The sequence below is a fragment of the Hyla sarda genome, chromosome 5, assembly GCF_029499605.1.
Source record: "Hyla sarda isolate aHylSar1 chromosome 5, aHylSar1.hap1, whole genome shotgun sequence".
Taxonomy (NCBI): domain Eukaryota; kingdom Metazoa; phylum Chordata; class Amphibia; order Anura; family Hylidae; genus Hyla; species Hyla sarda.
In genome coordinates, this window is record NC_079193.1 from 212,360,484 (window position 1) to 212,648,841 (window position 288,358).

General features: G+C 43.1%; 1 protein-coding gene across 1 annotated transcript; it reads right to left on the minus strand.

Moving 5' to 3' along the window:
• Positions 1 to 3,585: 3,585 nt before the first annotated feature.
• Positions 3,586 to 145,890, minus strand: SLC22A23 (solute carrier family 22 member 23). Its single transcript, XM_056521066.1, has 10 exons — positions 144,881 to 145,890; positions 97,752 to 97,855; positions 93,242 to 93,396; positions 36,301 to 36,469; positions 33,664 to 33,791; positions 33,100 to 33,202; positions 23,212 to 23,444; positions 22,347 to 22,379; positions 22,103 to 22,226; positions 3,586 to 6,824 (listed from the first exon to the last, which is right to left on the minus strand). The coding sequence occupies exons 1-10, from the start codon at positions 145,403 to 145,405 to the stop codon at positions 6,467 to 6,469; spliced, it is 1,932 nt and encodes a 643-aa protein (XP_056377041.1). The 5' UTR covers positions 145,406 to 145,890; the 3' UTR covers positions 3,586 to 6,466.
• Positions 145,891 to 288,358: the final 142,468 nt, after the last annotated feature.

A 288,358-nucleotide genomic window follows, 5' to 3' on the forward strand; every position in this document is an offset into this window, starting at 1 on the left:
GTGAGAAGGTCTTCTCCCCAGGACTCGCACATAGCAAATGTGGCACCAATATTCAAAAAGGGGTCAAAAAGCGACCACAGGAATTATAGGCCTTTTGGCTTATATTGGAGTATCTCAATCAAAATAGATGTATAACTCCATATCAGCATGGGTTTATGAGGGATCAGCTTTTATGAGGAGATGAGCTAAAGACTAGACAGGGGCAAATTGCTGGATATCACATATCTTTAATTTACCAAAGCATTTGATACCGTGCCACATAAGTTTTAGTGTTAATCTTTGCAGATGATACTAAGTTCTGTAAAGTGGTTAACACAATAGGACAGTGCACTGTTACAAATGGATCTGGATAGGTTGGAGATTTGGGTTGAGAAGTGGCATATGAGGTTCTCAATGGATAAATGTAAGGTTATGCACATGGGGAGAAAAACTTCAGGTTTTGAATATGTACTAAATGGGAGAACACTTGGGACAACTATCTTGGAAAAGGACTTTGTTGTTTCAGTTGATAGTAACTAACTCTAGCAACCAGTGTCAGGCAGCTGCTGCCAAGACAAATAAAATTATGGGTTGCATCTAAAGGGGCATAGATGCACACGATGCGCAAGAAATTTCCTATACGAATTAGACCACACATTGAATACATTGCACAGTTTTGGGCACAAGTGTACCCAGAAAGATGATCAAAATTAGGGTTATTTACTTCAGTAAGAAAAAAAATTCTGCTTAGAGGTGACCTAATAACTATGTATACATATATCAGGAGGAAATGCAAACCTCTCTCCTACGATCTATGTATACCAAGGACATCCTCTATGTTTAGAGGCACTATCCAGGGTAGCATACATTTTTACCTGCTGGCTGCATTCAGATTTCCAGGCCAGCCCATGGAGTGGCTGAGAAGTTCCCAGGTTGATGTTGCCTTTTCTGTTAATACCTTAAGGCCTAGGAAATCGGAAAGGGTCTCTAATTTCCACTAATTACCCATAAAATTCGATTTTAGGGTTCTCGTCCTTTTTTATGGATACCTGACATGACCTGCCTATTGCATAAGGCAATTGAGTTTTACCAATCTGGTTCACTTCCTAAATGGGTCTCAACAAACCTGTAATGTGTGGGCTCATTTTAAAGGAAGCACAGCAAGGAGTTCAGCCAACAGTAGGCTGGGACATACTTGTCTTAGCCTGGCGCCCTTCTGACTGTAGAGGTGTGCATTTGTCATCCAGGCTGTTTACTCAGAGTAGCACTGCTGACTGTAAAAAGGTGCTTTATCAGGGCACCCAAAGATATTTCATGACAAAACCGAAATTTTGAGGAGTTGGCCACAGGTCCTCTTTATACTGCAGCATAGAAAACAGATGTAACTGTGTATGGAAATTGTATACGGTACATTTCCTTAAACGTAGTATATTCTATTTGACCTTTTATAATTCTTCATAGTGGTTTATTGATCTAAATTTTTTTTAAATGTAAGTTATAAAGGTGTTTCCTGTTGTTGGGTTTGACTCTGGCAGGAAACAAGTTTATACTCACACAGTATACTCCAGTATATTTCTGTCATATGATCTGTTTGTATTGCGTTTGGTTTAAGCAGCAGGTTTTATGTTTTTATATATATTATATATATATATATATATATATATATATATATATATATATATATATATACACACACACACACACACATACTGTGTGTAATATATATATATATATATATATATATATATATATATATACACGGTATATATATATATATATATATATATATATATATATATATATATAAAAATATATATTTTTTTTATTTGTTTGTGTTAATAAATCATTTCATTTTTTTAATTAACCGGGTGAAGTATTATAGATCTAGTTTTTAACGATACATTTATATTGTCAATTCGTATTAAGACATGGGAGGAAGTGATTTTATAAATAGCTATCGACACTTTGTTGGCATATAATCATTTATACACTCATTGCGCCCCCCCCCCCCAATGAGTGTATAAATGATTATATGCCAACAAAGTGTTGGGGCACGATGACACTTTTACACTCTAATTCAGACCAACTCCAGCCAGCCCTACAAAAGCATCCAAACTGAGGTGATGGGCTGAGGTGATGCGGCCATGCGCCAAATTGTGACATTTGATAAATTGGTCGCATGGTCGTCTCAATCACTGTGTCTTTTTTTTTAAATCTATAATAGCGCAGAAAGTAGTACAGAAAATAATCCCTGACATTTAGTAAGGCTCAACAACACCTGTCATATTTGGAAGTGGCTTGCAACCTTGAAAGGCATGGGGACCTCTGTGATGTTATGGTAGAATGGTATCAGCCCATTCACAAAAGGGGAAATTTATCAAAACCTGTGTAGAGGAAGAATGATGCAGTTGCCCATAGCAACCAAATTGCTTCTTTCATTTTTCAATGGCCTTGTTAAAAATGACAGACGCAATCTGATTGGTTGCTATGGGCAACAGCACCACTCCTTACACAGATTTGATAAATCTCCCCCAAATAGCCTACTGACAGCAAATGAGACTGAACTACAGACCGCTGAACAGAAAGGGAGCAATTACAATGGGAAATATTTATACTTCCATCACTTAAATTCAAATGAGGTGTTCTTAAAAACCAGGAGATTTTCATAAATAATAATGACTATTTATAGGATTCTATCTTTTTCTATTTTGTAGGTAAATCAAAATACCATTCATGTAATACTGACATGACAATGTAAAAAATGTATGGGACTTAAATGGGTACTCCGGCCCTAGACATCTTATCGACTATTCCTTTATCGCCAAGCACCCTCCCAAAAGACTTGCATTGAGGGGGCAGGGCCATGACGTCATTATCCTCCGCGATCAGACATATTTGGATAGAGGATTTGATGTCGGGGGGGGGGAGAAGTACCCCTTTAAAGTGGCTTTCCGGTATTACAAAAGCAGAGCTGATTTCTTCAAAAACTGCACCATATTTGTCTGCAGGTTGGGTGTGGTTTTGTACCTCAGTCCCATAGAAGTGAATGGAGAAGAGTTGTTCTACCACACACAACCTGTTTTGCTTTTACTGAATAACCCCATAGGGACACAGCTCCTTTGGGCCTAAAGGACACAGCCAGCTTCATTTTTTCTTTTGCTCCTTCTAAGGGCCATAACTCGTATGTTCTCATCCAGAGACACATGAGGGATTTTTTGGGGTTCATCATGTACGGCAGGTCATTATAAAGTATAATTAAAGCGACTGCCACTCCTGTGGTCGCTTCATGTACAGGACGCAAATGTAGATCCTAGTGCGTTAAGTACCAGGGCACCAGTATGTACATTTATGTCCATTGTTGTTAAGAGGTTAAAGGAGTAGTCTGACGATTAACCTTCCTCTGTCCCACACGACCGTTGGTATAACGGAGCTATAGACTATCACGGACTACCCCTTTAAATTATGTATCATTGTGTACAGCACAGCTACAGTTTTACATTTTGAAGATTCATACTTTTTGTGGGTCCATACGTGTAGAATAAAATAACCCTCACTTCTAATACATGCTGTTATGAACATCAGTCACAGAAACAATCAAGCACCTGATTTTGTTTAGGTTTTTATTCCTGTTCACATACAGTACAAATAGTTTTTGCGCAGATACAACCAGGTGACATGCACACATTTAATTTTTAAGACATTTCAGTACTCAATTGGAAAGCTTGTGCTATGGATGTGTACCACCAAACTACTCCTGAAGATCAAACAAAAACAGGAAAGTACTAAAACATGTATGTGCTAAAAGTAAACCTAGACCAAAACATTATTGTCCTTGTCTCATACAGAAAACATAAAAAAGACAATTTTCATAAATGCCTATGGCAAGAAAAATGCTGATCGTGTAGAAATTAATTTCATGTAACTCTAATCTGTATTTTACAGGTCATACTGAACAAATGATCCGTCATGATTCCTTTTGTATAATTTCAAACATTTTTACCCTATCAGCCACAGCTTCATTCTAGCAGGGCATTTCAACTTGACACATTTTTTCGTATATTAATGGAACTGATGGCCAGCCGTAATGTTAGTGTTAAAAAGAGACAAATAAAATCTACCTTGGTATGAGTGCCCAGTATAACCTATTGCTCTGGCTCTTAAAATAATGGCGAAGACAACAGGATTAGCAGTAGTGGTTTGACAAGTCTACAGTACTATGTCAACAATTCATGGATGATTGCTTCAAGATTACTGTACAAAGAAGACATTAAAAGTTATTACTCTTAGAAAGGAACAGAAATGTGAGGGATTGGTGTTAAACACCTGGAATAAAATAGGCTAAATTTCCTCCAAAACACTCACGGTACACTTCAGAACACATTAGTTTTTTTTGTTTTTTTTTCTGTTATGTTTTTTTTGTTTTTTTAAGGTGCATCATATCCCCATCTGTTTCAGAGAGGATGCAGTGCGCTTTAAGTCATCCCGACAGTAAAGTGATCAACACTCACAGTTCATTTAATGGCACTTCTTCCAATTTGGTGACCCGTGATTTTGGCTCCACAACATTTAGCAACATTTATTAAAATACTAACATTGATTTTGCATCTGTACAAAGCCCGACTTCCCTCCCTCCAGATCACAAAACTAGATCGGTCACAATTTTTTTTTTTTCTTTCTTCCATATGATGCATCTAAAAACCCCGACAGCAACAGCATAGTTCACATTATGGTTAACAGTATTCAACTAGAAAGCACTAATGTAACAGTTACAATGAATACACTCATCAGCAGGTTGTGTGGCTTGATACCCTTGTGAAGGCCAATCTCTCAGCAAGGTGTTAGAACTTCACTAATAGAACATACAGGATGGAAATGGTGCTGCCTATGGACTCATTTCTTGTTGGTTAACCAGTGTATAAATAAGCTCTGCACCAAGCTAGAGATTAGGTATACCCTGCATGTGTATTGTCCTGTATCTGCCCATCCACAGAATAGTAAAGATTTCTACAAATTCACACCCATCCAACAATAAAAAGATTCCGCTTCACGTGGTTTTAGTAAGTCTTACTACTAGTCAGGGAGGTTTATCAAATCCTCCACTGAGTACAAGACACAGTTCTGAAAAGATCAGAAAAGCATCATGGGTCATTTAGTATGGATATACACTCTGACCAAATCTACAACCATCGTGAATTAGGAGTTCCTGCTTTGTGGTTGATCATAACCCATGTAAAGCAAAGTGTTACTTGCTTCTACTGATGGAACTAATGTTTTCTACAATGATATAGAATTTACAATCTCCTACTGACCAGCACATATGGTTGGACCTATCATTAGGATTGCTATACATCACAGAGGCATTAATGGAAACCATGACTTATCCACAGGATAGGTGACAAATGCCTAAACACTGGGACCACCACTGATCACTACTTGGCCATGTAAAGTGTGAATGGAGCAGTGCTGTTTCACTCCATGGCTATGAGGCTGATGGAAACAGACAAGTACCGAGTAGTCAGTGGAGGTCCAAGTGGTCACGACCCCAGAGCTCAGACATTCATGACTAATCTTGTGGATGGGTGATAAGGGTCCATAGTGGGACAACCCCATTATCTAAATGGGAAAATAACTCTGCCTTCCATAGCCAACGTTCTGTTCATACAGGAGGGAAGAGTATTCTGCAGAATTTGGCACATATTCACTTGACATCTTTAAAAGCCTTTTCCCAAGTGTCTTCAATGTAAGACGTAAAACCTGAGGGGTAACCATAAGGTATACTCAGTAATAGCTGCAAGTTCTAGAATAGTGGCAGCTAACAGGCTTTCAAGGTAGTGGTATTTCTCTTTTCCCAACTCTTCTGTATTGCTCAAGTATTCTAGCAGAAAAAAAAAAAAAAAGTATTTGAACTTGGGGAGTCCATTAGCTCGGTCTTAACTTTCATATTCACTTAGGCATATGTGGATAAGTGTCCAAATGATGAGCAGAAACCTCCCACTATGTTGGTTTGACAGGTTCCTCCTTTGCACCATCAGAAAGCTTCTCATCCAGGAACCAAAGTTTGGATACTATTTTTCTTGCCTTTTCACTTTATTTGAATGTTACTTAGGCAGCTGTAAATGTAATGAATGGGGTGGAGACAGAATTCCTCTATAAAATAAATAGGAATCACAGTCATTCATATTGTGTTCTTGTCCATGTATACAGATTATCCTACAGATGACCGGAAAGGATGTAACAGATATGTTGGTGGAAACCAACGTTCGGATTAGTTCATCACCAATAAAGACAAAATCACTTCTTGATATCCTGGAGTATTAGAGGCTGAATTTCCTTTTGGTGTTTTCCATAAGGTTAAAGGGGCCTAAGCAGACTTAGCAGCTGTGTGGGAGAACACCCCAATACTAGAAAATCCTATGGTTGGTCTGAAAGACCTGTGCAAAGGGGAAACAATAAATACACAAGATGTTTCTCCATGGCAGTTATCCAGCTATGTTGACTTTATACCATTGACCGTGGTGTTTTCAGATACACCATCTCCCATCGCTACAGAATCATGGAGACCAGAGTAGTCCTTGAGTTCAGAGTTTGTTAACAAGAGTGGTTGCTCTCCTTTCTTATGAGGTAGGAGAGGTTGACGGGTATAATGCTCTCCGTGAGGGATGTTTTCCGGGAGGCTTTGGTTTTTACTTTCAGGCAATAGAAGAATGCAAATGATACAAATCAAAGTACAGCAGGCAAAGATGACATGGTGGAGGAAGTACCCCTTCTGATTGTGAAGCTCCATGATGGGGGCTGTTAACATGCCGAAACCAGCACTGGCTAAAACCAATCCCAAGCCTCCACACCTAAAGGATAGATAAAAAAAAACATAATAATTAGATTAAGCAACTACAGAATAATACATTCCAAACATGCCCATACAGAAGCAACAAAAATACACCATAAAACAAAATGTTGTTCCTCCATCAAGGGGTGGTATATTTATTTAGAAATGAATATAGCAAGAGTAAAGATATTTTATACACACATACTGTGGTACATGTTACACATTATTTACAATGCTATCAGATGCTCCATTTTAGCATATTGACAGGACGAATTGGATCTGCAGTGCTATATTGCTTGTTAAAGGGAATCATATCAGTGTCACCAGCACTTACCTGTTGGTACAGGCAGGAAGTGCGGGTGACACTGATGATACTGAAACTTACCTACTCCCGATCCATCGCTTTGATCGCTCGTTATCCTACCTGTTTGGGCAGCAGGCTTGGTGCACGGACGGCATTCTAGGAGCCTGCTGATATCACCGCTGCTGCTTTCTCAAGCCTGCTCACAGCAGGACCGCGTGAAGAAGCAGTTGCGGTGTTCCTGGAGTGCCGTCTAAGCACCAAGCCTGTCGCCCAAAAGAGGAGGATAATGGGTGAAGTGGATCACTGATAGGGGGTAGGTAAGAATAGTTATCAGTGTCACTCACACTACACGCCTCTACCAACAGGTTAGTGTGGGTGACATCGATGACAGATTCCCTTTAAGATGATTAAGACCACAACAAAAACCAATGGGTACCATATGTTAACGTGGTCCTGTTGAGTGCCTATGGTATCTTCTCTTTGATGGATTTGGCAATTCATAGTAGCCCACAATGCAAGTGTGAATGGAGCCATAAACAAAACAGGACATATTGTATGCTGCATGTAAAATTAAGATCCAATATCCTCATGTACATCAGAGTGTTACTTGATACCCAATATTTCTGTAAAGTGTATGGCCACCATAAAGATTTATAATCCATGGGGGATAAGCACATGATTACAATTAGGTACTAAATGCTGATTATTATCTATATAGCAGCTGTATGTACTGTGTAATATACAAGCAAGACACTGCATGAACCAGTCAACTTGTCTCTGGCTTAAAGACTAGCTAAAACTACAATCTAAAAAGGTGAGTTTTTATGCTTAAACGTGCGTGAATGCATTCGTGTCATGGACAAGCGTGGGTTTTTATTCAACAACAGGGTAAAAAACGGTCAGGTGTTTTTATTTCACTTGTTACCACTAGAGGGCAGGAACTGACCAGAGAATTATTATTATTTTTTTTCATGAAAGCCACATAAACTGTATATATAGAGATGGAGAAATGGAGCACACGGAGTGTTCCCCACCCTCATACTGATTTGAAGCCAGCTTATTGCCCCTTGCTTCCTTTTATAATAATACATTTTACCTTTAGATTCTTTAAGCCTCAGCCACAACACAATCATTTTCTCCAGGGTTATGATACATCCTGTACAATAGGTAAAGTCCGTAATAATAACTATTGAAGGCCGTGGCAAAGAAATGAAAAAAGTGGGAGGAACTGCAACACGTTCATTCACATTTTGTTCTATTTTTGCAAAATGTATTAAAATTACAAAAAACTAAGTTCAGACCCTTTGCTATAACACTGCATTTAGTTCTGGTGGCCTTCCATTCTCTTGATCAAACCATATGTCTCTACAACTTGAATAAAATCACCTTTTGGTGACATGATTTTGAAAGGCACACCCCTGTACTCCTCCCCTAGTCAATCGCCAAATGGCACCATCGCTCAGAGAAACACTCTCCCCCCCCAGCCAACCCCCCCTGTCCCTCTCATGCCCATAGCACCGACGTGTTTTTTGTACTTGAATGGGCACTGTCAGATTCAAAAACGTTTTATATGTTGTACATCTTGGCAAAACATTAACCTTTATAATATACTTCATATGAAAATTATGGCTTTATCCATGCTGAAGTACAGGCATGGACAAAGTCCAGTAAGTGAGGGTGGACTAGCACTCCTCTGTCTGATAGGACAGAAGAGAGCACAGAAGAGCCCTGTCAGACAGGAGAGAGCACAGAGGAGCCCTATCAGACAGGAGAGAGCACAGATGAGTGCTATCAGACAGGAGAGAGCACAGAGGAGTGCTATCAGACAGGAGAGAGCACAGAAGAGCCCTGTCAGACAGGAGAGAGCACAGAGGAGCGCTATCAGACAGGAGAGATCACAGAGGAGTCCTATCAGACAGGAGAGATCACAGAGGAGTCCTATCAGACAGGAGAGATCACAGAGGAGTCCTATCAGACAGGAGAGAGCACAGTGGAGTGCTATCAGACAGGAGAGATCACAGAGGAGTCCTATCAGACAGGAGAGATCACAGAGGAGTCCTATCAGACAGGAGAGATCACAGAGGAGTCCTATCAGACAGGAGAGATCACAGAGGAGTATTATCACACAGGAGAGAGCACAGTGGGGTGCTATCAGACAGGAGAGATCACAGAGGAGTCCTGTCAGACAGGAGAGATCACAGAGGAGTCCTATCAGACAGGAGAGATCACAGAGGAGTCCTATCAGACAGGAGAGAGCACAGAGGAGTCCTATCAGACAGGAGAGATCACAGAGGAGTCCTATCAGACAGGAGAGATCACAGAGGAGTCCTATCAGACAGGAGAGATCACAGAGGAGTCCTATCAGACAGGAGAGATCACAGAGGAGTCCTATCAGACAGGAGAGATCACAGAGGAGTATTATCACACAGGAGAGAGCACAGTGGGGTGCTATCAGACAGGAGAGATCACAGAGGAGTCCTATCAGACAGGAGAGAGCACAGAGGAGTCCTATCAGACAGGAGAGAGCACAGAGGAGTACTATCAGACAGGAGAGAGCACAGAGGAGTACTATCAGACAGGAGAGAGCACAGTGGAGTACTATCAGACAGGAGAGAGCACAGTGGAGTGCTATCAGACAGGAGAGATCACAGAGGAGTCCTATCAGACAGGAGAGAGCACAGAGGAGTACTATCAGACAGGAGAGCCTCACTTACTGGACTTTGTCCATGCCTGTGCTTCAGCTTAGATAAAGCCATGGTTCTATAAGCCATTATTTCTTTAAAAAGGGAGTAACATTTTCTTATGAAGTATATTAGAAAGGTTAATGTTTTGCCAAGATGTACAAAGTATAAAAGTTTTTTTTATCTGACAGTGTCCACTGAAATAAACATACATGTAAGCAAGCATCTGAATGGTGAGTGCCCTCTTTATCTCATTTTGCAAGTTGGGATTATTTTACTTTGAGTGAGCGTCACTACAACCGCCATCTGCAGTGGAGTCTGTCTGGTTGGGACTTTATTTGCTGGAGCACAGTGAAGCTGGTCATAAGTGTTGGACGCAGTGCTGAGATTTCTTTCTATTATTGGACTGTTGATTTCTAACATTCAGTTTTCACTTGTCATTATTGGGGTATTGAGTGCAGAATGGGGGGGGGGGGGGGATAGAATTTTTATTTTATTTTACCACATGTCTTCAACATAAAAAAAAAAAGGGATTGGATCTGAAAACTTTCTGAAAGCACTGTAGTCCACATAATGCAAACGTGGGAAAGTGCTTTTTTCTAAATACACTGTAGGGTAGAAATGGAAAAATTCATGTAAATATATAAATGGATATTAAAACATCTTGGCATATTTTGGCTTTTCCTTAAAACGAACGCTTCTCTATTTTGCATTTCTAAGTGAAAAAAAATCCATGGCAACTCATCACAGTTTTGCTTTTCTTATAATGCTTTCTAGTGATTGGTTGGTGAGCAACAATTCCTTTTTTTTGCCAAATTTTTATAAACCTGGCATAAAAAAAAAAAAAAAAAAAAAAAAAAAAAACACAACAACAACAAGAAGCCCATCACTGTGGTGGCATGCTTGTCATTGATGATTAGGTGAAGAATCCAAGTTATAGCTTTTGTATTTGGGCTCTATGATTTTATTTGTGCGAATAATACCTTAAGGGAGCATTCACACGCTAGTAACTGGCAAAGGGTTTCTCGCTGCAGGAAACCCACTGCGAATTACGCTACCATTCATTTGAATGGGTCCGCGGACAGTCCGCAAATCTGACACTATTGCGGAATATCTGTGGAACCATTCAAATCAATGGTAGTGTAACTCGCAGCAGGTTTCCCGCAGCGTGAAACCCGCTGCTGGTAATAGCGTGTGATCACAGCCTTAAAGGGAACTTTTCATCACTTTCATGCTGCCCGAATCATGAGTCATCAGGGTTGTCCCTAGTGGCTGCTGTTTAACCCGCTAGCCTTGACTGATACATGTTGCCAGGGACTATACTGCAGACTTGTGTTTTTTCTGTTTGTTAGTCTTTGTAGGGAGGGAAGGGCTGAGGCTTTATGAAACTTTATTAAAAAGGTGCTTAAAGGGGTACTCCACTCCAAATTCTGGGAGCGGGCTTCGAGGGTCGCCACGCCCCCTTCATGACGTCATGTCCCGTCCCTCATGATATCATGCCCCGCCCCCTCAATGAAAGTCTATAGAAGGGGGCGTGGCGGTGGTCACACCCCCTCCCATAGACTTCTAGGCGACCCCTGAAACCCGCTCCCAGCGCTCGGGACTAAATGTTTCAAACACTAGGGAGTGGAGTACCCCTTTAAAGGGGTACTACCATGGAAAACTTTTTTTTTTTATCAACTGGTGCCAGAAAGTTAAACAGATTTGTAAATTACTTCTATTAAAAAATCTCAATCCTTCCAGTACTTTTTAGGGGCTGTATCCTACAGAGGAAATGTTTATCTTTTTGGATTTCTCTTATGTCATGACCACAGTGCTCTCTGCTGACCTCTGCTGTCCATTTTACGAACTGTCCAGAGCAGGAGAAAATAGCAAACATATGCTGCTCTGGACTGTTCCTAAAATGGACAGCAGAGGTCAGCAGAGAGGCCTGTGGTCGTGACATAAGAGAAATCCAAAAAGATAAACATTTCCTCTGTAGTATACAGCCCCTAAAAAGTACTGGAAGGATTAAGATTTTTTTTTAATAGAAAGACTTTACAAATCTGTTTAACTTTCTGGCACCAGTTGATTAAAAAAAAAAGTTTTCCACAGTAGTACCCCTTTAAGAAATGTTGGGCTAACAGAATGTTCCCAAACATCTTAGATGCAATTTTGGCTCTGGAGAAGCACAAGCACCATTTGAAAAGCGTGGACATCCACTGTATATGTTTAATCTATGCAACTGTGGTCCTCGGCAGTCTGTTTAGTGAAGAGCCCAGCACACAAGATCTTCCGCTTCCTGCAGCCCCTTTCTGAAGCTATCGTAAATCCCCGGTTGTCAGTCTCTGTGCTAAAGACTTACAGTAGTTGCAGAGAGAAGTTGCAGGAAGTAGAAGATTGTGTGCTTGCCCCCTCTTCACTAAATGGGCTGCTGGGGCACGTAGGATGGACAACAAGAGAATGTGCTGCCCCTCCTATCTGGCCACAGGTAAGATATAGAAAAAAAAGGAAATTCTATTTAAAAGAATTATTAATGTATTTTAATATAATAAAAAGCACAATGCATCCCAAACACACAGAAGACCTTCAGTCCGATCCCCTCCCCTCAATAACACCCTCCCTATTCTAACTCATAAATTATCTTCTTCTCCCCTATGGTTATTTTTATCCGATTAATCGAAACAATAATCAGTAAAATTAATCAAAATAATCCTTAGTCGCAGCCCTAATCTAAATCCACCAATATTGTCAGGATTAACTTGCTCAATCCTTTTTTGATCAGGCAGATACCCTGCTTTCAGAAATGTCTGGTAGCATATCTGGTAGGCATTTGGGAAATAAGTACACATGCTTGTCTAGGCAAAATGCATGGGTCGTTTAGCTGACAGCGGTTCTATGCATACAGCCAACTTTATGGTATCCATGCAAATTATCTGGACACACTGGACTATTTGTTCACACAGCAGGTGTATCTGGCCGGTGTACAGCAACCTATTAGCCTCTCCTTACTGAGAACACATGCACACTCAGTGTGTGCAAATGTATGGCAAGAATCAGGAAGAATAGTAGAAGTATCTGCAAACTTCACATTCCATAGCATATGGAAGACTGGTATGGTAGACTGAAAGCTAGAAAAAGAAGATATTTTTCTCAAGAAATATTTATCGATATTTCTAAAATACCTTTCATCTACTTTTTTATCAAGTCATTTTTCACATTATTTCCGTGAAGAAGGGGTTACAAGAAAAAGCCAAGATTTCCTTATTCTCAAGTGCTGCGGCTAATTAACTTCAGAGACCAACACGCTCCCTCGGTGGGAATATTTACCAGACAAAAGGAATCATTCAGGGACTTAAGAACTAGACAGGATCCTATAGTGTGATGCAACAACCATCAGATTATGTGAAATCGGAGGAAAACATCCACCTCTCATGGCTATTCCGCATATTAAGTAGGGCACTACCCCCACCCCATTGAAGGTTATCCTCCAATTCTATTGGTTAGGTTCAAAGAAGTTAGAGAGGTTAGGAGGTTGCGGGAAAAATAGTCAACAGAAAAGAGTGGAAAGTTTGTGATAGAATATAGAAAGTAAACAAGTTTGCTTCCTTACTGGTGTCAAGCTTCTTTTTATGACACTGTTATTCTTTATACATACAGCGCCATTGTATTCCAAAGACCTATACAGAGAATGCATTGATCCACTCTGGCTCTGTACCCAATGGAGGTTACACTTTAATGTGGGCTTCCTGCTATGAATACACATCACAGGTACAGAAAATGTACTTATCTGAGGGCCTCATTTCTCATTATATGTTTCAGGTTTAGATAAATGACCTTTATACATGTATGTATCTATATGAAATAAATCTTTTCTGGAAATAAGAGCAAGATGGCATCAGATCATGTTTCATCGAGCACAATGCATCAGACAGCATCAAAAACAATAGCCCTGATTTACTAAGAATTAAGTGTTTATCTTGGAGTGATTTCAGCTTTACTCAGAGTATTTTTCTCCCTGATTTATTAATCTGTTGGTCGTCTCTTTTTTCTGTCGCAGGGAAGTTATCTGTCGCTCTTATGTTTTTTTGTATCGCACAGAGTTATTAAGCAGGGGAGCGGGCGGCATGCTCCTCCCCAGCCATATACAGTGTACTTTTAATTTTATTTTTTATTTTTTTTTAAATAGAAGAGCTGCGGTGGGGAAAGATATATAGAATGGCGGGGGGAATGTATATGTCTGGCTTCCCACAGCTTCTATATATCTTGCCCCTGCTGCGCTATATGTCTTGTCCCCACCGCAGCACGTGTGTGTATGTGTATATGTGTATGTGTATATATATATATATATATTCCCCCGGTGCTATCTTATGCCCCCCGCAGCGCATGTGTGTGTGATATCTTTTGGTGGGAAATTGTGTCGCATGGTCTATGCGACACAAATTTGGTCGCACAACCTGTCAAAAAGAGTCGAGTTGACATTAGTAAATCAGGGCTAATGTGCCAGAGAAAATGGCCATCAATCAAAATAGTCCACATCATGTGAAGCTCAAAAAAGATGATAAGCCATCATGAAGGTGGCCCAGGCCTCCATATAAATGTCACATTTGTGTTACTTACATACTGAAACTGGAAAGTGCTGCAGAATGAGTTGGCACTATATAAGTATTATTATTATATACACATGCCACAGCACTTTAGAGTGGTTGTCATCGCACACAATGTAATTTCCATATACACTGACTAGGGCCAATTTAAAAGGAAGGCTGTGAACCTATCTGTATATTTTCTTGGAGTGGGGCAGAAAACTGAAGTACTGGCAGGAAATCCACGCAAACTTTACATAGATGTTGGCCAGGACCCCAGTGCTGCAGGGTAACAGTGCTAACTAAGGTGCTGCCCGTGGTATTATATGTAGGACATGTGCAAACAGACAGGCGGTATTATCATTATGGCAGCACTGCTTGACGCCAATGTTGCTAGTTTGGCTGAGGTGACAAATACTACCATTTGTCAGTGATATAAGGCAGACCCTTCCAAGTCCAAGAGCAAAACAAAAAGAAATTGCAGGACTATTCAGGGTCTTGTTAGCTATTGCTTCAGTTTTAGTAAGGCTCCTGTGATTTGGGAGAGAACTGTCATTCAAGCCCAGAAGGGCGAGGAGAAAGAGACAGAGATTTGAATTACTGTCTTAATTCCTGACTCGTCCTTCAACTATGAGTTCTCTGATACACTGCAACATTTCACAGTGTCACATATCTCTTTGCATCGAGGAACCGTATGCTTGATTCATGCTACTCGTAGCTCAGGCAGCATCAAGCGCCTGACTGGTTCCCTTTTAGCAGGATTAAACTGATAAATATAAAACTGTGCATGAAACCATAACTATGCCACCCATCTTGAGACCCAAATATATATATATATATATATATATATATATATTGCTCCTTGCAGCCCATTTGTGGTATCAATAATTGTGAATACATTATGCTTGATTTATTAAAAGGGGTATTGCAAATGCAACGTACCCTGAGGAAGCGGTGAGCACTGGGGACCTGAAGCCAATGGAACAGCAGAGGGTGAGCTTAATGGGAGAAGCAGGTGAGTATTTTTATTTTTTTTAAGGTGGAAACATTTATTTTGTAACCTGCCTGATGAAAAGACCTCTTAGGTCCCAACCCCTTAAGGACTCAGCCCTTTTTTTTGCACATCTGACCACTGTCACTTTAAGCATTAATAACTCTGGGATGCTTTCACTTATTAATTTGATTCAGAGAGTTTTTTCGTGACATATTCTATTTAAGATAGTGGTAAATTTTTGTCAATACTTGCATAATTTGTTGGTGAAAAATTCCAAAATTTAATGAAAGTCTAGCATTTTTCTAACTTTGAAAATAGACATTCCAAATAAATGATATATTGATTCACATATACAATAGGTTTACTTTATGTTGGCATCATAAAGTTGACTTGTTTTTACTTTTTGAGGACATCAGAGGGGTTCAAAGTATAGCAGCAATTTTCCAAATTTTCACGAAAAAATTCAAAATCTGAATTTTTCAGGGAGGAGTTAAGTTTGAGATGGATTTGAGGGGCCTTTCTGTGAGAAATCCCCCATTAATGACCCCATATAGAAACTGCACCCTCAAAGTATTTAAAATTATTTTCAAAAAGTTTGTTAACCCTTTAGGTGTTTCACAGGAATAGCAGCAAAGTGGAGGAGAAAAATCAAAATCTCCATTTTTTTTTTACACTAACATGTTCTTGTAGCCCCATTTTTTCCAATTTTTACAAGGGGTATAAGGAGAAAAAGACCCCCAAAATTTGTAACACAATTTCTCTTCAGTATGGAAATACCTCATATGTGGATGTAAAGTGCTCTGCAGGCTCGAACATGGCTCAAGAGGAAAAGAGCAATTGTGGGATTTTGGAGAACGAATTTTTCTATCATTGTAAAAAAAAAAAAAATACATGGCACACTTTTTGGGAAACTACACCCCCCTCAAGGAACGTAACAAGGGATACAGTGAGCCTGAAAATTTTGACTAAATTTGGACTTGAAAATGAAAAATTAGATTTTTTTTTTTTTTTAAATGGGGTCACGTTTGTGTGTGTGTGTGTGGGGGGGGGGGGGGGTAGGGGGGTCCACTGTTCTTTGAAAACGCAAATGGCCTTCAATTCCAGCCAAATTCTCTCTCCAAAAGCCCATTGGCGCTCCTTCTCTCCTGAGCCCTGTAGTGCGCATGCAGAGCACTTTACATCCACGTATGGGGTATTACCTTACTCAGAAGAAATGCGGTTACAAATTTTGGGGGGCCTTTTTCCTATTACCCCTTGTGAAAATGTTGGGGTAACACCAGAATTGTAGTGAAAAAAATCAAATTTTTCATTTTCATGTCCAACTTTAACGGAAATTTCTCAAACACATGTGGAGTGTTAATGCTCACTGTACCCCTTACATTCCTTACCCCTGTGCAAATCATCAATTTAGGCATCAAATGTACATGGTGCGCTCTCACTCCTGAGTCCTGTTGTGCGCCAGCAGAGCACTTTACGTCCACATACGGGGTATTTCCCTGCTTAGGAGAAATTGCATTACAAATTTTGTGGGTCTTTTTTTCCTTTCATCTCTTGCAAAAATGAAACGTATGGGACAACACCAGCATGTTAGTATAAACATTTTTATTTCTTTTATACTAACATGCTGGTGTAGACCCCAACTTTTCCATTTCATAAGGGGTAAAAGGAGAAAAAGCCCTCAAAATTTGTAATGCAATTTCTCCTGAGTACGGAAATACCCCATATGTGGCCCTAAACTGTTGCCTTGAAATTCGACAGGGCGCCATTTTCTCCTTATGAACATTTGAGGCCTAAATTAGGCATCTGCATAGGGGCAGACCTGGGTGCAAGCATTACACTTTCCTCCACCAGCACAAATACCCTATGGCAGTGTTTCCCAAACAGGGTGCCTCTTGCTGTTGCAAAACTCCTAGCATGCCTGGACAGTCAGTGGCTGTCTGGCAATGCTGAGAGTTGTTTTGCAAAAGCTGGTGGCTCTGTTTTAGAAACCGTGCTATACGAGACATTTTACATTTTTATGGATGGGGGGGGGGGGGGGCAGTGTAAGGTTGTGTATATATAGTGTTTTACTCTTTATTTTGTGTAGTGTAGTGTTTTAGGGTACATTCACACAGGCAGGGGTCCACAGAGAGTTTCCCACTGGGAGTTTGAGCTGCGTTAGAAAATTTGCCGCAGCTCAAACTTAAAGGGGAAAACTTACTGTAGACCCCCACCCGTGTGAATGTACCCTGTACTTTCACATGGGGCGGGTGCACAAACTTCTCCCGCTGTTGCAAAACTACAACTCTCAGCATGGACTGACAGACCGTGCATGCTGGGAGTTGTAATTTTTCCACCACTGGAGGCACACTGGTGAGGAAACCACAGATGGGTATCAGACAAACACAGTGCTTCCCCACCAGTGTGCCTCCAGCTGTTGCAAAACTACAACTCCCAGCATGCATGGTCTGTCAGTGTATGCTGAGAGTTGTAGTTTTGCAACAGCTGAAGGCACACTGGTGGGGAAACACTGAGTTAGGTACCTAACTCTGTTTCCTCACCAGTGTGCCTCCAGCTGTGGCAAAACTACAACTCCCAGTAAGCAGTGATAGCCGAAGGGCATGCTGGGAAATGTAGTTACGCAATAGCTGGAGGCATGCAACTACAACTCCCAGCATGCCGAGACAGCAGCTTGCTGTTCGAGCAAGCTGGGAGTTGTAGTTATGCAACATCTGGAGGGCCACAGTTTAGAGACCACTGCACAATGATCTCCAAACTGTGGCCCTCCAGATGTTTCAAAACTACAAACTACAACAAACTACAACTACGGCGATGTCACGGGAAGGGGACCAGAAACCCGCAGGGTGTACCTGTATGCTCTGCATCCTTAAGTGGTTAAAAGCTTGCAATCTATATCCATTTAGCCAATAAAGGTATATTCACTACTACACTTATCTCCTTTATGTCTGAAAAGACACAAATCTTAAAGTTAAATAAAAGTTTGGGTTTGTATTTAAACAAGCCGTGATTTGCCCTGAAAATCTATCCCCGAGCCTGATGAATACTATCCAACATAGCTCCAATGCCGCTAGTGCCTCACAGATCTCCAGTGTCCTAGTACAGACTACAGCCAGCTGGCTCCCATAATTATTTGTTACAGCCAATGGGACTTGTTATGCCCAGGAAATCGAGAGTTACTGGTAGCATGCCCTACAGCTTTGCCTGCCAACAACTGCTTCTCCCTTTTTTCCATGAACACCTACGGCACGTCAGCAGTGACCAGGACCCTAGTAAACAAGGTTTGATTCAGTGATTTTCCTTGCTGAACGTGTAAGATACATTTTCAGCATTCTGTCGTGTCATGGACTTAGTCGAATGCTAAATGCCCAATAATACAAAGAACAATCTGTCTCTGCCGTTCAGCAATAACTGATGTGTAGTAGCTGGAGTAGCATAGCAAGCAGTAAGTGTACCATTCCAAAGCCCCGGTGTCAGGGGTTTAATTGTGGTTCCTTGCCGATGACTCTGTACTCATGGGTGCACATACCAGAATAACCTCTCACACAGTTTTGCAATGTGGATTGTATTAACCTTCTTATCTATGTCCTTTTACAATGACTGCTGGGAGATAGATCTGCATGACTGACATAGCAGCTGTGAACGTGTGCAGCAGTTACATCTCATAAGTGAACGCAGGCCGATGAACTCCAGTCACCACACAACAATACTGTAGGAAGGAAGGCTTTTAATACCATAGTTATAATGTAATAGAATCCCCCTCCCCAAACAAAAGATCACATGGCACACTTTGCATATAAAGACGACGTGGTGACAATGGGGGGTATTTATCAATTTTGCCTGTTGACAGTTTCTTTTACCCTTTTTTTTTCATTTTGGTTTTCGTGGACATGCACCAAATTTATCATTTTGCGCACGTTGTTAGTAATTTTGGCTCAAATGTTGAAATCAGCTGTTCACAGCGCCTTTTACACAGAGCTTACCACCACAGAGGACGGCATATTTTACCCTGTAGAGCAGCAATATCGGAGTCCCTCCTGCAGTATATCAGCAAGCAACATGAGTTATTTTCTTTTGTGGGGTTTATAGCCACCATGTGAAATGGATTTTATTTTCAACTTGGGTAGTTTTTTTTTTTTTTTTTATTACTTTAGTGCAGTGGTCTTCAACCTGCGGACCTCCAGATGTTGCAAAACTACAATTCCGGGCATGCTGGGAGTTGTAGTTTTGCAACATCTGGAGGTCCGCAGGTTGGAGACCACTGCTTTAGTGCTTACCTTTCCCGAACCTGTGTGGCCATGTCCAATGCTGGCTCAATGGAGGGTGAAGGTTCCTCAGAGACCACTATGCCCCCCATCATTCCCCCCCACCCTGTCTCATCATGTCCCCCATCATTCCCCCCACCCTGTCACATCATGTCCCCCATCATTCCCCCCTCATCATCCCCCCACCCTGTCTCATCATCCCCCCATCATTTCCCCCTGTCTCATCATCCCCCCATCATGTTCCTCCTATGCCAATGGTCTTCAACCTGCGGACCTCCAGATGTTGCAAAACTACAACTCCCAGCATGCCCGGGCATGCTGGGAGTTGTAGTTTTGCAAGATCTGGAGGTCCGAAGGTTGGAGACCATTGCTTTAGTGCTTACCTTTCCTGAACCTGTGTGGCCATGTCCAATGCTGGCTCAACAGAGGGTGAAGGCTCCTCAGAGACAACTATGTCGCAGGATAGTATTGAGCAGCCTTGGAGGCGTCGCTGCTTTCACAAAAAAAAATTTTTTTAATGTATTTTGACGCCTTTACATTTTCTGACATTGCTAAGTGTGTTTTCCATGTGCAAAATTTCTCAGCGGGGATTTGCGCCAAACGGGATTTGCAAATTATGAATTACTGACTAAAAGTTAAAATCACACACAGGACCGTGTGATTTTGAGAAAGTTCTAAAAATGACATTGGAGAAGATGTGCAAAACTTTGGCGCAAAAAGACACTGCGCCAAAGTATTGCACCAAAGTTACGTTTAAAAAAAAGACACATAAATCCTTTGATAAATGCCCCCCAATATGCTTTATAATGTAGGTGAAATTCATGCTCGAAAACTGCCGCTGGCTCGTGGAAGTTTTATTAAAAGGAACATTCCAGGCAAAATGTATACTCTGTATTGTGCTTTGTGTATAACTCAGAAATTGTAAGGAGAAAACCTAGAAAATCTGTTGTGGACTATGCCCTGTATCAGTTTGGACCTGCATGTTTCTTTGTAGAGTAGTGTTTTACAAACAGTGTGTCTCCAGCTGTTGCAAAACTACAACTCCCAGCATGCCCAAACAGCTGGAATTCTGCTGGAATATTCCACATGGACATTCTGCTGCAGCAGAATCCCATTGATTTGAATGGGATTCCGCTAAACAGGTTACACAATGGAATTTCTATAGCAGATGTTTCCGCCATGATTCCAGTGTCCGCAGAAAGAACAGATATGTATTCTTTCTGTAGATTTCGCTTGAAAATGCATTGCCATCTATGAGACATATGAGCATTTCAGAGAGGTCCTAGCGCTTGCCGGAATTTTCAAATGTTCAGAATTGTCCGCCCGTGTTTTCAAGACTGATATTCCGCACATTTTACTACTGAATACCCTAAGGGTGTTCACACTGCAGAATTTTCACAAGTCTGGAGGAATTCTGTTCTACAAAGTTTTGTTATCTAAACATAGAATTCCACTAAAATTCAAGCCCCATTGATTTCAATGGGATCCTGCCGTGGAATTCCGCAAAATATAAGACTAGTCTTAAATTTTGACGTACTGCAGAAAGTAGAATTAATCTCATTCAAATTAATCTGCAGTAAATTACGGCGGGATTTCCATCGGAATTCTTCTGCGGAATTCTGTGCAGACATTCTGCTGTATGAACATATCCTAAGGCTGTGTTCACATGCTACAATTTCCATGGAGAATCTGGAGGAAAAATTCAACTATTGAAATTCTGCTCATAAAGTTGACATTGTGGTTAAGTGGTGAATGGAATTTCCATTGTCCCATTCACATAGCAAATTTTCTGCTGCGGAAATTCTGCATTATGGATTCTGCAAAAAAATTTAACCTGTCAATCGTTTTTCCAGAATTCCTTAGCAGTCTGTTGAAGTCAATGGGACTCTGAATTCTGCCAAAAATCTCTGTGTTGAGCGCAAGAAATTCTGCACAAATTCCACGCAAGGAATCAGCAAAATTGCAAAAATTTTCATATTACAGAGTCTCAGCGCCAAATTCCGACCAGGAATTCTGCTCAAAGATTCTGTCTGAGCAGCTACTGAAATCCTCCAGTGCTAGAACCGTGCAGACCTGCGCCGTCACCACTGAAAGCAATGCAGTCTGCACATAATCGTACCGTAAGATATTCTGCAGTGTTAATTAGTCAGCGGGAGGCCCAATTACACAAAGGAATTCCCAAGCGCAATTCCCAAATTCACATGAAAATTCCGTAGTGTTAACATAGACTAAAGCAGAACAGGACAGTTCGTCCCCTGAATACAATCTCAGCTCTAGTCAAATTTAGTGAATCCTGAATTGAGGACCCCCTCTATGAATACAGAATTCCATAACTTAGAACGTGAAAATGGATTTTCTAAAATAGACCTTCCTTTAAAGCGAAAGTCTGTTTTACAAACTTCAAACCTAGTGACAATCCGTGCACTGTATACCCAGACATGACAATCACAGTATAGAAGAAAACACAGAGGATAAGTAAGAAATTATCTACCTGATCACAGTGGGGGTGATTTCAGCGCAGAAAAACACACTTAAACTTCCAACTGCATGAGAGGAAAACATCCCGATGATGGAGAAAATGATGGAGAATTTATTTTTCACAGTTTCGCTCATTCCTTAAAATATATCAAAAACAGAAAATAATTAAGATCGTGATCATACAGGTGACATTTATAGTGTTTCACTGTCTGCTAAGGTTTCTTGAATGCCATATACATGTGAAGAGTAAATCATACCTGTCTCAGGGCGCAGTGTGTATTTTCCAATCACTAGTTAAACAGGATTGGGGGAAAAAAGGAAAAAAAATAAAAATAATTATTAAAATGTCATCAGTATTCTTGGTTACAGTAGAACAGCCATTTTATAGAATGCTAATGCTTTTTAGTTTAAATGGTAGAAATAGTTAAAGTGTGATGGTACTAAATGTATATGATTAGAGGCACACTCCCTAAAAGGGGTACTCCACTGGCCAGCTTGGAACTAAATGTTCCGAACGCTGTTTACACGCTGCGGGGGCTGGCCACGCCCCATTGTGAAGTCACGGCCACGCTCCTTTAATGCAACTCTAAGGGAGGGGTCCTCCCATAGACTTGCATTGAGGGGCGTGGTCATGATGTCACAAGGGGCGTGGCTGACCCCCACAGCATAAAAACAGCATTCAGAACATTTAGTTCCACGCTGGGCAGTGGAGTATCCCTTTAAGGAGTCCATGCATGTGCATAGCTCTCTCTCTCCATTCATTTCTAAGGAAAGTACAGAAACAGTCAAGCATGTGTGGATATGTCATAAGTGTCTATGGTGAGAATAACCCTATTAGGGTAATAGTGAAAGATTAAATTCCTTAGTACACTTGTGAGATTCACTTTTTGGATCTCTTATAATATGGAAACTAAGTAAAGAAGAGGACTCTGGGTGCGATAGCGTCCACTGTACCACTTTATGGCTACACCATTGACCACAGATGACAATGTCAATGTGACATCTCTATGCTGGGGCATCCTTAAGATAAGTGTAAATTCTAAGACCCCCTTCTGCATGAGAACATTAGTCAGCCACTAATATAGGAAGGATCTTCACCTACAGATAGAAATCATTACTTACAATTCAGAAGACCTAGTTGAAGAAGCGATGCCAACGCTGTTAAAATCATGAACAACAACAACCCTCCTCTTCTACCCAAAAATCCAACAACAGGACACATAGCCAGACATGATGCCAATGTAATGCCTGCCATGGCAAAGTAGTTGGCGTAGAAGTTGTGCATCATGTTCATATTGACTTCAGGGTCCATCAAGCTTTTAGCAAAGCAGTGGTGTATGCCATAGCCGGTCAACCTGGAAGTAGAACAGAGTGTTGTAACAAGACATCTTAGAGAAGATGGTAAAACATTATTAAGACCGTATGTTCTAACAACCATTACTTTACTGAGAGAGTAGTGGATGCATGGAATAGCCTTCCTGCAGAAGTGGGCGCTGCAAATACAGTGAAGGAGTTTAAACATGCATGGGATAAGCATAAGGCTATCCTTCATATAAGATAGGGCCAGGGACTATTCATAGGATTCAGATTATTGGGCAGACTAGATGGGCCAAATGGTTCTTATCTGCTGACAAATTTTAATTCATTCTCATTCATAAAATTCATTCTCATTTTAACAGGGAAATTTAATTAAAAAAAATAAAATGTAAAATAAATGACTTGGACTAAATGCCACATCATCCCCCCAACTTCGTTTTCTTCTGCACCTCAGTTTGGTCCCGTCCCCTCCAGTGCCACACCATTCCTTCCCTTTTATCAGTCCCTGTGCCACATTTACCCCTCTCATCGCCTCCCCCCATGTCTCATCATCCCCCCATGTCTCATCATTTCCCCCTGTCATAGACCACCACTAGCCATACAGACATTAAGCATTTAGTGCCTCCCCCCACCATCATTTCCCCCTGTCTCATCATTCCCCCCTCATCATTTCCCCGTTTCATCATGCCCCCCATCAATCCCCCCTGATGATTTCCCCGTCTTATCCCCCCACCGTCTCATCATGTCCCCCCTCATCATTCCCCCACCCAGTCTCATCATGTCCCCTATCATTCCCCCCTCATTATCCCCCCACCCTGTCACATCATGTCCCCCATCATCATCCCCCCACCCTGTCTCATCATCCCCCCCCAACCTGTCTCCTCATGCCCCCCATCATGTTCCTCCTATGCCAATGGTCTTCAACCTGCGGACCTCCAGATGTTGCAAAACTACAACTCCCAGCATGCCCGGACAGCCGTTGGCTGTCCGGGCATGCTGGGAGCTGTAGTTTAGTAACATCTGGAGGTCCGCAGGTTGAAGACCACTGTCCTATGCTATTCTTCCCCTCCCTCATCATTCCCTCTTTTCCTTGCTTTTCATAGTTTTTTTTATTTTCCTTACCTGGCTGCGCTTTGGCAGGTCAGGTCAGGCAGGGGGTCTTTTGGGCTGCGGTCAGTGAAGCAGATGAGTGACGTCCTCTCCCGGCTCCTCTGCGCGGCATCAGGGATGTCACTTTTCGGTGGTGACTACAGGAAATGAAAAGTGACGTCACTGATTCCGCGCAGAGAAGCCGGGAGAGGACGTCACTCATCTGCTTCACTGACCGCAGCCCGCAAGACCCCCCGCCTGACCTGACCTGCAAAAGCGCAGCCAGGTAAGGAAAATAAAAAAGACTATAAAAAGCAGTGAAAAGGGGGAATGATGTGGGAGGGGGAGGTAAGAAAAATTTAAAGTAAAACGGTCACTTGTTTTCTCCTGCACTATCCAAAAGGTACTGGTTTATATTGCGGGAGACGCGGATTAAAAGGTAGCACAGATCCGGACAAAGTCGGGCTCATATTAATCAGCGTCTCCTGCACTATCTACCAGTACCTGTGGATAGTGCGGGAGAAAACAAGTCACAGTTTTCCAGAGCGGGGAGGAGACGTTGCTGGTCACTGATTTTAAGTGGCCGCTTTAAATCAGTGACCAGAAGATTTATCGGCGTATAACACACAGGCAGGCTTTTTGCCTTAAATTTAAGTTTTAAAAGTGCGTGTTATACGCCGATAAATACGGTAATTTACATACTGTTTACCTTTCTGGCACCAGTTGATTGAAAAAAAAAAATAAATAAAATGTTTTGCACCAGAGTACCCCTTAAAAGAGGAGGAGACCTCTTGTGTAGATTCTTTCTGCAGCAAACGGATAAGATTTGTTAAAATCTCAAATACTTTACTGGTACTGTAAGATGCTGCAGATTCCACAGTGGGAAATCTGCAGCTTCTTTGTCCCTCGTGAATGCACCCACAAAGAAGCTGCCTCGTGAATGAGGCCACAATCCAAAGTGATCTGCGTTTACGACAGATTGTCTTTAACCCTTCAATGACCCAAGCCTTTTTGACCCTTGAGGTCCTATCTTTATTCCGTGAGTCAATAAAAATTACAACTACACCTATTTTATATAGCTTTTGTTTAATTTATGTACTTTTTAAAAAGTCACTTTTTTTGTAACGAAATAAATATGCTTAAAATTGCTTCATTCTAAAAATTTTTTTTTTTTCTGTCTAATAGGCTGTGCAATAGCTAATATTTTGTGATGTGATCTATAGTTTTCATTAGTACCGTTTTGGCTTACAATGGAATTTTTGATAGCTATTTTTACTTTTTTTTATTTTTTCCTGATAAAGGATCTGACCAAAATGTTAGTCACCGTAGAAGATAAAGAAACCTATTTTTTAGTGTTTTGCATGCGGCGGCACTAAATAGGCTTGTTTTTTATTTGAAAAATTAGAAAAGGGATTTTTATTAAGGGGTGAGTTTTTTTCATATTTTTCATAACAGAACTTTTTTGAAGGGGTACTCCAGTGCTTACACATCTTATCCCCTATCCAAAGGATAGGGGATAAGATGCCTGATCGCGGGAGTCATGCAGCTGGGGACACCCGGGATCATGCACGCGGCACCCAGTTTGTAATCTGTCCCCGGGGCGTGTTCGCTCCGGGTCTGATTACCGGTGACCGCAGGGCCGGCGGCGTGTGATGTCACGCCTCCGCCCCCGTGTGACGTTACCTCCACCCCTCAATGCAAGCTTACGGGAGGGGGCGTGATAGCCTGCGGTCGCCGGTAATCAGACCCGGAGCGAACACGCTCCGGGGACCGATTACAAACGGGGTGCCGCGTGCATGATCCCGGGCGTCCCCAGCTGCGGGACTCCCGCGATCAGGCATCTTATCCCCTATCCTTTGGATAGGGGATAAGATGTGTAAGCACCGGAGCACCCCTTTAAGAACCCATAGGGGACTTTTATAAGCAATAATTAGATTGCTTATATTAATCAATGCTGTTAGATCGTGTTTTTGCTTATATGTTGTGGAGGTACCGATCAGGTACCTGACTGACGATGCTCCTGTCAATGCACTTAAATGTTGCGATCATCCCTGATCTCAGCAGTTAAAAAGAGTACCTGTCACCAAACTAAACTTTTAATATATTGTTCCTTATGTAATTATAAAGACACTTTGCTATTTACTTGCTGTTAAAATTCTCAACCTTTATATGATTTAAATGTGACTGAAAAAATGGCCACTAGGTGGCTCTGTTCTGTTCCGTGCCTCAAGTCAATCAGTTAGTTTGGTCTCCTCTCGGCCTGGCAGGAGAGCAAACTTAGGAAGTGCCTGCGGGGCATGGCGAGGCACAGCTCTCGCAGTCTACTGTGTCGTTTCGCCTGCTGGGGAATGCCCACTTTCTCCTGTCAGGAGCTCACACAATGTGAGCAAGGGGAAAAGTATGATACAGGGCTTTTTAAAGCTTAGAAAATGTTTTAAGGGCAGGAGGGGCGTTAGGAGTAATTAGGGAATATAATCTGAGTTAGTTTAGAAAATATGGTTTGATAACAGGTACCCTTTAAGGATTTAAATTACCAATATCAGCGTGATCATTGGTGCTGGTCATTGACAGGAACTGTTGGCTGCTAAAAGAAACCACCACATGAAAAGAGCACAGTATAGTAACATAGTTCATAAGGTTGAAAAAAGACCAGAGTCCATAAAGTCCAACCTATATCCCTAATGAGTCCCTACTGAGTTGATTCAGAGGAATGCAAAAAAAAAAAAAAAAACTCGTACTAGAGTTAAAATGGTCTTCCCGACTCCAAATATGGCAATCAAAATAGATCCCTGGATCAATCTTCTGTCCTTCTAGATCTACAATCCATAACCTGTAATGTTATTATTCTCCAAAAATGCATCCAGACCCCTTTTGAATTCTTTTACAGAGTTCACCATGACCACCTCCTCAGGCAGAGAATTCCACAGTCTAACTGCTCTTACAATTAAGAATCTCTGTAAGACACACAGGTCCCCACCCCCGATGTTCATGATGTGCGGGCCGGCGTGGCTCAACTGAGCCTTTACATATTATGTGCACCTTTATGATATACAGTGCCCATACTCCCATTCTGTCTTCCCCTGGTGCCAGAGATGCGCTACTTCTGCTATCACTAAAGGCAGAGAGCTCGTTTTCTGCCTCTAGCACTGTACAGGCGAACTGAGCTGGTGGAAGACAACTGGAGTGAGCGCTTTCTCGCTGTCTCTAGTGAAATCAGAAGCAGCGCGTCTCCGGCACCAGGAGAAGAAAGGAGTACAGGCACTGTATTTCATAAAGGTGCACATAATATGTAAAAGGCTCAGAGGAGTCACACCGGCCTGCACATCATGAACATCAGGGGTGGGGACCTGTGTGTCAATCACACAGTGGTCCCAGCGCTCACTTACAGGGGATAGGCGTGGCGGAGGTGGGGCATTATGAACCCCAAGCCACGCCTATCAAATTGTTGCTGACCACACAATAGAACTATTTTCCTGCTGATAAAGTGTGATAAAGAGCAGCCAAAGGTATAGCTGCATTACAAGTGTCATCATATATACTATCATGGTATTAGTCTGGGAGGTACACTATCCATGACAGTTGCGCTTTAAGTCCAGTAAGGCGCCCCTTCGGGTTTGGCCCTGCACCATTTGGGACAGATAATGGTCTTTAACTATAGTCAGAAACCTGTTTCCTTTATGAGATTCAAGGGTCTCAGTCTCCCAGTTTATATCAGGATAGTTAGTCCCCATTATTTTCACATCATTTTGATTTGCTGCCTTGTTTATTTGCCTCAGTAATTGATCTTCTGCCTCTTCCATTATGTTTGGTGGCTTATAGCAAACCCCTATCAGAATTTTTTTTATTGTTATCTCCATATATTTCTACCCATAATGACTCCACATAATCGTTTAGCTCCTGTATATCTTCCCACAGTGTGGCCTTCAGGCTCGATTTCACATAAAGACAAACTCCTCCCACATTTTTTATTTTGTCCGTTTCTTCCTGAATAGACTATGACCCTGTATGTTGGCCACCCAGTCACAGCTATCGTCCAACCAAGTTTCTGTTATACCCACTATGTCATAATCCTCCTCAGACATCAACTACTCCAGTTCCTCTGTTTTCTTGGACAGACTTCTGGCATTAGTCAAAATGCAATTCAAAGGTGTATGTTTTTTTCTTCCTATGAAGCCTATCCCTATTAACTATTCTAACCCTTCCCTCTGCTCCACTCTCAGGTACATTAATAAGTCCCCCCCATCTCTCTATCTGAACTATCTTCCCCCTCTTCGTTGTAGGGTCCCTCCCCTCAGTCCCTAGTTTAAACACTCCTCCACCCTTCTAGTGATCTTCTCCCCAAGCACAGCTGCACCCTTCCCATTGAGGTGCAGCCCGTCCCTACAGTAGAACCGGTATCCGACAGCGAGGTCGGCCCAGTTTTCCATGAACCCAAACCCCTCCTTCCCACACCCGCTTCTGAGCCACTTGTTTACCTCCCTAATCTCCCGTTGCCTATCTATTGTGGCTCGTGGTACAGGTATTACTTCAGAAAATATTACCTTGGAGGTCCTTGCTTTAAGCTTGCGGCCCAAGTCCCTGAAATCAATTTTAAAGGACACTCCACCTAACTCTTACTTTGTCATTGGTGCCAATATGTACCATGACTGCTGGGTCCTCTCCAGCCCCACCCAGCAACCTGTCAACCCGATCCACTATGTGTCGAACTCGAGCGCCAGAAAGACAACATACTGTTCGGCGATCCCGGTCTTTGTGACAGACCGCCCTGTCTGTCCCCTAATAATTGAGTCCCCCACTACCAGTACCTGTCTGGCCCTGCACTCCTCCCTCCTTACTGGTGCAGACACCACCCTGGCGGTCAGAGTCCTGATGCAGTAGTGCTAGCTCTGAAATGGCATCCCCTTCATCTGCCAACCTGGCAAACTTGTTGGGGTGTGCCAGTTCAGGACTAGCCTCTCTGACACTTTTCCCTCTACCCTGTTTTCTAACTGTAACCCAGCTAGCTGACTGACTGTCCTGCACCTCCGTCGCACTATCCTCCTCCACCTCTACCCCAGAGAGTACTTGCTCAGTGAGCAGGAGACTCCTCTCCAAGTTGTCAGTGCGTCTCAGTGTCACCAGTTGCTCCTCTAGATCCAGGATCTGGGCTTCCACACATCTCGCACAACAATATGCATCCACAAACTGCTGTTCAAGGATTGCATACATTGTACAAGATGCACACTGGACTGCTTTTTCCAACATGGAGGCCATACTAGATTTGGGGATTGCAAAAATGAACAGTAAAAACCATCAAATATTTCAAAGAGGTCAAAAAAGCATGAATGATCCCTGAGACTCATGTCGATAAGTAGTAGAGTAGATCATGGTTTATGAGCACTGTACAGTGGGGATCAAAAGTTTGTATTAATGTGCATAAAGAAGCCAAGGAAAGATGGAAAAATCTCCAAAAAGCATCAAATTACAGATTAGACATTCTTATAATATGTCAACAAAAGTTAGATTTTATTTCCATCATTTACACTTACAAAATAACAGAAAAAAAAATGGCATCTGCAAAAGTTTGGGCACCCTGCAGAGTTAATATCTTGTACTGCCACCTCTGGCAAGTATCACAGCTTGTAAACGCTTTTTGTAGCCAGCCAAGAGTCTTTCAATTCTTGTTTGAGGTATGTTTGCCCATTCTTCCTTACAAAAGTCTTCCAGTTCTTTGAGATTTCTGAGCTGTCTGTCACGCACTGCTCTTTTAAGGTATATCCATAGATTTTCAATTATGTTGAGGTCAGGAGATTGTGAAGGCCATGGCAAAACCTTCAGTTTATGTCTCTTGATGTAATCCCCCGTGGATTTCGAGGTGTGTTTAGGATCATTATCCATTTGTAGAAGCCATCCTCTCTTTAACTTAAGCTTTTTCACAGATAGCATCAAGTTAGCATCCAAAATTTGCTGAAATTTTAATAAATCCATTCTTCCTTCTACTCGTGAGATGTTCCCTGTGACCCTGGCTGCAATACAACCCCAAAGCATGATTGATCCACCCCCATGCTTAACAGTTGGACAGAGGTTCTATTCATTAAATTCTGCTGCCTTTCTTCTCCAAACGTACCTTTGCTCATTCCGGACAAAAAGTAAAATTTTGACCTCATCGGTCCACAGAACTTATTTCCAAAATGCATCAGGCTTGTCTATATGTTCATTTGCAAAGTTCAAATGCTGATTTTTGTGGTGTGGAGGTAGAAGAGGTTTTCTTCTGATGACTCTTCCATGAAGACCATATTTGTACAAGTATCTCTTTATAGTGGAATAGTGTACCACAACTCCAGTGTCTGCCAGACCTTTCTGGAGGGATTGTGCAATCAAACGTGGGTTTTGAATGGTTTTTATCACAATCCTGCGAGCTGTTCTGTCTGATATATTTTTTTGGTCTTCCAGATCTTGCTTTAACTTCCACTGCTCCTGATGACTGCCATTTCTTAATTACATTCCGAACAGAGGATATTGACATCTGAAAAGTTTTTCTATCTTCTTATAGCATTCTTAAGCTTTGTGAGCGTCGACTATTTTCAGTTTCAGATTTCTAGAGAACTGCTTAGAAGAACCCATGGTGCTGATTGTTGGGGTAAGGTCTGGGCATTTAAAACCTTTGAGATTGACATCACCTGGTCTTCCCAGATGATGATTGAGAACAACCCATGACACTGGCAGGTCTCAGCTTTGCAAAGGGGGCAGTGCATGCTATAAATTCTGCAGGGTGCCCAAACTTTTGCAGATGCCATTTTTTAGTTTTCTGTTATTTTGAAAGTGTAAATGATGGAAATAAAATCTAACTTTTGTTGACATATTATAAGAATGTCTAATCTGTAATTTGATGCCTTTTGGAGATTTTTTTCCATCTTTGCTTGGCTTCTTTATGCACATTAATACACATTTTTACCTGGGGTGCCCAAACTTTTAATCCCCACTGTACATATAAGTGTGATCATGACTAGTAACGTAGATAAGTCCTGCTTACTTAAGCAGAAAATTCTGCCGATTGGTGTGGATAATAGAGATTGAAACCCTACTAATGATACAGTGATGGTCTTTCCTAAGGTGATCAAAAGAAAATTCAGGAGAACTTTTGATTTATTTATTTTTTTCCATTCCGTTTCACAAGTTTTTTTTGTTTTTGCAGAAAAAAGTTTGAATTTGCTTTTGATTACAAAGTTTAAAAAAAACATACTGTAACAGATCCATTGTGTGGTATAAGCGTGTCTTCTAAAAGAACAAAGTGAAGGTTACTTTTGATTTCTTTATGGCTCCTTTGTAGTTTTGCTTATCAGAAGACAAAAAGGCCAGTTAAAAGCTAGCTATGCAGTGCAGACACTGCTCAAATCAACACTTTGAAACCTAAGAGTAGGCACTATATTTGTTAGACTACCAGATGCATTTGAAGACCGACATCACATACCCAAGTAAAGGAACAAAACCACTATATCAGTGCAACTATTGTATGCCCTAACATTGTAGTCTTAAAAGACAGAATTTTATTCCATGCAACAATTATTGTATTGTTTGCACATAGTCCAGATCCATAGTCTGAAATCATGTACATTTAGAGGCTACCATATATTGATACGTACTCACAGCAAATACGAGAGACAGTCAGCCGGCACTGCTATCCTCTTACACAACACTTAACAGGAATATGCTCGAGCAGTATCAATATCAATCTACATGCCACAAGTGGTGCTCTATTGTTAAGAGTCCTCAGTCCAACAGAACAGTTTAAAAAAAAATACAATGGCACTCATCAAGGCTTTTGGGATCTTCATAACTTTTTGCAGGACACTAGACTGTTACCATGGAGACACAAGTCTTGTACAGTGACATCCCCCCCCACGACCTACGCATGTTGAAGGCAGCATCAACATACGATGCTTTTGCATGTCGGGGCCATCGCATAAACGGCTATCCGGCAGCGTGGTCCGGTGAGTCTCACTCACCTGTCTCCGGTGCTCCGGCCGTCTTCTTCGGGATCCCTTGCATCGCCGTCGCTCTCCTTCGTCGTCATCATGTCATCGCGCATGCCGTCCCGACATCCAATAGGAGCGGCGTGCGCAGCGACGTGATGACAGTGATGAATAGCGATGATCCCAGGCGGCAGAGACGGCCCGGAACGGTGGGGACACTACGGGGACGTGACGACAGCGATGGAGCGCGACATCCAGGGCAGCGGTGACAGTCCGGAGCGGCGGGACAGGCGAGTATAATTTCCTATATTTTACATTGCACGGATCCCTCAACATACGATGGTTTCAACTAACGATGGTTCGTTTGGAACGAATTACCATCGTATGTTGAGGGACCACTGTACACACAAAATGATAGGAAAGGTTTAATTAAGACTATTTGCAAAGTTTCTTAATTTTTCATTTTAGAACAAGTCAATGTACACATTGATAGCAATGTTAATGGATAAAGAGAAAATGATTTAAAAAAAAAAAAAAAAATTACATTGAAAACTGTCTACCCCCTACATAACAGGAGAGATATGGTGCAGCAGTGCCTGTTAATATTAGAAGATCTTGATCACCACATACTGTACATTGTAGACAGACTTACGAGTTAACACAAAGGACCAGTATATTTTTCCAAAGGTTCCTGGTTCCCACAACTTTCACAATGCAAACTTTTTTAGATCTCCTTGTAAGCTCTCTCTCCAGCTCTGCAACAACAAAACAGAAATGCTAATACAGATCTATCCATGTATCGTCACTACCTGAGAACTGAAGTACATAGGTTAAAGCCCAAGATCTGGCAGACTAATGGCAAACAATACTATGGTAAATACCTGAATAATGAGAGACATGCCTGGGCTATGCTTCAACCTATGCTAGGCGAGCTATATTCTTATCATTTATGTTTTTGGGAACATAAAGTACAGCCTGTGCTGATAGACATCACCCATTACCCCTCCTGTGCTTGCAGTATGAAAACTGGCCCTAGGCAGAGGGATGCCAACAATAAAATGTCTATTTAAAAAAAAAACTAAAAAAACTATTAACCACAGTGAAAAAAAATAAAAATAAAAGAAAATCATCGCTTCATGTTCTGCCTTTTTGTGAATCAAGGTAATGTGCTTAGCAGATGTTACTATCTATAGTACAGTTGAGTAACAATACTTACCAGGCATTACTCCTTTGATGTCACTTTCTGTGTTCACTCTGTTTTTGTGAATAGTTTGAAGAATTTGCTTCTTAGAAGCATCAAACTGCATTGTGGCCATTAACCACCTCAAAGATTCAGGAAAGATGCTGTAGACAAATGAGAACCATAGAGGGCACATTTGTATAAGCTTTTACATACATACATACATACAGAGACAACATAAAATGTACCCATGTAAACCAAATGTAGACCATGCTCACTGAATTTGTAACTCACTACACATAGAGTTGCTTGTGTGATACTGACTCTAGCACTGAATTAAATCTGATCATAGTAAAGAAATCCATATCCACCATTTAAATTAATATAGTCATCTCGATAGAATATATATATATCTATATCCAAAGAATACGGACCTGGCTTACAGGTGCAGGCTGCTGGGCTAAACATACAACAACAGGAGAATACAGCAGCACGCTGCTAGCACAAAGATATAGATAAAACATGAGTATAAAACTCATGTTTTATCTATATCTTTGTGCTAGCAGTGTGCTGCTGTATTCTCCTGTTGCTGTATATTTAGCCCAGCAGCCTGCACCTGTAAGCCAGGTCCTTATAATAGTTTGGAATCCAATAGTGCTGGCCAACTTATTCTTTGGTTGTATTACACATACGGGGGGAGTGACTACCTCCATGTTGGCTCTTGCACCCTACCCACCTCTATCAGGTGTATATAAGGTGTCTTGGATGTTTCAGATCCTGCAATGCCTGCTGAACTGTTCACACAGAGGCATATTCATAGTGTAGGGTCCGTCCCAAAATGAGGTCACCTTGCCGTGGTGGGACGGTCCAACCTATTTGGCCGCCAAATTTGCAAGCTAAGTACCTCACTGTTTCATAATTTCCTATTTTCATTTGTTGCACTACAGCTGTATAGCTTTTCATGTTTTATCTATACACTCATGTTTCATCTATATACTCATGTGTTATCTATATCTTTGTGCTAGCAGTGTGCTGCTGTATTCTCCTGTTGCTATATATATATATATATATATATATATATATAAAATCATTTTTTAAACAGACGCCAAAACACATTCTTTGTATTTTAGAATGTTTATTCTATTGTCTGTACAAGAGTGGCCATCTTGCCCAAGCAGCTACTTTGCGTTATTTTAAAGCATTTGTGGATATGCCGCAGCCAGGCTTTATCAATAGAAGAACCACAGCATCTTCAAAAGGCAAAATAAGCCCTTCGGCTGCCAGAACAATGGATTGCCCCAGCCCCCCGCCCAGTATAACATAAATTTGTATGTATTTAAAGTGTCCCTGTCATTTTTAACAAGACTTCAAAAAGCCCCTGACATCAGAATCCTGCTCCAAACATCTTTACCAGCCAAAGAATGAACCCTCAGTGTTTAAGTGTCTTCATTTAACAAAACTTTAGATATGTCACACAGATATGTAAAAATAATTTTATCAGTTGGAGTCTGGGTGTTCAGACCCGAACACATTATTAGCATGAGCAGGGAGAAGCAGACGGCTGTGCGCTTCACTCCCCAGCTCACTAGTATCTCTGCCCATTTGCAGGAGAAGGGCACCACGACGCCGTGGAGAACGTTCTGCTGCCGGCAACATCCTCCAGCATGACCGGTTTGGCGGTGGGTCAGTAACGGTGTGGCGTAGCATTTCTTTGGGGGGGCCCACAGCCCTTCATGTGCTTGCCAGAAGTAGCCTGACTGCAATTAGGTACCGAGATGAGATCCTCAGATCCCTTGTGAGGCCATATGCTGGTGCGGTTGGCCCTGGGTTCGTCCTAATGCAAGGCAATGCTAGACCTCATGTGGCTCGAGTGTGTCAGCAGTTCCTGCAAGAGGAAGGCATTGATGCTATGGACTGGCCCGCCCGTTCCCCAGACCTGAATCCGATTGAGCACATCTGGGACATCATGTCTCACTCCATCTACCAACGCCACGTTGCACCACAGACTGTCCAGGAGCATGCCCAGGCGTTGTAGGGAGGTCATACGGGCACGTGGAGGCCACACACACTACTGATCCTCATTTTTACTTGTTCTAAAGACATTACATCAAAGTTGGATGAGCCTGTAGTGTGGTTTTCCACTTTGATTTTGAGTGTGACTCCATATCCAGACCTCCATGGGTTGATAAATTTGATTTCCATTAATAATGTTTGTGTGATTTTGTTGTCAGCACATTCAATTATGTAAAGACGAAAGTATTTCACACGATTAGTTAATTCTTTCAGATCTAGGATGTGTTATCTTAGTGTTCCCTTTATTTTTTTGAGCAGTGTACATCTTATCCCCTATCCAAAGGATAGGGGACAAGATGTATGATTGCAGGGGTCCCCGTCATACAATGCTGGGGGCTGCACAGAGATCGTGGGGGTCCCCAGCGGGACCCAAGCGATCATTCATCTTATCCCCTAGCCTTTGGATAGCATATAAGATGTATAAAGCCAAAATACCCCTTGAAAGGTTCATACTATGTAGCACTATTTCAGGCAATTATATGACTGGTATCTGTCATTTTTCACCAGTTTTCTCTAAGCTCAGCTCCAGAGCTTGTGGAAGCTAGTTGCTGTAATATCTCTCCCATACACTGCACACAAAGAAGAGATGCACATACTTACTACCAGTAGGAAAGCATCAGAATAAATGGACAGATTATGACAGCCTGGAGAATCTGCCAGTCTCTGCAGAGAGCTGCCAAACCTGGCAGAAGGAACTGTCCGGCCATTCCAATAAAACTGGCCACCATTGTAATCATGAATCTGTGGCCTGGAGGGCATAGTTCTATTCCTGTAAGAGAAAACAACACAGACTTACATTCAGAAGTCAGGAGATACAACAGCACATAGTATGGCAGCTATACTGTGCTTAGAAAAAAAAAGCAATTGTTGTAGATTTATCTTGTGTCATAAAAAGAAATAACAGTACATGTGGCTATAAATTTGCTACAAGACTGTCTAACCCTGGCTTATGGCAATCTTTTCTTTATCTAGGCATATTTAGCCTAAAGCCCAACTGTATATACCTAGTAGCTACAAACAAGAGTACTTAGTTCTTTATATAGAAGAAATCTGAGCTCTATATAATAATATATATCACAGAATCATAATGTTCCCCAATGGCAACATATCTTGAGCTTTTATTACTGTACTTATTTTCCTTTTCACAAATACAATGCACCATCAAATTAAAAAAATATTCAAGTTGAAAACAACCTCGAAGTTCAATATTACATTCATTATGCATCTTATATTGATCGTTTCAGATGACAAAAACCTTGACTCCGCTCAGACGTCTTTTTGAAAGCCTGAGTATGTGCGCCATATCACCCAAGTGCATTAAAAGGTGCAGTTTTCTGCTCAAAGTTTGCACTTGAATGGTGTATAATCGAATTCTTCTCTAAGAGATGGCTCTCACCAACCTTTCCTTTCCCTCCATGCCAGAAGACACCAGCAAGGGTCAGGGATTGGCAGCCAACCTTCGCTAAAGCTTAGGCTTAGGGAAAGCGGGGGAGATTTATCAAAACCTGTCCAGAGGAAAATGTAAGAAGCAATCTGTTTGCTATGGGCAACTCTTTTCCTCTTGGTTTTGATAAATAGCGAGTCTAAGGCTATGTTCACACAGTGGAATGTCTGCACGGAAAATCTCCATGCCACATTCCACAGACAGCGGAGCACCAGCAGAACATGCCGCTACTAGGACCGCTAAAAAAAATGCGCTGTCTCATAGACTGCAATGTATTTCCTTGCGGAATCAGCAAAAACATGTTCAATGTTTTGGCAGACGATGGAATCAGGATTTTCGTGGCAAATGTTGCTGCCACGGAAATTCTGCTGTGTGGACAGAGCAGCAGAATCCCATTGAAATCAATGGGACTCTGCTACTGTAGAATGTCCATGTGGGAGATTAATGCGGAATTCTGCACATAAATTCTGCTATGTGAACATACCCGTACATGCCATACAATACTGCTTGGCGAAATAAGTAAGTAAAGTGACTTTCCTCCAGAAGGAAAAGAGCTTGCTTTCTAGTGCCAATTATTTAATGTAGCTTCCCTTTAAACCATAGCTGGACACCATAAAAAGCCTATAAAACATAACTTAGGATCGTCAGCCAAACCAGAATTTTCTCCAAAATAAAGAGTAGAAAACAGCTGTCTACAGATGGGTAATGCTTCCTTTTAGAGTATATTCTGGTTTGGCTGATTGTCCCTAGTCATGTTTCAAGGTATCAAATTTATTGACACAAATATGCTTAGAACAGGGTAAGGCTGGGTTCACATCACGTTTCCAGCCATACGGGACCACATAGGGCTGGAGCTAAAACCAGGCGCTCCCATATCCCTGCCGTATGCCGCCCATATGTAATTCATTTCAATGAGCCGACCGGAGTGAAATGCTGACTCCGGTCAGCCCATTATTTCCCCGTATGCTGTTTTCCACCTGACCTAAAACCGCGGTCGACGACGGTTTTAGGTGCGGTGGGAAAACTGCATACGGGGCAAAAATGAGCCGACCGGAGTAAGCGTTTCACTCCAGTCGGCTCATTGAAATGCATTCTGTACGGGCGGCATACGGCAACGATACGGGAGCACCCGGTTTTAGCTCCCCCCAGCCGTATGTGGTCCCGTATGGTTGAAAACGTGATGTGAACCCAGCCTTACCCTGTTCTTAGTATATTTGTGTCAATAAATTTGATACTTTTTACATCTGACTCCTTGTGAAATCAACTTGATCGAGCGGCACCAATGCAAGTTTTTCCTCTGCCTCAACTCCTGTCTGAACTGCCGAGCCCCTTGAGGACATCGACCCTGTACCGGTAGGCTGCAGTTCCTTATCACACATCTGTACCCCAACTTGGAGGGGTTATATGCATGAACCCAAGGTTCACCTAAGGTGATCACAATACCACCCCAGGGTATTTGAGGACCCATTGACCACACAGAGTTACATGAGGTGCTGCCCTCCGTTTTTTTCCTATCTTTCCTTATTCATGAACACTATCTAGGAAGATCTCATTAGCATCCTCCAAAATTGTGTTGCAGTATAAACAACCGTATTAATGAGAGCTTAATGGAAATCAGATGCTTGCTAATAGGAAGCCACTTAATACAGCTTCCCTCTTATTAGATGTGAGATTAAACAACAACAATGATAGAACGCAACATAACGTAGGTTACACAGAGTACTTCACATTGCAATGTATGTTCCCTACAGGACTGAAACTGGACTACAACTGCCCTTATAGTGAAGTCGTTGGGAATTGGCCTGTAGGAACCTGCGGAAGGCACTGTAGTAATAACAATACATTGTTAGTCACAAGTTCAATGTGAGACATCTACTTTTGTTCTGTACTAGCTGAGTACCCGGCGTTGCCCGGTTTTTCCTTCCTGATCTTTGTTGGGGAGGAAAATAAACAAAGGAGGAAGCTTTTGACTTCATATGCAGTCCTCATATATTGTTGTCATATCACAACCCCATAACCTGTCCTCCTATCCCGACCTCCTATCCCGACCCGTAATATGTGTACCAAGTATTGAAATAGCTCCAGCCGTACGGAAATTATATGGGAACATACATTTCCCATTGATTTGCATGGGACTTTAAACAAAAACCCTGACCCTCACAAATGGGGGTAGTTAAGGGTTAAATTAACTAACCTATATTTTAAGTGGACATATAAGTAACATGTGACCAAGTATTATCGAAATATCTCCAGCCGTTTGGAAGTTATGCAGTAACATATATTTCCCATTGACTTGCATGGGACTTAAAACATAAGCCCTGCCCCTGGCAAATGGGGGTGAGTAAGGGTTAAATTACCTATCCTATGTTTGTTGTTGACATATAAGTAACATGTGTGCCAAGTTTCATGTTAATATCTTTAGCCGTTTGAAAGTTTTTGTGGAACATACACACATACATACATATATACATACACACGTTGAGTTTTATATACATAGATAACCCTTCAATACATTTACATGAATTAAGGAACTAGGGATTGACAGATATTGATTTTTTAGAGGCGATACCGATAACCTGTGAACTTTCAGGCCGATAGCCGATAACTTATACTGATATTCCGTGCATTTTATTCCCCCCCCCCAAATATCCTTGGTAAAATGAGGGTGCGTGTGTGTGGGTATACCCTGATATACAGTTTCTGGCCCTGCAGAAGCCGCTGCAGATCAATGATCTAAAGCGGGCGCTGAGGACGTCACTCGTCATTAGGGCTGCAGCTAACGATTATTTTAATAATCGATTAGTTGTTGATTTTTTCATCGATTAATCGGAAAAAATGTCAAAATGCAAAAAAAAAAAAAAAAAAGGGATTCAGCTGATTCTACTTGAAAAATTATGTACAATGGCCATATTAAAAGTTTATAGGATGTGATGTGACCAAACAGCAGCAATTTTTGGAATTTTTTTTTTTATGTTTACGCCGGTTGCTGTCATTATTAATGATCCTGTATAGAAATCAGCGTAAATTTGATATTGCCACATGGGTAACTGTCTGAACTATTAAAATAAAATGTTAATGATTCACTAATATTTTTATAGTTCAGACAGTTAACCATACGGTAGAATCAAATATGTAAAAGAAAAAGTTAATTTACTTTTTTTGTATATCAATAGGAAAAGGGGGAGCTAATTTTTATTGGGGGAGCAGTTAATTTACATTTTTTGTTAGCACTCCTATACACATGGGGTATGTGCAGACTGCAGAGCATTGCTTTTACAGACCCTAGGGTGCAATGCTATGCAGTCTGCACATACCCCCCATGTGTATAGCAGTGTATGTACATTCCTATACAGATGGGGGTATGTGCAGAGCACTGAACCCTTGTTCCCCCCTTTAGACAGCAGGACCACCCCCTTTAGACAGCAGGGCCACCCCATGTAGACATTAGTAGCAGCCCCTCCAGTAGACGGCAGCCCCCACCTTTGTAGACAGCACTCACCTGCCCCGTTCTCCTGTCCGCATCATGTCGTCCTATGGAGGAGCATGTAACATACACATCACTCTGCTTCCTCTGTATCGTTACGCTGGGAAGGAGGTGGAGTGATATGTGTCACATGCTCCTCCATGGGACGGGATGCGGACGGGAGAATGGGAAAAGCAGGTATCGGTTTTGGTATCGGGGACACTGAACGAGTCCCCGATACCATGCAAATTGCTAGTATTGGCCCGATACTTCCATTCACTGCCACGGCCCGACATGTCACTGCTGCTGCTCTACTCCTAGCGCAATTAGGGTACAGAGAGAACAGCAGCAAAAAATAGACATGTCCCGGCGCTGCGCTAATTGCGCTAGGAGTAGAGCAGCAGCATGGACATGTCTGGCGGCAGTGGTGAATCAATGAAGCCTACATGCGGGACATGTCAGCTTCATTCATTCATTCACTGCCGCCGCGGACAACGAATCAGGCGATTATTCGATAACGGGATTCGTCGACAACACACAGCAACAGCGAAAGCCGCAGGAGCCAGAAGTAGCGTGGACCCCGGGAACAAGTAATTATAAAACCAGGGATGGGGGAGGCAATGGGGCAGCGGCGGCGGCAGCCTCTGGCCAGAGGATAGGCAGGGGAGGCAATCGGGAAGCGGTGGTGGTTGGACTCAGGACAGGCAGGGGGAGAGAAGCGGGCGGCGGTCTCTGGCCCCGCAAAAGCCACTGAAGTTCATTGATTTAAAGTGCCCGCATTAATCGGCATTATCGGCAAGGTAATTGCCGATACCTTAGAAAATCGTGAATATATATCTGCCAATAATATCGGCCAAACCGATAATCGGTCGATCCTTAGACAGAACAAGACTTAAAACAAAGCAGGATCTCTCCCAAGCTTCAAGCAATATATTGTTTGGTGAACTACACAAATTAGCACAGCGCCTGCCACTTTTTCAGGATTGGCCGCTGTGCCACACAAGTCTTCCCTAGAAAAGCTAAATGTAGGTGCCAAATGCAATATTCCATCTGCAATACAGAAACTGTGCAAAAATTGACATTCCGTTCCAATTGTGCTTATGCACTGATCATGTGTGGGGAGCAGTTCCTGGGGCCCTCTCACTGATGCAGCCTTTTATAAATGTGTAGGACCCCTTTATGTTCGTTACAACATACATATGATCATATTACTATAAAAAAACATGAGCAAACGTGTCTTCTCATACACAATGGAATACAGAGCTAAGCAAAGAATAGATTCCAATTAGAACATTCCAATAAAATGACGGTTTCTTTTACATGAAAACTGATTCATGTTTAGATAAAAGGATGCAGCATCTGTTGATTTCTGTCTTATTACTCTAATGCTAGACACAGCACATCACTGTCTCATCCTAGGAGGGAAAAATCATTTACCAGTTATAAATCTTTAAGTTGACAATACAACTATGAATTAAAAATGGCTACATCACTTTAGAATTGTAGTGCATCCATTATGTGAGCAATGGGCAAACCTAAAACAAACAATATTCCAAGAACTGTTCCATGGACTGCAATAAAATGGAAAAAACAAGAACGCGCTATTTTACAACCCAGATCCTGAGGGCAGTGCACCCGTTCTAAGAATGCATCTTTCCTATAATAGGGCACAACAGAAGGTTCATGAACTTTAACAGGCAGTACATTTTATAGCTTCTAAGACAGTTCTAGGTGCCTCACAGAATGGAACACAAATAGCACCTAATGACTGCAACCTGGACTCATTTTGTAGACATTACATGCTCATACAAAAAGTGTCCTTTACAGTAACCTAAAAACTGAATTTGTAGTGTGTCTGTATTAAAGGGAAACTCCAGCAAGAGCTGACATTGTAACTATGTCCTATGATCTGTCTAATGGACATGTCCACTATATCATCAAAACCAAGCAGAAGCAAAGAAGGATCAGCAACTCACCAAATTCACATCTTCCAACTTCTCTATTAGATGTAATACTCTCATAAATTCATAGGGAGGGGACAGGATACCAAGAGACGACACGCTCCGTTTCGCACTATTCTGTGCTTCATCCGGCCATATGGCCGAATGAAGCACTGAATAGTGCGAAACGGAGCTTGTCGCCTCTTGGTATCCCCCACTGTGTATGTCCCCTCCCTATGAATTTATGTGAGTATTACATCTAATAAAGAAGTTGGAAGACATGAATTTGGCGAGTTGCCGGTCCTTCTTTGTTTCTGCTTGTTATGATGAATGCATTACTGTGTTAACCAGAGCACCGCCACACGTCCGAATCGCAGTGTATACCCACCTCCCCCATCCATCTCATCCCTACCCCTAAGTGCCGGACTATCTTGTATTTTTTACTCCATGTCCACTATATACTAAGCTAAGCCCAAACATGCTGCCTAGGTGTAGAATGTATGACTACAATAGGGATCAGTGGTAGTGGTTGGTGGGCCATGTGTCTCATTGACCTTTGTGTCAACAAGCCACTCCACCATGGCCATTTAGGTACAAGCTTAGGGTATGAAGGGAAGTCCAGTTAGTGATATAATGTAAGAAGCTAGTGGCATATAGTGGGAAAGCACCAGCACTTCCACCCTTCATACTCTCCAGGTCTCAAATTAGCCTCTGGATATAATGATTTTTTTTGTCCCTCACAGCATCAGGAAGGAATGTAAAGGGTGAAATGTTGAGTAAAGCTCCGGTATGGGTTTCGCTGATGTGCTAAGTAAATGAAGAATGAATTAATTGTGTGATTAAGTGTCAATTAGTGTCAACACTTCGCCTGTTAGAGAATCAGCGAGGATGAAGGAAGTTTGTGAATTTGCTGGTGCTTAAAACAACTGAAGCCTAAGCTACGTGGGAGATTTTTAAAATTAAAAGCATCACACATTTTAGGGGGGAAAAAAGGAGGAAAAAAACCCTACATCTATAGGCTAGTAGATAGCTTTCAAAATGTGAAGCTGCACTAGAAAAATTCTTGATTTTATTGTGACAAAAGTGTAAGGTAACGCAAGGTTAGCCGTGTATATGTAATAATCTATGTAATAAAGTTCATGGAAAATGCAATTTCTAAACGAAATGTGCGAATGCAGACAGCGTGTGATGTGTTGGGACAATAAGCACAGCCAGGGTTTATATCAGCTCATTAGAAATGTGTCAAGCATTTCCAAGACAATTTTGAAGGTTCATCAGAGGAAATGGAGAGCGTCCTCTGTTAAACAAGTCTTGCTGTGTTTCTATCATCTCGTACCAAGAAAAGCTGATTCCCCGCTCATGTCTGCACCAGGCACCTGCTCTATTCCCAAGATAAATACAGATCCCGCATTGTCAGAGTCATTAGTGAGGGTCAGGGAAGTGGGCTCCGATCAACAGCCCTTCTCATACAATGACAATTTCCTCAGGTTTATTAGGTTTACAAGGGAAGACAAGGCGCTAACATTTTGTAACTTATTTTTATGTATCCTATTACTGGTAAATATTTTGGAACATTTCCTTACTAACATCTGTTGAGTATACGCATATTTATATACATACAGTGGGGCAAAAGTATTTAGTCAGCCACCAATTGTGCAAGTTCTCCCACTTAAAAAGATGAGCGAGGCCTGTAATTTTCATCATAGCTATACCTCAACTATGAGAGACATAATGACAAAAATAATCCATAAAATCACATTAAAAATCAGACAAAGAATTTATTTGCAAATTATGGTGGATTATTTGGTCACCTACAAACAAGCAAGATTTCTGGCTCTCACAGACCTGTAACTTCTTCTTTAAGAGTCTCCTCTGTCCTTCACTCATTACCTGTATTAATGGCACCTGTTTGAACTTGTCATCAGTATAAAAGACACCTGTCCACAACCTCAAACAGTCACACTCCATACTCCACTATGGCCAAGACCAAAGAGCTGTCGAAGGGGCTCCATGCAAAATCTCACCCTGTGGTGGCAAAATTATCACAACAACAGTGAACAAAAATCTCAGAACCACATGGGGCGACCTAGTGAATGACCTGCAGAAAGCTGGGACCAAAGTGACAAAGGCTACCATCAGTAACACACCAGAGACTCAAATCATGCAGTGCCAGACGTGTCCCCCTGCTTAAGCAAGTACATGTCCGGGCCCATCTGAAGTTTGCTAGAGAGCATTTAGATGATCCAGAAGAGTATTGGGAGAATGTCAGATGAAACCAAAGTAGAACTTTCTGGTTAAAACTCAATTCGTCGTATTTGGAGGAGAAAGAATGCTGAGTTGCATCCAAACAACACCATACCTACTGTGAAGCATGGGGGGTGGAAACATCATGCTTTGGGGCTGTTTTTCTGCAAAGAAACCAGGACGACTGATTCATGTAAAGGAAAGAATGAATGGGGCCATGCATAGTGAGATTTTGAGTGAAAACCTCCTTCCATCAGCAAGGGCATTGAAAATGAAATGTGGCTGGTCTTTCAGCATGACAATGATCCCAAACATACCACCCGGGCAACAAAGAAGTGGCTTCGCAAGAAGCATTTCAAGGTCCTGTAGTGGCCTAGCCAGTCTCCAGATCTCAACCTCATACAATACCTTTGGAGGGAGTTGAAAGTCCATGTTGCCCAGCAGCAGCCTCAAAACATCACTGCTCTAGAGGAGATCTGCAAGGAGGAATGGGCCAAAATACCAGCAACAGTGTGTGAAAACCTTGTGAAGACTTTCAGAAAACATTTGACCCCTGTCATTGCCAACAAAGGGTATATAAAAGTATTGAGATGAACTTTTGTTATTGACCAAATACTTATTTTCCACCATAATTTGAAAAACAATTCTTTAAAAATCAGACAATATGTGATTTTATAGTTTTTTTTTCTCCCTTGTGGTGTTTCTCATAGTTGAGGTATACCTAGGATGAAAATTACAGGCATTTCTCATCTTTTTAAGTGGGAGAACTAAATACTAAACTAAATACTTATTTGCCCCACTGAATATACCGTACATTTTTTAACCACCATCACTACATTTAAAGGTGAGAGCTACTTAAAGGAGTACTCCGGCCCCAAGACATCTTATCCCCTATCCAAAAGATAGGGGATAAGATGTCTGATTGCGGGGGTCCCACCGCTGGGGACCTCTGCAATCTTGCATGCAGCACCCACCTGTGGGAGCTGTATGCAGCACTGCAGCCTCCAAGTCTGCCGGGTCACGACTAGGGGGCCGGAGTATCATGATGTCACGACTCCGCCCCCGTGTGACATCACACCCCGCCCCCGCAATGCAAGTCTATAGGTAACAAGGAAGTGCAGGCTTGGGAAACTCAAATCCCCCAAGAGTCCTGTTGTGTTGTCAACAGGATACAGACACAACTAAGAGCAGCCTTGTGGAAGTAGGAGTAGTTCAACATGTAAAGAAATTAGTGAAGCTTGTATGGAGGCAGATCTATATCTGTGCTATGTGTATCTAAGCCTATTTGCTTACATGCATGTTTAATTAGGTCTTGCAATCTTTTATGATGACAATATACAATCTAAAAAACTAAAACAAAAAGAGATAATAATAACAACAAGAATGAAAATAAATAACACTCTGCCGGACATAGGTTATAAAGAAACACACTGACCATCTTTATCCTCTCTAGTCACATAAAAAAAAAATAGGATTTTGAAAATATAAATCACACACATACTTCCTACGTAAATTTCCAAAACGCAGCTGACCTCCTCTGCACAATACTAACCACTTCGGTATTTTAGTCTTCCAATTTTCTTCCCAGGAAAGACATTTCTTTGAATTGCACAGCACCAGCCTATAATTCACTGCACCATTTATGACTCTGGAAAGTAAAAAACAACTCCAGAATAGAAGGTAACAAGCCCCAATGTTAAGTGGCTGCTAATGGCATTTCCTTTTTTAATGCAGACTTACTGTTTACTGTTCGTATTAAAAAAATAATAATAATAATTTTAAAAAATTAAAGAGAAATCTTGAACAACCACACCTCATCTTGTGGGCAAGAGAGACCCGGGGGCACTGCTAAGTTTTACCATGAGGGCCAAGCTGTAGAAATGCAATTGGAAGACCCTTTTCCATCATCTTAACATGGCAAATGTAAAACCATTACAGATATTTCAGAGCTATATTTACGAAATAGCTACTTATAAGCAAAGCTTTGTATGAAATAACAACGTCTATAAGTCCCACCTCCATGAAACTATGTACAGATCTCTCATATCCAAGTCAGAAACAGCGTAGATCATATTAAAGGGGTACTCCAACCCTCGACTTCTTATCCCCTATCCAAAGGATAGGGGATAAGATGTCTGATCGCGGGGGTCCCGCCGCTGGGGACCCCCGCAATATAGCATGCGGCACCCACCTGTTACTGCTCCGGAAGCACTGGAGGGTCTGGCTCCCGACCATGGGAACGGAAGATCGAGCCAGACCCTCCAGCGCTTCCGGAGCAGTAACAGGAGGGTGCTGCATGCTATATTGCGGGGGTCCCCAGCGGCGGGACCCCCGTGATCAGACATCTTATCCCCTATCCTTTGGATAGGGGATAAGATGTCTAGGGGTGGAGTATCCCTTTAAATACTGTTCTGGACTACATTATGACATCGGAAGTTTCTGGTTATTTATCACATAGCTATCAAATTAAATGACTTCAAGTCCTTTTGATCAATTTGGTTTTCATATACTTGTGTTTATTGCACCGCCAATTACCAATATCCTGAGTGTAAGAAAAAGAAACGGTATGTGGAAAATGTATGATGCAGGGTTTACAATGAATGGAGAATCCTGACAACTGGTAGCAGACGACGACTGCCTTACAGCTTGTGGAACATATGCTACTTAGCATATGCTCCAGGCCTGTGGACACACAGATATTGATATCCTTGTCATAGCAGACTAAGAACGTATTACATTACACCCAGGCTCATTCACTCCACACTTTCCTATAATATACAAACAACTACTTCTTAATCTGCGAAAAGCTTTGACCTCATGATGGTTCAGACTGATTATCAGCATAGGATCAATTACATTGTGGGATAGTCGGCAATTCCCAATGGAACAAAGTCACTATCGCACCACGTGGAAAGACAACAAAAAAAGATGGTTAAAGTGTACCCAACATTTAAAAAGACTGGTGACATGTCAAAAGTTTTGATCAGCCAGAGAATGCCAGAGACAATGGGGGGGGGATTTATCAAAGTTGTCTATTTCCCGCATCAATATAGACCAACCTACAGAGCATAAGACCGGTCTATTGTCCGCTTAATTTATCAAAAGTCGCACAACTCTTGATAAATTCTGTGCATGGACATTGGGATCTATGGTTGTAGACTGCATTTAAACCTGCTTCAGTATGGTTTGAAATTTCAGCGTACTTTTGGCCAATGCGGGGGCGTGGCTATGCAGCAGTGGGTGGATAGCATCATTTCAGTAAATCCCTTTCACCCTGCTATCCTTCCACCCTCTGCAGCATAGCCACACACCCCTGGAGACCATATGACTTAAGGCATATTGGCCCTGATTCACTATTGTAAACCCAAAATGTTTTCTCTGGGTTGTGCACCAGATTCTGGCGCATTGTACCAGAAATTCTGTCTGCTCCAGAATTGAAAAAAACCCTGACCAACTCTCCATTTTAATGAGAAATCCCCAAAAAGGGGCGTGGCAGTCAGAAAAGGGGACGTGGCTACCGAAAGGGGCATGTCCCTGACATTTTCACAAAAAAAAAAAAGAAAAACAACATATTTACTAAGGTTTCCACACAAATGTGGTGGATTTGAGCTGAGGAAAACCCTACAGATCAGAGCAAAATGTAGTGAAACATTAGTAAATACCGTAGAAAACTATACTCCAAATCAGGGCCATTGTCTCCGGCCACATGGAATGCTGGGAAAGGTCAGAGAAAACAGTAAAATAAAATAAAACAAAATGGGGCATGGAGGTAATAGAAGCATACACAGTATTATAATTTGGCATCATGGGCTCAAAGGCTAAAGAAAAAAAAAAATCCTGGAATCCTACTTTAAAAAAAACGTTGCCAGAATCTTGCACCAGAATTCTGGCATACTTGTGGCGCACAGTGTGGTATATTAAGCCACGCCCCTTGTCAATCTAATTTTGTTGAATGTTGGGTAAAAGTGTGTAAAGAGAGTTTATAGATTACAATAAATATGCTGCAAGTCCCATAAGTCCTAATATATAGATTACACGATTGAATTTGAACAGCATCCCATCCAGGTGTCTCAGTACAAAAAACACTTTCACGCTTTAATTTCAATAATAAAGAACGGCCATACTTTGAGTGTTAAAAAGTTGGCAGTGCAGATATAGAATATGTTTAAATCTGTTAAATATACAGATATAGAATGAAAACATTTTTTTTTAAACATCTTTTATACAAGCATACTTTGCATGTATTACGCCCACTTTCCCCAGTCCATAATATGGAGCTAATGTTAATCTCTGGGGATATTCATGTGGCTGTATAAAACATATGCATATTTTAAACACGCAGCTTGTGCTGCTTTCACCTCTTTTGTGGACGGAATTTACCCACTGAAGTCTATGGAGAGAGGTTAAAATACAGGTAAATCCGTATTTGATCACTATTGCATGTGTAAGTAGGTTGTATTTTCAATTGTTTTATCATCCGCATTTCAAAGTGTAATTCATTCAATGTCCTGTCTAGAAGACAGCACTTCAATAGTTACTGTAAAAAAACTAAAACAAAAAAAAAAAGTCTAAATAATAGACACAATCTGTAACATGTCCATACAAGCTTTAGTGTATGGAAACGGGAAAAAATAAAAAAATAAAAATTTAAGAACAAACTCCCAGCACATCACAAAATAATAAGCAACTGAATCACATTCAGCCAATGAAATTCATGTAACTATGTCCTTCTCTGCCCCAAAGAAGAGGAAACAACCCAACGCACAGACTCAGATGTGCTGAAATATCTTTAGCTGCAATTGTCCGGTTGTCAAGATGCGATACATTATGTCAGGTCATAAATAGAAAAATATAGAACTGCAAAAAGCGCTGGTCAATTTTCTTTTTTATACCCATTTTTCTTTTTTATACCCCAAAAAAAAAAGGTCTGCATCCAGTGTGCGGGCATGGGAAAGGATGGTCAATCTCAATGCATCATTTAGACTCATCAGTGAGATCCTGCCAGGGAAGAAACCATGTGAACACCCAGCATGCAAGCTGTTCATCTATGTCCTTTTATCCAGCTATAACAATAGATCTGAAACATTTCAACTCAATTACACTGGTGTCATCAACTGAGCCCGTTAACCTCTTGACAAAGTCACTTAGGTGACAACACATGTTGAGGGGACTGAGCAGTAGATTTTTTATATAGTGCATCTATCCGGTCATGGATCATGTCCTGCAGACACGAGGGCAATATTGACCGTTGACTCAGAGGCCAGTGGGCCAAGTGCAATGACCAAGATAGACGTAAATCACAGGACCAAGATAGACGTAAATCACATGTATAATAAAGTTTGAGCACAATTTTAGTATATGACCTTATAGTTTTCTACTGATTATCAACCCTCCATATACTTGTCTTCCTTTTTCTGTTGTGAAACAACTGAGCCTAAAGGACAAGGCTGTGTATGCCCCTCTTCTGCTGAATTACTAGGCATCAATCAGCTTGTGGTCTTCATTGGAGTAATATGTAGTCCTGGCATAGCTGACATAACCTCACACATTTCACTGTGACTGAAGACTGAAAGATTCAATATTTAGAATTTTTGGAATAGCACCCTACCCAGACCAATTTTACAGACAGTATTCCAGATATCTTGGTGAAACCCAAAAAACCCCATTCAGAAGTCTATTGGGTCTGTGTTCACATCAGTATTTTGACTTCTGTTTATAAGAGTCTAGTAAATAACTTCCTACACCATGGCAGTTACACATCAAAAGTCAGTAAAATAAATGTGATACCCAAATCAAGCTGCAAATTTAAAAGGGTATTCTGGCCAAAGACATCTTATCCGCTTTCAAAAGCATAAAGGATAAGATGTTTGATCGCGGAGGGCCCACCTCTAGGACCACCGCGATATCCGTGCAGCACCCGCATTATATGTAGGGCTGCTGCTCCAGTCTCGGAAACATACGCCACGCTCCCCTTGTGATGTCATGGCACACCCCCTCCATTCATGTTTATGGGAGGGGGCGTGAGAACAGTCACACCCCTTCCCATAGACATGAATGGAGGGGGCGTGGCATGATGTCACATATCCGGTTCCGAGACTGGAGCAGCAGCCCGGCATAGAATGCGAGTGCTTCACGGAAATAGTGGGGGGGTCCCACCAGCGGGCCCCCCCCCCCCCCCGCATTCAGACATCTTATCCATTATCCTTTGGATAGGGGATAAGATGTCTTTGGCCAGAATAACCCTTTAACTTTTGTTCTAGACTACAATGACCTTACACACACACTGGCTCCAGGACCCCACAGGTGAGCAGCACAGCATTTCATTAGCTGTTCTCCTCAGGTCTATGCAATGTCACAGAGCTGTCCTCACCTGTCAAGTCCTGGGGCTGGTGTGAGATGCCCCCCAAGACCTAATAGGTTCCCTTCAATATAACAATTCGAAAGAATCTTTTTTTTATAACTGTATTGTGTCATTCTTCTGTTCTACCTACTGGAAGTTTAGAAATAAATTGACAACTAGGTGTTACTATTCCCCCTTTTCAAGTGGTGTGTCTTTGCAAAGTCTGACACTGTCAGCAGTGAACAATTTCACATGGTATAAGAACACATGCCCAACATGTAACAAACAGTTGTCAATTTATTCTGACATTTCCACAAGGGAGAGAAACACAACACCAATCTAAGAAAAGAGTTCCCCCAATTGTTAGTTAATAGGGAAATAACTTTACAGACAAGAGAGGTGGCTGGTCATCTGTAAAGGAGGTAAATTAGCCCCTGAATGCAGACTGCTGTACATGTACTGTAACTGCATTCTAACACACAATGAAGCGAGCTCATGCTGATGTTGGTCATTTAGCCCCTTAAATGCTGCAATCAATAGTAATCACAGCATTTCAAAGGCTAAATGACAGGTCCTGTTTCCATTAGATGACTAATTGGTACCGTCTGCAATGTGGTGTCGGGGTATCGAGCGGTTACTATGGCACCCAGAAGCCTATGTGCTTGCTATAGTAATTCTGCTGATACACTGATCAGTATAAGCAATTACAAAAAAAAAATAATAATATATATATAAAATAAATAATTATCTTTCTATCTATATATAAAATCAAAATTTATGGCACCCTTTTTTCCATAAAAAAAAAAAAAATTATTGTAAAGTTTACTGTAAAGTGTGCAATGTAAAAACAAAAGCCCCCAAAACCTACAGCACAGACTTCTTTTTTAGTTTTATTTTATAATATATATATTTTATATACATACACACACATAAATATATTGAATATTTATTTTTAATGATTTTGGAAGGTGTCATTAAAAAGTACATTTGGTCCCACACAAAAAAAAACAAGCCCTAAAAGGAAAAAACAAACCCAAAAATATTTGGCCCATCATTATGGGGTTAAATCTATTAATATTATAATTGTTGCAGTTTCATACCTAGAGAGTGCAGCTCTAAATTACTTGCGTATAAGGAGAACTATTAAATAAAGGATTTACTGCTAGGGTAAGGAGAAGTCGACGCTAAACATAGCGTGTATTTGCTTGTGACCGGAATATCGGATTCTCCCAATAAGCCACAGCACCCTGGAATCTCTGCTTAGGCTTTCAGTCCGTGAATCATGAGATATGACTCTTGTAATGAATAGCTTTGAACTGCAAAAGAGACTTCCTGTAACATGGTACAAATGAGCCTCAGATCTGCGACATGCCACTACCTCATCCTGCAAGCCAGGAAATCTCCTCTTCCCGACTGTTGCAGATTTCGGCAGCTTTCTATAGATTGGTATGAAAGAGGCATTCATTAAATAGGACTAAGCCTCTGAGGATATTAAAAACAATGGTGCATCCTTCCTTCTCCGTCCTCTTCCCCTATATTCTTCTGTGCACTGGTAAAGTCATTAACCATATGTATCATGGGGCTGCAGAACTGCTACTGAGGAAGATGTGCCTGAACTTGTCACCAGACTAATAGCTAGTCTCTAGGGGGGATTTTAGCAACCGCTTTAGAGCCTTTATTTGGTGTAGAAAAGTCGCAGAAAGGTCTCTGTTGCACAAAATTTATGTTTTAGCGATTTTGGCTAAAATGACTTTGGTACACACTTAATTTTTCACTTTGCAGTGGTTGCTGATTTATGAAGTGCGACTTCTCTTAAAAAAAAAAAAGAATGAAAAAAAAAGTCCCAAGTTCGTCACACAGCCCCTAATTTGCCTACATCAGCCCAGACCTGGCTTACAAAACTGTCTGTGGAGAGCATTTAAAAAAAAAATTAATAAATAATAAAATCAGACATTTGTTGTGCAATGTGGTAAAAAGTAGAAAAGGAGGAATCATACAAAGTGATGTATTGTTTTATTTTCTTTGCTTACGCGCACCAATTTTTTTTTTTTTTTAAATCAACTGGTGCCAGAAAGTTAAACAGATTTGTAAATTACTTTTATTAAAAATTCTTAATCCTTCCAGTACTTATTAGTGGCTGTATACTACAGAGGAAATTCTTTTCTTTTGGGATTTCTTTTTTGTTAAAACCACAGTGCTCTCTGCTGACACATCTGTCCATTTTAGGAACTTTGCTATGGGGATTTTCTCCTGCTCTTGACATGGACAGAGAGCACTGTGGTTGTGACAGAAAAGAAATCCAAAAAGAAAAGAATTTCCTCTGTAGTATAAAGCCACTAATAAGTACTGGAATGATTAAGATTTTTTAATAGAAGTAATTTACAAATCTGTTTATTTTTTTTTTTTTTATCAACTGATGCTAGAAAGTTAGTTTTCCACAGGAGTACCCCTTAAGTCAAAAGCCAATTAGGCTTATTAAAACCTCAAAAAAAAATATTTGGAAAAAAATAAAAATAAAGCCAGTTAGGCCTTTTGCAGTTGAGCATAGGGATCTGTTTTGCTTCCCGGTTGGTTTAGGTTGGGCTTACGACTCATTCTCATTCATGGATATAATAACGTGGCTGTACTCAAGTGAAACTGGCTGAAGTAATACGTGAAAAGCTCATCGCTTACAATCTCTGCATTACATCAAAACTAGAGGCTTTTTCATGAACACAACTTGTACATAGTTGTCTAATTGCAAATGATAGGGATCATTGTTGTGGCAACAACAAAACAAAGCATCCACGTAATTGGTATGTGTTTGGGTTTGCAATGCTGTGCTATTCCAGCCTTCAATGCAACAGATCAATAGCAAAAAATAGTGTCTGAAATATATCAAAGCATTTAAAGTATGCTATAAAGCCAGTGCAGCAATATACCAAGCAGTGAGTTCAAATAGAGTGTGTCAGTGCTTGTTTAGAGAGGACTAAATTCTTCCATTACTGCTCAGGAAGGAATCGTTGTACAGGGAAAGCATCCGAAAAAATCATAATTGTGCCAACAACAAATGATATCAGTGTGTTTACCATAGGGGCAGCAGGGGATTTGGCGTATAGATCAGATAAATGAAGCTCTGACCAGGGCTGTGGAGTCTAGATAAATGTTCAGTTTTTTGTACTTCCGACTCCCCGACTCCTCTGTATTAATATACGAATGTATTTATAAACACTTACAGTTGAATCTAAGAACCTGTTCCACCAAGTTCTTCTAAGCTCTTCTAGCAGAGAGAGGTAGTTGGGAAGAAACTGCTGCCTTCTTTTTGTGTGCTGATCTGCTGCTGAAGATAGGGCAGTGGGACGATCCAGGAAGGGGCATTTATTATAAAACTTGATTTCCTAGTAGAATCCCATAGTCATGTTTAAAGTTTAAGCTAACAATCAGAGTTTACAAGTTTTTATAGCCTTAGCTGAATGACAGCAGTTTTCCCAATGGTTTACAGCTTCAGTCTTGAACTATTGACCCTCCATTCCCTTCACTTATACAAGTGTCTCTAGTCCTGCAAAAAACATATTTCCTTAATTCCTTATCAGTGAGAAGCTAAGTTACCCATGGGTTCCTTGTAACAGCAGAACACAACACTATGGAAAGTGTAAGTATTGCCGCTCCTAATTGTGCGTTATGTGCCATATAGTGAAGCACATGAAAAGCAGGCTTCTTCACAGTCACTTAACGTGTTCCTTTTGCGGTTACGTGAGGCACTGCATGCATTGGTCTTTATTCTTACAGTAGAGAAGTCAATTATAACTTTTTGTGAATTGGGACATTTAAACTTGCTTTATTTTTATTCCAATCTAAATTTAGTAGGAGTCTGAGTCTGTGCATTGGTTGCTGACTCAGACTCCAGCTACCCAAAATTTTGTATAGAGTGGTCCCTTTATTCATAACTAGCCTCATCAATTGGCCAGAGTGGCCAAAAAAGAGTCTTAGGCATTATACAACTTCCTGTCATGTGCATAACAAAATATGACTATGCATAGCAGACATCTCCTTTAAAAGGAGTACTGTAGTGAAATAAAACTCAAAAAAGTAAGGGGATAAGTTATAACGGGGGTTCAAACGCTGGGGACCCCAACGATCTCCTGCATGGGGCAACAACCCACCCACAAAGTGGTGGCCGACAAGCCCATTCCATGTATCCCATAGAGATACATGGAGGGTGCGTGTCGGCTGCGGCTTCCTGCGAGGGCTGGGGTTCCGTGTAAGAGATCGCGGGGGTCCTTTGGTTAGGGGATCAGTTTTATTTCACTGGACTACTCCTTTACAGGTATTGGCCATTAGTAATCATACAAGGAAACCATTTAAAAAAAAAAAACACTACTAAGTGGTCCTATGTTAAGTCTCCTTAAAAATTGTATGGGAATGAAAAACCCTTATAAGAACTGAAATCTAAAAGGACCATATATTCCCGATAAAATAGGAAAATATGGGACCCTATTTAAATAGCCATAGACGGGAATACAACACTTGGGGTGGGAGGCTTCACCAATGTCTAACTGAGGTGCACATGGCAACGTCTTGGTATATGTGCACACAGACAAATGGAAAACCAGCCAGACAGAATGTCTATCTATTGAATATGCCCTCTGACTGATAGCATTAGACTCCAGTCCCCCCCAGGGAATTACTCATTACTCATGATAGGACTTAGGGAAAAGTGAAAACTCCATAAGGTCAGATTAGGGCACATGACTGCAGCAACAAGCAGTAAAAAGGTGATGCGTTACAGAAATTACCTTGACTGCTGCAATGCCCTCATAGGATCTGACAAGGATAGCTGAAAATACATTTAGCATCAGAATCTAAAAGCTTTTCAGATGAAGCCGTAACTCATAATACCGTATATTCATCTTGTGCTTGAGATAAGACACTAGACAGATTGCTGTACTTTTATTTTTGCACAAATATCTACTACGGTTATGTTTATATTTATAGGGGTACTCTGGTGCAAAACTATTTTTTTATATCAACTAGCTCCAGAAAGTTAAAACAAATTAGTAAATTACTTCTATTAAAGAATCTTAATCCTTCCAGTACTTAGCTGCTGTACGCTCCACAGGAAGTTGAGTTGTTCTTTTCTGTCTGATTACAGTGCTCTCTGCTGACACCTCTGCCCGTGTCAGGAACTGTCCAGAGTAGAAGCAAATCCTCAGAAAACCTCTTCTGCTCCGGACAGTTCCTGACATGGACAGAGATGTCAGCAGAGAGCACCTTGGTCAGACTGAAAAGAACAACTCAACTTCCTCTGCAGTGTACAGTAGCTGATAAGTACTGGAAGGATTAAGATTTTTTTACATAGAAGTAATTTACAAATCTGTTTAACTTTCTGGCACCAGTTGATAAAAAAAAAATAAAAATGTTTTCCACCGGAGTACCCCTTTAACCCTAAGGACTCAGCCCATTTGGACCTTAAGGACTCAGACAATTTTATTTTTACGCTTTCGTTTTTTCCTATTCCCCTTCAAAAAAAAATCATAACTCTTTTATATTTTCATCCACAGACTAGTATGAGGGCTTGTTTTTTGCGCGACTAGTTGTCCGTTGTAATGCCATCACTCACTTTACCATAAAATGTATGGCGCAACAAAAAAAAATACTATGTGTGGGGAAATTAAAAAGAAAACCGCAATTTTGCAAGGTTTTGTTTTCACGCCGTAAAATTTATGGTAAAAATGACATGTGTTTTTTATTCTCTGGGTCAATACGATTAAAATGATACTCATGATTATACACTTTTCTATTACTGTTGCGCTTAAAAAAAAAAAATCGCAAACTTTTTAACCAAATTAGTATGTTTAAAATCCCCCTATTTTTAAGACCCATAACTGTTTCATTTTTCAGTATAAGCGGTGGTATGAGGGCTCATTTTTTGCACTGTAATCTGTACTTTTTATTAATACCATATTTGCTTATACAAAACTTTTATTACATTTTTTATTAATTTTTTTGGGAATAAAATGTTATAAAAAAGCAGCTATTTTGGACGTTTTTTTTTTTTTTACGTTCATGCCGTTCACCGTATGGGATCATTTACATTTTATTTTAATAGTACGGATATTTACGCACGCTGCAATACCAAATATGTATATAAAATAATTTTATTTTTTTTTACTCTTTTTGGGGGTAAAATAGGGAAAATGGGACAATTTATGTTTTTATTGGGGGAGGGTTTTTTTTACATTTTTTTTACTTTTATTTTTACACTCTTATAGTCCCCATAGGGGACTATTTATAGCAACCATTCGATTGCTAATCCTGTTCAGTGCTATGTATAGGACACAGCACTGATCAGGGTTATCGGTCATCTTCTGCTCTGGTCTGCGGGAAGGCAGATCAGAGCAGAAGATTCCCAGAAGACAGCGGAGGCAGGTGAGGGGACCTCCGTCTGCCGTGCAGGACAATTGGATCCCCGCGGCAGCGCTGCGGGCGATCCGATCATCCTGTTAAGTGATCGCGATGCTGCAGATGCCGTGATCTGTATTGATCACGGCATCTGAGGGGTTAATGGCGGACATCCGCAGGATCGCGGGTGTCCGCCATTACCGGCGGGTCCCTGGCTGCGATCCATAGCCGGGACCTGCCGCGCGTGATTCCGGCATCGCTCCGATGCCCGCGGCTATTTTTATTTATTTATTTATATAGCACCTACAGATTCCGCAGCGCTTACAATTATGGGGTACAAACAAAGACAAGTATCAGACATAATATAACACAATAACTATTCAAACAAGAGCTGTGGGGATATGTTGGGGATATGTTGGGGCCAATTAAAGAATGTTATAGGCCTGTCTGAAGAGATGTGTTTTCAGGCCACGTTTGAAACTATGGATGTTGTTGTTGAGTCTGAGGGATTGAGGTATAGCATTCCAGAAAATCGGTGCAGCACGAGTGAAGTCTTGGAGACGGGAGTGAGAAGTTCAGATTATAGAAGATGTTAGTGTGAGGTCATTAGCAGATCGGAGAGAACGTGTAGGATGGTAGACAGAGGTGAGAGAGGAGACGTAGGGAGGTGCAGCATTGTGGAGAGCTTTGTGTGTGAGACTGAGGATTTTGTACTGTATTCTAGACTGAATTGGTAACAGTATAGTGACTGGCACAGGGAGGAGGCGTCGGTGTAGCGGCTGGAGAGGAAGAGGAGTCTGGCTGCGGCATTAAGGATGGACTGGAGAGGAGAGAGTTTGGAGAAAGGAAGGCTTATTAGTAGAGAGTTACAGTAGTCGAGGCGGGAGTCAATCAAAGCAATAATGAGAGTTTTAGCAGTTTCAGTAGTGAGAAACGGGCGGCTTCTTGAAATGTTTTTGAGATGCAGGTGACAAGAACGTGAAAGAGACTGAATATGGGGAGTGAAAGACAGATCAGAGTCAAGTATAACTCCAAGACAGCGAGCCTGCTGCCCGGGAGTTATGGTAGTACCACATACAGAGATGGAAATGTCAGGGTTAGGTACAGTATCACAAGAAGTTCTGTTTTAGAAAGATTTAGTTTCAGATATAAAGAGGACATGATGTCTGAGACGGCAGAGAGACAGTCACTAGTATTCTGTAGGAGTGCAGGGGTGATGTTGGCGGAGGTGGGGGATGTGTAGAGTGAAAAGAGTAGAGGACCCAGGACCGATCCCTGGGGAACCCCGACAGCAAGGGGAAGAGGAGAAGAAGTAGAGCCAGAAAACAAGACGCTAAAGAAGCGGCCAGAGACATAGGAGGAAAACCAGGCGAGAGCAGAGTCCTTGAGACCGATGGAGCGGAGACTACTGAGGAGGAGTTGGTGATCCCCAGTGTCAAACGCCGCAGACAGGTCCAAGAGAATCAGTAAAGAGAAATTGCCATTTGATTTGGCCGTCAGAAGATCGTTAGTGACTTTGGTTAGGGCCGTTTCTGTGGAGTGAAGGGAGCAGAAACCAGATTGTAAGGGGTCAAGGAGAGAGTTCTCGGAGAGATAGCGGATAAGGCGGGAGTAGACCAAGCGTTCCAGGAGTTTGGAGATAAAGGGGAGATTTGAGACGGGTCGATTGTTGGCTGCACAGGACGGGTCCAGAGATGGGTTTTTTTCAATAGTGGGATTATGATAGAGTGTTTGAAGGAGGAGGGAAAGACCCCAGAAGAGAGGGAGAGGTTAAAGATTTTAGTTAGGTGACAGCTGATAGCAGGAGAGAGAGACTGGATGAGGTGTGAAGGCATGGGGTCACTAGAGCAGGTCGTGGGGCGGGCGGAGGAGAGGAGCCTGGAAACCTCATCCTCCGTTACAGGCTCAAAAACTGAGAGTGATGAAGAGGAGACGTGACTGGGAATTGGATCAGAACTTTTAGGGGACTGGGAGAGGATTTCATCACTAATGTCATCGATTTTAGTTTTGAAGTATTTGGCCAGGTCTTCAGCACAGAGATCAGTGATTGGGGTCTGTAGTTTAGGACAAAGGAGAGTGTTGAACGTGTCAAAAAGGTGTTTTGGGTTGTTAGAGAGGAGATGAGGGAGGTAAAATATGTTTGTTTGGCGAGATGAAGAGCGGAGTAATAGGATTTAAGCATGAATTTATAGTGCAGATAGTCTGAAGAAGTCTTAGTTTTCCTCCACAGACGTTCAGCACACCTAGAGCATCGCCTGAGAAAGCGGGTTGTTAGCGTGTGCCAGGGTTGCTGCCATCTGTGTCGGGAGGTTCGTGTTTTAGGGGGTGCCATTTGATCCAGGGTAAACTTTAGGGTGTCATAGTAATGTTTGGCTGCTAGATTAGTGCAGGAGAGAGAAGAGATTGGTGATAGTGAAGCTTGTAGAATGTCTATAAATTGACTGGTGTTTATGGCACGCAGGTTTCTGTAAGTGTACAAGGTTGGAGTGTCTGGAAGAGGATAGGAGTTACTGATAGAGAAAGAGAGAAGGTTGTGGTCAGAGAGCTCAAAAGGAGAATTAGTGAATTTAGAGACAGAGCAAAGTCTAGAGAAAATCAAGTCCAGTGTATTCCCATCCTTGTGTGTGGGAGAGTCAGTAAGCTGTGAAAGGGCAAAGGAGGAGGTTAGAGACAGAAGCCGAGAGGCAAAGGGGAGATTGGGGTATCGATGGGGATATTAAAATCACCCATGATGAGTGTAGGTGTTTCTGAAGAAAGAAAGTGAGGGAGCCAGGTGGCAAAATGATCCAGGAACATTTGGGGAGAACCAGGAGGACGATAGATGACCATCTGAGAGACAATGGGCGAAAGAGCCTGAGGTTGTGGACCTCAAAAGAGGGAAATGTGAGGGAGGGTAATGGGGGATGACTTGAAAAGTGCATTGTGGGGCTAGAAGCACCCCAACTCCTCCACCATGCCTGGTGTCAGATCTAGGGGTATGTGTATCTAGGGGTATGATCTAAGTGTAAATGTACGTCCTGGTGCGTTAAGTACCACGTCACCAGGACGTACATTTACGTCCTGCGTCGTTAAGGGGTTAATTTATCCACTGATCTACACATGAATACATAAAGTAAACCATGTGTAAATATAAAGACTATATAAAACCTATACTAAGGACGAATCATAACGATGGCCTAACGTTGGGCATCCATATAAATGTCAAATGAGTCATCAGACATTTTAAAAGAAAAATCTACATAGTTAGGTATACGGCAGCAAATTAATCTGCTTTATTATGTTATCTTGTAATTAATATCTGTGAATAATAAGAAAGCCCACCTTGTGCTCAACACTGCATGTGCACAAGGCATAGGGTGCGACCATCTATCTGTTTTTACATGTAGAAATGATCTGCAGCCTTCATCGCATTCACAAGATAAGAAGATCTGTCTAGCACCACATAAAAGAAGCAGTGAAATATCCAGAGGCAAAACAAGCTAGAAGCCTATCCTATAGGTAATAAGCATTAATTGAGGAGTCCTACTGTGTCTTCAGTCAATTTCTCCATGAGTGCAGCAGACGCAATTGTAATAAGAAGATAATACCAGCCATAGCAGAATATTACCAAAGACCACAAGTATATTAAAATGCCATCCGAGAGACTGTACTTTATTACTCCAGAGTGAAAAACAAGCAGTGCAATGTAAACTTAGTCATAAAACGCAAGCTTGTTAGAAGATATCCCATGAAGATAGGAGGAGGTAGGTCAAATACTACCATAAAGGCTGTGGAAGATTGAAGTGACAGCTAATGTCCTCCTTACAGTACTCAGACTTCTTCCCTGGATTATAATGGCATTCATCTAGAGCAAAATATGTTCCTTATTTGAGGAAACTGTAATATACAATTGTGATTTACTAACTCACATACAACTTGTGATGTCAAATGATATCACTAAGCTCCAAGTAGAAGTGACGCCAGCTATTTGTAGTATTATAAAACTATTCTTTTAGGATTACAACTACCCCAATGTACCCATACCGTGCAGGCAGTATTCTCTTGCTTCACTATTGATATGCAAGTAGGCGTTTGGGCGACAAAATTATAGTGAAACCTCAGAAAACCAATCCTCAGCCAGACAAGATTTTTGGTGACCAAATTTCAGTTCCACCACATACTAGCCATCTCCATTAAAGGGATTCTCCGATGAAAAACAAGTGAAAAACAAAGGGTTTAAAATCAATTGGTGCAAGAAAGTTATACAGAATTCTAAATTACTTCCATTTAAAAATCTTAAGCCTTCCAGTACTTGTGTAGTTGTAAGTTGTGTAGCTCTTTCCAATCTGACCAAAGTGCTCTCTGCTGTCACCTCTGTCCATGTTAGGAACTGTTCAGAGTAGGAGTAAATCCCCATAGAAAACCTCTCCTCCGCCTGACATGAGCAGATGTGTAAGCAGAGAGCACTGTATTCAGACTGGAAAGAGCTATACAACTTTCATTGTAGTATACAGCAGCAGCTGATACAATAGGTACTGGAAGGGTTAAGATTTTTTTTTAAATAGAAGTAATTTAAAAATCTGTTTAACCATTTGATTTAAAAACATTTGTTTTCCACCGGAGTACCCATATAAGACCATGTTCTAGAACAGAGGTCACCAACCCAGGGCCCACCAGCAGACAATTTTTCCTTGTTCTAATCTAATAGAGTACCTAAAAAGAAAACTGGATGTTTGGTGAGCATTGAGGGTCCGAGACCACTGCTCTAGAAGACACCTTTTTAAAGGCAATTGTAGGCAATTTTGTCTAAAAGGTTTCACTGTATATGCAAGGCTTAGACAGCAGCAGCCAAAAGTTGCAGTAAACTGCATCTCCTGTGGTCTAACACTGTGGAATATTGTTTGAAGGTCCAAATGTTTTACAATGATACCAAATTTATATAGGTTTTGTTTTAATTTACTACCTAAAAATTACATCTTTTTGTAAAAAAAAAAAAAAAAAAAAATATTTATATATCTTTTTATGCTTAAAGTTGTCCTCTCCTTACCCCCATAACTCTTTTAGGGTATGTTCACACTGAGGAATTTACTTGAGTAATTCTACTTGCTTTATCTGCTCCAATTTATTCATCAAGTCATTTTCAATTGACTTTAATGGAAATTCTGCTTAATGGTGACGTTAAATTCTGTTCATTCTTCAGGCAGAATATCCTTGAGTAAAAGCCCATTGAACTCAATGGGATTTTTTTATTTTCTGACTTTACTTTTCTGGATTCCGCATGAAACGGATAGAATTGAATAGCCTACTGCTTTATTCCACACGAAAGATAAAAAGACAGAAGTCAACAATTTCCTGACCAAAATTGTTCCTTGTGAATTCCTCCCGAATGCCTCAGTGTGAACAAACCCTTATTCTGTTCATTCTTCAGGCAGAATCCTTGAGTAAAAGCCCACAGAACTCAGAACTTCTTTATTCCGTGCAAAGGGGGGGGGGGGGGGTGAAACAGAATTGCACGGGGGGGGGGGGGGGGGTGAAACAGAATTGCACGGGGGGGGGGGGTGTGAAACAGAATGGCACGGGGGGGGGTGAAACAGAATGGCACAGGGAGGAGAAATAGAATGACACTGGGGAGAGGGTGAAATAGAATGGCACAGGGGGTGGGGCTTAAATAGAATGGCACAGGGGGGCTGAAATATAATGGCACAGGGGGGAGGGAAGGTAATATAATGGCAAAGGGAGCATCAGAGAAGGGGGAATATAATGGCTCAGTGTGTGATAAAGGGGGGGGGATGAACTGGCACAGGATGGTAGCAGCTTTTCTCATGCGGATACTGGTACTACATTGTGCATTGTCGACACGCAACATGATGCATGCAATTAGCAGTATAGCAAGGAGTGTGTCACCAAACTATGTAAGGGCGTCACCATGAAAAGTTTGGAAAGCTCTGACTTAGGGAGTATAATTGTTTAAATGGGAACCCTACCTGATGGGTTGATATCTATCTGGGGGCCTGTCTACCTACTGGGGAGCTCTACCTAATGGGGGTCATTTCTATCTGGGGCTCTGTCTGGGAGCCCTACCTTTTTACCAGCTGGGGGGACATATATATCTGGGGCCCTATTTACATACTAGGGGAGCCCTACCTGCCTACCTGATGAGGGGACATACCTACCTGAAGGGGGGACTACCTATTTATTGGGGCGGACTTACCCCATTAGGTGGATAGGTCCCCTGATAAGTAACATACTGGTCTATCTATTAATTTTCTATTAATTAAGACCTTATTAAGACTATTTGGGTTGCAATTATTTTATGTACTGGGACAAGTGAATCGTCATGAGGGACAAGTAGATTGTGTTCCATTGGACAATTTTGTTCCATTTTTTTTTATTCTTTTAATTTCCACACCCCTGATATACAGTATAAATATATAGATTACCACCAGCAGGTATCATGGAGGTGTGGTAGACACACTCTTGATTAGGGGTGTGAATCGCCAAGAATTTGGCGATTCGATTCGAATCGCGATACCAGTGTGGCGATTCGATATATCGCGATATATCGCGATACCGTCTAGGTGACGATACATCGCGATATATCGCCCACCTGGGAGCATTCATAGATCCCAATAGACGCCGCTGTCAGCTTTGACAGCGGCGATCTAGTACTCCGGTGCTCACTTTTCTCACTTTATCCCGTCCGGGCTGCAAAATAAAATAAAACGCACTTTATCTTACCTGCCAACGAGCCCGCGGAGCTCCGGTACAGGTGTTCGGTCCCCGGGCTGTATTCTTCTTACTTCCTGTTAGTCCGGCACGTCACATGGAGCTTCAGCCTATCACCAGCGGAGGCGGGACATCGCTGCGGCCAGTGATAGGCTGAAGCTCCATGTGACGTGCCGGACTAACAGGAAGTAAGAAGAATACAGCCCGGGGACCCAACACCTGTACCGGAGTGTACCGGAGCTCCGCGGGCTCGTTGGCAGGTAAGATAAAGTGCGTTTTATTAAAAATTCCACATCCCTAAAAGAATCGATTCAAAAATATTTTGAATCGATTCTGTATCGGCAAATGAAAAATCGCGATTATCGCGAGAATCGATTTTTTCTTACATCCCTACTCTTGATGCAGACAAAAGTGGCTGGTTCAGACTGCTGTCCGAGCAGCCCACTCTCTAATCTGCTCACTAGCCACAGGACACTTGTCCCAGATCCCCAGCCAGTGAGCGCTCCCGATGTAGGCCGCAGTCACTCTGCCTACACTACTTGCAGAAGGGGAGTCCCAGTGGTCCAACTCTTAGGGTATGTTCACACTGCGGAATTCCGCAAGTAGAATTCCGCGCTGTGAACGTTACCATCAGTGTGAATGGGTCTTCCGCGAGACCCGTTCACACTGCGGAATTTCAGCTGCGGACAATAAAGCTTTGAATTAATCACTGAAAAGTAAAAACTACCAAAATGCAGGCAGTAAAAGTCTAAAGCTAGAGATAAATGACACGAAGTGCTGTAATGGATTTCATTGGAGAATATCAGGCACTATAAATTGTGAGTTAAATAGTGACTAATCACCATTACCCAGAGGAATGCTTGGCTCGCCCTCATGCACCACATGCTGGGTCACACACAAACCATTCCCAGAGATGACTTAATTGCCATTGTGCAGTCATTCCAAGAGGCCAATGTTCTTTCTATCACCATGTTCATATTTAAGAGAGTCCCGCTGTATTTGCATATTCCATTCCTAATAGCCTTAAACACTGTGAGCAATGAATTATTTAGCCCTCCTCAAATCAGCTACGTCCCCTTGGAACGATTCTTCAAGGCATGGCAGATAAGTACATTTGTGAGTTGTAAACACTTTTAACCATTGCTTAAACCAGCAGCTTGTGTGTATTCCATCTATGCACTAGTTTTAGAATAGACTAAAAGTGGTCGTCCCACTACGAAAAGTAGGTAAAATCAGATGTGTACATAGATAATGTAAAGGAATACACACATGCTGTGTTTAATTAAAGTAACTGTAGAGTACTTCCTCCGCAGCCAAGCCCCCTTTCAGCACCTAACATGTTATGTATTGTCTGAGGCCGCACAGCAAGCTGGGAAAGGTCCGAGACAACACTGATTTTGTAGACTGCAAAAAATGACCTTCCGGAGAGAAAAAAAGACGAATAAATTTTCTACCAGCCACCAAACACAGGTGAGCGAAGTATATTAGTAAATAGACCAACTTTGCTGCCCCCGTCTTACATTCAAAGAACCAAAAATCTCAGAATACCCCTTTAATTTCACATAATGCATCAGTTTATACAGACTTTTCTTAATGGGACATACCTTCAACCTCTTAACCTTAAAAAGGGGTACTCCGGTGGAATTTTTTTTTTTTTTTTTTAAATCAACTGGTGCCAGAAAGTTAAAACGGATTTGTAAATTACTTCTATTTAAAAATCTTAATCCTTCCAGTACTTCTCAGCTGCTGTATAATACAGAGGATGTTCTTTTCTTTTTGAATTTCTTTGAATTTCTCAGTTTATTATGAACATACTTGGACGAGTCTCAAAAATGTTGTGTATGATGGTCTTATACCACTTTAGGTCATCGTCGGTCATCAGCCGTAACTCAGTCCCGCGTCAGGCAAAACAGAGTCCCGCCTCCTCCCCTGGACCAATCTCCGTCAGGCGTCAGCCGGAACTCCCTCCGCTTTCATCAAAAACCCTCATCCGAAACTCCATCATCCCCAAAAAAACTGCTGTGGAGCAGAGTCAGTGTCGGCTCTTGGCTATACGGGTTCTGCTGTACGTGCTATTCAGTGTCTGTAGTACACTTGCAAGCTTCACAGTTTTGACTCTGCTATACATGCTGTGCAGCGTCGGCTCTGCTATGTGGTAGGAAGTTTCGTCTGAGGAAGAATCGTCTGAGGGATGAAGGCATTTTGGACGAGTGAGTTTCGGATGAGGGAGGAGGGAGTTGTGGCTGATGATTGACGGAGGATTGTGTGAGGGAGGAGGAGGGAAGTTGTTTCACCTCTCATGGCGACAGTTACGGCTGATGGCAATTGGTCCAAGGAAGGAAGCGGGACGCCGTTTCACCTGTTGCGAGTTAGGGCTGAAGACTGACAATGTCCTAAAATGGATGCCATACACTTGCCATTTATGTATTTGAATGTTTGTTTTCTAAAATGTTAATGAAGAAAATAATTATTTTCACCTTCTACTATTACAAATGTACATAACCAATAGGGATCTCTTGCATGGATTCTAACTGCACATAAGAGACAGAAATTTGCCAGTTCTGCACTTTAAGTGCCTCTCAAATGTTGTCTCTCAAAGTCTGCAATGTATCAGCAAAACTTGGAGTGATTACAGCTCCTGCTGTTAACCACGACACAATGATCTGATTAAGCAGAACAGGGTATATACATCACAAAGAGGAAAAAATACCCTTGAGCAAGAAGAGTGTTCATCCACCAACTGTGAAGGTCACTTAGCAAGCTATGTCTGAGTGGACACAATTGGAAAGCATCAGCACAGTGTGAGACTACTGGCTAATAATCACTAAGTGGCACAGGCTTATATGTCAGGATATCAAAGGGTAACATACCTCATATACAGGAGAGAAGGAATCACACAAAATGGAGTTCTGAAGCAACTTATTGTTGACTTATTGCGTTAAATATTTCAACCTCCCTTGATAGTATGATAAATATGTCACAAAAAAATAAAATAAATTAAAATAAAATAAGAAGACTTCAAAACACACTTTCCAAAGAAAACAATGATAAATGTCCCCCATAGTGTCTAGAGTCCTAGCAAGAAATTGTGTATCCCAAACCTTTCAAAAGTCTAATCTTAATTTAAGAAAAAAGGACTAGAGGGATGGCTCACTCAGATCTTTTTAATGAATGGACAGTGTCAACCAGTGATACACCTAATACCCTCAATGATAAAATACAGTACAAAACAAACAGTAAAGAATCTAACGCTCAAGGTACTAATGGATATATAAATCAGATCTCTTATCCCCTGATCTTTGAATAGGGAATAAGATGTCTGTGGGCGGAGTACCCCTTCAAACCAAACTGTTGGGATTTGTCTAATGTCCTGTGGGGAACAAGACAGTAGTATATATACTATAGTGTCGAAAATGTATCGAAAGGGTTTCAATTCAGCGCATTTTTTCTAAATGCCAAATTTTATGCATGTTCAATAATGTATACTGCTATAGCCTTAGCAAAAAACATAATATTTGCCAAGTATTATACTTATGTGAAAATTTTTTTATTTAATCATTCCAAAGGAAAATTATTACATATTAATTGTTCATTGATCAAAAGTAGGTGTTGCCCTAAGAGGTACTGGGGGGGGGGGGGGGGGCAATGAATAGATACTCTGCTTCAATAAATGTCAATATGTTCCTGTGAAAAAAAATGGCACGGCATACCGTTCACCCTCCTTGAGCGTACTTGCTTGTCCAGGTTTCGTCTGGCTCCGGCACAGTACACGGCCATTGTCAGATGACACTGCAAGCTGGCCATTTGTGCGGGTCTGCTGGTAGATAATGGAGTGCTAAGGGAAGCCTCCTACCGAATCCTTGTATTTGTATGTGGTCAGGGTATTAGTATCCGGTTATTGCTGCGTTCTAGTGGCAATACTATGCGCCGAAAGTTCTGATGTTGTGAAGTCAGCAGTAACATGGGGTTAAGCCAGGCACTGAATGCTTAAAGCTGGTTATACATGTAAACGAGCTGTGGAGTGTGAAAATAATAAGAATTATGCGAATTCGGGTAGAAAACAGACATGGTGCACATCTATAATCTTGTATAATGATCTGATTGCTTCTCAGCATAATATAAAAGACTAACAGGTTGTTAGTATACATTTTTGATCAAAAAGTACAAGCCCACTCGCCACGTCAAGGCCACCTATTTAGAGTGGGTCCCTAACGTCCCTAGCATAAAATGGCGCAGCACCGGGCGGCGACCACCACCGCCGCGACACCAGTGCCCACCATGTCTGTTTTCTACTTGAGTACACATTGTGTTTTCTATCCCCTCTTTTTTTTTGTTTGAACATGTTGTCTGCACTCTTCCCCACCCCCTCAGCCCAACCCTATATAAGTAGTAGTTAGCTACACATGGGCCTTTTCTTTCCTGGCAGCCTCCCAGTCTGACTGGGAGAGCATGGTAAGTGTGCTATAACATCCTGTTCACACTGGTGTGGTGCTGTGCGGCGTCGGTTGCTGCCGTGGCGCCGTGTCTGCGGGGGGGTGCGACCCATGGACTGGTTTGAGTGGCGTTGGGGCCGCTCTGCCAGTGGGTCGTTCCCCCTGTGGGCACTGGTGTCGCGGCGGTGGTGGTTGCCGCCCAGTGCTACGCCATTTTATGCTAGGGACGTTAGGGACCCACTCTAAATAGGTGGCCTTGACGTGGCGAGTGGGCTTTGTACTTTTTGATCAAAACGTATTTACTAACAACCTGTTAGTTTTTGAAATTATGCTGAGAAGCAATTGGATCATTGTGCAAGATTGTAGATGTGCACCATGTCTGTTTTCTACTTGAGTACATAATAAGAATTATGCACTAGACTTGTTTCTGGACCCCAAGTTCCTTAGTCAGCAGCTGCAATTGGTTCAGAGATGTATTGAGGGAATCATTTTCATTATTTCCATATCTCCTGCAACCTTTTCCTTTCCAGCTCTTAACTTTTCATTAGGAAAAGGGTAAAAAGGCTGGATGAGAACTGAGGCATTTTTTGTGGTCAGTTATTATATAAAAAAAAAAAATGATCCTGGTGCTCGGAACACATATGGATCAAGTCTCAAAACCATACAGGGCTACTAGGAATCTAGCAGCAATGCATATAGAGTAGACCGGCATATGCTTCCTGAGTGTTCCTAACATGGAGCATACTTGACAATATTATTATCACTTCCCCACCTGTCAAGAACACCAGCTACTGTGAGTGCTGGGAATTGCTTTTTATTGGACAGTATTATATCACTTGGCGATAGTCCAAGGTATATTACTCTCGGAGGAAATGACTCATTAGTGTCCATGACAGTGTTTCCCAACCAGTGTGCATCCAGCTGTTGCAAAACAACAACTCCCAGCATGCCTGGACAGCCTTTGGCTGTCCAGACATGCTGGGAGTTGTAGTTTTGCAACAGCTGGAGGCACACTGGTCGGGAAACATTGGTCCATGAGAACATCTGTTATAAACAGCCAGTTTGGATTGTTTAAAACAGACTGGGTGAATTAGAATCTAACAACCGATCAGGGTATTGTGCTCGGTCAATTTTTGCAAAGTGGTGACTGCAGCCCTAGTGTCTACACATCACAGGTATAAAAAAAAAAAAAAAAACCTGCTGCAGTCCAGAAGCCTCCCGATATTATAATGACTATAAACTGTAATGTTGTGGGAAAACCCGTAACAATCAGTATTAAGAAAATGTTCTCTATTCCTGACCAATTCCACAAAGGATGTGGTTTCTTTCAGTGTATTATCTTCAGCATGGGAATTACAGTTATCTACAGGGTGCATATTTACAAGTGCTTAAAGCTAACCAACTCTATAAAACAAGTCTTCACTGCTAGACTTTCACTTCATATGTACTTTTAAATTAACTACATTAAAATAGCTGCACGTAGGGGAAATTGCTATCTCAGGCAATTTTCATAGGAGCAGAAGAAGCAATTCCTTCCAGCATAACCTAATAAGAACACAACTCTGACTCTGCTGTATATATCCCTTAAAATGTGCTGGGATTGCAAGAGATAAATAACTGAAAAATATTATTTATTTAGCTGCTTTTAGTTTTGCTGCTATTTTATATACAATCAAGATTATTATAATTTATTTTTCAAAAAGGGATACCGTATATACTCGAGTATAAGCCGAGTTTTTCAGCGCGATTTTTCGTGCTGAAAACACCCCCCTCGGCTTATACTCGAGTGAACTCCCCCATCCGCAGTGGTCTTCAACCTGCGGACTTCCAGAGGTTTCAAAACTACATCTCCCAGCAAGCCCGGGCAGCCATCGGCTGTCCGGGCATGCTGGGAGTTGTAGTTTTGAAACCTCCGGAGGCCCGCAGGTTGAAGATCACTGCGGCCTTCAACATCATCCAGCCCCCTCTCACCCCCTTTAGTTCTGAATACTCACCTCCGCTCGGCGCTGGTCCGGTGCTGCAGGACTGTCCGGAGAGGAGGTGGTCCGGTGGGATAGTGGTTCCGGGCTGCTATCTTCACCGGGGGCGCCTCTTCTAAGCGCTTCGGGCCCGGCCTCAGAATAGTCACGTTGCCGTGACAACGACGCAGAGGTGCGTTCATTGCCAACGTACTTCTGCGTCATTGTCAAGGCAACGCCTCTATTCCGGGCCGGAAGCGCGGAGAAGAGGCGCCCCCGGTGAAGATAGCAGCCCGGACCACCTCCTCACCGGACCACCTCCTCTCCGGACAGCCCTGCAGGACCGGACCAGCGCCGAGCGGAGGTGAGTACTCAGAACTAAAGGGGGTGAGAGGGGGCTGGATGATGTTGAAGGCCGCAGTGGTCTTCAACCTGCGGACCTCCGGAGGTTTCAAAACTACAACTCCCAGCAAGCCCGGACAGCCGATGGCTGCCCGGGCTTGCTGGGAGTTGTAGTTTTGAAACCTCTGGAGGTCCGCAGGTTGAAGACCACTGAGGGCGAATGATGAGAAGAGGATGATGAAGGGGGGGGTGTGGGGATGATGAAGGGGGGTGGGGATGATGAAGGGGGGGTGTGGGATGATTACAAGGGGATGATGAAGGGGGGATGTGTGGGATGATAAGGGGATGATGAAGGGGGGATGTGCGGGATGATAAGGGGATGATGAAGGGGGGATGTGTGGGATGATAAGGGGATGATGAAGGGGGGATGTGTGGGATGATGACAAGGGGATGATGAAGGGGGGATGTGTGGGATGATGACAAGGGGATGATGAAGGGGGGATGTGTGGGATGATAAGGGGATGATGAAGGGGGGATGTGTGGGATGATGACAAGGGGATGATGATGAGGATGTTAATGACGGGTCTGGATGATTACATGGGGGGATGAGGTATTTCCCACCCTAGGCTTATACTCAAGTCAATAACTTTTCCTGGGATTTTGGGTTGAAATTAGGGGTCTCGGCTTATACTCGGGTCGGCTTATACTCGAGTATATACGGTACTCTTTATTTGCCGGAATAGATCGCTATTCCATAAGAGCAACCACTGCTCTTACATTCTCTGTACAGTGGCAGGAGCACTTCCCTCTTTCTACTGCTAATACCTCTCCCCATACACCCAAGCATTCTGCTAGCATTTCCTGCTGACATTGTCTGCCTACCTTCAAAGGGGTATTCCAGGATTTTTATTTAATTTGACTATGCTACAGGGGCTGTAAAGTTAGTGTAGTTCATCATAAAGTGTCTGTACCTGTGTGCGACTGTTTTCTCACAATTCTTCTGTGATTTTCAACCCAATATTTATTTTTAACAGCATACAAAATGACTGTTGTCTCAGATTTTTCCCAGGTTTCAATGCGGCCGAGACCTGACTCACTAATCAGCTGATGACAGGGAGCCCGTCTGCTTCAATGGGTGGAGTGATCAATCTGCAACTAATGCAACAGCTGTAGGCACCCTGATTGAAAACCACAGGTCTTTTGAATGGATGCAGCTCATTTATGTTTCAATGGGTATGTTTCAATGTATGGGAGGAGGAAAATGGAATTGTGGGATTTGTAGTCAAAGAGAAAAGTCAAACAGGAAATACCAGTTCACAAAAAGCTAGCCACAGTGTTATGGTAATCTCTCAATATAGCCATTTAGCCCCAAGACAAGTGCAGATCCTTCCTAAGCATGTCCATTACTGTCTGCCAGGTACGTACTAAAATCACCTTATGGTGGATAACCCCTTTAAAGTCTTCAGAAATGATACTTTGGATAGGGGATAAGAGGTCTAGAGGCGGAGTACCCAGGGCTCAAATCCTGCAGGAATGTGTGGGAACTGAGTTCCTGCACTTTTTCCACAGCAGGAACACCGTTCCCATTAGCAAGAGTCCTGCAGGACCAGCCCTTGAGTGGAAATCTTGGGGTGAGTTCCCTTACTTTTTTTTCCCCAACACTTGACCCCTGGGAGTACCCCTTTAAGGTGAACACATGCTGGTTGATATTGATACACCACCTAACAGCTACAACCATTTAAAAGCTGTCAGACAGTCCCTCAATTTTCTCGGTCTCTTTACATCTTAATAATTTCACTATTAACAAGACAATAGTGTAATTCTTGGCTAAAGTCAAAGAATACATGAACTTTAAGAAAGCAAGGGGAGGTCTCCATTGAATGGAAATAATAAGTATCCTGGACCTCAGACACGTTTTCAGTATGGAATAAGTGATATGTCACTTTTCCTTTGTATGTTAAATACACCACAGATACATATGTGCCGCAGTTCAGTGTGAATGTCAATTCCAAAGGAACATATAGGACATGTACTGTGGCCCACAGTGCCCTCTCTACTGACACCTCTGTTCATGTCAAGAACTGTCCAGAGCAGGAACAATTCCCCATAGCAAACCTCTCCTGCTCTGGACAGTTCCTGTCAGCAGAGAGCACTGTGGGCAGACAGAAAATAAATTCAAAAGAAAAGAATTTTCTGTGTAGCATACATCAGCTGATAAGTACTGGAAGGATTAAGATTTTTCAATAGAAGTAATTTACAAATCTGTTTAACTTTCTGGCACCAGTTGATACAAAAGAAGAAAAAAATTCCATCGGATTACCCCTTTAACCCCTTAAAGGATCGTTTTTTTTTCCATTTTTGCATTTTCGTTTTTTGCTCCTTGCCTTTAAAAAATCATAACTCTTTCAATTTTGCACCTAAAAATCCATATGATGGCTTATTTTTTGCGCCACCAATTCTACTTTGTAATGACGTCAGTCATTTTGCCCAAAAATTTACGGTGAAAGGAAAAAAAAAATCATTGAGAGACAAAATTGAAAAAAAACGAAAAAAAACCCGCTGTTTTGTAACTTTTGGGGGCTTCCGTTTCTACGTAGTACATTTTTCAGTAAAAATGACACCTTATCTTTATTCTGTAGGTTCATACGATTAAAATGATACCCTACTTATATAGGTTTGATTTTGTCGTACTTCTGGAAAAAAAAAAAAAATTTCATGCAGGAAAATTAATACGTTTAAAATTGTCATTTCTGACCCCTATAACTTTTTTATTTTTCCGCATATGGGGCGGTATGAGGGCTCATTTTTTGCGCCATGATCTGAAGTTTTTAACGGTACCATATTTGCATTGATGGGACTTATTGATTGCTTTTTATTCCTTTTTTTTTCATTATATAAAAAGTGACCAAAAATACACTATTTTGGACTTTGGAATTTTTTTGCGTGTACGCCATTGACCGTGCGGTTTAATTAACAATAGATTTTTATAATTCAGACATTTCCGCACGCGGCGATACCACATATGTTTATTTTTATTTACACTAATAAAGCAAAGAAAGCAGACAGTGGGATGGATAGGCTAGAGAGGGGTCAGGACATAATGGTGGGTGGAGAGGAGTCCTGTGGAGGGAGGTTAAGAGCAGTGGATAAGGAGATCCATGGGTTACAAACCAGCCGTAAAAATAAATGTAGCCCGAAAAATTGTAACCCCAATAATTAAAAAAATTCCACTAGCCCCAATAACTACAATAAGCCCCATTAACTCAAAAAATACCATTAGCCCCAATAACAAATAATAACGTTAGACCCAATAACGCAAAAAATCCCATTAGCCCCAATAACTTAAATAGTACAATTAGCCCTTATAACTCAAATAATAACATTAACCCCAATAACTCAGAAAATCCCATTAGTGAGACTATATGTGTAAAACTTAATGGAAATGTAAAGTGTATGTTCACAAATGCCAGAAGCCTAGCAAATAAAATGGGGGAGCTTGAGGCCTCGATACTGGAGGAACATATTGATATAGTTGGGGTCACTGAGACATGGCTGGACTCCTCGGACTCCTCGCATGACTGATAGAATGAACAGAAAAGGTGGTGGAGTCTGTCTGTATGTAAGAAGTGGTATGAAAGTCAGTGTGAACGATGCCATAGTGTGTGATGATTCTGAGGACGTGGAATCACTGTGGGTAGAATTACAAAAGGAGGGAAATACTGAAAAAAATAATATTTGGGGTAATCTACAGACCCCCTAATATCACTGAAGAGATAGAAGTTCGGCTTCATAAACAAATAGAGAGGGCCGCCCGGGCAGGTACAGTGGTAATAATGGGAGATTTTAACTATCCAGATATAGATTGGGGTCGGGGGCTGGCTAAAACTACAAAGGGGCGACAATTCCTAAATTTATTGCAGGATAATTTTATGGACCAGTTTGTGGAGGACCCAACAAGAAGTGATGCCTTGTTGGATCTGATCATTTCCAACAACGCAGAGCTGGTTGGTAATGTAACTGTGCGGGAAAACCTTGGTAATAGCGACCACAATATAGTTACTTTTGACTTAAAATGTAGAAAACAAAGACAGACGGGGAAGGCAAAAACATATAACTTTAAAAAGGCAAACTTCCCTGGGCTGAGGGCTGCACTACAGGACATAGACTGGGGGGAGGTGTTCTCAAATACTGATACAGAAGGTAAATGGGACATCTTTAAATCAACTCTAAATAACTATACAGCTAAATATATACCAAAGGGGAACAAATATAAACGATTAAAACTAAATCCTACATGGCTGACAAATGAGGTTAAAAGAGCAATAAACAACAAAAAAATAGCCTTCAAAAAATACAAATCTGATGGGTCAGCTATAACATTTAAACAGTACAAGGAGCTTAATAAAATCTGTAAAAATGTAATAAAAACAGCAAAAATTCTAAATGAGAGACAGGTGGCCAAAGAAAGCAAAACTAACCCTAAATATTTTTTTAGATATATAAATGTAAAAAAAGCAAGGACAGAGCATGTAGGACCCCTTACTAATGATAATGGGGAGGTTGTCACAGGCGATAAAGAGAAGGCGGAGCTACTGAATGGGTTCTTTAGTTCTGTATATACTATGGAAGAAGGAGAAGGAGCTGACATTGGACAGGTCAGTGCTGGTAACACATCATGTAATGTACTGAACTGGCTTAATGTAGAAATGGTACAAGGTAAGTTAAGTAAAGTAAATGTAAGCAAATCTCCAGGACCGGATGGACTACACCCAAGAGTTCTTAGAGAGGTAAGTTCAGTAATATCTGTACCCTTGTTCATGATATTTAGAGATTCTCTGGTGTCTGGTATTGTGCCAAGGGACTGGCGCAAGGCGAATGTGGTACCAATTTTCAAGAAGGGCTCTTGATCTTCGCCAGGCAATTATAGACCGGTAAGTTTAACGTGCATTGTGGGTAAATTGTTTGAAGGACTTATAAGGGATTACATACAGGAATACATAGGGGATAATAGTATTATAAGTGATAGCCAGCATGGGTTTACTAAGAATAGAAGTTGTCAAACCAATCTAATTTGCTTTTATGAAGAGGTGAGTAGAAGCCTTGACAGAGGAATGGCTGTGGATATAGTGTTTCTGGATTTTGCTAAAGCATTTGATACTGTCCCTCACAGACGTCTGACAGGTAAGTTAAGGTCCTTGGGCTTGGAAACTTTAGTTTGTAACTGGATTGATCACTGGCTCATGGATCGTACCCAGAGAGTGGTGGTCAATAAGTCGTACTCTGATTGGTCCCCGGTTATTAATGGTGTACCCCAAGGTTCTGTACTGGGCCCGCTGTTGTTTGGGCATCCACTTGGCAAATGAGGTTTAATGTGGATAAATGTAAAGTTATGCATCTGGGTACTAATAACCTGCATGCGCCGTATGTCTTAGGGGGGATTAAACTGGCAGAGTCACTGGTAGAGAAGGATCTGGGTGTACTTGTAGATCACAGACTACAGAATAGCATGCAATGTCAGGCTGCTGCTTCCAAGGCCGGCAGGATATTGTCATGTATCAAAAGAGGCATGGACTTGAGGGACAGGGACATAATACTCCCCCTTTATAAAGCATTGGTACAGCCTCACCTGGAATATGCTGTTCAGTTTTGGTCGCCTGTCCATAAAAGGGACACTGCGGAGCTGGAAAGGGTGCAGAGATGTGCGACTAAACTAATATGGGGCATGGAACATTTTAGCTACGAGGAACGATTAAAGGAGTTACAATTGTTTAGTCTTGAGAAGAGACATTTAAGGGGGGATATGATAAACGTATATAAAGTATATAAATGGCCCATACAAAAAATATGGAGAAAAACTGTTCCAGGTTAAACCCCCTCCAAAAGGACGAGGGGGCACTCCCTCAGTCTGGAGAAGAAAAGGTTTAGTCTAAAGGGGTGACACGCCTTCTTTACCATAAGAACTGTGAATTTATGGAACAGTCTACCTGAGGAACTGGTCACAGCAGGAACAATTAATAGCTTTAAAACAGGGTTAGATACGTTCCTGGAACAAAGTAACATTAACCCCTTCAGGACCAAGCCCATTTTGGCCTTAAGGACCAGAGCGTTTTTTGCACATCTGACCACTGTCACTTTAAACATTAATAACTCTGGAATGCTTTTAGTTATCATTCTGATTCCGAGATTGTTTTTTCGTGACATATTCTACTTTAACTTAGTGGTAAAATTTTATGGTAACTTACATCCTTTCCTTGTGAAAAATCCTAAAATTTGATGAAAAATTTGAAAATTTTGCATTTTTCTAACTTTGAAGCTCTCTGCTTGTAAGGAAAATGTATATTACAAATAAAAAATTTTTTTATTCACATATACAATATGTCTACTTTATGTCTGCATCATAAAAGTGACGAGTTTTTACTTTTGGAAGACACCAGAGGGCTTCAAAGTTCAGCAGCAATTTTCCAATTTTTCACAAAATTTTAAAACTCACTATTTTTCAGGGACCAGTTCAGGTTTGAAGTGGATTTGAAGGGTCTTCATATTAGAAATACCCCACAAAAGACCCCATTATAAAAACTGCACCCCCCAAAGTATTCAAAATGACATTCAGTCATCATTTTAACCCTTTAGGTGTTTCACAGGAATAGAAGCAAAGTGAAGGAGAAAATTCACAATCTTCATTTTTTACACTCGCATGTTCTTGTAGACCCAATTTTTTAATTTTTACAAGGGGTAAAAGGAAAAAATGTATACTTATATTTGTAGCCCAATTTCTCTCGACTAAGCACATACCTCATATGTCTATGTAAAGTGTCCGGCGGGCGCAGTAGAGGGCTCAGAAGGGAAAGAGCGACAAGGGGATTTTGGAGAGTACGTTTTTCTGAAATGGTTTTTGGGGGGCATGTTGCATTTAGGAAGCCCCTATGGTGCCAGAACAGCAAAAAACCCTCACATGGCATACCATTTTGGAAACTAGACCCCTTGAGGAACATAACAAGGAATAAAGTGAGCCTTAATACCCCACAGGTGTTTCACGACTTTTGCATATGTAAAAAAAAATTATTTTTTTTCACTAAAATGTGTGTTTCCCCCCAAATTTCACATTTTTCCAAGGGTTAATAGCAGGAAATACCCCCCAATATTTGTAACCCCTTCTCTTCTGAGTATGGAGGTACCCCATAAGTTAACCTGAAGTGCACTATGGGCGAACTACAATGCTCAGAAGAGAAGGAGTCATATTTGGCTTTTTGAGAGCAAATTTTGCTCGGGGGGCATGTCTCATTTAGGAAGCCCCTATGGTGCCAGAACAGCAAAAAAAAAACACATGGCATACCATTTTGGAAACGAGACCCCTTGAGGAACTTAACAAGGGGTACAGTGAGCATTTGCCCCCCACTGGTGTCTGATAAATCTTTGGAACAGTGGGCTGTACAAGTTTTCATTTTCACGGACCACTGTTCCAAAGATCCGTCAGACACCTGTGGGGGGTAAATTCTCACTGCACCCCTCATTACATTCCGTGAGGCGTGTAGTTTCCGAAATGGGGTCACATGTGGGGTTTTGTTTTTTTTGCGTTTGTCAAAACCGCTGTAACAATCAGCCACCCCTGTGCAAATCACCTCAAATGTACATGGTGCGCTCTCCCTTCTGGGCCTTGTTGTGCGCCCCCAGAGCACTTTGCGCTCACATATGGGGTATCTCTGTAGTCGGGAGAAATTGCGTTACAAATTTTGGGGGGCTTTTTTCCCTTTTACCTCTTGTGAAAATGTAAAGTATAGGGCAACATCAGCATGTTAGTGTAAAAAATTAAATTTTTTTACACTAACATTCTGGTGTAGACCCCAACATTTCCTTTTCATGAAGGGTTAAAGAAGAAAAAGCCCCCCAAACCTTGTAACACAATTTCTCCCGACTACAGAGATACCCCATATGTCGCCCTAAACCGTTGCCTTGAAATACGACAGGGCTCCAAAGTGAGAGCGCCATGTGCATTTGAGGCCTAAATTAGGGATTTGCATAGGGGTGGACATAAGGGTATTCTACGCCAGTGATTCCCAAACAGGGTGCCTCCAGCTGTTGTAAAACTCCCAGCATGCGTGGACAGTCAACGGCTGTCCGGCAATACTGGGAGTTGTTGTTTTTCAACAGCTGGAGGCTCTGCTTTGGAAACAGTGGCGTACCGGACGTTCTTATTGGGGGAGGGGGGCTGTGTAGGGGTATGTGTATATGTAGTGTTTTTAACTTTTTATTTTATTTTGTGTTAGTGTAGTGTAGTGTTTTTAGGGTACAGTCACATGGGCGGGGGATTACAGCGAGTTTCCCAGCGCAAAATTTGCTGCATCTCAAGATGCGAGAAACCCACTGTAAAAGCCTCGCCCATGTGAATGTACCCTGTACATTCACAGGGGGGGGGGGGGGGTGCACCAGCTGTTGCAAAACCACAACTCCCAGCATGCATGGTCTGTTAGTGCATGCTGGGAGTTATAGTTTTGCAACAGCTGGAGGCACACAGGTTAGGAAACACTGAGTTAGAAACAGACAATGTTTCCCAACCAGTGTGTCTCCAGTTGTTGCAAAACTACAACTCCCAGCATGCCCAGACAGCTGAAGGGCATGCTGGGAGTTGTAGTTCGGCAACATCTGAAGGGCCAGATGTTGCTGAACTAAAACTCCCAGCATGCCTGGACAGTCAGTGCATACTGGGAGTTGTAGTTTTGCAACAGCTGGAAGAGCACAGATTGGAGACCATTATACAATGGTCTCCAAACTGGGGCCCTCCAGATGTTGCAAAACTACAACTCCCAGCATGCATGGTCTGTTAGTGCATGCTGGGAATTATAGTTTTGCAACAGCTGGAGGCACACAGGCTAGGAAACACTGAGTTAGAAACAGACAATGTTTCCCAACCAGTGTGTCTCCAGTTGTTGCAAAACTACAACTCCCAGCATGCCCAGACAGCTGAAGGGCATGCTGGGAGTTGTAGTTCGGCAACATCTGAAGGGCCTCCCAGCACTAAACTGAACTAAAACTCCCAGCATGCCTGGACAGTCAGTGCATGCTGGGAGTTGTAGTTTTGCAACAGCTGGAAGAGCACAGATTGGAGACCATTATACAATGGTCTCCAAACTGGGGCCCTCCAGATGTTGCAAAACTACAACTCCCAGCATGCCCAGACAGCCAAAGGCTGTCTAGGCATGCTGGGAGTTGTAGTTTTCAGACTCCTAGAAGCAGCAGTGAAGATCTTCACTGCTGCTTCTGAGGACCATGTACTTACCTGCCGGTCCCGTCGCTGCTCCTCCACGTGGCCGGTCCCGCGCTGCTCCTCGGTCCCGCCAGGTAAGTCCGCCAGTCCCCTGATGTTCCCCTCCTATGCAGCAGGTCCCCACAAGCCCCCGCAGCCATCGTCCCCCGTTCTGCCCGACTTCCAGGGGCGGGCAGTGCGGGGGATCTGAACTTTCACCCCAGATCACTGTGATTGGTCCACAGGGACCAATCACAGTGATCGCTGACCAGGACCATCAATGGATGGTCCTGGGGGTGAAGCAGAAGTTGTCCCCTGCTGGAAACAGCGGGACTTCTGCCAGTTAACCCGTGCGATGCTGCGCATCGCCGGGTTAACTGAATGGCATATCTAAACGCCGGGATGCGCGAACGCACTGCACAACCCGGCGTTTATATATGCCATTCTGCGGGAAGGGGTTAAAGGGGTACTCCGCCCCTAGACATCTTATCCCCTATCCAAAGGATAGGGGATAAGATGTCAGATCGCCGCGGTGCCGCTGCTGGGGATCCCCGCTGTGGCACCGCGCTATCATTACAGCACAGAGCGAGTTTGCTCTGCATGTAATGCTGCGCAATACAGTGGCCGGAGCATCGTTACGTCACGGCTCCGCCCCTCGTGACATCACGGCCCGCCCCTTTCAATACAAGTCTATGGGAGGGGGGTGCAGCGGTCGTCACGCCCCCTGCCATAGACTTGCATTAAGGGGACGGGCCGTGATGTCACGAGGGGCGGAGCCATGACATCACACGGCTCCGTCCCCTGTATCGCCCGTCATTACGCACAGCAGCGGCACCGCGGCGATCTGACATCTTATCCCCTATCCTTTGGATAGGGGATAAGATGTCTAGGGGCGGAGTACCCCTTTAATGCTTATGCAGAATTATAAAACTACATCCCTTCCCCTTTTCCCCTTACACCCTTCCCTTCAATTCCCTGGTTAAACTTGATGGACGTATGTCTTTTTTCAACCATACTAACTATGTAACTATGTATACATTTCTTGTAAGACTAAAATAATTTCAAATTTTTCCATTAAAGTGAATGGACCAGCCGGTGTATACATTGGTATACCTTTTTGACAGAATACAAATATATAGCATAGATGTACTGCACAATTGGGATGAGAATCCTGCCATATAGATATCATTTAAAACATATGCAATACTAGCATAGCTAGAGTTTAAATAACAGGATTTAGGATAACTTTGCTTTTGAAAAGAATGCTCCAGTAAGCCTCAACCTTCATGATCCAGGGAAATCACTTGCATTAAAAGCTGATAAGCTTCAATGATTTTGTTTGCTGGCTAGTTTTTATTTAATTCTTCCCCAATAAGCCAAGAACAAGTAAACATGAATTTTCAAGCCTGTCTTCTTTCTGATGATAAACCTTTAAACATGTGCAGACGACACTGCTGCTGTCCCCCCCCCCCCCCCCATTTCACTCAAACAGCAAAACAATTTATAAAAAGTAGCACCCCTCCGAAATAATGGCCTCCACGTTCTCTGCAATGTCATTACTCCCAAAAAAGTACAACTGTAAAAAGAATATTAGATAATTGAATAATGTTCCCTTTGAGGAAGTTAGTTAATGCTATATTTAAGATCTTAGCTCATATTCACACAGTAGGGGGGAATCAATGTACTTGCACCAATTTTTGGTGTATAGTCTAACTCAAAATCTTCACTTTTTGAACTGCATTCCCCAAAGGTGAATCCTGGCCCATCCTTATCAGTACATCTGCCCCACAATTTTCAGGTAACTGGGAGGTATAATTTTTTAATTCCCTTGAATTTTTTTTTAAATTTTTTTTAATGGGATAAATCTATAAAAAAATAAAAAAAACAATTCCAGCTTTATTTTCCCACCAGGGTATAAATGTTATTAAAAATAAATAAATAAATAAATAAATAACAAAAAAATAAACACATACCATGGTTTTTTTACTGTATTTCTGAGGCTTTGACACAGATAACCTATCCTCGGGCTAGATCCCTCCGGGCACCCCCACTCATCAGTTGAATGCCCATTGAGCTATGAGAAGCACCATTGTGTACCAGGCACAGCTCCATACATATTGTCCCAGCTGTGCCTTGTACTATAGAGAACTTTCAAGTGAAAGGAACAGCGATGCAATAATAAGTACAGTAAGTACAAAAAGTATAGAGAAGCATTGCAGGAATGCCGTTGCCCCTACAGTCAGCTAACAAATCAGATTAACCCCCTTCCCAATCAATGATATTGATGACCTATCCAATATTAAAGTCCTGGAAGACTACTTTATGGAATACCATGGGGATCTCTGCACACAATACTAGAGTGAGAGTGTATGCGTGTTTGTGTGTGTATAGGGTGGGGGAGATGTGTGTGAAAACACTTGTGTGACAATATACTTCCATGCTGTGTTTTGTCATTATCAGTGTTGTCCAAAACAAAGAAGACAAGATTGACATCCTGTCTATAGATAGCCGGCTAAATGGAGTGAGATGAGAATGTTCGCAAACAAACTTCCTCGTATGGTAACAGTCCCAGAGATCAATATTTGGGGTCCAAATGTTAATACAGAGATGAGGACTTTTATAATAAAAAAAAAAAAAAAAAAAAAAAAAAAACTGTTATGAAGAACTAAAATAGATTTTTATAACTTAAACACTAAAGTATATTGGTAAGTTTAAAGACTAAACATAGCGCCCTCTAATCTTCTTCATCCAGGATGATTTAAGTATTATGGGTTTAAAGCAGTTGAGATCACAAGTGTACAGTCTCTCTAGGAGGCGCATGTACTTGAGCCCTTCACTACTGGTTACTCTCACACTGTGAAATCTGAAGCCTAGCTCTATAATTGCCCAGTAATTACTATAGAAAACAGGTATCGGACAAGCTATTAGATTAAAACTACAAGAAATTGGCTTAATAAGTAACCAGAAAAGCTATTCTCTAGTATTACTGCAGCAACTTCAGGAGTCTTGAGACTCTCAGGAATCTGAGCGCACTATTGATTCTCCGTACTATACAAAACCCCTGCTTCTGCAAACTTTACATTGAAGATGGGTAACTGTGACCTAAAAATAAAGACCTAGAAGTAACATTCATTGGAAATAAACTGTGCCCATAGATAAAGTGAGGTCTATACTAGGGATCGACTGATATTGATTTTTTTTTAGGGCCGATACCGATTATCATTGAACTTTGAGGCAGATAGCCGATAACTTACACCGATATTCCGGTATAAGTTATCGGCTATTTCCCCCGGCCCCGCAAAAGCAGCTGCAGATCATTGATTTAAAGCGGGCGCTTTAAATCAATGAACTGCAGCGGCTTTTGCATGTCCAGAGACCGCCGCTGCCCGCTTCTCATTCCCTGCCTGTCCTGGGGTCCTCCCTAGTCCAACCACCACCGCCGCTGCCCCCCCCCCCCCCACCTATCCTCTGGCCAGAGACCGCCGCCACCCACTTCTCTCCCCCTGCCAGTCCTGAGTCCAACCACCACTGCTGCCCCATTGCCTCCCCCATCCCCGGTTTTATAATTACCTGTTCCCTGGGTCCGCACAACTTCTGGGTCCTGAGCTGTCACTGACGGTGACGTCGCGTTGAGGACGTCCCTCGTCATTGCGCAGCGCACAGCAATAGCGCAGGACGCAGCAGGAGCCAGAAGTAGCGCGGATGCCGGGAACAGGTAATTATAAAACTGGGGATGGGGGGGCAATGGGGCAGCGGCAGTCTCTGGTCGGGGGGGCATTATTGGCAAGGTAATTGCCCATACCGATAATGTCCAAAATCATGAATATCGGCCAAACCGATAATCAGTCGATCCCTTGTCTATACTGTGAGCCCGAGAAGAGCAATAATTGAAAGAATTAATAAATCAATTAATTAAATTAATATATATATAAAAAAAAAATGTTCACACAGTATTTGCAGTGAATATTTTTTTCCCATTCTACATCCCTTAAAACAGAAATAGCTTCAGAAGAAAAAGGAAAACATAGATCATAGATGCAGTGGTGCAGTATGGATAGTATAGATAGTATGGATGAAATGACCTCGTCATGCGCGCCTCAAGCAGGAGCCTGCTCCGCTGTACAGTACAGAAGCGGGGAGACTGGATAGGACAGGGATCCTCGTTCCTGTACATACGTTTGAGCCAAGCTATTGGCGTAGCACATCATAGAATGTATGTACAGGAGCAGGGACTCCTGTTTACCACCAGTCAATTTGCTGTGGTGATGCATAAATTTAATCCCCATAAGAATTTTGTGCCAGAGGCAACAACCCCCTCACCCCCCCCGCCCCCCAACACACCACATCTCACCATTGGCCAGATGTACATATACAGAATGTCATTCACTTTCAAAATAGGTTTTATAAGCCACAGCAAAATATAGTAAAGCTTTTAATGTTACTGTGGGCCAATGGTTCTACATTGATTTGTGTGGGTTTGTGGTAAAGCATTTTGCATGTAAATAGGAAAAAGCATTTCCACCATATTTAATAGAATTCTCATTGCGATAATACCATCGTGCATCAGCAGCACATCAAGGTTTTATCAAAAGAAAACTCTAAGTTAAACTTCACCTGGATAAAGTGCACTTTATAAGAAAATACATAAATTTGGCCTTAGAAGAACTTAATATTCTTTTAGCTTTAAAGAAGTAGTGTCGTGAAAGATAACGCAGGGGTCAGACGTCTCCTGGATGGGGCCCCGGCAGTCTGCCGGAAGCGGCCGTTCCGGCCCCCACAGGAAGCCGCGGCCGACACGCCCCCTCCATGAATCTTTAGGGGATACATGGAGGGGGCGTGTCGGCCGCCATGCCCCCTTCCAGCTGACTGCTGGTGCCCCGTTCAGGAAGTCGGAGGTGCCAGCGGTTGGAGAGAGGAGAGTTACAATTTTTATTATATCCTATAAAAAAATATGCTTTAAGGAAAAAATAAATAAATTAAAAGTAAGTGTTAGTGTTACTTATTCCTACAGCCCACATAAGATTCCCAAACCTTACAAACCAGTCCCAGACTATTTGTTGCACCCCTATCAAACCCAAAGCAGTGTGTTCTGAACATTTCTCTACTATTAGTGATGTTTCCGACAAATCAGCTTCAACAAATGACTGCTCAATGCCTGCTTATAATATCACATCCCAATGACCGGCATCATGTCATGGTCACAATATATTCTACAATGCTCACTTCACCTGTAAGTGGTTTGAGTCTTGAGGCTGATGGGTGTATAGGCACTATATATTTTTTTTTATTCATGGAGTTTTTACATATTAACACATTTTGTTACTATCTATATTCTCCTCTTGAGCAAGACTAGTTGTATATTTTATTATAATTTTATTATAATATATCTATCACACACCTGAAAGCAAATAAAAAGGAGAGAAGTTCACTTAGTCTTTGCATTGTGTGTCTGTGGGTGCCACACTAAGTATGGACAACAGAGAGAGAGGAGAAGAGAACTGTCTGAGGACTTGAGAACCAAAATTGTGGAAAAATATCAACAATCTTCAGAGATCTAGATTTGCCTTTTCCTACAGAGCGCAACATTATCAAAAAGTTTGTGTTTTCCTGGGCGTGGACAGAAGAGAAAAATTGATGAAAGGTGTCAACACAAGATAGTCCAGAAGGTGGATAAGCAGCCCCAAACAGGTTCCAAAAGATATTCAAGCTGTCCTGCAGGCTCAGGGAGCATCAGTGTCAGCACAAACTATCCGTCGACATTTTAATGAAATGAAAAACCATGGCAGGAGACCCACGAGGACCCCACTGCTGACACAGAGACATAAAAAACAAGACTACATTTCTCCAAAATAAACTTTAATAAGCCAAAATCCTTCTTGGAAAAATTCTTCTGGACAGATGAGAGCAAGATAGAGCTTTTTGGTAAAACACATCATTCTACTCTTTACCGAAAATGGAATGAGGCCTACAAAGAAAAGAACACAGTACCTACAGTAAAATATGGTGGAGGTTCAGTGATGTTTTGGAGTTGTTTTGCTGCCTCTGGCACTGGGTGCCTTGAATGTGTGCAAGGCATCATGAAATCTGAGGATTACCAATGGATTTTGGGTTGCACTGTACAGCCTAGTGTCAGAAAGCTGGGTTTGCATCCAAGATCTTGGGTCTTCCAGCAGGGCAATGACCCCAAACATACGTCAAAAGCACCCAGAAATGGATGGCAACAAAGCGCTGGAGAGTTCTGAAGTGGCCAGCAATGAGTCCAGATCTAAATTCAATTGAACACCAGTGGAGAGATCTTAAAATTGTTGTTGGGAAAAGGCGCCCTTCCAATAAGAGAGACCTGGAGCAGTTTGCAAAGGAAGAGTGGTCCAACATTCCGGCTGAGAGGTGTAAGAAGCTTATTGATTGTTATAGGAAGCAACTGATTTCAGTTATTTTTTCCAAAGGGTGTGCAACCAAATATTAAGTTAAGGGTGCCAATAATTTTGTCCAACCCATTTTTGGAGTTTGGTGTGACATGTCACACCAAATGTCCAATTTGCTTTTTTCCCTCCTTTTTTTGGTTTAGTTCCAATACACACAAAAGGAATAAATGTGTATAGCAAAACATGTGTTACTGCAATCCTTTTCTGTGAGAAATAGTTAATTTTCTAGAAAAATTCACTGTATATATATATGTGTGTAATATATATATATATATATATATATATATATATATATATATATATACACATATATACATATACACATATATATATATAAACACACACACACACACACACACACACACACACAACCCAGTGCTTTGTTTCACCATCTGCCTTGGATAAAGCCATCAGCGAAATAGGTGTCAGTGGTCTGTGAAGTGGTCTGTATGGTGTATCCTTACTCTCTGTTACTTATGCTTGTGGGTCTTGCATGTTCACATATATTTTTTGCATTTTGCTACTTATTCTCTCTTACCATATTGGGATTGATACTGGCATTAGTGCACATTATATGATTTTGCCTCCCCCTTTCTGTGTGTCTTACCTACACCTCACGTGCATATTAATTGTACATTCACTATACTGACCACCTCATATCTTGTATTTCCTCATATGTATATTTTGCCAGCTACATTCCATGTACTATGGGGGAGATTTATCATTGCTTTTAGAGCATTTTATTTTTTTGTCTATGTTTTGGCACAGTTCAGGCGCAAGCAGCATATATAATATAGACAGTTTCACTCTTTTTGCCTATCCATAGAGTTTTTTCTTTTTGACCATGCAGTGGTCACGTATCATGGTGATTCTCGGCTTTAACACCTTAAACACTGCAAATCAAATTTGAATAAAATTCAAGTAAAAATGCCCCAGCAGCACTGTGAAAGTACCGCATTTATCGGGGTATACCATGCACCGGCCTATAACACGCACCCTCATTTTACCAAGGATATTTGGGTAAAAAAGTTTTTTACCCAAATATCCATGGTAAAATGAGGGTGCGTGTGTGCACGTGTATACCCTGATACACCCCCAGGAAAGGCAGGGGAAGAGAGGCCGTCGCTGCCGGCTTCTCTCCCCCTGCCTTTCCTGGGGTCTAGAGCCCTGCTGCCGGCCCTTCTCTCCCCCTGGCTATCGGCGCCGCTGCCCGTTCTGTCCCCCTGACTATCGGTGCCGGCGCCCCATTGCCGACGCCGATAGCCAGGGGGAGAGAAGCGGCGCCGACAGACAGGGGGAGAGAAGGGGCAGCGGCACCCATTGCCGGCGCCGCTGCCCCGTTGCCTCCCCCCATCCCCGGTGGCAAAATTACCTGGCATGACGCGCCGTGCAGCGCATAGCAACGACGCAGGGGACGCACACCGGAGGCCTGAAGCAGCGCGGACCCGACCCCGGCAACAGGTAATTTTGCCACCGGGGATGGGGGGAGGCAACGGGGCAGCGGCGCCGGCAATGGGTGCCGCTGCCCCTTCTCTCCCCCTGTCTGTCGGCGTCGCTTCTCTCCCCCTGGCTATGGGCGCCGGCAATGGGGCGCCGGCACCGATAGTCAGGGGGACAGAACGGGCAGCGGCGCCGATAGCCAGGGGGAGAGAAGGGCCGGCAGCAGGGCTCTAGCCCCCAGGAAAGGCAGGGGGAGAGAAGCCGGCAGCGACGGCCTCTCTCCCCCTGCCTTTCCTGGGGGTGTATCGGCGTATAACACGCACATAGACTTTAGGCTAAAAATTTTAGCCTAAAAAGTGCGTGTTATACGCAGATAAATACGGTAAGTAAAAACACCTAACCTGCCAAAGTTAGGACCCGGGAAAGTGTCTACTTCCCTCCCTCACAAGTGTCTAGAAAAAGTGTATGTAGTAGAGCTTTTCCCACCACAGCAGAGCTGCACAAAATTCATCATCCTGCTGCACCTTCTTGATAAATAAGATGCACGCTAGTCAAACCCACCACTCAAATAAACATGGGAAAATAGCTCTACCGTAGACATTCTCTGAGAAATCTGGGCCTTTGTATTTTATAATATGTGGGTTTTATGATTTTATTATTCAGTTTGGTATAACATATTTTGGTTATTATTATAGCAGGTGTTGTTATACCTATGGTATGCTTCCAGGTTTTTGGATAGTAACATTATAGGTTATATAAGAATATTTGTAATAATCAGTCATAAATACATTATTCCCATATTTATACTGTAACCTTATCCAAGGTTCAGATACAAGATATAATTGTGTTCATGTCCATCCGATTTTTCAAGCTAACAGAAAACGTGTATCTTAAAGCCCTGTAGTAAATGATGTTATTGCACATTAATCATTTCTTCACGAGAAAGATCCGAAAATTCAGGTCATACTTTCCTTCCTAAACCATTTTATCACATTCTTTTACAGCGGTAAGCCTGTCAAGCTAGAGATACCGCAACATTTTAAGACACAATAGAGGACACATCAGCAATAAACCAGCACGGGAAGCAGTGACACTGAGCCACCAAGAACACATCTGCATTGTATGCTAGGATAAACAATTCTAAATGTATCGAGCTCTTTTCACATCACGTTTGTGGTTCTGTTCACACATTCTGTTGCTCAAACTAGCAGCTTTCTCATTACATTGCTAGGTGCTGGCTGTTTACTGTATAGTGCATTTCACGTTAGAGCAGGCCTCCAAACTGTTATATAGTGCTGTAGAGAAAGTTCTTTTCCTTCCAGAAATTAGCCATTTTGCTAATTCTTTTTCTCATGTGGGGAGATTTATCAAAACCTGTGCAGAGGAAGAGTGGTGTAGTTGCCTATAGCAACCAATCAGATTGCTTCTTTCATTTTCCACAGGCCTCTAAAGAGGCCTGTGGAAAATGAAAGAAGCAATCTGATTGGTTGCTATGGGCAACTACACCACTCTTCCTCTGCACAGGTTTTGATAAATCTCCCCCATGGAGTACTGCACGGCATGCAAGATTCCATATAAGAGTTTGGGGCTGGAGGGGGTCTCGTCAAAGAGGCACACTACTCCCCTAGTCCCTGGGGAGCTGTTCCAGAAATATACTCAATATAAAGATACTTATCGCCTAGGTTTTTATTTTTTTATGATACTTATCCTTTAAGCAAGAAAATAAAAATGCTAACCTACTATATGCAACAATACTGTTTAAGTGTTTTGGTCTCTATATTTTAACTACCGAGTGTCCTGCTTGCCTTACAGTTCTGTGCTGGACTATTGGATAGCCTCTTAAATAAACTTTTCCTGTGTTGATAAAATCAGGAAATGTCTGGTTTCCCTAGATTTCACATTTACAGACTTTGCAGTTAAAATAGGAGTGCAACCCCCCCTCCATCACCATAAGGCTAGGTTTCCACTAGTTTTTTCTGGGGGGGTTTTCTGTGAAAAAAACGCAGGAAGAAAAACCACCAGTGCAATTTCCTGCGTCTGACATTTTAGCATTTGAGTGAAAATTGCATTTTTGGCCCCTTTGGCATTTTTTTTCTTAAAAATTTGTTGGGTACCAAAAAAATATATATATATATATATAAAAAAGATGGGAATTTTTTTTATTTAAATGTATTTATTTATTTAAAATACATTATTAATAAAGTGTGTGTGTGTTTCCCATTTTTTTTCTCATTTTTTTTTTTTTTTTTGGGTAGTACTACTACTCCCAGCATGGAACAGACTGTTCCATGATGGGAGTAGTAGTACCTGTACTAATAGACATATCACCTGCTGTGATAGTCCATAATATAGCAGAGATGCGGAGCGACTCTATACAACGCTCCGCATCTCTGCTCTGTACTCCGGCCGGCCAGTGACGTGAATAGAACATCACTCATTCATATTTTCCGCCCAGAGTGGGGATTGGCCAGATGGTTGCATCCAATCACCGCTCTCAGAGGGAAATATGAATGAGCGATGTTCTATTCACATCACAGAGTACAGAGCAGAGATGTGGAGCGCAGAAGAAAGCCGCTCTGCATCTCTGCAATAGATAGGACGATTGCATCGAGTGTCAGGAGTGATACCCGCTGTGATCTGTCCTTAACTGCAGGTACTACTACTCCCAACATGAAGCACACTCTGCTCCATGCTGAGAGCTGTATTACCTGCATTAATAGGCAGATCGCAGCGAGTGTAACTTCTGACACCTGTTGCGATCATTCTATTAATGCAGGTATTACAGCTCCTAGCATGGAGCAGAGTGTGCTCCATGTTGGGAGCAGTAGTACCTGCAGTTAAGGAAAGATCACAGCGCATGTCACTCCTGACACCCGCTGTGATCCTCCTGTATAATATATAGATGCGGGCGGCCACTCTTCCATTTACATATATACACACCTATTCATATTTCCCACAGAGAGTTGTGATTGGCTGGAACCAATAGGTGTATATATACGGCAGTGCAGGGGACCATAGAAGAGCGGCCGACCGCATCTATACATTATACAGAAGGATCGCAACAGACCCGGGACGATATGTCAATTAGTACATGTACTACTACTCCCATCATGGAACAGTGTGTTCCATGCTGGGAGTAGTAGTACTACCTAAAAAAAAATAAAAAATTAAGAATAAAAAGTGAAAAACACACACACACACACTAGATTTTTATTATTTGCGGCTATATTTTTTAGTGCCCTGCCCGCACACATAAATTGATCCCTGTTTAAAAATGTATAAAAATGTCATTATAAAAAAGATAAATTTAGTTAAATACAATTTTTTCCATCACTACTGTATCTTTTTTATTATTTATTATTAATCAGTTCTGGCATTTGGCATGTTTTACGTTTACACTGTTCACCGTGTGGGATATATTACATTTTAATAGTTCAGATAATTCCGCATGTGGCCATACCAAATATGTTTATTTTTATTTATTTTTATCTTTTTTGTAAAGTGGGAAAAGGTCATTTTTATTTTTGTTAGGGAAGGGGAGCTTCTTCAAAATATTTTAAAAACATTTTTATTATTTATTTCACCATTTTTAAGCCCTTCACGAACCCTCGAATTTTGATTTGTGGCTTAGGTTTTCTTCGTGCTTACCTTCTAAGACCATAACTTTTTTAATTTCTCCCTGACAAAGTTTTATTAGAGCTTATTTTTGTTGGACAAGTGGTACATTTCATTAGTACACTTTATTGTATATAACGTACTAAGAAACCAGAAAATGAAATTATATGTAGTGCAAAATTGAAAAAATAAAATGAAATTGCGCAATTTTGCGTGTCCATCATTTTTTTGGAGATCAAAATACAATAAAACTGACATGCTAACTTTAGTCTATTACTTTTTATATTTTTCCCCATAACCGTTTTCTTGGGTTATTTTATTTGGGATAAAGCAATTTTGGTGTTTGGAATTTTTTTTGCATTTATGCTGTTGACCATGCAGGATCAGGAATGTAATCATTTAATAGTTCGGACAATTATGCATGCAGTGATGGGTTTATTTAATAACTACTTAAGGGTACGTTCACACGAACGCAGATCTGATGCGCAGAAATTGATGCACAGGATTTTCTGCTGCAGATTTCAATGTAAACTAAGTGATTGAGCACAGCTTCTAATCTGCAGTTACAAATCCTGCGCATCAAATCTGTGCAGGATCCTGTGCGTGTGAACGAAAAAATGATAAGGCACAGGTAATGCCTCGGGCTTCCCCAGAAACCCATCGGCACCCTGCGATTACATCAGAAGGATGCGGATGGGACCACCAAGATGACCGGCATTTAATGTTTAAATGCTGCAATTGCTATTGAGCGATCTTCCATGTCAGTCACTGCCTTCAGATGTCAGCTGATGATAGCCATGGATCCGACTCAAATGCCCTTACCTGTCCCATCACACACACTTACGTCAAGGGTCGGAAAGGGGTTACGTCTTCAAAGGGTAATATCATATGCAATCACTAGATTACATTTGTACAATACTTTGCTATTACATAGCATTTAACAGTGAGATCAGTGCTTTACTGATACAACCTGCCTCTAGGAGATATTTTAGATAATGTACTTAATATTAAGAGATACCAATAGGGTTGAACACAACTGAATATTCCTGCTAGCCTCCCTCCCATAGACTAGTAGCTCACACCACTCTAAGTTAAATTGAATTCCCAGATGGAGACAGCATAGCAGATACAAGCAATTTGTGATCTAATTGTCTGTAACAAGCATATCGCCACCATGAGCTATGAGCCATTTTAATTTCATTTTCTATTAGAACTACGCAAGACATAGGTGAAATCAAACTATAATAATCATAAGGGACAGCACCAAAGCTTCCATAAATGTCTTCAAGCCACTGAAATATAGCTATGTAATTTAGAATCTTATTAAACTGGGATAACAGATTTCATATATAACCATAAACTCATAAGACATTAGCACAGCAGAATCCATCCTCTAAAGAAAAGATTCATCAACGGCATGAAAAAAAAAAAAAACACATGCGGGCAGATATTTAACAAATAGACATAGTAACTTATGTGTGACATTTAAGTATCTTAACTGGATTTCAAGCCGTAAATATAAATAGTCAAATATTAGAATCATATACAGAGAATAGTGAGAGATACTTACTCAGTGCATATAAACAAAGGAATATCCCGGCAAGACAGAATCCTTCAAAAAACCTGAGAGTGCTGAACATTGTCACATTAACTGAAAGCGCCACAGAAAGTCCAAAAATAAGATTGAAGATGACAGAAAAGAGCAGCACAAGACGTCGGCCGATCCTAAAGAAATGAGAGGGTAATGAATCAGAAAGTTATAAAGAACATACAATGCAAAACACAGAAAAAAAAGGTTTAATAGAAAAATGCTTTTATTCAGAGTAAACTGTCAAGCTTTGTAATGGTCCAAACTAAAACGCATTTCGGGGTGTTCAGTGTGCCCCTTCCTCAGGCTTAAGGAAATATAAGCCCCTATTGGCACTGGAGACAAAACTGTAGTCACAGATCACAGCTCTACCATGATGGAGCAGAGTTAAAAAGCATCCAAACAAGATCTGAGAATAAATAAATAGCAGGTAACCAAGACAATCAATATCTACATACATCAACATTCTGTTCCTGAGAAATTGGTACATTTGACACCAAATATAGATTTACTTAAATGGGCACTGTCAGATACAAAAACGTTTGATATGCTGTAAAGCATGAATAACCAATAGGTTTTGCTATTGCTTTAATTAGACATTTTTCAGTATTTCATACTGAAAAAGCCAGTCAAACAACTGCCCCCCCCCCCTGCCTGCTTGGACACATACTAGTCCTGCTGTGTAGGATACTAGTCCTGCTGAGGGAAAATCCTCCCACTTGTGTCCCCCTACTGTCAGTGAGGAGAGAGAGAGATAGAAATATATAAAAAATGTTGGATCTGACAAGTACGCTTTAAAGAGTACCTCTCATCAAACCATATTTTCCCTAATTACTCCTAACACCCTTTCTGCCCTTTAAAAAAAATTCCGAGCTTTAAAAAGCTCTGTATCATACCTTTCCTCTTGCTCACATTGTGTGAGCTCCCGACAGTAGAAAGTCGGCGTTCCTCAGCAGGCGCAACATCACTGAAGCCTGAGAGAGCAGTGCCTTGCCATGCCCCGCACACACACTTAAACATATGATCATGTCAATTCCACTGTATTTTTTATAGGGCTGCTATTAAACAAAAGTTATATATTTTTTGCTAACTGGGTTTATAGGACCCTGTAATATGCTTAAAGTGAGCCTGTCATTTCAGAGGAATTTTCAGAATGTGTACTATTTCTGATCATTATATAACTATAACCAGATTTGTACTCTACAGGAACAATCTCTAATTTTCAGTTGTCCCTGAGTAGAGCATCTATGTTCGCTGTGATACACTGAACAAACAGAATAGAGGATCCTGATCCCCTGTCTGTATATCAGAAGCAGCATGAAGACATTATATAATAATACAGGGCAGTTCAAGTTGTGAAACTAGCATTGTTGTGAGATCCTACATGTACTATAAACTCATGTAGTCTCACTGCAGTCTGTGCTTCTGGGTCTCCTCAGCCACTCCCTCCCATCCCCTCCCCCAAAATATCTAGTATGGGCAGCATGTAAATTGACCCTTCAGTGAACTGATATGTCTCCTGGGGGCAGGGAAGGAGCCTGATGAGCAGAACAAGAAGCATTTTTCTCTGATAAGATATATTACAAGGATACATTAAGGGGTGGATTTATCAAGCAATCTGTATTGCCTAGAGCAACCAATCACAGCTCAGGTTTCATTTTACCAGGCAATATAAGAAATAAAAATTGAGCGGTGATTAGTTGCTATGAGTAACAAAGAGTATTACTATAAGACAGCTTGCATTCACTTAGCCCCAGCCTGAAAGGTAACCTGTCGTTGTGAGAAGTTCTTTTTACTACCAGTACAAAAAAAGATCACCCTTTAATGTTTCATATATTTAAACAACTTCTGAAGAAACTCTATAGTAACAACATGTAGTATAAAGTGTACAAAGATAACTGAAGCGAGTCTCCTGACTGTTCAGTCTAATAAAGCTCATCCTTTGTGAGAATCTACAGAATGCTATAATATACTATAAGAGGACTGAACAAGTCTTAACCTCCCTTATTATCCTCATCTCGGACTCCTACACAATTGCAATGTTTGACCATATAATTGTAAATTAAATTATCAGTTTCTCAGTAAGGAGCCTACAATCATTTTGTTCAGTGACATTCCTTATGTGTTATTAAACGTGACTACTCCTTTAAGCACTCTGTGGAAAACATGTTTATTTGCATTTTTAACTTAAATGATATCTTGTGTTCTTGTTAAATCCTGTGTTTTCCTTGGTAGAGTCATTTTCTGGTTGCCTAGTAACCACAATACTGTACATGCGTATTGGGGAATAACTGCAGTCTTGCTTCTCTTCATCTCTGGGCAGCAAGGCGATGGAAAACTATTTGAGGTTCCTATTATGAAGGACATCTTCAAGGTCAGAAGGGGCAAGGACTATGACCTAAGGGAAGATGTGTTTCAAATGTGACTCCAAATAGCACTTGGCTAATCTACTGTATGAAGACCTTGTAAAAATGTCACACAACTGAAGAATACGCTTGGAGATCCATCCTCTGCAGCAGCACCAGCCACATAACAAAGGAGGCCATAGAAGAACATTATAACTGCAACTAAATGAAACTGCAGAATGTTCATGTTTACAAGCTATGCACACTTCTCAAGACATTTTTGCTTTAAACTATTACATTGCACTTATTATGGTTGTAAAATTATATTTATATATATATATATATATATATATATATATATATATATTCTCAAATTCTCATCTGCAGCCTGCATAATTTTACGTATAGCACAGGATTAAATTAATCAGAAGAGCTGCCATCTGACAGCTTAGTCTCCAGCCGATCTCCATCTTCCCCTGAACAATTTTCATACCTGATTTATGATCAGACTAAAGGACATTTGGTCAAAAATGATTGTTCAGGAGAAGAGAGAAAAGAGATGGAGCCAAGCCATCAGGCAGCTTAATTTTAGCATATTACATTACATTAATTCCACAAACAAGATTTCTTATGTCACTAGCTGAGTACCCGGCGTTGCCTGGTTTTTCCTTCCTAATCCTTGTTGGGGAGAACAATAAATTTGACTTCATATCCCGTCCTCATATATTGTTGTCATATCCCGACCTCCCATCCAGACCCGTAATATGTGCACCAGGTATTGAAATAGCTCCAGCCGTACAGAAATTATATGGGAACATACATTTCCCATTGATTTGCATGGGACTTTAAACAAAAAACCTGACCCTCACAAATGGGGGTAGTTAAGGGTTAAATTAACTATCCTATATTTTAAGTGTTACTTATATGTTCATGTGACCAAGTGTTATCGAAATATCTCGACCTCCTATCCCGTCCTCCTATCCCGACCTCCTATCCAATCCATCTATCCCGTCCTCCTATCCAATCCATCTATTCCGACCTCCTATCCAATCCATCTATCCCACCCTCCTATCCCGTCCTCCTATCCAATCCATCTATCCCGCCCTCCTATTCCGACCTCCTATCCAATCCATCTATTCCGACCTCCTCTCCAATCCATCTATCCCGCCTTCCTATCCCAACCTCCTATCCCGTCCTCCTATCCTTATCTCGACCTCCTTTCCCGCCCTCCTATCCAGTCCTCAATAATGAAAAAATGAATAAAAAGCGATCAAAAAGTCTGATCAATACAAAAATGATACCGCTAAAAACTTCAGATCACAGCGCAAAAAATTAGCCCTCATACTACCCCATACGCGGAAAAATAAAAAAGTTATAGGGGTCAGAAGATGACAATTTAAATGTATACATTTTCCTGCATGTAGTTATGATTTTTTCCAGAAGTACGACAAAATCAAACCTATATAAGTAGGGTATCATTTTAACCGTATGGACCTACAGAATAAAGATAAGGTGTCATTTTTACTGAAAAATGTACTGTGTAGAAACAGAAGCCCCCAAAGTTATAAAATGGTGTTGTTTTCTTCAATTTTGTCTCGCACAATGATTTTTTTTTTTCCATTTCGCCGTAGATTTTTGGGTAAAATGACGGACGTCATTACAAAGTAGAATTGGTGGAGCAAAAAAATAAGCCCTCATATGGATTTTTAGGTGCAAAATTGAAAGAGTTATGATTTTTTAAAGGTAAGGAGGAAAAAACAAAAATGCAAAAACGGAAAAACCCCAGGTCCTTAAGGGGTTAACACATAACACTGCTATTGAAGTCTGGTAGGATAACTTATTAGGGGACTTGATTCCGCACAAGTTTACAAGCACCTGACAGAACTTTGCCGGACATGTTACATCGGAATCTCTCAGTATGGTGGCCCCAGGCACCGAGTCTGTAACTTGAGGCAAATTGTGATGGCAGCTCTGGACTGTAAGACATGTCGTAACAACACACGTATAGCTACTTGTTACAACTGAACTTCTAGATGTCAACAATGATTACATAATAGAATTGATTTATAAAATACAAAAATTATTCATTGCATGGCATCTGAAGGAAAGGCAAACAATGGTCGATACTTCAGAAAATTAAATCTTACCAGTCAGCAATACATCCTGTTATCAAATATCCAAATATCAAGCCCACAACCAGAGAGAACTTGGCTATATGAACTTTCCACGATGAGTCGCATACAAGATCCCACTGCAAGACAAAAGCAAGACAGCATGGTGAACTCAGCAGTTACTGTATGATAAGGCGTCCTGTCTGCTCCTAATGCTCCTATCTAATGGTAATATGAAGGAATACATTGCACACACATCTGTTATTGTCTATATGAATAGTCTCCAACCTGCGGACCTCCAGATGTTGCAAAACTACAACTCCCAGCATGCCCGGACAGCCGTTGGCTGTCCGGGCATGCTGGGAGTTGTAGTTTTGCAACATCTGGAGGTCCGCAGGTTGGAGACCACTGGTCTATATGGTATATTTCATTTCAGACAGTGTACAAAATATACAATTCTCCAATGTGTGGATGTGTCGGCAGAATCATTCATGCCATATTGTGGGTGATGTTCAGAAGGGATAATAAGAGACCATAGAAGCTTACAATCCTCCTATAATTAAAGGAAAGGCTAAGCACGCTACAATCTGGCCTATGAACAAGTTCAATTCAGCTCAGTCAAGTCCATTGTGGCGCTGACAGCGAGCTGGGATATCCATACTGAGCCACTGCTCCCCAGTGTTTTACGGTTACTTTTTTGTGTAATACGTTCCAATTATTACATATCAATACTAGGGATCAACCGATATTGATTTTTTAGGGCCGATACCTGTACCGATAATCTGTGACCTTTCAGGCCGATAGCCGATAACTTATACAGATATTTCGGTATAAATTATCGGCTATTTCCCCCCACCCAGCCCCGCAGAAGCCACTGCAGATCAATGATTTAAAGCGGGTGCTTTAAACCAATGAACTGCAGCGGCTTTTGTGGGGCCAGAGACGGCCGCCGCCACCCACTTCTCTACCCCTTGCCTGTCCTGGGGTCCTCCCTAGTCCAACCACCACTGCCGCTGCCCCATTTGCCTCCCTCATCCCCGATTTTATAATTACCTGTTCCCGGGGCCCGCGCTACTTCTGGCTCCGGCGGAGTCCTGAGCTGTCACTGTGTGCACTGACGGTGACGTCGCGTTGAGGACGTCACTCGTCATTGCGCAGCGCGCAGGACGCTGCATGAGCCATAAGTAGCGCGGACACCGGGAACAGTTAATTATAAAACCAGGGATGGGGGAGGCAATGGGGCAGCGGCGGTCTCTGGCTGGGGAGGCAAAGGGGCAGTGGCGGTCTCTGGCCGGGGAGGCAATGGGGCAGCGGCGGTCTCTAGCTGGGGAGGCAATGGGGCAGCGGCGGTCTCTGGCCGGGGAGGCGGGGCATTATTGGCAAGGTAATTGCAGATACCGATAATGTCCAAAATCGTGAATATCAGCCAAACCGATAATCGGTCGATCCCTAAACAATACATGGTATAAGTATATATTGTAAGTCACGGTTTACCAAACCCACATTGGAACAAATGGAAAATGTAGGAATGAAAAATAATGTAGTATAATAGAAGAATGAATAGTCAGAGAATGAACCTCTCCAATAAAACATAACTAATTGTAGAATAAAGTGAATAGGCACAATATGAATAGGCACAATATGAATAGGCACAATATGAGTAGGAACAATATGAGTAGGAACAATATGCCAACCAAATGCAATGTGGCAAATGGAAAAACACTCCTCTTTAGCTGTAAACATTTCTACTTCCCTATATTTAAAATGATGCTTGGCGGAGATTGTGCACATTTCAGAATCAGCATAGAAACAATGAGGACAAGCAGTGGAATTGATTTTATTCTGCACTGTCCACAATCCAGAACAGAAGATAGCACTCAGTCTTTTCCTGACAGACTGAAAGGGCCGCGACTTCCTGATATAATGTGAACAGGTGCCACTAAAATCAATCACAAGTCAAAGTCATTAGTCGGAGTAGTCTAGACATCTACAGGTTATACAGCACACGCAAACATTTCTGCACATTTACATACCTAAAGATATACAGGGGTAGATAAAAGTGCTGAAACGGACACAAATTCTGGTTTTCACAAAGTTTGCGGCTTCAGTTATTTTAGGTCTTATAGTCGGATGTTTCTAGGTAAACTGAAATACAATTCTAAGCATTTTATATTTTATTGACAAGTTTATGCAAAGACTCAATGGGGGAGATTTATCAAAGGATTTACACTGATTTTTCCCATCTACATTTGTCGCACAGAAAGTCGCAGTCTAAATATGTGCTACTTTTTTGTGACTTTTTCTTTAGAGGATTTTTAGAACATGATGCATTCTAGTCAGGTTTAGACAGAAAAAATGCATTGGTGCTGAATTTATCAATAGCGACTTTTCGGCAGAAAGTCGCATTGGCCGAAAGTACGTTGAAATGCCAGACCATGCTGAAGCAGGTTTAAATACAGTCTAAAGCATAGATCACGAAGTCTGTGCGCAGAATTTATCAAGAGCTGTGCGCCTTTTGATAAATTAGGCGCACAATAGACCGGCCTAACCCTCTGTAGTTTGGTCTATATTGACGCGGGAAATAGACAGCTTTGATAAAGCCCCCCCCCCCAGTCTTTCTTAACACTTCTGTAATTGGCACTGGCATGCTAGATACCAGCTTTGGGGCAAAATCCTGACTGATGGCGATCCACTGTTGTCTTATCAGCGCTTGTAGTTTATCACATATCCTGTGGTTTTGTTTGTCTACCTTCTTTTTATGTATTAACCACAGGTTCTCAATAGGATGGAGATCTGGGGAGTTTCCTGGCCATGGACTCAAAACGTTAATGTTATTTTCATTAAGCCACTTAGCTATCACTTTTGCATTGTGACATGGTGATCCATCATGCTGGGAAAAGCATTGTTCATCATCAAGTTGTTCTTGGCAAATACCATTCAATCTGTAATGGTCTACGATTTTATTACACAAAACTACAGGTTACAATTTGTAAATATAAAAAAAGTTTCTGTCTACAGTCAATGAAATGCTCTATGATCTAACTGTTCATATGTATATGGAGCATACACCCATAGGCATAATACACATGTTACTGGGTGAATCGTCTGATAGTGGTCACTGAACAATTATGCACGAGTCAGGTTTGTGGAGCGTCAGACAGAAAAAATGACTTGGACAAAAAATGGGCACTGTCCTTTAAAAAAAAATATTATAATAATAATTTAAAAAAAAGTATATGCTGTTGAAACATCAAAAGTTTGGATCGGTTGGCGTCTGACTGTTCGGACCCTAACTGATCAGTACAATGAGCCCAGTCTGCACTTGGCATGTTCTCTCTCCAGTCTGTCACTTGGTTTAGTATTGTAAGTATATAGGCAGTTGTGGTCTTCTCTCCTCACTAATTTTAGTGATTGGTTGGGGTCTGAACAATCAGACCCCAACCGGTAAAAAATTATGATGTGTCCCAAGAACAGACATAGGCAACCTTCGGCACTGCAAATTTTTTGGACTATATCTCCCATGATGCTTTGGCACCATTTTGGCTATAAGAGCATCATGGGAGATTTAGTCCAAAACATCTGCAGTGCTGAAGGTTGCCTATGCCTGCCCTAGAACATGTTAGAAGGTTTTAGTAATACTGACAGCTACACTTTAAATTGGGGTTCACACTACATGATTTCCGAGCAGAATTCTGCTTTGAAATTGCACTCTGAAATTCAATTTTTTTAAAAAGAGATTCCGCTGCACAGTGTATACTACAGGATTTCAGCAATAGAGCTTTAAATCTCTGAAATTCTTCCTCTGAAAGAATGAACTTGTTTATTTCTGTCAGCAGAATACCATGCAGAATGCACTGCCGTCTATAGAAACCAGCAATGTCTGCGCCGTCCTAGCGCCGACTTCTTTAGTAGTGTGACACCAGCCTAAGGCCCCCATATACATTAGTGAATAGTCGGTCGAACCCGTTGTTCTTGGTGTGACTGGCCAACTGTCTGATGGAGGGTATACAATACAATACATTATATACTATTCACGCTGAACTAAAAACACAATATGATGCATTGTGCATGCAGAATAAATATTTATTTTATTGCACACAAAAAAACATTTTTTTCTTGAAATTAAACTGGAACTAAAAAGGCCAATATACTGCTGTATCATTTTATAGTTTAACAAGGGACGACTGCCAGTTCTGAATTTAACATCGGGTCAGCTACAAAATAATAAAGCAGTATATTAGTCTTAAGATCAGTTACAATGAAATGATGCCCAACGATATTTATAACGATAGCCTTGCCAATGAATATTGATTAACAAAACGCCTCTTCCTTCACACTCTCTTCTTTCTTAGGAAGTTTAAGTGCTTTGAGATCCTTCTAAGAGGGTTTGTCTTCTATATCCCATCTCCCTCGTGAGGTATTATTAAATTACAAGTCATTTTGTCAACCAGCTCTATTAACTATAAGGCCTGGTGCTAGAAGTTTCAGTAACTCCAATGTAACCTAATTCTTAAACATATGCCAAAATATCAATTATAGTAAAGCCATCATCATAAATTCACATTTGCCTCACGGACACAGTGAACAAGATGTTCTTAAAGTGGTATTCCCCAGATATTTATGGCATAAAGGCAGTGCATGTAACAATAAGGGTAAGTTTACACAACAGATTTTTTCAATTGCACAATGCTGTGAAACCATGATAAAGCTATGCACTCCTTTGCATTACAAGCACTTATCTTACCATGGAAAAATCCCTAGTGGCATTCTGTTTAATGTATTGGTTCTTGTGGATATAAACAAGTTGATATAACAGAAACAAATAAATGTTTATGTGACAAAAAGAAATGTTTATATTATAAAATAAACAAAAATAAAACTAACGTATTCAATTAAATACCTCAGGGTATGTGCACATGGGCATCTTTCGCACCTATATGCAGCACTCCACCATGGCTCTTTTGAAACCATGGGCATCAAGGGAAGGTGGGGGGGCTCTGAAGTCAATGGGGGCTGACTTCCATTGGTGGGGGCTGTAGTGACGTTAAAGTTCCCTGTCTCCCATTCATGTGGCCTTTGGCGCAGTAATCAGCACAGTTTCTGTGCCAAAAACTATGCAGGTTATACCATTTTGATCATGCCTTAAATCCATTCTTTGATTTATCAAAACCTGTGCAGAGAAAAAGTATAGCAACTGCCCATAGCAACTAATCGGATAGCTTCTTTCTTTTTAAAAGGTTTTGATAAGTCTTCCCCATAGAGTATTAGGTTTATCTTCCTTCCTGTTCATTATGTCAAACAAAATGGATACTGTTATTACTGTATTATTCGAATATTTTAATGTTAATGAGATTATGTTATCACTCAGAGAGGACCTACACTGCAGGTATAGAACATACCAAAAGAATGGTATGGCAGTGTATACCACGACGTATCGCAGTGGCCCGTTGGGTTCCTGTGCTTTGGAGTCTTGCAAAATAAGAAAATACATTTGTGAAATTGACTGCACATATGAACTCCATTGAACCTGATGTTGGTACACCAAGATATACATCTGCATACCTTTCTGCCGGTATGCCAACAAATACCTGAACATAGTGCACGTCATAGTCTGCTCTATGTCACGCTCAGAGCTGAAGTCAAGGGGATGCCTCCTTCTTACCCCATTTCTCCAATCCTTTGACCAGTTGACTTTGAAGGCATGGCTTCTAGCCATGAGCCATGTATGTCAAATCAGTCAAGGTATGCAGGGGCGTGGGAGGGAGAAGGAGTGCATGCTGTGGCTTGGCAACACCTCCTTGACACTTTAGCTCTGAGCAGGACATAGAGCTGACAGATTTCCTATAAAATATATGCATAAATTACCAATGTGACCGTTGTAACAAAATACAGGGTTACAAAGTAAAAAACTAAATGTCCCTAAACTAAATGTTTGCTACTGTTCTTATATCTACAAGTAAGTCTCCATAACACCACAATCCATAAGCTCCTTCAAAAGGATTAAAAGTCATTCCCCAAACGCTAGACTCCTGGATTTTTATAATTTATAAATACCCACGCTTTACTATATTTAAAAAAAAACACAAAAAAAAAAAACACAACATATACATAAAATTTAACAGACAGTTATTAACTTTACCATTGGGAGCATTGTGGTTCAGGATTTCTGCTTGTTTATTCCATTTACTGCGGCTCCTTGCTTCCCTTTAATAAACATTTTTTTTTATTATACTTCAAGTCTTCAGTCTATTGGCAGCTTAAGGCCATTAATTTGATGCTTTACAAAAGTAGATGTAAAAATATTGAAATATCCCTCTGAGCAACTGAATTCCTTATTGCTTGGCAGGATCAATATTTCAGTACTGTTTACAAAGACCTCTCAGTGTTCCTCTGATGCCGTGCACGAAAACAGTGTGGTACAGACAAATTATATCACTAGGACGGGTTTTGGCACCAAGTAAAGAGAATCAATTTTTCTAAGAGTCTTCGAGATGCAATTTAACAGATTGAGGGGAAATAACTGACAGTCTGCTGTTCGATTTAGGGTAATACAAGAGATAAAGTTAGAATGCTAGGTTCACATTTGCGCCAAATACTCAATTACATTCTCATTCCTCAATTGCAAAATGACAGACTATGTGACCGAAACCTGATATACACCAAAAATGACCAAAAAAGTCTATTGACTGTAATGGGATCTGTCACATGATGGAATCTGTTTTTTTTTTTTTTAGTTTTAGATAAGGTAGGAATCTAGCATTTCATGGCTGCCAAGGACATGCCACAGTATTCATTGGAATACATTTGGATAGTATCCCAAAGTATACATCGATATACAGCCAAAATGTGATGTGAACAGTTCTTTAAATGTTTCTGTAAGAGGTTTTTGTTTTTTGTCTCTACAGGAATCTTGGTAAATGTACCCTACAGCAGTCTCTAAACATGGTCCCGCATGACAAACCATGTAGAGTAATTCTTATGGTGTCATTTCAGGAGCATCCATCCAGTGCCAGCTAGCTGCTCCATAACTATAAGGACAGACTCTTTCTCACAGTGGTGAGCCCTGCTTCTCATTAAACGCCCGAAAGAACACTTTCTGAACAGGAAAAAAAAAATCCTTCTATAAACGCCTCTCGTCTTTATAAAAGGCTGCGCACTCACACAGTAACCACTTCACAACACATTACCAGATCATTTCTATACGAGATTAAAAAGCTCAAAAACTGGAAATAAAACACTAACAGCAAGTCCTATGTAAAGCCACCATTAAACGGAGCACCTGCAGTTACTAGGATGATTTGCATGCTGCACACATTTCCCTGTATAGCGCCAATCTCCACCCCATAGAAGAACCCCTGAGCTAAGGTGTAGAGGGTTAACTATCACATGATAAGGGAAACACTCTGTTCTTTCCTAGGCTTGTTAGGCAAGAAGGATTAACAAAAAGAAAATGACTCAACATACAGCGTGCATGCTCAAGGACAGATTCTCCTAACGTCATATAGCATGACATGCATATTAATTTCTCCCAAGGCTATGTGTGAGAAACGCTGCAAAGAGGCCAATACAAACACAAAGGGCTGCTGGCGATATTCCACAGACACTCCAGCTCGAAGGGAGATTCCTTTGTTTCTGAGCAGGTAGATTATGCAGCATCCAGAAGTTTGGGACATCCATGTTATAGATGCTGTAGGTGTTATTACACATTTACTGGAAAATTTCAATATATTAGATCTTTTCATGTGACAACACTGAAGAAATGACCCTCTGCTACAATATAAAGTAGTGAGTGCACAGCCTGTATAACAGTGTTAAATGTTGTGTCCCCCTGAAATAACTCAACACACAGCCATTAAAAGGAGAAGTCCATTGTCTAGGAGTACAGAAAAACGTATCCTCCCATCAGCAGGATAGGGGATAAGTTTCAGATCGTGGGGGGTCAGATGCGCCCGGTAAGATGGTGGCTATGACTAAACAGCAGCTCAGATTAGAGACCAGGTCAATGCCACACAGAGTTCTAGCAGCAGACACATCTCTAGAACAACTGTTAAGAGGAGACTGTGTGAATCCTTCATGGTAGAATATCTGCTAGGAAACCACTGCTAAGGACAGGCAACAAGCAGAAGAGACTTGTTTAGGCTAAAGAACACAAGGAATGGACATTAGACCTGTGGAAATCTGTGCTTTGGTCTGACGAGTCCAAATTTGAGATCTTTGGTTCCAACCACCGTGTCTTTGTGCGACGCAGAAAAGGTGAACGGATGGACTCTACATGCCTGGTTCCCACCGTGAAGCATGAAGGAGGAGGTGTGATGGTGCTTTGCGGGTAACACTGTTGGGGATTTATTCAAAATTGAAGGCATACTGAACCAGCATGGCTACCACAGCATCTTGCAGCGGGATGCTATTCCATCCGGTTTACGTTTAGTTGGACCATCATTTATTTTTCAACAGGAGAATGACCCCAAACAAACCTCCAGGCTGTGTAATGGCTATTTGACCAAGAAGGAGAGTGATGGGGTGCTGCGCCAGATGACCTGGCCTCCACAGTCACCAGACCTGAACCCAATGAAGGCAAAAGGGCCAACAAGTGCTAAGCATCTCTGGGAACTCCTTCAAGACTGCTGGAAGACCATTTCAGGTGACTACCTCTTGAAGCTCATCAGGAGAATGCCAACAGTGTGCAAAGCAGTAATCAAAGCAAAAGGTGGCTACTTTGAAGAACCTAGAATATGACATATTTTCAGTTGTTTCACACCTTTTTGTCTATAATTCCACATGTGTTAATTCATAGTTTTTATGCCTTCAGTGTGAATCTACAATTTTCATAGTCATGAAAATAAAGAAAACTCTTTGAATGAGAAGGTGTGTCCAAACTTTTGGTCCGTACTGTGTATATATATATATATATATATATATATATATATATATATATATATATATACATACACACACACACACACACACACACTCAGAATTCAAGTGGTCCCTAAAAAAAAAAAAATTTTGATTTTGAACTTTCGTAGAAAATTTGAAAAATGCTCATGTAGAGTGTTTCAAACAGAGACATGAAAATTTCTCTATATAAAGCACAATATGTCTCGAAAAAACTCTCTCTGAATCATTCTGCCAGGTAAAAAGCAGTTCAAAGTTATTACCACTTAAAGAGACACATGACTGGGTCATAAAGGCCAAAACTAGCTGGGTCATGAAGAGGATAATGTCTAAATCTTAACAACAAAAGTGAGTACACCCCTAAGTGTAAATATTTTGTGTGGCACTGCCTTAAGGCTCTTTGGCATGCAGTTCATCAGAGCTTCAAAAGGTTGCTACTAGAGTTCTTTTCCACGTCTCCATGATGACATCACAGAGCTGTTGGATGTTAGAGACCTTGCACTCCCCCACCTTCCATTTAAGGATACCCCATAGATGCTCAATAGGGTTTAAGTCTGGAGACATGCTTGGTCAGTCTATCACCTTTACCCTCAGCCTCTTTAGCAAGGTAGTGGTCATCTGTGTTTGGGGTCATGTTAGACTACTGTCCTATGGCCCAGTCACTAAAGGGGGGTGATCATGCTCAGCTTCAGTATGTCACAGTATATGTTGGCATTCATGGTTTCCTCTAGTAACTGTAGCCCCCAGTGCCAGCAGCACTCAAGCAGGCACAAAACATGACATTTCCAACCAAGACACACTTATCTTTGTACTCTTCAGCAGGTTGCCACCACACACATTTGAAACAATCTCAACCAATTAGTTTCTCTCATCAGACCACAGGACATGGCTCAAGTAATCCATGTCCTTAGTCTGCTTGTCTTCAGCAAACTGTTTGCAGACTTCCTTGCACTTCTTTATTAGAAGATGCATCCTTCTTGGATGACATGCAAGACATGGTCTGAGCATTGACAGAATGACCCCCTAACTAGGGATCGACCAATATTGATTTTTTTTTAGAGCCGATACCCTGTGAACTTTCAGGCCGATAGCTTATACCGATATTCCATTGCATTTTAACCTCCCCCCCCCCCCCCCCCGGGCACTTTAAATCAATGAACAAATCAGTGAACAGCAGCGGCTTTTGCAGGGCCAGATACCGGCGCCACCACTCTCTTCTCTCCCCCTGCCTGTCCTGGGGTCCAGAGTACAACCACCCCGCTGCCCGCCGCTTTGCACAATTGAGATGGAGAAGCTGCTGAGTGAGTTCAGCCTCAGCCCCAGCCGGCCCTCCGCAGCCCTGCCCCAGACCTGCACTCTGCTGCCCTACGGCCGGAGCATTCTGTACCCGGACACCGGAGGAGTGCTGTCCCCGGTCACCAGCCCGGCCTTCACCATGAACAGACTCATCGGCCTGGGGATATAATTATAATTACCTGTTCCCGGGGTCCATGCTACTTCTGGCTCCTGCGGCGTCTTGCGCTGTTGCTGTGCAATGACGAGTGACGTTCTCAACGCGACATCATCATCAGTGGCCCAGCCCACAGTGATAGCTCAGGATGCTGCCGGAGCCAGAAGTAGCGTGGACCCCGGGAACAGGTAATTATAAAACCGGGGATGGTGGGAGGCAATGGGGCAGAGGCGGCAACAGTCTCTGGCCAGAGGGGAGGCAATCGGGCAGCGGCGGTGGTTGGACTCAGGACAAGCAGGGAGAGAGAAGCGGGCGGCGGCAGCGGTCTCTGGCCCCGCAAAAGCAGCTGCAGTTCATGGATTTAAAGCGCCTGCATTATCAGCAAGGTAATTGCTGATACCAATAACTTAGAAAATAGTTAATATCAGCCAAACCAATAATCAGTCGATCCCTACCCCCTACCCTTTCAACCTCTGAAGCAATGCTGGCAGCACTCATACATCTATTTCCCAATGACAACCACTGGATATGACGCTGACCATGTGCACTTAACTTCTTTGGTTGACCATGGTGAGGCCTGTTTTGAGTGGAACATGTCCTGTGACATCTGTCGTGTTCTTGCCCACCATGCGGCAGCTCAGTTTCAGGGTCTTGACAATCTTCATATAGCTTAGGCCATCTTTATGTAGAGCAACTGTTATTTTTCAGATCCTCAGAGTTCTTTGACAGGAGGTGCCATGTTGAACATCCAGTGACCAGTGTTAGAAAGTGTAAAAGTGATAAAACCAAATTTAAGACATCTGTTCCACATTCACACCTGAAACCTTGTAACACAAAAAAAAAAAAAAAAAAATCACTACATTGGAGGAGGGAAAATGGCTAATTTGGCCCAATTATGTCATTTCTAAAGTTTAGACATTAATGGCTTTGTGTTGGGTTATTTTGAGAGGGGGGGGGGGGGATGAAAACCGGGTGCTCCCGTATCCCAGCCGGACCCCTTCCCAATCTCATTCATTTTAATGAGCCGACAGGAGTCAGATAGGGACTCCAGTCAGCTCATTCAAATGAATGAGACCACGGACGGTTGGTATACAGGAGCGCCCGGTTTTCACTCACACCAGCCGGATGGCCGTATCATCAAAATGTAGCGTGAACCCAGCCTTATACAGTAATTGCCTTATGTGTAATTTCTTCAGTGTTGGCACATGAAAAGATATAATAAAATATTTACAAAAATGTGAGGGGTGGACTCACTTATGTGAGATACTGTATCTGGCTCACGTTACGATGGAAGCGCATTATCAGAACTGCAGCATGCCGGAATTTATGAGTCTGGCAAATTGCAAATAATTTATCAAAAAGACATATAGTTAATCAAAACTAATGCAACCTGATAAATATGACAACTTGAGAGGCACATTTCTCTTTCTTTCTTTACTTAGCACACACCATGTATAGGATTGGAACCGCATTTCATCTGGCACCTTAATGGAAAGAGAGCACTCCGCACAAACACCATATAAACGCAATGATCGCAGTGATAACTGCATTCAATTTATAAAACACTGTTTCCTCATCACATGGGGTATTTCATAGTGAGACTATAGCTCAGATTTACTATGGGCTTTTTGTTAGATGCTTGACATGTTTTATACCTCTTAAGCATTTGCATGCCATATTCCTGTCAAATTAGTTTTTCAATCAACTTGCATCTACTTTGTCAACTCAAAATGGCACACCAATCCAAGGCATCCATATACACTTAGTGGCAAGCAGATCATTCTAATTACATAAGAATTGAAAACCTTAATGCGGCGTCATTGTGTAAATCAGACAATATTAATAAATCTATGCCAATGTATGCAACTAAACATTAGGCTTAATTACAACATTCTTACTGGCAATGAATGAAAGACAGAATCAACAAGAAATACTGGTAAGACATCCACTTTAGTTCACTCAGCGTACAAGGGTCTGACTCAGCATTTAGAGCTATCAAAAAAATCTAAATCACTGGGTTATGCGCCTCCTTGGCAAGACACACTGACCTCACATATAGACGCAGTCATAAGTGTGCGTGCCAGGGTGTGCCTTTATGAGTATGACTCCACTGAAGTAAAATCCTCAGCACTGCACAAGTTGTAAGCAGCAATTTGGGAGATCTGCTTTACATCAGCCAGGAAGATTGTTGTGGGCATGCTTAGTGACGTGCTGCGGTCACTGTGCAGGGAAAGGGGTAGGGATGATTCTGTAATAATATGATCTAATCTTATTTGCCTTCTAAGGCCCCGTGCGCACTGAGTAATTCCTCTTGAATTCTCCGCTCCAAACTAATGCACATCCCCTCTGCCCATTGACTTTAAAGTTTTTTCCGCTGTCCTGTTCACACTGCGGAAATCCTGCTAGCGGAATTCCGACGCTGAATTCCGTTCCGCTTGAAGAATGAGCATGTTCATTCTTCAAGCAGAATCCGCTAGCAGAAATCAATAGAAGTCAATGGTAAAAAAAAAATTCCGCCCCTAAATCGTTTTTGCACGGAATTCACGCGGAAATTGCTGAAAAACCCATCACTTCTTTCTCCCCCATTTCCACGCGCAATTCCGTGCAAATTGAGCGCAAATTAAAATTAAATTATTTTTTCCGCCTGTAAATTTTTGGGCGAGAATTACTCTTGATCACTAGGTTGTAATCCTGCATGGTGCACTACACGCTATCATGTAACGGCCAGCTACGCCCTCATGAATAGTAGAAGGGCGAGTGGTTGTTCATCAGTATTTTGCACCTGTGCAACCTTACCTTCCATACCAGTGGTCTTCAACCTGCGGACCTCCAGATGTTGCAAAACTACAACCCCCAGCCTGCCCGGACAGCCATCGGCTGTCCGGGCATGCTGGGAGTTGTAGTTTTGTAACATCTGGAGGTCCGCAGATTGAAGACCACTGTTCTATAGCATTGTGACTGATCTGCATCATAGTTCGGGCATAGGCGCCTAACCTGCCCTTGTACCAGTAACCAGTAAGTGTGGCCTCTGTGCTTTTTTGAGCGATTTACGTTCCATTTCTGAGATTTTTTTTTTATAATGCTGAGATGAGATGACTACTGATATTGACCAACAGTGTACACAGCACTAGCTAAAAATGATCTACTTTACATTGGCAACCCAGACATAAGGAAAAAAGAACCTCTTCGAATATTAGAAAGATTGTTGTGGGCATGTTTATGATGTGCAGGAAAAGGGGGAGGGATGATCCGGTATGATCTACGCTTATCTGCCTTCTAATGTGGAAATAAGTAGCGATACTGACCTCCCAGCGTACACAGCACTACCTGAAAGTGATTTCTACACCACCGGATTAGGATCATTCCCTGAGTCCTTAGTATTTTCAACATTAAAAAAATGGACTCGAAAAAAAAAATCATTCCCTACTGATGACAGATACCCTTTCTAATCAGATGACTAACCAGTGTGAAACCAAAACTTACACTGTGGAGTCTGTGATACCGCCACTAAAACGTGTTAACCAAAGCCACAACCAGGAAATCCAGTAATACATTGAGGTGATGTCACACTCAACCCAATAGACACCTCAGACCTTCTAAAAGCAGTTCTGTGGTTTCCATCCCATACAACCATATTGCTAAGCACAGTGAACATTTTAGGAACAAAGCCGAGGAGATGAATCACAGCTACTGCCTGCAAGCTCCACTATAACACGTAATTGAAGGCCTTGTGTGAGCCCGGCTATTTTAGGGACAATCTCCTAACCCAGCATTTATTTTCAACGTTGTACTTATTTCTGGGCCAAAAAAGTCCTGTATATTATATCCTGGTGGTTGTTCACAAAGGCATTGGGAGGTGTTTATAAATTTTGCCTGTTGACAGTCTCTTTTTACCTTGTTTTTACTTTGGTTTTTGCAGACGTGCACCAAATTTATCATTTTGCGCACATTGTTAGTAATTCTGGCGCAAACGCTGAAATCAGCTGTTCACAGCGCCTTTTACACAGAACTTACCGCTACAGAGGACGCGTATTTTACCCTGTAGAGCAGCCATTTCGGAGTCCCTCCGGCAGTATATCAGCAAGCAACGCAAGTTATTTTCTTTTGTGGGGTTTTTAGCCACAATGTGACGTGTTTTTTTTCTTTTTTTTTCTTTTTTGTTACCTTAAGTGCTTACCTTTCCTGAACCTGTGTGGCCATGTCCAATGCTGGCTCAACGGAGGGTGAAGGACCCTCAGAGACAACCATGTCGCAGGATAGTAGTGCGCATCCCCGAAGGCGTCGCTGCTTTCACAAAAAAAAAATTTTCATGTATTTTGATGCCTTTACATTTTCGGACATCGCTATGTGTGTTTTTTTCTTGTGCAACATTTCTTGGTGGTGAATTGCATCTTAAAAAACCCTAAAGGCGCAGAGTTGTGCCAAAGATCTATTGGCGCAAATGATGAATTACTGAACAAAGCAAAAATGACACACAGGACCGTGTAATTTTGAGCAAGTTTAAAAAAAAACGACAGCGGAGAGAATGCACCAAACTTTGGTGCAAAAAGACACTGCGCCAAAGTTATGCGAAAACAAAAAACTAAAACATAAATCCGTTGATAGATACCCCCCATTGTGTTTGAAGGTTTTTATTGTTATTTGTTTTAGACTAAGACTACAATGCACCTTTTTATAGAGTGATTAATTGATGTTAAATTCCACAGTCAGTGTTGACAGTGGCATCTAAACAGTTAACATATCTGGCAGCAAAGATCTACAGGATAGGCTGTCAATGATCTGTTTTTATTCTCTGTGCACGATTAGGGGTCTGAGTAACATATGCTTTACAACAGATACTACAGGAACTTGCAAACAATAAATATTCATTGATTTCTATGGGAGAGTCCCAACCACCACCATTTTATTGTAATCTTGTCTGTGATAATGAAAGATCCCTTAAAAATGATCTCTGCCGAACAGGAAATATCAGCCTATTGTTAGGATCAATGAATGAAGTGAAACTGCAAGATTTCCAGACTTCGGGATTTAATTCCAAAATATAGACAGTAAAGTACCAAATTTGAAGGAAAAAAACTGACTGAATCAAGTTTTTATGTTAAACATATTTTAAGAATTTTCAAACAATAGGTCATATAATGATGACACATTCCCTTTAAGGCCCTGTTCACATGGCGTAATGTGCACGGAATGTCCGCACAGAAAACGGACTTTCGCACATTTGAAGATTCTGGCCACTTTTTGACCATTTGGGCCACTTGCATCTGACACTAGGGGAAGCGTGGCTTTATACCACATAGGGGGGGTAGGTTTAGGAGTCTTTAACCAGCTGAAGGCTGCAAAGCAGACATTGTCCCGTTTGCCCTCTTCCTCTGTGTATGACCTGTTGGCCGATTTGGTTTCAATACATAACAAGACATGAGTGCTGCTACTTTGTCATTTCTGTGCATGAATGTAATACTTGGGACTGCAATCTGGATGGGTAGCGGTACACCAGGAGGTCTTGTTTGGCACCTGTTTAAGTACATGGTGTAACCCCACTCGTGAAGTATGGCTAACAGGCAGTGCCGACACCACACTCTTACCTGTGGTTCATACATCAAACCTAACCTTACAGTAATATCTCCATAAGTGTGTCAATAATAATCCTCTATTCAAGTAAAGAATGTTAAAGAAATCTAGCCTGGGTGGAAACGTAAACTTGTCGGGTTTTTGTATTACCAAAAAGTGCTACAGTGTCAGCATGAGATTTTTTTTTGCCGTCAGTGATTTATGCTGTCCCATTTGGTTCTTAGCCATCGGTGATCACATTAATAGGCCAGTTGTTGAGGCTTCTCTTCCGATTTCACCACGCAGCCTTGTTAGTTTGCATAGTAATCTGATCCTACAGAAAACCACAACATAATGGAAGTAATAACAGTAAATACAAGAATTGGAAAAAGAGCTATTCAAAGCAACTAATGCATTTAGAAAAAGTGCATGCTCTTGTTACATGATGGTGACAGTCCAAGTGTCTGTCAATTACCAGAGAAAGTGAACCCGCTGTCATTTCCCTTAATTAATTCCAGCCTATTGTTTAATTAATTGCAAGACTAATGATGAATACATGAATACTAAAGAGCCTAAAGCTTCAGCCTGCAAAACTAGAAAGGAACCAAGGGAAGCGGAAGCAAGGGAGGGGAAACACCTTGTCCTAGGCAGATTATTAAAAAAAATCATTAACCTCGCTTGTGATCACAGAATTTAAATATTTCCCTAAGTTCCCATAGACGCATTTCATTACGTTTGTTCAATGTGAATAATTCAGAGAATTCATTCTTGATAAAGGGACTGTAAAACACTCAAGAACCGATGAAGTGATAACCACCTTGCAAATCAGCATAGCCGCCATGTTGCGCTTCGATTTAAAGGGCAAATGCCCCATTAGACTCTGGAATACAATATCTGGCAGTTTCACCTTAGCTGTACCAATAACAGGAATTTATCACCCATGTGACCCGACGACAAGCCAGCATGGTGAGGAGATTATAATAAATTGGATACATTTTTTAGGCATGCCTGCAAATCGACTTAGCCTTTTTACATTGTCAGCCAAAGTGTAATATTATCTGCCAAATACACTAAATACCCCTATGCCTGCATCTCAAATTGAGGGATCCTTCCCATATAACCACCCAAACAAAAGAAGGGCAGACGCGAGATGTGTAATAGGATCAGCAAATACTCAGCAGACGTCCAAAACAGTTGTATTACGTAATGAGGAAAGGTGGCTTGTATGTTTATTGCCAAATACCTACGGCTAACATTACAAAACATAGGACAATATTGATAACTGGAGCATCATCTAATGAGTATATCAGAATTTACCCTCAATAAGACAATAGACATAGAAAATACTGTACACAAGGCAGCACATATTTTAAAAAGGTAACTCCTATAAAACCTCATTCAAGTGTAAATCCCTAATTTTACTAAGGTCATATGATGCACCATTTGTCTATTGCAATTCTAAAGAAACACTCCAGCGTCCTTAATTTCATTCCAGCACAGCTGCATCCATACATTTCATTCCTATAACGGGCTCATACGATCATCAGCTACAGAAAATCACAGTGCTTAATGTGTTAAAGGAAAAATGCAGCCGAAATCTTTTACGTTCCCCTGTGAACGGGCTGCAAAAACTAAAATAAATAACTCCCCTTCCTATGTTACCTCGTTGCTCTGGTATCAGCGTCTCGTTCCTCCAGCACTGCACGGTTCCGTGTTCTTAGGCTCGAAACGTCACATTGCGGTCAGCGTATTGCTGGCCCGAGCTCCTGTCACCGGCCAAGGCGGAATATTGCTGCGGCCGGCGATAGGCTCGAAACATCACACTGCTGACCAGTGTGACGTTTCGAGCCTAAGACACATGGAGCCGAGCAGCGCCAGAGGAACGAGATGCCGATATAGGAGCAATGGGGGAACGTACGAAGGAGAGTTAAAGTTTTTGTTTTTTTTTGCAGCCCGTGCACAGGGGAACTTAAAAGATTTCTGCTGCATTTCTACTTTAAATCAAGTGGTCTGTCCTGGGTCAGCTGACTTTCTGTGAACTACAGGATTACACCCCCTAATGGAACCCTGCTAGCAGTTCACAGACCCCTCCACTCCCAGATCTGTATACTGCTGCCATCTCTATAGGATCAGGATATATTGCAGTTCTACGCCTCTCCTGAACCAGTGTTTAAACGTTGCATTTTTGAAGTTTTTCTGCGGTTTTCCGGAACTTCTTGCACATTGCACCATTTAACCTGGAGAAAAAATGGTGCAAAAACACAAAAAAAAAAAAAAAAAGAGCCAAAACGCAATATGTAAACAAAGCCTGAAGACTACAGATCTTTATTAAAATACTTTTATTGTGAAATTAGCTCAAATCACTTGGCCCTCATGGCAATATTTGTCTAAAGAAATGCATTTTGTAGTATGCATACTAAAGATACATCACCCAGAGCAGTTTGACGTGTGCTTTGATAGATAGAAACTTGAACTTCTTGCTACCTTGTTCAAACAGGAAAAGTGAAAAGTCATGTCTTCGCTTCCCGCACCTGTATGCAGCTAGGTGGGGTCAGTAAACAGCGCTGGTTGCTACAGGGACAAGAGGCAGGAGAACTAAGAACATAAAAAATATTCTTCAATAACAATGTAAGTGCAGTAAGTCTGGAGAAGTTTTAGGATGTGTGTTGAAGTGACAACATAATTCTATGAAAGACTTCTCCTTTATACTGAAAGTTTATTGGGGGTCTCGGACCAAATGCTAAACAGAGGCTTATTACCCTTGTCCTATCGAGAACGCACATACTCTTGGTCAAGCATGCATGTAAATGGGGGTTTGGGTGGAATAGCGGTTGGCCAACATAAAAAAAAAAAAATTAGTATTCTATCAAATATAATGTACTAGCTGAGTACCCGGCGTTGCCCGATTTTTTCCTTCCTAATCCTTTTTGGGGAGAAAAATAAACAAAGGAGGAAGCTTTTGACTTCTTATGCAGTCCTCATATATTGTCGTCATATCCCGACCCCACATCCCGACCTCCTGTCCTGACCTAAGGGTTAAATTAACTATCCTATATCTTAAGTGGACATATAAGTAACATGTGACCAAGTATTATGGAAATATCTCCAGCCGTTTGGAAGTTATGCAGTAACATATTTCCCATTGACTTGCATGGGACTTAAAACATAAGCCCCGCCCCTGGCAAATGGGGGTGAGTAAGGGTTAAATTACCTATCCTATGTTTGTTGTTGACATATAAGTAACATGTGTGCCAAGTTTCATGTTAATATCTTTAGCCGTTTGAAAGTTTTTGTGGAACATACGAACATACACACATACACACACAAGTTGAGTTTTATATTTATATGTATATGTATATGTATATATATATATATATATATATATATATATATATATATATATATATATAGAGAGAGAGAGAGAGAGAGATTATTAGATCTATATAATATGTAAACATTAGATATGAGCGAACCGAACATGTAGTTCGGTCCGAACTTATCTAAAAGTCTTGTTTGGCTAGAACTCAAACATCGGGCAGTTTGGTCCTGTTAAAAACACTTCAAACAACTGGCAAAAAGGATATTGGATCACATGACCTCAAAGAATCCCATAGTGCCTTTAAAAAACAGCTCTCACAGCCAATCAGGAGTTGGTATAAAGGCAATGTCAAAAACCTGTGCACATAGCTTCGGCAGCCATTTTAGAGATAGCAGGTGTTAGGTGAGGATCTCTGTGAGGGACAATAAGCAGCAAACAGACAGGAGTAGGATAACACACACATATATAATACACTGCTCAAAAAAATAAAGGGAACACTTAAACAACACAATGTAACTCAAAGTCAATCACACCTCTGTGAAATCACACTGTCTAGTCAGGAATCAACACTGATTGACAATCAATTTCACATGCTGTTGTGCAAATGGAACAGACAACAGGTGGAAATTATAGGCAATTAGCAAGACACCCCCAATAAAAGTAGTGATTCTACAGGTGGTGACCCCAGACCACTTCTCAGTTCCTATGCTTCTTGGCTGATGATTTGGTCACTTTTGAATGCTAGTGGTGCTTTCACTCTAGCGGTCGCATGAGACGGACTCTACAACCCACACAAGCGGCTCAGGTTGTGCAGCTCATCCAGGATGGCACATCAATGTGAGCTGTGGCAAGAAGGTTTGCTGTGTTTGTCAGCGTAGTGTCCAGAGCATGGAGGCGCTACCAGGAGACGTGGAGGAGGCCGTAGGAGGGCAACAACCCAGCAGCAGGACAGCTACCTGCAGGGATGTGGAATTCCTATCGCCCGACGACCGGGACAAGCAGTTCCGGGCGCCGGGCAGGTGAATTTGTCCGGCCCTTAGCCCGGCTTCAGGCAAGCAGGGCCGGACCTGACAAGCGCTGCGGCGCTCTGCAGACTGTATGGAGCGGGCTGTCGACTCCTGCCCGCTCCATACTCTGCAACCCCCGGCTGTAAAAACAAGTGTCCTCCGAAGCAGGGGAGACGAGAAGCTGTGTATTTGTCTTCTCTCCCCTGCTCTGCAGATGTGCGGGGGGAGATGAGGGGGCATGGCTTCTTGCTCCCCGTGCAGACCTGCGTCCTCTGCCTTCACTCCCCCCAGCTGTAGCTGAGGGGAGGAGGCACGTCTGCACGGGGAGATGCATGCGGCGCTCTGCAGTATGTATGGAGCGGGCTCGGGATTTCTGCCCGCTCCATACTCTGTAGCCCCTGGCTGTTCTCAGTAGCCGGGGGCTGCCGCTAATAGCCAGCATGCTGCGGCTGGCTAATAACCCTTTAGATCACAGCTGTCAAAGCTGAAGGCGGCGTCTAAAGGGACATGTGAATGCTCCCTGGAGGGCTAGTGGGGTGGATCGACCCCGCGCGATCGCGGGGGTAGATTCACTATAGAGGTAGCCATAGGGCTTACCTCTGTTCCCTGCTGTCCCGCTCTGTCATTGATAGATCCTGGCTGGACTAGGCTCTATCAATGGATCACAGAGCACACAGATCAATAGAGTTCAATAGAACTCTATTCATCTGTCTAAGGAATCTAATGATTCCTCAAATAAGTGTAATAAAGTGTTAAAAAAAAAAAAAAAAGTTTTAAAAAAAAGTTTGAAAGACACACATTAACCCAGTGGTCTTCAAACTGTGGCCCTCCAGCTGTTACAAAACTACAATTCCCAGCATGCCAGGGCAGCAGTTTGCTGTCTGGGCATGCTGGGAGTTGTAGTTTTGCAACATCTGGAGGGCCACAGTTTGAAGACCGCTGCATTAATCCCTTCCATGTTAAAAGTTCAAATCACCCCCTTTTCCTATATAAAAACATGTAAACATAATAAAAATAAACATATTTGGTATCGCTTCGTGCGTAATTGTACAACCTATTACAATATAACATTATGTATCCCGTACGGTAAATGTAAAAAAAAAAAAAAGTACCAAACCACAGATTTGCAATTTTTATAATATGCCAGAAAAAAAAGTTAAAAAAGCGATTAAAAAGTCAGGTCAATACCAAAATGGTACCAATACAAAAAACAGATTATGGCGCAAAAAATGAGCCCTCATACAGCCTGGTATGGAAAAAAAAATAAACCTACAGGGGTTAAAAAATGGCAATTAAAAAAATTTGAAAAAGTCCAGAATTAGTATGACGTAAACGATACAAATCTGGTATCGCTGTAATCAGGCGCCTAAAGTATAAAACTAACATGTTACCTCAACCACAAGGTAAATGGCGTAGAAAAGAAAACCACCAAATCTGCAAAATTATCTTTTACTATTTCAATTTCACTTCCCTAAATATATATATATATTTTTTTGATTCAGAGAATATGTTATTGAAAAATTAAAAGGTGTCATTATAGTAGGTAGTTATGGCTATTATAGGGCGAGGAGGAAAAAATTAGAGCATAAAAGCAAAAATTGGCCAGGATGGATCGTCATGAGGGACAAGTAGATTTTTCTCCATTTTAGTCCCGTGGACAAGTAGTTTTTTAATAAAATTTCCACACCCCTGTACTCCACCTTTGTGCAAGGAGGAGCACTGCCAAAGCCCTGCAAAATGACCTCCATCAGTCCACAAATGTGCATGTGTCCACTCAAACGGTCAGAAACAGACTCCATGAGGGTGTTATGAGGGCCAGACTTCCAGAGGTGGGGGTTGTGCTTACAGCCCAACACCGTGCAGGAGGTTTGGCATTTGCAACAGAGCACCAAGATTGGCAAATTCGCCACTGGCGCCCTGTGCTCTTCACAGATGAAAGCAGGTTCACACTGAGCACGTTACAGCATCTGGAGATGCAGTGGAGAACATTCTGCTGCCTGCAGCATCCTCCATCATGACCAGTTTGTCGGTGGGTCAGTAATGGTGTGGGGTGGCATTTCTTTGGGGGGGCCCCACAACCCTCCATGTGCTTGCCAGAGGTAGCCTGACTGCCATTAGTTACCGAGATGAGATCCTCAGACCCCTTGTGAGACCATATGCTGGTGCAGTTGGCAATGGGTTCCTCCTAATGCAAGACAATGCTAGACCATGTGGCTGGAGTGTGTCAGCAGTTCCTGCAAGAGGAAGGTATTGATGCTAAGGACTGGCCCTCTCGTTCCCCAGACCTGAATCCGATTGAGCACATCTGGGACATCATGTTTCACTCCATCCACCACCGCCACGTTGCACCACAGACTGTCCAGGAGTTGGTGGATGCTTTAGTCAAGGTCTGGGAGGACATCCCTCAGGAGACCATCCTCCACCTCATCAGGAGCATGCCCAGGCATTGTAGAGAGGTCATACAGGCACGTGGAGGCCACACACACTACTGAGCCTCATTTTGACTTGTTTTAAAGGACATTACATCAAAGTTGGATCAGCCTGTAGTGTGGTTTTCCACTTTGAGTGTGACTCCAAATCCAGACCTCCATGGGTTAATACATTTGATTTCCATTGATAATTTGTGTGATTTTGTTGTCAGGACATTCAACTATGTATAGATGAAAGTATTTCATATGATTAGTTCATTCATTCAGATCTAGGATGTGTTATCTTAGTGTAGCAGTGTAGATGCAGTAATGCTCATTTTCCACTTTTGTCAAAAATGCCACAACTGCTGCTTGGTTTTTATCACAATAAAGATGCTGCAGCCAGAAGTTGGCAATCAAAGGGAATTACAAAATGCCAAACCTACATTTTCCAAAAGCACAGAATGTTTAGACTATGGTAGGTTTTCCTGCAAAAAAAAACATTAAGTACCAGCATCTACTGAGGCAAGTAGTGATGCATAACATCACTACTGACCTGCGCCATCCATATGCTATACAGTGATGCATAGTGTATAGTGATGGGGTCCTTGCACTTAACGGGGCTGAGCTGTGCCCACAGCAATACAGTCATGGGTACAGCTCAGGTTATTTGAGAAGGGAGGGGCAAAAACAGTATGACATAAGGCACAGACATGCAAAGGGTTGAGAAACCTGATTCAAAAACTCAAAAGAAGAAGCACGCTGCCATTGCCTGCCATAAGCTAACTCCCACATAGAGCTCCAAAATCATCAATGACAATTTTAAAAGCAACATCCAGATTCCAGTTTCTTACACTACTAATTTTAATGGACATCCGGTGCCTGCCATCCCCTTTCTGTAGATGCCGAGGGGTAAAAGGAGGTGCAGCTGCTGTGTGTCAAAGTTTGGTGCACGAGGTGACTGAAATCAGGCACAGGAAAAACAGTAAATTCCCCTAAATGTATTTGAAATCTGCAATAGTGCAGATTGCTGTGGATGGGTGATTCACAGGTTAGGTCATTACCCCCAGCTGATTGGCACAGCAGCAGCAACTGGAAATATACAGGAGCAGGAAGACTCGGCACTGGGCTAGTACACAGCAGCTCCCGTTTCCTTAGTTAAATTATCTGAAATGTTACCTTCTTTGATACATATGGGTTAATAAAATGCACATACATAGGTGCTGCAGTTATTTTGTTTATATACTGAGAGCCCTTGACCTTGGCTTAGACCGCTGTCACCAGAACTCATTGTGATGCTGCTTGTGCTTTTGATAGATAGATAGATAGATAGATAGGCAGAGATATAGAATGTTGCCTGTGAAAAGATATTTGCATATATTACGATATCTGCTGGAGATCAACCAATATTTGACAGATCATTTGCATGCGTGTCACAACCCAAGTTAAATGTCACATGCAATCACGTGCATTTTATAGGTTCTGTCAAGTGTCCATGACATCACTAGGCACCTTTTAACAGATGGTTAAAAATTAACAAACGGTAGTTATTATCCCTTTATACTGTGAATAGACATCCTGCTCAGCGGAGAGTAGACTAAGAGTACATCTGAGCATATGGCAAGCATGAAAAAAAATTATATTCGTTGTAGGCTATAACAAAGGCACTCCAATGCTGGATTTGGGACAGGGGAAAACATTCTAATAAACATCCAGCCCAATTTCACAGCTCAAGCTGAAGGGCAGCAACATTGAGAAGGAGAAGAGAACAGCTTTAGAATCTAGACCCTAAGGCACCATTGCTATACCAAACAGGAGCATAAAAAAAGAAAACCATTAGTGCTCCACATCAAGTTGCACCACGTTGACACCAAGGTAGTTTTACATACAATGCAATAAAAAATGAGTATTCCAGACTACATTTCATCAGGATAATAGGGTATGGAATATTGCTAGGATACCAAAAGGGGTATCTCTAGGGGGTATGGAAGTCGCATGCTCCAGTGGGTGCTGTACGTACAGAGGTATTCTCCCCTAGAAGCTCAGAAAAAGAAGCCATACAAGCTCCATACACCTGCCTACAGGCTCAGTGCATATCATATCCATAAGCTCTCACTGACCGCACAATACATATATGAGCTTCACTCTTCTCAGGCTGATAAGGATTCCCATGTGAGAGCATTCCAAGGTTATCATCAAGTAGAAACAGAATTGCACAAGTTTATTCTTTGATGCCTAGATAAGAACAATACACAGCATACAGGGTTTATGACGGGCAGCAAATATTGAAGATGGGTCCTGGCGTTCATAGTTTAACATAAAGTGTAACGTAAACCTTTGTTTTTCCAAAGTGGCTAAACTTCACATGTCCATCCCAAAAGAGGAACCAGTCGAACACAGAGCAGAGTAATAAAAATATTACAATTCTAATAAACATTGTAAACTAGTAGTCCTGAATTACTATTCTGTTTTATTTAGTGATGCCAAAATAAATCTAAATTGCCTGAAAGAGCAATAAAATAGTGGGAGACACCAGCAGCAAGTAAGGAAGGGGACCACTGCACATCTAGAACGGGAGGCCAGATCAGCAGTGGACTGACAAATCCATCCTCAAACTGCAAACGGCCAGTTGTCATTACATAGTAAGGTTATGTTCCCACTGATGTCAAATGGATTCTGCTGCACCGTTCACATTGCAGAAATTCAGATTCCGGCATCTGCAGAAAAAAATAGGCATGTCTATGAGAAGGCGAATTTCCAAGCGTTCCTAGTGCCTCGCTCAGCACAGTATTCGGCACCAACTCCATGGACACATTTCACTACACCCCGATCGCTGCGCTCTCACAGCGGAATATAGCAAACTCTATCCTCTCTATGGGGGAGATTTATCAAAACCTGTGCAGAGGAAAAATCAACCAGTTGCCCATAGCAACCAATCAGATCCCTTCTTATATTTTTGACAGGGCCTCTGCAAAATGAAAGAAGTGATCTGATTGGTTGCTTTAAGCAACTAGGCAACTTTTCCTCTGCACAGGTTTTGATAAATCTCCCCCTATGAGAACAGAGATCGGGACAGAATTGGAGAACAGAGATGTTGAAAACGGTGTCCCTGCTACTGTGGCTCACTCTTGCCGCAGCTGTAAAACTGTGAACTCGATCGCCACGGCTTTCATCAGCCTGGGGGATGTAGAAATCTGTGTCCCCGCTGCTGGCGAGGATGTAAGAATTTGTGTCCTAGTGCAGTGGCAGGGGAGACCGTGATACATCACCGCTTTCCCCTGCCTCTGATTACTACTTCTTCAGATCAGTGTACCCGTGCCTCACTGCTTCCCCATGACTGTGTCCCTCCGCACAGAGGCAGGGGAGACCGCGATCACCAATCTCCCCTGCCTCGAGGATGTAGAAAATCTGTGGGGAAGCAGTGAGGCACGGGTACACTGATTTGAAGAAGTGGTAATCAGAGGCAGGGGAGAGCTGTGATGGATAGCGGTCTCCCCGACCTCTGCACCCCAAGACACACATTTCCAGATTGAGCTGCAGCAATGGGGACACAGTTTTAAGCATCCCTGTTCTCCGCTCCTCTGCACCGATCTCTCTGCTCTCATATAGAGGATACAATTTGCTATATTCCGTGCTATATTGCTTTGAGAGCGCATAGATCGGGGTGTAGTGAAATGTGTCCAGGGAGCTGGTGCCAAATACTGAGCTGAGCGAGGATGCATCCCCCCCCCAAACAACAACCAATAGTATGGGGCGGGTGTGCACTTCTCAGCCAATCACAGTGGCTTTGCTGACTCAGCATTTATCATCAGCTGCTTGGGAACCTCTCTCAACAGGGAACAGTTTTATTCACCACACCGACATGTTACGGTTGGTGGAATGTCCACGTGGAACATAGCATTGATGGTAAAGTTTTCTACCTCATTTTCCCAAAGCAATAAAAATGGATAGTAACAAAAAGGCAAAAATACAATTCATAAACGATACTTAGTTGAAGCACCTTTAGCAATGATTAAAGTCTTCTTAGGTATGATGCTACAAGGTTTACAAACCTAGATTTAGGGATTTTATGCCATCCTTCTTTGAAGATCCTCTCAAGCTCTGTCAAGTTGGATGGGGACTATCGTCAGACAGACATTTTCAGGTCTCTCCAGAAATGTTTGGTTGGGTTAAATGGGTACTCCGGTGCTTAGACATCTTATCCCCTATCCAAAGGATAGGGGATAAGATGCCTGATCGCGGGAGTCCGGTCGCTGGGGACCCCCGGGATCATGCATGCGGCACCCCGTTTGTAATCAGTCCCCTGAGCGTGTTTGCTCCGGGACTGATTACCGGCGACTACAGGGCGGGCGGCGTGTGACGTCACGCCCCCGCCCCCGTGTGATGTCATGCTAAGCCCCTCAATGCAAGCCTACGGGAGGGGGCGTGATAGCTGTCACGCCCCCCTCCCGTAGGCTTGCATTGAGGGGCGGAGCGTGACATCACACAGGGGCGTGACGTCACACGCCGCCCGCCCTGTAGTCACCGGTAATCAGTCCCGGAGCGAACACGCTCCGGGGACTGATTACAAACGGGGTGCCGCGCGCAAGATCACGGGGGTCCCCAGCGGCGGGACTCCCGCGATCAGGCATCTTATCCCCCTATCCTTTGGATAGGGGATAAGATGTCTAAGCACCGGAGTACCCCTTTAAAGTCAGGGCCAATCTTAGACATGCAGTGTTCTCCATAAACCCCTCCTGTGTTGCATTGACTGTGTGCTTAGGGTCATTGTCTTGGAAGGTAAACCTTCTGCCCAGTCTGAGGTCCAAAGCCCTCTGGACCAGGTTTACACTAAGAATATTTCTGTACTTTGCCCCATTCAGCTTTCCTTCACTTCTGGCCAGTCTTAGTGCCTGGATTCCTGCAGACACATGGCTTAGAAGTGAGGCCAAAAACACTATTTCCTAACACCAGATATTCATGTTTCTCACAGTCAGGAATCCTTGAGGTTTTTTTTTTTTTTTTTTTTTTTTAACTCCAGGTGGGCTCTAATGTCTTTTGCTGAGGATAGGCTTCTTGCCAAGAAAGCCAAGATTGGTGCCATGTTGTAGGGATGTTTAACCTTTTAAAAGCTACTCCCATCTGCACACATGATCTTTTGAGTTCAGCCACAGTGACCATTGAGTTCCTGGTCATCTCTCCTACCAAGACCCCTCCTCTCCCACGATTACTTGGTAGCAGATTTTTTGCAGTTTTGCAGATTCTGCTCTGAATGTGTGTGGATTCGAAAGTTGTGCTGAATTTATTGCGCCCAACATACAGATTGTTGACAGAATAGAGTGTCCCAATGACATCAATGGACTCGGATGAGGAATTCTGCAAAAACTATTGGCAGATTGAATGTTCTTACAGAATCTGAAATGCAGAATGTTGACAGAAGAAATTCTGCAGCGGAAAATCTGCTGTGTTAATGGGACAGCGGAAACTTCATTTTCCACAATGTTAACTTCATGTAGCAAAATTGCCTAGCTAAATTTTTCCTTTGGATTCTGCATGGAAATTTTGCCGTGTGAACATAAAGGGTCTGAAAACTTCTGTCCAACTTCCCTATACCACAAATAAAACTCCCAGACATGAAAAGATTTGGACATAAAAAAGAATAAATAAAAAATAAATGCTCCAGGCACACATAAAGGCCTTTATAGATTAGACATTAGAAAGCTTCTGTGGTTGCCTCTATAACAGTCACACAAGTCCCAAAGTTTTGCAATAATTCATTAAGATAATAGTTTTTAGAAACATACTGTTACGTGAAAACAAAAACCAAACTCTTTACCTTCAAGCTAAAATGCCTGCATGATGTTATAGAGCAGGAGCAGAAACGGACTGACCTATAGACTTCTGGAAAAGGATTCAAAAGAATCTGGAACATACTGATACCCCTGGATAGCTGTTGGGTATAAAAGCAAACTGTGCCTTTTCTGGATCTAATGGTGGTTGCAAACTTATAAAATCACCTTTTTAATCCTCAGCCATGTGTCCAGTAGGTGGAGTCATGTTTCTCAAGTGCCACAGCATGGCACTCCTCCTCACTTGGCCTTACCTCCCAGCCTCTCCTTGACTGATGCACAGTGTTCTGTATGTCGGTCAAGCAGGGTCTGGGAGAGGGAGGAGATGTGTGGCAGGCGGCTCTTAGGAACACTTTTGGCACATAAGTCAAATGAACAATGTCCGGCGGTGAAGTCTGTATGATCTCTAACATTTAAAATGAGACACAACGTACTTTCTCACTCAAACTGTGTATTGTTCTGCTCCGACTCCACAACAACATCCTCCCAGCAGACAGAAGCAGCCAGTGCAATGTGATGGGTTCACTTTAAAACGCCAAGACACTCCAATCATGTTGACTCAGAAACAGAATCCGTGTTGAATACGGGAGCTTACACATGTTCACAAATTCACGCTATTTCTGTTGCTTGCTTCTGGCTTCTAGCGCATATTACAAGGCTTTCAAGGTATACATACACATCATCCATCTGCAGTTTGTGCTGTCACTATCTGGACCCTATTCCATACATTATAATAGAATTACCACCCAAAAGTGAGCTTTCAGATTATAGGTGGAGGTTTTCTATAAGATGCAATGAAATACTAAAAGTGTACATCCGTACTGACTCATTTTGGTTCGTATTTACTGTGTATATCTTAGGGCTGGGCGGTATACCGGTTCATACCGAATACCGAAATTTTTGGGCTGCACGATCTGAATTTTCCCCCATACCGCAATACCGGTTGGGCCCCTCCCCCTTGGGAATGAATTATCAGCCCAGCACAGCGCTGTCCCCACATCGGGGAACTAATCCTATGTTACCCGCCAGCACTGTTCTGCTCCCCCCCAATAATTATCAGCCCAGCGGGGTACTACTCACATGTCACCCGCAAGCGCTGTCCTCCTCCTCTTTGTTGGGGGACGCGGCGCTGGAACTCACTGTACGCCAGTGGTCTCCAACCTGCGGACCTCCAGATGTTGCAAAACTACAACTCCCAGCATGCCTGGACAGCCAACGGATGTCCGTGCATGCTGTGAGTTGTAGTTTTGCAACAGCTGGACGTCTGCAGGTTTGAGACCACTGCTGTACACTGTATCCCTATGCCCGGGCTGCAAAAGATAAAGAAAATAAACTTTAACTTACCTACGTCGGCCTTCCGCTCTTCCTGGGGACTGGAACGTTTGACAGTCGTCAGGAGTGATGTCCCGCCCCTGCCACTGAGCCCACTGTCATGTTAGGAGCTCTGGCCGGCTTCTTATATGACAGTGCGTTTAACCTATCACTGGCCGGGGCGGGACATGGCTCCGGCCGGTGATAGGCTGACGGCTGTCCGACGTTCCCGTCCCCAGCATAAGGCCGACGTGGGTGAGTTACAGTTCATTTTCTTTATCTTTTGCAGCCCAGGCATAGCGATACAGCGTACAGCAGTCTTCTCAAACCTGCGGACCTCCAGCTGTTGCAAAACTACAACTCCAGTTGTCTGTCTGGGCATGCTGGGAGTTGTAGTTTAGCAACATCTGGAGGTCCGCAGGTTGGAGACCACTGGCGTACAGCCCCCAACAAAGAGGAGGAGGGCAGTGCTTGGGGGTGGCATATGTGAGTAGTACCCCGCTGGGCTGATAATTAATTGGGGGGGGAGCAGAACAGTGCTGGCGGGTAACATGATTTGGGGGGGGGGGGGGTGAAAGAAATACCGTTATATACCGTGGAACCGCCATAAGTTACAAAAATACCGTGATAGACATATTTGGTCATACCGCCCAGCCCTAGTATATCTCCAACAAGAATAATTCTATTACACATTTTCCAACAGCTTTTTGTCCTGCCTACAACCATGGCCAAACCGCACTAAAAACTTTATTTGTAAACTGAGACCAAATAAGATAAGTGGGGAAAAAAACAAAAATAAAACGTTCAAATAAGAGGTTTCAAAGCACATTGAACAACCCCGAAAGAAGAGAACAGGCCTACAAAGCTCCTTTTTTTGGAAAAACAAATGTGAGGGCATTGAAAGTGACAGGCACACAATACTTATAGGGCATTAGGGTCATTCGACAAAGAAAAAATGCTTGAGGAGGAAAAAGAAGAAAAAAGGAGACCAGATTCTAAGTCCTTCGTGTATGGAAAGGGATACAATGACTTATTTTCTTTTGAAGGAGACAAAGGTTGCATCATTGAAGGTGTAAGATGTCAAGGACCTTGGGTTTAAAAAGACCGAGGAATCCGCCAAGACCAAACAAAGTTACAGAGTGACACTATCAAGTAGCTACGCTACAAGACGATATATTACACAAACACACATTCACTGTTATAACAAAATACAATAGGCTAGTAGAAAACCAATCATTTGACTGTTTTTATAGTTTTTTTCTTTGAATGCAGGACTGAAAACAAAAGTAGTAATCTTGTTGGTTAAGGAGACAACAGCGCCGCTTCTCATCTGCAAGTGTTTTCATTCATGAGGGCCAATATGGAGAACGTAACTCCAAAAATTAAGATGTAAAGGCCATGAATGGAGGGGTGCGGCGTGACGTCACGAGGGGGCGTGGTATGATGTCACAACTCCAACCACGGGACCCCAGCATTCTAAATATACTGTGCAGCACAGAGATCGTGGGGGGGGGGGTCCCAGCGGCGGGACCCCAGCGATCAGACATCTTATTCCCTATCCTTTGGACTGAACAGTGATGACATCTGGGCCTATGTTTAGCAGAGTCTCTCAGTACAAGGATTCTGTCACTCTCTGGTTGGTGACAAGTGGCACATAATAACAAAAAGGCATCACCAAATCGTACTGTACTGACTAAATCTGAATTCCGGGGTTTCATGTGGCTGAAAAAAAATTACCGTACAATCTGGCTTTTATACCACTAAAGACCCTCCTGTACGCCACAGATTGGAGCTAGATTCTTAAAAATGGCATCATTTGCAGATCTTAGCGACACCTGCATAACCTTGTGCTTCTTGATATTGCAATGTTGTGGAGATCATCCCCTGCTCCAATTCTGTAGTGTGCACTGTGCAGTGGAATTCAATCGCCAGAAATGGGATTCTGCTGCACCGAAATTTCTAAATACGTCATTTCTAAGCGGAATTTCACTTGGAAATTCCGTAGTGTGCACGCTGCCCAATATGCAAACAGTGAGGCCACAGATCGGCTGTAGCATCATGTGCTACGTGAACAGGGTTGTCATTGGAGCACTTCTTGTCGAGGGGTGCGTATGCAGAGTGTAAGTTTTTTTTTAATTTTATTATTAGTTTGTTCTCTTATTTTTTGATGTTTTTGCTACTTAAAAAATGTTTAAAAAAAATAAAAATAAAAAACACCATTTTGAATATATAGAGCAGTGTTTCCCAACCAGTGTGCCTCCAACAGTTGCAAAACTACAACTCCTAGCATGCTCAGACAGCCTTTGGCATGCTGGGAGTTGTAGTTTTGCAAAAGCTGAATCAACACTGGTTAGGAAACAGACATCCGTCTAATTCTTTTTATTTTTTATTTATTTATACAGGGAAAAATACGCAACGTTGTTGAACTTCCATAAAGTGAAATGAAAATTTTAAATCAAAAAGCTTCCTTCCTCCCAAGAGTAAGAAAGAGACAAGTCAATTGCAACAAATGAGCAAATTTACATATGAGGCTTCTACACCAATCTCTTCATTACTGATGCCAACTGTAGTCAGTCATTGTGACTTCCAGACACGTCATCTCAGAGAGCTATGGGAATTATTTGGTTACATACGTACAGAGATATATACTGAAGTAAGCATTCAAACAGGAAAAAGGACACGTCACACCGAGGTTCTGTATTAACAAGATAACAAGCAGTCAAATACAATTACATATAAAGCAAGAGCGCATTGAGTCTGTTCTCCATTTATCAAGCTACAAACATTAGAAGCAGAAAATGCCCACGGACAGGGTCAACTGAGACAGCGAGGCTTTAAACGTTAGGCTGACTATGGGTATCATTAAGATAGGTGTGCAGGATGTACTTACCTGACCCCTTACGTACGGGTAGGCGTGACCTAAGGAAGTGCCGGGATCGGCACGAAATAGCCATCGTCCCACACGCTCGCTCCTGGCCCCCCGCCAGAACATGTGTCCAGCCGCTACCTGAATAAAGAAGCCTGCTTTGACCAAAGTACCGTGAGTGCCCCCGTGCTTTCGTCTTTTCACTTTGTTGAGATTGCCGTATCTCTATACATGGGTTGTGCACCAGGTGAAGTCTACCATTGCAGGAGTTGCTGTCTTACCGCTGCACCAGTCAAGTACCCTGTTGTTCCCCACTAACGTTATCCACCAGTGCCAGCATCTGTACCTTTTTCAATGATTAAGATATTTGCCCGCCCTAATAGGCAACGTCCTTATTTTTTATGCATTGCTACCAAAATAGCAATGCCCTTAGCACTAGTAATATCAGTAAGGATCAGTAGGGATCACACATTCATTTATCTATTATTTGGGTCTGTTGACCATATGATAGGAGTCCACACATTCTCCGTCAGCATATTCATCAATAGGGAGTGGCTGCCTCTATTATCAGCAGTGGACAACAAGAATTAAATATGATGTATAAACATTAACCCCTTTTGGATGACAGCTGTAAGCATTAGACATTCTAAACCTCCAAGCTAGTGACTTCATTATATTTGCCATGGGTTATATTCCCTGCCCTTTATTCAGAAGATGCTGTTTGGCTACTTGAGGACACTGCCATCAATGTGGTGAGATTACCATAACACTGTGGCTAGCTTTTTGTGTACTGTATTTCCTGTTTGACTTTTCTTTTTTTTGACTACAAATCCCACAATTCCATTTTATTCCCTCTCACACATCAGCCACCCCACCCATTGAAACAAATAATAAGCTGCATCCATTCAAAAGACCTGTGGTTTTCAATCAGGGTGCCTACAGCTGTTGCATTAGTTGCAGATTGATCCCTCCACCCATCGAAGCAGACAGACTCCTTGTCATCAGCTGACTAGTGAGTCAGGTCTCGGTCGCACTGCAACCTGGGAAAAATCTGAGACAACAGACATTTTGTATGCTGGTAAATATAAATATTGGGGTGAAAATCACAGAAGAATTGTGAGAAAACCGTCACACAGGTACAGACACTATATTAGGAACTACACTAACTTTACAGCCCCTGTAGCATAGTCAAATAAAAAAAAAATCCTGTAATACCCATTTAATGTCCTCTTATCTCTTGGCTCATGCTTTACACTGCAGCTCTGCTTGACCAGTTCCACAAAAGCTGATCCAGTATACAATACATGTCGATTTCTCTTACAGCAAAAACAGAATAAGGCTATGTTCACAGAGCGGAATGTCCGTAGGAATATTCTGCAAAGACATACCGCTACAGCAGAGTCTCATTGATTTTAATGGGATTCTGCTGCACTGTGCACACGGCTGAATTTCCGCTGCAGATGTTTCTGCTACGGAAATCCTGATTCTGGAGTCCACAGAAAGATTAGTCATGTCTATTCTTTCTGTGGATTTGGCAAGGAAATGCATTGTCGTCTATGACACTGCACATTTCCAAGTGGTCCTAGCGCCCGCCGGATCATTCAAATGTGCGGCTAGTCTGACTATTTTCTGCACAAAATCAGCCATATAACACTGGCCTAATTGTAAACTGCTAGGAAAGTACAAAAAACTAAAGACTACCAGTGAACTGACAAATGTATGGGCAGACCCTTTTTTTTCACTCTACTTAACACCTTTTTCTTAAAGTACAGAAAAATTATTAACACACATTTTAAACATATTAAAAGCTTTTCAGAGAGTAGAACGCATACAGTTAGGCTGAAAACAGACAGCATTCAAACCCTTAAGGACCAGTTTTTTTGCATTTTCGTTTTTTCCTCCTTACCTTTAAAAAATCATAACTCTTTCATACCTCTTGCGAGGTAAGGGACCCTCCTTCTGTGTCACAGCTGTTCGGGATGCCGCAATTTCGCCAGACATCCCGAACAGTCCCCTGAGCTAACTGGCAATGATTTACTTTAACTTTAGACGCGGCGTTCAACGATAAGTGCCGCGCGCTATTAGCCACAGGTCCTGGCCGTTGTTCGAGGCCGGGCCAGACCTGCTATGAGGCCACGCACGCATTATAGAACGGGAGCGGACTCATGACTTACCGGTACGTCATGGGTCCTTAAGGGGTTAAAAAAAATAATGTAAAAAAAAAAAAAAATCGCCATATGGTTATTTTCGCGGTTAAAATGCTGCAACCACATGCTAGCTGGAAGTCAATAGAATAAACATGTTTATTTTTTTGGATGCCGGAATAGGGATTTCTGCGTCAGAAACATCCACCATGTAAACAATGCAGAAGAATCCCACTTGAATCAATGATTTTGGCAGAATTCAACACGGACATTGCGTGTACCTACCCTAAGAGTAGGGTCACACACAGCACAGTCACAGGGAGAACTCCCTGCAAGCTCTGCGTCAGCTCTTTACTGCTGACGGGAAATCCCCTGCTATGAATGGACACACAGAGCTGCAGGGAGGTCGCTCTACTGTCGCTCTGACTGCCGGAAGCGAATCCACAGCATCAAATACGATGGGGATGTGCTGTGTGTGACCCTAACCTAAGGCTAGGTTTCCACACAGGTTTTTTTTCCTGACATTTTCTTGGTGAAATGCCACTACAGTTTTTGAGCCAAAGTCTAAAGTGTTCAAAGTATTCAAAAAGGAATGTGAAATATAAAGGAAGGACTTCCTACTCCTACTGGATCCACTTCTGTCTTTGGCTCAAAAACTGCAGTTGCAGTATTCCAAAAAAGGGCAGAAGAAAACCGGTGTGGAAACCTGGCCTAAAGGTACGTTCACACGGACAGATCTGCAATTTATTTTACGCTGTGGATCCGCCGACAATGGATCCCCTGCATTGTGCCTCAATCTGTGCCTGCTCATAGCGGCAATCCGCCGATACGAGTAGACACGCCACCGAGTCGCCAGGCGCATGCGCAGTGTACTCGCACACATCGCAGCTGCTCTCAGCCTAGCTCAGGGAGCGCGGCCACGATGTTTACAAGTTCACTGCGCATGAGCGCGGCGATTCTCACATCGCGGTGTGTCTGATCGCAGATCGCACAGAGGCACAGCTTGAGGCACAATGTAGGGGGACCATTGCCAGCGGATCCGCAGCTTAAACTAGCTGCGGATTCCTTCTGTGTGAACGTACCGTAATGGTGTTTTAAGGCTCAGTGGTAGTTTTTCAAAATCACAGCATGCTCTGGGTATGGCAGTTTTAAATAAGAAACTTTTTTACTCCCATAGACCCCTACAGGTGGGGAAAAAATGCCGGCCCACATTTATCATTTTAGGTGTAAGTGAAGCATTTTTTTTTTTACACCTTTTTTTGTGTGCTGGTAATGTGTAGGAGAACCAAATTTATTAAATGGTCACAGAGCATTTGATAAATTTTGTGCAGGTCACATTTTCTCAAATTTCTCTCTACACATACACTAAAAAGCTACGCCAGGTCTGGGATGGTGTCGTTTTAGAGACTTTTAAGTGGCTTTGCGCCTTTTTTACAAAAAGGTGCAGTTCATAAATCCCTACTATATCATGTGTATTTTCAAAATCAGTGGATTGCAACTCAAAATCAGCAGAACTGTGTTAACAAAAAGGCAAATAAACCCTGCTTGCGCCTTTTGTAGACACAAAAAACAGTCTAAAGACAATGATAAATGTCGGCTGCCATGTTTTTTTTATCCACCAATTCAATAGAAATCTTTGAGTCACATAATGAAAGAATTACATGACTTGAAAGGATTTAAAAAAAAAAAAATAATAATTAAATCATAGCAACCAATCAGGTTGCTTCTTTAATTTATTTAAAATGCCTCTGAAAAATGTAAGAAGTAATCTGAATGGTTGCTATGGGCAAGTCAGCAACTTTTCCTCTTGACAGATTGATAAATCGCCACAATTCTGCATAGCATGTACAGTCGTGTCCGAGCGGGGATTCCGTGCATAACATGGCAGTGAGTGGTCAACCACCATAAATTATATTCACTAGTTTTCCTATGGTCTACAGACATGGACAAAATTGTTGATATCCTTCCCATGGCTTATAAAAAAAGACTAGTAGGGGTCCCCATACCATCCAGAACATAATCCTGTCCAACTGCAGCATCATCTTTGACCCTGCTGAAGCACAGACTGGGACAAAGACTAGCTGGCTATGATCAGGTCCTCTGCCCCACAGAAGTTAACTTGTCCGTGCCTGTCAGTGCACAGATGCAATCTCAGAAATCCTATCTGTGCATCGGAGGCAGTAATTGGGATGTGAACCCAGCCCTACTCTCCATGAGACTTCTGCACTTGTCTCCAGGTATCTTGGCCCACTCCTCATAAGATCCGGCTCCAGTGTGAAGGGTGTCTTCTCCAGACTGTACGTTACAGCTCCACGGCAGATGTTCAATAGGATTCAGATCAGGGTTCATAGAAGTCTAATTTTTGCGTCTGCAAACAGTTGATGTGACCTGCCAAAAAGCTCCAGTCTTGTCTCGTCTGTCCAAAGGACATTCTCCCAGAAGCTTTGTGGCTTGTCAATATGCATTTTGACAAGATTTCCTTTCAACAGTGGTGTCCTCCTTGGCCGTCTTCCATTAAGTCTCCTTTTGCTCAAACAGCGACAGATGGTGCGATCTGACACTGATGTACCTTAACCTTGGAGTTCACCTCTAATATCTTTGGAAGTTTATCTGGGCTGTTTGGTTGCTTTTTGTACTATCAGTCTCTTGTGGCCACGTTCAGGGAGGTTGGTAAAGCTGATTGAATATGACCTTATAGCCTTTAACATGCTTGTCTATCATTTTCTCTGATGTCCTGAGATAACTCTCTTCTTGGCTTTCTATAGTACATGTTCATTGTGGTACACCACATGGAGGAGATTTATTAAAACCTGTGTAGAGGAAGAGTGGTGAAATAAGCAATCTGATTGGTTGCTATGGGAACCTGCACCACTCTTCCTCTGCGCAGGTTTTGCTAAATCTCCCCCTCTGATATCAAACAGCACAGTGATTACTTTTCACCCTACAAATAGGCATCTGACTACAAGTTTGGAGACACCTATGACATGAATTGTGTCCCAGGTGTCTTAAATGACTGACAAATTATTTCCCGTTTTCTAGGGGTACTGTCATTTTTGTCCAGGCCAATTTCCTGATTTCATTTTTCAAAAGGATTCTGCTGAGCTGCAATTTAAAAGCAATGTCTAATTTTTAGTAAATGTTTATTCATTCATGTTTGCCAGTTTCAAGTTATTACAGGGACCTTGCATTTCTATGAAGCACTGCATTTCACAGTCACTTTTGCCTATGTTGTCTATATTGAAATTGCAAAAAAAAAAAAAAAAAAACTGCGCACAAATTTTGCGACAAATATCAGCCATATAAAATGTCAAGAAGGCAATGATAGATCTCCCCCATTGTCTAAAGGAAGGGTACCAACAATTTTGTCCATGTCTGTAAATAGTGTTATGACTGCCCCTAAAAATGTTGTAACTCATCTTTCCAGAACTACTGAACGGCAAAATGTGTTCCCTTATCAGGCCATTCATTTGTCTAGGAAAGCTTGCTGGAGCAGATATTCAGCTTCATGTCTTATTTAACTTTATCAGCAAATTCTATCTGCTTGCTTCGTATAATTTCAGTTTTTCATGCTGGTTATCAGGTGTTGGCAGACGGACATGTTGGCAACTTTCTAAATCTGCAGAGGATTACAGTATCAAGGATGTGAATAAGGTTTTATCTGATCATTTATTTTCATAGAAACTGATCTGTGGTGTGAATTTTAAACCTACAGAACGTCAAAGTTTGTAGAGGATTAAAATATTGCAGAATTTTGGGCAGAATCCCATTGAGCTCAATGGGGATTTGAATTTCGGCAGAATTTTGTGTTTTGAGCACCCGTCTGGAGATGGCGCATTTCCAAGCAAAGCAGTCCTAGCGCCCGCCAGGTTATTCAAATGTGCAGAATGTCTGCCCGTGTTTTCTGGACGGAGATTCTGCACATTTTCGACCATGTGAACATAGCCTGAGAGTCAACCAAGAAAAAAGAAATCCCCAAAGCAAGCATAGAATTGTAGATTTGCAGGCGTGAATCACAGGCTAGAGCCATCGCATTGGTTGCCACATCATCACTGAAGGCAAAGACCAGTATCATGGGGTGCCAAGCACGGCATTCCCAAATCTACAACAATGTCAACCAATGTGCACATACACTAAAAGCGGCTGTCATCAGGTCAACTCTTTATATGGACCTCATAGAAGGAAGTACTTAGCATGTACTACTCCAGAGGTGGAGAAATTAGTACCGTATATACTCGAGTATAAGCAGAGTTTTTCAGCACGATTTTTCGTGCTGAAAACACCCCCATCGGCTTATACTCGAGTGAACTCTCCGCCTGTCAATCCCTTCTCAGTGGTCTTCAACCTGCGGACCTCCAGATGTTGCAAAACTACAACTCTCAGCATGCCCGGTGGGAAGGAAGGGTGAGCTGGTCCTGGCCATCTATGCTGCAGGGACCGTCCGGTGGGGTGGGTTAGTCATTCAGGGCTGTCCATCTTCACCCGGAGGCCCTCTTCTCCGCTCCGGGCCCGGATTAGTGATGTTGCCTTGACGACGATGCACGGACTGCTCATGAACATCCCAATGCGTTGTCGTCAAGGCAACGTCACTAGTCCGGGGCCGGGCCCGGAGCCGAGAAGAGGGCCTCCCGGTGAAGATAGACAGCCCAGAGCGACTAACCCACCCCACCGGACGGTCCCTGTAGCATAGATGGCCCGGACCAGCTCACCTTTCCTTCCCACCGAGGGGAGGTGAGTAGAAAACTAAAGGGGAGCGGGGGGTCTGGATGATGACGAAGGCCACAGTGGTCTTCAACCTGCGGACCTCCAAAATGTTTCAATACTACAACTCCCAGCATGCCTAGACAGCCGACGGCTGGGAGTTGTAGTTTTGAAACATCTGGAGGTCCGCAGGTTGAAGACCACTGGATTGACAGGCGGAGATGATGAAGGGGGGGTGTGGGATGATGACAGGAGGATGATGACAGGCGGTGATGATGAAGGGGGGATGAATGACAGGCGGTGATGATGAAGGGGGGGGGATGATTTATTTCCCACCCTAGGCTTATAGTCGAGTCAATAACTTTTTCCTGTTTTTTTGGGGGGTGAAATTAGGGGCCTCGGCTTATATTCGGGTCGGCTTATAATCGAGTCTATACGGTAGTAGTCTCCAACCTGTGGTTCTCCAGGTGCTGCCTATGCCCTGACAGTCCCTGTAGCTTTTAGTAACCAAGTAGTATGATCTCTGTAGCCATCAAAAGAAAAGGAAAATCCAAAAAGTTAGGCACCAATGCAAAGGTTACCTAGCTCCTTGTCTAGCCCTGCCCCTACTAAATTCAATACATACTGTGCACTACTGAATGTCACACGTGGATGAGCTATCAGTTTTCCTTGTTGTCGGATATTCGTACAGCTGCTCTAGATTCGTTAGTGGAATTGCCTCATGGATAGGGGTTGTGCTAAAAGAACATTAAACAAATGCTGTGATCATTGCCATGTGTTTACTCAGATTGTATTTGTGTACAGACAACAAGGGACAGATACTTCTCGCAACTGTTTATAAAGGAGGAAAAGGTCACAAAGTAACAAACTAACAGATGATCTATAGCAGTGGTCTTCAACCTGCGGACCTCCGGATGTTGCAAAACTACAACTCCCAGCATGCCCAGACAGCCGTTGGCTGTCTGGGCATGCTGGGAATTGTAGTTTTGCAACATCCGGAGGTCCGCAGGTTGGAGACCACTGATCTATAGGAATCACCATAAGATGTATTAAACCTTACAATAATAGAATCTAACAAGTGATAGGGTATAAGCAACTCTAGACAACTGGACAGCCATAGAATGTGTATGTAGAAAACCTTCAGGGCAGTGTTCCAGAAACTGCGGCTCTTCAGCTGTCGCAAAACTGCATCTCCTGAAGGTCAGGGCATGCTGGGAGTTGTAATTCTGTAATGGCTGGAGAGCCACAGGTTGGAAAACATGACTTTGGGGTATGTTCACCTAAAGAAATGTCCTATTCATGTGAATATGCTGATTAGAGATGAGTGAACTTACAGTAAATTCGATTTGTCACGAACTTCTCGGCTCGGCAGTTGATTACTTGCATAAATTAGATCCTGCATAAATTAGTTCAGCTTTCAGGTGCTCCGGTGGGCTGGAAAAGGTGGATACAGTCCTAGGAAAGAGTCTCCTAGGACTGTATCCACTTTTTCCAGCCCACGGGAGCACCTGAAAGCTGAACTAATTTATGCAGGATAAGTCATCAACTGCCGAGCCGAGAAGTTCGTGACGAATCGAATTTACTGTAAGTTCGCTCATCTCTAATGCTGATATCTTACTGAACATGACCAATATGTCATATCAGGCCAGGGCAGGAAAATAAAGCAAAGGTACCATTTATACCAAGCAATGTTCTGGGGTTGGGGCTCACTTCACCTGAACCCACTGGAATTCTAATGGGCATTAGGTGAATACCATAGCACGTTCCGGCTCCGCTATAATAGAGCATCATACAGATGACCTCGCCCAAATAGAAGTAGCTCTACTGGCAGTTTCACTTCCATGAAGTAACCCTGCCCATGAAAGCTTCTGTACTCCACACGACATTGTTATCCTCCTATAAAATGATCCACATACCTGGAATAGTTCACTTCATGACGGCAGCAGTCACACAGATCACTAAACTGACACTTTCAGGGTACGGTCCCACGTAGCGCATTTGATACTGTGTATTTGATGAAGCTGCATATTTTCCTACCCATTGAAGTCAATGGGTAACAAAATACTCAGCAGGAACAAATACGCAGCATCAAATACGCTATGTGGGAGCCGCCATTATTTTCGGAGAGAGAAGCCGCAGAAAAAGACGGTGCAAGCACTATTTTTTCTCAGTGCTAAAATAAGGGGCTTCACACTTGGGATCGACCGATATCGATTTTTTAGGGAAGATACCGATAATCTGGGACCTTTCGATATTCCGGTATAAATTATCGGCTATTATCCCCAACCAGCCACCCGGCCCCGCAGAAGCTGCTGCAGATCAATGATTTAAAGCGGGTGCTTTAAATCAATGAACTGCAGCGGCTTTTGCGGGACCAGAGACCGCCGCCCGCTTCTCTCCCCCTTGCCTGTCCTGGGGTCCTCCCTAGTCCAACCACCACTGCCGCCGCTGCCCCATTGCCTCCCCCATCCCCGGTTTTATAATTACCTGTTCCCGGGGTCCGCGCTTCTTCTGGCTCCGGTGGCGTCATGAGCTGTCACTGTGTGCACTGACGGTGACGTCGCGTTGAGGACGTCACTCGTCATTGCGCTGCGCAGCGAAGCGGGCAGGATGCCGCAGGAGCCAGAAGTAGCGCGGACCCCGGGAACAGGTAATTATAAAACCGGGGATGGGGGAGGCAATAGGGCAGCAGCGGTCTCTGGCCGGGACATTATCGGCATATCGGCAAGGTAATTGCAGATACCGATAATGTCCAAAATCGTGAATATCGGCCAAACCAATAAACGGTCGATCCTTACTTCACACTGCCGGAGACAATCGGCAGTGTGAACGTAGCCTTAGAATGATTGGGGGTCCCAGCACTTAGACAGTGATCCATTAAACTTTGATGTCTAACTTGAATTATATGAGCAAAAAACCTAACCCACTGTATAGGACAGTGTTTTCCAACCAGGGTGCCTCCAATTGTTGCAAAACTACAACTCCCAGCATGCCCGGACAGCCAAAGGCTGTCCGGGCATGCTGGAAGTTGTAGTTTTGCAACAGCTGGAGGCATCTTAGTTGGAAACCACTGGTATAGGCAGCTATTTACGCACAGAGGATATAGGGGGAGATTTACGAAAACCTGTCCAGAGTTGCCCATTGCGACCAATCAGATCGTTTCTTTCATTTTTGGGCAACTCTGCAACTTTTCCTCTGGACAGGTTTTCATAAATCTCCCCAATAATGTAGGAGGACATCTGCTGAGCTGGAGTGAGCCAGGTGATCCCACAATGAGCTGTCATCTCTGATCTTCCAGTAGTGCTGATCACTGTACTAAACTGATCCAGATCATATGTAAGCAGACATAAACCATGGAAAAGATGCCATGACATGGATGGACAGTTTCCATTCATTTCAGAAAAGTAACTGTAGCCACCTCCCCACCAGGACCGCTCAGACGTCTAGTCATTCTTAGTATTGTTGGGGGGAGGTCCTGGCACTTAGCCGTGTACCGTTTTATAGTTTGGAAATTAGAAGTGTGATAGATGGATGGCCGTGTTCTCATGTTGCAATTGAACCTTTTTTTATTGCTGAGTTTTTTTCATTGCTTTAAATATTAAACAGACTAACACAACAAATCAATGATAAGAAGAGTCTATTTTCTGAGGCTGCTCCTACACAGTGCAGTGTTGAAGCCAAAGCCAATTGTGGATCATGATGAATTTCAAAATATACAGAACAGATGCTACTTCTGGTGTGAAATGGATTAAAGGGGTACTCCGGGGAAAACCTTTTTTCTTTTAAATCAACTGGTGGCAGAAAGTTAAACAGATTTGTAAATTACTTCTATTAAAAAAAATCTTAATCCTTCCTGTACTTATTAGCTGCTGAATACTACAGAGGAAATTCTTTTCTTTTTGGAATGCTCTCTGATGACATCACGAGCACATTTCTCTCTGCTGACGTTATTATAACAATAATAACGCTTTATTTATTGTTGTCCTTAGTGGGATTTGAACCCAAGTCCCCAACACTGCAAGGCAGCAATGCTAATCACTGAGCCACCATGCTGCCCTTAGCATACCTCTGCTATGCACGGTTGCTAAAATGGACAGAGATGTCAGCAGAGAGCACTGTGCTTGTGATGTCATCAGTGTTCCAAAAAGAAAGGAATTTCCTCTGTAGCATTCAGCAGCTAATAAGTACTGGAAGGATTAAGATTTTTTTAATAGAAGTAATTTACAAATATGTTTAACTTTCTGCCACCAGTTGATTTAAAAGAAAAAAGGGTTTCCACCGGAGTACCCCTTTAAGGCCGTGTCACACTAGGCACTTTTGTTTGTTATCTGCAATGTGAGAACTCGGGCAAAGCTGGAAACCTAACCTACTTTATAGGCAGCTGTTCTTACATGTAGACTGACGTTCAGAATCCCCAGCAAGCTGGGTGGCAAGCATAACGTCATGTGGGGAGAAGAACGGCTTTGGTGATGGGGCTGGTACCCTTTGAATATTTTGTTCAAAGATCTGTAGCTAAAAATCTATTGGCAATGCAACTGTGTTCTATTGTAATAAAACTTTAGAATGACGCATTTGAAAGGCTCCCTGGCTCTTCTTTCATGCAGATTACTGACAGGGACATCCTTACATATTCAAATACTGGAGGGGGAACAACTCGCCCCACAAGTAAAATACATACATTACAATGTGCACTTGGTCCTGTAGAAAGTAAACCATACAAAGAAATGGAGAGAGCTAAATAAGAGAAAAATCACAAATTAAAAAATATATATATTTTTTGTGAAAACATACAGGGGGAGATTTATCAAAACCTGGGCAGAGCAAAAGTTGCTAATAGTAACCAATCATTTTCATAAAAAAAAAAAAATTTCATTTTTAAAAAGGCCTCTGAAAAATGAAAGAAGCAATCTGATTGGTTGCTATGGGCAACTCAGCAACTTTTCCTCCGGACCAGTTTTGATAAATCTCCCCCACAGTGTATGGTTTGTGCAGTCTCTTTTGACCCCTCTATGTCCAGGTCAGCCCACTTGAACAGTTCACTGTAGGTCTTTATTAATCATTTTTATTACAGCTCTTTCTCTCTCGCCCCATCTGTGTTCTGTTTATTTAGCACATTGTACCATTTACTGTCTACTGCACCAAGTGTACATTGTTACTTATGCATTGTAGTTCTGGGGTCAATCGTTAGAATATTTAAGGATGTCATTGGCAGTTCTGGGGAAGAAGACTAGGGAGCCTTTAAAAAGGCGCAGTTCTCTATAAAGTTTTATTCCAATAAAATACAATAGGGCATTGCCGATTGATACCAGACTACAAATCTTCGAACTGAATGTTGCAGAGGATACCAGCACTAACACCAAGCCCATTCTCCTACTCCTCCCCAAATGATGATAGCCATCCAGCTTGCCAATGACCCTGACTGTCCAATAACTGGGAAAGTACTGGAGGGCGAGAACAGTTGTGAATCCGTATTCTTGACTGCTTGATACAAGGCGTATATAGTAGTGACTGACATAACATTCTAAGACAGGGTTTCCCAACCAGGGTGCCTCCAGCTGTTGCAATACAGGTGAGAACAGTTGTGAATCCGTATTATTGACTGCTTGATAAAAGACGTATATAGTAGTGACCGACATAATATTAGGGTGCATGCACACCACGTTTTTGCTATACAGATCCCGTATACGGTTTCAAGTTAAAAACCGTATGGAACCGTACAGAAAACCGTATGCATTGACTTAACATTGTAAACCGTATGTCAAACGCATCATCCGGTTTAGTCCGTTTTGCGTCTTATACGGTTTTGTCAATTTTTTTTACCCGTACCCAAAACTGTAGCCCACCACGTTTTTTGGTCTGGGTGAAAAACTGTATTAAACCGTATACATTTTTTTTTTTTTTAACATGGGAGTCAATGGGAACTGTACAGAACTGTACGTGCGTACGGTTCCATACGTTTTTTTACTTTGCAGTTTTTTTTGTGAAAATTTTTAAACGTATGTTTTTTTCTTTATAAAAAAAACGGATGCGACCGGACATCATTTTTCAAACCGTATACGGATTTCAACCGTATATGGGTTCAAATTTGTACACACGTTTTGATACAGTTTAGTCAGGTTTTGAGGAATCCGTTTTTCATCAAAAACCTGATACGGGAACTGTATTGCAAAAACGTGGTGTGCAGGCACCCTAAGGCAGTGTTTCCCAACCAGGGTGCCTCCAGCTGTTGCAAAACAGGCGAGAACAGTTGTGAATTCTTGACTGCTTGATAAAAGACGTATATAGTAGTGACTGACAGAACATTCTAAGGCTGCATACACACCACGTTTTTGCTATACAGTCCCTGTTTACGGTTTCAAGTAAAAAACCGTACAGAACTGTATAGAAAACCATATGCATTGACAACATTGTAAACCGTATGTCAAACGCATCATTCGGTTTTGTCCTGTTTTTTTACCCGTACCCAAAACTGTAGCCTACCACGTTTTTTGGTCCGGGTGAAGAACTGTATTAAACCGTATAAGTTTTATTTTTTTATTTTAATTTTTTTTTAACATGGGAGTCAATGGGAACTGTACAGAACTGTATGTGCGTACGGTTCCATCCGGTTATCACCATTGGGTTTTTGACTTTGCACAGTTTTTTTCTTGGAATTTCAATCCAACAAGTCAAACTTTATTAAAAATGGAGTGAAAAATTTAAAACGTATACGTTTTTTTATTAAAAAAACGGATGCAACCGGACATCATTTTTCAAACCGTATATGGGTTAAAATTTGTACACGTTTTGATACAGTTTAGGCTGGGTTTACACTACGTTTTGTACTTACGGTCCCGTATACGGCTGGGAGGAGGGGGCGTAGGGATTAATCGCGGCGCCCGCACTCAGCCGTATTCGGGAACCGTATTTAATGCATGTCTATGAGCAGACCGGAGTGAACCGCAGCCTCCGGTCGGCTGCGTTTTCGTCCGTATGCGGTTTCCCGACCGCAGGCAAAAACGTTGTCGACCGCATTTTCACCTACGGTCGGGAAACCGCATACGGCCCAAAACGCAGCCGACCGGAGGCTGCGGTTCACTCCGGTCGACTCATAGACATGCATTAAATACGGTTCCCGAATACGGCCGAGTGCGGGTGCCGCGATTAATCCCCGCCCCCCCCCCCTCCTCCTCCCAGCCATATACGGGACCGTAAGTACAAAACGTAGTGTGAACCCAGCCTAAGTCAGGTTTTGAGGAATCCGTTTTTCATCCAAAACCTGATACGGGAATTGTATTGCAAAAACGTGGTGTGCATGCACGCTAAGGAAGCGTTTCCCAACCAGGGTGCCTCCAGCTGTTGCAAAACTACAACCCCCAGCATGCCCAGACAGCCTTCGGCTGTCTGGGCATGCTGGGGATTGTAGTTTTGCAACAGCTGGAGGCACCTTGGTTGGGAAACACTGTTCTAAGGGGTGCTCACCCCCCTATACCATTGTGTCTCTGCACATGAAGCCTTCTGTCTGATTGGATAGCATGTGGCACAGCTATGCCAGGTGATGCCCCTATGAGCTGGCACTTCTCTGCAGCATTCCCCACACTATTGAGTGATCCCAATGTAAACCCTGGTATTGTAAGTCGCTGGGGTACCGCTGAGAAGTAGGGCAGCACTTGGAGATCAGTGCCCAGATAGGTGGCATGGTTTTCTTACCTTGCTGACCACGTTCTGGACGAGCCCGGCGTGGATCTGGTAGGTCCACTCGTGGCACAGGCAGGAGTCGTTATTGTGAGGGAAGGTGCCCGGGGAGGGGGTGATGGGCAGCTGGGTTGGCGGCAGCAGCAGCATGACCTCGGGGGCCGGGGAGCTGTCATTCTCCGGGTGCAGGGGGCTCTTTCTCCCGGGCAGGCTGCCGTTCGCCTTGCACCACTTGTCGGGTTGGTCCAGCATGAAGAAGTCCGAGAACTGGCTGAAGGCGAGGAAGAGCGCGGGTATCCAGGTGAGCAGCACCAGCCGCCTCTGGTAGGTGCCCAGCCCGCCCAGAAAGGGCAGCACGGAGCCGTCATAGTCCACCAGCAGGTGGCTGTACCGGGAGCCCGGCTGTGCCGGGGATGCGGGGGCTGTGGGGAGCTCGTCAGATGGGGGCACAGTAACGCTGGAGGCCGGCAGAACCGATCCATTCTCCTCGGCCTCCGGCTCCCTCATCCAACCGGATTCAGGATCTTGTTCTGTGGCCATGATGCCACCTCCTTCCCGGGGCAGCCGGGGCTGTCAGTGGCCGCATGCACCCATCCAGCTGCTGGCACTGAGTGTCCCGGTGTCGCCTGCTGCCTCAGTGATCACTGCATGGAGCTCCCAGGTGGATGGTGCCAGGGGGTGGGCAGTGCTTGACAACAAGTAGACGTGTGCCCAATGCTGCAGCAGCTGCTCCCTCCTCCCGCCGGGCACTGCTACAAGAAAAGGGCGCTGCAACCAGGAGCCGCCAGTGTCCTCACAATAGGGAGACCGCACGTGATCCCGCGGAAAATGTGGCGTCTCTTGTCCTCGGCAGCTGGGACTGGCAGCCCGAGTGTCGGTCACGTCTATAGCACAATGGGCTCCCTCCTCCTGCCTGGAGACGCGACAATCATCCGACCGGTTCAGTCAGAGCTGGCCAGCAGGCTCCGCAGTACATGACAGCTCTCCTCTCTATTACCGCCCCCCGGAAGTATCGGGGCGGCCACACAAGCCAACCTGCAGCGCCGGCTCCGGAGAGCCCTCCCCCGGGAGGCAGCAGGTAGCGGCGGCGGCAGCCCCGGGAGGACAGGGAGACGGAGAGAGGAACACCACATAATACCGGGGCACCTTCATATTGGGGGGACCTGCCCATGTAGAACCACACAGTGCCCATTGGGTGTCCCTATGTTATCTCACTGTTTACATTTAACAATAACTGGTTCGTGCCACACAAAAAAATGATATGCACCCAGACATATAGTCGCCGCATTTCAGTATTGTTATATGATGCCCATATGTGTGGTGCCCGGGCTCAGACCAATTGGGTCTGAAAGGTTTCCAGTAATGCCTTATAGCAGTGGTCTTCAACCTGCGGACCTCCAGATGTTGCAAAACTACAACTCCCAGCATGCTGGGAGTTGTAGTTTTGCAACATCTGGAGGTCACAGACCTGCAGTGCCAACAGTGTCCCAGTAATGCCATATCATGACCATATCAGTAGTACACGACCACGTCCATACTAACACAGTATGGCCAATGGTGCCGCACTTATCGGTAGTGCTCAAACTAATAGTGCCTCTAATAAGGCAAGGTTCAGACTACGGAATCTCCAGGCAGAGAATTTCCGCCCGGAGATTCCGAGTGCGGCCAGCGCTGACTGAATCAGTTGGCACTAGGACCGGGTGGACACTGCAGTCTCCAATAGACTTCAGTGTGTTCCGTGAATATTTCCACCTGAAGAAAGAGCAACCCCTTTCTTCAGGCGGAAATTTCCAAGCGGATTTTCCGTTCACAAATTCCGCTTCACAAATTCCGAAGTGTGAATTTGTGAACGGAAACCCATTCATTACACTATACATTTTAGCAAGCGGAATTTCCGCCTCCAATTTCAGAGTGGAATTGCAGGAGGAAATTCCGTAGTCTGAACTTAGCCTAAGACTGGGTTCACACTGCAGAATTTCAGGGCAGAATTTCTGCCGGAGATTGAGCCGGCGGCGCTAGGACCGAGCAAACTGCATTGCTTCCTCCATAGACTGCAATGCATTTCTGGGTGGATATTTTGGGATATCTGCTCAGAAATGCATTGACATCTATGGGGACTGAAATGTAGTCCGCGTGGTCCTAGTGCCGCCGGCTTGATCTCCAGCAGAAATTCTGCCCAGAAATTCCACAGTGTGAGCCTAGCCTAATACTGCCATAAAGTGCCATACAATGACCTCATCAGTATAAGGCTAAGTTTCCACTTGTTTTTTTTTCTGGCAGTTTTTGGATATCTGCCACTGCAATTTTTGTGCCAAAACCAAAAGTGTATTCAAAAGGAATAGGACATATAAAGGAAGGACTTACATTTCTCCTCCCTTATGGATCCACTTCTGACTTTGGCTCAAAAACTGCAGTGGCAGATATCCAAAAACTGACAGAAAAACCAAGTGGAAACTTAGCCTTACTCAAACTAACAATGCCAAGCAGTGCGAATACCGATATTGTCATATAGTACCCAGACTAATAGTGCCACACAGTGTTCCAGTAGTGCCATACTATGACCATATCAGTAGCGCTCAAACTAATAGCGCTAAGACCAGTAGTGCCATACTATACCTATATATCAGGAGTGCGCAATCTAATATAACCATTAGTGCTGCTCGCGAATATTCGCAAAGCGAATTTTATGCGCGAATATCGCATATTCGTGAATATTCGCGAATATAGCACTATATATTCGTAATTACGAATATTCGTTTTTTTGGGTTTTTTTTCACAGTACACATCACAGTGATCATCCCTCTCTCCTTCCAGCTTATGTGGTGTAAATAAAGCTCTAATAGTACTGTGTGAGACTGGTGTGCGAATTTTCGCATATGCGAAAATTAACATATGCTAATTTCCGTTTATGTTCATTTTTATGCAAATTTTCGCATACGCGATTTTTCGCGCATGCGAAAATAAACCGAGGATATTACGAATATTCGCGAATATATGACGAATATTCGTCCATATATTCGCGAATATTCGCGCATTCGAATATGGCCTATGCTGCTCAACACTAATAACCATATAGGGGGAGATTTATCACAACCTGTGCAGAGAAAAAGCTTACCAGGTGCCCATAGCAACCAATCAGATCGCTTCTTTCATTTTTTAGAGTATTTTTTCTAAATCAAAGAAGCAAGCTGGTTGCTATGGTCAACTGCTCAATGCTTTTTCCACAGAGGTTTTGATAAATCTCCCCCAAAGTGTTTATACCAATTACAGATGAGCGAACTTACAGTAAATTCGATTTGTCACGAACTTCTCGGCTCGGCAGTTGATGACTTTTCCTGCATAAATTAGTTCAGCTGTCAGATGCTCCGGTGGGCTGGAAAAGGTGGATACAGTCCTAGGAGACTCTTTCCTAGGAATGTATCCACCTTTTTCAGCCCACCAGAGCACCTGAAAGCTGAACTAATTTATGCAGGAAAAGTCATCAACTGCCGAGCCAAGAAGTTCGCGACGAATCAAATTTACTGTAAGTTCGCTCATCTCTAAACAGGAGCTTCTTGGGGGTCCTGTACAGTACACAAAGTGTCCCAAAAAGTAACATGGAGTCACCCTCACCTGGTGTCCAAAGGAACAGGTAACCCTGATACAGGTAAAGAGTACAGAACATGCAATACCTCCCTGTAGTGTAGGAGGCACTATCAGACATCAGTCAGTGCATACACTTCAGTAATACAGGGGTTTTATCAGTAAATACCCATTCTGATTGGTCGGTTCTTTCAGCCATTGACACGTTTCACAAATCTGGACTGTCCATACATTGTATGTTGAGGCTGGTTTCAACATACAATGGTTCAGAATAGACCATTGTATGTTGAAACTATTGTATGTTGAGGCCATTGTAAGTCGAGGGATCACTGTACTGTAAGTGACAAACAGTGCATATATTAATGGTGTCATACACTTCTTCACCATTTTGTGTGTATGTGGAGGGGCACATAAATTAACATATTCTGGGATTTGTTGTTCTTCTGTATGGTTAAATAAATGACAATGTTTTATGCGTTATTGGACTTGCACTAGGCTAACATGGCTTCAAGCATGCTCCTGTTTATGTTCCCATGCTGGGTGGCATTCCAGAGACCTCATGTATAGTGTTGAGCGGCATAGGCCATATTCGAATTCGCGAATATTCGCGAATATATGGACGAATATTCGTCATATATTCGCGAATATTCGCATATTCGTTATATTCTCGTTTTATTTTCGCGTGTGCGAAAATACGTGTATGCGAAAATTAACATATGCGAATTTTCGCATATGCGAAAATTAGCATATGCTAATTTTCGCATATGCGACTTTTCGCACGCCAGTCTTACACAGTAGTATTACAGCCTTCTTTACACCACACAAGCTGGAAGCAGAGAGGGGTGATCACTGTGATGTGTACTGTGAAGAAAAAAAAAACAAAAAAAAAACGAATATTCGTAATTACGAATATACAGCGCTATATTCGCGAAATTCGCGAATTCGCGAATATGCGATATTCGCGAATAATATTCGAATTGCGAATATTCGCGAGCAACACTACTCATGTAGTCTGTGTCATACAGGCCGGCGCAATGTGCTGCATACATACGATATATATTGTCTCTTATTATTTATACAGCATTTCCTTCACATCCCATTCATATTAGTGCAGTGTACAGACCTTCTGTTCTCTCAGTAACAGACATACACAAGAAATGACTGAATAGAATTTTTACTAAAAGCTCAATATTCTCTGATATTTACGGTTCATATTACATTCAACTAAATAGCTGTAATAGATTGAAACTAGAGATTAGTGAACTTACAGTAAATTCGATTCGTCACGAACTTCCCGGCTCGGCAGTTGATGACTTATCCTGCATAAATGAGTTCAGCTTTCAGGTGCTCCGGTGGGCTGGAAAAGGTGGATACAGTCCTAGGAGACTATTTCCTAGGAATGTATCCACCTTTTCCAGCCCACCGGAGCACCTGAAGGCTGAACTAATTTACGCAGGATAAGTCATCAACTGCCGAGCCGAGAAGTTCGTGACGAATCGAATTTACTGTAAGTTCGCTCATCTCTAATTGAAACCTCTCCAAAAGACCACTCAGAAATGTTTTCACTGTATTTGCCATACTCTTTTTTTTTTTTTATACTGTATCATATAGTCATAATTCATGATGTGACATAAAATGAAGCGAAACTAGCAGGTCATGCATTTTTACTTTAATAAAGTTCACAGGACTTTTTCAGGTCAGTTATGTTTGTGGTCTTTTGTGCAGACTTGTTTAAAAGTTCTGTCAGCATCAGTAATCCACGGTCTCAGCTGGTATTGCGAGATTACTCAATGCTGACTCGGCATATTTTGATGTGTACAGTGCATGTGCATTGTGGTTTCCATCAAACATCTAATGCAGACAGGGCCGGCCCAAGACATTGTGCTGCCTGGGTCCAAGAGTGAAACGCACCTCACTTTTGTAGCTCTGTACAAAAACAGATTTGTAACATGGTTATATTCAGTGATCCCTCAACATTGGCCTCAACATACAAAAGTTTCAACATACAATGGTCTTTTCTGGACCAGTGTAACTTGAAACCAGACTCAACATACAATACTACCGACAGTCCAGTTCTGTGAAACGTGTCAACGGCTGAAAGAACTGACCAATCAGATTGGGTATTTACTGGTAAAACCCCTGTATAACTGAAGTGCATGCACTGACTGGTGTCTGGTAGCGCCTCCCTACAGTACAGGGTAGGTATTACATGTTCTGTACTCTTTACCTGTGCCAGGGTTAGCTGCTCCTTTGAACACAAGGTGAGGGCGGCTCCATTTTACCCTTTTAGGACATTGCGTGTACTGTACAGGACCCTGAAGAAGCTCCTGTCCTCTACATAGACAGTGATTACAGCTCCCAGCAGCTCTTTCTTACTTGTATGTGTAAGGACTTGCTTTATCTGTATTAGGTATCTACTTATTTTTCTTTAATCATCTCTTTTTCCTATTTTTGGTGGCTTCAGAACCAATAACCAGGTTTCCATAGAGTTATGGTCGTCCTGGAACCAATTTATATTGTAACTTGAGGGACCACCGTACATGGGCTCTATAGCAACGTGCTTGGTCTTCTTATGTCACAGCTGCACATTATAAGGAAAAACACATAAAAAGGCATCAAGAAACAAATGCAGAAATAAACCCAAACAAAATTTCACTTTAGCACATGTCCATTCATGTTATTCAGACACAAAAGATGATGGTGCCTGTGAGATGGAACCCTCCACCGATTGGAGAGACCTGTGGTGCTCATTCAAGCAACTGAGCCCCTTATACTTTTAGTTCAGAGATCTCTGATTTCTGTGGCCAGTTTGTTAAAGAGAATCTGACACCCTGTTCACCCACACTAAACCCAATATACTGGGTTATAATGTGGGTGAACAACTTTACAAAGAGGGGTCACTTACTTAAATCTGTTGAGTATATGCAGAGTTCTGGCACTGTAAGCTTCCTGCTGCATTGCTATCCAGTGCGCATTGGAGGTGGGAAGCCGGTACACCCAGCTCACCTGCCTCCTCCATATTCTCCATCTGCACCGCCTCCTTCAGTAATATGCTAATGAATGCCACAGGTGAGTGCTCTTGCTCTGTGTGCGCTCACCTGTGGCATTCACTAGCATAATAATGAAGGGGACGGGGCATACGAAGAATATGGAGGAGACAGTGGAGCTTGGTGAGCTTGCGCCCAGCCTCCAGTGCGCACTGGCTAGCAGTGCAGCAGGAGGTTTACGCTGCCAACGCATATACTTAACAGAATTAAGTAAGTGACCGCCACTGGGGACCCCCGCGATCTCTCCTGAAGCACCCCTGTGTTTCAGCTGCACAGAGTGAGGATCGCTCTGTGGCTGATGATGGGCGGTGCAGGGGACGGAGTATCCTGATGTCACGGCTCCTCCACCTCGTAACCACACGCCCCAACCCCTCAATGCAAGTCTATGGGAGGGAGCGTGACGGCCCATCATCAGCCACAGAACAATCTTCGCTCTGTGCAGCTGAAAAATGGGGGTGCTGCAGGAGAGATTGTGGGGGGTCCCCAGCAGCGGGATCCCCGCGATCTAACATCTTATCCCCTATCCTTTTGATAGGGGATAAGATGTTTAGCGCCGGAGTACCCCTATAATAGAATCCTTGCTCACAGACCACTATATCCAAACCATATGCTAACATATCTAAATGGCTCCATTCATAATTAAATTTTTTCTTAGCTAGGTTACTGACCGTACCCTTACATTTACAGTTATAGGAATAACATAACAAAAATTAAGCTTAAGCACTGATATGTTATTCTGCTTTAAAAAAATAAAAATAATACATAATACATTCACACGCTAGACGAGACCTCAAAATTATCAGACCCCAAACCTTAATCTAGAATTAATTTAGACCCAAGATCAGATGCCTATATTCATAGGAGCAGACCCCTAAATTCAATCAGACTCCACACCACTGAATTCATCAGGCCCCGAAACTCATTCAGGCCCCTGATCAGACTCCTAAATTCAGTGGGAACCCAAACCAGAAACCTAAATTATCCAGACCAAGACCAGACCCCCAAATTAATTGAACCCTAGAGCCTAGACTAGACCCCCAAATTATCAGACCCAGGGACAAAACTTGAATCCTGTGGGCCCCAGGGCAACCGCTCCCCCAGCTCCCCTGCTTCTTCCATATTCAACTGCAACTGAATTTCTGAACAGAATTTTTCTGCCACTTTCCGTAAAAAAATTTCACTGTGTGAACGAGGCCTCTCTCAGAAATTCTGCTTAAAGCGTACTTTTCAAAGTGCAAAAAAAAATTGTGATATGTTACCCAGTACCTAATCCTGATTGTGTGCATATCATTTTTATGTGTCTAGGACCTATATATCCAGAGAAAAAAGCATTTATCTGCTGCTGAGTTACTTTTTCATCTTGCTGGCTGGAGGGTCGTGTCTATCTGTCTCCCTCACAGTGATGACTCATCACTCCTCTCTACTCTGTAACCCTTTCCTTTCTGGGTGTATGAACATTCCTATACAGGTATGGGTATGTGCAGAGAATTGCACCCTTGTCAGTAGTACAGACTAGGGTGCAATACTCTGCACATACCCCCCCCCCCCCCATGTGTATAGCAGTGTGTGTGTACATTCCTATACAGGTGGGGGTATGTGCAGAATATTGCACCCTAGTCTGTAGAAGACCCTAGGGTGCAATGCTCTTCGGTCTGCACATACACCACCCATGTGTGTGTGTATGTAAATTCTTATGCTGTTGGGGGTATGAGCAGACTGCAGAGCATTGCACCCTAGGGTTTGTGGAAGGCACCAGGGTGCAATGTTCTGCAGTGCACTTAGCCCCACGTGCAGAGGCGCTGGCTGGGAGGATTGCTGAGATGCAGACACTTACAGACCCAGCTGGGGCCGCAGCACGAGCAGTACAGGTACTGTCACGATCCTCTAGGGTAGGCTACCCGGGCTCCACTAAATGGCAAGGGGGGGGGGTGGCGGCGATGGCAGGCTGAGGAGACATAGGAGGGGCACAATCCCAATGCAGCCCTCTAGTTCAGAGCTCTATGCTGCTGCAGCACAGGGGACCGACAGCACAGAGCTTGGCTGCAGACTCCTCCGCGCCTAATAGCATGAAAGGTAAGGCCTCGCTCACTGCTCTACAGGAGCTGAATTACTATGAAACTAACCTTGGTGCGTGTCCCGGAGGCAGCTGCGGAGGGGGTGTTTAGACAAAAACTCCAGTAGGGCCCGCTCATACACTCTATTTGATACAGTAATCAGGATGTTGCAAAATCTAGACCATTCTGTCGGGCTAAAAGACAGGTGACCCCTAGTGGTGGCTATTTTTAGCTTTAATTTGTAGTGATAATTTACATTTCTTTTTAACAGGTGTATATTGTGAAAAGGCATATTATAATGAGTCCTGCAATATATCAAACGTTTTCAACAATGAACAGTGCCTCTTTAAATCATATAAACCTATATTTTAGAGATAAGCTTCACTCTCAGATATCGCAGCATATGTCACCTAATAGGTTCACTATATTTGTAATTTAGTTTATGAGTTGTCCAACTAGTAAGCGATAGCATATTGTTAGGATTTGCCCTTAGTTATTCATTGAGAGAAGGTTGGGCTGCCAGGACTAATCCAACTGTTACGCCTAGCGCTCCGGGTCCCCGCTCCTCCCCGGAGCGCTCACGGCGTCTTTCTCCCTGCAGCGCCCCGGTCAGTCCCGCTGACCGGGAGCGCTGCACTGTCATGGCCGTTGGGGATGCGATTCGCACAGCGGGACGCGCCCGCTCGCGAATCGCATCCCAGGTCACTTACCCGTCCCGGTCCCCTGCTGTCATGTGCTGGCGCGCGCGGCTCCGCTCTCTAGGGCGCGCGCGCGCCAGCTCTCTGAGACTTAAAGGGCCAGTGCACCAATGATTGGTGCCTGGCCCAATTAGCCTAATTGGCTTCCACCTGGTCCCTGACTATATCTGACCTCCTCCCATGCACTCCCTTGCCGGATCTTGTTGCCTTGTGCCAGTGAAAGCGTTTAGTGTGTCCAAAGCCTGTGTACCTGAACTTCTGCTACCCATCCTGACTACGAACCTTGCCGCCTGCCCCCGACCTTCTGCTACGTCTGACCTTGCCTCTGCCTAGTCCTTCTGTCCCACGCCTTCTCAGCAGTCAGCGAGGTAGAGCCGTTGCTAGTGGATACGACCTGGTTGCTACTGCCGCAGCAAGACCATCCCGCTTTGCGGCGGGCTCTGGTGAAAACCAGTAGCCTCTTAGAACCGGTCCGCTAGCACGGTCCACGCCAATCCCTCGCTGACACAGAGGATCCACTACCTGGAAGCCGAATCGTGACAGTAGATCCGGCCATGGATCCCGCTGAGGTGCCGCTGCCAAGTCTCGCTGATCTTCCCACGGTGGTCGCTCAGCAATCGCAGCAGATTGCCCAACAAGGACAGCAGCTGTCGCAGTTGACCGCCATGTTACAGCAAATTCTGCCTCTGCTACAGCAGCAACCATCTCCTCCGCCAGCTCCTGCACCTCCTCCGCAGCGAGTGGCCGCTCCTAACCTCCGCTTGTCCCTGCCGGACAAATTTGATGGGGACTCCAGACTCTGCCGTGGATTTTTGTCTCAGTGTTCCCTGCATATGGAGATGTTGTCAGACTTGTTTCCTACAGAACGGTCTAAGGTGGCGTTCGTAGTAAGCCTTCTTTCAGGAAAGGCCTTGTCTTGGGCCACACCGCTCTGGGACCGCAATGATCCTGCCACAGCCACAGTCCAGTCCTTCTTTGCTGAAGTCCGAAGTGTCTTTGAGGAACCTGCCCGAGCCTCTTCTGCTGAGACTGCCTTGCTGAACCTGGTCCAGGGTAATTCTTCCGTTGGCGAGTACGCCATACAATTCCGTACTTTTGCTTCTGAACTATCCTGGAATAATGAGGCTCTCTGCGCGACCTTTAAAAAGGGCCTATCCAGTCGCATCAAGGATGTGCTGGCCGCACGAGAGATTCCTGCCAACCTCCAAGAACTCATCCATTTGGCTACCCGCATTGACATGCGTTTTTCTGAGCGACACCAAGAGCTCCGCCAGGAAAAAGACTTAGATCTCTGGGCACCTCTCCCACAGCATCCTTTGCAGTCTTCGCCTGGGCCTCCCGCCGAGGAGGCCATGCAAGTGGATCGGTCTCGCCTGACCCAGGAAGAGAGGAATCGCCGTAGAGAAGAAAATCTCTGTCTGTACTGTGCCAGTACTGAGCATTTCTTGGTGGATTGCCCTATCCGTCCTCCACGCCTGGGAAACGCACGCACGCACCCAGCTCACGTGGGTGTGGCATCTTTTGGTTCTAAGTCTTCTTCTCCACATCTCACGGTGCCCGTGCGGATTTCCCCTACAGTCAACTCCTCCATCTCAGCCGTGGCCTGCTTGGACTCTGGTGCCTCCGGGAATTTTATTTTGGAGTCCTTTGTTAATAAATTCAGCATCCCGGTGACCCGTCTCGTCAAGCCGCTCTACATTTCCGCGGTCAACGGAGCCAGATTGGACTGCACCGTGCGTTACCGCACAGAACCCCTCCTGATGTCTATCGGACCCCACCACGAAAGGATTGAGTTCTTCATTCTCCCCAACTGTACCTCTGAGGTCCTCCTCGGTCTGCCATGGCTCCGGCTTCATTCCCCCACCCTTGATTGGACCACCGGGGAGATAAAGAACTGGGACTCTGCCTGCCACAGGAAGTGCCTCTCTCCCCCTCCCAGTCCCATCAGGCAAGCCTCTGTGTCCCCTCATGGCTCCCGTCCTTGTGTCTCCCTGCCCCGTGCCAAACTTCACCCTCTGCCCTCCCTCCCCATTCCAACTCCTGCTGTACTGCCTCCCGTTGAGGAAGCCCCGCATTCTTTCCCGGTGTCCTCATTCCAGGGGAGGCAGTTACCGGACAAAAAAAAGGGGAGACCTAAGGGGGGGGTACTGTTACGCCTAGCGCTCCGGGTCCCCGCTCCTCCCCGGAGCGCTCACGGCGTCTTTCTCCCTGCAGCGCCCCGGTCAGTCCCGCTGACCGGGAGCGCTGCACTGTCATGGCCGTTGGGGATGCGATTCGCACAGCGGGACGCGCCCGCTCGCGAATCGCATCCCAGGTCACTTACCCGTCCCGGTCCCCTGCTGTCATGTGCTGGCGCGCGCCAGCTCTCTGAGACTTAAAGGGCCAGTGCACCAATGATTGGTGCCTGGCCCAATTAGCCTAATTGGCTTCCACCTGGTCCCTGACTATATCTGACCTCCTCCCATGCACTCCCTTGCCGGATCTTGTTGCCTTGTGCCAGTGAAAGCGTTTAGTGTGTCCAAAGCCTGTGTACCTGAACTTCTGCTACCCATCCTGACTACGAACCTTGCCGCCTGCCCCCGACCTTCTGCTACGTCTGACCTTGCCTCTGCCTAGTCCTTCTGTCCCACGCCTTCTCAGCAGTCAGCGAGGTAGAGCCGTTGCTAGTGGATACGACCTGGTTGCTACTGCCGCAGCAAGACCATCCCGCTTTGCGGCGGGCTCTGGTGAAAACCAGTAGCCTCTTAGAACCGGTCCGCTAGCACGGTCCACGCCAATCCCTCGCTGACACAGAGGATCCACTACCTGGAAGCCGAATCGTGACACCAACACTGTTATTAGATTGAAAAAGTTAAGCGCTGACCACCCAATGTGCAGAAAACCTTAAAGGGGTTATCCAGGAAAAACCTTTTTTATATATATCAACTGGCTCCAGAAAGTTAAACAGATTTGTAAATTATTTTTATAAAAAAAATCTTAATCCTTTCAGTACTTATGAGCTGCTGAAGTTGAATTGTTCTTTTCTGTCTAAGTGCTCTCTGATGACACGTGTCTCAGGAACTGCCCAGTTTAGAAGCAAATCCCCATAGCATACATCTTCTACTCTGTGCAGTTCCTGAGACAAGCAGAGATGTCACCAGAGAGCACTGTTGTCAGACAGAAAACAACTCAAGTTCAGCAGCTGATAATTATTGAAAGGATTAAGATTTTTTTAATAGAAGTAATTTATAAATCTGTTTAACTTTCTGTAACCAGTTGATATAAAAAAAAAGTTTTCCTTACCCCTTTAAGGCTAATCTCTGCAAGGAAAATTTCCATGCGGATATTCCCCCGACAGCAGAGTGCCCGTGTAATGAAGGAAACTGTACACCGGCAGTACAGGACTGATCAGAAATGCGCCGTCTCATAGACGGCAATGCATTTAAATGCAGACTCCACAGAAAGAAAACACATGTCTATTCTTTCTGCGGACACCGGAATTTGAATTTCTGTGCAAGAAACTTAATGGTATAAGAGACTATTTGGAATCCAGCCATTTTAAAGCAGTATGCCGGCCATAGACATCTTATCCCCTATCCAAAGGATCTCTGTGCAGGACCTGCATTCTATGCCGGGCAGCTGGTCCTCTCTCAGAAACCTGTGTGTTTCTGGGACTGAAGACATGATGCTACACCCCCTGCATTCATGTCTATGGGAGGGGGCATGACAGCCGTCACACCCCCTCCCATAGACATGAATGGAGGGGGCGTGGCGTGACATCACATCTCCAGTCCTGGAAACACAGAGGTTTCCGAGACTAGAGCGGCAGCCGGGCACAGAATGCTCGTCCTGCTCGGAGATCAGACATCTTATCCCCTATCGTTTGGAAAGGGGATAAGATGTCTATGGCTGGGAAATCCCTTTAAGTGTTCCATGTACAGTCATCATTGAAATTTGGAATCATGAAATGTCTCTATTTCCCACCAGTTGTTACTCATTCATAGGTAATATAGATATATCTGTCAGCAGTGATGTAACTACACCTGCTTGCCAAACCTATGAGCACAAGGCGTGTCAAAAGTGTACTTGAAACAACAGGAAAGTTATTCAGCACGGAAACCCAGGAAGTAATTCATATATTCGTGCATCTGCAGAAACCACAGTCCAGAATCCACACACTTATATATTCCATCCCTGAGACAACAGTAGATAAGAAGAAGCGAAATGTGATCACATTATCCCATTCATTGTTAATTTGGATACAGATCCAGTTATTCAGTCCTTGTTACAAGTCAGTCGTAATGTAAATGTGCCAAAATGTCTCAAGCTCACTAGAGCCGTGTGCCTATAACTGAGATGGGTTTGGGAGCTATGGATTTATATACATATATGAGTTTAACTTTCACATCGCTTTATACAGGAGCCAGTGATAAAAGTTTATGAAATATTACAGGAGAAAATATACTGTGTCACCCCTAAAATTAGCCCTAGCTGAAAATAAGCCCTAGCTGGATTATCGGGGTGGGCTGCAATATAATCCCTACCCCGAAAATAAGACCTAGACCAGTGGTCTCCAACCTGCGGACCTCCAAATGTTTGCAACATCTGGAGGTCCACAGGTTGAAGACCACTGACCTAGACAATGCCCGGGCTGCAAATATTAAAAAACAAACTTTAACTTACCTTCGTCCTCCGTTCCCCCGTTGCTAAGGAACCGGCCTCACTGTCCTCCGCTGTTCTTGCTGCTCCCTGGTGTTGGGATGTCACAGAGCCTTCAGCTTATCACCGGCCACAGCGATGTCCCGCTATCACCGGCCGGCTTCTTACATGACAGTCGGCTCAGCCTATCATCGGCCGAGGCGGGACATCGCTGCGGCCGGTGATAGGCTGAAGGCTCTGTGACGTCCCAACACCAGGAAGCAGCAAGAACAGCAGAGGGACCATGAGGCCTGTTCCTTAGCAACGGGGAAACAGAGGACGAAGGTAAGTTAAAGTTTGTTTTTTATATTTGCAGCCCGGGCACAGGAATACAAAGTACAGCACAGCGGCTGATAATTATTTGGCAGGGGGGGAGAGAAGCTGCGCTCGCGGGTGACAGATGATTAGTGTCCCCCAATGTGGGGTGCAGCGCTGGGCTGATAAACAGGCGGTGGGGGGGCTGGCATGTTGGGGGGCAGAGCTGCGCCCGTAAATATATAAGCCCTACCCTGAAAATAAGCCCTAGTGTGTTTTTTGTAACTAAAATGAATATAAGACCCGGTCTTATTTTCGGAAAAACACGGTAATAAAAAGCGATCAAAAAGTCACATATACGCAAATCTGGTACTAAAACAAACTACAGATCATAGCGCAAAAATTGAGCCCTCACAAATCCCTGAATACGGTAAAATAAGAAAGTTAGAGGTGGTCTAATTAGGGCAATTTTAAACATACTGATTTTGTAAAAAAAAAAAAAAGTTTTGAGATTTTTTAAAAGCAGTACAATAATAGAAAAGTACGCAACCATGGGTATTATTTTAATTGTATTGACCCAGAGAATAAAGAAAACATGTATTTTTACCATAAAGTGTACAGCGCGAAAATGAAGCCCCCCAAATTAGCAAAATTATGATTTTCGTTTAAATTGGGTTTACCATACATTTTAGGGTAAAATGAGTGATGTCATTACAAAGTACAACTGGTCAAGCAAAAATCCTTTGGATAGGGGAAAAGATGTCGAGGGGCGGAGTATCCCTTTAAGGACTCAGGGCATACCTGTTCCCCTAACAGGGTTGATCCCGCTAACAGGGTTTAAACCGTTCCCATGAGTGGAGAATGAGTTAAACCCCGTGGGTCCCGGTTGCTACAGGCAACCAGGACCCACGGCTAATGCCGGGCACCACCGATCGGGCCGATGCCCGGCATTAAGCCTTTAGACGCCGCAATCAAAGTTGATTGTGGCATCTAAACTAAAAGTGAAACTATCCCAGCAGTTCAGCGGAGCTGATCAGGACTATCGCGACAGTCCCGATGTCCCAATCAGCTTACTGGACAACGGGGGGTCCTCACCTACCTCCTCGTCGTACGATCAGCGTTCTACTACTTCATGCTTGAGCAGCAGAGAGGCGGTTACACTGATCAATGTAATGCAATGACATAGCATTGAACAGTGTAGGCAATCAGAAGATTGCATGTTGTAGCCCTAGGGCTAAAAAAGTGTAAAAAAAATAATGTAATAAAAGTTCATTAACCCCTTACTTAAAAGTTTAAATCACCCCCCTTTTCCCATTTTTTAAGTAAAATAATGTAATAAAGAATAAAATTAATCATATGTGGTAGCGCCGCTTGTGTAAATGTCCAAACTAATAAAATATAAGGTTAGCTAAACCACATGGCCGATGGCATACACGTAATGAAATACCAAAGTCCAAAATTGTGCATTTTTGGTCACTTCATATACCATAAAAATATTAATAAAAAGCGATCAAAAAGTCCCATCAAAACAAAAATGTTACTAATAAAAACTACAGACAATGGCACAAAAAATGAGCCCTCATACCGCCCCGTATACGGAAGTAAAAAAAAGTTATAGGGGTCAGAAAATGCCAATTTTAAACATATAATTTTATAAGTATTAAAATAAAATAAAAACTATACAATAACCCCTCGACCTACGATGGCCCCGACATATGATAAAATCGACATACGATGGCCTCTCAGAGGCCATCGCATGTCGATGTCAGCATCGACATACGATGCTTTTATATGTCGGGGCCATCGCATTAACTGCTATCCGACAGCGCAAAATGCTTAAGCTGCTGTCGGATAGCAGTGTAATGTGCCCCAGCAGGTTCACTTACCTATTCCCGATGCTCCGGGTCCACTTCGCGATCCTCCGGTGTCTTGCGCATCTTCTCCAGGATCCGGGCCTTGCTTTCCGGCGTCGTTATTACGTCACTACGCACGCCGCGCCGGCGCAGCAGCGTAATAACGTCACCTGAAAGCGAGGCCCGGACCCTGCAGAAGATGCGCAAGACACCGGAGGATCGCGAAGAAGACACCAGAGCAGCGGGACAGCATCGGGAGCCCCTGGAACAGCATCGGGAGCGGTGAGGACCTGGTCCGGAGCGACGGGGACAGGTGAGTGAGTATAACTTCCTATACTTTACATTGCACGGATCCCTCAACATACGATGGATTCGACAAACGATGGGTCGTTTGGAACGAATTACCATCGTATGTTGAGGGACCACTGTATAAATTGGGTATCCTTGTAACCATATGGACCTACAGAATAAAGATAAGGTGTCATTTCTACCAAAAAGTGCACTGCGTAGAAACGGGAGCCCCCAAAATTTACAAAATGGTGTTTCTTTTTTCATTTCACCAAATAATTTTTTGTTGGTTTCGCCGCAGGTTATATAAATATATATAAATAACAGATGTCCTTACAAAGTACAATTGGTGACGCAAAAAACAAGCCTATGGGTCTGTAAGTGCTAAATTGAAAGCGTTATGATTTTTGGAAGGGACGGAGGAAAAAACGAAAATGCAAAAAGGAAAATTTGAGTCCTTAAGGTGACTCAGCAAATCCCTAAGGGGTAAAAAAAATAAAAGAAAAATAAAACTTATTTCCATATTCTGACCCCTTATAACTTTATAATGTTTCTGTATACAGGGCTGTATGTAGCATATTTATGACTTTTCGATTACTTTTTATTCTATCAGCGATTTTGGAGGTTTTTCTACGTTCACGCTGTTCATTGTTCAGGAACATTAATATTATATTTTAATAGTTCGGACATTTACACACATGGCGATACCAAATTGTTTTGTTGTTTTTTTTTTGTATAATAAAAAAAATGGATGATTTCATGTTTTTTGGGGGAGGAGCTTATTCAATTTTTTTTTTAAACTTTTATTTTTACTATTTATTTAACATTTTTAAGTCCCCATATGGGAATATGCAGGCATCAGTGTGATTGCTGATATGCGCCATTAGCGGTGAAGTCCTTGCTGCTGATTGTGGTCACCGGAGTTTCAACCAAGGCTAATCTTTTACTGTGTGTGCGTTTTTATGAAGAACACACAGTTGGACTAAGCCATAGAGCAAAGGCATCTCTTTCCCATGCTGCCTGCATCGGAAGGTCAGAGAAGAGGAGAGGACCAGAGTGGGAAGTGGCACACACAGAGAAGAGAACGTGGGAGAACACAGTGTTGTGAGTTTTTTTTCCATGTTGCCACATATAGGGACAGTGTGTGGGTCCTAACTACTATATGGGGGCAGTGTAATATAAATGAAGAGGTGAGGGAGATGCTGGAATGAGGAGCCTAAGGCTTTGTTCACACGGTGTAATGTCCGCTCAAAAAAGTTCTGTGCAGACATTTCACAGACACCGGAACGCCGGCAGAACATGCTGATGATAGGACCACTCGGAAGTGTGCCCTCTCACAGATGGTAATGCATTTCCTTGCGAAATCCACAAAAACATTGAACAGCTTCAAGGTTTTTGTGGACACCGGAATCAGGATGTCTTGCTGCTGCGGAAATTCTGCCATGTGAACAGAGCAGCAGAATCCTATTGAAATCATGTCCATGCGGAAGATTCATGTGGACATTCTGTTATGTAAACATGGCCTTAAAGGGTTGCTCTGCTAAAAACGTCTCAGCTTTCGCGTTTGTGACGTCACGCCACGACCCCTCCATTCATGTCTATGGGAGGGAGTGTTACAGCTAGTACATAGCCGTCAGGCCTCCTCCCATAGACCTGAATGGAGGGGGAGTGGTGGTTGGCATCGCCAGTCATCAGGCACGGAGGTGAGTTCACTCTGTGCACCGAATGACAGGGGTGCCGCAGCTAAGATAGCGGGAGTCCCCAGCGGATATCCTTTGGATATATTGATAAATTTGGCACACATATGCAATAAATCACTTCAGAACACTACTTTGTATGATTCTTCCTCTTCTATGATTCTTTTCTATTCAAAAAGTCACAGTTGCGCAAAAACGTGCAACTTGTGTATGCAAACATGCACATATATTATACATTATTTTATATATGTACTATTATTTATTTTTTACAAATACATTTTTTTCATTTAGTTTTTGTTTTTTTCACATTTTATTTATTTTTTCACATTTTTTTTACATTAATGAGTATGATTACGGTACCTTTTGAAGCCATGACAATGGAGGCCATTGTTAGCCCCAATATAAAGCTAAGGGAGTCCCCTCCCTCTGTCACCCTATAGATGCTGCGGTTACACTGAAAGCTGCATCTATAGCACCCACTCTGCAGTACTAGGAGGGTGGTGGGATTTCATAGTTCCCCCCGGGAGCAGTTATTGGTCGGGAAGGACCTGTCATTTCATATTCCCGGGCGCCATGATTGGTCAGTTGGTCCCGAGTCTGACTAATCACGACTTCCGATGAGAAATATGAAATTGCAGTGTTATGATTTCATGTTCCTCGCCAGGAGCCGTGATTGGTCTGTCGGTCCCGACTAATCACGGCTCCTGGCAGGGAATATGAAGTAACTGGAAGTGAGCATGAGCTCCAGAAAGTGAAATCTAAAATTGACTTTTGTAATTTCATTTGTAGCGTTTTGCTTACAGCCTAAAGCTGCAAAAAAAAAGGGCTCGGTTGCACGTGCAACATTTCATTTGTCAAATATAAGCAAACAAAAAGCTCTAAAGACAATGATAAATGTTTCCCAATATCTTTTTAAAGGGGTACTGCGGCAAAAAAAATCTTATCCCCTATCCAAAGGATAGGGGATAAGATTTCTGATCACAGGGGGCTCCACCGCTGGGGCGTGATGGCTACTTACTAGCTGTCACGCCCCCTCCCATAGACATGAATGGAGGGGGCGTGGCGTGATGTCACGAACACGGAAGCTCCAAGCTTCCGGCCTGGAGATCGTGGACTGAGGGACCCCCACAATCAGGCATCTTATCCTTTATCCTTGGGATAGGGGATAAGATCTTTTTCGCCAGAGTACCCCTTTAAATGGAAACGCATGTTGTTTTTTTACCTGGTCAGATTGTAAACGAAAGCGTTAAATATGAACGTGGGTTGAACTTACCCTGCACCTGCTGTGTCTAATATGACTAGTGTGTTTCTGTGTCATTGCTCATAGGAAGAGTGGTACTTTCTGTGTTCCTAAACATTACCTGTGCTCTGTGAGTCTCTCTTCCCCCCAGGGCTTTCTCCCAGTGACTGTTGCTGTCACACCCTGTGATAAATCGAAAAGTATTTAGCAGAAAAAAGTTCACAGAGTGTAATCTCCCTGTATTTTATTCCACGTGATATAAGACTAATCTGACTGGTTAAGTTCCCTTTTTATGTCTTTTCACTCTAGTTGGGCAGAAGAACAAACACAATATTAATATAAAAAGAACTTAGTGATACATTAAATCTACAAATACTTTTTTTAGATTGTGATTTATGAACAGCAGCTGACATGATTTAGCAATAGTCTTTTCATGTCAAAAACAATCTGACAAGCTGGGCAATGTTAACCTCTTAATGACCGCGCCACACCTTTTTATGGCCGTCATTAAAGGTACTTATTCTATCTTGCCGTGCTTTTCCAGCTGGGCTAGAAGAAGGCAGCATGGCTCTGCCATGCAGGGATCGCAGGGGCATACTGATGTAACTACAAAAAGCAGAGAAAACTCTGCTACAATAGTTTAACCCTTCATGCTTTGGTCAAATTCAGTATGAATGGCAGCTGGGGTCTTGTGAAGGTCTGCAGGCTTCCCATGGGTGTCTGTGTACCTGGCTGTGCTGTGCAGCATGGCTGGGTACATTGCCTGTCAGCATTAATTATGCAAAAATAGGGAACCTTCAAAAGGTGACTTTTACTAATGTTAGGTAAAAAAGATTATTCCAACACCCTTTATAGTGAATAAAAATCAATGCATCTATGCTATCAGTAATTGTCTCTCATATATGCAACATTTGTAGTAGCTTGCACTCGTAGCAATCTGCCGCTTGTCTATCAGGCTAAGTTTCCACTTGGTTTTTGGAGAACTGCCACTGCAGTTTTGAGCCAAAATCAGAAGTGGATCCATAATGGAGGAGAAGTGTAAGTCCTTCCTTTATATTTCCCATTCCTTTTGAATACACTTCTGGCATTGGCTCAAAAACTGCAGTGGCAGATATCCAAAAACTGCAATAGAAAAAACCAAGTGGAAACTTAGCCTCACAGTGAAAGTCTTGTGCTTGTGAGTTGTAGGTGCTAGTGTAATAATGTATATTTCACGGTCCACAGGTGATATGTATAATCCACAGGTATTGGGTATAAGATGCTATTACCACAATATATATTGCACAGTCCTCACTTTATTGCACACTTGATCCAAAATATTGTCTATCATCCACTGTGTTTCAAAGGCAGCTATGTTAAAGGGTACCTCTCATCAAATAAACTTTTGATATATTTTAGATTAATGAATGTTGAATAACTTTCCAATAGCATATTAATGAAAAATATGCTTCTTTCTATTGTATTTTTCCCGATCAGTCCTGTCAGCAAGCATTTCTGACTCATGCTGGAGTAATAAACACTCAGAGCTGCCAGCCTGCTTTGTTCACAGCCAAACAGGCTGTGAACAAAGCAGGCTGGCAGCTCTGAGTGTTCTCCTTTGTGAACAAAGCAGACTGGCAGCTCGTAGTGTTTAGGACTCCAGCATGAGTCTGAAATGCTTGCTGCCAGGACTGGTAGGGAGACCCCTGGTGGTCATTTCTTCAAAGTGGAAAATTAAATAGAAAGAAGCATATTTTTTAATAACATGCAATTGTAAAGTTATTCTGCATACATTAATCTATAATATATCAAAGTTTTTTTGATGAGAGGTACCCTTTAAAGGGGTTATCCAGTAAAAAAAAACTTTTTCTATATATCAACAGGCTCCAGAAACTTAAACTAATTTGTAAATTACTTCTATTAAAAAATCTTAATCCTTTCAGTACCGATGAGCTTCTGAAGTAGAGTTGTTCTTTTCTGTCTAAGTGCTCTATGATGACGTGTCTCGGGAACCACCCAGTTTCGAAGCAAATCCCCATAGCAAACCTCTTCTAAACTGGGCGGTTCCCGAGACATGTGTCATCAGAGAGCACTTAGACAGAAAAGAACAACTCAACTTCAGAAGCTCATAAGTACTGACAGGATTAAGATATTTTAATAGAAGTAATTTACAAATCTGTTTAAAGGGGTACTATGCCCCTAGACATCTTATCCCCTATCCAAAGGATAGGGGATAAGATGTCAGATCGCCACGGTCCCGCTGCTGGGGAGCCCCGGGATCCCCGCTGCGGCACTGCGCTATTATTACAGCACAGAGCGAGTTCGCTCTGCACGTAATGATGGGCAATACAGGGGCCGGAGCATCGTTACGTCACGGCTCCGCCCCTCGTGATGTCACGGCCCGCCCCTTTCAATACAAGTCTATGGGAGGGGGCGTGGCGGTCGCCACGCCCCCTGCCATAGACTTGCATTAAGGGGACGGGCCGTGATGTCACGAGGGGCGGAGCCATGACTTCACGCTGCTCCATCCCCTGTATCGCCCGTCATTACGCACAGAGCGAGCTCGCTCTGTGCTCTAATGATAGCGGGGTGCCGCAGCGGGGATCCCGAGGCTCCCCAGCAGCGGGACTGCGGTGATCTGACATCTTATCCCCTATCCTTTGGATAGTGGATAAGATGTCTAGGGGCGGAGTACCCCTTTAACTTTCTGAAGCCAATTGATATATAAAAAAAAGTTTTTTCCTGGATAACCCCTTTGAGGTGCTATATCAGGTATTTGACTTTCAATCACTTATCTATAGTTTTAATGGCTTCAGCAGTACTTCGTCTTTCAGAGACTTGTTCACATGGTGAGTGCAGATCCTACGCGTTTCCTCAGATACGATTCATCAGGGATTTCTTGCATCTCTATTTCCTTGCATCTTTCATGCTTTTGTGTGCAGCTCTGATGCCAGCTGTACACCATTCTTCATGTGTGGCGTCAGCATAGCTTCCGTGGTGCTTCATTTGATCGCAACTTCTCTTTCCAGGTGGATGTGGGTGGGATGTCTTTATTGCGTCACTCAGGTAAGCTGTCCAAGCATTGTTCTGAGTTCCGTTTCCAGGTTGGTTTAAGTTAGGCTTGCGTTCCAATTTCTGTTTCGTAGTTGGGTAATTGTTAACCATCAATGTCCAGGGTATGTTGATTACCATTCCCCCGGGAATAGCTTTCTGCTACCACTGTTTTGTATTATAACGTTTGTCTGTTTTGTTGGAGAAGGATGCTTTATAGTTTACTATTTTAGCTTCTGCAGTAGTTTTAATGTTTGTTTGTTTTATTGGAGGAGGGTGATTTGTAGTTTGCTATTTTAGCTTCTGTACTAATTTACAAATGTTGGTGCTATTTTGTAATTTATCAGAAATTATTTTATAAAGCACGCGTATGATATGAAATCATTAATTCCAGATGGTTTGACAGTCTCCAGAGTATACATCCAGAAGGCTTCTCTCTGGAGGAGAAATTTGTCCCAGTCTCCTCACCAAAAGGGATGTTTCCATGTAATAAATGTGTCGCTATGTGAAAAAGGGCCAGAGTTTCATCAGTGCTGCTACGCAGAGAAAATATAAGATGCGTCAATTTACCAACTGTGACACAAGAGGTGCGATATATTTATTAACATGTCCATGTCCCTGTAACTATGTAGGAACAACCTTCAAACCATTCAAGAAACGCCTACAAGGACATGTAGGTGACATAGTGAACAGGAGAGACACTCCGGTCGCCATCCATTTTGCTACATATCACAATAGTGATGTCAAAAATCTCCAAGCTCACATAATTGAAGTGATATCTCCATCAAAGAGAGGAGGAGACTGGGACAAATTTCTCCTCCAGAAAGAAGCCTTCTGGACGTATACTCTGGAGACTGTCAAACCATCTGGAATTGACGATTTCATATCATATGGGTGCTTTATAGAATAATTTCTGATACATTACAAAATAACACCAACATCTGTAAATTACTACAGAAGCTAAAATAGCAAACTACAAATCACCATCCTCCAACAAAACAAACAAACATTAAAACTACTGCAGAAGCTAAAATAGTAAACTATAAACCTTTCTTCTCCAACAAAACAGACAAACGTTATAATACAAAACATCGGTAGCAGAAAGCTATTCCTGGGGGAATGGGAATCAGTATACCCGGGACATCGATGGTTAACGATTACCCAACTCCCCAAAAAAAATATATAATTTCCCTTTATAATTTCCCTTTTCCGTTCTGGAAACTATTTTCCTATTTATCCCACAGGTTTAACACTGTAAGAAAAAAAAAGCAATTATTGCAGGATTTTGTTAATCTACCACCCAAAAAATGGAAAGGAAAATGATCAAAAATTCATACGTATTCCAAAATGGTACCAATAAAAACCACAAGTTTTCTTGTAAAAATGAGCCCTAACATAGCACCATCAGGCACTTGTTATGTGGCAACACTAATTATTTATTTGCTTAAATGTTTATATTATGGCAATAAAGTAAAAAAACAACAAAAAACTACAGTATATAAATTTGGTCTCGCTAGAATCTTGCTGACCCACAGAATAAAGCTAGATTTAGGCTGAGTTTCCACTTGGGTTTTTTTTCTGGCAGTTTTTGGAGATCTGCCACTGCAGTTTTTAAGCCAAAGTCAGAAGTGGATCCATAAGGGAGGAGAAGTGTAAGTCCTTCCTTTATATGTCCTATTCCTTTTTAATACATTTCTGGCTTTGGCTCAAAAACTGCAGTGGCAGTTTTCCAAAAGTGGAAACTTAGCCTTAAAGGGGTATTCCAGGCAAAACCTTTTTTTATATATATATCAACTGGCTCCGGAAAGTTAAACAGATTTGTAAATTACTTCTATTAAAAAATCTTAATCCTTCCAATAGTTATTAGCTTCTGAAGTTTTCTGTCTAACTGCTCAATGATGATGTCACGTCCCGGGACGTGAGTCATCAGAGAGCAGTTAGACAGAAAACAACAACTCAACTTCGGAAGCTAATAATTATTGGAAGGATAAAGATTTTTTAATAGAAGTAATTTACAAATCTGTTTAACTTTCCGGAGCCAGTTGATATATAAAAAAAAGTTTTGGCCTGGAATACCCCTTTAAGATGCAAAAACTAATAACAACATCAAGTTTTTTCCATTGGAACAGCAAAAAAAAAGAGTAAAAAAAAAAGTTAATAAAAATAAACCAATAAAATGGTAGTATTAAAAAGCACAAGCTCTCATATGGCTTGGTTTTGTCAAAGGAAAGTTTCTGCACCTGCAAGGTAACAGGTGAAGGGGTTAATCACAGTGCAGAGCAAACAGAGACAATTTAGGTTTTTAAGGCTAAGTTTCTACTTTTTTTTTGTGCGTTTTTCCCCAAAAAAACATCAAAACGGCCCCCATGGCGTTTTTTTTCATCGAAAAAAATGCTGCAGCCAGATGTTGGCTGTAAATCAATGAAAAATTGCAAAATTTGTTTTTCAGTTTGGCTTTTTTTTTTTAAATCTTTTTGGCGTTTTTTCACTCTTTTTTTAGCTTCTTGCAAAGTCGCAGCATGTTGAGCCTATGGCTTTTTTTCCCCTGAACTAGTGGTGTTTTTCTCCCATACAAGTCTATGGGAGTAAAAGAAACTCCAAGAAAAAGGACATGTGGGTTTTAACTTTAGCATTTTTGCAGGCGGTTTTTATTCTTTTTTGGACTTTAGCGATCCAAAAAAGTGATGGAGGTACCATTAAAAATGAATAAATAAAAAAAAAAAAGATGCAGTGGTGAAGGAAAAAATTGTATCTAACGAAATAAAAAAACATTTAAACAAAATTTTTATTAATTTTTAAAACAGGGATCAATTTATGTGGGAGGACAGGGCACTAAAAATGTAGCCGACAATAATAAAATGTAGTGTGTGGTTTTTTTTTTCACTTTTTTTTTCTTTATTTTTTAGGTAGTACCACTACTCCCAGCATGGAACACACTGTTCCATGATGGGAGTAGTAGTACCTGTACTAATTTACAGATCGCCCCGGGTCCGTTGCAATCCTTCTGTATAATGTATAGATGCGGTCGGCCGCTCTTCTATGGTCCCCTGCACTGCCGTACATATACACCTATTCATATTTCCCGCAGAGAGCTGGGATTGGCCAGATGGTTCCAGCCAATCACAACTCTCTTTGCGAAATATGAATAGGTGTATATATGAGTCAGTGCAGGGAACCATAGAAGAGTGGCCGGCCGCATCTATACATTATACAGGAGGATCACAGCAGGTGTCAGGAGTGACACTCGCTGCAATCTGTCTATTAATGCAGGTACTACAGCTCTCAGCATGAAGCAGAGTGCGCTCCATGTTGGGAGCAGTAGTAACTGCAGTTAAAGGAAAACCGTCAGCTTTCTCCCCCCGCACTAACCAGCGGTACTGGCTGGTAGTGCGGGGGACGCCGTTCGGCCCTAATCTTCTGTTTTCGGGATATGCTAATGAGGTGCAAACTGGCACCGGCCGGGCTAACTGGCACTCTGACGTCAGCGCTGCCCAGCTCATCAATATTCCTCCCCTCTCTCTTCATTACAGAGCGGGGAGAAGAGGGAGAGGTGGAGGGAGGGGAGGAATATTGATGAGCTGGGCGGCGCTGCGGCAGGCGGCACTGACGTCAGCGTGCCAGTTGGCACCTCATTAACATATCCCGAAAATAGAAGATTAGGGCTGAACGGTGCGGCGGATCCGGGCACGGTAGGCATCAAACTGATCAGCGTCCCCCGCACTACCAGCCAGTACCGCTGGTTAGTGCGGGGGGAGGAAGCTGACAGTTTTCCTTTAAGGACAGATCACAGCGGGTGTCACTTTTGACACCCGCTGCGATCATCCTTCATCCCTGAGATGCGGAGCGGCTTTCTCCTGCGCTCACATCTCTGCTCTGTACTCCGGCCGGCCCTTGCCATTTATATTTCCCGCTGAGAGTGGGGATTGGCTGCCACCATCCGGCCAATCCCCACTCTGGGCGGAAAATATTAATGAGTGATGTGAATTTCTATTCACATCACTGGCCGGCCCGGAGTATAGTGCTGTATAGAGCCGCTCCGCATCTCTGCTATATTGTGGACGATCACATCGGGTGTCAAGAGTGACACCCAGGGCGATCTGTCTATTAGTACAGGAACTACTACTCCCATCATGGAACAGTGTGTTCCATACTGGGAGTAGTAGTACTACCTAAAAAATATTCAAAAAAAGAAAGAAAAAGGAGGTAAAAAACACACACACACTACATTTTTATTATTGTTGGTTAAATTTTTAGTGCCTTGTCCGCCCACATAAATTGATATCTTTTAAAAAAATTTATAAAAATTTTGTTATAACATATATGAATTTCGTTAAGTACTTTTTTTCCCCCATCACTACTGAATCCTTTTTTTTTTCTTCTTTTTTTTTTTTGGTAAACAACAAATTTTGAAAAAAGGGCCAAAAATGCAATTTCCACTCAAAGGCGAAAACGCAAGAAAAAAACGCCAAACACAGAAAAGTGCTGTGGTGTTTTTTCTGGCATTTTTATGGGCAGCAAAAAAAAAAAAAAAAAAAACAAGTAAAAACTTAGCTTAAAAGGGTATTCTAGGCCAAAACTTTTTTTTATATATCAACTGGCTCCGGAAAGTTAAACAGATTTGTAAATTACTTCTATTAAAAAATCTTAATCCTTCCAATAGTTATTAGCTTCTGAAGTTGAGTTGTTGTTTTCTGTCTAACTGCTCTCTGATGACTCACATCCCGGGAGCTGTGCAGTTCCTATGGGGATATTCTCCCATCATGCACAGCTCCCTGGACGTGACATCATCATTGAGCAGTTAGACAGAAAACTTCAGAAGCTAATAACTATTGGAAGGATTAAGATTTTTTAATAGAAGTAATTTACAAATCTGTTTAACTTTCCGGAGCCGGTTGAGATATATATATATATATATATATATATATATAAAGGTTTTGCCTGGAATACCCCTTTAAGTCAAGTTTGGGAACGCAGCCTTAGGGTACGTTCAGACGAGCGGATCCACAGCGTATTTTACGCTGCGGATCCAGCGCTGAAAGACCGCTACAGGGTGCCTTTAGATGTGCCTGCTCGGAGCGGCAATATGCTGCTAGAAACAGACACACTGTGATGTGCAAGTCTCGCGCGCATGTACAGTATACTGCCACATCACGGCTGCTCTCAGCCTAGTTCATAGAGCGGGGTGGGCGGCCGTGATGTGTGCGAGTATACCACGCATGCCAGCGACTCGCACATCGCTTCAGTGTGTCTGCTCATAGTGGCGTAGTGCCGCTCCGAGCAGGCACATCTAAAGGCAACATGAAGCGTGTCTTTAGTGGTGGATTCGCAGCATAAAATATGCTGTGGATCCGCTTGTCTGAATGTACCCTAAGGCCGGGTTCACACGGCAAAATGTCCGTGCGGAATTCTGCATGAATCTTCCACATGGAAATTCTGCAGCAGCTGAGTCCCATTGTTTTTAATGGGATTCTGCTGCTCTGTTCACTCTGACAAATTTCTGCGGCAGCAACATCTGTCGATATCTTGATTCTGGTGTCAGCAAAAACATTGAACATGTTGCTTTTGCGGATTCTGCAAGGAAATGTATTGCAGTCTATCACATGAACATAACCTATGACTTACTCCTTTTTTTGTGTCGCACTCTGTAGTTTTTATTAGTACCATTTTTGTTTTGATGGAACTTTTTGATAGTTTTTTTAATAAAAATTTTTCTGACTGGATGTGGCCAAAAATCAGCAGTTCTGGTGTTTGGAATTTGTTATGTTTATGCCCGTTTACCATGTGGGATAGTAAATATTAGAGATGAGCGAACTTACAGTAAATTCGATTCATCACGAACTTCTCGGCTCGGCGGTTGCTGACTTTTCCTGCATAAATTAGTTCAGCTTTCCGGTGCTCCGGTGGGCTGGAAAAGGTGGATACAGTCCTAGGAAAGAGTCTCCTAGGAATGTATCCACCTTTTCCAGCCCATGGGAGCACCTGAAAGCTGAACTAATTTATGCAGGAAAAGTCATCAACTGCCGAGCCGAGAAATTCGTGACGAATCGAATTTACTGTAAGTTCGCTCATCTCTAGTAAATATCACATTTTAATAGTTCAGATATTTACACATGCAGCAATACCAAATGTGTAGTGTTTTTTTTTTTTTGGGGGGGGGGGAGTTGATAATTTCTATTTTTATAGGGCCTTTAAGAAAAATATATATAAGCTATGGATAGTGCCCTAAAAATTTACTTTTATTACAGAACTGAATTCCTAATAATATTTTTCAGCATCTATCTTTTTTGTATTAGTATAAGATTGCTGTGAATTGGGTTGAGTCCCATTCGTTTCATACACTGCTATTAGCTCCTCGCCATCCTGATGACGTCAGCCATCACAGGCTGACAGAAATGCGTAGAAGGCATGGAATGTTTTTTGTATGTGTCCACCATTGGACTACTATCATGAATATACTATTACTATTGGTAAATTTTGAGTGATGGTCAATTCAGGTGCATGTGAATTGCCTGCTTTGTGTATCGAGATAATAAGCCCTCAATTTTATGGTGATTGGCACATTATGTTTTTTTTGTTTTTTGTTTTTAAAGAGGACACTAACTTTCCTGATATAAACTGGGAGACTGAGACCTGTGAATCTCATAAAGGAAACAGGTTTCTGTCTATAGCTAAAGAAAATTATCTGTCCCAAATGGTGCAGGGCCCGACCAAAGGGGGCGCCCTACTAGACTTAATATTAACCAACAGACCTGACAGAATAACTAATGTGCAAGTAGAAGGACACCTAGGAGATAGTGATCACAATATAATACATTATAACTTCTCCAATAAGGGAATCTCTCGAGGAGCCACAAAAACAATGAACTCTAGGAAGGCAAGGTTTGACCAACTCAGAGAAGCCCATAACAATATAAAATGGGATAATGTCCTCAAAAAGAACAATACTGACACTAAATGGGAGACTTTTAAAAATATCTTAAACTCTCACTGTAAGATGTATGTACCTTATGGAAATAAAAGAAAACTAATAAATAAAAATGTTAAGGGAGCAATAAATGACAAAAAAATTAAGCATTTAAACTACTAAAAGAGGACAGCAGTGAAGAAGCATTAAAAAGCTATAGAGAAAAATGTAAAACATGTAAAAACAGATAAAAGCTGCAAAAATAGAGACAGACAGACTCATTGCCAAAGAGAGTAAAACTAACCCCAAAATGTTCTTTAACTATATAAATACCAAAAAGGTCAAAAATGAAAGTGTTGGCCCTTTAAAAAAATGATGAGGAAGAAATTATAAATGGGGATCAGGAAAAAGCAAATATATTAAACAAATTCTTCTCCACTGTATTCACCGAGGAAAACGAAATACCAGGTGAAATACAGCGATATAAGGTAAACTCCGCAGTACAGGTCACCCAGGAAGAAGTACGTTGCCGCCTACAAAAAATCTAAATAGACAAATCACCAGGTCCAGATGGCATTCACCCCCGTGTTCTAAAGGAATTAAGTAATGTAATAGACAGACCCCTATTTTTAATATTCATGAACTCTATAGTAACAGGAACTGTTACCCAGGACTGGCTCATGGCAAATGTGGTTCCATTATTATTTAAAAAGGGCACAAAAGGTGACCCGGGAGTTATAGACATGTTAGTTTAACCTCTGTTGTATGTAAATAGTTTGAGGGTTTTCTAAGAGATGCTATTTTGGAATATCTTGATAAAAATAAATGTATGACTCCATATCAGCATGGCTTTATGAGGGATCGGTCAAACTAACCTGATCGGCTTTTATGAGGAGGTGAGCTCCAGACTGGACCAGGGGGAATCGCTGGATGTCACATATCTTGATTTTTCCAAAGCATTTGATACGGTGCCATATAAAAGGTTGGTGCATAAAATGAAAAGGATTGGGCTAGGGGAGAATGTGTAAGTGGGTAAATAACTGGCTCAGTGATAAGAAACAGAGGGTGGTTATTAATGGTACTTATTCTGATTGGGTGACTGTTACTAGTGGGGTACCACAAGGGTCAGTCTTGGGTCCTGTCCTATTTAATGTATTCATTAAAGACCTTGTAAAGGGGTTGAATGGGAAAGTAGCAATCTTTTCAGATGATACTAAACTCTGTAAAGCAGTAAACACTATAGAGGACAGTGCACTGTTACAAATGGATCTGGATAGGTTGGAGGTTTGGGCTGGGAAGTGGCAGATGAGGTTCAACACTGATAAATGTAAGGTTATGCACATGGGGAGGAAAAATCTGGGCTGGGATTATGTATTAAATGGGAGCACACTTGGGACGACTGATGTGGAAAAGGACTTGGGAGTCTTAGTTAACAGTAAATTTAGCTCTAGTGACCAGTTTCGGGCAGCTGCTGCCAAGGCAGATAAAATCATGGGGTGCATCAATAGGGGCATAGATGTCCCCAGACCACGCATAGAATACAGTGTACAGTACTGGGCACCAGTGTACAAGAAAGATATAGTGGAGCTGCAGAGGGTTCAAAGACGGGCAACCAGGGTGATACGGGGAATGGGAGTACCCAGTACCCAGAAAGATTATCAGAATTAGGTTTATTTAGTTTAGAAAAAAGGAGGCTTAGGGGAGACCTAATAACTACTGTATTTATCGGCGTATAACACGCACTTTTTAGGCTAAAATTTTTAGCCTAAAGTCTATCTGCATGTTATACGCCGATTAGCCGCTGCAGTTCAATGATTTAAAGCGGGCACTTTAAATCAATGAACTGCAGTGGCTTTGCAGGTGCAGAGACCTGCCGTCGCTGCCGGCTTCTCTACCCCTGCCTGTTCTGGGGTCTAGAGCCCTGCTGCCGGCCCTTCTCACCCCCTGGCTATCAGCGCCGCTGCCCCGTTCCCTCCCCCATCCCCGGTTGTATAATTACCTGTTGCCGGGGTCGGGTCCGCGCTGCTTCAGGCCTCCGGTGTGCGTCCCCTGCGTCGTTGCTATGCACTGCACGGCACAGTGCAATGACGAGTTGCATCTCGCAGCGCATAGCAACAACGCAGGGGACGCACACCGGAGGCAGCGCGGATCCGACCCCGGCAACAGGTAATTATACAACCGAGGATGGGGAGGCAACGGGGCAGCGGCGCTGGCAATGGGTACCGTTGCCCCTTCTCTCCCCCTGGCTATCGGCGCCGCTGCCCCATTGCCGGCGCCGCTTCTCTCCCCCTGGCTATCGGCGCCGGCACCGATAGTCAGGGGGAGAGAACGGGCAGCAGCGCAGGTAGCCAGCGGGAGAGAAGCGGCGGCAGCAGGGCTCTAGACCCCAGGAAAGGCAGGGGGAGAGAAGCGGGCAGCGACGGCCTCTCTCCTCCTGCCTTTCCTGGGGGCTTCTGCGGGGTGAGAAACAGTGTATCAGGGTATACGCATGCACACACACGCACACTCATTTTACCAAGGATATTTGGGTAAAAAACTTTTTTTACCCAAATATCCTTGGTAAAATGAGGGTGCGTGTTATAGGCCGGTACGTGGTATACCCCGATAAATACGGTATGTATAAATATATACAGAGATCTCTCCTATGATCTATTTATACCCAGGACTGTAACTATAACAAGGGGGCATCCTCTACGTTTAGAGGAAAGAAGTTTTCTACACCAGCACAGACGGGGGGTTCTTTATTGTAAGAGCAGTGAGACTGTGGAATTCTCTCCCGGAGAAGGTGGTCATGGTGAACTTTGTAAAAGAGTTCAAAACGGGTCTGGATGCATTTTTGGAGAATAATAACATCACCGGTTATGTATACTAGATTTATAGGGACAGAACGTTGATCCAGGGATTTATTCTGACTGCCATATTTGGAGTCGGTAAGACATTTTTACCTCTAGTATGAGTTTTTTTTTGCCTTCCTCTGGATCAACTCAGTAGGGACTCATTAGGTTTATAGGTTGAACTTGATGGACTCTGGTCTTTTTTCAACCTTATGAACTATGTTACTATTCTATTAATGCTGGATAGTTTCCACTAAGTGGTGTTTATGAGGCCAGAACAAAACTCATTATCATTCTTTATAGGGCTTTTAAAGGGGTACTCCACTGGCCAGTGTGGAACTAAATGTTCCAAACATTTTTTTTGTGCTGCGGGGGTCGGCCACGCCCCTTCTAACTTCATGGCCACACACCCCAATGCAAATATATGGGAGGGGTCATGACGGCTGCCACGCCCCTCCCATACACTTGCATTGAGGGGGGCGTGGGCATGACATCACAAGGGGCATGCCCCGACTCCCGCAGCGCGAAAACAGCGTTCGGAACATTTAGTTTAGTTGGCCAGTGAAGTACCCCATTAACTATCTTAAAAAAAAAAAAAAGTATATATATATATATATTTGTTTACACTTTCTAAGCCCCATAGGGGACTTTTAATAGCAATAATAAGATTGATACTGTTCAGGGCTAAGTAATATCATAGTACTGATCAGTACTATTGGCGATCTTGTATAGCCTGGCTCTTCCTGCATGCTGGATGCTGGAGGGAGGTAAGGGACCTCTGTCAGCCATCTGCACTTCATGGACCCCCGCAATTGCACAGTGGTGCTCCATTAAGACTGCCGGGAGCTCCGGCTTCACTATGGATGCTGTAATCGGCATTGATCATGCCATCTATGGGGTTATTGATAGCGGCCGGTGCTTACCTGCTATGTAGCGATCACTGCTCCTGTTCTCACTACATATCCACGCCTTAAATACACAACGCTGTGCTCAAAATTACTCTCTGCAGCCCTGTACATATACAGCACATGTCCTTAAGGGGTTAAAAAAAAGTAGTAAAACAATAGCAAAATATCAAATAAAAAAGGCCCCAAAACTCAACTTGGTGCTCCAAGTTGAGTCAAGTAGCATACAAGGGCCACGTAATGGATATTTCTAAAAACGAAGGGGAGTTGCATTACGCTGTCAACCTCCTATAAAAGTAAAAGGACACATTACAGTATCTCTCATAAGTTAGTATACCACTCACATTTTTGTAAATATTTTATTATATCTTTCCATTTGACAATACTGAAAAAATGACATTAGAGATGAGCGAACTTACAGTAAATTTGATTCGTCACGAACTTCTCGGCTCGGCGGTCGCTGACTTTTCCTGCATAAATTAGTTCAGCTTTCAGGTGCTCCCGCGGGCTGGAAAAGGTGGATACAGGCCTAGGAAAGAGTCTCCTAGGAATGTATCCACCTTTTCCAGCCCACCGGAGCACCTGAAAGCTCAACTAATTTATGCAGGAAAAGTCAGCGACCGCCGAGCCGAGAAGTTTGTGACGAATTGAATTTACTGTAAGTTCGCTCATCTCTAAATGACATCCCAAACTCATTACCTCATGAAGGGAGACATGTCAGATTTGGCTTATAAGGCCAAAATTGGTCCGGTCGGTCCTGAGGGGTTAATCACTGAAAAACTGTAGTTATGCTTATCTGTAATCTTGTAGTTTCTGGTAACATATAGCTACATATTGTATGTTCTTTCAAGTAAAACCCACAAAATATTTATCCGTTAGGGGCTCTTTATATAACTGTATGTAAATCAAGCCTAAACTGCCCATAGTCACATGCAGATGTGTTTTGAGATACTAATCTTATCTATTCCATCTTAAGATCTCAACATTTTATAATGGTCTTACAATTCTACATGTCTCTAATTCTCATTATTTTACAAGATGGCAAGAAGATACATTTTACTCCAGTGTTGTTGATCTAGGACAGTGGTCTTCAACCTGCAGACCTCCAGATGTTGCAAAACTTCAACTCCCAGCATGCCCGGACAGCCGTTGGCTGTCCGGGCATGCTGGGAGTTGAAGTTTTACAACATCTGGAGGTCCGCAGGTAGGAGACCACTGATCTAGGAGAGTGTGTGGTGTCCCAGTACCGTATAGTATACCGTACCTTGTATGGTGGTCCCCAAAATCAGAGTTACTTCGTTCCAGTAGCATCCTCCTGGTGGGATAGCCCCTAGTCACCTATTTCCTTCTTTCATTTTGTGATGTTTGTATGTATGTTTAATTGTATATTTGGTTGTGTATATAGTGTCGCAGGACCTTCGGTCATGTGACTAATGTTAATTCTCTTAGGGTATGTTAAAGGACCTCCCTAGGTCACGTGTATGGTCACATGTTTAGACCATAATTCCTTGTGTAAAGCGATTTACAGATGGCATGGACCAATGAGATCAAGGCCAGCCCCTGCCCATATAAGGGAGCTGCCAGCCAATCCTCGCTCTCTTGGGTTCCGGACTAGCAGAGAGGAGAGATCCGTGCAACTTTCAAAGACAAGACCAGGCCGAAGCCTGATAATACTGCAACTTACCAAATCGTGAGTTACAATACAACTCCCCGCTAAGGTCTGCGTGACTGCTGGACCTAAACTCAATCCCCTATATCCAGCGGAACAGCGCATATAAATCTCCTGAGCTTAAAACTCACAAGGTCCCAACCAACTGTCAGGATCCTAATAGACTCTTCTTGTACAAAGACTGTTCCTGTTTAATTCTGCATAAAACCTGCAGTAAAAGTTCTGACAGTTTTCTGAAACCTCCGGTTGTGGACAATCATTTATTATTCCTCCCTATCGCTCTTGGGACGGGTGGCGATAGGGCAATCATATACAGAGGAACACTCACCCTGGCGTCACGATAGTTAAGGGTTAAACCAGCACCTTTTCATCACTGCACAGCTACACCCCATATACCCTACACCCCCACAAGCTTACCACAAGTGCATATGTGGTCTATGCTAGACCTCTTCTCCTGGGGAGCCCGTAGTGCCCCAATGCTGCATCAGAAAAACAGCAGCATTGTACTTAGTTGGTATGTAGGAATAATAACTTATGCTTTATACAAAGTGAAGTAATCTTGTCTCACAATACAAAAGAAAACTTGGCTTTTGTACTGTATATAGATTCTGTTCAGAGTAGGGTCCAAATTATGACATGTGACGTTTCACATCGGGTTCAGATCAGGGGGCAGTTTGCACTGAGAAGAAGCATCATGTGATCAGTTACATTTCGAATGATACCTGGAGTGCTGGAAAATCAGCACATAACCAGAATATGGAACCTCACTGCTCTCAGGAAAATACAACTGGTGTTTGTGGTCATTTTGCTACCATATCAATAGATGGTATCACTTTGAGTGTTTGATTGAATTGAACATACTTTTTAGAAACTGGAGAACCCCTTTAAGCTTAAAGGGGTAGTCCCCTGGAAAACATTTTTTTTTTTAAATTAACTGGTGCCAGAAATGTAAACAGATTTGTAAATTACTTTTATTTAAAAATATTAATCCTTCCAGTACTTATCAGCTGCTGTATACTCCTCATGAAGTTATTTTCTTTTTGAATTTCCTTTCTGTCTGACCACAGTGCTCTCTGCTGACACCTCTGTCCATTTTAGGAACTGTCCAGAGCAGGATATGTTTGCTATGTGGATTTGCTCCTAAAATGGACAGAGGTGTCAGCAGAGAGCACTGTGGGCAGACAGAAAGGAAATTCAAGAAAATAACTTTCTCTGGAACATACAGCAGTTGATAAGTACTGGAGGGATAAAGATTTTTTAATAGAAGTCATTTACAAATCTGTATAACTTTCTGGCACAAGTTGATTTAAAAAAAAAAAAAAAAAAAAGTTTTCCAGTGGAGTACCCTTTTAACCACTTAGGGACCAAGGGCGTACCTGTGCGCCCGTGGGATTTCCGGTCCCCTCCGCTCACCGGGTGGGGACTGCAACAGGATGCCTACTGAAATCATTCAGCAGGCCGCCCCTGTTCAAACCAAGACACCCACGATCCCCCTGAAGGGATAGGAGTGAGCTGGCAGGGGTGCCACCCCTCCTATCCCTGCTATTGGTCGGTCAGAAGCGACCGACCAATAGGAGATCAGGGGCGAGGAGGATAAAATTCGGTTCCCCCGCTCTGTCCACCCACGGTAGTCCGGGCTGAACGAGGAAACTGCTGTGGCCGGCTTTCACTTACTGGTGGCGGTGGGCGGCGATGAGGTACGGCTCCCTGATGCAGACTATAGAAGCTGGTGAGTTGTTGCCTTTCAACATCTGGAGGACTACAGTTTGGAGACCACTGTAGCCCTCCAGATGTTGCAAAACTACAACTCCCAGCATACCCAGACAGCTGTTTGCTGTCTGGGCATGTTGGGATTTATAGTTTTGCAACATCTGGAGGGCCACAGTTTGGAGATCACTGTGCGGTGGTTTTTAAACCATGGCCCTCTTAATCTTGCAAAACTATAACTCCCAGCATGCATGAACAGCAAACAGCTGTCTCGCCATGCTGGGAGTTGTAGTTGCGTGCCTCCAGTTGTTGCATAACTACATCTCTCAGCATGCACGGTCTGCCAGTGCATGCTGGGAGTTGTAGTTTTGCAACAGCAGGGCGGGTACATTCACACGGGCGGGTGGTTTACAGTGAGTTTCCTGCTTCAAGTTTGAGCTGCTGCAAATTTTCCGCCGCAGCGCAAACTCCTAGAGGGAAACTCACCGTAAACCCCTACCCATGCGAATGTACCCTAAAAACACAACACTACACAAAATAAAGGGTAATATACACTACATATACACCCCCTTACACCCCCCCCCCCCAATAAAAATGAAAGACGTATCGTACGGCAGTGTTTCCAAAATGGAGCCTCCAGCTGTTGCAAAACAACTCCCAGCATTTCTGGACAGCCACTGACTGTCCAGGCATGCTGGGAGTTAAGCAACAGCTGGAGGCACCCTCTTTGGGAATCACTGGCATAGAATTCACCTTAATCCACCCCTATGCAATCCCTAATTTAGTCCTCAATTGCGCATTGCGCTCTCTCACTTCGGAGCCCTGTCGTATTTCAAGGAAACAGTTTAGGGCCACATATGGGGTATTTCTGTACTTGGGAGCAATTGCGTTACAACACCAGCCTGTTAGTGTAAAAAAAAAAAAAAAATGTTTACACTAACATGATGGTGTTGCCCCATACTTTTATTTTCACAAGAGATAAAAGGAAAAAAAGACCCCCAAAATTTGTAACGCGATTTTTCCTAAAATGCTGTCCCGACGCACACCAAGGCTCATGAGTGAGAGCGCACTATGTACATTTGAGGCCTAAATTGGTGATTTGCACAGGGGTGGCTGATTTTACAGCAGTTCTGACATAAACGCAAAAAAATAAATACCCATGTGTTACCCCATTTTGGAAACTACACCCCTCATGGAACGTAACAAGGGTATAATGAGCCTTAAACACCAAAGGTGTTTGACGAATTTTCGTTAAAGTTGGATGGGAAAATGAAAGATTTTTTTTTTACTAAAATGCTGGTGTTGCCCTAAATTTTTCATTTTCACAAGGGAAAATAAGAAAAAAAAAAGCCCCACAAAAATTGTAACCCCATTTCTTCTGAGTAAGAACATACCCCATATGTGGATGTAAAGGGCTCTGCGGGCAAACTACATTGCTCAGAAGAGAAGGAGTGCCATTGGGCTTTTGGAGAGAAAATTTGTCCACAATTGAAGGCCACGTGTGTTTACAAAGCCCCCATGGTGCCAGAACAATGCACCGCCCCCACACATGTGACCCCAATTTGGAAATTACACCCCTCACATAATGTAATAAGGGGTGCAGTGAGCATTTATGCCCCACAGGTGTCTGACAGATATTTGGAACAGTGGTCCGTAATAAAAAATGTAATTTTTTATTTGCACAGCCCACTGTTCCAAAGATTTGTTAAACACCAGTGGGCTGTAAATGCTCACTGCACCCCTTATTACATTCTGTGAGGGGTGTAGTTTCCAAAATGGGGTCATATGTGGGGGGTCCACTGTTTGGCAGCACAGGGGCTTAGTAAACTCACATGGCCTCCGACTTCCATTCCAAACAAATTCTCTCTCCAAAAGCTCAATGGCGCTCCTTCTCTTCTGAGCATTGTAGTTCGCCAGCAGAGCACTTGACTGTCCACACAAGGGGTACAAATTTGGGGGGGGGGCATTTTCTCCTATCACCCCTTGTAAAAATAAAAAATTTGGGGGGAAAACCACCATTTTAGTGAGAAAAAAAGTATTTTTTTCATTTACACATCCGCCTTTAACGAAAAGTCGGCAAACACCTGTGGGGGTGTTAAGGCTCACTCTACCCCTTGTTATGTTCCTTGAGGGATGTAGTTTCCAAAATAGTATGCCATGTGTTTTTTTTTTTGTTTTTGTTTTTTTGCTGTTCTGGCACCATAGGGGCTTCCTAAATGCGACATACCCCCCAAAAACCATTTCAGCAAAATTTGCTTTCCAAAAGCCAAATGTGACTCCTTCTCTTCTGAGCATTGTAGTTCGCCCATAGAGCATTTTACGTCCTAACGTGGGGTATTTCCATACTCCGAAGAAATGGGGTTACAAATTTTGGGGGGCATTTTCTCCTATTACCCTTTGTAAAAATGGTAAATTTGGAAAAAAAAAACTCCACTTTAGTGAATTTTTTTTTTCATTTACACATCCGAATTTAACGAAAAGTCGTCAAACACCTGTGGGGTGTTAAGGCTCACTGGACCCCTTGTTACATGCCTTGAGGGGTGTAGTTTCCAAAATAGTATGCCATGTGTTTTTTTTTTCTCTTTTGCTGTTATGGTACCATAGGAGCTTCCTAAATGCGACATGCCCCCCAAAAACCATTTCAGCAAAATTCACTCTCCAAAATCCCATTGTCGCTCCTTCCCTTCTGAGCCCTCTAGTGCACCCACAGAGCACTTTACATCCAATTATGAGGTATTTCCTTACTCGAGAGAAACTGGTTTACAAATTTTGGGGGGCTTTACCCCTTGTAAAAAATCAAAAACTGGGTCTGCAAGAACATGCGAGTGTAAAAAAAATGAAGATTTTGAATTTTCTCCTTGACTTTGCTGCTATTCCTGTGAAACACCTAAAGGGTTAACAGACTTTCTGAATGTCATTTTGAATACTTTGGGGGGTGCAGTTTTTATAATGGGGTCATTTATGGGGTATTTCTAATATGAAGGCCCCTCAAATCCACTTCAAATCTGAACTGGTCCCTGAACAATTCCGATTTTGAAAATTTCGTGAAAAATTTCTTCTAAAAGTAAAAACATGGCAACTTTATGATGCCAACATAAAGTAGACATATTGTATATGTGCATCAATATAAATATGATAAAAATAAATATAATGTCCATTTTCCCTACAAGTAGAGAGCTTCAAAGTTAGAAAAATGCTAAATTTTAAAATTTATCATGACATTTTGGAATTTTTCACCAAGAAATGAGGAAAGTATTGAGGAAAATTTATCAATATGTTAAAGTAGAATATGTCACGAAAAATCGTTCTTGAAATAAAAATCATTAGTAAAAGCATCCCAGATTTATTAATGCTTAAAGTGACAGTGGTCAGATGTGCAAAAAATGCTCTGGTCCTAAAGGTGAAAATGGGCTTGGTCCTTAAGGGGTTAAGGTCACCATACACTTTTGATAAATGTTAACTGAACCAGCTGAGTTCAGTGGGATCAGCTAACTTTCTAATGTGTACCTGGGTGACTCCCACCGGCAACAGATGTCTAGGGAAAGAAGGGTTGAGCATGTTAGATTTTAACATGTCCAATGTTTTGTTTCCATAAGATATAATCCAGTGCCAGATATGTCTGACAGCAGCTTATCGCCTATTAAAATAAACATGCATACTTGGCCATAATGCATATGGGCAGGTCCACATTGTAGACTCCCATAAAAAACTAGGTCGCTCAGCCATGGGAATTATCATTATGTTTGCATATCTAACCTATGGTGAATCCTTTCTTTGAACTGTTTACAGGTTGTTATTTACGTTTGTGTTTGGCTGCAGTTTGTGCTTCTATCATGTTGTGCAAACATACATAGCAAACAACCATTTCCTCTATATATCCTACATACAATAATTTGTTCATAGCAGGGATTAGCTAAAGGCTCTGGGGTCCTGGGGCAAAAGTTCAGCTTGGCCCCCTTCCACCCCACACAACTTCACTTTCATTGCCATGGCCTCTCTGTAACTTTCAGTTACATTGCCGGGTCACTTAAAGGGGATCTTTTAGCAGGTTATGTTTCCCTATCTGAAGGAATGTACAGTATTGACAGAGCCCATGATTCCAGCACAGTGTCACTTATGTTTTTATACTGTTTTTTATATTTGTTTCAGAGCTGCATAATTCACGAGTCCTAGCCTCTTGGGGACGCAGGGCATATGCATATGCCCCGGAATCCCCGTTCCTTAAGGACTCAGGGCATACCGGTGTTTAACACGAGGTCACGCCGTGACCCCGCATCACACCAGGTCGGCCCCGGCTGCTAGTCATAGCCGGGAACCTGGGCTAACAGCGCGCGGCACCGATCCTTGTGCCGCGCGCTATTAACCCTTCAGATGCGGCAGTCAAAGTTGACCGCCACGTCTGAAAGTGAAAGTAAACGCTTCCCGACAGCTCAGTCGGGCTGATCGGGACATCGCGATAAAATCGCAATGTTCCGATCAGCTGGGACGCAGGCAGAGGTCTCCTTACCTGTCTCCACGGCGTCCGATTGGGGTTTGTTTGCTCCAAGCCTGAGCTACAGGCTTGAGCATTCGAGCCCCTATCTCACTGATCCGTGCAAAGCTATGGCTTTGCAGGGATCAGCTTAGGAGATCAGTGTGTGCAGTGCTATAGGTCCCTATGGGAGCACTGCAAAAAAAAAAGTGAAAAAAAGTTAACAAAGGTCATTTCACCCCTTCCCTAATAAAAGTTTGAATCACCCCCTTTTCCCCATAAAAAAATAAAAATAAAATAAATAAAAATAAACATATGTGGTATCGCCGCGTGCGGAAATGTCCGAACTATAAAAATATATCGTTAATTAACTTGCATGGTCAATGGCGTACGCGCAAAAAAATTCCAAAGTCCAAAAAAGCGTATTTTTGGTCACTTTTTATATCATGAAAAAATGAATAAAAAGCGATCAAAAAGTACGATCAGTAAAAAAAATGGCACCGATTAAAACTAAAAAATGAGCCCCATACCGGCCCGTATGCGGAAAAATTAAAAAGTTATAGGGGTTAGAATTTTTAACATAGAAATTTTCCTGCATGTAGTTAGGATTTTTTCCGAAGTACGACAATATCCAACCTAGATAAGTAGGGTATAATTTTAACCATATGTGCAAAATTTTAAGCGTTATGATTTTTAGAAGGTGATGAGGAAAAAATTAAAATGCAAAAACGGAAAAACGCTTAGTCCTTAAGGTGAAAATAGTCCCTAAGGGGCTAGGTATGAGCACCCTCGATAGTTTGACAAATTCATGAGCTGCCACTGCCCACCCGCTACTGATTGACAGGTTTCTGCCTATAATGGAAGGATAGCAGAAGCTCATAAATCTGGGTCATAAAACCGTGGTCTAGCTTCAAGGCATATGTTTAACCCCCACATACCTTGAGAACCTTTGGGTGACAGACACTGTTAGGTATCGGCCAAAGCCTTCAATTAATGAACATTGAGAGCATATATGTTAAAGGGAGGTAAAAAAAATGTGATGTGAACCCACCCAAGACAACTATAGTAACACAACAGGCTCAAAGCCAATTTACACCACATTTAGGGTCCTGCCATTATCTATCTACCTATCTATCTATCTATCTATCTATATATATATATATATATATATATATGTCAGAATAACACAAAAAAACTGTTGAGACTCCCAGTGTAGCTGTAGACTTCAATAGACAAAACATAGTTTACTTGTGACTATGCTGGGTCTGCTTTACACCAGTATGCATTTTATATGAGGGACAGAAAAGTGTAAACTACAGTGCTATTTATCTCCAAAGAACATATGCCACTGTAAGGATGGGTTTCCATTTTTTTTTCCTTTCGAAAATGCCAAAAAATGACATAAATTCTGCAATGCATATTTTTTTTGTAAAAAAAAAACAAACCTGGCAAAATGTTAGCTGCAAGTCAATAGGGATTTATGAAGTGCCATGCCAACTTGGTGTTTTTGTCTTTGGTATTATTTTTCACTCCTCTTTGCCATTTTTCTTTTTTTTTTTTTTTTTAGCAGGATGGAATAGGAATAGTCCGTACCATACATCTCCTTTAACATCCTCCGGATGCTTGATGAAAAACTGCCACACCACCAAGTAGCTGATTTTCCCCCCAACAGTCCGCACTGATTGACTGCTACTGCCGCCGACTCCAGGAATCCCTGTTCCACTACCTCCTGGGAATTTAGGGTGCCGCAAAGCAGGTGGTCTACCCTGGGCACGTTTGGCCCCAGACTTTCCACTTCTGCCACCATGCTGACTGCCAACCATGCTACCACCTTGCTGGCTCAGCTGCTTCCTCACTGGCAACCTGCAACCCTCTTTCCTGATGATGATGCCCTCCTAAGGTTCCTCAACAGTATCTGCTTCAGGAGCCTGAATGCTCGCAACACCACTTCCCACGCCACTCTTCCCACCACTACTTGCCCACCTAGCAGAGGAAGCGGTGGATGTCTCCTCCACTTCTTGGCTGGGCAATAGCTGCTGACTGTCCTCTATTAGATCATCCTCAATAAATAGTGGAGCTGAACCCACAGCATACGATACTTCTCTGGGGGAGGGAACAGCATAGGACAGAGTCAATGGGAGGACAGGGACTGCTTCCGGGCCATGCCAACTGAGGGTTGTGTCTGAGGAACCCACTGACTGTTGACTAGGGGTCTCGGATGTCACTTGTGATGAAGTAGATGACCAAGTTAACCAATCGATGACAGCAGATGGGTTGCTGACCAAGACACGATCACTAGCTGATACTGGGAGCTCAGGCTTCTCGTGGAGACTCCTGCTGCCACTCGCCCCTAGTCTGCTGCGACCTCTACCTGATGAATTTAGGCCTCTGCCACTCCTCTGTGCACATCCTGGCATTTCTCTGCCTGACATAGTTATACACCAGCTGAGTGCGTATATGTTACACTTATGAGAGGAGGACAATACATTCCACTACCCTTAAAACTGTATTAGACTACAGAAACAAGTGTGTAGCTTTGGCTGGCCTTTCACAGTAACTAGGCCCAAATTAGTTTAACAGGAAAATATATAAAGGACACCTCGTACGTGTACATACAATTTAAACTTATGAGAGGAGGACTGTGCAATCCATTACAAACTGTATAAGGCTACAGAAACAAGAGGGTAACTTTGGCTGGCCTTTCACAGTAACTAGGCCAAAATTTGTTTTTCAGGAAGAAAAAAAACCCTACACCACGTAGGTGTACATACAGTTTACAACTATGAGAGCTGGACAATATGCTCCGTTTAAAACTGTATAAGGCTATAGAAACAAGTGTGTAGCTTTGGCTGGCCTTTCACAATAACTAGGCCAAAATTAGTTTTTCAGGGAAAAAATAACGTACACCACCTATGTACGCACAGATTGCACTTTTGAGAGGATAATAAGCTCCGCTACGCAACCTGCATTAGGCACTGTAATCAGGCCACTATGGCTTTTCGTGCTCACCCTAACTGGTCCCTGTTAGTTTTACAGTTGTTGTACAACCAACTGCAGCAGTACAGAATCGCTGTGTAGTAGAGCCCAGTACAGTATTATTATGCACTAATAGCAGGTAACAATGGCTTTGGGTGCTAAGTCTAACTGGCTCCTTTAAGCTTTAGATTTGCTGTACACCACTGCAGCAGTGGAGTCACTGTGTATTACACCCAAAAGTGTACTTTCTCTCTCTCTCTCTTGTGGTGAATTTCTGCTGTTAAGCTGTTTTTTTGTGCAACGCACATTCTGCTCTATCTCTCCCTGTAATGAAACACTCTCTCCGAAATAAAACGCTGAAGTGAATGGCCGCAAGATGGCTGCCGATTATATAAGGGCTGTGACATCACAGGGGTGGCTGGCTGCTGATAGGCTGCATGCTGCATGTGATTCAGGGTCATCCCGCCTTGCCACCTTCCCTGAGTTCTTTGCCCCATATCTTCACATGTGGATTCGCCATTTTAAATGCCCTGGAGTCTGGACTGCATTAAATGGAGTTTAATGAAGCGATTTGTGCGATCGAATCTCAGCGATATTCGGATTCATTGCCAAGCATTTTTTTTCTGAAATTCGTAACGAATTCAGATTCATCAGATTCAATTCGCTCATCCCTAATTCTAACCTATACCTGTGACTGGACCATACATGTAGTGTTAATGGGATCTTAGATACAGCTCTGTGTATGTCAGTATAGCTGTATAATGCACCCACCAAATAACAGTCAGCTTCCAGCCTCACACAATGAGGAGTGATTACAATGCAGTTACATGCAGGGACTCAGTTGTGCCTTCTCCGATCATAGTCATTCACTTTCTCTTCTCCATCTGGCCCAGACCACCATGATGAATTCTCTAGACCATGATTTGTTTCTACACAGAAATCCTATATCCTGTTGCAACCCACAAAGGTCTTCTTAGTGTCCCCTACAAAATAGTAGTGTCTGCTTTGTATACTACACAGTACTAATGCCTAACAATATAATAGTGCTACCACAAAATACTAATTCCCCATTGTGCCATCCACATAATAATATTTACCTCTTTACCCTTTGCTCAGACAGTAGTAGCACCCCCTTGTGTCCCCATGTTAATATGGAAAGACACATAGCAGTATTTTCCATGCCCTATCAGTGTAACCTGAGTAAATCACTGTCCATGTAGACAACTTGAGCTTGTTCAGGGTCCTGTACAGTGTCTTGAGCTTGTTCAGGGTCCTGTACTGTAGGAATGCCAGTCAGTGCATGCACTTCAGTAATACAGGTGTTTTACCACTGAAATTATGATGCCTATTCTGATGGATCAGTTCTTACAGCCATTGGCATGTTTCACAGATCTGGACTGTCCATAGCATTGTATGTTGAGTATGGTTTCAAGTTACAATGGTCCAGAAAATACTGTAACCTTATGCCATTGTAAGTTAAAGGACCACTGTACAGTACTGATAGACAGGCAGAATACAATTACACAGTTCTTGTCCACTCTCCTGACATGCCTGTTTAACAAAATATTTATATAACCCATACAAATACTATTATAACCCATTAAATACAAAGAATTTTTGAATAAATTGACAACTGTCTGTTACCAGTCTCGTTGTCAATACAGCCTGTCAGTCATTGTTCACTAACACAAAATATTTACACCCGGCCTAATATTTACATTCTTTTTCTCTTCAAAAAGGCCAGATTGAAGTTGTTGTATAGATAAAGTTGTGAGGGTTCATATGGTGTAAGATTCTCTACAAGAACAGTCACAAATTTTTTTTTAAATTGGTTTTCTGAGATATGAAAAAAAAAATGGCTTAAGGCAGAAAATGGCAGTAAGTAACAAAACATCCTTTATTCACCTGATAGATTCTGAGACTCCAATTCTCCCACAGGTCTGTATTCACTTGGCTGCAGTGCTCACAGGCCAGTATACCAACATTGCAGCCAAACACTGGCCTAAGTGTATGTCACCAGTCCTGTGATTGGCTGTAGTGATATCATGGGAATATGGGCATGTCACCATGCAGCCAAGTAAAATCCAGACCTGCGCAGGGTATGGTGGGAGATGTTGAGTTATATCATTTCATTTCTGCCATTAAAGGGAACCAATCATTAGATTTTAGCATACATAACGCTTGGCAATGCGTTATATATGCTAAACTCCTTATCCTCACCATCCCCAGGAGACGTTTGTGCCCCAGGGGATGGTGAAGATATTAAGTTATGAAGTCCCCCCGGGCCGCCCAGCAAGTAGTCCCCTTGGCAGGGACTTACACTTACCAGCTCCATTCACTGTAGCCGTGGCCCCGCCCCTACGGCTTGAATGGTCTGCTTAGGGAGCAGATCGGTGATGCAAGCCATCATTCAAGCCGTCGGGGCGGGGCCAGGGCCGCAGAAAATGGAGCTAGTAAGTGTAAGTCCCCGCCCAGGGGACTAGTTGCCGGGCGGGCCGGGGGTACTTTATAACTTAATATCTTAACCATCCCTGGGGGCACAAACTTCCCCGGGGATGGTAAGGATAATGATTTTAGCATATATAACGCATTGCCAAGCTTTATATATGCTGAAATCTACTGACTGATTCCCTTTAAGGTAATTTTTTTTCTTTATTTTGGAAGACCCCATTCCGGAGTTATGTAAACAGAGTAGTCATGAGCGAATCGAATCCGACAAATCCGAATTTGTTATGAATTTCTGGAAAAATTTGCTTTGCATCGAATCGCACAAAACACTTCATTAAACTCCATTTAGTACGGTCCAGGCTCCATGGCATCTAAAATGGTGGATCCACATGTGAGGACATGGGGCAAGGAACTGTGGGAAGGCGGCAATGCGGGTAGGTGGGAAGACCCTGAATCGCATGCAGCAGCCAGTCACACCTGTGATGTTACAGCCCTATATAATTGGCAGCCATCTTGCGGCCAGTCACTTCAGCGTTTTATTTCAGAGAAAGCGTTTCTTTGCAGGGAGAGAGAGCGTTGTGTGCGTTGCACAGAAAAACGGCTTGACAGCAGCGATTCACCACAAATCACTGTATAAATGCACTGACAGAGGGAGAGAGAGAAAGTACACTTTCGTTCACGTGGTGAAGGTTTCTTTTTCCTGAAAAACAAATTTTGGCTTAGTTACTGTGAAACTTCATCCAAAGCAACACGCTTCTTTCTGTAGCCTTATACAGTTTGTAGTGGAGCGCATAGTCCTCCACTCATAAGTTTAAACTGTACGTACACCTACATGGTGTAGGTTTTTTTTCCCCCTGAAAAACTAATTTTGGCCTAGATACTGTGAAAGGCCAGCCAAAGCTACACACTTGTTTCTGTAGTTTAATACAGTTTTAAAGGGGTACTCCCGTGGAAAACTTTTTTTTTTTTAATCAACTGGTGCCAGAAAGTTAAACAGTTAATCCTTCCAGTACGTTTTAGGGGCTGTATACTACAAAGGAAATGTTTTTCTTTTTGGATTTCTTTTATGTCATGACCACAGTGCTCTCTGCTGTCCATTTCAGGAACTATCCAGAGCAGCATATGTTTGCTATGGGGATTTTCTCCTGCTCTGGACAGTTCCAAAAATGGACAGCAGAGATCAGCAGAGAGCACCATGGTCGTGACATAAGAGAAATCCAAAAAGAAAAACATTTCCTCTGTAGTATACAGCCCCTAAAAAGTACTGGAAGGATTAAGATTTTTTAATAGAAGTAAATTACAAATCTTTTCAACTTTCTGGCACCAGTTGATCTAAAGAAGAAACGTTTTCCACGGGAGTACCCCTTTAAAGGGGTACTCCGGCGCTAAGACATCTTATCCCCTATCCAGGCCACCTCCAGGCTCTCTCATTGTGCTGCCATATGGTCTCTTCATGCTGATGCTACCACCTCCAGGCTCTCTCATTGTACCACCATGGATACTGCAAAACATAATTAAGGTGCTGGTCCCCAGTTACAGAAATTCCTTCGCATTAGACCACAAGTAAGTATTGAGGCTATGCATTAGCTAAAACTTAAAGGGGTACTCCGGTGGAAAACTTTTTTTTTATCAACTGGTGCCAGAAAGTTAAACAGATTTGTAAATTACTTCCATTAAAAAATCTTAATCCTTACAGTACTTATTAGCTGCTGAATACTACAGAGGAAATTCTTTTCTTTTTGGAACACAGAGCTCTCTGCTGACATCATGACCACAGTGCTCTCTGCTGACACCTCTGTCCATTTTAAGAACTGTCTAGAGTAGGAGAAAATCCCCATGGAAAACATATGCTGCTCTGGACAGTTCCTAAAATGGACAGATATCAGCAGAGAGCACTGTGGTCATGATGTCAGCAGAGAGCACTGTGTTCAAAAAAGAAAATAATTTCCTCTGTAGTATTCAGCAGCTAATAAGTACTGGAAGGATTAAGATTTTTTAATAGAAGTAATTTACAAATCTGTTTAACTTTCTTGCACCAGTTGATTTAAAAAAAAAAAAAAAAATTTATAATAATAATTCCACCGGAGTACCCCTTTAACTTTTCTTAGGATAAAATATATGGACCCAACATTTTTTTGAAATCTAACAAAAGGAAAGGTGTGCAAAAAACACCATGTGCCACCTACAGCACCAAGTATTGATGTGATGCAAAGACCTCTAAAAGGTGGAAGGTAACAACGTATGGTCCATTGTAATAGGCTGGAGTAAACACTTCCCCTGTAAGGCCCTACTCTCGGACTATTATTTCCCTTCTTGGCAAGTGTTACTCGCCCTAAAAAGGGCGGCCCCCACACAGGAACCTCTCCCTATTTCCACCTAAAAACACTGCCATTTCCCAGGGTTTTTAGTTGGAAATAGGGAGAGGTTCCTGTCTGGGGCTGCCTTTTTTGGGGCGAGTAACACTTGCCAAAAACGGAATTAATAGGGCGAGAGTAGGGCCTTACAGCGGAAGTTTTTACCCCACCGGTTATAATGGACAATATGTTCTTCCCTTCCACCTTTTGGAGGAAAGTGTTACTTGTCCTAAAAAGGGTGGGCCCACACAGGAACTTCTCCCTATTTCAAACTAAAAATCCTGGGAAATGGCAGTGTTTTAACCCCTTAAGGACCAAGCCCATTTTAACCTTAAAACGTACCTGTCATAGTGCAAAAAAAAAGAAAAAAAGTGATATGTTACTCAGGACCCAATCCTCATCATGTGCATATAATTTTTATGTGTCTCGGACCTATATATCCAGAGATATAAGCATTTATCTGCTGGTGAGTAACTTTTTCATTGTGCAGGCTGGAGGGGGCGTGTCAGTCTGTCTCCCTCACAGGAGCAAGCCTGGGCAGTCAGCCAATCAGTACTCTCTACTCTGTAACCCTTTCCTCTCTGGTTTTATGCTGTGTCATGTTACACAGAGAAAGATACTTGGAGCTTGCCTGCAGTAATCAGAAGACATTGTGGTGAATTCATCACAGGATAAAATGTATAAATATTAGAATAGATCTTTATAAAATTAGTGCAAGGATTCTTTAGATAAAACTACAGCATTTTAATAAATACATGTTCTATCTGTTTTATCTTCTCCTAGTAAAGCTGGATGCTAATCAGCATAGCTGTCACTATTTGTGTCATTCATCTTTCACAGACTCCTGAATGTCTAATCAACTTCTTTGTCATTCAGGAGTCCGAGAAAGCTTTGACTATTTCAGCATGCTGGGAGTTGTAATTTAGTAACAACTGAAGCTGCAATGTTTGTAAATAAGTGTGTTAGAGCAGTGTTGCCTCCAGCTGTTGTAAAACTACAGCTCCCAGCATGTCCACACATCCCTTATCTGTAGTTTTGCATACACTCAATAGAAATCTCCTATACTGGATACCGGTATGCTTTACGGCTGGTATCCAGTATGCTGTAAAATCTAGACTAGTCTGTCTGGCTAAAAGATAGGCAACCCCTAGTGGCGACTATTTTGAGCTTGAATTTCAGGTGGAAATGTAAATTTTTTTTAACAGGTGTATATTGTGAAATGTCATATTATAATGAGTCCTGCAATATATGGACAGTGCCTCTTTAAGGACCAGGCCAATTTTATTATTGCGTTTTTGTTTTTTCCTCCTCGCCTTCTAAAATCCATAACTCCTTTATATTTCCATCTACAGACCCATATAAGGGCTTATTTTTTGCGTGACCAATTGTACTTTGTAAATAAACCTCTCATTTTACCATAAAATGTACGGCGAACCCCAAAACATTTTTTTTTTAGGGAGGAAATTTAAATGAAAACCACAATTTTGCATATTTTGGTGGGTTTTGTTTTCACACTATACACTTTACGGTAAAAATGACATGTGTTCTTTATTCTGTGGGTCAATACGATTAGAATGATACCATTGGATAGATACTTTTATATTTTTGTACCGCTTAAAAAAAATCTAACTTTTTGTACAAAATCAGTAATCTAAAATCGCCCTATTTTGACCACTTTTTCATTTTTCCATATATAGGGCAGTATGAGGGCTCATTTTTTGCGCCATCATCTGTACCTTTTATTGATACCACATTTGCATATATAAAACTTTTAGATACATTTTTTAATAAAATATGACAAAAAAGCTGAATTTTTTGACTTTTTCTTATTTTTTATGTTTACGCCATTCACCGAACAGAATAAATAACATTATATTTTGATAGTTTGGACATTTACGCACGTGGCGATACCCAATATGTATTAAAAAATTACACTTTTTGGGGGTAAAATGGGAAAAACTGACAATTTTCCTTTTTTATTAGGGGAGGGAATTTTTCACTTTTTTGTTACTTTTTATTTTTACATTTTTCAACTTTTTTTTTTACATTTTATGTCCCCATAGGGGACTATCTATAGCAATCCTTTGATTGCTAATACTGTTCAGTGCTATGTATAGGACATAGCACTCATCAGTATTATCGGTGATCTTCTTCTCTGGTCTGCTCAATCTCAGACCAGAGCAGAAGACCCCGGGAGACGGCCGGAGCCAGGTGAGAGGACTTAAGGCCACCATGCTGGATGATCGGATGCGGGCGATCCGATCATCCATTCAAAGTACCGCACTGCCGCAGATGCTGTCATCTGTATTCATCACGGCATCTGAGGGGTTAATGGCAGACATCAGCGCGATCGCAGAGGTCGGCCATTACCGGCAGGTCCCCGGCTGCTGCTAGCAGCCGGAACCTGCCGTGTATTATGCGAGCACCGTTCCGATGCTCGCGCTCATACACAGGACGTAAATGTACGTCCTGGTGCACGAAGTCCCGCCAAACCAGGACATTTACGTCTGTGGTCGTTAAGGGGTTAAGGTAGAAATAGGGAGAGGTCCCTGTGTGGTGCCACCCTTTTTAGGGTGAGCAAAACTTGCCAAGAAGGGAATTAATAGTGCGAGAGTAGGGGAAGTATATACCCCCACCTGTTACAATGGACCATACGTTGTTCCCTTCTACCTTTTTAGAGGTCTTGGCATCACATCAGTACTTGGTAGTGTAGATGGCACATGGTGTTTTTTGCACACCTTTCCTTTTATTAGATTTCACATTTTTTTGGGGTCCATATATTTTATCCTAAGAAAAGTTATGTTTTAGCTAATGCATATCCTCAATACCACCAACACTTTGCCAAAAGAGGACGTTTTCTTCTGCCTACCTGCCTCAACTACTATTCTGATCCTGCCACCCGCCTGATGCCACACATCTGATGCCAAGTTCTCCTTATTTCACCCACCTTCATCACCGGGTACTGGTATTGCCACCCACCTCCACTCTGTCACCGGGTCAATTTCTGAACTCTTGATGCTGCTAATGCCACCTCCAGGATGTCTCATTCTGCCATCATATGTTCTCCTCATGCTAATGCCAGCTCCAGGCTGTCTCATTCTGCCACCATATGTTCTCCTCATGCTGATGCCAGCTTCAGGCTGTCTCATTCTGCCACCATATGTTCGCCTCATGCTGATGCCAGCTCCGGGCTGTCTCATTCTGCCACCATATGTTCTCCTAATGCTGATGCCAGCTCCAGGCTATCTCATTCTGCCACCATATGTTCTCCTCATGTTTCCACCACCTCCAGGCTGTGTCATTCAACCACTATATGGTCTCCTCATGCTTCTGCCACCTCCAGGCTGTGTCATTCAGCCACTATATGGTCTCATCATGCTGCCGCCACCTCCAGGCTGTGTCATTCAGGCACTTTATGGTCTCCTCTTGCTGCCACCAACTCCAGGCTGTGTCATTCTGCCAGATTATGGCCTCCTCATGCTGCTGCCACCTCCAGTCTGTGTCACTGTGCTGCCATGTGGTCTCCTCATGCTGCTGGCACATTAAATTAAACTTTTGAAAATTTTAAATCTTCAATTTTAAATGTTAAGAAATATCTTTAATCTTTTCAACAGTTAGGCCCTATGGTCTTGTCAGGCTTTTGCCAACTCCAAGCTGTGTCATTCAGCCACTATTTGGTCTTCTCTTGCTGCCACCAACTCCAGGCTGTGTCATTCTGCCAGATTATGGTCTCCTCATGCTGCTGCCACCTCAAGGCTGTGTCACTGTGCAACCATGGGGTCTCCTTATGCTGCTGGCACAGCAACTCCAAGCTTTATGACAAGGCAAAGTGTTTCACACCCCTACTGAGGCTCTCTGTAGCCCAGAAATAGCCCTTTTTAATAGCGCTTCACCGCAAATAAATTCAGACCGAACCAAATTTTTTCGTAAAATTCGGCAAATCTGTAAAAATTTAATTTTTCTAAAATTCGCTCATCTCTAAAACAGAGTACTGACTGTTTCCTTGCAGCCTAATATAATCCTTTAGCAGGTGCTACTGTGACAAGATAACCTATGTTATTTAAAGTTATCAAGTATATCGTTTTTCACTACAATAGAGCATCTGGTCAGAGGGATAGAAAGACACGGCTTCTAAAAATTACAGAAGCAGCGTTTAACCCCTTAAGGACCAAGGGCATACAGGTACGCCTTTGCTGCCTGGTACTTAAGGACCAAGGGCCGGGGTGACTGCTGATATCTCTCAGCAGGCACCCCGCGCAAATGCCCAGGGGGGTCATCAGACCCCCCCCATGTCGGCGATCGCCGCAAATCGCAAGTGAATTCACACTTGCGATTTGCGGCTATTCCGGGTCATACGGGTCTATAGTGACCCGATGACCCGGAAAATAAAGGGGATCGCGGATGTCCTAGACACCCACGATCCCCCTGTAGCGATAGGAGTGAGGTGACAGAGGTGCCACCCCTCCTATCTCTGCTATTGGTGGTCTAGACGCGACCACCAATAGCAGATCAGGGGCGGAAGGGTTTACTTTCGGTTTCCCCGTTCTGCCCACTCACAATAGGCGGGGCAGGACGGGGAAACCGACAGGGACCGGCGCCGAAGATCCATTGGCGACGGCAGCAGGCAACGATCAGCGGCGGCAGCGGGCGACGAGCGGCGGAAGAAGAGGACGGCGACGCAGCTCCCTGGATCCGACGGAAGCCGGTGAGTTTCTTAGAAACATCTGGAGGGCTACAGTCTGAGACCACTCTCTAAACTGTACCCCTCCAGATGTTGCAAAACTACAACTCCCAGCATGCCCAGAGAGCTGTTTAGGCTTGCTGGGAGTTGCAGTTTTGCAACAGCTGGAGGTCTACAGTTTGAGACCACTGCACAGTGATCTCTATACTGTGCACCTCCAGATCTTGCAAAACTACAACTCCCAGCATGCCCACACAGCAGTTTGCTGTCTGGGCATGCTGGGAGTTGTAGTCTTGCAACATCTGGAGGTCCACAGTTTGGAGACCACTGTGCAGTGGTCTCTAAACTATAGCTCTCCAGATGTTGCAAAACTGCAACTCCCAGCATGCCTAAACAGCAAACAGCTGTCTCTGCATGCTGGGAGTTGTAGTTGTGTACCTTCAGCTGTTGCATAACTACATCTCCCAGCATGCCTTTCGGCAATCAGTACATGCTGGGAGTTGAAGTTTTGCAACAGCTGGAGGCACACTGGTTGGAAAATACTGAGTTAGGTAACAGAACCTAACTGAAGGTTTTCCAACCAGTGTGCCTCCAGCTGTTGCAAAAGTACAACTCCCAGCATGCACGGTCTGTCAGTACATGCTCGGAGTTGTAAAACAGCTGGAGGTTTGCCCCCCCATGTGAACATACAGGGTACATTCACACTGGCGGGTTTACAGTAAGTTTTCTGCTTCAAGTATGAGCTGCGGCAAATTTTTCGCCGCAGCGCAAACTCCTAGCGGTAAATACACTGTAAACCTCCGCCAGTGTGAACGTACCCTAAAAACACTACACTACACTAACACATAATAAAGGGTAAAACACTACATATACACCCCTTTACACTATCCCCCCAATAAAAAAAAAAAACGTATTGTACGGCAGTGTTTCCAAAACAGAGCCTCCAGCTGTTGCAAAACAACAACTCACAGCATTTCCGGACAGCCACTGACTGTCCAGGCATGCTGGGAGTTTAGCAACAGCTGGAGGCACCCTGTTTGGGAATCACTGGCGTAGAATACCCCTATGTCCACCCCTGTGCAATCCCTAAATTAGTCCTCAAATGCGCATGACGCTCTCTCACTTCAGAGCCCTGTCGTATTTCAAGGAAACAGTTTAGCGCCACATATGGGGTATCTCCGTACTCTGGAGAAATTGCACTACTAATTTTGGGGGCTTTATTTCCTTTTACCCCTTATGAAAAAGAAAAGTTGGGGTCTACACCAGCCTGTTAGTGTAAAAAAAAAAATTTTTTTTACACTAACATGCTGGTGTTGTCCTTTACTTTTTATTTTCACGGGAGGTAAAAGGAAAAAAAGACCCCCAAAATTTGTAACGCAATTTCTCCTGAGTACGGAAATACCCCATATGTGGGCGTAAAATGCTCTGCGGACGCACAACAAGGTTTAGGAGTGAGAGCGCACCATGTACATTTGAGGCCTAAATTGGTGATTTGCAGAGGGGTGGCTGATTTTACAGCGGTTCTGACATAAACCCAAAAAAATAAATACCCACATGTGACCCCATTTTGGAAATGACACCCCTCACGGAACGTAACAAGGGGTATAGTGAGCCTGAACACCCCACAGGTGTTTGACAAATTTTCATTAAAGTTGGATGGGAAAATTAAAAAAAATAATTTTTTTCACTAAAATGCTGGTGTCACCCTAAATTTTTCATTTTCACAAGGGAAAATAAAAAAAAGCCCCCCAAAATTTGTAACCCCATTTCTTCTGAGTAAGAACATACCCCATATGTGGATGTAAAGTGCTCTATGGGTGCACTACAATGCTCAGTAGAGAAGGAGCGCCATTGGGATTTTGAAGAGAAAATTTGTCCGGAATTGAAGGCCACTTGTGTTTACAAAGCCCCCATGGTACCAGAACAATGGACCCCCCCCCATATGTGACCCCATTTTGGAAACTACACACCTCATGTCATGTAAAAAGGGGTACAGTGAGCATTTACGCCCCACAGGTGTCTGACAGATTTTTGGAACAGTGATCCGTGAAAATGAAAAATTTTATTTTCCATTTGCACAGCCCACTGTTCCAAAGATCTGTCAAACGCCAGTGGGGTGTAAATGCTCACTGCACCCCTTATTAAATTCTGTGAGGGGTGTAGTTTCCAAAATAGGGTCACATGTGGGGGGGTCAACTTTTTTGGCACCACGGGGGGCTTTGTAAATGCACATGGCCCCTGACTACCATTCCAAATGAATTCTCTTTCCAAAAGCTCAATGGTGCTCCTCCTCTTCTAAGCATTGTAGTTCGCCCGTAGTGCATTTCAGGTCAACTTATGGGGTACCTCCATACTCATAAGAGATGGGGTTACAAATTTTGGGGGGTATTTTCTGCTATTAACCCTTGCAAAAATTTGAAATTTGGGGGGAAACACACATTTTAGTGAAAAAAAGATTTTTTTTTTACATATGCAAAAGTCGTGAAACCCCTGTGAGGTATTAAGGCTCACTTTATTCCTTGTTACATTCCTCAAGGGGTCTAGTTTCCAAAATGGTATGCCATGTGTTTTTTTTTTTTGCTGTTCTGGCACCATAGGGGATTCCTAAATGCGACATGCCCCCCGAGCAAAATTTTCTCTCAAAAAGCCAAATGTCACTCCTTCTCTTCTGAGCATTGTAGTTCGCCCGTAGTGCACTTCAGGCCAACTTATGGGGTACCTCCATACTCAGAAGAGATGGGATTACAAATTTTGGGGGGTATTTTCTGCTATTAACCCTTGCAAAAATGTGAAATTTGGGGGGAAACACACATTTTAGTGAAATTTTTTTTTTTTTTTACATATGCAAAAGTCGTGAAACACCTGTGGGGTATTAAGGCTCACTTTATTCCTTGTTACGTTCCCCAAGGGGTCTAGTTTCCAAAATGGTATGCCATGTGTTTTTTTTTGCTGTTCTGGCACCATAGGGGCTTCCTAAATGCAACATGCCCCCCAAAAACCATTTCTGAAAAACGTACTCTCCAAAATCCCCTTGTCGCTCCTTCGCTTCTGAGCCCTCTACTGCGCCCGCCGAACAATTTACATAGACATATGAGGTATGTGCTTACTCGAGAGAAATTGGGCTACAAATATAAGTATACATTTTCTCCTTTTACCCCTTATAAAAATTCAAAAATTGGGTTTACAAGAACATGCGAGTGTAAAAAATGAAGATTGTGAATTTTCTCCTTCACTTTGCCGCTATTCTTGTGAAACACCTAAAGGGTTAATACACTTACTGATTGTCATTTTGAATACTTTGGGGGGGTGTAGTTTTTATAATGGGGTCATTTGTGGGTTATTTCTAATATGAAGACCCTTCAAATCCACTTCAAACCTGAACTGGTCCCTGAAAAAAAGCAAGTTTCAACATTTTGTGTGAAAAGTTGGAAAATTGCTGCTGAACTTTGAAGCCCTCTGGTGTCTTCCAAAAGTAAAAACACGTCAATTTTATGATGCAAACACAAAGTAGACATATTGGAAATGTGAATAAAAAAAATATATATTTTGAATATCCATTTTCCTTACAAGCAGAAAGCTTCAAAGTTAGAAAAATGCAAAATTTTCACAAAATTTTCACATTTTTCATCAAATTTGGGGATTTTTCCCCAAGAAAGGATGTAAGTTACCACAAAATTTTACCACTATGTTAAAGTAGAATATGTCACGAAAAAACAATCTCGGAATCAGAATGATAACTAAAAGCATTCCAGAGTTATTAATGTTTAAAGTGACAGTGGTCAGATGTGCAAAAACGCTCTGGTCCTAAGGTGTAAAATGGCCTGGTCCTTAAGGGGTTAAAGGGGTACTTTATTGGAAAACATTTGTTTTTTAATCAACTGGTGCCAGAAAGTTAAACAGATTTGTAAATTACTTCTATTTAAAAATCTTAACCCTTCCAGTACTTATCAGCTGCTGTATGTTCAGGGGAAGTTATTTTCTTTTTGAATTTCCTATCTCTCTGACCACAGTGCTCTCTGCTGACACCTCTGTCCATTTTAGGAACTGTCCAGCATAGGAGCAATTCCCCATAGCAAACCTATCCTGTTCTGGACAGTTTCTAAAACGAACAGATGTGTCAGCAGAGAGCACTGCGGTCAGACAGAAAGGAAAGTCAAAAAGAAAAGAACTTCATGTGGAGCATACAGCCGCTGAAAAGTACTGGAAGGATTAAGATTTTTAAATAGAAGTAATTTACAAATCTGTTTAACTTTCTTCCGGCACCAGTTAATTTTTTTTCAGGTGAGTACCCCTTTAATTTAAGCAGACCAAAATGTAGGCAGCTCTTTATTACATTGTCCAGGCATTTTTTTAGTTACTGCATTTCATTTGCATGTTATTAAATTGAAAGTTGACACCAGTTTGAGGCTACAGTACATGTGTACTTTAAACAATACACCCATCACACTAACTATAAAGTCAACACAAAAAGCATCTGGCTTCTTGGTCTAAGTGTTGTGTAGGTGTCTTATCCAGTTTAAGCTCTTAAGAATTATGGGACATAGCAACACCTACAGAGATTAATTATTGCCATAAATACCTTGTATAGCTAGAGGCTCTTCATGATCCTATTCCATTCCTCATATAATTAGTTTTCTTGGGTGATAGCACTGCTTGTCCCAAGGATAAAAAGGCGTAATTTGCTCATGTATGAGCAACTTATTCTGATTCTTGTATGCCACTTTACCAAGGAAGAGATGTGCAGAAATTGTGTATTTATTGTAATGTTTAAGAGGCCTCAGAAAAAACACATCACACTTATCATACTCCAAAAGAAAACAAACAGGCTATTCCAACCACTGTTAGAATAAACAAATCCAAATAATAAAGCCCAAATAGAAAACACTATAACCAATATTAAAGGGGTTCTCCGGTGCTTACACATCTTATGCCCTATCCAAAGGATAGGGGATAAGATGCCTGATCGCGGGAGTCCCGCAGCTGGGGATGCCCGTGATCATGGATGCGTCACCCCGTTTGTAATCAGTCCCCGGAGTGTGTTCTGATTACAAACGGGGTGCCGCGTGCATGATCACGGGGGTCCCCAGCGGCGGGACTCCTGCGATCAGGCATCTTATCCCCCTATCCTTTGGATAGGGGATAAGATGTGTAAGCAGCGGAGAACCCCTTTAATTACAAAAATGAAAAAGACTTTATTGGAAAAAACACTTAAAGGAAATCTGTCATCAGAATCACCCGCACTAAACCTGTTACACAGGCTTGTATCCTGATTAAAACGCTTCTTACCTGGTTAAAAACGGTTCAGCGGTTCTTAAGATATCTTTATTTTTAGTTTTCTGTTATTCCCTGGCTTGGGACTCAGTGGGAGGTGTTATCATCTGGGACTCGGCACACGTCATTCTAGCTGGGCGAATATTCATGAACTTATCCTCGCGGCCCTCCCCACCAGACCTAGAAAAAGGAGTTAGACTACGAGGATAAGTTCATGAATATTCATGAGCCGGGCGGCAGCTCCGCCCAGCTAGAATGACGTGTGGCCGAGTCCCAGATGATAACACCTCCCACTGAGTCCCAAGCCAGGGAATAACAGAAAACTAAAAATAAAGATATCTGAAGAACCGCTGAACCATTTTTAACCAGGTGAGGAGCTTTTTAATCAGGATCACCCGCACTACAAGCCCGTGTAACAGGTTTAGTGCGGGTGATTCTGATGACAGATTTCCTTTAAAGGATAAGTCTCATGCTCAAAAACGTATTTCCTATCCAAAGGATAGGGGATAAGTTATAGATCGTGGGGGTCTGAGTGCTGGGGCACCCCACAATCTCCTGTATGGCACCCCCATGCGCTAGCACAGGAGCGTGTCACAACCCTTGCCCGAAGCAGAGGCTGCTACGCCCCCTCCATATAGTTCTATGGGAGAGCCGTTCGGCAATCTTCAGCTCTCCCATAGAACTATATGAAGGGGGCGTGGCGGCTTCGGGCAGGGGTCGTGATGTTCTCCTATGCTAGTGCACGGGGGCTCAAAACAGGAGATCACGGGAGGCCCCAGGGGGATATCTTTTTGAGCATGGGACTTCATATGAAATGAGAAATCGTATAAAAGCAGAGGCACCAATAAGAACCCCTAAAGTACACACAACATAGTAAGGCTAGATTGCATCACATGATAAGTATATACACAACAAAACCCACAAAGGATAATTACAAAAATATAACGAGCATCATATAAATATCAATTTGTAAGCCAATGGGGAGAAATAGCAATTACAGCAGAAGTCCAAGTGTTTATAAAACAAACAATACTTTCTAGACTATGTATAGACCCCTTCTAGCCTTACTATGTTGTCTGTACTTTAGGGGTTATTATTGGTGCTTCTGCTTTTATACGATTATTTAACATCACACTTATGTTAAAGGGTTATAAGGTGATTTTAGTACCTACCTGCCAGACAGTAATGGACATACTTAGGAAGGATCTGTGCTTGTCTTGGGGCTAAATGACTATGTTGTGCTTCCACTATAATACTGCTGATTTCTTTTTGTGAAATGGCAATTCCCTGTGAGAGTTCCCTCCCTTCAACTACAAGTCCCAAATACCTTGTTTGTAAGTGTGAGGTCACTTTATTCCCTCCCACACATCAGCCACCCCACCCATTGAAGCACAGATGTGCTGCCTTCCATTCTTTGCTGTGAACAATAGACCAGTGTTTTCTAGCCAGGGTTCCTGCAGCTGTTGCAAAACTACAATTCACTGCAGAATGATCTCCTTCCCATCCAGCGGTCGCTCCACCCATTAAAGCAGACAGGCACCTTTTGAACACCTGACTAGTGATGTAATTTCTCGAGCCGCACTGCAACCTAGGAAAACCTGAGATGACACTCATTTTGTATGCTGTTAAAAATAAATATGGGAGCAAAGATCACATAAGAATTGCGAGACCACCATCAAACACAGGTGCAGACACTATATTATGAACTACACCAACTTTACAGCCCCTGTAGCATAATCAAATTAAATAAATACTGGAATACCCCTTTAACTTCATTATTTGTGCTGCACAGCCTATGCAGAAAATTGGTTCAAAGTAAGCAATGTTCACATTATGAAATATTGCTTTAGCAGTTTGCATTTTGGTATGTTACTGAGTATCTGGGTATGTGACATATAGGCTGACAAAGCAGCTGTCTGTTAGGGTAGACTGGTATTCATTCCAGGTCAGTGTGTTAACAACTTCATTTCCTTGACAAAAAAACACATTGTTATAAAACATAAAAGTGGAGAATTGTATTTCTGTACACTAATACTGACAATAATGAGGGGATGTGGTATGAATAGAGGTTAGCCACAGTTAGGCAAAACCTCTTTTTGTAAACTACCCATTCACTTAAATCAAATGACCACAATATTCCTTTTAACTGAAACCATTAGTTTTCCTACTGTGTGTATGTGTGAGGAATATTGTGTTTTTTGATTATTCCTTTTTCTGTTGAATTAAGCTTGACATTTTATGAACACAGCATATATCTTTGAGGAATACATCCCAGTTACTGAGATACACCAGCTTATATACCTGGTGCATGTTTGTGTTTTGCATCACATGCAACTTTTTGTGCTAAATGTGTGATATACAGTACAGTACATTTTGTAAAATTATTATTTTGATCCCTTGTATGCAAAGTATCACTCCTCCAGAACAAAAAGAGCTTGCTCTCTATTGTCATTTATTGGAGGTAGCATCCCTGTAAGTGAATGCTCAATCCCTTCAAAAACCTTGAAACATGACTCGGGATTATTAGCCAAGCCAGTATGAGAAGTTGCCCACCTGTAGACAGTTGTTTGTAGCCCCTTGTCAATACAGTGCAGGATGCTGGCTTGCTGGAAGAGAGGCCTTTGTTGTGGGACTGAGGGTGTAATGTGCCTCCTTGAGTAGTGCACCTAACTGGCACGTGGAGATTTTTAATCCATGCATCTAAATAATACAGACCGACAATGTAACCTTCCCAGGTCTGATCTGTCTTGGGGAATACTTAAAGGGGTACTCTGCTGAAAAACATCTTATCCCCTATCCAAAGGATAGGCGATGAGATGTCAGATTGCGAGGGTCCTGTTGTTGGGTACCCCGCGATCTCCGGCCTGGCAGCGGCGGCATCCAGAACACTGTAGTCGCCAGTCATCATGAGGAGCGGAGTTCGCTCCACGCATGGATGACTGGGGTGCTGCACCAGAGATCAGACATCTTATGCCCTTTGGATAGGCGATAAGATGTTGTTCGACGGAGTACCCCTTTAAAGTGGATCTGTGGTCACAAAAAAATTAGCTGCTGTAATCTATAGAAAGCTTATGGGGGGCTGAACACATACTTGTTTATAGTATGTTGATCCCGAGATATAGATATATTGGGCTGTGTTCTACTGTGTCTACGGAGCACTCTATTTACTGTGGCGGGGGCCAGTAGTATTTTTTTTATTTTTATGAAAATGGTATTAAAAAAGTCCACTGTTTGAAGCAAAGTTTATTTTGGTAGCCCAGGTCATAAAAAGTAAGCGGCAATACAACTGTCACGATTCGGCTTACAGGTTGTGGATCCTCTGTGTCAGCGAGGGATTGGCGTGGACCGTGCTGGTGGACCGGTTCTAAGAGGCTACTGGTGTTCACCAGAGCCCGCCGCAAAGCGGGATGGTCTTGCTGCGGCAGTAGCAACCAGGTCGTATCCACTAGCAACGGCTCAACCTCGCTGACTGCTGAGAAGGCGTGGGACAGAAGGACTAGGCAGAGGCAAGGTCAGACGTAGCAGAAGGTCGGGGCAGGCGGCAAGGTTCGTAGTCAATATGGATAGCAGGAGATCAGGTAACACAGGCTTGGACAACACTAAACGCTTTCACTGGCACAAGGCAACAAGATCCGGCAAGGGAGTGCAGGGGAAGTGATGTGATATAGCCAGGGAGCAGGTGGAAGCCAATTAAGCTAATTGGGCCTGGCACCAATCATTGGTGCACTGGCCCTTTAAGTCTCAGAGAGCTGGCGCGCGCGCCAGCACATGACAGCCGGGGACCGGGACGGGTAAGTGACTTGGGATGCGATTCGCGAGCAGGCGCGTCCCGCTGTGCGAATCGCATCCCCGCCGGCAATGTCATTGCAGCGCTCCCGGTCAGCGGGTCTGACCGGGGCGCTGCAGAGAGAGACGCCGTGAGCGCTCCGGGGAGGAGCGGGGACCCGGATCGCTCGGCGTAACAGTACCCCCCCCCCTTAGGTCTCCCCCTTTCTTTGTCCGGCAACTGCTTCCCATGGGATGAGGACACCGGGAGTGATTGAAGGGTTTTCTCAAAGGCAGGCCGTACAGCAGGAGTGGGAATGGGGAGGGAGGGCAGAGGGTGAAGCTTGGCACGGGGCAGGGTGTCACCAGGACGGGGGCCATGAGGAGGCAAGGCACAGTCCAGATAAGCCTTGGGGGAACCAGGTGTAGGAGGAGGCACTGAGGCTTGCCTGACGGGACTGGGAGGGGGGAGAGGCATTTCTTGTGGCAAGCAGAGTCCCAGTTCTTGATCTCCCCGGTGGTCCAGTCAAGGGTGGGAGAATGAAGCTGGAACCATGGCAGACCGAGGAGGACCTCAGAGGTGCAGTTGGGAAGGACAAAAAATTAAATCCTTTCGTGATGGGGTCCAATGCACATTAAGATGGGTTTTGTGCGGTAACGCACGGTGCAATCCAATCTAACTCCATAGACCACGGAAATGTATAGCGGCTTGACGAGACGGGTCACCGGGATGCAGAATTTATTCACCAAAGGATCCAAAATGAAATTCCCAGAGGCACCAGTGTCCAAGCAAGCCACGGCTGAGAGGGAGGAGTTGGCTGAAGGAGAAATCCGCACGGGCACCGTGAGACGTGGAGAAGCAGACTTTGAACCAAGAGACGCCACACCCACGTGAGCTGGGTGCGTGCGTGCGTTTCCCAGACGTGGAGGACGAATAGGGCAATCCACCAAGAAATGCTCGGTACTGGCACAGTACAGACAAAGATTTTCTTCCCTACGGCGATTCCTCTCTTCCTGGGTCAGGCGAGACCGATCCACTTGCATGGCCTCCTCGGCGGGAGGCCCAGGCGTAGATTGCAAAGGATACTGTGGGAGAGGTGCTCAGAGATCTAAGTCTTTTTCCTGGCGGAGCTCCTGATGTCTCTCAGAAAAACGCATGTCAATGCGGGTGGCCAAATGGATAAGTTCTTGCAGGCAGGAATCTCTCGTGCGGCCAGCACATCTTTGATGTTACTGGATAGGCCTTTTTTAAAGGTCGCGCAGAGAGCCTCGTTATTCCAAGATAATTCGGAAGCAAGAGTACGAAATTGGATGGCGTACTCGCCTACTGAAGAATTACCCTGGACCAGGTTCAGCAGGGCAGTCTCGGCAGAAGAAGCTCGGGCTGGTTCCTCGAAGACACTACGGACTTCAGCGAAGAAGGACTGGACTGTGGCTGTGGCAGGATCATTGTGGTCCCAGAGCGGTGTGGCCCAAGACAAGGCCTTTCCTGAAAGAAGGCTCACTACGAACGCCACCTTAGACCGTTCTGTAGGAAACAAGTCCGACAACATCTCCATATGCAGGGAACATTGAGACAAAAATCCACGGCAGAGTCTAGAGTCCCCATCAAATTTGTCCGGCAGGGACAAGCGGAGGCTAGGAGCGGCCACTCGCTGCGGAGGAGGTGCAGGAGCTGGCGGAGGAGATGGTTGCTGCTGTAGCAGAGGCAGAAGTTGCTGTAAAATGGCGGTCAACTGCGACAGCTGCTGTCCTTGTTGGGCAATCTGCTGCGATTGCTGAGCGACCACTGTGGTAAGGTCAGCGAGACTTGGCAGCGGCACCTCAGCGGGATCCATTGCCGGATCTACTGTCACGATTCGGCTTACAGGTTGTGGATCCTCTGTGTCAGCGAGGGATTGGCGTGGACCGTGCTGGTGGATCGGTTCTAAGAACAACTCTAAAAATCTCAAAGTTATTTATCAAAACACTCTGGTTGATAAGGCGCTAAACCTAACAATAAATTGCAGGAACACTTTCCTACCCTAGACATGCACCACTAGCCCCTTAAGCACCCTCAACACTATAATAGCCATATAATGGAATAATATTATTATATGATGCTGTGTAAAGCTGTGGCCTGTTCAGAAAACATCACCTGTCCTCATTCATGGGGAGCCTTAGCTCTACAGATCTGGTAGACAGCATTATCCATGTAGAGCTACAGCTCATTGCGAATGATGATTCCAATATTGGAGAAAAAGGATATATTTATTGGGGAACTGTACAATTAAAAGGAGGTTCTAGTGTTGGGCTGGCTCTATCGACTGGGCATACAGTTTATACGGTTGGGCATGGAGGTATGCAGGTTCCATAGCAAATCTTGCGGCATATTTTGTCCACTGATCTTGTAGCTGGACCTGTATAACCTTAACACCAATAGTTGCCCAAGCTAGTAGTATCCCAGCTGGTCCAATAAATGCTCAATTGGTGAAAAATCTGGTGACTGGGCAGACCAAGGAAGTGTTACAATCTATAGCATTTCTGGTTCCTTGTTCATAATTCCATTGCAAACAAAGTCAATGGGGACTGGCTGTCAATAGCAGGACACATAATGGGTGCGTGACACAAAATTTTCTTCTGCGAATGTGGTAACAGGGTGTGATGAGGGCAGATGTTGTTACCCTAGGGGCAGATGGCATTAACCCCTTGTATTTGTGACGCCAGGGCGTGGTTTAGCCTAAAACCACCCAAAGGTATACCGCTTGATCTGGGTTAGGCACGGGGGCAATAAAGACTCGTAAGCCAAGTTACGGACAATGGTAGCCTTACTGAAGGTAGACAGTTGTTAAAGTCTATACAGTTCAGCCAAGGTCCAAGGAGGTGACCAGTGACACAGACCTTAATCTTGCTGGGACTTTTAGAATGACTAGACAATTGAATGCAGACCACACTGACTTGACAGATGAAAGGGACTGACTTGACTTGACTCATAAAGCTGTGACTTTAGCTTACTTGAATTGATGGTGGCTGCAGGACTTGACTTTGAGGCCTTTGACTTTGAGTGCCACACACTATGCACGACTGCACTCGACCTCAGCAGGAAGCAAGAGCTCTAAGCTTCAAGAGAGAGAAGCTAGCTCCACCCAGGGCTTATATGGGGGAGACTAGCAGGAAGCCCATAGGTCACTCTTGGGATCACCTGGTCACTGATACCTCCTGGGTAACATCACATGACACAACTCTTAAACATACAACACATTTTATAATACAATACACTGCAGAACATATGTACAGGGGGGAAACAGGTGCAAGGGACCCTGGGGACACTGAAGTAGGCGGCCTGACAGGGCAGCAAAGGTAAGGGCTACATCTCCCATACTGAGCCACCACAAACTCCCCCTCTTAAATACAGTCGTCCTTGATGCCCAGTCCTGGAGGGCAGAGGACTGAAGTGGCCACTGGGGCCTAGTGACCGTTTCTGGGGCATTATGCAAAATGCCCTTCACAGGTCTGGTTATTGAACAAGGTAGAAACGAGTCCATGTAGCACTGTAAATGTCCATACGTGCTCTTTGGTTTGGTAAACATGTGGGATTAACGAGCTTTGTAACTGCTCTAGGAACACATTTTAGACCATAATACACGCAAGTTTGCAGATTGGGCTGCCGGAGGCTATCTACCCAAAGCTTTGGCTGCTGGGGCCCCTTGGTTCTTAGCACTTCTCCTCAGAACTCAACAAGTAGTGTGATACTATATAACCATTTTACCTCTGCATCATGTACTCTGCCTCTACACGTCTTACTTTTAGTTTCAGGGGAATCCTCTGGCCAGTAAAGAACCCTGTACAAAAATGTTAGACAGATATAAAACAATAAAGGGAACACTTGAACAACACAATGTAACACCAAATCACACTACTGTAAAATCACACGGTCCACTCAGGAAGCAACACTGATTGACAATCAATTTCACATGCTGTTGTGCAAATGGAACAGACAACGGGTGGAAATTATAGGCAATTAGCAAGCCACCCCCAATAAAGGAGTGGTTCTGCAGATGACCACAGACCCCTTCTCGGTTCCTATGCTTCCTGGCTATTTTGGTCCCTTTTGAATGCTACAACCCAGCAGCAGGACCACTACCTCTGCCATTGTGCAGGAGCACTGCCAGAGCCCTGCAAAATGATCTCTAGCAGGCCACAAATGTGCATGTGTCCACTCAAAAGGTCAGAAACAGACTCCATGAGGGTGGTATGAGGGACCGACATCCACAGGTGGGGGTTGTGCTTACAGCCCAACACCGTGCAGGACGTTTGGCAGTTGCCAGAGAACACCAAGATTGGCTCTTCACAGATGAAATCAGGTTCACACTGAGCACATGTGGCAGATGTGACAGAGTCTGGAGATGCTATGGAGAACATTCTGCTTCCTGCAACATCCTCCAGCATGACCGTTTGGCGGTGGGTCAGTAATGGTGTGGGGCGGCATTTCTTCGGGGTGCCGCACAGCCCTCCATGTGCTTGCCAGAGGTAGCCTGACTGCCATTAGGTACCGAGATGAGATCCTCAGACCCCTTGTGAGACCATATGCTGGTTCGGTTGGCCCTGGGTTCCTCCTAATGCAACACAATGCTAGACTTCATGTGGCTGGAGTGTGTCAGTAGTTCCTGCAAGAGGAAGGCTTTGATGCTATGGACTGGCCTGCCCATTCCCCAGACCTGAATCTGATTGAGCATATCTGGGACATCATGTCTCGCGCCATCCACCAATGCCACGTTTCCTCACAAGCTGTCCAGGAGTTGTAGGGAGGTCATACGGACACTTGGAGGCCACACACACTACTGAGCCTCATTTTTACTTGTTTTAAGGACATTACATCAAAGTTGGATCAGCCTGTAGTGTGGTTTTCCACTTTGAGTGTGACTCCATATCCAGACCTCCATGGGTTGATAAATTTGATTTTCATTGATAATTTTTGTGTGATTTTGTTGTCAGCACAGACGAAAGTATTTCATACGATTAGCTCATTCATTCAGATGTAGGATGTGTTATCTTAGTGTTCCCTTTATATTTTTGAGCAGTGTATTTACATTGGACATTTGTGGACTGGGACTATAAGTAATGTTACAGTCCTAACTGAAATGTTTACATATGAACTGACTATGTGTGGTACATAACCTTGTACACTATATTGTGAGCTAATCTTTGTACCTTGCAGGAATTTTTCCTTGTGTTAAGGTAGTGGCTACGCTTTTCCTGACTGGGTCAGGATACCTCCTATATAAATTGTCATGCCCAACAGACACTGTGCACCTTGACATTTTGTACAAACACATTATATACATTTTATTACAATACACAAAAACCATTATAGTACACAACATAAGTATTTACTTGTGCAAAGAGAATGAGCAAAAATATATTACTCTAACGGTATATACATATTTTCATTGTACCGCTCCACAGTCCTGGTACACTTTGGGAGTTCTTAGTAAGGAATCATGGCCAAAAGCCGGGCACATACACTTACGCAAATGGTTAGTTCGTAAGACACTTCTTCTGAAACATTGCATAACCTGTGGAGAACAAAATTATTTCACAAGGAAAGTTAGTGATATACAGTAGAATTATCACGGGTAGACTCCTTTAACTTGGGAACTTGCCATCCCAGCATCGCCGGTGGGACTGCTCCCGAGGCTGGGACATGTAACGAGGTGCCCCCTCTAATGGACTCACTCGGGTGTTTCAGTTCACCCGGGACAATGTGGACTCTGTAATGGTGGGGCTGATGGTGACCATTTGCACTGCAGCGGCTTGCGCCACTGGGGGAACAGCAGTTGGTGCCTTTTGGACCGGCCAAACCTCCTCTGCGGGAGTAGGCCGAGGCACTTCAGTTGGTGCCCGCTGGTTAGGCCAAACCTCCTCTACCACAGGAATAGGCCTGGGCACATTCACAGATGACTGTGGGTGATACTTTGGTGCCATGACAGGCGCTTTGGGCATGTAGACCTCCTCCTCCTGGACGGTACTTCTGACTTTAGGTGGCAGCAACCCAAAGGGATTGACATCCCAGTCATCCAATGGGAAGTAGGCAAACGGAATCTGGGTTCGATTCTTCGGACGGGACACCGCAACCGCCCACTCTCCTCTCAAGCACTGTACAGCTGTATACTCCACGATCTCCCTGCTCTCTAGAGAATGCAATGATGGGGGAGATAGCCTCTCTGCACTGCCCGACGATTAACCGAGATGGTCGCACCATGACGAGAGTCCATGAGGGTGCCAAACCCCCGCACTTTGTCAAATTTTATAACCATGGCTCTCCCTCTCGGGGATGTTCTAGCTTCCTAATGTACAGGGCCTCAATGCTTTTGTGTCCTGCTGCTGCGCTTGTCGCACCTCATATGGCAGCAGCTTTGGCCCATATCTTTCCATTCTTTGTGCCTTCAGCCCCTCTACAATCTCGGCCACCTGAGCTTCTCTTCTGGCCCTCTCGGACTGGGCTAGTGAGACTGGGGGTTGGGACTTCCCTCGCAAGGAAAGAAGGCGCTCCCTTATATATTGTATTTGTACAGGCTTATCGCCAAACAGCCTCTTTGATAAAGGTGTAAATAAAAAAAGGAAAAACAGGTGCGCTCCTAGTGCAGAGGATTTATATAAGCAGGTGCCCCTTCTTGGTGTATAGTCTGCGTACCAGAGCTTGTTGTGCTGCGGGCACAGCACCGTGATGTGCATGTAGAATCGCAAAGACGTTGGAGGTCAGCTGGCTGTTGCGTCATTCTCAAGTGGCCCATGGTCACTTTAGTAATGGGTAGACATCAAGTGGATCATATCTGTGAAAACTGGATTTTACCAGGCGCTTCTCTTGTTAAAAATGACAGTCCAGACCACACTTGGTGGATGTGCAGAAAAGAACAGTCAAGTTTATTGATAGTGCAACAAGTTTCGAGCCAGAGCAGGGCCCTTTAAAAATGGCCAAAATGGGTTCCTAAAAATAAAACCATAATACACAAAGAAGGTGCATGTGTGACAAGTTACATATAGTGTAGTTTGATTGAGATCTGTATAGATGCATGGTCGGGCTGTGCTGTAAACATAGCGATCAGTGTATGAATGAAGTCCAGAGCAAGGCCATTAAACAGCTATAGTACTGATGTCAGCATGACATCAGTGAACAGCAGCGCTGCGCGATGCCGAGAGTGGGACGGGACTGATGCGATCAGTCCACCCGTGTGTCTCCAGCACTGCAGAATACATAAAACCTCATGCTAGGAGGTAGGTGATCATGAGGCTCAGAAATTTCTTGATATCCAGGCACAGGTAATGTACACAGGATCTCTGTAGTGGGGAAGAAGGAGCAGGCAGAGATCGTGAGATAACAGAAAATAATAAGACATGAAAGAGCAATAGTAGGGACCATAATAGATAATAAGACATGAACAGAGCAATAGTAGGTATCATAATTGTGGTGTCCCGGTACCGTATCCTATCCGGTATCTTTTGTTGTGGGTCCCCATAGCCAGAGTCCCTAGGACGTCGGGGTCCCTATTGTCTTATCCACCCCCAGTCACCTCTCATCCCTATAGTGCTTATCCTGTAGCCATTTAGGATTTGTATGTGTAAGATTGTATAAATGTAAATAAATAGTTAATTACCTGTCCATAGCGTAGCAGGACCTGCGGGTCATGTGGTCAGGTGAACTCTATGGTATTTCTGCTTGAGGACCTTTGGAGGTCCCTGTGACGTAGTCAATCCCATCACACTGTGTAACCTTGAGTGACGGGTGTTCGGACCAATCATATTAGCCCCGCCCCCTGCCCATATAAGGGAGCGGTGGCCATGTTCTTGCTCTCTTGTTCCGGTGCAAGCAAGCAAGAAGCATCTGCGCTGCTGAGATCAGTGAGTCTAGGCCTGAACCTTGCGACGGTCAATAACTTCTAAATTCTGAGTGTATCAATCTCCAAGCACTCTGCAAGATCACCGGACCTTATCTATCCCCTAAATCCGGACGGATCTGCAATAATTACCCTAAATTCAGAGACTTTAGTCTATTTCAAGGTCTGCAACAGTTGTCAGTCATTGAGCTATATAAAGACTGTATTTCTGAGACTGTCATTGTTCACTGGATGTATCGCAAGCACTTAAAGGGGTAGTCCAGTGGTGAAAAACTTATCCCCTATCCTAAGGATAGGGGATAAGTTTGAGATCGCGGGGGGTCCGACCGCTGGGGCCCCCCGCGATCTCTCTGTACGGGGCCCCGGCTCTCCGCCGAGATAGCGGGTGTCGACCCCCGCACGAGGCGGCGGCCGACACGCCCCCTCAATACATCTCAATGGCAGAGGCGGAGATTGCCGAAGGCAGCGCTTCGGCTCTGCCATAGAGTTGTATTGAGGGGGCGTGTCGGACGCCGCTTTGTGCGGAGGTCGACACGCCCCCTTCCCGCGGGCTGTCGGGGCTCCGTACAGGAGATCGCGGGGGGCCCCAGGGGTCGGACCCCCCGCAATCTGCAACTTATCCCCTATCCTTAAGATAGGGGATAAGTTGTAAACCACTGAGTCACCACTGGGCTACTCCTTTAAGTAAAGTTTGTTCAAGTTCAAGTACCTTGTGGACCTTCAGTCATTTTATTACATGCACCTATCGTTTCTGGGAAGGGCGGCGATAGGCCGGAGAATTACCTCAGCATACTTGCCCTCAGCCTGGCGTCACGAACTATAGGGTTAACATTAACCCCTTACCTACTACAACATCCCAACTACCCTACACCCCCCAAGGCTACCACATAATAGATATAAGAATGAACAGAGCTGTCAGGATCCGGATACTGTGAGGATACTGGTGGTGGATCCTCTGTGTCAGTGGGGTGATGACGTGGGCCGTACCAAGGGAACGGAGTCTAAGGGGTTACTGGTTTTCACCAGAGCCCGCTGCAAAGCGGGATGGACTTGCAGTGGCAGGTAACCCCCAGGTCGTTCCACCCGATAGCGACTCAACCCCGACTGACAGCTGAGATAGGCGCGGTACAAGGGATTAGGCAAGAGCAAGGTCGGACGTAGCAGAAGGTCAGGGCAGGCAGCAAGGATCGTAGACAGGGGCAACGGCAGAGGGTTTGGAACACTGGTGTCACGATTCGGCTTCCAGGTAGTGGATCCTCTGTGTCAGCGAGGGATTGGCGTTGACCGTGCTAGTGGACCGGTTCTAAGAGGCTACTGGTTTTCACCAGAGCCCGCCGCAAAGCGGGATGGTCTTGCTGCGGCAGTAGCAACCAGGTCGTATCCACTAGCAACGGCTCTACCTCGCTGACTGCTGAGAAGGCGTGGGACAGAAGGACTAGGCAGAGGCAAGGTCAGACGTAGCAGAAGGTCGGGGGCAGGCGGCAAGGTTCGTAGTCAGGATGGGTAGCAGAAGTTCAGGTACACAGGCTTTGGACACACTAAACGCTTTCACTGGCACAAGGCAACAAGATCCGGCAAGGGAGTGCATGGGAGGAGGTCAGATATAGTCAGGGACCAGGTGGAAGCTAATTAAGCTAATTGGGCCAGGCACCAATCATTGGTGCACTGGCCCTTTAAGTCTCAGAGAGCTGGCGCGCGCGCGCCCTAGAGAGCGGAGCCGCGCGCGCCAGCACATGACAGCAGGGGACCGGGACGGGTAAGTGACCTGGGATGCGATTCGCGAGCGGGCGCGTCCCGCTGTGCGAATCGCATCCCCAACGGCCATGACAGTGCAGCGCTCCCGGTCAGCGGGACTGACCGGGGCGCTGCAGGGAGAAAGACGCCGTGAGCGCTCCGGGGAGGAGCGGGGACCCGGAGCGCTAGGCGTAACAGTACCCCCCCCCTTAGGTCTCCCCTTCTCTTTGTCCGGTAACTGCCTCCCCTGGGATGAGGACACCGGGAAAGAATGGAGGGTCTCCTCAACGGCAGGCAGTACAGCAGGAGTGGGAATGGGGAGGGAGGGCAGAGGGCGAGGCCTGGCACGGGGCAGTGTGACACCAGGACGGGGGCCATGGGGAGGCACAGAGGCTTGCCTGACGGGACTGGGAGGGGGGGAGAGGCACTTCCTGTGGCAGGCAGAGTCCCAGTTCTTGATCTCCCCGGTGGTTCAATCAAGGGTGGGGGAATGAAGCCGGAGCCATGGCAGACCGAGGAGGACCTCAGAGGTACAGCCGGGGAGAACGAAGAGCTCAATTCTCTCGAGGTGGGGTCCAATAGACATCAGGAGGGGTTCTGTGCGGTAACGCACGGTGCAGTCCAATCTGGCTCCGTTGACCGCGGAAATGAAGAGCGGCTTGACGAGACGGGTCACCGGGATGCTGAATTTATTAACAAACGACTCCAAAATAAAATTTCCAGAGGCACCAGAGTCCAAGCAGGCCACGGCTGAGAGGGAGGAGTTGGCTGTAGAAGAAATCCGCACGGGCACCGTGAGACGTGGAGAAGAAGACTTAGAACCAAAAGATGCAACACCCACGTGAGCTGGGTGCGTGCGTGCGTTTCCCAGGCGTGGAGGACGGATAGGGCAATCCACCAAGAAATGCTCAGTACTGGCACAGTACAGACAGAGATTTTCTTCTCTACGGCGATTCCTCTCTTCCTGGGTCAGGCGAGACCGATCCACTTGCATGGCCTCCTCGGCGGGAGGCCCAGGCGAAGACTGCAAAGGATGCTGTGGGAGAGGTGCCCAGAGATCTAAGTCTTTTTCCTGGCGGTGCTCTTGGTGTCGCTCAGAAAAACGCATGTCAATGCGGGTAGCCAAATGGATGAGTTCTTGGAGGTTGGCAGGAATCTCTCGTGCGGCCAGCACATCCTTGATGCGACTGGATAGGCCTTTTTTAAAGGTCGCGCAGAGAGCCTCATTATTCCAGGATAGTTCAGAAGCAAGAGTACGGAATTGTATGGCGTACTCGCCAACGGAAGAATTACCCTGGACCAGGTTCAGCAGGGCAGTCTCGGCAGAAGAGGCTCGGGCAGGTTCCTCGAAGACACTTCGGACTTCAGCGAAGAAAGACTGGACTGTGGCTGTGGCAGGATCATTGCGGTCCCAGAGCGGTGTGGCCCAAGACAAGGCCTTTCCTGAAAGAAGGCTTACTACGAACGCCACCTTAGACCGTTCTGTAGGAAACAAGTCCGACAACATCTCCATATGCAGGGAACACTGAGACAAAAATCCACGGCAGAGTCTAGAGTCCCCATCAAATTTGTCCGGCAGGGACAAGCGTAGGTTAGGAGCGGCCACTCGCTGCGGAGGAGGTGCAGGAGCTGGCGGAGGAGATGGTTGCTGCTGTAGCAGAGGCAGAAGTTGCTGTAACATGGCGGTCAACTGCGACAGCTGCTGTCCTTGTTGGGCAATCTGCTGCGATTGCTGAGCGACCACCGTGGGAAGATCAGCGAGACTTGGCAGCGGCACCTCAGCGGGATCCATGGCCGGATCTACTGTCACGATTCGGCTTCCAGGTAGTGGATCCTCTGTGTCAGCGAGGGATTGGCGTGGACCGTGCTAGTGGACCGGTTCTAAGAGGCTACTGGTTTTCACCAGAGCCCGCCGCAAAGCGGGATGGTCTTGCTGTGGCAGTAGCAACCAGGTCGTATCCACTAGCAACGGCTCTACCTCGCTGACTGCTGAGAAGGCGTGGGACAGAAGGACTAGGCAGAGGCAAGGTCAGACGTAGCAGAAGGTCGGGGGCAGGCGGCAAGGTTCGTAGTCAGGATGGGTAGCAGAAGTTCAGGTACACAGGCTTTGGACACACTAAACGCTTTCACTGGCACAAGGCAACAAGATCCGGCAAGGGAGTGCATGGGAGGAGGTCAGATATAGTCAGGGACCAGGTGGAAGCTAATTAAGCTAATTGGGCCAGGCACCAATCATTGGTGCACTGGCCCTTTAAGTCTCAGAGAGCTGGCGCGCGCGCGCCCTAGAGAGCGGAGCCGCGCGCGCCAGCACATGACAGCAGGGGACCGGGACGGGTAAGTGACCTGGGATGCGATTCGCGAGCGGGCGCGTCCCACTGTGCGAATCGCATCCCCAACGGCCATGACAGTGCAGCGCTCCCGGTCAGCGGGACTGACCGGGGCGCTGCAGGGAGAAAGACGCCGTGAGCGCTCCGGGGAGGAGCGGGGACCCGGAGCGCTAGGCGTAACAACTGGCTTGGGACATACACAGGAACGCTTTCACTGGCACAGTGAAGATCTGGCAATGCTGGGAAGGGGAAGTGAGATTTTATAATGAGGGCACAGGTGTGAGCACTGATTGAGCCAGGCGCCAATCAGTGGCACACTGGCCCTTTAAATCGCAGAGAGCGGCGGGACTGAGCCGACGGGGGATAGGACAGGTGAGGTGACTGGGATGCGAGCCGCAAGCGGGTCGCATCCCCGCCGGTGACATTAATGCAGCGCTACCGGTCAGCGAGTCTGACCGGGGCGCTGCGAGAAGGTGAACGCCGCGGCGTAACAAGAGCATAGATATAAGATATGAACAGAGCAATAGTAGGGACCATAATAGATTTAAGGAGGGGCAATTAGTGGTGTTATGAAACAGGATAGGTGGTAACTAAAACTAAAATACTGACTAGTAGGGTTAATCCAAAATGCCCCACATGAATATGATGGATGTTGTCATATTATAATGGGGTTATAAATTATGATGGATATCAGGAAGCATAGTGATGGATACTGGAATCAAAAACTATGACATGTGGCTGATCTGCATCATATTGTGAGCCTGAAATATCATATAAAATTGCATAAAATATGATTGCAACTGTGTAAAAAGTCAGATGATCCTTATGATAGGGAATAGTAATGATAATAATTCTAATGTTAATAAAAGACCGGTTATAAAACAGTTTTGACCATCTCATTGGGACCCCTCTGTGAAACTGTGGAGAGTTTGGACATCCAAAATACTTCTTTTTTCTGGAGTAACTCAAACCTGTTAGACATAAGTTCCGGAATATGGTTGATTGGAATAACGGTAATCAGGTCTTTTCCATCCGGGTGGCTGGTGGTGCAATGTCTGGAGACCCCATGTAAAAGAAATGTATTTCTTAGATTTTGTCTATGCTTATTCAAGCGGTTTCATAATGGTTGTATTGTACGTCTGACATATTGGAGTCCGCAGATGCATTTCAGTAGATAAATAACGTAAGAGGACTGACAGGTAAGTCTGAATTTTATGTTGAATTTTTCCCCAGTGCTATTGGAATGATATTCCGTTACCCCATTTCTTATCTCATTGCAACACAGGCACCGCTTGTTCTTACACTTATATGAACCTGCTGGTAAGCTGGAGTCCACAGTGATTTCAATCAAACTGCACTATATGTAACTTGTCACACGTGCACCTTCTTTGTGTATTATGGCTTTATTCTTATGAGTCCATTTTGGCAATTGTTACAGTTTTTAATTTATGTATTATGTAATTCTATGACCCTATGACCAGGTAGTAGTTGCTCCGAGTCCAATATATACATTTTCTTTGTTTTAATTCACCATGCCTGACTAAGAATCCTGCTTGGGCTCGGAACTTGTTGTTGCACTATCAATAAAATTGACTGTTCTTTTCTGCACATCCACCAAGTGTGGTCTGGACTGTCATTTTTAAGAGAAGCGCCTGGCAAAATCCTGTTTTCACGGATCTGATCCACTTGATGTCTATTTTGGTAAAGGTGGGGATTGGGGACGTGCTGCAGACTTCTGAGCCTGGGAGGTTTGGGGTAGAGGTAGAAGGAGGGGTAGAGAAAGTGGCCTCAGCCTTGGTACTCACTTCTGACTCCTCGGTGTGAATTTCGGCCCAGGTGGTGAGGGGACAGCCTCACCGACGATGATCCACAAGAAGATGCCAGCGTTCCCTCTCCAGGGTTTGTGGTCAGTCTCCATCATCATCTGCCAGCTCCTGAAACATTTGCGCCATGGCAACTTTCCAGCTGTCCTGCGCCATCTTGGGACACTCTGCACATGTGCTAGCCTGTTCCGCCATGTTGCTCCTCTGACTGACCTCTGTTGCTCTTCTGCGCTGCTCCTTTTATGCGGGACTTTGGGAAAATGGCCATGGGCTGGAAGTGCGTCATCGGTGCAACATGGTTTCTACACCCAGGGGTGGGTAACTGACCAGCGCAGGACATTTTCGCGTGCTTCTCCGGCACATCTTTAACCCTTGCAGGTACAGGCATTACTTGGTAACGTAACATAGCTTCAGACCTAATCTTGCAAATGGTTGAAACAGTACTTTTGTTCATCTCCCCCTCTATTTCACAAGCGCCACAAGTAAACCACTTTTCATTTGCAAAGTCCCATACTCTTTCTGGTGCAGACTTAAATCTCATTGGCATGTGGTTTTCAGCTAAACAAAGAGTTATTCAGTGCATACACAAAGTTTTCGAACCCTTTCACTTTTTTCACATTTTGCTAAAAATTAAAATAAAAAATAAAATCTATATTTATCCATTATTCTGCAGTCAATACCCCCATAATTTTTTGTAAATGTATTAAAAATGGAAGAATTCTTCCCTCCCATTTCTCTTGGTCATCTCTGAGATGTTTATACATCTTGACTGTTGTCCACTTGTGGTAATGGTAATTGACATGATTTGAAAAAGACACAGCCCTGTCTATAGAAGGTCTCAGAGCTGACAGTGCAAATCAGAGAAAAATCCAAGCTATAAAGAGGAAAAGAACTGCCTGTAGAGCTTAGAGATAGGATTGTGTGGAGCCACATATTTGGAGAAGGGTAAAAAAGGTTTGCTGTGCTGAGAGTTTGAAGAGCATAGTGGTCTCCTTCCAGAGGCGTAGCTTGTAGCTTCTGGGCCCCGATGCAAAATCTGCAACAGGGCCTCATGTGCCAAATATAATACTGGTCTCTTATTGGGCAGATGTGTTTTGGGGCCCCATAGGCACTAGGGCCCTGGTATGACTGCTACCTCTGCTACCTCTATATCTATGTCCCTGCCTCCATCATTCTTAAATAGAAGGTGTTTGGAACAATCAGGAGTCTTCCTAGAGCTGGCCACTCCAGTAAACTAAGTAATTGAAGGGAGAAGGGCCGTGGTAAGAGAGATGACCACGAGCCCAATGGTCACCCTGGATGAGCCCCAAAGATCCTGTGTACAGATCAAAAATCTCCCAGAATTCCAACCATTACTGCATCACTCAACCAATTTGGCCGTAATTGCAGAGTGGCCAGAAAGAAACCTCTCCTCAGTAAATGACAAATGAAAGCCCACCAGGAGTTTGAAAAAAGCTTCTAAAGGACTATTAGACTGTGAGAAAGGTTCTCTGGTCTGATGAAACCAAGATTAAATTTTTTGGCCTCAAATTTAAGCATCATGTCTGGAGGAAACCAGTCACTGCTCATTGCCTACCCAATACTATCCATACAGTGTTTGTCAGCGGCTGGGACAGGGAGACAGGTCAGAGTTAAGAGAAAAATGAATGGAGCAAAGTACAGACCAAGAAAGCTCTGGACCTCAGACTGGGCTGAAGGTTCACCTTCCAACAAGGCAATATCCCTAAGCACACAGCTAAGACACCACTGAAATGGCTTAGGGCAGGGCTTAAATTTGTTAATATTGTTAATAATCTAGGAGCCAACAAAAAAAGTTAGGAGGACGCTGCACATCACTTTACGCAACAGGACGTAATGTGACATTATATGATCAGTCATTAGTGTCCTCTTATCTTCCCCTGTGTGTCAGTTATTAATGTCCCACAAAATCACACAAAAATTATCAATGGAAATTAGGGCTGCAGCTAATGATTATTTTAATAATCGATTAATTGTCGATTATTTTATTGATTAATCGGAAAAACTTCAAAATGCCAAAATAAGGGGTTCAGTTGATTCTACTTGAAGAATTATGTACAATGGCCATATTAAAAGTATTCTAGCATGTCATGTGACCAAACAACAGCAATTTTTGACATTTTATTTTTTACCTATGTGTCACAGTCATAAGTGTCTCATCTGTGAAAAAATAAACTGTTTTACACACCACCATCTCTGTTCCCACAATGATCCCTTGTTCTGCCATGCTAAACATCGGATGTCTTTGGTGCTCCTGTGTACAGCAGTGATTGCCTTGAGTACGGAGTGCCACTGCCAAGGCTGCTGATTGGCTGTGGCGGTCACCTGATGTCCGCTGCTTCTGTAACACTGGAGCACCAACCATAGATAGAATGGGGATCACCGAAGGGGCAGGGGTAAGTAAAAACTTTTTTTTTTTTTGTTAAGGATGTACAGGGCTGACAAAAACCTGGATGCCACCATGGCAGTTTTAGTCGCATTGGCAACCCAGCACCCGGGATTTTTCAAGCCCTGGCTTAGGGACAGTTCTGTAAATGGTCTGAATACTTATGTCAATGCAATTTTTCCTTCTCACTAAATTAGCTTAGATTTCTAAAATTCTGTTTTCACTTTGTCATTATGGTGTGTTAAGTGCAGAATGATGGAGGAAAACTAGGTTTTTCTTTTTTTATTTTAGCCCAAGTTTGCAACATAACAAAAGTGAATGTCTAGACACTTCCAGGATGTGCTGAACATTAAGAGAAGTGAAACAACAGCTTCATAAAGTCAGCAGAGTTGTAGGACAGGTTTCTTGGGCATAGTAGACATTTTAGCTAGTGAAAGCACATGGTAGAGCAGGATTTTATGAGTACAGTTTACTTGGGGCAGCAGCTTTATTTAGATATTTATTTGGCATCCACATGTGCACACTGTCATTTATACACGTATATTTGTTTCTTTATACAAACAGTTCAGCATTGTTAAGATTTTTGAACAATGATCTATTGTTATAAAAATAACACATTTACAATAATATGAATGATGATGAACATGCTGAGAATCAATTGGATAATAATATAATGTAATCATAGAATATTTGGTGCATTCAGACATGACCTAATATAGAGGTAACAGACGGAATATAAAGGAAAATGCACACATATTTACAGAGGGTTGTGTGCTTTAGATACCTTATGCCCAACTCTTTGTTCAGAATGCTGGGGTGCCGGACCAGAGATTTTGGGGGACCCAACCATCTTAACCCTTAAAGGGGTACTCCACTGGAAAACATTTTTTTTAAATCAATTGATGACAGAAACTTATAAAGATTTGTAAATTACTAATTTAAAAAATCTTAAACCTTCTAGTACTTCTAAGCTTCTGTATGCTCCCTGTCAGGATCCGGACTGGAATGCAGAGAGGACACTGGAGGTGGATCCTCTGTGTCAGTAAGGTGATAAAAACAAGCAATCTCCAGGTAGCAGAGCGGGATCAATGGAAGCGCTGAGACCAGATAAGAAGTTAAAAGGATTTATTTCCCATAATGCAACGCGTTTCACGGTCACCCGCTTCCTCAGGCATGTTGGGTTTAGCAGATTATATAGGGATATATATAGGGAAAAGGGGTTAACCCCTTCAAGGAGGAAAATTTAATTAACCCCTTGAGGGGTCAAGCCCTTTAAGCCCTTCACAACAAGATAGAAGCACATAATAACATCACAACAAAGTACCCAATAAAACAAATACAATACAATTAAAAACAAATATTAAATTTTAACAAAAAAATATTAAAAATATTATAGTACTATATATATAAAAATATTTTTAATATTTTTTTTGTTAAAATTTAATATTTGTTTTTAATTGTATTGTATTTGTTTTATTGGGTACTTTGTTGTGATGTTATTATGTGCTTCTATCTTGTTGTGAAGGGCTTAAAGGGCTTGACCCCTCAAGGGGTTAATTAAATTTTCCTCCTTGAAGGGGTTAACCCCTTTTCCCTATATATACCTTGTAATCTGCTAAACCCAACATGCCTGAGGAAGCGGGTGACCGTGAAACGCGTTGCATTATAGGAAATAAATCCTTTTAACTTCTTATCTGGTCTCAGCGCTTCCATTGATCCTGCTCTGCTACCTGGAGATTGCTTGTTTTTATCGTGATTCTATTTCAGCGGGACGAAGCTGCAGAGACCCTTTGATGATACACCCTGTTCCATTGTTGTACTTGGTTGGAGTACAACTTCATGTGGTAAGCGCAATTCACACTTAGCGTTACCAACTCACCTTTGGTGTTACACTACGGAGCGCATCCGTTTGTGCTTTTTTTATTTCAGTAAGGTGATGGCGTGGGCTGTACCAGGGGAACGGAATCTAAGGGGTTACTGGTTTTCACCAGAGCCCACCGCAAAGCGGGATGGACTTGCAGCGGCAGGTAACCCCCAGGTCGTTCCACCCGATAGCGACTCAACCCCACTGACAGCTGAGACAGGCGCGGTACACAGGGACAAGGCAAGAGCAAGGTCGGACGTAGCAGAAGGTCAGGGCAGGCAGCAAAGGGTCGTAGTCAGGGGCAACGGGCAAGGGTATGGATACACAGGCTTAGGATACACAAAACGCATTCTCAGGGCACTAGGGTAACAAGATCCCGCGAGGACAGGAAGGGGAAGTGGGTTTATATAGGAATGGAGGTGATTGCACTTGATTGGGCCAGGCACCAATTAGTGGTACACTGGCCCTTTAAATTTCAGAGAGCCGGCGCGCGCGCGCCCTAGAGAGCGGGGCCGCGCACTCCGGGACATGACAGCCGGGGAACGGGACAGGTGAGACGATTGGGATGTGACCCGCGGGCGGGCGCGTCCCACTACGCGGATCGCATCCCCGCCGGCAGCAACAGTGCAGAGCTCCCGGTCAGCGGGTCTGAACGGGGCGCTGCAGATAGACGAACGCCGCGAGCGCTCCAGGGGGGAGCAGGGACCCGGAGCGCTCGGCGTAACACTCCCTCCACAGGAAGTTCTTTTCTTTTTTGAATTTCCTTTCTGTCTAACCACAGTGCTCTCTGCTGACACCGCTGTCCATTTCAGGAACTGTCCAGAGCTATGGGGATTTGCTCCTACTCTGGACAGTTCGTAAAATGGACAGAGGTGTCAGCAGAGAGCACTGTGGTCAGACATAAAGGAAATTCAAAAAGAAAAGAACTTCCTGTGGAGCATACAGAAGCTTAGAAGTACTAGAAGGATTAAGATTGTTTAATAGATGTAATTTTCAAATCTGTTTAACTTTCTGGCACCAGTTAATTAACATTTTTTTTTCCCAGCGGAGTTCCCCTTTTAGATCGTTAGGGGCTGGCTGTTGTTTTTACGAAGTGCCCAATGTTTACTTAAGCAAAAAAGATGGGTTAGCCCTTCCTAACATACACATAAAGCTCTGTATGAATTTCAGGCAATGTGGTATAACACAAAGTAAAAAACAAAACTAGTGCCAGTTAGCACCTCATTAGCATATACCGAAAATAGAAGATTACGGCCGAATGGCGCGGCGAATCCGGGCACGGTAAGCATCAAGCTGAACAGCGTCCCCCGCACTACCAGCTGGTACCGCTGGTTAGTGCGGGGGGAGAAAGCTGAGAGTTTTCCTTTAAGAGTGTGATTGACTGAGGCTGCACACACCTCCCAGCTAAGAGGAGCATGACTCATCAGTGCAGGGCAGAAACCTTGTGGTCTGTGTTTCTCAGGAGGGTGGGGGCTGCTTTCAGAGAGGGACTTTGGACCGAGATACAGTGGATGGCTGGATGAGGTATTTTCCTCACTCCCTGCATGTAAGTGACAACTGAAAGAAGGGAAACTGCTCTATATAGCTAATGAATGATATTTTGACTATTAAATAGGTTGGTGAGAGAGAAAGGATGGCCTATGGGTTAAGTTCACCGGAGTATCTCTTTAACAACTTAAAGTGCCACACTTATTTATTAGAATAACTACCTACCTACCTCGGCTTTCAATGTGACAATGTGAGATTATCTCCGGAGTTATGTCCCACCATGTCTTCTGTATTTGCATATTAATCGGCGCTGGTCTCCACGTCCTAGTGGCTGGTCACGTGCGCGAATGAGCCAACTGAGGGCTCATGTGCATGGCTCCAGCATGCAATTCAATGAAGATAGAAGAGGATCTTCGGTGGGACACAACTCAAGACCTAAGGTACGTATGTTAGTAAGTGACCCCTCAATAGACTCCTGTTCACCCACACTATAACCCAGTGTATTGGGTTTAGTGTGGATGAATAGGATCACCATTTTCTTTTAAAGGTTGGAACAAATCCCTTTATTCATAGATGAGCCATTCTGTAGCCACAAAAAACAACTGCATAGCTTTTCAATTTGGACATGCTGACTTCTCGATCAGAATGCAAATCTCGATAAAGGAAGTGGCTTTGGTAGTTACATGAATTACATTAAAATTATTAGCATGCAGTGTATTCTGTGGAGGTATATTCTTCAATCTGTCGCTGAAAGTACATGAAACCTCATAGGAGTTTGGTTGGCAGATGCCTGCAGTAGTTCTCTGTGTTCTGGCCAACAACAAAGAAATACAGACAGCTCATGTAGATATCGTTGCCGTAAAAATACATACCGCATGACTGTGAGTCATCAGTGCAAGCTAGTTGAACAGGGATCATTATTTATGGCACACTGGTTTAAACTGTGCAGTTACATGAAGGTAGTATACATGATCACAGGTGCATGGTCACGAGGATCCTATACATGACCTTATGAAGTCGTATACTAGCTATGTCACTTTAGCACAAGCATTTCCCTACCAGCTTACACTGTTATAACAGGTATAAATCCATTTTAAGTATTTGGAACAGTACATCCCTTCTCCCTCTTGTTTGCCATAGTAAAGGTTTCTACGCTCTAATCTAAAGTAAACAATGAAAAGAAATCCAGCTACGAACGGTTGGAGGCTGCCCAACAAAATAGCATATAATGGAAGAGATGTTAAGTAGTCATAAGGTTCTCTAATAAAAAATTCCTATATACATAACCACAAAGAGCGACAGGACAGCTCTGTTGTGTTTCATCATATAGAATAAATTGTAGACCATACAGAGTAACAAAAGAAAGCAGATTAAAGACCCTCCTCCTAGTCACATGTCTGTGATGTCTCAGAGGTACATTCGATGTCAGAAATGTAGAAAATGAAGCGACACCCATCACAGTTTAGCGGGTTTGACCCACAGACAGTGGTCACCTAACCTTATCAGCGCTGCAAATGGATTAACACACAGCAGTTAGTGGATAAGAATGAACCATTTATGAGGCCAGATGAACCGGTTGTAGCCTCTGAGCGCACTGAACGTCTCTGCAGTCCTGGTCCGGCTATGATGTCCATTTAGGAGCAACTATTACCGTTTCTGGCGGTGAGTGCGGATAATATTCTTTTCTTTTGCTACACACGATGATCCCTTTATGAAACAACATAAAGTGGTTCTAAATGTGCAGTGTGTTGCATTAGGGTAAACACATCACGATGGAATTAAAATCACAAATCTAAAGTGGTAGTCTGTTTAAAATATAATATATTTATAGAGGAATTATTAATGAAGGCAAGCATATCTTACAAAATAGTGCACTCGTGATAAATGGTTAGTAGCATAAAAAGTAAACAAATAAATCAAAGGGGTATTCCAGCAATTATTTTTTGTTCGACTATGGTACAGGGGCTGTAAAGTTAGTGTAATTCATAAAATAGTGTCTGTACCTGTGTGTGACGGTGGTCTTGCAATTATTCTGTGAATTTTACCCCAATATTTTTAACAGCATATAAAATTACTCAGGTCTCAAGTTTTCCCTGGTTGCAGTGCGGCCATGACATCACTAATCAGGTGTGCAAAGGGAGCCTGTCCTACTTCAATGGGTGGAGCGACCGTTGGGTGGGAGGGAGATCATTCTTCAACTAATTGTATTTTTGCAACAGCTGTAGGCACCCTGCTTAGAAAACACTGATCTTTTGAAAGGAATGTGGGTGGGAGGAAAGTGACCTCACACTTAAAAATAAGGATCTATGGATATGTAGTTTGAGAGAACGAACTCCAACAGGAAATACCCAGTTCACAAAAAGATAGCCACAGCATTATGGTAATCTCACAATATAGCCATTTATCCCACAGACAAGCACAGATCCTTTTTAAGCATGTTCATTACTGTCTGGCAGGCATGTACTAAAATCACCTTATGGTGGATAAACCCTTTAAATCTAATATGCCATAATAGAAAAGAAAATACATCCTAATGAAGTATAAAACGGGGAAGTACACTAGATAAAAAAAAGATATATATCCGTATATTAAAAGACATACAGACTATAAAAAATATCACAGACATCATAAACATAGAATATTGGTCTTCCCTTGTTATGTAAATAAAAAAAAAATATTTTATATAAATATTATGCAAAATCATAAAACTTAGTTAAATACAAGAGTAAAGGATAAATCGAATCTAGAAGAACCTCCTAAATAAGGGAAAAGAGACCAATAGGCAAAAAAGAATTGATGATGAGTGAAAACATACCGATCCGGCTATTGTGGGTATGAGTAACCAATGATAAATAAATGCTAATGAATGTCTGACAAAAAAAACACATGTCACAAAGTATAACCTAAAAGAGGAGAAGTGGCAACTTGGCTTCAAAGGAACCTGGCTCACGGAGCTGAACGACCAGACAGGTGAGTACTCTTGAAAGAGGATTTATTGACCAAAATGCAATGCGTTTCGCTGCGCAGCTTCCTCAGGCATAGCAAAGGGAGTGTACAACAGGTTTAAATAGGTAAGATTTAACCGTTTACATACCAAGTCTACAAGCAGGGAAAGCATAATCGCAATCACCTGTGTGCAACATTACCCATGTTGTGGATAGTCGTGAAGGCTCCGTACACACAGAGCCCTCCCGACACCACAACATGCGGTTTACAATTAGATATCCCATACAATTAGATACCCCGGCAACAGGTAATCATAAAACCGGGGATGGAGGAGGCAATGGGGCAGCGGCGCCGATAGCCAGGGGGAGAGAAGCAGCAGCAGCAGGGCTATAGACCCCAGGAAAGGCAGGGGGGAGAGAAGCGGGCAGCGACGGCCTCTCTCCCCCTGCCTTTCCTGAGGGCTTCTGCGGGGTCAGAAAAATCGGGTGGGGGGGGGGGGATGGGGGAGGTAATGGGGCAGTGGTGCCGGCAGTCTCTGGACCACAGGATAGGCAGGGGCAGAGAAGCCGGCAGCGACGGCAGGTCTCTGGACCTGCAAAAGCCGCTGCAGTTCATTGATTTAAAGCACCCGCTTTAAATCATTGAACTGCAGCGGCTTATCGGCGTATAACACGCAGATAGACTTTAGGCAAAAAAATTTAGCCTAAAAAATGCGTGTTATAAACCGATAAATAGGGTATGTTATCATGGGTATCATTTTAATTGTATTGACCTAAAGAATAAAGAACACATGTCATTTTTACTGTAAATTGTACGGCGTGAAAACGAAACCTTCCAAAATTAGCAAAATTGCGGTTTTCTTTTTACTTTCACCGCACAAATAGTATTTTTTTGGTTGCGCCATACATTTTATGGTAAAGTCAGTAATGGCATTACAACGGACAACTGGTCAAGCAAAGAACAAGCCCTCATACTAGTCTAACTGGTCGACCACGTTTTTGCCTGCGGTCAGGAAACCGCATACGGCCGAAAAAGCAGCCGACCGGAGGCTGCGGTTCTCTCTTGTCGGCTCATAGACATACACTAAATACGGTTCCCGAATACGGCTGAGTGCGCGCGCGCCGCGATTAAGCCCCGCCCCCCTCCTCCCAGCCGTATATGGGAGCCGTATTTAACAAAACGTGGTGTGAACCCAGCCTTATCTTTATCTGTCAGTGGCTTTAATGTTATGACTGGATGGATGGATGGATGGATGATCTAAAAATAAAAAGCTCTGTTGTCATTTTCACTTCCTAAAGAAACCTATGAAAGAAACAATAAAGTGTTTCCAAAAAGACATGTAAAATGCCCTATTATTATAAACACAATGATAAAGCCTTGGTAACAAAAACACAGCATGGTGTTGAGCTTATCGAGAAATAGCTAATGTATACAAAATGACACAAAAGAAAACTCCAACACTACATTCTTTTCAGTAACAAAAGTGTGATAATTATGTTATTTAAGATTGTTATTGTCTGGTGTGCCTCAGTGTGTTATAGGCAGTTAATGTAGTTTTTATGTGGCAGCCCAGAGAGAATGTAGATATCACAATAGGAAGAACACCTGTGGGATTTCTGGGACCTGTAGTCACATTGGCACAAGGGTTTCCACAGGATTCTCCCACGCTCTGTGGGCTGGCACAGTGATGCCAGTGTTTATGGTTCCCTCGGAGCACACAATGTATCATTTTCAGCCCCATGGTGTTTAGAGTGCCAGTAGTGATGTCAAGTGTAAAGAACGCATAGGCTTTACTGAAGACAGTCAAGTTCTTCCACAGATGGACACAAAGTTTCCTAGTCCAATAATCTTTATGTAGCTGGAGCTTGATATTCCATAATATGTAGTGTGATAGGGTGTCTGGATCCAGAAGACACATGTAAAATAAGTTATGGCAGGTCTGGTGCAAGGATTTTGCCACCCTGGGCAAAAGCTAATTTTGTCACTTCCTTGCCCGTTGGCCCGCCCTTTGACATGACCCACCTTACTACTGGGGAGACACACTGTAACAAACCCCCTCCTTATGTTATTATCTTACTACTGGGGAGACACACTGTAACAAACCCCCTCCTTATGTTATTATCTTACTACTGGGGTGACACACTGTAACAAACTTCCTCCCCATGTAATCACCTTACTACTGGGGTGACACACTGTAACAAACCCCCTCATTATGTTATCTTACTACTGGGGTGACACACTGTAACAAACCTCCTCATTATGTTATCTTACTACTGGGGAGACATACTGTAACAAACTTCCTCCCCATGTAATCACCTTACTACTGGGGTGACACACTGTAACAAACCTCCTCATTATGTTATCTTACTACTGGGGAGACATACTGTAACAAACTTCCTCCCCATGTAATCACCTTACTACTGGGGTGACACACTGTAACAAACTTCCTCCCCATGTAATCACCTTACTACTGGGGTGACACACTGTAACAAACCCACTCCTCATGTAATATCCTTACTACTGGGGTGACACACTGTAACAAACCCCCTCCTTATGTTATCTTACTACTGGGGTGACACACTGTAACAAACTTCCTCCCCGTGGAATCACCTTACACTGGGGTGACATACTGTAACAAGCCCCCTCCTTATGTTATTATCTTACTACTGGGGTGACACACTGTAACAAACCTCTCCTCATGTAATTACCTTACTACTGGGGTGACACACATCAGGGGGCTTGGTGCTGCTGGCTGAGATAATTGAGTGAGTGGTTCAGTGGCTGTCTAACTTTCTTGTGCCGAATAGGGCGGTGCCCCCATCAATAGAGCGCTCTAGGCAGCTGCCTGTTTTGCCTATAGGCAGAGCCGTCCCTGAATTATGAATTGATTTTCATTTTATTCAGTGAAATTGATCTATCAACCAGGAAGAATTCTGGCTCCTTGGTGTCTTTTAACCCCTTAAGGACCGGGGGTTTTTCCGTTTTTGCATTTCCATTTTTTGCTCCTTGCCTTTAAAAAATCATAACTCTTCAATTTTGCACCTAAAAATCCATATGATTGCTTATTTTTTGCGCCACCAATTCTACTTTGTAATGACGTCAGTCATTTTGCCCAAAAATCTACGGTGAAACGTAAAAAAAAATCATTGTGCAACAAAATTGAAAAAAAAACGCAGTTTTGTAACTTTTGGGGGCTTCCGTTTCTACGTAGTACATTTTTCGGTAAAAATGACACCTTATCTTTATTCTGTAGCTCCATACGATTAAAATGATACCCTACTTATATAGGTTTGATTTTCTCGTACTTCTGGAAAAAAATCATAACTTCATGCAGGAAAATTAATACGTTTAAAATTGTCATCTTCTGACCCCTATAACTTTTTTATTTTTCCGTGTATGGGGCGGTATGAGGGCTCATTTTTTGCGCCGTGATCTGAAGTTTTTAACGGTACAATTTTTGCATTTATAGGACTTATTGATCGCATTTTATATCATTTTTAAATGATATAAAAAGTGACCAAAAATGCACTATTTTGGACTTTGGAATTTTTTTGCGCGCACGCCATTGACTGAGCGGTTTAATTAATGATATATTTTTATAATTCGGACATTTCCACACGCGGTGATACCATATATGTTTATTTTTATTTACACTGTGTTTTTTTTTTTTATGGGAAAAGGGGGGTGATTCAAACTTTTAATAGGGAAGGGGTTAAATGATCTTTATTCACTTTTTTTTGCAGTGTTATAGCTCCCATAGGGACCTATAACACTGCACACACACTTCTCATAGGAAACCAGTGATAGACGATTCTGCCGCTTGACTGCTCATGCCTGGATCTCAGTCATTCGGTGATCGGACAGCGAGGAGGCAGGTAGGGACCCTCCCGCTGTCCTGTAAACTGTTCGGGATGCCGCGATTTCGCCGCGGCTATCCCGAACAGCCCACTGAGTTAACCGGCAGCTTTCACTTTCGCTTTTAGCCGCGCGGCTCAGCTCTGAGCTAAAGGGTTAATAGCGCGCGGCGCCGCAATCGGCGCTGCGCGCTATTAGCGGTGGGTCCTGGCTTCACTATGATGCTGGGCCCGCCGTGATATGATGCGGGGTTACCGTGTAACCCCGCGTTATATCACGGGAGCAGGACCGAGGACGTACCAGTACGTCCTTGGTCCTTAAGGGGTTAAACAGGTAATAAGCTGAGATTAGGAGCATTCTAATGCTACTAATATCACCTGTTAACTGTATAAAAGTCACCTGTCCACAGAAGCAATCAATCATCTTCCAAACTCTCCACCATGGCCAATACCAAAGAGCTCTCCGAGGATGTCAGGGACAAGACTGTAGACTTACACAAGGCTGGAATGGGCTACAAGACCCCCCCCAAGCAGCGTGAGAAGTTTACAACAGTTGGCGCAATTATTTGCAAATGAAAGAAAAACAAAATTACTGTCAATTTCCTCCGGTCTGGGGCTCCATGCAAGATCTGTGGAGGTTCTATGATCATAAGAACCGTGGAGAATCAGCAAAACCTGCATGGGCATGCTGGGAGTTGTAGTTTTGCAACAGCTCAAAGCACACTGGTTTGGGAAACACAGCCATAGACTAATGCAGTGAAAGAGTCAGAATTAATTGACAGCCAGAAAGTGAAGCACTTGTGGGTCTGCAGACTGAGACCCAATGCCATCTAAACTTTTGATTTGAACACAGGAACATTTCGAACCATATATTGAGTGTTGGTCCCTGTAAGGAAAAAAAAAAAAGAATGTTGGATTGCTCTGCAGTAGTACTGACAAAAAAGTCTATGAATAGGCCTTACTCACTTTGCTAGTGGTGGTAGATACCCAGTCCAAGTAATAATTATCTACCAAGGAGTAGTGTTGCTCGCGAATATTCGCAATGCCAATTTTATTCGAGAATATCGCATATTCGCGAATATAGCACTATATATTCATAATTACGAATATTCCTTTTTTTACACATCACAGTGATCATCCCTCTCTGCTTCCAGCTTGTGTGGTGTAAGTAAGGAGCTAATACTACTGTGTGAGACTGGCGTGCGAATGTTCGCACATGTGATAATTTGCATATGCTAATTTTCACATATGCAAATTTTCGGTTATGCCTATTTTTGCATATGCAAATTTTCGCATACACGAATTTTCGCATATGCGAAAATAAAGCACGAATATTACGAATATGCGAATTTAGCGAATATATGCCGAATATTCGTCCATATATTCGTGAAATATCGCGAATTCGAATATGGCCAATGCCGCTCAACACTACCAAGGAGGCGCCTAGACAGGTTGGCTTACTGTGGTGTAGATATCATTGAGAAGACCTGCACTCGTTGTTACGGGTATTATGGTTCCTTATGGCAGGGTGTAAGATACAGACGACCATGATGTGTAGGCCATGTGGCACTAACTCTGACTAAAAGCCTTTGAAAAGTAAGTGTTTGCAGAAGAGTACTTGTTTAACTATTCTTTTTATGGCTAGTCAATTCCCCCACAAGCATGATTAAGAAGAAAAAAATGTACTGTTTTACAGGGGTACTCTGATGGATTTTTCAAATCAACTGGTGCCGGAAAGTTAAACAGATTTGTAAATTACTTCTATTAAACATTATTAATCCTTCTAGTACTTATCAACTGCTATATGCTCCAGAGGAAGTTGTGTAGTTTTTTTCAGTCTGACCACAGTGCTCTCTGCTGACACCTCTGTCCATGTCAGCAACTGCCCAGAGCAGAAAAAAATCCCCATAGCAAACCTCTTCTACTCTGGACAGTTCCTGACATGGACAGAAGTGTCAGCAGACAGCACTGTGGTCAGACAGAAAAGAACTTCCTCTGTAGTATACAGCAGCTGATAAGTACTGGAGGAGAGCGATGGCCATGCAGGGGATCCTGAAGAGGACGGTCCGGAGCATCGGGGACGGTCCGGAGCATGAGTGACACTCACCGCAGCACACGGGGCACCTTGAAAGGCTATCCGGCAGCAGCTGAAGCAGTGTGCGCTGCCAGATAGCCGTTTATGCGATGGCCCTGACACACAAAAGCATCGGATGTTGATGCTGCCTTCAACATGCGATGCCCTCTGAGAGGCCATCGTATGTTGAAATTATTGTATGTCGGGGCCATCGTATGTTGGGAGGTCACTGTATTGTTTTCCACCAGAGTACCCCTTTAAACTGATGTTAATCCAACTGAGAATCTTTAGAGACAACTGAACTAAGTATTAGGGACAGGTGCCTTTCATATTGTCCATGCTATACTAGGTTTATTTCTTTTTTTAAATGACTGGATGCACATTGAAAGGTCGTTTTTTTGTTGTTGAATGCATTTGATGCTATTAAGATATTCTAAAGACACAGAGTTGGTACATACCCACTTATTTCTGTAGATAGGATAGTGATGATAATTTTTGCATGATAGTTTTTTGGCGTAAAAAAGTTAATTTTTAAGCCCCATTTTGAAGGAAAAGAAAAGTGTGACTTTTATGACAATTTTCTGATATAAGCACTGAAAAATTCCTCCATTAGCTTTTTATCCTAATATCAAGTATGTTAACAAATTTGACTATGTAACTATGAAAGGTAAATTAGAACAAGCATCAACAAGCATATAATAAAAGCCTATAACAATAAAAATAACAAGCATGAAATATATTGTTTGCCATTTTGATTACCATAAGTTTACATTGTACCTCCAGTTTGGGGTAAGGAGGGAATGAATGGTTATTTAACCCCTTAAGGACTCAGCCCATTTTGGCCTTAAGGACTCAGACAATTTAATTTTTACGTTTTCATTTTTTCCTCCTTGCCTTCTAAAAATCATAACTCTTTTATATTTTCATCCACAGACTAGTATGAGGGCTTGTTTTTTGCGCGACCAGTTGTCCTTTGTAATGACATCACTCATTATGTCATAAAATGTATGGCGCAACCAAAAAACACTATTTTTGTGGGGAAATTAAAACGAAAAACGCAATTTTGCTAATTTTGGAAGGTTTCGTTTTCACGCCGTACAATTTATGGTAAAAATGACGTGTGTTCTTTATTCTGAGGGTCAATGCAATTAAAATGATACCCATTATTACATACTTTTATATTATTGTTGTGCTTAAAAAAAATCACAAACTTTTTAACCAAATTAGTACGTTTATAATCCCTTTATTTTGATGACCTCTAACTTTTTTATTTTTCCATATAAGTGGCGGTATGGGGGCTCATTTTTTGCGCCATGATCTGTACTTTTTTTTGATACCACATTTGCATATAAAAAACATTTAATACATTTTTTATAATTTTTTTTAAATAAAATTTATTAAAAAAGTAGGAATTTTGGACTTTTTTTTTTTTTTTCATTCACGCCGTTAACCGTACGGGATCATTAACATTTTATTTTAATATTTCGGACATTTACGCACGCGGCGATACCAAATATGTCTATAAAAAATATTTTTTACGCTTTTTGGGGGTAAAATTGGAAAAAACGGACGTTTTACTTTTTTATTGGGGGAGGGGATTTTCCCCTTTTTTTTACTTTTACTTTTACATTTTTTAAAAATTTTTTTTACACTTGAATAGTCCCCATAGGGGACTATTCATAGCAATACCATGATTGCTAATACTGATCTGTTCTATGTATAGGACATAGAACAGATCAGTATTATCGGTCATCTCCTGCTCTGGTCTGCTCGATCACAGACCAGAGCAGGAGACGCCGGGAGCCGCACGGAGGAAGGAGAGGGGACCTCCGTGCGGCGTTATGAATGATCGGATCCCCGATCCGATCATTCATTCAAATCGCGCACTGCCGCAGATGCCGGGATCTGTATTGATCCCGGCACCTGAGGGGTTAATGGCGGACGCCCGCGAAATTGCGGGCGTCGGCCATTGCCGGCGGTTCCCTGGCTGCGATCAGCAGCCGGGATCAGCCGCGCATGACACGGGCATCGCTCCGATGCCCGCGGTTATGCTTAGGACGTAAATGTACGTCCTGGTGCGTTAAGTACCACCGCACCAGGACGTACATTTACGTCCTGCGTCCTTAAGGGGTTAATACAGTCTCAGTAACAGAACTGATCTTGCTGCAATCTGAAATGATGAGCAAAGCAGTAATCTTAGTATTATTTATGTGCATTCAGAATCTTGCATAAACGGAATATCAATACTGAATATTCAGATCCTGACAAAATTTCTGTAGTAAATAGTGATGAAGGAATGTGAAGATTTGGAGAAGTTTTTGGTGTCTGATTCCTCCCTCTACTTCAGTTTTCACTGATGATGTCAGGAATGGACAGGGAAGGAGTGCACACTATTCTCACCCACATCCCCTGTCCCTGCCTACTTGCATACTTGTCCTAAATAACAGGTCTACAACCACGCAGACAGTCCCTACCTAAATAAGTGAGGGACATTAAAAAGTCAAAACAATAAACTACAATAATAAAGACTCAGGTCAGGGTTCAGTAGGAAAACAGACAGACTAACAAAGCAAAACTAACACACACACACAACAAGTCAAAGTCCACTATCCGCATCAAGCCAGGAGTTGTCAGAGTACCAAATCGCTAATACCAGAGACAATAGTCAGAGAGCAAAGCCAAAGGGAAAAAATGCCAGAAATAACAGATTAAGTAGAAGACTAGCTAGAGTACAAAACTGAGCTCTTTAGCAGGCACTGACTGGAAGTAAACTGCCAGCTTATATAGAGCCAGAGCAGGTGCTCCAATCAAGGTCAGCTGACCAGTCCAAGCAACAAGACCAAACAAAAAGCTCACAGTGCAAGTTAAGGGGGTATTCCAGGAATTTTTTTTATTTGACTATGCTACAGGGGCTGTTAAGTTCGTGTAGTTCATAATATAGTGTTTGTACCTGTGTGTGACAGTTTTCTCACAATTCTTATGGGATTTTCACCCCAATATTTATATTTAATAGCATACAAAATGACTGTTGTCTCAGATTCTTCTCGGGTTGCAATGCGGCCGAGACCTGACTCACTCAGCTGATGACAGGGAGCCTGCCTGCTTCAATGGGTAGAGGGATTGCTTGGTGGGAGAGAGCTCAATCTGCAACTAATTGTATTTTTGCAACAGCTGTAGGCATCCTGATTGAAAAACACAGGTCTTTTGAATGGATACAGCTAATTTATGTCTCAATCGGTGGGGTGGCTGATGTGTGGGAGGGAGGAAAATGGAATTATGGGATTTTTAGGCAAAGAAGGAAACTCAAACAGGAAATACCAGTTCACAAAAAGCTAGCCACAGTATTATGGTGATCTCACAACATATTAGCCCCAAGAAAAGTGCAGATCCTTCCTAAACATGTCCATTACTTTCTGCCAGGTACTAAAATCCCCTTATGGTGGATAACCCCTTTATCCTTCGGTTCCTTACAGATGAGTTACCACAAAAAATACAGAAGGCGTTCAATCTGTGGTAGTGTTCATAGCATTCATGTCACATCTGGGATAGGGAAAGAGTGCAACCTACTGCTTTCCCCAAATCCTCGTTCCTTCCTACATAGACAATCCACCCTAAATGGTGGCCCCCAACTGGGCAACGGTCCCTACACTGGACTATATGCATGGCTGTTAGAGTTTTTTTCCATCACCAGCATGTCTGTGTGACATGTCAAATGTTAACTTTAAAGGGGTACTCCAGCCCCAAGACATCTTATCCCCTATCCAAAGGATAGGAGATAAGATGTCTGATTGTGGGGGTCCTGCTGCTGTGGCCCCCCGCAATCTAGCATGCAGCACCCACCTGTAAGTACTGCCAGAAGCGCTGGAGGTTCTCAGTCTTTTGCCTCCCGACCACGGGGGCGGAGTATCATGACGTGCCCCCTCCCATAGACTTGCGTTGAAGGGGCGGGGCATGATGTCAAATGGGGGTGGAGTCGTGATGTCACGATCCTCCGTCCCCGTGGTTGGGAGGCAAAAGACTGAGAACCTCCAGTGCTTCCGGCAGTACTTACAGGTGGGTGCTGCGTGCTAGATTGCAGGGGTCCCAAGTGGCGGGACCCCTGTGATCAGACATCTTATCCCCTATCCTTTGGATAGGGGATAAGATGTCTTGGGGCCGGAGTACCCCTTTAATGACAGCATGCTTTAATCTCTAGACAACATCAGGCATACATGTATGCCCTTACCGTCTGGGACTTAACGCACAAGAGGGTAAATGTATGCTGGTGAACGCTAAGTGAATATGAAGCGAGTGCACTCGCTTCATAGGTGGAGAGTGACGGCTACTATGAGTAGCTATTTATTCACCGCTACAGAGAAGGAGTGGTGATATAAATGATAGATGCCGGTTAGCTCTGGGTGCTCATCGGACGCCTCCATGTGATTGCGGGGGTCTAATGAGCTAAAATGGAGGAATAGCATATAGTGAATGCAATCTAATAATTGAATATAAAAGTCCCCCTTAAAAAGTGTGACATAAAAAATGTATTGTATTTAACATTATGTAAAAGCCTCTCCCCTTAGAAAAAAAAAATAGTTCCGAACGCTGGCCAGTGGAGTACCCCTTTAATGAGAGTGCCCATTTACGAAAATTCCAAAATTGCATTTTTGATGTGGCTATTGGAATTTATTCTTATAAAGACCTATTTAAGATTTGAAAAGGACCATTACTTGCAGCTACAGGGAATGTCGATGGGGTCCCTTGTGACACCAAGTATTTTCATGTTGGCATTTAAGAATAAGGTGGTATGGCCAAGTAAATTCAGTGAATATATATTAAGATGTGGTCACAATAAGTGGATGGTATTGCTGTCATTTGCACTAGCACTCTTTGACTCCCAGACAAGGAGATGTGCCGAAACGCGCATTGGAGTGGCGCCATCCTGGTCACTGCACTCCTTTTTTTTTGTGATTTGCTCATTAGGTTGGTATAGCTGTTTGTTTGCATGTTTTGCACATGTATGTATAATTTACTTGTATCAGTTTGCACAAGGCACTTTAGTCATAAAATTCCATCTTTTAGGTATTTGTCTATTTAGCTTTACGATATTGGTATACCTTCTGTCTGTGCTATTAATTGTGCAATTCACTTACTACCTTCTGTACTTTTGCTGAGCTGCTTACCTGTGACCTGTTTTATCATAATATTGATGTTTATGACAATACCTGGTGTTGTCGCTTTGTTAGTTGATATCTGTTTTCTTCTTGTTGTCAATTTGTGTTATTTAATAATTTTTTTACGTCTATGTTAATAAAGCTTGTCAATTGTATATGGATTATTCTTAACAAGTTACTTGGCTCTTTTCTTCGTTGTATTTTGGAATTAACCTTGTAATGCCAATACACTATCCAGCGACCATTGGGTTATAGTGACTTGCACACATTACCCTAAAACTTGCTTTATTTTTTATTATCCATATTGTCAAAACAGCAGTGAGATTGTGCACTGTCCACCACAATGTACTCTAAAGCCACAGACTGTAATAATCCATCGAGTCTTGAGCCATCATATCCACCAGTTTTTAGGGAAATTTCACAAGGCCAGTTCATGAGAGAATCATATGCAAGAGAGAAGAGGAATATGAGAAAGAAATGTGGAAAATCATTGAGTTTGTAAAGATGGGCTATGATAGAGTACAAGTACAAAAGGTGGGGTTGGAGGTAAAAATGATCACCATGCAAAGGGACAGTAAGAAGAAAGAGGATAGAATATTATTTGTACCCACATATGTTTGCCATAATTTGATTGAAAAATAAGTGTTTGCCACAGTGACAGCCATATGGGCACCTGATTAAGGAATACCCACAAGTGGTTTATCAGAGAAGAAGATCATTGGCTAGTCAGTTAGTTAGGTCCGATATAAAAAAAAAAGGCACATATGCCCAAACAAAGGTTTTTACAGCCATGTAAGAAAGTTATGTTGGTATGTCTTGGTTTCCAAAATTGCTCTGCTACATTAAAAGGCCAACATATATTACACCCCACCAAAAGAACTAAAGTCCAAGTACGAGGGGACTTCCCAGGTAATGTGGTGTACTTGTTGAAGTTCCCATATGGCATAGTGTATATAGGACAGACTTCTAGACCAGTTAGGATTAGGTTGCATTCACACCAAGTTTTTGCAACACAGTTCCCGTATCCGTTTTCAATGTGAAAACCGTATGGAACCATATTGAAAACCGTATGCATTGACTCTCCATTGAAAACCGTATGCCAAACGATGCATCAGGTTATGTCTGTTTTGCATCCTGTAAGGTTTTATCATTTTTTTTCCCGTAAACAAAACCGTAGTCTACCATCGCCGCATCTAAAGTGAAACTAAACTACCCCCGGCTAGCTCAGAGGGCTGTTTGGGACCGCCACAGTGAAATCGCGGCATCCTGAACAGCTGTAGGACACTAGGCGGGTCCCCTTACCTGCCTCTTGTTGTACGATCGCCGAATGACTGCTCAGTGCCTGAGATCCAGGCATGAGCAATCAAGTGGCAGAATCATCGATCAATGGTTTCCTATGAGAAACCATTGATCAATGTAAAAGATCAGTGTGTGCAGTGTTATAGCCCCTATGGGAGCTATAACCCTGCAAAAAAAAAAAGTGAAAAAGATCACTTCATAAAGATCATTTAACCCCTTCCCTAATAAAAGTTTGAATCACCCCCCTTTTCCCAATCAAAAAAACCCAGTGTAAATAAAAATAAACATATGCGGAATCGCCACGTGCAGCAATGTCCACATTATAAAAATATATCATTAATTAAACCGCACGGTCAATGGCGTACGCGCAAAAAAATTCCAAAGTCCAAAATAGCGTATTTTTTGTCACTTTTTATATCATGAAAAAATGAAAAAAAATATCAAAAAGTCTGATCAATACAAAAATGGTACCGCTAAAAACTTCTGATCATGGCACAAAAAATGAGCCCTCATACCGCCCCATATGTGAATAAATTAAAAAGTTATCGGGGTCAGAAGATGACAATTTTAAACATATAAATTTTCCTGCATGTAGTTATCATTTTTTCCAGAATACAACAAAATGAAACCTATATAAGTAGGGTATCATTTTAATCGTATGGACCTACAAAATAAAGGTAAGGTGTCATTTTTACCGAAACTGCGTAGAAACGGAAGCCCCCAAAAGTTACAAAATGGTATTTTTTTCTTCAATTTTGTCGCACAATGATTTTTTTCCGTTTTGCAGTAGATTTTTGGGTAAAATGACTGATATCATTACAAAGTAGAATTGATTGGCGCAAAAAATACGCCATCATATCGATTTTTAGGTGCAAAATTGAAAGGGTTATGAATTTTAAAGGTAATGAGGAAGAAATGAAAGTGCAAAAATGAAAAAAAAAAAAACCCTGGTCCTTAAGGGGTTAAAAAAATTGCACTAACATACTGTAAGTGAAAAAATATTTTTCTATGTCATAAAGTGGCCTTTAAAATGTTGAATTTGCCTTCACAGACTATATCTTCACGTTTCTCTCACAAGATAGGTTTATTAATATCAGTGATTCACACTCATCCTAAGTCTACAGTACATACTAATTTTATCTGGATTATATTTGTTGAAGATTGAATACAGTAGTTCTCACACTTGAATTATTAATTTCCTTTATATGTAATAGAAGCTTAGCCTTAGAAAGAAAAATATCTAAATTGCTCTGAAGCACACTACACAGATCGTTTCTAACAGTTTACCCGCCACTAATCCAAAAATATAATCCGAAAACTGGGGTATGACATACTAGATATAAAATTAGACCTTTTTAGAAATAATCTCACAAATTATTAAAACTCAACTAAATCACACATGTCAGGGTATATGATAACCAACTGACAACTAGAGCAATGATCTAGCTAGATGCTTACTGCACTTTTTGACCTTTTGCCCTATGTTACACATTTAATGAGACAATTGAACCATAGACAGAATATTATAAAGTTACTTGCAATACTGGGAATAACCAGTAATGGCCTAAACAACCGGTTATGTAGAGGAGTAACAAGCAATTGCTTATAAACACATAATAGTATGGGAAGGAAGATACCTATGGATAACCTATCCCTATACTATGGATAACCTATCCCTATACTCCCTGTAGATGCTCTACTGTGGGCAAACTGCCCCCTACTCTATCAAAAATCCCTAACTGGTGGCATATAACTTGGGCATTCGCCCTAAAAAGGGTGACCCTGTGCCTCGGGAACCTTGCCCCTACTCTATTACTGACCTAAGAGATAATACCAGCTAAGAGATAAAGTGCCGAGTCCATGTAAACAAAATCACATAAAGGCATAGCAGTACAGAATCATCAAAGTGCAGGAATAAACAAGACCTCTGCTCCTTTCTAGAAAGAAAAATATTATTGTAAAATAGGAATGTCCCTTTCTTTTTATGTTTATGGGAAATGGACGTTGTCAACAATATTTTACTAGATTCATCACTATAAAATACATGTACATGAATATATAGAACTAGCAATGTTGTAGTCATTAAAACAAACATATGCCTGTATATACAGTATAAAAGCATAGATTCCTAAAAAAACTACTTTATAGATGTTGCAGAAGAAAAGTGTTATTGCTCGGAACTCAAGATTTTTCTATTTGCAGACACAATAGAATATTAATATGCTCGCTAGACAATTGTTAACAGTAATTCACTGTATGATATATATATCTATATATATCTATATCTATAAATATATATATATATATATATATATATATATATATATATCTCTGAGCATGATATTCTATCAATGAATGTGCATGTGTGACTCACGGAAACTGAAAATATTATGGATTTTTTTTACTTTTGCAGAATGTGAGTTTTCCTCTAAAATGTGAGATTATGATTTTATTATTTAAATTTCCCTGCTCCATCTGTCTGTGCACAAACCAACATATGGATGATTATAGTACACTGACCCATCTTGCAGATTTTCAATTTTTTTTTAAATACACATATAGCTACACAATTGTTATTATACAGTATTCCACATTTAGCAAAATATCTCAACACACAAAGGATTTATATAACAGGCTGCTTTCACCCCATAGCAGTGCCATGAAGCATGCAATCCCACAGATGTCACCTAGTAATATCCACATAATCAGAGGTGTACCTTGTAACTTCCTAGCCCCAATGCAAAATCTGTAACAGGGTCCCGTGTCTACTGTGTGCCATTTTTTTAATGATGTGTTTATTTTTATGCAATGTGTAAATGGGCTTTAGAGGACCACCATCTATCTCATTTGTATTGCAGATTGCCATGAATTTACACAGTAGAATCAACATCATAAATGTAGCCCAAATATAAATGTAGTCCCAAGTTCTCAGTGATACATTTTATTGGGCAAAGTTAGGATGATTTCTATATAATGCATAAGAAAAAGGGTGGTGGGGGGTGTATGGTGTGTGGGAGAATCAGCTGCAGGTCTGAATTTATTTTAGAACATATGAACAACACAGGTTCTGTGTATGTACCTAAGGCACCCCAAGTTGACAGGAAGGAGGCAGAGTTGTTGTACTCGGGGAAGCTTAAGACTTTATGAGGCTTTAGGCGATCTTGTAGGTAAGTGAGCTGGGAAAATGGTAGGATTGCGTGGTAGTGGGTAGGAACTCCCCCAAATAGGTAGGTATATAGGTAGAGAATCCCCCAGTAGGTAAGTACACAGGAAGGGAATCCCCAATACCCCCCCCCCCCTTCTGACCCACTATGCTCCCATGCTGCCGTCACATGCCAACAGCTGCTCCTTTTGGGTGCACACCCAGCTCTTTAGGCCGAACTCCAAAGCCCAGTTAGTATTCACACCGCATGCTCCTTCACAATCGCCCTCTCAGGGGACCCGCTGCCTCCACTCTTACCAGAGTGACAGATAAGTCCACCTGTATTGCCATGCTGTGTCACAAACAGGGGTAGGAGGTGAGAACAAACCTTTAGGATGGCAACAAAATAAGAAGAGGAACAGAGATCCCGACACCTGTGCTCATATACAACAGGAGGCATCCGCTGCTCCTGTAGAATAATGATTTTACTTTTTTAAAGGGGGGGGGGTACAGCAACATGGTCCCCGCAAGGCCATAGGCAGCCGCCTAACTTGCTTAAGGGTACAGCCGCCTATGGTTGTACTAGTATATACAGGTATAAAAAAACAAACACAGGAAGAATCTGTGGAGCTGCAGCTTAGCATTGCTACAGACAGATGACGCTTTTTTAACTGGTCACAAGTTTTCTTTTAAAGGGGTACTCCGCCCCTAGACATCTTATATGATGTCTAAGATGTCAGATCGCCACGGTCCTGCTGCTGGGGACCCCTGGGATCGCCGCTGCGGCACCCCGCTGTCATTACAGCACAGAGCGAGTTCGCTCTGCACGTAATGACGGGCAATACAGGGGCCGGAGCATCGTTACCTCATGGCTCCGCCCCCCGCGACATCACGACCCGCCCCCTCAATACAAGTCTATGGGAGGGGGGTGGCGGTTGCCACGCCCCCTGCCATAGACTTGCATTAAGGGGACGGGCCGCGACATTACGAGGGGCGGAGCCATGACGTCACGCTGCTCCGTCCCCTGTATCGCCTGTCATTACGCACAGAGCGAACTCGCTCTGTGCAGCAATGATAGCGCAGTGCCACTGCGGCGATCCCCGGGGTCCCCAGCAGCGGGACCACGGTGATCTGACATCTTATCCCCTATCCTTTGGATAGGGGATAAGATGTCTAGGGGCGGAGTACCCCTTTAATACACAAAACTTTTGGGTGAAACTTATTTATAGCAGTCTCAATAGGTTTTGCTTATCAAGTACTTCATTGTGTCATCAAGTATAGTTTACAGGGAAAAAAAAAAAACACTTACACGAAGAATTGAGTAATTCGTTTATTTAGGAATTTTGAGGGACAATGCTGGAGATGCTTAAGGAAAAAAGCAAATCCCTTTAGGAAAGGCCCTATTTTTACTGCTTCCGCACAGCTGGGGAATGTGTAACTGCGATCTCTGCCAGTTTCTTTACTCAACAAAACCCAACTCTGTTACTGCCACATCCTCCAGTCTATTCAGCTTATTTATGAAGCCCCTGTATATAAACTAAAAGAAAGCCTTCAAGAAAGGAATGAGACTTCTTAATGTTTAAAAAAAAAAAAAAAAAAAAATTTTTTATAGTCTTAAAGAGAAACCCTGATCCAAACTTCCCATGTAATATACTTAAAAAACGTAATGTATCATGCTCACGTTTCTTTTTCCTCTTGCTCCAATCACTAAATATCATATCTATTATACTTGGGTCATTGCCAGTACATAGAAATAGTCTAAATCAGGTGACAAACTTTTTCTACTTGAGTCTATGAGGATCTACAGAATGTACCAGTCATACAGTCAATACGCTTTACTGTACAATGAAACTATATGGACAATTCAACACAAGCTCTTCACAATGGGAGGGTTATTATCTCCTATCACAGTTACTGCTGATGAATATAAAGCTCCTGTCAGTTTTAATGGAGGTGACAGTTCAGCCTTTCTTATTGTATACTTATGATCCTATAACTTATCTGGCAGGCAGAGAGAGAGGGTACAGGCTCTAGCTGATCATGTGATGCTGTTTTAAGGCATCATGGAATTGACAGCATAGCACAGAGCTGGGATACCCAATCAGCAGAGTCCAGACTGGAGACACAAGATGCCCATAGTGTACAGCACTATATTAAAGCATTTCATGTGAACAGGCTCATAGGCCAAGTGCTGTCCTTCCAGCCAGGCCACATTCCAACCTAGGTGTTGATGTGCAACTTGAGACTGCACCGGACTATTACTAAAAATATGTCAGTGTCTCTAAGCACAGAGGAAAAGAAAATTGGGTGAAATCTAAAATTCAAAATGGTGTCTGATCAGAAAGAGACAAAGAGACTACAGGAAGGTCTTTTTTTTTTAATGGTTTGTCTAATTTTGACATCTTTCCATTTTTTCCAGTATACCCCATTCATATTTGTATATACTGTACATTATTGACACCCCTTGACTGGCTACCTTGACATCAGAGCATTGGTGAGGAGGAGGGTTGTATTTTATTTTATGAAACAGTTGTCCACATTGTAAACCACTTTAATGCATTACCAGACTATTTAGCATCTAACTTGTGTACATGAAGATTAAAAAACAAACAAACAACAATATTCTCTACAGCTCTGATAATATCCTCCATTTTGTTATAAAACTAATGTACAGTGTCTTGCATTGAGGATTACACATTTAATGGGGCCAATACTACTGGATTCTGCAACAACAAAATATGACTATATTGTCCACTAAATTCGCTGTTTTCAGTGCTTGCTGGGGGAATAAAGACCAAGGTATGACATCAAATATGAATCAATCTACCAATGGCTTCTCCTCCAGATAGGTCATCAATATTAGACTGACAGGGGTCTGACTGGCAACCCCACTGATCATCTGTTTCATGGGGCTGTGGCGCTTGCATGTTTACAGGTGAAACAGGTACAATGACCCCCCGACCTACGATGGCTCCGACATATGATAATTTCAACATACGATGGCCTCTCAGAGACCATCGCATGTTGAAGGCAGCAACAACATACAATGCTTTTGTATGTCGGGGCCATCGCATAAACGGCTATCCGGCAGCGCAGACTGCTTCAGCTGCCGCCGGATAGCCATTTAAGGTGCCCCGCGTGCTCAGGTGAGTGTCACTCACCTGTCCCCACCCCATCGAAGCGATGTGATGACGGCGATGGAGAGCGATGATCCAGGGCAGCAGTGACAGTCCAGAGCACCCCGGGGACGTGATGACAGTGATGACCAGGGCAGCGGTGATGGTCCGGAGCGGCGGGGACACGTGAGTATAACTTTCTATATGACTATTGCATGGATCCCTCAACATACGATGGATTCAAGTAACAACGGTTCATTTGGAACGAATTACCATCGTATGTTGAGGGATCACTGTACATTGCAGTTAACAGGTCGATGCTGCATTTCCTTGCACTGCTGCTACCCTTCAAACAGATGATCTGCAAAGGTACTGGCAGTCAGATACCTAGATCTAATCTTTATTACTTATCCAGAGAATAGGTCATCAATTTTTAAAACCTAGAAAACAACTTTAAACTTATTCTGGAATATATAAGAATTTTACTTAATTTTTTTAAAGCCTCTGAACTGTAACTGAATAGTCCTATTTAAATCACATTAAAGGGGTTCTCCGGTGCTTAAACATCTTATCCCCTATCCAAAGGATAGGGGATAAGATGCCTGATCGCGGGAGTCCCGCCGCTGGGGACCCCCGGGATCATGCACGCGGCACCCCGTTTGTAATCAGTCCCCGGAGCGTGTTTGCTCCTGGTCTGATTACGGGCGACTACAGGGCAGGCGGCGTGTGACGTCACGCCTGCGCCGGCTTGTGACGTCACGCTCCGGTCCGCAATGCAAGCCTACGGGAGGGGGCGTGATAGCTATCACGCCCCCTCCCGTAGGCTTGCATTGAGGGGCGGAGGGTGACGTCACAAGCCGGCGCAGACGTGACGTCACACGCCCTCTGCCCTGTAGTTGCCCGTAATCAGACCCGGAGCAAACACGCTTCGGGGACTGATTACAAACGGGGTGCCGCGTGCAAACTGACATAGGGAGAAAAAAAAATATATTCATTTTTGATTAAATGACAACCCATTTATCAAACATACAAGATGATTTCATGCTCTTGGTTTTTTGCCTTACATTTGGGAAATCATAGGAAATGATCGGAATTCTCTTCCTGTAGCTCATTGTGATCTACAACCATTTCTTAGAAAGTACCACAGGATTACTCTGTGTAAGGCCGCGTTCACATATGTCCGGCATCCTTCATAGGTGAACTTAGCCTAAATCTCAATGCAACTGATGCCGCAGCTGGTGACAACGTGCATCAGTTGTATGGCATATGGCGTCCATTGTTTCTGGCTCTGGACAGGGTAACGCAGCACGCTGTCTAGCGTGTCCAACCATCCGGCATCAAAACTGGGATGCTTGTCCTGCATCGATGATGTTACATACACCAATTGGACCACTGTGGCCAATCTCCTCCTGTCCTCCGGTGCTTCCATGTAGGAATCCCGAGAATCAAGTGTGTGGTGAGTGCAGGAGATCGTTGTCTCTATGTTTGGTTATGATTTGATTATGACTGTCTATGTCTCCTAGCATCGCCCCCAGGCTCGACTCTTGATACTGCCAGCACTTACCCTCTCCGCTAATCGTTGTGATTTACTCTATGCAGAGAAGGCCCTGTGGTGCCGCTTGCAACTCTCCATACACACGTGGTTACATAAATATGGTTAGGCACAAATTTGTACATTCCAAACAGCTGGCATATTTTTATGGTGTTATAACCATACATTTTTATACTGACCTTTCACAATCAGACACAACTGATTATATTTAAGATACCTATAATTGTAGGTGAATTATCAAGAAAAGAAATAGAAATTGCACCTGTCATTTTCCCCCCAGAACTGTTCAGTCATTTTCAGCTCCAGATTTCTATTCAATGAGTCCACAGAGGATACTCAAAACTTATAATAAGCACATGTGACACATTTTCAGACGTTCAGATATTAATATTTCCAGATTTTATGCTGTGCCCTTATTCTGTATCAGATGGAACGTGGCATATTTCTGGCACTAAAAACATTTACATATAACGTCACTATAATCAGACGGCTGTTAAATTTGTTTATATTTTTCCTGTTTGGTTCTGCAAAGGACAAGATTTCCTTCCTCTGATGAATCTGTTTGTACGGAGGAAGAAGTTCGGCTCATTTCCTATAGGGAAGATAAGTGGAGGTCCAACTTTCTTTGAAAAAACAGATGTCCTGTTCCATCATCATGTTCATAAATTTTCCTCTTCCCTTTTAAAGTACAAAGGACAATTACAAATCCAAATAAAGTGTGTAAATATATAATTATATTGCACGATTCTAGCGGTTTAATGATAATGAATCATTTTATTAAAATGTCGATTGCATTAAGCACAACAATTTTATAGTTAAATGGGTTTTCTAGGCAAGGAATATTGATGGCCTATCCATTGGCACAGCATCGGTGCTAGAAATAAACAGTTTACGGGGACGGAAGCCTCAGCTCCATACATTGTTTTTAGTGATGATAACAGAGCGAACTTTTGATAAATTTGATTTGGCCGATACGCCCAATTTTTTAAAAAAATTTGGTTCAATCTGAATTTATTTGCGGCGAATCTATATTAAAAACGGCTATTTCTGGACTTCAGAGATCCTCAATAGGGGTGTAGAACTCTTTGCTTTGTTCTAACACGCAAATGGAGTGTGCTGGGGTAGTGAAATAATACTGTTATTCAGAATAACATGCAGATAACCGGCATCGCTTTTAGAATCACTGCCGCAGAGCGGCACAATGACAAAGCCTGGAGGTGGCATCAGTATGAGGAGACCATATAGTGGCTGAATGACACAGCGTGGAGGTGGCAGCATGAGGAGATCACATAGTGGCTAAATGACACAGCGTGGAGGGGTTGGCAGCATGAGGAGGCCATATAGTGGCTGAATGACACAGCGCCGAGGTGTTGGCAGCATGAGGAGACCATATAGTGGCTGAATGACAAAGCTTTGATGTGGCTGAAGCATGAGGAGACCATATAGTGGCTGAATGACACAGCATGGAGGTGTTGGCAGCACGAGGAGACCATATAGTGGCTGAATTACACAGCGTGGAGGTGATGGCAGCATGAGAAGACCATATAGTTGCTGAATGACACAGCCTAGAGCTGGCAGCAGCATGAGTAGACACTAGGTCTTCACAATTCCTAAGATTAAAAGATGAAATTTGACATTTTAAATTGAAGATTTATGGTAGCTAGTGCTACCATAAAATTTTTTAGGCCCAGGCCCAGCAGCATCAGTAAACCATATATAGGCTGAATGACACAGCCTGGAGGTGGCTGAAGCATGAGGAGACCATAAAATGTCTGAATGGCACAGCCTTGAGTTGGCAAAAACATGAGGAGACCATTGAAATCTAAGATTTTTAAATAGAAATTAAAGATTTTGAAATTGAGGATTTTGAAATTGAAATTTTAACTCCCAAGTTTTAGTGTCCCGGGCCCCGGCATGTGGGTACAAAGGTACAATGACAGAGTCTGGAGAAGGCATCAGTATGAGGAGACATATAGTGACTGAATGACTGCCTGGAGTTTGTGGCAGCATGAGGAGACCATATAGTGGCAGAATGACACAGCCAGGAGGTGGCTGAATAATGAGACCATAAAGTGGCTGAATTGTACAGCCTGGAGGTGGCTGAAGCATGAGGAGACCATTGAAATTTAAGATTTTAAAATTTAAATTTAAGATTTAGAAATTGAAATTGAAGATTTTTAAATTGAAATTTTAACTCCCAAGTTTTAGTGTCCCGGGCCCCGGTGTGTGGGCACAAAGGACAAAATTTAACAAGGAGTCACATGTCACATGAGAGAGCCTTGAGCACAATGAGAGAGCCTTGAGGTGGCAGCAGCAGCATGAGGACCATGCCAACTGAGGGTTGAGTCTGAGGAACCCACCGACTGTTGACTGGGTGTGTCAGATGTCACCTGGGATGAAGTGGATGACCGAGTGAACCGATCAATCACGGCTGCTGGGTTGCTGGTCGAGACACGACTGCTAGCTGACACCGGGAGCTCAGACCTCTCGCTGCCACTCTGGTTGCCACATTCCCCTACTCTGCTGCGACCTCTGCCTGCGCCCGATGAATTTAGGCCTCTGCCACTCCACTGTACATGTCCTGGCACTAATCAGCCTGACATACTTATTGCGTATATGAGGGGCCTACAATACGCTACACTAGGCTTAAAATAGTATTTTTCTAGAACAGCAGCAGATGATTACTTTTGGCTGTCCTTTCACAATATATAGACCCTTGACAGATTAACAGGTACAAAATAGTACATAACTTAGGTATGTGGTATGAACTTATGAGGGCAGAAAAATGTGCTACAGTATGCTTAAAAATACTTATTTTTACCTGTGTCCGCTGCAACTTTTTACATATTTTAAAATTTTTTAAACAAGAGTTTTCCTCAGGGCACTTGCTTTAAGTACCTATAACTATTTTAAATCTTTCTTTGTTAGGAGTCACAATATATGATTGTGTTGTTTTGTAACTGTTATTAATATTTGAAAGATTTTGTGATTTAAATAATTGTGTTTGCTGTCTTGTATTAGAAAACTGAATTGACACTTTTCAGCTCTTAAGTGAAAAATGAAGTCAGCTCCCTTATCATCTGTTGGGCAGCGATTAAAAAGTGAAATAGTACATTTTAGAAAAACATGCCCTTTGAAAAAGTTTGGTGTTCCCCAACAAAGGGGGAAAAAATACGTATTTTTGCATAACACCAGCAGTACACAACAGTGCTGCAGCACACAGTCGCTGTGTAATAAACCCAAAATTGCACTCTCTCCCAGACTATTAGGAATGGACTGCCGGGTATTTATTATACCATGTACAGACTAGTATAACCAGCAGAAAATGCACTACAGTAGGTTTAATAAACGTATTGGAGTAAAACACCAGCCGGTGATTACTTTTGCCTGGACTTTCACAGTATCTAGGCCCTTGACAGATTAACAGGTACAAAATAGTACATTACTTAGATGTACCTATGTGGTATGCACTTATCAGGGCAGAAAAATGCGCTACAGTACGCTTAATAAATGTATTGGAGTAAAACACCAGCCGGTGATTACTTTTGACTGTCCTTTCACAGTATGAAGGCCCTTGACAGATTAACAGGTACAAAATAGTGCACTACTTAGATGTAGGTATGGGGTTAGCACTTATGAGGACAAAAAAATGCGGTAGAGTATGCTTAAAAAAAATATTTTAGTAAAACACCAGCTGGTGATTACTTTTGCCTGGACTTTCACAGTATCTAGGCCCTTGACAGAATAACAGGTACAAAATAGTACACTACTTAGATGTACCTATGTGGTATGCACTTATCAGGGCAGAAAAATGCGGTACAGTACACTTAAAAAAAACTTATTTTTGCACAACACCAGCAGTACACAACAGAACTGCAGCACAAAAAAAAGCTGTTTACTAAACACAAAATTGCCCTCTGTCAAAGACTATTAGGAATGGACTGCTGGGTATTATACTGTCTACAGACTAGTATAATTATTGCTTGGTTCCAGACCATAGGTACCATTTTATATCCTGGATATTATATTGCACTGATATAGATAAAAGGTAAAACTCAACTTTTATCTTCATCAATTAAAACAATGATAAAGTGCACACTCAATAAACTACTACGGCCGCCATCCACTAAAGTTTACTTAGTGTGGTATAGTAGTATACTTGCTTAGATATCAGCAGGTATGTATATACTCTGTGTATTTGTTATTGCACTCACCCTAGGCAACAAGGAACCAATTGCACCAATTTTTAGCAGCAACCCATGAACAATTGCACAGTCCTTGGCAGCATAAGATACATTGCACAGTCCCATTCATAAGTCCTCCAAGACAATGCACTCAATTAAAGGTTACTGATATTGACCTTGTTCACATCTGCATAGTCCACTGTGCGTTTTTAAAGCAATCCAGAATACATAGCTGCCTTCATTCCTTGTATTCAGGTGCAGTTGTGCATCCTAGCAGCTATTTAGTGTTCTATTGCTGATAGAAGGTGCATCAGTTCAAGTCAACTTGTATAACAGTGTGAAAGTGCATAGTTGGTATACCGTCATTTGAATATTAAGGTGTAGTGCATATACAGAGTGATAACCTGTTTCCAGGAGCTTTCTTCACCGTTATTGTTCGTCACGGTGGTGATGTAAATATTTACAATTCAACGCGTTTTACTGTCCGTTCATCAGGAATCGCTGACAGTATATTGTAAACGTATTTATGTCGCCCTGGATCGGCTAGCATGCATGGCTTCTGATGGCGGTCGCCATCCAGGGCGACATAAATACGTTTACAATATACTGTCAGCGATTTCTGAAGAACGGACAGTGAAACGCATTGAATTGCAAATATTTACATCACCACCGTGACAAAGAATACCGGTGAAGCAAGCTCCTGGGAACAGGTTATCACTCTGTATATGCACTACACCTTAATATTCAAATGACGGTATACCAACTATGCACTTTCACACTGTTATACAAGTTGACTTGAACTGATGCACCTTTTATCAGTAATAGAACACTAAATAGCTGCTAGGATGCACAACTGCACCTGAATACAAGGAATAAAGGCAGCTATGTATTGTGGAATGCTTTAAAATGCACAGTGGACTATGCAGGTGTGAACAAGGTCAATATCAGTAACCTTTAATTGAGTGCATTGTCTTGGAGGACTTATGAATGGGACTGTGCAATGTATCTTATGCTGCTAAGGACTGTGCAATTGTTCATGGGTTGCTGGTAAAAATTTGTGCAATTGGTTCCTTGTTGCCTAGGGTGAGTGCAATAACAAATATACAGAGTATATACATACCTGCTGATATCTAAGCAAGTATACTACTATACCACACTAAGTAAACTTTAGTGGATGGCGGCCGTAGTAGTTTATTGAGTGTGCATTGTTTTAATTGATGAAAATAAAAGTTGAGTTTTACCTTTTATCTATATCAGTGCAATACAGACTAGTATAACCAGCAGATGATTTGTTGTGGAACAAAGGCACAGAATTGCGCTGAAAAATTATTCCTGCCTCTTCTGCTAAGGTTTATGAAGTTTAGGCAGCTTGTTGAAACGTATGAGGCAACACACAGCTATCTTCCCCTCTCTGTAATACAGTGCTGAAGAAAGTGACTGGGAGGTTAATGGCTGCAGTAAAAATCCTTTTCAGTGAAAAAAACATTGCTCTCTGTCCACCAGAACGCTGATGTGACTAGGAGGTGAAATGCTGCTGGAAAAACCTTTTCTGTGTAACACGTACACAGTGATGTCCGTCCTATCTCTATGCAGTGTAATGAATGATATGACGAGCTGCAAAATGGTTGCCGAATATATAGGGCTGTGACATCACAGGGGTGACTGGCTGCTGATAGGCTGCATCCTGCATGTGATTCAGGGTCATCCCGCCTACTTCCCTTCCCGCCTTGCCTTCCCATCGTTCCTTGCCCCATGTACTGGCATGTGGATCAGCCATTTTAGATACCCTGGAGCCTGGACCGCAGTAAATGGAGTTAAATGAAGCGATTAGTGCTATAGAATCGCGGCGATATTTGTTGCGAATTGAATATTTCATGAAATTCGTAATGAATTCTGGTTCGCCAGCTTCGATTTGCTCATCTCTAGTGGTGATGCTGGGTTACTACAGTGCAGAGCAAGGAAGAGCATAAAGAGTGAAGATTAGGAGACAATGCCATAATTTGGAACAGGAATAGGACAGGAATAACACTCTTATATTGTACTGGAACTATATCTAATCTTTCCATGTAATGAATCATGAGGGGTAGACACAAATACATGGGAAAATATGTCAGTTTTTACAAAGAATTTAAAGTATACTCAGCCTTACATTTGTTTCTTACTTCTAACATAAGTGTCTAGAATACATCCTTCATGCCGTGTAATATAATATAGAAGCTCCACAAACAAACAGTATAACGTAGCAGTCAAGGCCAAATCTACAACGACATCGAAAGCCCTTCCTACCGGAACCATATCCTGTACCAGAGTTTGATTTTCTGCACTTGCAATTTGAATGTTAAGTCTAAAACATTTTAATAGTGCTTAAAAACTAAGGCAAATAAGCAGAAAGTGATCACATGACATTTTCTGTTGACCAAATAAAAACCTGTAAGATCTCAAGCCCATAAAGTAAATAGTCCCTAAGTAGACATAGGCGTGGAAAGACAAGAATCAGATTTAAACTGTATGTTTGTCCCAACTTTGCCAACAGTGGATTAAAGAGTGAATATTAGGAGTGAGGATGGGGTTTAATATTGGTCAAAACATTTTAAAATTGAAACATAGTATTAATGATCATCAAATAAGTTCTGTAAGTTAGCTGTACAAGTGGTTCCCAGATGTATGTAGTACAGGTAAAACAAAATCCCTGGGAACTGACAGATGCCCTCCTAACAAAAAGCTAAAACGGTGAATTGGTATATTCTTGCCATCCAATGCTTTACAAAACATGTTCCAGTTTGGAGGTTATAGTTATATTGTATAATGTAATTTTTATGCTGCAGATATATATGATTGCTGCCATACCTGTGCGGTTGAGCACCGTTGGGGCAGAGAAGTATGCTCCTGGATGCCACGCTGTTATGGGTAATTAGTTAGCAGTTGACAGTATGGGAAGGTGAGTGGTGTACATGCAACTTTGTGACCATCCAATGGGCCCCATGCTTTCTTAACATGGGCAAGTTCCTGCTAAGCAGAAGTGCAGAGTGTGAAGCTCAAGGTATTAAAGAGACATTAACACTGTTGGTCTATGTGACAGTGGTGGAGATGAGATGAGAGCTGAGAGTATTAACTTGGCCGACATTGACAGAGAGGGAGCTGTTGCTGCAATCAAAAGCCCTAACCTGATAGACTCCTTATTGGGCTATGAAAAGGAGCGACCTGTGTGGTTTCCATTTGAAGGGAATCAGTGGCAGGTGAGTACATGTTTCTTACATTTTTCTAGGATACACTATTCTAAGAAAAAGCCCCAGAACTCCCAGAGAAATATGGTGCAAAAAATGTGAAGATATTTCCTCATATTTTCGCAATGAGTTTTCAGACCCACAAAAGGTTTTGTTCTTTTGAGTATGATGTTTTTAAAAGGAAGAAAATCAATAACATTATTTACATCAATTAAGAAATAAATACTTCATCATAAAAAATCATACAAATTTGCAACAAAAAAAGTAAATCCACAATTATTGTGTAGTCATATTGCAAATACATAATAAACTGCCAATCAATTATATCAGTAAATATATCAGGAGGAGCTATATATACCCACTATTTAAAGCCCTCTGAATATAGACCCGTAAGGAACATGCGGGAAACAGCCTTCACTTTAGTGATCAGGCTTTCATTTTATCCAATTGTTGTATAGTAAAATTGTCTTGTGACTACACCTCGTTGCACTAGCTTCCTGCTTCATGTTGTTGATGTCAAAAGGAAAGTAACAAGAAGGAATGAAGGATCACAAGGAAAAATACTATGTGTAGTAGGTAAATTCATCACAATACAGTCTTGATAAATGGAATACTCCAGACAAAGTTCTGTTGGTGAACTCGGATTGCGGCAGCCAAGTGTATGATAAAAACTTTATGTGAATGTTTCTCTTAAATAGATCAATAGAACAAAAGGTCACATTAAATGTGGCCTTATATTAGCCCCATGGACTTAAAGGGGTACTCCGGCCCTGAGACATCTTATCCCCTATCCAAAGGATAGGGGATAAGATGTCTCACCGTGGGGGTCCCGCCGCTGGGGACCCCCGCAATCTTGTATTCGCCACCCACCTGTTTGAGCTGCAAACCACAGTGCCAACTCACAAACAGCCGGGTGGTGACCACGGTGCCGGAGTATTGTGATGTCATGACTCCGCCCCCAGGTGACGTCACCCCCCCCAACCCTGCTATGCAAGTCTATGGGAGGGGGCGTGATGGCCACCACGCCTCCTCCCATAGACTTGCATAGCGGGGGAGGGGGGTGACGTCACATGGGGCGAAGTTGTGATGTCACGATATTCCGGCCCCCGTGGTCGCCACACAGCTGTTTGTGAGCTGGCACCGCAGTGTGCAGCTCAAACAGGTGGGTGGCGAATACATGATTGCGGGGGTACCCCTTTAAGAAACCTCAATTAGAAGGTGACAGATTTTACAGGTTTGCACTGTGATCTGTTTGGGGTTCACTGTACAGAGAGTGAGGAGATGATCTGCACCTATTCATTTTGTTCATACTTGCTAACTTTTTAAGAAGAAACTTCAGGAATATTCCAAAAAGTACCATATAGTATACTGTTTACTTCCCATTTATACATAGCATGCCAAAAACCTACAGTATTTAAATTCTAAATGACCTTTCCTTATACTACAAAATTAATTTAGACACAGACCTTCTAAACTTACACAAACCAGATCTCCTAAAAAATATAGACCCCCAAATTAAAACCTCTAACTAAATACAGACCCCAGACTAAACCCCCTAAATAAATACAGACCCCCAGGCCCACCCTCCCCCTTAATCCAGACCTCAGACCTCTGGTGCCTTCAAGAAAATATACTCATCTCCCCCTGTTCCTGCTATGCTCTACAGTCTCAGACACAGAAGGCGCAGTTGTGAGAACAGTATCTGTGGTGGTGCCTAGAAGTGAAAAGGAGAAAATGAATAGGAAACGTTTTCTTAGGGGAACAAAATTAACTTCATTAATACAACACGGGCCAATGTAGCAAAGCCTGATTCTATATGATAGCAATGAAATGTTGAGGGCAATACATGCAATTTGCTTTTAGCTTTCTGAAAAGTCTCTGGAGATGCATATTGTTAAGGATTACTTAGAATTTAGACTGTAAATTAACTTTGCTTGAAGGCTGATCGCTTGGATAGCAATGAGGCAAATCCTTCGAGAAATTAAGCCACAGAAATGTTTTATTTTCCTGTCCGTGAATAATTAAAAGCTCATAACAAAATGCTGGGAAAAGTTCCATATCATAAACATTAGTAAAACGTCTAGCTCAAGACTATAGTAACCATTATGTGCTTGAGATAATTGTTGCTGTTCTATTGTATGGTCTAAAAACATGCATTACTCTAGTCTAGCAGGTTGTTACTATAGGACGTATTATATCCTTCATTATGACAGAACTTAAAGAGGTTGTCCCTTCACAACCCTATTGACTTGCATTATACTGTGCTGGTAAAGACTGTAGCAGGACCTCTGCCTTAAAGAGTAGCTCCCACCATCCTATATATTTTTTTTTTCTGTCCCTGCCTATTGCACATCTATCCCTAACCCACTCCCTGCTTTTAATATTTTTTTTTTTACTATATTAAAAATAACTTTTTGTTGGCCTGGAAGTGTGCTCACTACCAGGCAGACTTCCCCAGCAGGCACCACGTCACTGATGCCTGCTGGGGCCGACTTCCGCCCCAGCGGAAGGGCATGCTGGGAATTGTAGTAGTGAAACAGCTGGAGGCCCCCTGTGTAGATGAACTATAAGTTAGTGCCATGCAGCGCTACCCCGTTCCCTCCATCAGCGGGCGTGCAGGGGCAGCGACGACATGTGCGGGAGGAGTGGCCTCCCAGCCAGTGGCCGGGAAGCCAATGTGCTCGCTCCCGCCTGTCTGATTGACAGGCAGGGAGCGAGTGCAGTGTAAATGAATTAGGACCGATTGCCCGGCCGGAGGGAGACCCCTAGTGGCTGGTTTTCAAACGTAAAATTCACCCTGAAAATTAAAAAATAAATAATGAAAGTATATTACAGATATGTTGTAGTAGATAAGTACTACAACATATCAAAAAATAAAGTTGGTGATAATGCCCATTTAAAGGAGTATTCCAACTTAAAACACTTTTTCCAATTTACAGAATAGGACATAAAAGTGAGATCGCAGGGGGTCCGACTTCTGGAACCTCCTGTAATCTTGAGAATGGGGACCCATGTCTCCTGTAAGAATGGAAAGGTGGGTTGCACATGTGTGAAGCTGCACCATTCTTTGTCTATGGTAGTGTGAGAGATAGCTGAGTACAGTGCTTGTCTATCTCTGACTCTCCCATAGAGAATTAATGCGTTATGTGCGTTGAGTTTTCATTATGGAAATCATCGGGAGTCCCATCGGCTGGACCCCTCGAAATCCTCTATAAGTATAATATAAAACACACCCTAAGGGCAGAGGCGTAGCGTGGGGGGTGCAGGGGGGGCCGGCCGCACCGGGCGCAATATCTGGGGTGGCGCGCTCTCCGGGATAGGAATACTTCTTTTTATGTGCTGGGCCGGCTCCCGTGTGTGGCTGCATGCGGGGGCCGGCCAGAGCATATAAAAACTAATACTGTATACTAAAAACCAGGGGCCTCCAGCTGTTGTGAAACTACAACTCCCAGCATGCCCGGATCGGCAAAGGCTGTCTGGGCATGCTGGGAGTTGTAGTTTCACAACAGTATTAGTTTTTATATGCTCTGGTCGGCCCCCGCCACCACACACGGGAGCCGGCCTGGGCACATAAAAAGAAGTATTCCTATCCCGGACATCCCTGTGTCCCGAAAAATCTTTTCGGGACATAAGGATGTCCGCCGGTCACTCACCATTCCCCGGCCAGTGTGCGTCCTCCTTCAGTCCCTCACTTCTCCGCCTCTATGGTTGTACGCACGGGACGTCACTGACATCCCGTGCGTACAACCATAGAGATGCAGGAGGACCGCAGGATCATCGCAGGAGGACGCGCGCTGGCCGGGGCCTGGTAAGTGACCGGCGGCGCATCATCTTCTTCAGTGTTCCGGTCACCATTCCTCCGGTCCCGGCACCTACTGCTATGGTCCATAGGCCATAGCAGTAGATGTGACCCCGGGCCGGAGGGGCGGTGACCGGATCACTGTGGGGGCAGCAGAACAGACATACAGCCTCCAGCCATACACTGTATATGGCTGGAAGCTGTATGTCTGTGGGGTGGGGGGAAGCTGCCTACTATTGTGGGGGAAATGCTGACCTAATGTGGGGGGGAGGGAGCTGCCTACAAATGTGGGGGGAGCTGCCTAATATTGTGGGGGGGAGCTGCCTAATATTGTGGGGGAACTGCCTACTATTGTGGGGAACCTGCCTACTATTGTGGGGGAAATGCTGACCTAATGTGGGGGAGCAGCCTACTATTGTGGGGAACTGCTACTATTGTGGGGGAGCTGCCTACTATTGTTTGTTGAGCTGCCTATTAATGTGGGGGAGCTGCCTACTATTGTGGGGGAGCTGCCTATTAATGTGGGGGAACTCCCGACCTAATGTGGGGGAGCTGGCAATCTAATGTGTGGGAACTGCCAACTTAATGTGGGGGAACTGCAACCTAATGTGGGGGAACTATACTGCCTACCTAATGTGGGGGGATCTATACTGCCTACCTAATGTGGGGGAACTATACTGCCTATCTAATGTGGGGGGAACTACAAGGTACTGTACATCACGGTAGGAGGGGTAGTCTTATACGGGGAGTATATCCTAAACTCTACATTTTAACTGTAAAAGTTGGGGTCGTCTTATACGCCCAGTCGTCTTATACGCCGGCATATACGGTAGGAGTCATGAGTGACAGGAGTCAGGACTGACTGGAGTAGTACTGGGCTCAGTGGGATGGCTGTGTAGTGCTAGCAGAGCATCTCCAAAACTGAAGTTTCTTTGTAGATTTGTATTCATAGACCTGCTGAAAATGTGGAGAATGTGTAATGCATGTTCACACTCAATAAAGTGTTTGAAAATAAACTTGTATTTAGATGCATTTTACTTTAATTACATCAGTATTGTCATAACAAACAATACATGTGCTTAGGGGGTAAGGGTTTCTTTAACTAATCTAGTGGAAGAGACTCGAGTGCTAAAATTTACGGGTTAGGGGGCGCAAATTACTTGCCTTGCCCCGGGTGCTGACAACCCACACTATGCCATTGCCTAAGGGTAGAAAGTAAGCAGCTGAAAATCCACAGCAAAATGTGCACATGTGAAGCGACCTTTAGGGCTCGTTCACATGGGCAGATCTGATAGCAAACTCCCAGCGTTGCGCTGTTTGAATGTGCTGTGCTGTGCTCTCCGTACCAGATTTTCAGCAGCAGAATTTCAGCTGTGGAAAATCCGTCACAAACCCAGTGGAAAATCTGCCATGGAGAGCCCCGCCCCCTCCCCCCCAACATTTAAACTCGCAGCGGGAAACACGCTGCTAACATGCAATGAAATCTGCCCGTATAAATGAGCTTTTAGGGTGTATTCACACACACAGGATCTGCTGCAGATTTGAAGTTGCAGCTTGAAGTCTGCAGCATTAAATATGCAGCAGATCCTGTTTGTGTAAATCCATCCTAAACAAGCACATAAAGCAGTGTTCATTATTGATTTGAACCTAGTTGACATTGTGATCACCAAGGGCTGTGATTTCAGTGATGCCGTGCCTATTATCACAGGCCTTCAGCTATTATTGCCTGTTTGGGCTTTTTCATTGAAATATCAAGAATGAAAGTGTCTGAGTCAGAAGAGAGTGGGCGGCTGGGCATAGTCTACGGTGTGCCCTTCACACTGAACTCTCCATAGGTGAGAAAACAAGTTTCATTGGCTGTAGATTGCCGGCAGCCTCCGACTACTCAGAGACGCAATGCATTAGGGAATACACACAAGTGGCAATCTGTATGACAGACTTCCCAAACCTTTAATGTGTAGACCCTCATAATGTAATCTTTTTTTGTCTCCAATAATGCTTTTAAACTGTGCCCCTGAAGTGGAAATGCGAAGCATCGCCTCTGAATTTGTGCGCAGCGTTAACATGGGAAGGTGACAACACCATTTCATGAATACAGATTAAATTTTACATTTGTTCCAGAGAATTCCCCATTTTCATGTACGTTGGATGAAGTGAAATAACTATTCTGAGCTTTGCTGTCAGATGCAGTCAGCATACTAATGCACATTGTTTATTCGGATAAATGTTTCAATGCTTGTGTGAGCATTGTGGCCTCTTCATTTCCTAAACAAAACAGCTCTCTACATTCAGTCCCATTCATAGAAATAAGATGAGCTTCAGTAAAAAGCACGAAAGTGTGCGAAGAGGAAACACAACTCAATGGCTCCTTCTATCAGCTGACTGGCAGGAGTTAGACCCACACCAATCAGATATTGATAGCCGCAGCCAGGACTAGGAGTAGGCTAAAGTAGGCATCTGCCAAGGGTGCCGTCTAACTTTAAATGTTGGGGTGCACTTTATATAAGAAAAATGTTGTCTCTAAACTTTCATTTACATCTGAGCATCTAGTAACGCAGTGTAAACATGGACAGTGTAGTGTGATAGAGCTTCTAACTGTGCTAAGAGGGAAGAGCGCGACGTGTGTGTTCCCCTACAGCCCGCTTCCACAGCATGTGTCCAATCCCACACGTTTCTGCAAACATTTTGTCACAGCTTTTAGAAATAGTACCCCCTGTGCCATTTCATTACTTCCATGCCATTTCACTACCCCTTGTGCCATTTTATCAGCCCCCTGTGGCATTACAAAGGTTTGCAGGACTGCGCAGGATTTTGAGGGACCCTCTATATGTTCTGTGACCACCCGCTCTCCCAATCCAGATGCAGGGCTCTACACTGGACCCCTTCTAGCACAATTAACTGTGACTGCTGAAGGCTGTATGTCTCTTGTGCACTGGTGTCCATATAACCTATCCCTCTTTATTACCATTACAGTTGCTGACTTTGTGGTTCCTCTAGACCAGTGGTCGGCAAGCTGCGGCTCGCGAGCCACATGCGACTCTTCACGTACTTTAATGCGGCTCTTCACACACTTTAATTCGGCTCTTGCAGTGCAGTCGGGCCGCGGCGGCCACCCATGCACACTGTTAACATACAAGGGTCTGATACTAGTATCAGGCCCTTGTATGCAGAGCAGCAGCGGCCGCATAGTGCCGACCACTGCTGTATACTAAAAACCAGGGTGCCTCCAGCTGTTGTGAAACTACAACTCCCAGCATTCCTGGACCGGCAAAGGCTGTCCGGGCATGCTGGTAGTTGTAGTTTCACAACAACTGGAGGCCCCCTGGTTTTTAGTATACAGTATTAGTTTTTACCTGCTCTGGCCGGCCCCCGCCTGCAGCAGAACACGGGAGCCGGCCCGGGCAGATAATCATAGGTTTTCCTATGCCGGACATCCCTGTGTCCCGAAAAATCTTTTCGGGACATAAGGATGTCCGCGGGTCACTAACCATTCCCTGCCCGCCGCGCGTCCTCCTCCTATCTTCCTGCGATCCTCCGCCTCTCTATGGTTGTACGCAGTGACGTCCCGTGCGTACAACCATAGAGGCGCAGGAGTACCAGGAGGACCGGAGGAAGACCCGCGCCGGCCGGATTCTGGTAAGTGACCGGCGGCGCGTCATCTTCAGTGTTCCGGTCACCGCTCCTCCGGTCCCGGCACCTACTGCTATGGTCCATAGGCCATAGCAGTAGATGGTGACCCCGGGCCGGAGGAGCTGTGACCGGAACACTTTGGGGGGCAGTATACAGACATACAGCCTCCAGCCGTACACTGTATATGGCTTGAAGCTGTATGTCTGTGGGGGGGAGCTGCCTACCATTGTGGGGGGACTATACTGCCAACTATTGTGGGGGAACTATACTGGCAACTATTGTGGGGGAACTATACTGCCAACTATTGTGGGGGGGGGAGCTGCCTACCATTGTGGGGGAACTATACTGCCAACTATTGTGGGGGAACTATACTGCCAACTATTGTGGGGGGGAGCTGCCTACCATTGTGGGGGAACTATACTGCCAACTATTGTGGGGGGGAGCTGCCTCCCACTGCGATCGGTGATGTCCTGTATTAGCCACGGGTCCCGTCTGTTGATGGCCGCCAGGACCGACCCAATATGACCCCGTGGCATATCGCGGGAGCCGGTGGAGGACGTAAATATATGTCCTTCGTCATTAAGGGGTTAAGGACCAGAGCATTTTTTGCACATAATAACTCTGGGATTCTTTTACTTATGAATTTGATTCCGAGATTTTTTTTTCGTGACATATTCTACTTTAACATAGTGTGGCAGTGTGGAAAGGAAAGGGTGTATTTCCCTTGCTAAATCTGCTGAATGCTCCACCTGTGGCCTGATTAATGAGGTATCAGGAAGGGAAAGTGTGTTTAAAAGGAAAAGAAACAGAATAGTTGGGGCTCTCCCTGGGTAACAGCACATCGCTGTAGGGGGGAGACACACGGACCCTGTTGAGGAAACACACAGCGAACTGTGAGCGGTCCAAGAAGTGAAGAAGTGGTGTGAACTGTGAGTAACAGGTTGCAGGGGCACATGTTTTATGCTGGCTGAGGGTAGCTCACCAGTTCGTAGTCAGGGCATGCTGGTATGTGTAGTCAGTGACCAGACGGTCTAGGACTTTGGTTTGTTCCTGAGTTATGTTTTGTTTTACCTGCAACCTGTCTAAATAAAGCTGGCAAGGTGCCAGGCTTGCATGAATAACCGTTGTCTGCGGGTTTATTGAGTGGAAACGTGTCCCGTGGCAGAGTCCAGGACGATCCCGGAGCTAATCCCCAAGGAGGAATCCTTACAATAGTGCTAAATCTTTGTTTGTGAAAAATTCCAAAATTTCATGAATAATTTTAAAAGTTTGCATTTTTCTAGCTTTGAAGCTCTCTACTTGTAAGGAAAATAGACATCTCAAATAAATTATATATTGATTCACATACAATATGTCTACTTTATGTTTGCATCATAAAGTTGACAGGTTTTTAATTTTGGAAGACATCAGAGGGCTTCAAAGTTCAGCAGCAATTTTCCAATTTTTCTAAAAGTTTTCAAAATTGGACGTTTTCAGGGACCAGTTCAGTTTTGAAGTGGATTTGAAGGGCCTTCATATTAGAAATACCCCATAAATGACTCCATTATAAAAACTGCACCCCTCAAAGTATTCAAAATGACATTCAGAAAGTGTGTTAACCCTTTAGGTGTTTCACAGGAATAGCAGCAAAGTGAAGGAGAAAATTCAAAATCTAAATTTTTTTTTACACTAACATTTTCTTGTAGACCCAATTTTTGAATTTTTACAAGAGGTAAAAGGAGAAAAAGCTCCCCAAAATTTGGAGCGTAATTTGTGAACGTAAAGTGTTCTGTGGGTGCACTAGAGGGCTCAGAAGCGAAGGAGCGACAATGGGATTTTGGAGAGTGAATTTTGCTGAAATGGTTTTTGGGGGGCATGTCACATTTAGGAAGCCCCTATGGTGCCATAACAGCAGAAAAAAAACACATGGCATACTATTTTAAAAACTACACCCTTAATGGCACATAACAAGGGGTACAGTGAGACTTAACACCCCACAGATGTTTGACAACTTTTCGGTAAAGTCGGATGTGTAAATGAAAGACTTTTTTTTCTTAAAATGCCGTTTTTTCCCCAAATTTACCATTTTTACAAGCGGCAATAGGAGAAAATGCCCACCAAAAGTTGTAACCCCATTTCTTCTGAGTATGGAAATACTCCATGTGTGGAAGTAAAGTGCTCTATGAGCACACTACAATGCTCAGAAGAGCAGGAGCCACATTTGGATTTTTTTATGCAAATTTTGCTGAAATGTTTTTTGGGGGGCATGTTGCCATAACAGCAAAAAAAATTATTTGGAAACTACACCCCTCAAGGCACGTAACAAGGGATACAGTAAGCTTGTACACCCCACAGTTGTTTGACAAATTTCCGCTAAATTTGGACATGAAAATGAAAAATTAGATTATCACTAAAATGTTGGTGTTACCCCAAATTTTTCATTTTCACAAGTGGTAATAGGAGAAAAAGACTCCCAAAAACTTTAACTCCATTTCTTCTGAGTATGGAAATACCCCATATGTGGATGTAAAGTGCTCTGTGGGTGATCTACAATGCTCAGAAGAGAAGGAGCGCCATTGGGCTTTTGGAGAGAGAGTTTGGTTGGAATAGAAGTCTGAGGCCATGTGCGTTTACAAAGCCCTGATGCTTCCAGAGCAGTGGACCCCCCCACATGTGATCCTATTTTGTAAACTACACCCCTCACGGAATGTAATAAGGGGTACAGTGAGCATTTACACCCCACTGGCGTTTGAAATAAAATTTCTCATTTTCATGGACCACTGTTCAGTGGGGTGTAAATCCTCACTGCACCTCTTATTACATTCCGTTAGTGGTGTAGTTTCCGAAATGGGGTGTAAATGCTCACTGCATCCCTGTTTACATTCCTTGAGGGGTGTAGTTTCCAAAATGGGGTCACATTTGGGGGGGTCCACTGTTCTGGCATCATGGGGGCTTTGTAAACACACATGGCTTTCAATTCCAGACACATTCTCTCTCCAAAAGCCCAATGGCGCTCCTTCTCTTCTCAGCCCTGCAGTGCGCCAGCAGAGCACTTTACATCCACATATGGGGTATTTATATACTCAGAAGAAATGGTGTTACAAATTATGGGGGGCTTTTTTCCTATTACCCCTTATGAAAATGAAAAATTTGGGATAACACCAGCATTTTAGTGAAAAAAGAGAAAAATTTCATTTTCACATCCAAATTTAACAAAAATTCTTCAAACACCTGTTTTTTTTGGGGCGTTTATGTCAGAACCGCTGTAACGATCAGCCACCCCTGTGCAAATCACCTCAAATGTACATGGTGCCCTCAATCCTGAGCTTTGTTGTGCCCCCGCAATGCATTTTACGTCCACATGTGGGCTATTTCCATATTCTCCTTTTACCTCTTGTGAAAATGAAAAGTATGGGGCAACACCAGCATGTTAGTGTAAAAAATAAAAAATTTTACAATAGCATGCTGGAGTAGACCCCAACTTTACATTTTCATAAAGGGTAAAAGGAGAAAAAGACCCACAAAATTTGCTAGGCAATTTCTCCCGAGTACGGAAATATGTGGCACTAAACTGTGACCTTGAAATACGACAGGGCTCCGAAGTGAGAGAGTGCCATGTGCATTTTGAGGCCTAAATTAGGGATTTGCATAGGGACGGACCTGGATGCAAGAATTACACTTCTTCGATACCAAAATTACCCTACGGCAGTGTTCCCCAAACAGGGTGCCTCCAGCTATTGCAAAACTCCCAGCATGCCTGGACAGTCAATGGCTGTCCGTCAATACTGGGAGTTATTTTGCAACAGCTGGAGTCACCGTTTCGGAAACAGTGGGGGGGGGGCGGGACTGTGTAGGGGTATGTGTATATATAGTGTTTTACTTTTTATTTTGTGTAGTGTAGTTTTTAGGGTACATTCATACAGGCGGGGGTTTACAGTGAGTTTCCTGCTGGGAGTTTGAGCTGCAGTGGAAGATTTGCTGCATCTCAAATTTGCAGCGAGAAACTTGCTGTAAACCCCCACCGTGTGAATATATCCTGTACATTCACAAGGGCGAGGGGGGGAGGTCAAACCTCCAGCTGTTGCAAAACTACAACTCCCTTTGGCTATCCATGTATGCTGTGGGTTGTAGTTATGCAACAGCTGGAGGCATACTACTACAACTTCCAGCATGCCTTTTGCCTGTCCTTGCATGCTGGGGGTTGTAGTTATGCAACAGCTGGAGGAACACTGGTTGCAAAACACTGAGAGTTAGTTACTTAACTCAGTGTTTCGCAACCAGTGTGCCACCAGCTGTTGCAAAACTACAACTCCTAGCATGTACGGTCTTTTAGTGCATGCTGGGAGTAATAGTTTGCAAGAGCTTAAGGCACACTGGTTGCGAAACACCGAGTTAGGTAACAAACTCTGTGTTTTGCAACCAGGGTGCCTACAGCTGTTGCAAAACTACAACTCTCAGCATGCACTGACAGTCTAATGGCACACTGGGACTTGGAGTTATGCAACACCTGGAGGCACAGTGCTACAACCCCCAGCATGCCCTTTGGCTATCCATGCATGCTGGGGGGTTGTAGTTATGCAACAGCTGGAGGCACACTTTTTCATAAAAAAAATGTGCCTCCAGCTGTTGCATAACTACAACCCACAGCATTCACAAACTGCCAAAGGGCATGCTGGGAATTGCAGTTGTGCCTTCTGCTGTTGCATAACAACAACTCCCAGCATACCCTCCATTATTTTTTTATTTTATTATCTGATTGTAAGCATCCTGATCTGAGGAAGGGAGGGCACCTCCCGAAACACGTCATCCACATTTTTTATTTTTTGCTTTAATAAAAGTGGTTCCACAGCGAACCTTTTACATTATATATCCAGTCCATCTCCTTCATTTCCATAGAAGCCGCAGCACCAACTCCAAAGGTTTTTTTTCTCGCAAGTTTCTCCTCTATCACAACAGGACAGCAGTGCAGCTGTTCCCTGCAACCCAGAAGGCAAGCAACGACTCTACGCACATTGAGTACCCCATTATTACTGGGGTGACAGGCTTTTATTTATCCTACTCATGGAGAGCGGCCATCTATATGGTCTCCTCTGTCAACCCTTGAATTCACTACTCTTGTTACCAAGGGTAATGCGCTAGGCGCCGGTACCGGTCTCCTCTCTTTTTTCTCCTACAGAAGCATACCCCCCAGGGGTTTGCATGGGGTGCCTGCTGAATGATTTCAGCAGGCATCCCAGTCCGTTCCCCGCCTGGCAGCGGCGGGACCGGAATTCCCATGGGCGTACAGGTACACCCTTGGTCCTTAAGTACCAGGATGTCAGGGCGTACCTGTATGCCCTTGGTCCTTAAGGGGTTAAAGTGACAGTGGTCAGATGTGCAAAAAATTCTCTGGTCTGTAACGTCTTAATGAGCTTGGTCCTTAAGGGGTTAATAATTTGCATTTTTATTACTGAGGGGACTGTCCCTATATCACTAAGGGCCTCTCTTAGTTGGTTAAAATTGGACTTTAATGATTTTGTAGCCCTCTCCCCCAGTAGACATCTTATTATAGGATACATGAAAACTTATTATGCCATGGTCACTGTTACTTATACCCCCTACCTCTACTTTGAATACTTTGTCTGGCATATTGGTCAATATTAGGTCCAAAAGTGTCCCCCTCTTGTTGGGTCCTATACTAGTTGTAAAAGGTAATTGTCCTTTATTATCGCCAAAAACCTGTTTCCCTTGCTGAACCTGCAGGTTTCAGGTTCCCAATTTATATTAGGGAAGTTAAATGGGCACTGTCACTTTTGACAAGTTGTACAGTTTTCGAGATTTCTAGAATGAACCAGATTAGCGCACTAACAAGACAGACTTACAATGTAAGTCTATGGGATTGTCTTGTTAGCTCACACTTCTCTCCTCGCCTGTTCTAATGATCGCAGGGGATCTAAAAACAGGTACACTTAAAGGGTTACTTCGGTGGAAAACTATTTTTTTTTTTTTCAAATCAACTGGTGCCAGAAAGTTAAACAGGTTTGTAAATTACTATTAAAAATTCAGTCTGACCACAGTGCGCTCTGCTGACACCTCTGTCCATGCCAGGAACTGTCCAGAGCAGGAGAGATTTTCTAAGGGGATTTTCTCTTTCCTGACACAGACAGAAGTGTCAGCAGAGAGCACTGTGGTTAGACAGAAAAGAACTATACAACTTCCTCTGTAGCATACAGAATCTGATAAGTACTGGAAGGATTAAGATTTTTAAATAGAATTAATTTACAAATCTGTTTAACATTTCGGCACCAGTTTATTTTAAAGGGGTACTCCGGTGCTAAACAACTTATCTCCGATCAAAAGGATAGGGGATAAGATGTTAGATTGCGGGGATTCCGACGCTGGTGACCCCTGCAATCTCTCCTGCAGCACCCCCTTTTTTCAGCTGCACAGAGCGAGGATCGCTCTGTGGCTGATGATTGGCGGTGCAGGGGACAGAGTATCATGACGTTACGGCTCCGCCTCCACGTGACGTCACGCCCCGCCCTCTAAATGCAAGTCTATGGGATGGGGTGTGGCGGCCATCACGCTCCCTCCCATAGACTTGCACTAAGGGCGTGGGACATGACGTCACGAGGGGGTGGAGCCGTGACATCAGGATACTCCGTCCCCTGCCACGCCCGTCATCAGTCATCGCTCTGTGCAGCTGAGAAACGGGGGTGCTGCAGGAGAGATCAGACCCCTGCGATCAGACATCTAAGATGGGGCGGAGTACCCCTTTAAGCAAAACATATGTATATATCCATATGTGTATATGGACATTTAGAACTACAGTTGTCTGTATCATAAGTACAATAACAATGAATCATGTTAATAAAATATATTTTATCTGAAATATTCATTAAGTGAATTACACAGGATTGCTTCTGAAAACAACAGACAGAATGCTGCTTAACAAATTCATTGAACACTTGTTATCTATCTCAGACACACCAGTTTAGCTTTTATCATTGGTTATAATAAATAACGTTGTTTGATATTCATACATCGAGTACAATCAAAATCAAAAGTCTGTACCAAGTGGTGTCAGCATCAAAGTGAACAGAATAATAATTTATTTATCCATTTACTTTTAACTCCTTAAAGGGGTACTCCACTGCTCAGCGTTTGGAACAAACAGACGTCATGCCCCTCCCATAGACTTGTATTGAGGGGGCGGGGCGTGAAATCATGAGGTGCGGGGCTATGACGTCACGAGCTCCCGGCGCTGGCTCCAGCGTTCGGAACAGTTTGTTCCAAAAGCTGAGCAGCGGAGAACCCCTTTAAAGGGGTACTCTACTGGAAAACATTTTTTTTTTTTTTAAATCAACTGGTACTAGAAAGTTAGAGATTTGTAAATGACTTCTATTTAAAAATCTTAATCATTCCAATACTTATCAGCTGCTGTATACTACAGAGGAAGTTCTTTTCTTTTTGAGTTTCCTTTCCGCCTGACCACAGTGCTCTCCGCAGCCACCCCTGTCCATGTCAGGAACTGTCCAGAGTAGGAGAGGTTTGCTATGGGGATTTGTTCCTGCTCTGAACCGGGCGCAGGGCGTACAGGTACGCCCTGCGTCCTTAAGAGGTAAAAAAAAAACCTGTGTAAATAAAAAATAAACATATCTATGGGGTATCGGCGCGTGCGTAAATGTCCGAACTATAAAAATATATAATTAATGAAACCGCATGGTCAATGGCGTACATGCAAAAAAAGTTCAAAGTAACGTATTTTTGGTCACTTTTTATACCATAAAAAATGAATAAAAACCAATCAAAAGGTCAGATCAAAACAAAAATGACGCAAAAAATGAGCCTTCATATGAGTCTGTAGGTGCAAAATTGAAAGCGTTATGGTTTTTAGAAGGTGAAGAGGAAAAAACGAAAGTGCAAAAACAGAAAAACCTGTGGTCTTTAAGGTACTATTTTTTTTAACCTGGCATCAATATTTAACATTCTAAATAATTTGCCTTCTGAAATGGTTACATACAGGAAAGCCTAGCAAAAATCTTGTTAGGGCCGAGAAAGTTTTTAAAAAAGCTCCAAAAATGTTTACACAAAGTCACTTTCAAACAAATGTATTTTGGTCAGTTAGCCAAAACCATGAGTGGATTAAAAATATGGAGTAGGGGTAGATCTTCCCTTAATACGTTTCTGTTTCTGTCCCACTTCTGGTTTTGAATGACTAGCTGTGATGCAAAATATGAACCAAAATATTAATGTTTCAAAGTGGCCATTAAAAGAATATCCTAGTTGGGTTTTTTTAAGTTGGTATTTTAGGTTTTCTGCTTTTGGTCTTATACAAGCTATATACAGTGGTCCCTCAACATACGATGGTAATTCGTTCCAAATGACCCATCGTTTGTCGAATCCATCGTATGTTGAGGGATTCGTGCAATGTAAAGTATAAGAAGTTATACTCACCTGTCCCGGCCGCCCCGGACCGCGTCCTCACCGCTCCCGATGCTGTCCCAGGGGCTCCAGATGCTGTCCCGCTGCTCCGGCATCTTCTTCGGGATCCTCCGGCTTCTTCTGCATCTTCTCCGTTGTCTGGGCCTCGCTTTCTGGTGACGTTATTACATTGCGGTGCCGGGACGGCGTGTGCAACGACGTAATAACGACGCCGGAAAGCGAGGCCTGGACCCCGGAGAAGATGCAGAAAACGCTGGAGGATCGCAAAGTGGACCCAGAGCAGCGGGAATAGGTAAGTGAACCTGTCCGAGATGCTTAAACTGCTATCCGACAGCAGCTTAAGCATTTTGCGCTGCCGGATAGCAGTTAATGCGATGGCCCCGACATATAAAAGCATCGTATGTCGATGCTGACATCGACATGCGATGGCCTCTGAGAGGCCATCGTATGTCGATTTGATCATATGTCGGGGCCATCGCATGTCGGGGGTTACTGTATATATAAAACTCAACGTGTGTATATGTGTATATGTGTATGTGTGAATGTTCCAGCATCACTTCCAAACGGCTGACGATATTTCCATGAAACTTGGTACAGATGTTACTTATGTGTCAACTATAAACATAGGATAGATAAATTAACCCTAACCCACCCCCATTTCAGAGGGTTGGGGTTTTCGTTGAAAGTCCCATGCAAGTCTACAGGAAATGTATGTTCCAGCATAACTTCCAAATGGCTGGAGATATTTTGATGAACTTAGTACACATGTTACTTTTATGTCAGTTCGGCCACGCTCCTCCGGCATGCCACACCCCATCTTGCAAAGCCACACCCACCATTTAAGCCACACCCCTTTTATTTTCTTCTCTTTTTGTGCATTGGTCCAGCCTGCAAGTCTAGTCCACTTCCACAAAACCAAGCTTCCTTCTATTTTTAGCCTACAATCTCTTCATCACAACTCAACCCCACCTGAGGATGGGATATGAGGCTGGGATATGAGGGCGGGATATGAGGATAGGATATGAGGACAGGATATGATTATGGGATATGAGGTTGGAATATAAGGACAGGAAGTGAGGATGGGATATGAAGACAGGATATGAGGTAGGGATGTGAGGAAGGGATATGATTACGGGATATGAGGTCGGAATATAAGGACGGGATATGAGGAAAGGATATGAAGACGGGATGAGGGGACAGGATATGAGGACGGGATATGAGGAAAGGATATGAGGTGGGGATGTGAGGTCGGGATGTGAGGACGGGATATGAAGTCGGGATATGAGGACGGGATATGAGGACGGGATATGATTACGGGATATGAGGTCGGAATATAAGGACAAGATATGAGGACGGGATATGAGGACAGGATATGAGGTCGGTATATGAGGACGGGATATGAGGAAAACATGAGGATGGGATATTGGGACGGGATATGAGGAAAGGATATGAGGTCGGGATGTGAGGATGGGATATGAGGTCGGAATATAAGGACGGGATATGAGGAAGGGATATGAGGACGAGATATGAGGAAATTATATGAGGACGGGATATGTGACAGGATATGAGGTGGGGATATGAGGACGGGATATGAGGACAAGTACTTCCTCCTATGTTGCTACCCTCCCGCCCCACAAGGATTTGGTAGGAAAAATCGTGCAACGCTGGGTACTCAGCTAGTTCTCTATAAAATATATGCCAGTTCTGTGCTGAACACAATGCTCTGTTATCAGACTTTCTGGATTATCAGATTCTGGATTACAGAATCTCACTATATTAAGAAAACACATAATTACTAATGCTCTTATATAAAGTAAACTGTATTTTGTATTAAGAATTATGAATCAACGGCACTAACCATCAGGAAAAGTTTCTGAGTTGCCTATAGCAACCAATCAGATTGCTTCTTTCATTTTTGAAAAATCCTCTGTAAAATGAAGGAAGCTATTTGATTGGTTGCTATGGGCAACTCAGAAACTTTTCCTCTGGGCAGGTTTTGATAGATCTCCCTCTATGGGGGAGATTCATCAAAAACAGTGTAGAGGAAGAGTTGTGCAGTTGCCCATAGCAACCAATCAGATTGCTTCTTTCATTTTTGAAAAGGCCTCTGAAAAATGAAGGAAGCAATCTGATTGGTTGTTATGGGCAACTCAGAAATCTGCTGAGTTGCCCATAGCAACCAATCAGATCGCTTCTTTCATTTTGCAGAGGCATTGTGAAAAATGAAAGAAGCAATCTGATTGGTTGCTATGGACAACTGCACAACTCTTCCTCTACACTGGTCTTGATGAATCTCCCCCATAGAGGGAGATCTATCAAAACCTGTCCAAAGGAAAAGTTTCTGAGTTGCCCATAGCAACCAATCAGATCGTTTCTTTCATTTTTGAAAAATCCTCTGAAAAATGAAGGAAGCAATTTGATTGGTTGCTATGGGCAACTCAACAGCTTTTCCAGGAAAGTAAAGTTTAACCACAACACTGTAACACTCTGTCCACCCTGGGACTCGAACCAATGACAGTCTCCCATCCCACTGTGCTGCCGAGACGGTCCTGCTTATCTTACATGCAGTGAGATCCCCATAGACCACAATTAGCCTATTGGTTTTAATGGGTAAAAAATCACAGAGTTGATGCACTAGTCACAGTTCTCTATACCATTAATGAAGGGAGGGCTCAATATTCGCAAATATGCACATAAATTTGCGCATATGCGCACAAATATTCACATATGCGCAAAAAAATAACCGAATATTCGTAATTACGAATATATAGTGCTATATTCGCAATATTCGCGAATATGCTATATTCGCGATTAAAATTCGAATTGCGAATATTCGTGAGCAACACTAGTCGCTGCAAATACAGTGAAGGAGTTTAAACATGCATGGGATAGGCATAAGGCTATCCTTCATATAAGATAGGGCCAGGGACTACTGATAGGATTCAGATTATTGGGCAGACTAGATGGGCCAAATGGTTCTCATCTGCCGACACATTCTATGTTTCTATACTGTATGGATATCAGAAAAATGGTTCCAAGCTCTTTTTTCTTTATTAAATTCACTACTTTGGGGCAGGAAAGCAGGAGAATGAAATATGTTTCTTTAACGTTAGCTGAGCACGATGGGGGTTGGGCACTTTTTTTTTTTCTAGGTACTTTTTAGCACTAAATTTGCAGACTATTATGAGAAGGAGGGAAAATTTAGTCCTATTTTTTCTCTCTAAGGGTATGTTCACACTACGGAATTCCCGCGGAATTCCACAGGCGTAATTCCGCGAGCCGAATTCCGCGGTGTGAACTTCACATAAGTGTGAATGGGTCTCCGCGAGACCCGTTCACACTGCGGAATTTCAGTGTGAACGGGTCGCTGAAATTGTTCCGAAATTGTTAGACTATTTCCTTATGCAAAGTTGCTGTCTGGGCATGCTGGGAGTTGTGGTTCTGCAGCGGTTGGGGGTTCACAGCTTGAAGACCACTGCTATAGAGGGTGCAAATGTATCTGAGCCCTGGAACTCAAATAATGTGAAATATGAGATGATCAAAATGGAGCCCCTGCACTAATTACTTGGGTTCTGGGGTCTGTAAGGTCCATAGTAAAAACATCAGGTTCTGTCTATAGCAGATACTAAATCATCGCAGCTCCAAGAAACAAGCAGTCATTCTGACATGTCACATGTGATGTCATAGACAGCTGGACTCTTGACATTCCACTGACAGCCACCCGAGCCTTCAGTCTGTAGATTGTTACAGTGAGATTAGTGAGATTAGCGTCTTCTTCTTCTACTTGTCTGAAATGGAGCTAAAAGGTTTGGGGTTCGTCCCCCTCCTGTTGGCGTTTTGGTGTGCGGCCTGGCTTGCCACCAGCTACATCATGACGGTCGTCCTCGGACAAGCACATGATTCTTATTTCCCTATGGGTTGGGAGTGAGGAAATATCCATAATAACATTGGTTTCTTTTCCTTCACAGTGACGTGGGAGATTTCTTTCCCGAAAGCATATTATTCAGAATTGGATTCATAGGGACGTCCATTGGCACTTTGGTACTAACCTTTCTTATTTATAAGTATATGGTTATGCATACTGAAGAGTTCAGGGGTCATCAGGTCCTGATCCAGAGGATCCTGCTGGCCATTGTGTGGGCCTCCTGTTTTGGCACAGCTGTCATGCATGTATTTTCCCCCAAAGAATATCCCAGGATACACTTTGTCAGCACGATAATTTCAATTACATGTGAAGCCTTATACTACCTTGGGCAGTCCATCCAGATGTATAAATTACCAGGAGCAAACAAAGTCATCCACCATAGTAGATGCCCCTGCTGTGGCCTGACTTTTGTCTGCACAATTTTCTATTTTGGATATGAAACATTAAAGTAATTATTCTATAATGATGAAGACTGGGACGAGATCCGTGAAATCCCCATCATAATCATCGAGTGGGTGATGCTTCTACTGATCCTGATAAACATCGTGACCTATTATTCCACCATGCAGAGGTTATTGTTGACCGTCTCCAGAAACAGCTGCACACTCTCTCTTAGAGTAAAAATTGATGACTTCGGGGTGTAGACCACCATGTGGGCCATTAAGTGGACTTCTGGAAGAAATACTGCACAGGACACGGAAAAACAAACTAAAGAAGAATAACTGGGGGACTACATATGGTGCCAGTAATCATGGCAAAATAATATGAGCTGGTGATATTACCTATACAAAAAAATAAAAAATAAAATAGAAAAACAATATTGGTGTGTGAAGTGTAATACCTAGTTAGAAAAACAGAATCAAATTCATCATTATAACCACCCTCTGCATTACCCTGTTTATTATTTTTCAAGCAAGCACTTTGTTCTAATTCGTCCACTCTCTGGCGTGCTCCTTGTATAAGGGGTTTGGGATACCCTTTTTGTTTAAAACGATCCTCCAGGTTATCTAGTTATTGCTGGCATTTTTGTGTGGAAGAACAATTCCTTCGGATTCTTTTCATTTGACCGAATGGAATGTTCTTCCTCCATTATTTCAGATGGCAACTGTTAAAGTCGAGGTGCAAAGCGGAGAGCTGCGTGGACACAGAAAGGGGAGTATGCAATCAGCACGACAGCTGTTTCAAGCGTCAACCACATGGTTGATGCTTGAAACAACTGATGCACTAATTGCATGCTCCCCTATCTTTTTCCACGCTATTGTTAAAGGGTAACAATATTCAAATTTGGTTAAATAAACCTCTAACTATAATAGTAGGAACTAAATCCAGTAAAAAGGGAAATGTGCAATAAGGAAAAAATTTACTGCTTGTATATGCAGTCATAGATATTTAATTGGAGAAACACATGACCAATCAAGAACTATTCACTAAATGAGGAAAAAAATAAATATGGTAACATTATTAAGTGAAATTTCATAAAAATGTCATAATACAATGGGTTGCACTCTACTTAAGATAATGCCACAATAGTGTGGTTTTATAGGCTGTGCTGTCTTGCAATACTGTATTTATAGTCTAAATTGTATTCTGTAATGATGTCACAGCATGTTGCACAAATATATTCATATTCTATATTCTACTGAGTATAGCTTCAGCATGGCTTTTGAGTATGAAGCTAAAGGTAGCGCAACATTGTGGTAAATTTTGTATATTAATGAGTAATGATATTATAATCATTCATGTGCACAATGAAATGACCTCCTCCCAACAAGCCATGTCAGCTTAGTACAAGTGCTTATAATAGTCCCCTATGGGGACTTAAAAAATGTAAAATAAATAATAAAAAAATGTTTTTATGAAAATATTTAAAAGACCCCGCAGTAATAAAATTTGTAATTATAAGAACATATTTGCCATCACCATGTGCAGAACTTAAGGAACTATTAAAACATAATGTTTATAATCCTGCTTGGTGAATGATGTAAATGTAGAAGAAATACTGAAGGCTAGAATTGCTAACTTTTTGTCACATCACAAATCAGAATTTTCTTTTTATAAAAACTGATCAAAAATCCCTTCAAAACAAAAATGGTACTGATGAAAACTACAGATCATGGCACACAAAAAAGCCCTCATACATACAGTCCTATAAACAGAAAGGTATAAAAAAAAGTCATAGGGGGCAGAATAGGGCACTTTTAAGCATACTGGTTTTGTTTAATAAATATTGCCTTTTTCTAAGTAGTACAATAATAGGAAAGCTACGTTAATATGGGTATTGTTTTAATTTCTGCCAGGGTATGCAAACTTTTGAGCACAACTGTGCCTAAAATATCTCTCGTTCAGAATAATTTTCCCTTTTTTAGAAGTTTTTTGACCATGCAAGGTTTACAACTGCATTTCTCCCCATGCTTGAACAGCTCTGCATCTCTTCCAATGGCTGCAAACGACACCTTTTCATGTGCCAAAAAGGTGACTTCACATTTCAATAGGGACTGGAGCTGGGAGAGAAATTTTAAGGGGATGAAGAATAATGGTGTCGGGAAACACTGAACTGTTCAATGAACTTGGGTCTAAAGACCTGTTGATATTATGGCCATCTCTTTACATTGTGCCGAGCACTTAACCTCTAAAGGGCACATTTTGTTGTTTTCCAATTGCGAGCATCTAATCCAACCCCAAGGAGAGTAAACTGATTTTCATTTTCAGCAGAGAAAATCCTGACATATTCTTCTTGTTGTCAAGGCTACGTTCTAGCAATGTAATTCAAAGCACAACTAATACATTTTTATGTAGAGTTTTCTATTTTAGGTGCCTCGTCATCAGCACTCCTACTCACACAATTTTAGAGGTCAGCACACAGCACAACTGTACCGCTCAGAAATTGAATATTTGATGGAGGCAACGTAACCTTTGTTGGATTAATTAAACAAAATTAATTTCAAGGAAGAGAACTGCAAACTATAGTGAGAAAGAGGTGAGAGAGTCAATGAAGGTTTATACCGAAAGGTTCTTGACTGCTTTAATAACAGGGATGAAAACAATTAAACTGTGTTTTTAATTATGTGTTCAATCCTGTAATTTATTGAAATCAACAAAGGATAATTTTTATAATCATGTATCATTCATAACCATGAAGTTTAATGGTATCAGCTGTATTTAGGGGAATAATTACAAATTTGCATACTATACTATACTAAACTATACTATAAACATTGGACACCTAGAGTCTACTAGTTGGGTTCACACTGGATATCCTTTGGGTCATTTTTTACTGCAGAGACCATGTGTGACAGGTTGGTTGAATGACTATTCTGACCATTGAAACTTCTGACATATATGTTGTATATGTTATAATTAATAGGTAGGTGGGGGTACTATGTAAGAATCCCGTCCTATCCTGAGGTAGTGTTAAGGAGACAGAGAAGTAGAGCAGATTACCAAGTATCATTATAGCCTATGGGAGTTATAACAAAAATCTGAGCATACTAGCCCAGGATGCCAGTTTTGTGATACATGAAGGTCCCAGAGCTTCTATTAATAGACTATAAATGTCACAATGAAGATGTGTGTTTTGTATTTAATGAAGATGTGTGTTTTGTATTTTTATTGTTTTTAGCATTTTTGTGACATTTTGAAATTTTGGTCTCATCTGTGTTTCAAAGGATCTTTTTGCATTGGCAAGTGAACATAAAAAAAATATGTAATTTTAGCTCTGTTTTTCATAATAACAAGGTGTAATAGAAAATAACATACCCCACACAAGCGTATTTTGTTTCAAACTCACAACGGGTTTCCCGCTGCAAGTTTAAAAAGGGCTGGCTCTCCACCGGCTGTCCGTGGAGATCCTATTGATGTCAGTGCACTCAGAACAGAACTTCCAAAACGGATCTGGATTCCGCAGAATGAGTGCACATGCAAACAATATTGATCTTAGTAAGATTGCAGAAGGTCTTGATGGTAAGATGTGTCTTTTTGCTGATGACACATAGATTTGTAATAGGGTTGATATTTCTGGTGGGATATGCCAAATGGAAAATGATTTGGGTAAATTAGAGGAATGGTCAGAACTCTGGCAATTAAAATTTATTATAGATAAGGGCAAGATAATTCCCCAGGGGGCGTATAGACCCAAGGACAGAGTACAGACTATGTGATACAGTCCTAACCTCTGTATCTGAAGAAAGGGATTTAGGGGTCATTCATTCAGAAGACTTAAAAGGTAGGCAGACAAAGTCATAGAACAGCAGGAAATGCTAGCAGAATGCTTGGGTATATAGGGAGAGGTATTAGAAGTAGAAAGTGCTCCTGCCACTGTACAGAGCACTGGTGAGACCTCACTTGGTGTATTGTGCGCAGTACTGGAGAAGAATATAGATACATGTGAGAGAGTTCAGAGAAGAGCTACTAAACTAGTACATGGATTGCAGGATAAAACTTTCCAGGAAAGGTTAACCCCTTAAGGACTCAGCCCATTTTGGCCTTAAGGACTCAGACAATTTAATTTTTACGTTTTCATTTTTTCCTCCTCGCCTTCTAAAAATCATAACTCTTTTATATTTTCATCCACAGACTAGTATGAAGGCTTGTTTTTTGCGTGACCAGTTGTCCTTTGTAATGACATCACTCATTATATCATAAAATGTATGGCGCAACAAAAAAACACTATTTTTGTGGGGAAATTAAAATGAAAAACGCAATTTTGCTAATTTTGGAAGGTTTCGTTTTCACGCCGTACAATTTATGGTAAAAATGACATGTGTTCTTTATTCTGAGGGTCAATACGATTAAAATGATACCCATTATTATATACTTTTATATTATTGTTGCGCTTAAAAAAAATCACAAACTTTTTAACCAAATTAGTACGTTTATAATCCCTTTATTTTGATGACCTCTAACTTTTTTATTTTTCCGTATAAGTGGCGGTATGGGGGCTCATTTTTTGCGCCATGATCTGTACTTTTTTTTGATACCACATTTGCATATAAAAAACTTTTAATACATTTTTTATAATTTTTTTTTAATAAAATGTATTAAAAAAGTAGGAATTTTGGACTTTTTCTATTTTTTTTCCGTTCACGCCGTTCACCGTACGGGATCATTAACATTTTATTTTAATAGTTCGGACATTTACGCACGTGGCGATACCAAATATGTCTATAAAAAATGTTTTTTACGCTTTTTGGGGGTAAAATAGGAAAAAACGGACGTTTTACTTTTTTATTGGGGGAGGGGATTTTTCACTTTTTTTTTACTTTAACATTTTTTTAAATTTTTTTTTACACTTGAATAGTCCCCATAGGGGACTATTCATAGCAATACCATGATTGCTAATACTGATCTGTTCTATGTATAGGACATAGAACAGATCAGTATTATCGGTCATCTTCTGCTCTGGTCTGCTCGATCACAGACCGGAGCAGGAGACGCCGGGAGCCACACGGAGGAAGGAGAGGGGACCTCCGTGCAGCGTTATGAATGATCGGATCCCCGCAGCAGCGCTGCGGGCGATCCGATCGTTCATTTAAATCGCGAACTGCCGCAGATGCCGGGATCTGTATTGATCCCGGCACCTGAGGGGTTAATGGCGGACGCCCGCGAGATCGCGGGCGTCGGCCATTGCCAGCGGGTCCCTGGCTGCGATCAGCAGCCGGGATCAGCCGCGCATGACACGGGCATCGCTCCGATGCCCGCGGTTATGCTTAGGACGTAAATGTACGTCCTGGTGCGTTAAGTACCACCTCACCAGGACGTACATTTACGCCCTGCGTCCTTAAGGGGTTAAAGGGGTACTCCGGTGGAAAACTTTTTTTTTTTTTTTTTTAAATCAACTGGTGCCAGAAAGGTAAACAGATTTGTGTCACGATGCCGGCAGGCAGGTAGTGGATCCTCTGTGCCAGAGAGGGATTGGCGTGGACCGTGCTAGAGGATCGGTTCTAAGTCACTACTGGTTTTCACCAGAGCCCGCCGCAAAGCGGGATGGTCTTGCTGCGGCGGTAGTGACCAGGTCGTATCCCCTAGCAACGGCTCAACCTCTCTGGCTGCTGAAGATAGGCGCGGTACAAGGGAGTAGACAGAAGCAAGGTCGGACGTAGCAGAAGGTCGGGGCAGGCAGCAAGGATCGTAGTCAGGGGCAACGGCAGAAGGTCTGGAATCACAGGCAAGGAACACACAAGGAACGCTTTCACTGGCACTAGGGCAACAAGATCCGGCGAGGGAGTGAAGGGGAAGTGAGGTGATATAGGGAAGTGCACAGGTGTAAACACTAATTGGAACCACTGCACCAATCAGCGGTGCAGTGGCCCTTTAAATCGCAAAGACCCGGCGCGCGCGCGCCCTAGGGAGCGGGGCCGCGCGCGCCGGGACAGAACTGACGGGGAGCGAGTAAGGTACGGGAGCCGGGGTGCGCATCGCGAGCGGGCGCTACCCGCATCGCGAATCGCATCCCGGCCGGAGGTAGTAACGCAGCGCCCCGGGTCCGTGGAACCGACCGGGGCGCTGCAGTGAGGGAAGTGTAGCGAGCGCTCCGGGGAGGAGCGGGGACCCGGAGCGCTCGGCGTAACAGTACCCCCCCCCTTGGGTCTCCCCCTCTTCTTGGGGCCTGAGAACCTGAGGATCAGACTTTTGTCCAGGATATTGTCCTCAGGTTCCCAGGACCTCTCTTCTGGACCACAACCCTCCCAATCCACTAAAAAAAAAATTCTTCCCCTGACCTTTTTAGAGGCCAAAATCTCTTTGACAGAGAAGATGTCCGAGGAGCCGGAAACAGGAGTGGGAGGAACAGATTTAGGAGAAAAACGGTTGAGGATGAGAGGTTTAAGAAGAGAGACGTGAAAGGCATTAGGGATACGAAGAGAAGGAGGAAGAAGAAGTTTGTAAGAGACAGGATTAATTTGACACAAAACTTTAAAAGGACCAAGATAGCGTGGTCCCAACTTATAGCTCGGGACACGGAAACGGACATATTTAGCGGAGAGCCATACCTTGTCTCCAGGGGAAAAAATGGGAGGAGCTCTTCTTTTCTTATCTGCGAATCTCTTCATGCGAGAAGAAGCCTGTAAGAGAGAATTTTGGGTCTCTTTCCATATGGTGGAAAGATCACGAGAAATTTCATCCACAGCGGGCAGACCAGAGGGCAAGGGGGTAGGGAGGGGGGGAAGAGGGTGACGGCCGTACACCACGAAAAACGGAGATTTGGAGGAAGATTCAGAGATTCTGAAATTATACGAGAATTCGGCCCAAGGTAGAAGATCTGCCCAGTCATCCTGGCGGGAGGAAACAAAATGTCGTAAATAGTCACCCAAGATCTGGTTAATTCTCTCTACTTGTCCATTGGATTGAGGATGGTATGCAGAAGAAAAATTTAATTTAATCTTGAGTTGTTTACAGAGAGCCCTCCAGAATTTAGACACAAATTGGACGCCTCTATCCGAGACGATCTGTGTAGGCAACCCGTGAAGACGAAAAATGTGTACAAAAAATTGTTTAGCCAACTGAGGCGCTGAAGGAAGACCAGGAAGAGGGATGAAATGTGCCATTTTGGAGAATCGATCAACGACCACCCAAATAACAGTGTTGCCATGGGATGGGGGTAAGTCAGTAATAAAATCCATACCAATCAGAGACCAAGGTTGTTCGGGGACAGGTAGAGGATGAAGAAAACCAGCGGGCTTCTGGCGAGGAGTCTTATCCCGGGCACAGATAGTGCAGGCTCGCACAAAGTCCACCACATCAGTCTCTAGAGTCGGCCACCAATAGAAGCGAGAGATGAGTTGCACAGATTTCTTGATGCCCGCATGACCTGCGAGATGGGAGGAGTGACCCCATTTGAGGATCCCAAGGCGTTGGCGTGGAGAAACAAAGGTCTTTCCTGGAGGAGTTTGCCTGATGGAGGCTGGAGAAGTGGAAATCAGGCAGTCAGGAGGAATGATGTGTTGAGGAGAGAGTTCAATTTCAGAGGCATCTGAGGAACGAGAGAGAGCATCGGCCCTAATGTTTTTATCAGCAGGCCGAAAGTGAATTTCAAAATTAAATCGGGCAAAGAACAGAGACCACCTGGCCTGACGAGGATTCAGCCGTTGGGCAGACTGGAGGTAGGAGAGGTTCTTGTGATCGGTGTAAATAATAACTGGAAATCTTGATCCCTCCAGCAGATGCCTCCATTCCTCAAGTGCTAATTTAATGGCTAGAAGCTCTCGATCCCCGATGGAGTAGTTCCTCTCCGCCGGAGAGAAGGTCCTGGAAAAAAAACCACAAGTAACAGCATGCCCGGAAGAGTTTTTTTGTAGAAGGACAGCTCCAGCTCCCACTGAGGAGGCATCAACCTCCAATAGGAAGGGTTTAGATGGGTCAGGTCTGGAGAGCACGGGAGCCGAAGAAAAGGCAGACTTGAGTCGTTTAAAGGCGTCTTCCGCTTGAGGAGGCCAAGACTTGGGATCGGCATTTTTTTTTGTTAAAGCCACAATAGGAGCCACAATGGTAGAAAAATGTGGAATAAATTGCCTGTAATAATTGGCGAACCCCAAAAAACGTTGGATGGCACGGAGTCCGGAGGGGCGTGGCCAATCTAAGACGGCAGAGAGTTTATCTGGGTCCATTTGTAGTCCCTGGCCAGAGACCAAGTATCCTAGAAAAGGAAGAGATTGGCATTCAAACAGACATTTCTCTATTTTGGCATAGAGTTGATTATCACGAAGTCTCTGAAGAACCATACGGACATGCTGGCGGTGTTCTTCAAGATTGGCAGAAAAAATCAGGATATCGTCCAGATATACAACAACACAGGAGTATAGTAGATCACGAAAAATTTCATTAACAAAGTCTTGGAAGACGGCAGGGGCGTTGCATAGACCAAAGGGCATGACCAGATACTCAAAGTGTCCATCTCTGGTGTTAAATGCCGTTTTCCATTCATCCCCCTCTCTGATGCGGATGAGATTATAAGCACCTCTTAAGTCCAGTTTGGTAAAAATATGGGCACCTTGGAGACGATCAAAGAGTTCAGAGATGAGGGGTAGGGGGTAGCGGTTCTTAACCGTGATTTTATTAAGACCGCGGTAGTCAATGCAAGGACGTAGAGAGCCATCTTTTTTGGACACAAAGAAAAATCCGGCTCCGGCAGGAGAGGAGGATTTACGGATAAAGCCCTTTTTTAAATTTTCTTGGACGTATTCAGACATGGCAAGAGTCTCTGGGACGGACAGAGGATAGATTCTGCCCCGGGGTGGAGTAGTGCCCGGGAGGAGGTCAATGGGACAATCATAAGGCCTGTGAGGAGGTAGAGTCTCAGCTTGTTTTTTGCAAAAAACGTCCGCAAAGTCCATATAGGCCTTAGGGAGACCGGTTACATGAGGAAGCACAGGGACACGGCAAGGTTTACTGGGAACCGGTTTTAAGCAGTCCTTGGAACAAGAGGGCCCCCAACTCTTGATCTCCCCAGTGGACCAATCCAGGATTGGGGAATGGAGTTGAAGCCAGGGAAGTCCAAGAAGGATTTCAGAAGTGCAATTGGGGAGGACCAAGAGTTCAATCCTCTCGTGATGAGATCCGATGCACATTAGAAGGGGCTCCGTGCGGAAACGTATAGTACAGTCCAATCTTTCATTGTTTACACAATTGATGTAGAGGGGTCTGGCGAGACTGGTCACCGGGATGTTGAACCTGTTGACTAGAGAGGCTAAGATGAAATTTCCTGCAGATCCAGAGTCCAGGAAGGCCACAGCAGAGAAGGAGAAGGCAGAGGCAGACATCCGCACAGGCACAGTAAGACGTGGAGAAGCAGAGTAGACATCAAGGACTGTCTCACCTTTGTGCGGAGTCAGCGGACGTCTTTCCAGGCGGGGAGGACGGATAGGACAATCCTTCAGGAAGTGTTCGGTACTAGCACAGTACAGGCAGAGATTCTCCATGCGGCGTCGTGTCCTCTCTTGGGGTGTCAGGCGAGACCGGTCGACCTGCATAGCCTCCACGGCGGGAGGCACAGGAACAGATTGCAGGGGACCAGAGGAGAGAGGAGCCGGGGAGAAGAAACGCCTCGTGCGAACAGAGTCCATATCCTGGCGGAGCTCCTGACGCCGTTCGGAAAAACGCATGTCAATGCGAGTGGCAAGATGGATGAGTTCATGTAGGTTAGCAGGGATTTCTCGTGCGGCCAGAACATCTTTAATGTTGCTGGATAGGCCTTTTTTAAAGGTCGCGCAGAGTGCCTCATTATTCCAGGATAATTCTGAAGCAAGGGTACGGAACTGTACGGCATACTCGCCAACGGAAGAATTACCCTGGACCAGGTTCAACAGGGCAGTCTCAGCAGAAGAGGCTCGGGCAGGTTCCTCAAAGACACTTCGAATTTCCGAGAAGAAGGAGTGTACAGAGGCAGTGACGGGGTCATTGCGGTCCCAGAGCGGTGTGGCCCAAGCCAGGGCTTTTCCAGACAGCAGGCTGACTACGAAAGCCACCTTAGACCTTTCAGTGGGGAACTGGTCCGACATCATCTCCAAGTGTAATGAACATTGGGAAAGAAAGCCACGGCAAAACTTAGAGTCCCCATCAAATTTATCCGGCAAGGATAGTCGTATTCCAGAAGCGGCCACTCGCTGCGGAGGAGGTACAGGAGCTGGCGGAGGAGATGATTGCTGGAGCTGTGGTAGTAACTGTTGTAGCATAACAGTCAGTTGAGACAGCTGTTGGCCTTGTTGCGCAATCTGTTGTGACTGCTGGGCGACCACCGTGGTGAGGTCAGCGACAACTGGCAGAGGAACTTCAGCGGGATCCATGGCCGGATCTACTGTCACGATGCCGGCAGGCAGGTAGTGGATCCTCTGTGCCAGAGAGGGATTGGCGTGGACCGTGCTAGAGGATCGGTTCTAAGTCACTACTGGTTTTCACCAGAGCCCGCCGCAAAGCGGGATGGTCTTGCTGCGGCGGTAGTGACCAGGTCGTATCCCCTAGCAACGGCTCAACCTCTCTGGCTGCTGAAGATAGGCGCGGTACAAGGGAGTAGACAGAAGCAAGGTCGGACGTAGCAGAAGGTCGGGGCAGGCAGCAAGGATCGTAGTCAGGGGCAACGGCAGAAGGTCTGGAATCACAGGCAAGGAACACACAAGGAACGCTTTCACTGGCACTAGGGCAACAAGATCCGGCGAGGGAGTGAAGGGGAAGTGAGGTGATATAGGGAAGTGCACAGGTGTAAACACTAATTGGAACCACTGCACCAATCAGCGGTGCAGTGGCCCTTTAAATCGCAAAGACCCGGCGCGCGCGCGCCCTAGGG

Coding starts and splice junctions, on each gene's coding strand:
- SLC22A23 (XM_056521066.1), bottom strand. CDS start 145,405: ATGGCCACAGAACAAGATCCTGAATCCGGTTGGATGAGGGAGCCGGAG. Junction 97,856..144,880: donor TCCAGAACGTGGTCAGCAAG/GTAAGAAAACCA, acceptor TTTGTCTTGCAG/TGGGATCTTGTATGCGACTC. Junction 33,792..36,300: donor CTGATGCTTTCCTACTGGTA/GTAAGTATGTGC, acceptor ATTTGTCTACAG/CATCTTTCCTGAATCTTTGA.